Source organism: Neoarius graeffei, chromosome 17 (assembly GCF_027579695.1).
Source record: "Neoarius graeffei isolate fNeoGra1 chromosome 17, fNeoGra1.pri, whole genome shotgun sequence".
In the NCBI taxonomy this organism is placed as follows: Eukaryota; Metazoa; Chordata; class Actinopteri; order Siluriformes; family Ariidae; genus Neoarius; species Neoarius graeffei.
The window spans coordinates 40,521,038-40,809,395 of record NC_083585.1 but is presented as its reverse complement, the minus strand read 5'-3'; the positions used below and the strand labels follow the sequence as shown (position 1 = coordinate 40,809,395).

Sequence of the window (288,358 nt, the reverse complement as noted above, 5' to 3'; positions counted from 1 at the left end):
TTTTCGAGTGGTCTGTTTTAAAGTGCGAGTGTCATCATTATACCAGGGTGCTAATTTTTTGTCTCTGACCATTTTCCTTTTAAGAGGAGCTACATTATCTAAAGTATAGCAGAACGTTGACTCTAAGCATTCAGTTGCCTGATCAAGTTCTGCAGGGGCTGACAGTGACCCAATCAAAGTTGATAACTCTGGGAGATCATTTATAAAGCTCTGTGCAGTAGTTGACGTGAATGTACGTTTAATACAGTAGTGTGTTGAGGTGCATATATTATTACTCAGACATATTTTGAATGAGATGAGATAATGATCTGAGATAACTTGAGACTGTGGAAGTGTGACTATATTTTCTATGTTTAACCCGAATGTTAGTATTAGATCGAGGATGTGACCACCATTATGGGTCGGTCCTATGACATTCTGATTAATTCCTACTGAATCTAAAATGGGCACAAATGCTGTTTTCAAAGGGTCTTCTGGGTTATCAAAGTGAATGTTAAAATCTCTGACAACTAAAGCTTTGTCTATGGAAATAACCAGATCTGAGATAAAATCTGCAAATTCAGAAAGAAACTCAGAATATGGCCCCGGGGGCCTGTAAATAATAAGTAACGGAATTAACTGGGTAGACTTATTTTTCAAGGCTACATACATTATATGAGTATGAAGAACTTCAAATGTATTAAATTTATAACCAGGTTTTTGCGTTACACCTAGATAATCATTATAAATAACCGTGACGCCTCCTCCTCATGGCCTCACTTTTTGTTTATAAATTCCTTGAGACTTCAAGAATGGCACAGGAATAGTTTTAAGTGTTAACAATAAATCTAATATAGTCATTTTTATGATTAAAATGATTCATATAGGTAGTGGTCTGAGTGAATGACCTTGACATCTGTGACATCACCGTGGTAAGGCTATCGGTCTCATCGCCATTTTTGCTATACTAAACACAGAGCTAAGTGCAACTTTGATCTTCCATTTTGAGCTAATTTATCTCCATGCCACGTAGATGTGTTGCTGACGGGTGCAGCAACATGACAGAAGGTGGATTTATGTTGCATTCATGGCCCAAGAATGTTCAAACTGCAAAGATTTGGACGCATTTTGCGAGAAATTCATGGATTGGGCACCTACAAAGTGGTCTCTCCTCTGCTCTGCACATTTTACTGAGGACTCGTATGAAACCTCTGATCTGTTGAGGAACGTTGGCTATAAGCCCATGTTGAAAGAGCGTGCAGTACCAACAATTAAAGGAAAAGAAAACTACAAGAAAAGGAAAGTAAGTTCAGTTGCATCAGTTCTCCCGGAGTGTGAGCCATGCAGTAATGATGGAGTACTCAGTATGGAGAAAATGGAGAACGAGTGGACCAGTCATCAGATCTTTCTGATAGATATGCTTGCCTCAGCAGCAATATCTTGCCCTTACGTGGAAGAAGCGAATGAACAAAGGACTGAATGAAGAACTGAAAGTCAGATTGTTTCAAAACAATCGGCCACAAGATTGGCCTTCAAGAAGCGAGAACACAAACGGGTAAGCTCCGACTCATTTGGTTACATAACAACAACAACAACAACAACAACTCTGCATTTAGATTAATACATGTAACTTGTATTGTGTATTTAAGTTATTGGTATAAGATTATTTAATTTGCTTCAGAATGTGATTGACTCATTTCATCTGATTATTTAATTAGCCTTTTATGTTTTATCAGTGAAAATGCATACATGTACATGTGTGTTGCATAAGTTATGACACCCATCCTGTTTTAATGAGAGTCATATGAGACTGTCAGTTCAATTCCATCCAATTCTCTAGACGGCTTTGTTCTCTGGCTTTATTTCATAAGGTGGGGGCCTCCGTGGCCGACATGCTACTATGGGATTCACTTTCCAATGGTTCGGACTGATACGGTTCTACGTGTATAGCAGTAGCATGTAGACACACTGCAATTTCGGGACTATCACAATCAGATGTATTACTATTTGAGGAATCCGAAGAATCTCCAATAAATCCGAACGAAGAGGCCATTGCAACCACTCTCGCCTGCCGACTCTGGCTTTGGTCTATAGCTGTCAAAGGCCTCGGCCTTAAAACCGGTTACCGCTGTGATGTCACACACTCAGGGCTGGCTGACTCAGCGAGGCAGCTCGAATGCCAACTTTGCAGTCGATTTTAACTCTCAAAAAATATATATATTTTTATTCCCAGTTATACAGCATACAAGAGTCAAGGATGGAGATACTATCCACTCAGAAATGTATTTAAAAATAAAGGTTCTACATATCTCCTTTAAATTCATGGATGGAAGTGAATTTGCTTTAAAACCTAAGGATGAATAGATGCTGATATGAACTTGTTTCTTCCCATCTCCCCAAAACAGGTGGCCTGGTCATTATAAATTGCCCGTAGTGTGACTGTGTGGATAGATGTGAGTGAGTGTGTGTGTGACCCAGTGATGGACTGGCATCCAGTGTGTATTCCTGCCTTGTCCCTAGTATTTTTACAATTGGCTCCAGTTCCACTGCGACACTGACAAGGATAAAGCAGTTCCTGATAGACGAAGAAATGAATGATATATGCCAAGAAATAAAAAAGCAATAATCAGCAGTTTTTACATATAGAGTGTATCTGTTCTTTTGTCTTTAATTTAATTCACTGTTGCAGTATTTTTCAAAGGCACAACTATAAAACGCATGCCAACATAGATTCTTGAAAGATATTTATTCAAAGTAGTCCTCTTAAAGTGAGACACTTTTACAAAAAAGGTTCAAGATTGAACACTTAAAACCAAACAAACCGCAAAAAGTAAACTCCTCTATAGTGACAGATAATATCCATACAAGATATGTTTGAGTGTTCACCTGTTCATATTTGTACCTGTGTACTGTGGACAGATTTTATTTTAAAAGAAAAACAATGTCCATAAGCACTGACATCTCACTCTCTTCGAGGTTCAAATCTTGTGCTCTGAGTACAAATTACACAAAAGGATCTGAGATTGGGATGTCACTTACACACCATATGACTTACCGAGGCTGAAATCTAGTGGATATATATATATATATAAAATTTCTAAATTGTTGTAAACAACCCTGAAGATACCCAATTGTCAAACATTTGGGTGTAAAAATAAGCCCAATCATTGAAGCAGTGAACACACACACACACACACACTGAGCAGACCCATACCCAGCGTTGTTGAGCCTTTTGCTGCCTATAAATGCTCCATCGTCAGCTACCCAGTGGTTTTTTTTTTTTTTTTTTTTTTGTGTGTGTGTGTGTGTGTGTGTGTGTGTGTGTGTGTGTGGTTTGTTTTTTGGGGGTGGGGTTGTTGTTGTTTTTTTAATGAAAACTTTCCTTGTATTTTTATGTGACATGCTTTTGTTTGCTTTTCTCAGTTAATAAAAACAATCTTTTTAGATGGCAAGAATCGTGTTGCTATGACAATAAGGATTGTTTACTAGTACTGCATATGCGTTATCAAGCAGAGTGAGATTTAAACTTCATAAAAGTGAAGTCTGTTGATTTGGGTTTTTCTTCTTTTTTTTATTCAGCTTTTGTTGCCAGTAAAAATCACATGGTTTCAGAAAATTTCTGATTAGATTTTTAGAATTGAAAGCCTTTATTTGTCACATATACATTTCAACACAGTGAAGTTCTTTCTCTGCATTTAACCCATCTGAAGCTGTGAACACGCACCCACAATCACACAGAGAGAGAGAGAGAGAGAGAGAGCACAGTGGTGCCCAGGGATTTTTTTTTTAGAATTAAAAGCCTTTATTTGATGGCTCTGTGTTACTAAGGGAAACAGTGTCCTAGTGAACTGGTTACGTCACAAACAGATATCCAGTTTCAGCGTAAATGTGGCCAGGTTAAGCCTATTTTCAGCAATATCATAACTTTTAAAATGGATAATTTGTTGTTATAAAGTTTTATTTTTAATTTACACGTGCGTTGGGTCACATAAGGGCACTTGCAAACTGCATTTATTTTTGGGTTTTGTTTGACTTTAAAGCTTGTCATTTATGAGGGATCTAAGCTTCTAATTAGAACCACACAGTTTAATGCTTCCTCATTAGGCAGTGCTCTAATAAAGCCACTTAGGAAGCTAAGAATTCTGAAATATCCAAAGAACCCAGAAAAGGCTTTTTTTTTTTTTTATTGTGCGCAACTCACACCAACAAATTTTATAATAACCCAAACAATCTATCATGTCAGCCCTGTGATAACCTGGTGACTTGTCCAGGGTGTACCCCGCCTCTCGCCCATAGTCAGCTGGGATAGGCTCCAGCTTGCCTGCGACCCTGTAGAACAGGATAAGCGGCTACAGATAATAGATGGATGGATGGAAACAATCTATCAATATCTTATCACATCTATATTGTTGATGTATATATATGCAAACAAGACTTTAATGAGCCAGTATTGAAGCAGCTGAGCTCAGTTGGCATCAGCCAGATTCAAATGTTTTGGGTAATTCAGCTGAAAATGTATGCCATGCACACATTTTTTTATGCACTGGACTGAAGTGAAAAGGTATTCTTGAGTGTCGTTGAATTGAATGTCTTCTGTGACTGATGTAAACTGCTCTAATATTTGGCCTCAAACTTGCTTCAGTAGATCAAACCTGGATGCTGTAGATTTGAACTTATGAACTACTGCTGTAATCATAAAGACTGCCCTGTGCCTATCCTGGATAATCTTTTTCACAATATACTCATAATGAACATCTTTTCAACAGTAATGTTTGCCTTTGCTCTTCTACACCTGTATACTGTAATCATTTATAATAACTATATGGTGGCTTCCTTTTTGAGTCCACTTTAGGTTCCTTCTTAGGGAGATTTTCAGTGCCATTGCCACCTCTGGCTTGTTCATTAGGGATTTAAACCTACATCTGAATTTTTGCAAAAAGCTGCTTTGGGACAATGGGCATTGTCACAAAGGGCAAATGAAAATTTTTGTACTTTTTGATGTATGAAAGATCTGTGCATACAACTGAAGAATACAGTATGCGAAAATTAAACAGAATATGTCCCATTCTGGCTGGCTGTCTCTCCGTGGTAGGCCCACGATAGACTGGTGACCTGCCCCAGGTGTACCACGATTCTTGCCCAATGTCAGCTGGGATTGGCTCCAGCTCACTTGTGACTGTGATGGATAAGTAGTCTAGAAAATGAATGAATGAATGAATGAATGAATGTTCCATTGTTGAAAACTCATTACATTACTTGATTTTTAGAAGGTTAATGTTAGGATTAGGGGTAGGATTAGTATTTAAACTTTTTCCTTACAAACACCCTATCTGCTTTTTTTTCCCAAATTCATCTGTTGTTTTCATTGAAATAATGTTCTTAGAATTATAGTGGAAGCCATGGCCTAAAGGTTAGAGATGCAGCTTTAGGACCAAAAGGTCACTGGTTTGATTCCCTGGACCAGCAGGAGTGGCTGAAGTGTCATTAAGCAAAGCACCTAACCCCTAGCCTGAGCCCGCCCATCCTAAGCGTGATGCAACACGAGGGCCTGTTGCGAGCTTAGTCTGGCCAGGCAAGCTATCTACAGCTCTTCCAAGCTCCCGAAAAATCGGGAACCAATCAACTTTGAGCATCTCCAACGGCCCTGGGTAGAGGCGTGTTCAAGGCACTGACGTAGTAGAACTGCGACCGGAAGCTATAGATTGTTTACAGAATCTATGCCGGAAGCGCTTCATTCACGCTTCCGCATCTATTACGCATAGATGCTGTATTGAAAGCATTCAACGGGAAGTTCTCATTGAAAACGGAGCAAAGAGCAGCCCTGGAGGTATTTATTGAAAGGAAGGACGTTTTCGCCTTGCTCCCGACCGGCTTCGGTAAGAGTTTAATCTACCAGTTAGCCCCGTCGCGTCGCATACGTCAGAGGAAAGAGTGATGTGATTGGTTTAAGCTTCGTCACAGCCTTTTCTGGCTTCGACCAGTAGCAAACTGAGGCATTTCAGGGAGGCGGGTCAACCACGGGCTCTGGGAAACGGTTGGGCTTAATATCCTGGCCAGACCAATAGCTCGTAGAGCTTTGTCGCGTTAGCCAGACTACCTAACCCCCAGGCTGCTCTGCGTACACTGTACATCGCTCTGAATAAGTGTGTCTGCTAAATGCCTGTAAAGTAATGGAATGAAAACACTTTTTAATCAGCTTATCCTGGAAATAAAAAGTGAAGATTTAAAAGAAAATAAGTCACCAACTTTATTGCGGACCACAGCATGCAAAAACATCCAAGCAGCCAAAATGAGACAATCTAAAACCAGTACTTTTCTTAATTCTTCCTGTGATTCTTTTTATTTGGAATAATTTAGACCCTTCCCCTGTTCACACTCTCTCATTCTCTATTCAGCACTGACCCATTGCTGTCCTGCGCCATATCTCGTACCCTTCACCAGCTTTGTCAGCACAAAAAGTAATTACCACCATAATTTACTCTCTTCTTATAGTGAACATGCCAGAGTATGTGTTGTGTGATTTTGTGTCCAACTGTGCATGTGTATGTGTGAATGTACATATAAATGTGTGTTCATATTACATGATAATACCTGGATCACCTCCCATTGGTCCAATTACCTTGGACCCAGAACTCCTTAATCTCGATCCCTTCATCCCCCTCTCACCTCAAGCATAAACCCCATGTTCCCATGCAAATGCCCCCTTCACCGTTCCCTGACCAGGCTGCTCCATGACTGCCTCCATACAAACCTGGTCCCAGGTGAACTGATGACATCAGGATGCTTCACAAGCTCTGAATATTAATGAGCTGCTTTAAATACTAATAACATGTGCAATTCAATGAGATGAGCAATGCATGCAGACAGCTGTAGGAATCAGTCCAGATAAATGACATGCAAGATCATCACTGCTAAAATAAGAGGCACATCTATCAAATCCGTATTGATTTGTCAGCCATTATGGTGTGAGCCTGCTTTTGCTATCTTGGGGGGGAAAAACAAAACATGCATCACATTTTTGCATGAGCTCCTGTTGCTTTATTATTTGTGTCATGTTATGTTCTCTGACGACTGGTGTCTCCTGTCCCTCCTTCATTCTTTCCTCTCTCCTCCCTCCCTTTCATCCCTCCCTCCATCCTTCTCTCTGTTCACCTACTCGATATGCCAGCCTTGTTCTCCTGCAGTCTCCAGCCCAACTTTCTGACCCACTTCCTATTTCCTCCCTGGCCCTGTGATCAAAGCTTGCAGGACGGCATTGCCGTGGGCAGTGGAGAGCGGGAGCGAGGGATGAAGGGATCGATGGTGAAGGAGTAGAGGAAGAGAGGGGTAGGCAGGGGGATGCAGCATACAAGAGTGAATAGAGAGATCACAAGGAGAGCAGAGCAAAGACCCAGGTGATTCCTCACTCCAAGGGCAAAGAGATGATTTCAGTTAGTCAAGCCAATGACTGGTAATTGGATGCACATCATACATGCTTTGAATCTTACTTATGGATCCTATGGAGTCTTACAGCACAGATCTTCTTACAACCTGTAGCTTATAAGACACGAAGAGTTCAAGTCCAAAGTAGAGCAAGTCAGTGTATTTAGTTCATTGCTGCTAGGATATCAGGGACATAGCTTCTAACCCTACTGGATGAGGATAAGGATTAGAATAAACTGACAGCAGCAGTCTTCATAGCTGATTCTCATTGGATTCAGCCTTTATAGGTATCTATGTAGGTTTATATAAGCCATGAAGGGCTTATGTAGGACTCATATAGCCTTATGAACACTACCCTGTAGTAAAGTATTACTGATAATGCTTTGAAACTAAACACTACAAACATGCACGTAACATAACCTTATGCCAGTTGTGTTAAACATCTGTTATTTGACTCAGGTGTAATATCAACTTGACATCAGAATTGACGAACACAGTCTATGACAGCTGAAACCTGCTGGAATAAGCCTTTAGGGATGTTTATCTCAGTTGTCATAAAGGGCGTAGGTTTTATGTAGGACAACATACACGGCTCTTAAGACAAATTTTCTATGGCCACTTTTCTAAGTGTCATGGCAGAAACTGGACAATTTTGTCTACATGCAATTTGTCTGCTGTTAACTAAAGTATTCCCAGAAATGTCAACAAATCTGTTCTTTCTTACAGGGTTCTCACCATAGTTTTAAAATGCTTAAAGCTGAGTTGAACTCAACATCGACTACTGTCCATGAAATACACCTTTGTTGTTTCACCTTATTATTCTTATTAAGGTCTAGTACGTGCTGTTTTTTTAATAACACATCCTTTCTGTAATGTTCCCTCACACTTTTAGTATCATTCTTGCACATATGGTTTACACACACAATGTAGTTATGCCCTACTTCCAAAATCAGGCAATATTTACTTCTAAATTTGACTTTTTTTAATAGTTACAAATCCAAAGTACAATTGATCGTGTGTGTTTTAGCTCAGTGGTGATGAACACTGCTTTAAAACTTGTCATGACATTGAATGGAATTTCACCACAGTTAACATCATAGTAAGTTAAAGTGAAAGGGGTATGACTTATCAGTGAGTAACTCATGAAAGGTTTTTGTCCTTGAACACTCATATATGAGGTAATGGGTTTCCAACGTTTATGCTTTATACAAAGCGTTTTGGGTGGCACGGTGGTGTAGTGGTTAGCGCTGTCGTCTCACAGCAAAAAGGTCCGGGTTTGAGCCCCGTGGCCGGCGAGGGCCTTTCTGTGCAGAGTTTGCATGTTGTCCGCGTGGGTTTCCTCTGGGTGCTCCGGTTTCCCCCACAGTCCAAAGACATGCAGGTTAGGTTAACTGGCGACTCTAAATTGACCGTAGGTGTGAATGTGAGTGTGAATGGTTGTCTGTGTCTATGTGTCAGCCCTGCGATGACCTGGCGACTTGTCCAGGGTGTACCCCGCCTTTCGCCCGTAGTCAGCTGGGATAGGCTCCAGCTTGCCTGCGACCCTGTAGAACAGGATAAAGCGGCTAGAGATAATGAGATGAGATGAGACAAAGCGTTTTGAAGCTTTACATTTTTGTTGTTTAAGCTTATAGTTGCACTGCCATTACTTGAAAAGTCAACGTTACACTGTTATGCTCAATTTTAGTGATTGATATTTAATGTGACAACAATAGCAAGAAAGACAGAGGAGTTTCAATTGTGTCCTTAAATTGATGCAATATTTTGAGAGAGAGAGAAAGAGAGAGAGAGAAAGCTGGACCTGAATGAATGAGAGAGAGAAAAACAAAGAGAAAAAGAAAGACAGAGGTGAAAGAGATTAGGAAGAGATAGAAGGGGAGAAATAAACTTCACTGCGCTGCACTTGAGGTACAAAAAGAAGATATACTTTGAGAGAGAGAGAGAGAGAGAGAGAGAGAGAGAGAGAGAGAGCGCACTGGGCCATTTGTACTCAGGCAGAAGCAGCATGTACTTTAACATTCCCCCTGCATTCTGACAAAGAGCACTAATTATAAATAAATTAGGGACATGACACAGTGTGCCACAGGGGGACAGGGAGAGGAGCAGGAGAATGAATGAGAGAGAATGGAAGAGAGAGGTGGAGGAGGAAGAGAGAAGGGTGGGGGTGAAAGGAAAATAGGGAGGAAAAGAAAACAGATAAGAAAGCAGGAGGATGGGACACGGGAGCCATGGGCCTAGAATGTGAGAGAGACAGAAAACAAGACCTGAATAACTAATAAAAAGTCTGTGAACGCACAATACTAAACACCCTTAAAATAATTACGTTCATAGAGGAACAAAATAAAATGTTTGCGATCACTGTAAGTGAGCTGCAGGGACAATTGATGGAATCATCTTTGTGGAAAGAACCTGAAACAGTAATTCCACGTAATTGCATGACAAAATAAAGACACATTTTTTGCCAGCGTGTAACTGTCATTGACGTTGAAATAAACAATAAAGCAATGTTATTATTTAAACACAAAAGTCAGGGTTTATCTACCACACAATCAAACCGCAGTAATAGAAAGGGAGTGTTTTGGCCAAAGCCACTGTCATTGTCAAATATTTACTTTCTGTCACTCATGCTTATCAGGGAAGAGAGACAGACAGAGAGAGAGAGAGAGCGAGAGAGAGAGAGAGAGAGAAGGAGAGTCAGTGCTATCTAAATAGATCACACTTCAGGCCTCTGCAACCATTTCTCCCCACATTCGCATGTTCACAGAACCAATAAGCCAAAGCGCAAGAAGCCCTTCTACAGAAACCCATCCAGCTGTTCTATTTCTGATCTTACGTCAATGAGAATAAATAAGAGAAAAGCTAAAGGTGGGAATTAATATCGAAAAATGCATGATGTTGCTTTTATAGAGTGATATAAAAACTAAACATATATGTGTATATGATGAACCTGTTTTGTCCTGTTGCTAGCTCTGAGGAGAGAGAGGAGAGCACAGAGGTCAGAGGTGACAACCAGTGACACAGACAGCAGAGGTCAAAAAGGTCAACTGTGTCTGCTCCTTGCTGACCTGCCCCAAGCGACACGGCTGTCACCATGGTTACTGACTCACAAACATGTATGATGTCATCCATGAGGAAGGAGGAGAAAGAAGCTGGTGATAGGGGGCTGGGGGAGGGGGGAGGGGTCGGGTGCGGAGGACAGCTTGGGTACACACACACACACACACACACACACACACAGTCAGGCTGGAGAGATGTGTCAGAGCTGTGTCCACAACTGACCGCCCTGTCTCTGCCTTTAACATGTCCTGTGATGGCCTCAACTTCCCAGACAGGAATAAAAAAAAGAGAAGCAGAAACAAAAGAATTAGCATTCCCAGAACGCAAGGGCTGTCTGGGTGCCTATGGCAGCATGGGGAGAGAGAGAGAGAGAGAATATCTCTCTGCCAATGTCATTCCCACATAAATGGGACGGCCACTCTGAATACGTCAGATGACTACAGAGATTGCCAGCAACATTGTGTCAATTGCCGATCGCTGGACAACTGCATGGATTTTATTACTGAAAACATTTAACCATCAACACTGTCCTCCAGGTTTATAGCAGTAAAAGCCTCTCTTTTATCCAATATCTGTATATGAGGGTTAAAGGAGAACTGAAGGCAAATTTTTTATTATCAAAATTCTATTTATCTCATTTTATGAAATATAGGAATGCATTTTGATAGCTATTTTGTCACTGCTATAGCAAGTTATGAGTGTTTGAAATATGCTATGTAATATAGCAGTCCATATGTCAAAGCAACGGCCGTAAACGAGATTCGCTGAGACCTGTGCGAGACATCGTAGGACGGAAGTAAAACGTACAGCGGAAATCAAAGTGACCAACATCTGCCAACGTTGTCAAAAGACGCGCGCGCCCTCTTTCAGAAGTTTTGTTTGTTTTGATAGCAATCAGGAAAGTTTGAAAAAAGTAGGCAGTAATCATCATTTAAACTCGTTTTTGTGCAATATTTCATTTGGAAAACAGTTTTCAAAATGGCGGCACTGACACCTGACTGACACTTCACGTTTCGAAGTCTTGCACAAGTCTCGTGAAGATCGCGCAGATAAGTGACGCCTGCCGTGGACCAAACGAACTACATTCAACATGGCTAAAAACCGAATAGGCCAATAAGTCTCATCTCATTATCTCTAGCCGCTTTATCCTGTTCTACAGGGTCGCAGGCAAGCTGGAGCCTATCCCAGCTGACTACGGGCGAAAGGCAGGGCACACCCTGGACAAGTCGCCAGGTCATCACAGGGCTGACACATAGACACAGACAACCATTCACACTCACATTCACACCTACGGTCAATTTAGAGTCACCAGTTAACCTAACCTGCATGTCTTTGGACTGTGGGGGAAACCGGAGCACCCGGAGGAAACCCATGCGGACAACATGCAAACTCCACACAGAAAGGCCCTCGCCGGCCACGGGGCTCGAACTCGGACCTTCTTGCTGTGAGGCGACAGCGCTAACCACTACACCACCGTGCCGCCAGGTCAATAAGTATAATATTTAATTGCAATTGGTTGCCAATACGAGTCACGATATAAGGTTATTAAAACCAAAAACGTAACTGAATAACACGTTAATTAAGAAATAAAGCAAGTTTAAAAATGACTTCAGTTCTCCTTTAATATATAGATGCCACAATACTTTCATTTCAAATACGTAATGTAACAGCATTGAATATACTCTGTGTAGAATAATATATAGAGTAATACATTTTAGTGTCCAAAAAACTACAGGAAAGTGTATGAACACCTTTTTTTTCTTCCAATTTTTGTCAGTCCCAGTTCACACCCAATAGCTAGTTGTCCACATGGTACAACAGACGCAAATGTAAAGTCTAACATCTTTTAGTTTTTGCTAGAAGTCTGGAACTTATTGTCAACAAATGTTTCACTGACATTGCAAAAGAACAGTCATATTCTTTTCTTGTTCAGATAAAACTCTATCTTTCTTTGTAAAGCTCTTAGTGTGAGACTGGTCAAAATATATTCCAGACGTTCTGAGAGCCAATCAGATGCATGCTTCAAGATTCAGAATCTAAGTGTACAATAAATATGGGATGCTCCATCAGCTCCGGGCTGAAACTAACTGCCAGAAAACTAGTTCACATACATCAAGATAGATTTCAGAAGCTGAGTCTTATGCTGCATTTGACTGACCTCAGAAGTGAGAAGTTGATCCTGGGAATCATGCTATTTTTGGTCTCCATGCATTCGAGCTACAACGTAGGAAAAAACATTGCTGCCTCCATGTTCATCTGAGTGATGTATATTTTCCTCATCAACTCAGTGATTTGTATAGTGAATGTTATAGATTTATCAAGTGAATATGTACATATATTGAATAATCTAAAGGAAATACTTGTATGTCCAGCATAATTCATTTACAATGTAAAAAGTGAGATTGAGCTCTCATTGATTTTACATCACTTTTAGAACTCAGAGGAACTCGGAGTTGGAGAAACCATCCCAAGTTCCAGAGAAGGAATTCTTAGGAGTTAAGGGGGGCATTTTACATGTTTTTTTTTTCTGACAGAAATTATGATTGGCCCTGTGATGACCTGGCGACTTGTCCAGGGTGTACCCCGCCTTTCGCCCGTAGTCAGCTGGGATAGGCTCCAGCTCGCCTGCGACCCTGTAGAACAGGATAAAGCGGCTACAGATAATGAGATGAGAGATGAGATGAAATTATGATTGATTACCTCTAGATGAATGCAGCACAAACATGCATTGTCATTTTCAGTTATTTTTTAACAAGAGCCAAACCTGTCAAAATAAATATCTTAACAACCACACATTGCTAACTTTAATTAATGAGGTTCTAATAGCGGTGGCACAGTGGTGTAATGGTTAGCACTGTCGCCTCACAGCAAGAAGGTTCTGGGTTCGAGTCCAGTGGCCGACGGGGATCTTTCTGTGTGGAGTTTGCATGTTCTCCCTGTGTCTGCATGGGTTTCCTCCGAGTGCTCTGTTTTCCCCCACAGTCCAAAGACATGCTCATTAGGCCAATTAGTGGCTCTAAATTGACCATAGGTGTGAGTGTGAATGCTTGTTTGTCTCTATGTTAGCCCTGTGATGATCTGGCGTCTTGTCCTGCCTCTCGCCCATAGCCAGCTGGGATAGGCTCCAGCTTTCCTGCAACCCTGTACAGGATAAGCGGTTATGGATAATAGATGGATGGTTCTAATAATTATTATTCTATCCACATTCAGTGGATATGAGCAATCACATGCTCTGATTGGCTACTCTACTACTAGGCTATCAGCTCATATGCCATTAGTGGAGAAAAACAAAATGGCAGAGCATGTTGCTGAACCAACCGAAGACAAAATAAAAACTCTACTTGAAAACAAACCCCCCAAAAATACAAAAAAAAGCAACAAAATATGGGATTAAAGTATTTTATGGTATGAATGCATCTTTTTTATTTTTCAAGAATTATTATGATAGCATTTTCCACAAATTGCTACTGTCATTTCACCAGTTTGTTTATATCCTAAGCGGAAATTATTTTGTTGTACGTTTTGTAGAAAGTTTTTATTTATCGAATTTGCAAAGAATAAAAATGCTCTGTTTCTCAAAATCCAATGAATTTAGATAGAATAAAACAGTTATTCCACTCAATCTCGTCGTACATGACTTATAGCCGATTTGGTGCTACGCACCTCGTCCGCTATCAGCTCATGTATGACTTGATTTTGTGGAATAACTGTTAACTAGCTACCACTAAAAAGTCCCCCATTAAAAAAAAAATTAAATCACAGGCACTTCATTTTAAAGCAAAAATACAAGATATGAATGATGTTTCAGCTAAGTGAGAATGGGAGCTACAAACTAGTCTCAGAAGTCAGTGGCGGGTTTCCCAAAAGTCTCTTAACACTAAGTGCGTCTTAACTAGGAGAGAGAGTGTTCTTTGTGCTGCTCGCTCTACCACTTAACAATGATCTTTGTGCTATGATGCTTTTGGGAAACTCAGCACAGATCTCTAGCATTTGTGAGAGAATATTGTATGTTTCATCAATAACCATGGCTAAGGTCCATCTAATTTCCCAGAAAGAGGCCATTTGACTGACATGGCACATAACCAATCACAAACATTCCCTCTTAGCCTGTCAGTTAGCCTGTGCCTTCACACAAAACCAGCACACAAATGTGCAGAAACTCCATGAGATTGCCTGAAGGTTGAACAATTTGAAGGTTGTGGCCAGAAAAGTGTACAAAAGCTATCAGGTGTTTTTCATCCCATGGGCGGAGCATCTGAGGCTGAGACTATCTACAATCTGGCATTTGCATTGGATTAATGGCTCCCTCCAAGCCAGGGCTGTTGGAAGAACACAACATCCATAACATCTGCTGGAGAAGATTCCACTAGAGGCACAGCCTTACACCCAACCCCCATGCACATTCGCTAAAAGGCCCCAGCTAATTAGACATCGATTGTCAAGACCCTCCAATCTCTTTTGAATATCTAGCTCACGTTAATTGAAGAATTAACTTGGGTGCATGTTTACCCTGAAGGGAAAGACAATGACACAGACAAATGCATCAGTTCAAAGAAATACAATTAGAAATATTCAATTTTGAAGAAACCAACACTGAACACAATCCTTCTGTCTGATAAGGTAATAAAACATGTCATATATTTTACAGTCAACTCCAAACACTGATTAAATTCAGCTTAAGATTTGAGAATTGTATCCTCTCTAATAGAAACTGATGCAAAAAATTACTCAGGGAAGAACATGTTGTAACTTGAGTTAAACTGCAATTAAGCTAATGGTTGCGAGAGGCAAGTAATGCATATACAAGAAGAATGCAGCGCTGTGTCTAAAACTGTGCACTAAATACGATGCCAAAATAGTACAGACACAATTGCGTACTGATTTATTGTTTACTATGATAGTACAATGTGACTGTCTCAGTTATTTTACTAGAGACAGAAAAAGAAGAAAGAGAAGGAGCCTTTATTTGTCGCATATACATTAAAGCACAGTGAAATTCTTTATTTCGCATATCCCAGCTTGTTACGAAGCTGGGGTCAGAGTGCAGGGTCAGCCATGATATGACGTCCCTGGAGCAGAGAGGGTTAAGGGCGTTGCTCTAGGGCTGCTTGGCAGTGCTGGAGCCGATTTTCTGATCACTAACATAGAGCCTTAACTGCCACCATTGCTCTACCAATGTTCAGCTTCCTTGACTGGGAATCAAAAATGGGCTGTAGCGGTGAGAGCATCAAACATTGTATAATATCAAACATTCGATGTGTTTATGCAAATATATATATATGCAATGTAATATTCTACATTGTGAACATATTCACAATGTAGAATATTATATTGCATTAATATTTTTATCTGATCTGCTTTAATATCAACAGATCTTCATTTAAGGCAGGGGTGTCAAACCTGATCCATAAAGGGCCTTGTGGCTGCAGGTTTTCATTCCAGCCATGCAGCAGCACACCTGACTTGGCTCATTCAATCAACTGAACTGTCTTCACACAGTCAAATACTTGCAGCCACACCCACCCTTGATTAAAGGGTGGGTGTGTCAGTTGATTGAATAAGCCAAATCAGGGTGCTGCTGCATGGCTGGAATGAAAACCTGCAGCCACATGGCCCTTTATGGATCAGGTTTGACACCCCTGATTTAAGGGTACGTGAATCTTTTCATCATGGCACACCTTCAGCCTGTTCAGTGTGCTGAGTGCAGGATGTTTAGTCATTCTTCCTCCGTCACTAGCGATAGCTTTATTAGCTTTATTTGTGATAAGTGCAGATTAGTTAGCTCTCTGACAGAGAAGATTACAGTGCTAGAAGCGCGTGTCCAGGCTTTAGAGCAGGTTAGTGAGCGTGAGAACAGTGTAGTTTCTGTTACGGAAAGTCTGGACGCCCTAGGTGGAGTTAGTAATCCCCCAACTCCGGCATTAGAGCCCTTACAGCGGGGCGAATGGGTGACGGCTCGGCGGCATAAGCGTAGAGCCAAAGCTACCGCTGAGGCTCGCCCACGGGAGCACCACTCCTCTCCGTGTCACGTGTCGAACAGGTTTGCTCTCCTTAGTGATGCACCCACTGAGAAACCTGAAAGAGCTCTGGTTATAGGGGACTCTATCATACGGCACGTGAAATTAGCTCAGCCTTTAGGGGCACCAGCAGCTTTAGTCAGGTGTATACCGGGAGCCAGGGTGCCAGACATAGCAGGTAATCTTAGGGTCCTAGGCAAGCACAGGTTCTCAAAGATAGTTATCCATGCAGGAGCTAATGATATACGCCTTTGTCAGTCTGAGGTTACTAAGAGTAACTTTGTAGAGATGTTTAAATTAGCGAAGGCGATGTCCGATGCTGTAGTATGCTTTGGCCCCATCCCAATGCGGCGTGGCGATGTAGCTTACAGCAGGTTATGGTCGCTGAACTGCTGGCTGTCCAGGTGGTGCTCTAAAAACAGTGTGGGCTTTATAGATAATTGGGCTAATTTTGAGGGCACTGCTGGCCTGTTAGGGCGGGACGGTATCCATCCCACTTGGGAAGGTGCTGCTCTCATTTCCTGCAGCATAGGTCATAGTCTCAGAACAGGCCTAGTTAATTTCTGACAATCCAGAGCCAAGGCCAGGGAGCAGACGAACAGGCTAAACCGACTGTCTGCTAGCTGCACAGAGTCGTCACTCAGGGTCCACTACATCAAGACTGTGTCTGTTCCCCGAGCTCAACAAAAAGGTAGAAATTTTCAGAGAGTTTGTTCCAGTAACCTAATCAATATAAAATTAGATCATACTGACTGTACAGCTGCTGCCAGCACCTTTGATCTAAAGGTGGGGCTATTAAATATTAGATCTCTTACATCTAAAGCGCTAATGGTTAATGAACTCATTACTGATCAGGAGTTTAATGTACTGTGTTTAACAGAAACATGGATTAAGCCAAATGAATATATAGCATTAAATGAAGCGAGTCCTCTTAGATACAGTTATATACACCAGCCTCGTCTAACTGGCAGAGGAGGAGGCGTCGCGGTTATTTATAACGATTATCTAGGTGTAACACAAAAACCTGGTTATAAATTTAATACATTTGAAGTTCTTCATACTCATATAATGTATGTAGCCTCGAAAAATAAGTCTACCCAGTTAATTCCATTGTTTATTATTTACAGGCCCCCGGGGCCGTATTCTGAGTTTCTTTCTGAATTTGCAGATTTTATCTCAGATCTGGTTATTTCCTTAGACAAAGCTTTAGTTGTCGGAGATTTTAATATTCACTTCGATAACCCAGAAGACCCTTTAAAAACAGCGTTTGTGTCCATCTTAGATTCAGTCGGGATTAAGCAGAATGTCATAGGACCGACCCATAATTGTGGTCACGCCCTCGATCTAATACTAACATTCAGATTAAACGTAGACAATATAGTCATACTTCCACAGTCTGAAGTTATCTCAGAACATTGTCTCATCTCATTCAAAATATGTCTGAGTAATAATATATGCACCTCACCACGCTACTGTATTAAACGTACTTTCACGTCAACTACTGCACAGAGCTTTATAAATGATCTCCCAGAGCTGTCAAATTTGATTGGGTCACTGTCGGCCCCTGCAGAACTTGATCAGGCAACTGAATGCTTAGAGTCAACATTCCGCCATACTTTAGATAATGTAGCTCCTCTAAAAAGGAAAATGGTCAGAGACAAAAAATTAGCACCCTGGTATAATGATGACACTCGCACATTAAAACAGACCACTCGAAAATTGGAACATAAATGGCGTCAAACAAAATTGGTAGTGTTCAAATTAGCTTGGAAGGAGAGCTTCCTGAAGTATAGAAAAGCTCTTAGTGCTGCGAGATCAACAGATTTCTCCTCCCTAATAGAAGATAACAAAAATAATCCTAGATTCCTATTTAATACTGTAGCAAAATTAACCAGGAATAAGTCCACTATCAACACATGCACACCTGCAGTATGTAGTAGCAATGACTTCATGAATTTTTTTAATGACAAAATTGAGAATATCCGACAAAAAATTCAAACTACTAATTTGAGGTTAGACAATGAAAGTGGCCTTGTAGTTAACAATATAACTGTATCAGATCATCAGTTAGAATGTTTTACTCCCCTAAAAGAAACTGAATTACTTTCATTAATCTCTACATCAAAAGCCTCAACTTGCGTACTAGATCCCTTACCGACACATCTATTCAAACAGATAATGCCTGGAGTAATTGAACCGCTTCTAAAAATAATAAATTCTTCTCTTATGATTGGCTATGTACCCAAATCCTTTAAACTAGCAGTTATCAAACCCCTGATTAAAAAACCTGACCTTGATCCCTGTCAGCTGTCCAATTATCGGCCAATATCAAACCTCCCCTTTATCTCCAAGATCCTTGAAAAAGCTGTGGCACAGCAGTTATGCTCATATTTACATAGGAATAACATCCATGAAATGTATCAGTCAGGATTTAGACCTCATCATAGCACAGAGACAGCACTGGTTAAAGTAGTAAACGACCTACTGTTGGCGTCTGATCAGGGCTGTGTCTTGCTACTTGTGTTGCCTGACCTTAGTGCAGCATTTGATACCACTGATCATTCCATTCTTCTGGATAGACTAGAAAATGTTGTGGGAGTTAAGGGAATGGCCCTCTCCTGGCTCAGGTCTTATCTCACTGATCGTTATCAGTATGTTGATATAAATGGTGATATTTCTAGACGTACCGAGGTAAAGTTTGGTGTTCCACAAGGTTCTGTCTTGGGTCCACTGCTTTTTTCTCTATATATGTTACCTCTGGGCGATATTATTCGTAAACATTGTATTAGTTTCCACTGTTATGCTGATGACACACAGTTGTATGTCTCTGCAAAACCTGATGAGAGACACCAGCTTAATAGAACTGAGGAATGTGTTAAGGACATTAGACACTGGATGCTTATTAATTTCCTTCTGCTTAACTCTGACAAGACTGAAGTACTTGTGCTAGGACCACATACAGCTAGAAGTAAGTTTTCTGATTACACAGTGACTCTGGATGGCCTTTCTGTTTCTTCACGTGCAGCAGTAAAAGACCTCGGAGTGATTATTGACCCCAGTCTTTCATTCGAAACTCACATTGATAACATCACCCGGATAGCTTTCTTTCATCTCAGAAATATTGCAAAGATGAGAAATTTAATGTCATTGCATGATGCAGAAAAATTAGTCCATGCTTTCGTTACCTCCAGGTTGGATTATTGTAATGCCTCACTGTCTGGATGTTCCAATAAGTGCATAAACAAGCTCCAGTTAGTTCAAAATGCAGCAGCAAGAGTCCTTACTAGAACTAGAAAATATGACCACATCACGCCTGTCTTATCCACACTGCATTGGCTCCCAATCAAATTTCGTATTGATTATAAAATACTACTATTGACCTTTAAAGCACTAAATGGTCTCGCACCACAGTACCTGAGTGAACTTCTGCTCCTCTATGACCCGCCACGCCTACTTAGATCAAAAGGTGCAGGCTATCTGCTGGTACCTCGTATAGTGAAGGCTACATCAGGGGGCAGAGCCTTTTCTTACAAAGCCCCACAGTTATGGAACAGCCTTCCAAGTAGTGTTTGGGAATCAGACACAGTCTCAGCATTTAAGTCTAGGCTGAAAACATATCTGTTTAGTCAAGCCTTTTGTTAATGGTGTTTATGAGGTAAAGGTGTAGATCTGGAGGGTCCTCAGACATAGAGTGTTTTGGTAAACTGGGATGTACGGATGCTGTCAGTCCCCACTCGCTTGCTCACTCGAGTTTGTTGACGGTGTAGTGGCTGGCTGCTTTATGTCCCAGGGCTCCCTCATGCCTGTGTTACCTTCTGGCTCTCTCCTTTTAGTTATGCTGTCATAGTTAGTTGCCGGAGTCCCTGCTTGTACTCGGTGCAATATGTATACTGCTCCTACTTATTCAGGTGACATTGGGCATACCTAACAACCTGTGTTTTCTTTCCCTCCCCCCCACCCCAAATCTGTCCCTCAGAGTTACATGGAGTCAACAGGAAATCTTTTGGTGGAGATGGTGGAGACCTCGACTGGCTATCGTAGCCTGCAGGGAATCGGCCATCAGACATTCTGTCGCATGTCCCAGACCCGGTGAAATGTAACTGAATTGTCTTGGCCATCCCTAAGGGTCCCATCTGCATCTCATCATTGCTGAGGAGTGTGCTCCCATCACCCAGTCAAGCATCCAGCCAGAGCAGGTCATGATATTTTTTACCATATTAACATGCCATTGTTGTGTGTTATGCCTGATGTAAAGACTCTCGTCTCTGCGAGTCTACCACACAGATTTAATACTTGTCATTTTTAGGGCATACCTAACAACCTGTGTTTTCTTTCTCTCTCTCTTCCCCCCCCCCAATCTGTCCCTCTGAGTTACATGTTGATCCTGGGATTGAGATGCTGGCCTCTTCTGCCCCTCGGACCTGCTTGATCCATCCTGGTGCCCTGTGTCTGGTCGGAGTTTTATCACACCGCTCCTGTGAAGGACGGCCCTATGAGGACAGTTGAGGGTTATACCTGTTAAAACTGTTAATATTATAGTCAGGCTGTCTGTTGTTGCCCAAATGAGGATGGGTTCCCTTTTGAGTCTGGTTCCTCTCGAGGTTTCTTCCTCATGTCGTCTGAGGGAGTTTTTCCTTGCCACCGTCGCCACAGGCTTGCTCATTGGGGATAGATTAGGGATAAAATTAGCTCATGTTTTAAGTCGTTCAAATTCTGTAAAGCTGCTTTGCGACAATGTTTATCGTTAAAAGCGCTATACAAATAAACTTGATTTGATTTATTTTTAAATCAGCTGAATGTGTGAACAGATCAGAACGTGAATTACTATTACTGGATGTCCAGAGACACACAGAAACTTAGGAACATTGCATTTAGGATACGTTTTGTTGCTGATTTATATATACTAGTGCATCTCAAAAAATTTGGATATTGTGAAAAAGTTCAATATTTTCCATCAGTTATTTAAGAAAGTGAAAATGTTATATATTATAGACTCATTACACATAAACTAAAATGTTTCAAGCATTTTTCTATTTTAATTTTAATCAGTATGGCATACAGTACAAAAACATAAAAAAACATCTCAAAATATTAGAATTTTCCATTTAGAGTTTGAGTAAAACAGTATGAACACAGTGTATCTCTCGGTCTAGTTCAGTACACACAACCACAATCATGGGGAAGACTGCTGACTTGACTGTTGTCCAGAAGATGATCACTGATGCCCTCCACAAGGAGGGTAAGCCACAAGAGGTCACTGCTGAAAAGGGTGGCTGGAAAAGGTGCACAAGCAACAGGGATGGCCACAGTCTTGAGAGGATTGTCAAGAAAAGTTGGTTCAAGAACTTGGGAGAACGTCACAAGGAGTGGACTGAGGCTCCACTGATGTAATATCAAGCTACTCCTGAGCCAGAGACAATGTCAGAAGTGTCTTATCTGGGCTAAGGAGAGAAATGGACTGTTGCTCAGTGGTCCAAAGTCCTCTTTTCAGATGAAAGTACATTTTGCATTTAATTTGGAAATCACGGTTCTAGAGTCTGGAGGAAGAGTGGAGAGGCACAGAATCCAAGGTGTTTGAGGCCCAGTGTGAAGTTTCCGTGATGATTTGGGGTGCCATGTCATCTGCTGGTGTTGGTCCACTGTATTTTATCAAGTCCAAAGTCAACACAGCCATCTACCAGGAGATTTTAAAACACTTCATGCTTCCATCTGCTGACGAGCTTTTTGGAGATGCTGATTTCCTTTTCCAGCAGGACTTAGCACCTACCCACAATGCCAAAACTACTACCAAATGGTTTGCTGACCATGATATTACTGTGTTTGATTGGCCAGCCAACTTGCCTGATCTGAACCCCATAGAGAATCTATGGGGTATTGTCAAGAGGAAGATGAGAAACACCCGACCCAAAAATACAGATACGCTGAAGGCCACTATCAAAGCAACCTGGGCTTCAATAACACCTCAGCAGTGCCACAGACTGATCACCTCCATGCCACACTGCATTGATACAGTAATTCATGGTAAAGGAGCCCCAACCAAGTATTGAGTATATAAATGAATATACTTTTCAGAAGTTGGACATTTCTGTATTGTAAATCCTTTTTTTGATTGATCTTAGGGAATATTCTAATAATTTGAGATACTGGATTTCTGATTTTCATGAGCTATAAGCCATAATCATCAAAATTAAAACAAAAAAGGCTTTAAATATTTCACTTTACATGTAATGAATATAGAATATATGAAAGTTTACCTTTTTGATTTAAATTATGAAAAAAAGGAACTTTTTCATGGTATTCTAATTTTTTGAGATGCACTAGTATACACACACACACACATACACATATACATACACTGTGTGTGTGTGTGTGTGTGTGTGTGTGTATATATGTGTGTATATATGTGTGTGTGTGTGTATATATATATATGTATATATATATATATATATATATATATATATATATATATATATATATATATATAAGGAAACACTCACCAGGGGCTTACACTTAACCTGGTGGTGGTGGTGGGGGGGGCTGTGCCTTTCTCAGTCCATCCTTCCCCCACTACTCTTTCCCTTTTTCTCCACACATCAATCATGGAGTCTGAGTGCCATCAGAAAGAGTACATCTGAAACCATGATGGATGACAACTTCCTTTTGCTTTCCTCTCCTCTGCCAGAACCATTAAACTAAAGGCATCTAACTGCTCCTGTGGATATCATTCTTCATTATATAGTCTGTCCTATTCTACTGGGATGACAAGTAAACATTGTGATTCCCTAAACTACTTTATAGCTATACAGCAATAGTATATAGCAATATATCTTTTATTACTATATATCGCTATATAGTATAGAGCAATATATCTTTTATATAAGCTGTGTCTGAAATCACTCACTCATTCACTACTCCCTACTCACTATCTAGGGAATTCTATATAGAGGACTATATAGTGAGCTAATTGGTAAAATGAAAAACACTTTACTCCACCTTGCCGTTATTTACGTCATTACTGTCACACAATTAAAATGTGCCGGATCAGTCTGCTGGTGGGTTTTCAAAATAATAAATACATGCACGTATTTTTGTGATAAATACGTTATACTGAGCATATTTCCCACATTAATAAATACAAAGTACTTTGTGTCTGCTGCATCTTTCAGTTCTTTTAAATCAAGGCTGAATACTTTCTTCTTTGCCATTGCTTTTTATTAAATCAAATTTGAGGCTTTTGATTAATTCCTCTCTCTGCAACTTTTATTCTTGTATTTTATGTCTTATTCTATTTTAGCTTTTTTAAATTTTCTTACTATTTTAATTGTACTTGCATTGTACAATTTTTTAAATTGTTTTTTAAACACACACATATATACATACATGCGCACACACACACACACACATACTGTGTGTATGTATATACGGTATATATATATATATATATATATATATATATATATATATATACACACACACTCGTTGCTGCACCATATGCTACTCTATCGTCTACCATTTTTCTTTCAGCACGACCACAACGCATGACGGTATATATTGCTTGGTTAGTAACCATCGGTTGTACACTACTTTTTACGATGCATTGTGGGATACTATGAGTCCACTATATAGGGTGTAATAATTCTCACTATACATTCGGACAGCACTACAAAATGGCAAACTGACTATATAGTCCACTATATAGTGAGTAGTGAGTGATTTCGGACACAACAATAGTATATATGGTATAGCAATAAAATGGATCCAGACTAGATGACTGACAAGGCTGAGAAGCTTTGTTGCAGTGTTGATTCTGACTTTTTGTTGTTGTACATATATGTCATGATGGCTGCTTCTATTATTAGATCTATCAATAACTCAATAATGAAACTATTAGGTTTGGGCAAAGAGTTATACCATGAGGTCTCATCAATGGCGTTGTAAGAATAATGTTTAAGTGTAGATGATGAACTACTAGAATCATGCCATGTTTCTTCTGAATACACATAATTGTAATAAAAAAACAACAACAAAAAACCCCACCCAACCCTAAAGTTCTGCCCTTTTGTGTACTGTCTACTTTTGGTACTTTTAGTTTTTTTTTCTCTAAAGGTGTTTTTGGGGAAAATGAAGAAGAAGCCTTTATTTGTCACATACCGTATACACAAGCACCACCATGAAATTCTTCCTCTGCATTTCACCTACCTGAAGCAGTGGGTGGGCAGCTATGCTAAAGCACCTGGGGAGCAGTTGGGGGTTAGGTGCCTTTGCTCAAGGGCACTTCAGCCATGATGCAGAGGGAGGGGAAAGTGCTGTTCATTCAGTCAACTCCCCTCACATTTTTCCTGCCAATCCCAGGAATTGAACTGGTGACCCTTTGGGCCCAAGGCTGCTTCTCGAACCTTCAGGCCATGGCTGCCCCCATGGATTGCCCCCAGACTGGGGGCCCCAGTCCTTTTTTAAGGATTAAAAAAGGACTCCCTTTTCCCTTCCTGAGGAAGTGTTACAGATGTGTCAGCAAAACGGGCTGAAAATATTGATATCATCTATCTAATAATATCTATATCTGTATAATATCGATATAAATAATGAATCTAGGGGGCGTTTCACTCTGTGCAATCACCTGACACCTGATCCGCCACTGATAGGCTGCATGAATCTACAGTCTGTGCTTGAAAGAAATCAGCTCCTACCTCTTCTTCATAGCATTCTGTATATTTTTCTTATATTTGGTGGTGTGGTTGAACTTTGTGACAGTTCGTAAGGGTGGGTGGCGCACAGAAGGACAGCAGGCCAGAACTGAGTTCACAAAACTCTTTTTTATTGTGACACTTTTCAGCATACACTTCTCCCAGACACTCAGACACACGCACACACATTAGTCTTCTGGTTGGGGAGAGAGCTCCCTCTGCTCTTGCTCTCTCTCCTTAAATAGGGCGCAGTCACTGGGGAAGACACACAAACACATTAACAAACATCAGGTGCAGTGATTCTGCCACTTACCTTCCCTGACTCCGCCCTCTGGTCACAGACCGACGCTTGACCACGCCCCCGCTGCCACATACCCCCACCGCCCGACTCAGGCCAGGTGGCCGTCCGGCCTGCAGCCGACTCCCCCCCCCTTGATGGGAGAGGAAGTCCGCCACGATCATCTGCGCCCCCGGCCTGTGGATCACCTTGAAGTTAAAGGGTTGGAGTGCCAGATACCAACAGGTGATCCACGCATTGGCATCCTTCATGCGGTGGAGCCACTGGAGGGGCGCGTGGTCCAAACAGAGGGTGAAAGGGCGTCCCAGCAGGTAGTAACGGAGGGTGAGGACTGCCCACTTGATCACCAGGCACTCTTTATCAATGGTGCTGTAGCGCCCCTCATGCACCGACAGCTTCCTACTGATATACAGTACTGGGCAATCCTCCCCCTCCACCTGGGACAAAACGGCCCCCAGCCCTCTGTCCGACGCATCCATCTGTAATAAAAAGGGGAGAGAAAAGTCAGGGGAGTGTAAAAGTGGCCCCCCACACAGTGCAGCCTTTACCTCAGAAAAAGCCCGCTGGCATTGCTCCGTCCACTGGACCAGATCTGGTGCCCCCTTTTTAGTCAGATCAGTCAGCGGGCTGGTGATGTCCGAATAATTAGGTATAAACCTACGATAATAGCCAGCCAGCCCCAGGAACTGTCTCACCCCCTTTTTGGTCTTGGGCCTCGGGCAGGCCGCAATTGCTGCTGTCTTGTTAATTTGGGGACGCACCTGCCCGTTGCCCAAGTGGAAGCCCAGATACCGTACTTCCACCCGCCCAATCGCACACTTCTTCGGGTTGGCTGTGAGACCCGCTCGCCTCAGCGACCTAAGGACGGCCCTCAGATTTTGGAGGTGCCTCGGCCAATCATTACTATAGATAATGATGTCGTCGAGGTAGGCGGCCGCATAGGTGGCGTGGGGGCGGAGGACCCTATCCATCAGCCGCTGAAACGTAGCAGGCACCCCAAACAACCCAAAAGGAAGTGTGACAAATTGGTGTAAGCCGAACGGTGTGGAAAAGGTCATTTTTTCTCGGGATAATGGAGTCAAGGGGATCTGCCAATAACCCTTTGTTAAATCCAGTGTCAAGTAAAAATGAGCCGTGCCTAGCCGATCGAGCAACTCATCAATACGAGGCATTGGGTACGCGTCGAATTTAGACACCGCGTTGACTTTTCTGTAGTCTACACAGAACCGGATCGACCCGTCGGCCTTGGGTACCAAGACCACCGGGCTGCTCCAGTCACTGTGGGACTCCTCGACAATGCCCATTTCGAGCATGGCCTCGAATTCTTCCCGAACCACTTTTTTCTTGTGCTTGGGTAACCTGTAAGGGCGGCTACGCACTACCACCCCCGGAGGCATCTCAATGTGGTGCTCTATGAGGTTGGTGCGGCTGGGCAGGGGCGAGAACACGTCCGAAAACTCGGTCTGCAACTGGGCAACCTCCGCGAGTTGGGTCGGGGAGAGGTGGTCTCCACAAGGGACTGGAGAGGTACGTGATGCCAATGTTCCCTTTTGAACCTCCGGCCCCAGCTCCGCCTTCTCCGGAACCACCGACACCAACGCCACGGGGACCTCCTCGTTCCAGAGTTTGAGCAGATTGAGATGGTAAATCTGTAGCGCCCCACCCCTATCCGTTCGCCTCACCTCATAGTCAACGTCCCCGACTCGCCGTGTGACCTCATAGGGTCCTTGCCACTTGGCGACCAATTTGGAGCTCGATGTGGGCAACAGTACGAGTACTTTATCTCCCGGTGTGAACTCCCTAAGGTGCGTACCCTTGTCGTACAGGCGGGTTTGTCATTCTTGGGCCTGCCGCAAATTCTCCTGAGTTAGGTGCGTGAGTGTGTGGAGTTTTGCGCGCAGGTCAATAATGTATTGGATTTCATTTTTACTTGGTGAAGGTCCCTCCTCCCAATTTTCCCTCAGCACATCTAGAATGCCGTGCAGCTTACGCCAGTATAACAATTCAAACGGGGAAAACCCCGTGGAGGCTTGGGGGACCTCTCGCACTGCAAATAGCAAGGGTTCGAGCCATTTATCCCAATTACATGCGTCCTCACTTACGAATTTTTTAATTATATTCTTGAGGGTGCAATTGAACCGTTCAACTAAACCGTCTGTTTGTGGGTGATACACGCTGGTGCGGATCGGCTTAATACCCAGCAACCCATACAGTTCGTTCAGTGTACGTGACATAAACAAGGTGCCTTGGTCAGTCAGAATCTCTTTTGGGATTCCAACTCGGGAGATAACGCGGAAGAGTGCTTCTGCAATACTGCGTGCTGAGATATTGCGAAGAGGCACTGCTTCCGGGTATCGCGTTGCATAGTCCACCAGAACTAATATAAAGCGGTACCCTCGTGTTGACCGATCTAATGGCCCGACGAGATCCATTCCAATTCTTTCGAATGGGGTCTTGATTAACGGTAGAGGGCGCAAAGGCGCTTTTGGAATGGCCGCTGGATTTACTAACTGGCATTTGCGGCACGCCGTACACCACTTACAGACATCGCCACGAATCCCTGGCCAATAGAACCGGGCCATTATTCGGGCTAGTGTTTTATCCTGCCCTAAGTGTCCAGCCATGGGATTAAAGTGAGCCACCTGGAATACCAATTCCCGGCGGCTCTTCGGAATCAAAAGCTGCGTGACTCGCTCTTTAGTTTGAGTGTCTTGCGTCACTCGGTATAATCTATCCTTCAAAATCGCAAAGTAGGGGAAGGACGGGGTGGCGTTTGGCTGGAGCGTTTGACCATCGATTACTCTCACTTGGTCAAACGCATGCCCCAGAGTCTCGTCTCGCGACTGCTCTAATGGAAAATCCGCGAGGGATTCCCCAATAGAGAGAGGAGGGGCCGGCGGCTCCTCACTCTGACGCGGAGATGACGTAGATGGCTCTGTGACAGCTGCTCCCGCCAAAGTGACACCGGGACCTCCCCCTGTTAAACTATGGCAGGACCCACTCTTCACTAGATGACTCATTAACTCCCCAAATCCCGGCCAATCAGTCCCCAAAATTATTGAGTGGGTAAGGTGAGGATTAACCGCCGCCTTCACTATAAATTTTTCCCTTCGAAAAAGAATGTGGACCGACACTAGAGGGTAGTTGTGAACATCCCTGTGCACACACAACACTTTCACCAATTGTACTCCCCCCAATGCCTCGTCTTGCACCAGGCTTTGGTGGATTGAGGTCTGATTACAACCAGAATCCACCAAGGCCTGATATGTATCCCTTGGACACTCACCGGTATGCGATACGCTCCGGCCCGATCGAGGGTGGCTCCTGGCGAGTCGGAGATTCGAACCACCGCGCCCACCTCCATCACCGAGCACTGCTGTTGGAGGTGGCCCGGCTCCCCGCAGCGCCAGCAAACCGGCCCGGGCTTCCTCTCTGCACTAGTGCTCTGGGGCTCACTCACCTGAGGGGGGGAGAGACAGACACAGAAAGGAGAAACGGGAGGGCACCGTGGGTGCGGCGGGCCGGCTGGGGTGGTGCCGGCCCCCGCGGTGGGGGAATGGGGCGAGGAGGAGACACAGGAGGAGGGGGAGAGAGAGAGAGAAGAGGAGAGAAGAGGTTGTCTGTTGTCCTGCCATCAGGACAGCCGCCAAATGGTCCTCCGCCAGCTCGATTGCCTGATCCAGCGACGCCGGGCGGTGGCACTGGACCCACTCTGCGGTTCCTGCTGGTAAATGCGCGATGAACTGCTCCAGTACCACCTGGTCGATGAGTCCCTCGGCGTCGCGGTTGTCGGCCCTCAACCACTGCCAGCAGGTGTCCCGGAGTTGCTGGCCAAACGCGAACGGTCGGCCGACTTCCTCCAAGCGCAAAGCGCGGAAGCGCTGACGTTGTTGCTCGGGGGTGCACCCCACATGCTGGAGGACGGCCCGGTGAAGGTCTGCGTAGGCCAGCCGGCGGTCAGCGGGGAGCTGTAGCGCAGCCAGCTGCGCCTCTCCCGTTAGCAAGGGGAGGAGGCGCGCTGCGCGCTGTTCCACCGGCCACCCCGAGGTCTCTGCTACCTGCTCAAAGAGCGTGAGGAAGGCCTCGGGGTCATCCTGCGGGCCCATCTTCGTTAGGGTGAGGGGGGAAGGGCCCGCGGTGATGGAGTTGGTGGACCTCGCCGACGCGAGGAGGTGCCGGAACGCCCAACGATCTTCCTGTTGCGCCAGCACCAGGGCCTCGAACTGTTGTTCTTGCTCCTTTCGGAGGGTGAGCAGCGCCTGGTGCTGGCTCTGTTGGGCCATGGTGAGGGCGTGGATCAGGTCTCCGAAGGGGGAGGACTCCATGGGGCTGTTCTCTTCTGTGCTCGTTCCCAGGTTTCGGCACCACTGTGACAGTTCGTAAGGGTGGGTGGAGCACAGAAGGACGGCAGGCCAGAACTGAGTTCACAAAACTCTTTTTTATTGTGACACTTTTCAGCGTACACTTCTCCCAGACACTCAGACACACGCACACACATTAGTCTTCTGGTTGGGGAGAGAGCTCCCTCTGCTCTCGCTCTCTCTCCTTAAATAGGGCGCAGTCACTGGGGAAGACACACAAACACATTAATTAACATCAGGTGCAGTGATTCTGCCACTTACCTTCCCTGACTCCGCCCTCTGGTCACAGACCGACGTTTGACCACGCCCCTGCTGCCACAAACTTGTTTCCAAAAAAATCCATAATAAGTTACGTGCCGTAACAATATATAAGTTGATGTGGATGCCAAAAATGAAACCTTACACTGATGTTTTTTATTTTTAAAAAAGGGTGGCTTAGCCCTACTAGCCTACTTATACCAGCCATCCTCATCTACAGAGATGTTTTAAATGTATTGCTTTTACGTGCATATTTACTCACACACTGATGAATCAGGCATAAGCATGGAGAGACATAGTACTGAACAGAATGGGGGACAGGACATTGCGTGAGTCATTATTAGCATTGCGCGCTGTATTGTGTCTGGCTGAGATGCTTCTTTGATTGTATGTTATATGCAGCAAATGCGAATTGACATGGCTGACTGCTTAGTAATATACAAGGCAATTAACTTGATGTCCCTATCTCAGGCTAATGCTACCAGCCTGACTGGAGTGGTGACTCATACACAAAATACACATGCAGACAGCGCACGTGTAGGAGCTATTATTAGGCCATCACAAAAGAGCAGAAAGCTGTAGCAAAAATACCATTAATTTGCAGAAAATGATCTCAAGGTTGATTCCAGCAAAGGGAGTGAAATTTGATTTAAGTCAGCCATTTTATGGTACAATCAAATGTCAACATCACACCACTAAGCACACTTTAATTTGTACAAGAACACAGCCAAGCCCTTTAGGCCAAGGCTGTCTTGTTCAATAATAAAGTAAACAAATTGCTGCAAAGGGAGACCAATTACATGCAAAACACACAGCTAGATAAAAAAAAAAGCTGACAAACAAATGATAAACAAACAGAAGAAGAGTAATGTTCCTGAGAGATGTGACCTGCTTTCTGCCCTCTACTCTAAAGTAGTGACTTGTTAACATCTTTCGTGGAAGAAACCACAGATCCTCGTCTCTGATATTCATTCTCTTAGTGTGCCAGTGAGAATGGGTTTCTGGCTCCATTACACAGCCCATAGTTCACCATTGATTTTGTAGCAATACAAAAACAATATGATTTTTTTTTCATTTAAAAAACAATACTTGTCATTTTTATTGTATGGCCTTACTGCATTAGCAAGGATTAAGGTGGTCAAAAAAACAAAAAAAAAAACCACAGGGGTAGGCACAGTGACCTTTAAAAAACTGGAATTAATATGAAAAGATAAGCAAGTCGTAAAATACAGAATTTATCCTTTAAGTGTGTATTATCTATTAAGTGTATATTTGTTCTTTAAATGTACTTCTTGTGCGTCGCTCTGGATAAGAGCGTCTGCTAAACGGCATGTAATGTAATGTTATATACACTGGATAAATGTAAATATTCAATATAAAATACTACACATTAACATTGTGAATATCTTGCATGATGTAACTACACTTCTACCCTTTAAGAAGTTTTCCCAACTGTTTAGGCCAGTTGTTTTTAGCCAAGTGTTTGTGTTAAAAGGTTTTTGACCTTCTATTATTCACAACTGTGAAAAAAAATCTCTTCAAAATTTCTGTATATCTTCATAACTATCTTCTAAAATGTGATAAAAGCTTAAAGTGATCTTCAGATTATTCTTGGTAATTCATTTTTTGTCTCTGATGAAAACCATCTCATATTAATCAGAAAGCATAATTTCTGATCATCATTTTCAAAAGTTTTCATTCTACAGTTAGTTGTATGTTTATATATAAAACAATTATATTAATATGTATAAATATACTGCCCAGCCCAAAAAAAAAAAAGTTGCATGCTTTAGTATTTCATTGAAGCACCTTTAGCTTTGATCATGGCACACATTTGCTGTGGTATTGTTTCAACAACCTTTATTTCCATCCAGAGTTGCATTAATTGTGCAGAGATCTTGTCTAGACAACGGGAGAGTCAAACGATTCTGTAAAGTCTTCTCCAGCAAAACCCAAAGACTTTCAATGAGGTTAAGGTTAGGACTCTGTGTTGTCCAATCCATGTGCGAAATGATTCCTCATGATTTCTGAATCAGTCTTTCACAATTTAAGCCATAATTTTATGCCCTTGCCATCAGGGAAGGAAAAAAATCCATTGATGATAACCTGGTCATTCAGTACATTCAGGTCGTCAGCTGACTTCATTTTATTGCCACATAACTTTCCTGAGCCTCGACGTGACCAGCTGAAGCAACTGCAGATCATAACACTTCCTCCAGAGGCTCGTACAGTGGCCACTATGGACAATGTGTGCATCATTTCATGCACTTTCCTTCTTACTCTGACACAACCATCACTCAGGAAAAGGGTGAATCTGGACTCATCAGACCACATGACCTTTTTCCATTGCAACAGAGTCCAATCTTAATGCTCCTGAGCAAACTGAAGACTTTTCTTCTGATTAACTTAATGAATAAGTGGTTTTCTTATGGCCACACAGCTGTTTAGCCCCAAACCTGTGAGTTCTAGACACATTCTGAGTGTGTAAATGCTCTTGCTTTCACTATTAAATATAGCAGCTTTCACTATTAAATATAGCAATGAGTTCTACTTTCAATTTTTTAAAATTCAATTTCACTACACGTTTAAAGTGCTGATGACACGAACATGACTCTATGCAATTTCTTAAATAAACTATACAACATGGCAAACATGTTAGATTTCTGTTATAATTACGTGAAAAGAAGCTGTTGTTACGCGAATATCCAACTTTTAATTGCACAACGCAAGAAAACTGGGTCCGTGGCTCACGGCCATGTTGTGACGTCAGCGGAAGAACACGCTGTGGTTCACTGGCTGTTCTACTCAATGGAAATGGCGCATGAGAACGCCGGTGAACTTTCTAGTGCTAGCTCTTCAACAACCAAATACTGGTACTTTAAGCAGTGATCATGATGGCATGATTTTATCTGATTTTAAATAAATGAGATTGATAATAATGTGAATGTTCACAACTAGTACATACAAACTCTGCAGCTTCTGATTCAGCAGCTGCGTCATACTCCGCAAAAACATCAGCAAGAACCTACAATATAAATGGAAATGCAATACACTAAGCTCAAATGACTTTTGGAAAGTATAATTTCTAAATTTTTTCTACATATTCTTGAAGTCGGTCATCGGGGTACTTGCTACCGTTCCCTAACAATGCATGGCAAAGGGTAAAGTGTAGTGTTGCTACGAGTACTTGCTAAAGCCTCCGGTGGAAGATCCTCGATGTGCTGATAAGACATACAGTACAGTTCTATATAACACACAAGTGTCACGATAATCACAAAACAGATGCAAATTGTTAAAATACCTAATTTTTAAGCAATCATGTATTGATCTCTTCCGAATAGAATCTATGATAGCCTACCCTCTTTACCCTTTGCCTCTCGTTGCTAGGCGGCAGTTACATGAAAGCCGCAAGCTTTCACAAGCAAATACATGACTGATATCACGCCAACTTTATGATTACATTTATGATTATCATGAATGTGTACTCTATGATGTGTACTCTATGAGCGCTCTGGAGCGAGTCACTTCCAAGATGGCCGTGCAGACCGCATGGTTACTATTTTTAGCATCATGTCGGAGCACTCTATAGCTCTACGTACCTTTATCTTATGTCTTTTCTCAACACATGTTCTGACAGGAGGACTGTCTTTGGAGGAGTCGCCTTGTCCCAGGCGACTGCTGGATCCGGCATAGCTACTAGTAGACCCCTTCCGGAATACTGTAGGCACTGCTGATGGTAGCAGCACATGTTTGTGCTGAACTGAACACCCAAGAGATTCCTTTAAGCTGGGAAGGGTGTCAAAAACAATCCAAGTCGAAGTGTTCAGAGCACAGGACGGATGTTGGTGAGGGCTCCCACTTGTCACGAGTGCACCTGACTTGCTTCACCAACTTCGCATGCAGCTCGGGATCTCTGGGAAACTTGAATAAACTTACCCCATCCTTATGGGTTTTGGAGCAAAAGCCGGCAACACAACGCGAAGGCATAATGACTAATATATATATATATCACAGGTGGCTTCTCCAGTGAGGAGAGGGAGGAAGATCCTCCTTAAAAATTCTAAGAATAAAAAGTTGAAATTGTCTTGACCAATTTAATGAATTGCTGTCCTTGAATATTACTATTTTACTGCCAAATACGACATGTACATTATATTCGTTTCTCTGGGTGAAATTACATTAGCACCCCCTATCGCTCGCTATTAGAAATTACTGCACGGAGGATCTTCCTCCCTTCGGCTCCCATTCACTCCGATTCAAACAGTCTCCGGCACTGGCGGCTCGTGGTTAACATAGACTTCAATGAGAGAGAGGAGGAAAATCCTCCTCTAAGAGGGTGGGACTAGCTAAGAGATCTGACAAGTGCTACAAAATATCAACCAATAGGCTGCAGCCCTCGTTGCGCAATGAACCAATAAGTAGAGGCCTTAGCTGCCTGGGGGGAGGGGTTATCTTATCAAACTTAACTTCTAGATCCGGTGACTCGGGCACTTCGGCAGTCAGAGTGAGAACGGCGAGGTGGAAGTGGATTGACTATGTTATAGATATTCTACGAATAAAGTAATGGAAACAGAGGACGTGGTGAATGTTTTGCTTGCAAAACCCTTCCATGGGCTGAGCTACAAACATGGCCGCCAGGTTTGCTTCATTAAATACGGAAGATTTTGAGAGAATTTTGAAAGAGAAAGATGTGTTGAACACCTGAAAGTAATGTGTACAGCAGCTATAAAAAGTGTACACACCCCGTTAAAATGATAGGTTTTTCAACTATTATCAACTCAACCCGTGCGTGTAACTATAGCCGGTCCAGCAGGTGCGGTCGCATTGGGGCCCGTGACCTTCAACCAAGCATTCCTTCCTCCCTCACTTTTACAAAAGCCAGCCGCTACTGATATATATATATATATATATATATATATATATATATATATATATATATATAATGTCTACAGTGGTGCTTGAAAGTTTGTGAACCCTTTAGAATTTTCTATATTTCTGCATAAATATGACCTAAAACATCATCAGATTTTCACACAAGTCCCAAAAGTAGAGAAAGAGAACCCAGTTAAACAAATGAGACAAAACTATTATACTTGGTCATTTATTTATTGAGGAAAATGATCCAATATTACATATCTGTGAGTTGCAAAAGTATGTGAACCTTTGCTTTCAGTATCTGGTGTGACCCCCTTGTGCAGCAATAACTGCAAATAAACGTTTGCGGTAACTGTTGATCAGTCCTGCTCACCGGCTTGGAAGAATTTTAGCCCATTCCTCCATACAGAACAGCTTCAACTCTGGGATGTTGGTGGGTTTCCTCACATGAACTGCTCGCTTCAGGTCCTTCCACAACATTTCGATTGGATTAAGGTCAGGACTTTGACTTGGCCATTCCAAAACATTAACTTTATTCTTCTTTAACCATTCTTTGGTAGAACGACTTGTGTGCTTAGGGTCGTTGTCTTGCTGCATGACCCACCTTCTCTTGTGATTCAGTTCATGGACAGATGTCCTGACATTTTCCTTTAGAATTCGCTGGTATAATTCAGAATTCATTGTTCCATTAATGATGGCAAGCCGTCCTGGCGCAGATGCAGCAAAACAGGCCCAAACCATGATACTACCACCACCATGTTTCACAAACAGGATAAGGTTCTTATGCTGGAATGCAGTGTTTTCCTTTCTCCAAACATAACGCTTCTCATTTAAACCAAAAAGTTCTATTTTGCTCTCATCCGTCCACAAAACATTTTTCCAATAGCCTTCTGGCTTGTCCATGTGATCTTTAGCAAACTGCAGATGAGCAGCAATGTTCTTTTTGGAGAGCAGTGGCTTTCTCCTTGCAACCCTGCCATGCACACCATTGCTGTTCAGTGTTCTCCTGATGGTGGACTCATGAACATTAACATTAGCCAATGTGAGAGTGTTAGGACTAGGACTGTTTTGGCCTCTAGAGGCCGCTGTTATTTCCTTTTCATGTCGTGTTTATTTTGGCCTCTAGAGGCCGCCACTGTTCCTGTGTTTTGTGTTTGTGTTAATTGCCTAATTATCTTCACCTGTGTCCTTAATTAGTTTGTCTATTTATACCCCTGAGTTCAGTCCTCTTGTCACGGAGTCTTTGTGCTGTTATGTTTATCTCCAGTTTCCTTTGTACTGTGTTTTTTGATCTTCTTAGCTTTTGTATTTTTGCACTTTGCTTTTCTTTTGGATTATACTCTTTGGTTTTTTTTTGTCTTTTGTTTTGCCCTGTATATAGTGTATATAGTTTAAATAAACCTTTTGATTCTTTTTCTACTTCCGCCTCACGCCTCTGCATTTGAGTCATCCCCCTGGTGGCCTAGTGGGGGTTTGCTGGATCATCACACCAACGAACCAGGTTCGAATCCCAGCAAAACCCTAACAGAAAGACTCCGTCATGACCGACTCAGCAGAGGCTGCTTCAACTGTCTACCCGGCCAACCTTCAGGGAATTATGGCAGCTTTGACACGCTTCGGAGCGACCATGGACGCTCATGGACGTACGCTCACCAGCCAACGTGAGGCCCTCGCTCGCCACGAGGAACTGCTTCAGCAAATTGGGAAAACCCTGGCACAGCTGACATCTCTGCCTGCATCTCCTGCTCCTGATCCAGTTCCTGCTCCTGATCCAGCTCCCACTCCTGCTCCAGTGCCTCCTGCAATGCTGCCTTCTTCACCTCGCGAACCCAGCCTTCCTGCACCACAGAGGTATGATGGCAAGCACAGTGAGTGCCGAGAGTTCCTTACCCAGTGTCAACTCACCTTTGAGCTTCAGCCTACCACCTACACTACGGATCGCCGCAAGATTGCCTTTGTGATCACCTTATTAGCTGGTAAGGCGCGAGCCTGGGCTACTGCTATCTGGCAAAGACAGGGACCTGAGTGCTTTGATTTCCAGCTGTTTTCTGAAGAGATGCTTCGGGTCTTCGATCAGGCAGACATCAGTACCGACGCAGCCCGAAAGCTCATGTCCATCCGGCAAGGAGGAAGCGTCGCAGATTACGCCATCTCGTTCCGAACACTCGCAGCAGTAAGTGGATGGAACGAGACTGCCCTGGTGTCAGCCTTCCACCATGGTCTGTCTGACCCCATCAAGGACGGTCTGGCCTCTATTGGATGCCCAAGCGACCTCGAAACCCTCATCTCACATGCTATTCGTCTGGACAACAGGATGAGAGAACGCCACCAAGCCTTGAGCCCCCCCAGCCTCCCTACCTCTACCTGGAGACCGTCTACCTCCTTCAGTGACTGTCCAGAACCCATGCAAGTGGGTCGTACTCGCCTCTCCGCATCTGAGAGGGAGCGCAGAAGGAGGGACAAGTGCTGCATCTACTGTGGCAAGCCTGGTCACTTCCGAGCATCATGTCCCGAACTCTTGGGAAAAGGACCGCCCCGTCCAGCCGAGGGAGGGTTGTGACGGGGCCTACCCTCTCTCCCGGACTCCCTGGCCAAGGAATCTACATCCCGGTCTCCATCTCCTGGGGTGAGTCTGTCCACTCTTGTCAAGCTTTGATAGACTCAGGGGCGGCTGGGAACTTTATGGATATTCACTTCGCCCAAAGCATCAATATTCCGACTGCACCTCTTGAAGTCCCACTGTCTGTGTCTGCCCTCGATGGCCAAGCGTTAGGTGATGGAAGAGTCACCCAAGTTACTTCTCCAGTTTTCCTCCAGTCTCAAGGTCACAAGGAAGAAATATCCCTGCACCTGATTCCTTCACCTGAGTTCCCAGTTATTCTAGGCCTTCCTTGGCTTACTCGCCACAACCCTCGCATAGACTGGGTAACAAGCCAGGTTGTGGAATGGGGCCCTGCATGCCATGCCTCTTGTCTGCTCTCTAGCTCTCCTGTGTCTCCTGCCGAGCCCCCTGATCTCACCGAGTTATCTCAAGTTCCCACAGAGTACTGGGATCTCAAGGAGGTATTCAGCAAGAGCAGGGCCGCCGTTCTTCCTCCGCACCGGGCCTACGACTGTGCCATCGACTTGCTCCCTGGGACTACCCCTCCTCGTGGCAGACTGTTTTCACTCTCTCAGCCAGAACGCAAGGCCATGGAGGAATACCTCAAAGATGCCCTGGTCTCTGGGTTTATTCGACCCTCCACTTCACCTGCTGGAGCCGGCTTCTTCTTTGTCGGCAAGAAGGATGGGGGGCTCCGACCATGTATTGATTACAGGGGCCTGAATAAGATCACTGTGCGCAACCGATATCCCCTTCCGCTGATGTCCACAGCTTTCGACCTGCTCCAAGGCGCCACCGTCTTCACCAAGTTGGACCTACGGAACGCATACCACCTCATCCGTATCCGACAGGGAGACGAGTGGAAGACTGCCTTTAACACCCCGTCTGGGCACTACGAATACCAGGTGATGCCCTTCGGACTCACCAACGCACCAGCTGTTTTTCAGGCCCTAATCAACGACGTCTTAAGGGACATGATTAACCTATACGTTTTTGTCTACCTCGATGACATCCTTATCTTTTCCAAGACCGTGCAGGAGCACCGCCACCATGTCCGCCAGGTTCTCCAGAGGCTGCTACAGAACAATCTGTTCGCCAAGGCCCAGAAATGCGAATTTCATGTTCCCGAGGTCTCCTTTCTGGGATTTATTGTACGGACAGGCCAACTCCAAATGGACCCTGCCAAGACCCTGGCCGTCCGGGATTGGCCTACTCCCAAGTCCGTTAAGGAGGTTCAGCGGTTCTTAGGATTCGCTAACTTCTACCGCAAGTTCATCAGGAACTTCAGTTCTGTGGCAGCACCCATGTCTGACCTCACCAAAGGGACAGGTGGATCTTATGGCTGGTCTCCTCAGGCAGAAAAGGCGTTCAAAGACCTCAAGGACCGCTTCTGCACGGCACCCATTCTGGTTCTCCCGGACACCTCCCAACCATTCATCGTGGAGGTGGACGCCTCGGACAGTGGTGTCGGCGCGGTGCTCTCTCAACGTTCGGAAGGAAAGCTGCACCCCTGCACTTACTTCTCCCACCGCCTGAGTCCTGCTGAGTCCCGGTACGATGTGGGGGATCGAGAACTGCTAGCGGTCAAACTGGCCCTTGAGGAGTGGAGGCACTGGCTGGAGGGAGCACAACATCCATTCCTGGTTTGGACTGACCACAAGAACCTGGAGTACCTCCAGCAAGCCAAGAGACTGAACCCTCGACAGGCTAGGTGGGCCCTGTTTTTCAGTCGGTTTGACTTCACCCTCTCATACCGCCCCGGCTCCAAGAACACCAAACCTGACGCACTGTCCAGACTGTTCTCTGCCACTAACAGGGAGAATGAAGTCGGGCCTATTATCCCTGTGTCCCGGATTGTGGCCCCTGTCCGCTGGGGTATTGAGGAGGCTGTCCGACGAGCCCAACGCCAGGACCCCGGTCCTGGGACGGGGCCACCAGGCCTCTTGTACGTCCCACATCAAGCCCGGGCCAAGGTTCTCCAGTGGGGTCACTCTTCCCCTCTCACCGCCCACCCGGGAGCTCGGAGGACCCTGGACTTCCTGAAAAGATGCTTCTGGTGGCCTAACATGGAGAAGGAAGTAAGGTCATTTGTCCTGTCCTGTGAGGTTTGCACCAGAATCAAGAACCCACGACAGCGTCCCCAGGGTCTCCTGCATCCTCTGACCATTCCCCGGCGTCCCTGGTCCCACGTGGCAGTCGACTTTATCACGGGTCTCCCTGAGTCACAAGGTAACACGGTCATTTTGGTCTTAGTTGACAGATTCTCCAAGGCCTGCCGCTTCATACCACTGTGCAAACTCCCCTCTGCTCTTGAAACTGCGAAACTTTTGTTTAATCATGTCTTCCGAGTCTTTGGTCTTCCACAGGACATCGTCTCAGACCGAGGGCCCCAGTTCTCCTCCCGAGTGTGGCACGGGTTCTGCAAGGTCATCGGAGCCACTGCCAGCCTCTCCTCTGGGTTTCACCCACAGTCCAATGGTCAGACGGAGAGGCTCAACCAGGACCTGGAAACCACCCTGCGAGGCCTGGCTATGGATAACCCGACATCGTGGAGCACCTGGCTGCCATGGGCGGAGTACGCCCACAACACCCTGCAGTCATCGGCCACCAAGCTGTCGCCATTCCAGTGCCAATTCGGGTTCCAGCCACCTCTGTTCCCGGACCAGGAGGAGGACGCGGGGGTGCCCTCGGTCAACCAATATGTGAGACGGTGTCGCAAGACCTGGAGCAAGGTCAGGAAGACCCTCATACAGACCTCCAGAACCAACCAGACTCAGGCCAACCGCCATAGAAGACCTGCACACGCTTTCCGCCCTGGGCAGCGTGTTTGGCTGTCCACTAAGGACCTTCCACTGCGGGTGGAGAACCGCAAGCTTGCTCCTCGCTACATTGGCCCCTTCAAGGTGGTGCGCAGGGTGAACCCTGTCTCCTACCGGCTCCAGTTGCCCCGGACTCTGAGGATCAACCCCACTTTCCATGTTTCCCTGTTACGGCCCGTACTGACGTCTACGTATGCCCCTGCCCCTAGGAACCCCCCACCCCCCCGCATCTTCCAGGGGCAGACTGTGTTCACTGTGAATCGCCTGCTTGACTCCCGCCGGGTCCGCGGCGGGTTGCAATATCTGGTGGACTGGGAGGGCTATGGTCCTGAGGAGCGCTGCTGGGTTCCTGCTCGGGATGTCCTTGATAAAGAACTATGTCGGGACTTCCATTCGGCCCATCCGGATCGCCCTGGGAACGTCAGGAGACGCTCCTAGAGGGGGGGGGTCCTGTTAGGACTAGGACTGTTTTGGCCTCTAGAGGCCGCTGTTATTTCCTTTTCATGTCGTGTTTATTTTGGCCTCTAGAGGCCGCCACTGTTCCTGTGTTTTGTGTTTGTGTTAATTGCCTAATTATCTTCACCTGTGTCCTTAATTAGTTTGTCTATTTATACCCCTGAGTTCAGTCCTCTTGTCACGGAGTCTTTGTGCTGTTATGTTTATCTCCAGTTTCCTTTGTACTGTGTTTTTTGATCTTCTTAGCTTTTGTATTTTTGCACTTTGCTTTTCTTTTGGATTATACTCTTTGGGTTTTTTTTTGTCTTTTGTTTTGCCCTGTATATAGTGTATATAGTTTAAATAAACCTTTTGATTCTTTTTCTACTTCCGCCTCACGCCTCTGCATTTGAGTCATCCCCCTGGTGGCCTAGTGGGGGTTTGCTGGATCATCACACCAACGAACCAGGTTCGAATCCCAGCAAAACCCTAACAGAGAGAGGCCTTCAGTTGCTTAGAAGTTACCCTGGGGTCCTTTGTGACCTCGCCGACTATTACACGCCTTGCTCTTGGAGTGACCTTTGTTGGTCGACCACTCCTGGGGAGGGTAACAATGGTCTTGAATTTCCTCCATTTGTACACAATCTGTCTGACTGTGGATTGGTAGAGTCCAAACTCTTTAGAGATGGTTTTGTAACCTTTTCCAGCCTGATGAGCATCAACAATGCTTTTTCTGAGGTCCTCAGAAATCTCCTTTGTTCGTGCAATGATTCACTTCCACAAACATGTGTTGTGAAGATCAGACTTGGATAGATCCCTGTTCTTTAAATAAAACAGGGTGCCCACTCACACCTGATTGTCATCCCATTGATTGAAAACACCTGACTCTAATTTCATCTTCAAATTAACTACTAATCCTAGAAGTTCACATACTTTTGCCACTCACAGATATGTAATATTGGATCATTTTCCTAAATAAATAAATGACCAAGTATAATATTTTTGTCTCATTTGTTTAACTGGGTTCTCTTTATCTACTTTTAGGACTTGTGTGAAAATCTGATGATGTTTTAGGTCATATTTATGCAGAAATATAGAAAATTCTAAAGGGTTCACAAACTTTCAAGCACCACTGTAATAAAAATGCTAATAATGATAAACTGAACACCTGCCGCATCAACAACAAACTGGTAAGTGAGGAGGAAGGTTCTTTCGCTGACGTCATATAGCCCCTCCTCCTCATTCGTCTCCTGGGTGCTGCAGCTCTGTCAAATTTGCCCAAATAGCCGCGTTTTTTATCATAACTTGTAAAATAGGCGCCTTCGTGAATTAATATATGGATCATCGGGAATTACTTTTTATGTTATAAAACATCGCCAAAGATGTCAAAAACGTGTCATCAGCACTTTAAGTGATCTCTGATCACAGTCAGTCAAGATGTTTTTCTGAACACATTTCTTCTGTGAAGTTGATGGTTCACCACTATCCTTCCAGGTTTTAATAATGTGTTGGGTAGTTCTTAACCCAATTCCAGTATTTTCAGCAATCTTATTTGTTCTTTGTTTGATGTAGACCAATAAGTTGACCCTTCTGAAACACAGTAACATCTTTTCCTCAACCACAGGATACAGGATTCTCAGTGAGAAGCTACTCACTGCATCAGTTAGGGTTAAAAAAAATTGTTGCCAGCTGAAACACATTGATCACTGCAGTAATTATACAATCAAAGGCTCCTAAGGATTTGCTTATTTAAATCCAAATGGTGGTAATTATTTTTTTGGCCAGGCAGTGAGTGTGAATGGTTGGTAGTCCTGCGATTGGCAACCTGCCCTTCTTGCCCAAAGTGAACTGGGATTGGCTCCAGCTTCCCCTGCAACCCTGATAGATAAGCAGTATAGATAATGGATGGATATATGGATGAATGAATGAATGAATGAATGGATGGATGCACAAAGCTAGAAATGGCAGGAGTGTCAGCATATTGTGTGAATTCTGGCTCTGATTGACTTTCAACCTGTTATATTTCAGCCTATTAGCCTAACAGAGTGGAATTAGCACATGTTCTGATATTCTCACATCAGAAATATAATAATAGCATAAATGCATTAGGATGTTTTTATAATATTTTGAGGTCCAAAAGACACAGCATACAAGGAATGACCCACTTATACAATAATCTCATCTCATCTCATTATCTCTAGCCGCTTTATCCTGTTCTACAGGGTCGCAGGCAAGCTGGAGCCTATCCCAGCTGACTACGGGCGAAAGGCGGGGTACACCCTGGACAAGTCGCCAGATCATCGCAGGGCTGAGACAAACAACCATTCACACTCATGGTCAATTTAGAGCCACCAATTAACCTAACCTGCATGTCTTTGGACTGTGGAGGAACCAGAGCACCCGGAGGAAACCCACACATACCCCTTTTCCACCAAATCAGTTCCAGGGCTGGTTCGGGGCCAGTGCTGGTGCTGGTTCACAACTCGTTCAACTTGCGAGCCAGCTGAAAACCAGTTTGCTTTTCCATAGCTCGCGATGCTAAGGGAAGCCACGTCATTACGTCGCTGTATGGATCCTTTTCACGTGACGTCACGACAAACACGGCCGCCATTTTGGACATGTACTATCAGTAGTTTACCACAGCCAACACTGAGGAACGGCAGCAAAGAAAGTGTTTATTTTCAGCAAGACTTCCATCATGCCACTATATTGTTGTGCACCTGGATGTAGTAACCATCAACAAACAAGGCAAGGGTTATCATTTTATCGGATCCCGGTAGATGCTGACCGACGGAGAAGATGGATAGCGGCATACCAACGCTTGTGTAGTGACCACTTTGTTGGAGGTAAGACGAATAAAATTAGCCAGAAAAGGCATTGCATTGCTGTTAACATTCCATTCTAGTTTACTGTAATTATGATCTGGCAGCTATTTACACCGGATCCAGTGTAAATAGCTGCCGGAGCCAACGTCCGAGGTTCCGGAGCGCGCTAGCTCGCGGCCGGCCGGAGCGCGCTAGCTCACGGCCAGCCAGAGCGCGCTCCGGCAAGCTCGGACGTTGGCTCCGGCAGCTATTTACACTGGATCCGGTGTAAATAGCTGCCAGATCATAATTACAGTAAACTAGTAAATACAGTTTTCTGCATCTCGCTCCTTTTTCTTTTATGTTTGTCGCCTTCCTCGCATTCAAACCGATTCGAGCCGAAGTCCACTACATGTCCAAAATGGCAGTCGCATTTACGAAGGTCACGTGACTGAAAAGGGTCTATACGTCAGTTACGTCGTTGAATACGTCAGTTACGTCGCTACGTTTGCATAAACCTTGGCGCGAATATCGAAGCAAAAACAACACAGAAGAAGCAGCAGCAGCAACAACAACAACAACAATAATAATAATGGATGACTTTGTGTTTGTACAGCTGCTGCTTCTCATCGCTTAAAAATGGCGATCTTTCACGGTCTTGTTATTGTTGTTGGTCTTAACAACTCCGCCCCCCCCCGCTGACGAAAGCGGTTCTTTCCTCTGGCCCAGCAGAGAGTTGGTGCTAGCCTGGAACCGTTTTTTCTGGCCCCAGAGCCAGTTCTTTGTCAGTGGAAACAGAAAACCCGGTTCCAAACTAAGCACTGGCCCCGAACCAGCCCTGGAACTGCTTTGGTGGAAAAGGGGCAACAGACACGGGAAGAACATGCAAACTCCACACAGAAAGGCCCTCGCCAGCTGCTGGGCTCAAACCCAGAACCTTCTTGCTGTGAGGCGACAGTGCTAACCACTACACCACCGTGCCGCCCTATAATAATAATAATAATAATAATAATAAACATACAGTATATTGAACATAGCATTTTACAATATTATACTTTAATGTCAACAACGTACACAAAACACATTTGCTTCAAAAGTTGAGTATAAGCATATATAATATACTCATATATATGAGTATATTTTTGTCTTCATTTTAATGTATATACTCATATTTTCCTGTATCACCACAACTACACTAACATAATCTATCACTCACTGTAAAGTAAAACCACACATATAGACTTTACTTCCTTACCCTCCAGCCACTGCCCCCCTAGTTGACCCTTTGTGTGAGTCAGATGTTATGGTGTTACTGGTCCCTGGTGGTTCTTTGGCTCTGCTGGAGACTGATCACTCACTAATCCCCACTGATGCAGGTCTGCTCCTGGATTAAGGAGGGGCCATAGGTTTAAATCTCTAGGGTTACACACTGACCCACAGAGGGCATGGGGCAGAGGGTCTATGAGTTGTTGGCTGAAGGAGATTTGTGTAGTGAAGCAAGCAAGCAATATTACCCCACAACCTAACAACATAAAGTGTTCACAATACTTCAACACTAAGTGGAAACTGTAAGAACTGAAATTATCCCAAGAATTAATGCTTCCACAATGTCAAAATCATGCAACGTAATCTCACTAACCTTTCTCATAAATAGGTCTTATTAAAGATGGAATGTTTATATGTTTTAATGACCCTTGACCCTCACTGGTCACCCAATCACTGATATTAATCTACCCACTGATACGTTAATGATTCATTATGAGAAGGGTTCACCTCCAAAGTGGAGACCATGTTGCAAATGTCTCTGCACCTAGACAATTAATAGCTATTTAACTTCTTATGGGAAGTGTAAAAAAATGTATAAATATATACAGAAACAGGCGGCACGGTGGTGTAGTGGTTAGCGCTGTCACCTCACAGCAAGAAGGTCCGGGTTCGAGCCCCGTGGCCGGCGAGGGCCTTTCTGTGTGGAGTTTGCATGATCTCCCCATGTCCTCGTGGGTTTCCTCCGGGTGCTCCGGTTTCCCCCACAGTCCAAAGACATGCAGGTTAGGTTAACTGGTGACTCTAAATTGAGCGTAGGTGTGAATGTGAGTGTGAATGGTTGTCTGTGTCTATGTGTCAGCCCTGTGATGACCTGGCGACTTGTCCAGGGTGTACCCTGCCTTTCGCCCGTAGTCAGCTGGGATAGGCTCCAGCTTGCCTGCGACCCTGTAGAACAGGATAAAGCGGCTAGAGATAATGAGATGAGATGAGATGAGATATACAGAAACATTCATTTTGGAAATTCCTCTAAAATACAGACTCTACATTCAACCAATAGAGAATAGTAGTTTATAACAATCTTAAAATAATTACACATTAATATATGTTATTTACCAGCTGGGAGGTCCATATCGTGAAATACCGTGACCGAGGTCTTGAAAGTACTGAGCGAGGCCCTCTGGGCCGAGGTCAGTATTCAAGGCCGAGGTCACAGTATTTCACCATATGGACCGACCTTAAGCTGGTAAATAATACATTAATTTTTTTCTTTACCAAATTCTAACAGAAAACGAGAGTGCCCGAAAGGGAAAACCGAGACGAGGCGAGCCGCCATTTTTGAATCCTCATTCACGGCTGTAATGCAAATGGCTTCCTCCTCAGTATACAAGTGCACTTCCATGGCAGAAAAAAAACCCCTACATTTTGCCGCCTATGTAGTCCCCTATTTATACAAATAGGAGTCATTCAGGATTCAGCCATGTTTTTGCTCGGCGTTAGCAACAGTTACAGGTTTTTAGCTTTCTCCTGAAGTGTTTTCTTTTATTTCTTCTTCCTCAGGGTAGTAAAACTCGCTTTCGCTGTGAACACTGTCGTTATCACTATCCATGATGTAAAATTAATGCTATTCTCCTGAGAAATGCTGGCAAAAATTTATAAGATAATCTTATAAATAAATCTTATTAAAAAAAAGATAAATGTTGACAGAAAATGCTACTATGTTTGTTGTTGTTGTGAACGAGCGAGTCGCCAGAGGTCCGTAACTGGGGTCCATATCATAGGATACAGACACGCTCGCCAGCCAATCAGAGTGCAGGATTTGATGGAAACTGGACTGCGAAAAAAATAAATAGGCTTATGAATCACACAAAAGGGAAACACACTGCAAAAAAATTGAAAACTGAATTTGAGGAGAAATTTACTTAATACTAGTGAAATTATCTTGCTGCATGGACAGATACTTTTACTTAATAAGCCATCTTAGAATAAGTTGGTTGCAATCTAGAACTAGGTTTAATAATCTCAGAATCTTGTATTCTTCTAATAGGAAATGTTCGATTGTTTCAACTATGTTCAAAATATTTTTATTTGCTAAGATATCATTTTTTGCAGTGCAGTCATTTCTTAAAGTCACTGAGTAAAGCTACAATTATACAGGGTGTTTCAAAAAATTTGATATCATTTCACAATCTAATAACTTTGCCAATTCTTGTTCAATTAACCTCAAATTTTAACTGCATGTGTAGAAACAGGTCAAAATTTTATGTTTAATGTTTTTTTGTTTTTATCTTTTTAGGTATGGAAATACCATTCACTGGAAAAGAAAAGGCGTTTTGTATGTTAAAGTACGCTCGAACACAGTCGAACAAGACTGTGCAGCGTGCATTTATGAGAGAATTCTCTAAAAATCAGAGGTGGACAGTAACAAAGTACATTTACTTGAGTACTGTACTTAAGTACACTTTTTCAGTATCTGTACTTTACTTGAGTGGTTTTTTTGGGGGGAAACTTATGACTTTAACTTCACTACATTTGAAAGACAGATATCGTACTTTTTACTCCACTACATTTCTATCAAGGTCCTGGTTACTCGTTACTATGAAGTGGCTTTGAAAGTGGATGTTTTTTTCTTTTCTAAAAGGTGATTATTTTTTTTTGCAGGTGACACTGAGACAGACTATCAGTAATCACTAGGGTCACATCACATCCACAGACTGTATAAAATCAAGTTCAGTGATTTCTCAGCAGCATTATTTAACACGATCAGATGATGCCAGAATGGACGGAGGCGGTTCTTCTGGAGAATGCACACAGCCATGGATATACCTACAACCCATTTTTTAGTTTTCTGAAAGGATTAAAGATTCATTTCATTTTAAATGTTTGCTTTGTTTGCCTAAAACGAACCACATCATGGCCTACAAAAACTCACCGTCCAACCTGTGGGAGCACATTGAGGCATATAAACATTTTATTCCAAGAGAAAGCTTGCAATGAAGTTGTCTGTGCTTTTAAAGCTAGCGATAACGTTGCAATAGCTATGCAGTCTGGTTAGTCAAACGACTTTCTATGGATTTGCCCGCCAAGTTGCCATCGCCTTGTCCACGGCTAACATTTACAGTACACATAGCTAGTTAACTTGGACACTGTTAGTTAGCATGTAAAAATGGGGTTATGCTAACATGAATAACGTTAACTTATCTGAAGTCCTTTCAGAAATATGTTTTAGCATAATCTTGCCAAATAAACAGAATGTAGAAATCTTTCTTTTCTAGTAGTGTTAGCTACCCAATATGATTTTGAGTTTGAAAGGAGTTTGCCAGCATGTCAGGTGGAGCTTCACTGACTAGCTAGTTTAACGTTAAACCACCATGATGGCACAGCATGCATTCATTTTGTGAATTCACATTTCTGTCTTTGGTAACAGCGTTAGGTTTTGTAAGCATTGCGGCAATAATACAACAATGCATTGACAGAAAATGTACTTTTAATACTTAAGTATTCTTAAAAGCAAGTACTTCAGTACTTTAACTGAAGTAAAAAAAAATTGACTGTATCAGAGTAACATTTGACCAGTGGGATCTGTACTTTGACTTAAGTAATGAAGTTTGTCCACCTCAGCTAAAAATGCACCAACTGCAATGCAGATTTGGACACGGCACAAAAAGTTCAAAGAGGAAGGCTGTTCAGGGCAAAAGGATCTGGACGACCACCAGCATCGGAAGAGACGGTCGAGCAGGTTCGCGAACATTGAACATTTCTGAAGTCATTCAAGGACTCCAGCTACCTTTGAATTTCTCATTCAAAATTTGAGGAATAAATCTTATATTGCTCAACATTAAGCCTGTTCAGTTTAATTTGCCTAGACTATGTAGTTTCTGGGATATTTACATCTCAAATAATATCAAATTTTTTGAAACACCCTGTGTGTGTGCATATATATATATACACACACACACAGACACACACACACACACACGGTGGGCCAAAAGTAGGTATACACTGTTTTGTGTACTGATATGTGTAAAGTGTATACCTACTTTTGGCCCACCCTGTGTGTGTTTATATATATATATATATATATATATATATATATATATATGGTGTGTGTGTGTGTGTTTATATATATATATATATATATATATATATGGGGCGGCACGGTGATGTAGTGGTTAGCGCTGTCACCTCACAGCAAGAAGGTCCGGGTTTGAGCCCCATGGCCGGCGAGGGCCTTTCTGTGCGGAGTTTGCATGTTCTCCCCGTGTCCGCGTGGGTTTCCTCCGGGTGCTCCGGTTTCCCCCACAGTCCAAAGACATGCAGGTTAGGTTAACTGGTGACTCTAAATTGACCGTAGGTGTGAATGTGAGTGTGAATGGTTGTCTGTGTCTATGTGTCAGCCCTGTGATGACCTGGTGACTTGTCCAGGGTGTACCCCGCCTTTCGCCCGTAGTCAGCTGGGATAGGCTCCAGCTTGCCTGCGACCCTGTAGAAGGATAAAGCGGCTAGAGATAATGAGATGAGATGAGATGAGATGAGATGAGATGAGATAATGACCATTGAAGTTGGTAATTTTGTCATACCTTGTATTTTATTGGTTGGTGAATTTGATAGGGTTGTATCACCAAAATAAATAGATTTTTATTCAGCTCTTTAACCTACTAGGTTGTGGCTCCAAGCAGGCAAAAAATTTAAATGGCTCTTGGTATTTCAACATTCTGAGATAACACAGTATAATGTACTAGATACATATACATATTGCCAGGAAAGTTACAGCAGAACATAACCAGAGTACACAAGGCCACACTGTGCCTTGTTATAACACAAAGTGTGTCCGATGAGCTGAATTTCTATCATTTTACCTTTAACTCGTTCAGCATTTGAAGCTAAAGAAATACTATACAGTTGCACAGGATCTGAGATACGGTACTTCAGCAGACAGGGGTATCATCTACTGAGACCAGTCTGAATATCTGAAAGAAATACACTATATCCAACACTGCTGGGGTGATAGACGCAGACAGAATCAGATTCAGATAATTGGCAGGTGAGGAAATAATAAAACAAAAAATGACATATGAATACAACATGGGAAGGGGGGGGAGAAGATATAATATTTAGCAAAGCTTATTCATTCACGTCCCTAGGGACTAAAGAAAAGTCTTACAAACAATCTAATTACAAGTATAAAATGAGAAAATGCAATATGGGAAAAAAATGTACATAAAAAAGATGCCTGCTGATTCATTCGCTTTTGTTTTGTTTGTTTATTAAGGACTTAACTGATGAAAAATTAATCAGGCTAATTAAGAGAACTAATTTCTGATGTGGCATGTGGTTTCCCATTTGCCTTAAGATAACATCTAGCAAATGATTTGCACGCCGGTTTGACAACTTAAGCTGAAGCTAAATAAAGGAGATGTATAAATGGGACAATTTTTTATTTATTATTTTAATGAAGGAGTGATTACTAGTGCTTCTCTCAATCTCTCAACATCTTGTCTGGTAGTTACTCTTCTTTGGTAGGATACAAGGAGACAAGAGCGCAAGCATTAATCCACTTATTCTGCTTTTTTGTTCTTTCCTATCTGTAATTTTATTCTATATAGAGACAGGACTACATTTAGCTATTATATGAAACAATTTGCTGCCCAATTTGCTTCCCACAGACCGCATTAACTTTTATCCAAACCTGATCCCCAACCGACAACTTTATATATAAACTTTCTTTGTCTATTATAGTACGGCCTGTTATTTTGTTGTTTGCTCACAATAGTTGAAGTTTGATATACAGTAATATCTCGATGTGTTATTAAAATCCAGTTGTGGTAGCAGGGGCAGGGTCGAGCATCAGCTGTGGATGGTGAGGAGGCAGGTAGAACCAGCAGGCAACACGTGATCAGTCTCACCTGTGTCGGATTACTGCCAATTTACTCACGTGTGACTTCTGTGTTCTTTCAGAAAGAAGCTGGTAACCAGAGAGAGAGAGAGCTGAACAGTCCAGTGGTGTGTGTGTGTGTGTGTGTGTGTGTGTGTGTGTGCACGCACACGCACTAGAGTGCATAGAGCTTATATAAAATCACTCAGAAGCAAAACTAAGTGAAATAAAATGCACTTTGAGTTGTCACAAGCCTGTCTCCCATTTCCACAATTTCCCTTGAACTGTGAAAGTGAAAGAGGCAACAGTTGTGCCATGCATTGTCATGGATCCATGAAATTGGTCATTTCAGTGGTCAACGTCATACCTTGCATTTTATTGGTTGGTGAATTTGATAGGGTTGTATCACCAAAATCCGAGAGAGAGCACAGAAATCTGTGAGCAGAAGACTCACAAGCGCACAAAAGCAGTCTGAGAGCGAGCAGGAACTATTTGAAAGAGAGGGCAAGTTTTTTTGGATTTTTTTTTTAGCAGGAGCAGAGCAAATTTGCATGCAAGCAGGTTTTTAGAGCAGGAGCAGAGCAAATTTGCACGTGAGCAGGGGCTATTCAAGAGGGAGGGAGGGAGGGAGGGAGGAAAACATTGCAAATTCTAAAATGTGAAATGAATAAATACTGCTCTCAAATTGAAAGACCAAACTTTTGATTAAAGATAGGACTAAATCTCCATACTACTCAAATACTTTGTCTGTTCTTTGCTTGAGCTTGCATGATGAATACAAAAACACTATGTGCAAAATTATGTGGACACCTGATGTGCTTGTTGAAAACCCCTTTCCAAAACCATGGGCATTAATAAGGATTTGGTCCCCCCCCCCCCACACACACACACCTGTTGTTATAACATCTACTCTTCTGAGTAGCCTTTCCATGAGATTTTGGAGCATGGCTGTGGGGATTTTTGCTCACTCAGCCACAAGAGTATTAGTGAGGTTGGCTACTGATGTTGGACAAGAAGGCCTGGTACACAGTCAGCATTCCAATACAGCCCAGAGATGTTCAGTGGGGTTCAGGTCAGGGCTTTTGACTCAAGTTCTTCTGCTGCAACATAGAATCATGTTTTGTGTTGTTCTTGTTCGTCCATCGCAGTTGATGATGACCACAATCCCTATTTGTGTGTCCTCATGTGGCTAATCAGCCCAATTTTTGCTCAAAAAGATCTGCCACATAAGCTACAAGTGCAGGGATCAACTGCTATGTTTTCCGCAGCTCTCTATTTGCGGAGGCACCTTCTTTCCACTGCATGTAGCTGCATCCTGGTTCAACTCCAGCCGTCTCGACTCATGTCTTGCCACTGGACTAAACTGTCCCAGGACGAGAGAGTGAGGTTGATGCTGCGCAACTCTTCCTCACTTTCATCAAATTTAAGCGCTAGTCATAATGTTTTATGTACAGGGGCATTGTCATGCAGGTTTGGGCCTCTTAGTTCCAGTGAAGAAAAATTATAATGCTTCAGTATATTAAAACATTCTAAACAGTTGTGTGCTTCCAACTTTGTGGCAACAGTTTGGGGAAGAGCAACATTCGGGCATAATGGGGTGTCCAGATACTTTTGGCTGTATATTGTACATTATTCAGAATAAATGGATAATGTGTTCTAAGCAAGACACAAATACAGATACGAATAGGATGTGGATTTTTTTTTTCCCCAGAAAGCTTGCAAGTAAGGTTCACAGGGCATCTGCTTGAGAAAAAAGAATACCTTCTGGTTTTGGCCACGGCAACTTCAAGTTTAAATCCATATCCAGATATAGCTAGGCATTGAGTGTTCAGAGCTTTTTACTGACTCGGGTCTTTGAATCTTATTCAATAAAGTAAACAAAGCTATTTTCAAATAATTTATTAATTTTGTTCCTGGAACTAGTGTGGTGCTGTAGCCACTCCATATGTTTCTCAGACACTAAGAGCAACTTGTTTTGCTTTACTTGGTAAAGTATAATACGCAAGTTCCTTTTAGTTAAGCTCTTGAGTACCCTTTTGGACCATAGCCTATTGAGTTATTCAGTTGAAATGATTGATTACTTCAGGTGCCGGGCGGCATGGTGGTGTAGTGGTTAGCGCTGTCGCCTCACAGCAAGAAGGTCCGGGTTCGAGCCCCGTGGCCGGCGAGGGCCTTTCTGTGCGGAGTTTGCATGTTCTCCCCGTGTCCGCGTGGGTTTCCTCCGGGTGCTCCGGTTTCCCCCACAGTCCAAAGACATGCAGGTTAGGTTAACTGGTGACTCTAAATTGACCGTAGGTGTGAATGTGAGTGTGAATGGTTGTCTGTGTCTATGTGTCAGCCCTGTGATGACCTGGCGACTTGTCCAGGGTGTACCTCGCCTTTCGCCCGTAGTCAGCTGGGATAGGCTCCAGCTTGCCTGCGACCCTGTAGAAGGATAAAGCGGCTAGAGATAATGAGATGAGATGAGACTTCAGGTGCCCATTTGAGAGCACTGTGCCTATCAATTAAAATACCACAAGAGGGGAGCATTCATATAGACTCCTCTGATGAACATGGTAAACACCACCCCATTTGAAGGCAGCATCAGACCCATTGTTATGATACGTTACTACATGTTGTTAACCTTTCCCAAATCAGTTAAAAATCTATGCTTTGCTCCTTTTTTGAAACAAGACTGTATTTGGCCAAGCATAACACAAAATAACCTGTGAGAAATTTAGGATGTATTTCTTTATAACCAGGATGCACAAGGATGTATACACAATAAACAATATGAAAATGAAAGAAAAGTGAAAAGATGAAAAGTTGGATGGAAATGAAGTTAAGTTAATATTTAAAGGAGATACGCAAAACCTTTATTTTTAAATAAATTTCTGAGTGGATAGTATCTCCATCCTTGACTCTTGTATACGGCATAAATGGGAATTAAAAAATATATATTTTTGAGAGTTAAAATCGACCGCAAAGTTAGCATTTGAGCTGCCCCGCTGAGCCAGCCAGCCCTGAGTGCGTGACGTCACAGCGGTAACTGGTTTTAAAGTGCATATCACGGGTAAATTCAGGAGCAAGATCAATGTAATTCTCCTATTTTATATTAAACTTTGGTCAAATATCTGTAACATTCTGCATTCTCTGCAGTTTTTTTTACCTTGTGCAATACCAGAAAAATTCAGTTGAAATCAAGCCATTTGAGGCGAATTGGTCCGCCTCTGAAAAAACTTGGCATTTGAATTTCCCGGGAAACATTGATTTTCGTGACGTCATCTGTGGGACGCCTCCTTCTGAATCCTATGTCAGCGCTGGTTTGTTTATAAGAAAACGACCTGGTGGTTTTCTGCAAATTTCTTCAACATTGTCACGCAATTATTAAAATGGTTAACAGATGTATCATAGGAGGGTGTAGCATCACCAATCTTGATGGGATTAGTACTCATCATTTTCCAAAAGCCCGGACAATGAGAGAGAGATGGGAGTGCTTGGTATACACAGGCTGTGCACTGAAACCATGCAAAGCTCGCGCAGCCTGCTGGCGCTTCCGCAGATAACATCACGAATCTGGCTCCAGACTCCCTTGGGATTTTTCCAGATGTGTTTTGTTATTTTATTTTTTTCTGCTGTAGACAGATGGCCTTGTGCAAAATTACCCTTCTGGATGAGTGTGTAAAGGGGCATACTTTCATATAAAAAAACCCACGAAATTGGTCCAGGATATGCACTTTAAGGCCGAGGCCTTTGACAACTATAGACCAAAGTCATATAAATAAAAATTTATGGTGAAAGTAAGAAATACCGCTACCGACTTGTTCAACTAAGACTGATTTGACTTCATTGATTGTGGGTTGACTCTCATTAAAACAGGATAGGTGTAATAACTTATGCAACATACATGTACATGCATGCATTCATCTCATCTCATTATTTCTAGCCACTTTATCCTGTTCTACAGGGTCGCAGGCAAGCTGGAGCCTATCCCAGCTGATTACGGGCGAAAGGCGGGGTACACCCTGGACAAGTCGCCAGGTCATCACAGGGCTGACACATAGACACAGACAACCATTCACACTCACATTCACACCTACGGTCAAATTAGAGTCACCAGTTAACCTAATCTGCATGTCTTTGGACTGTGGGGGAAACCGGAGCACCCGGAGGAAACCCACGCGGACACGGGGAGAACATGCAAACTCCGCACAGAAAGGCCCTCACTGGCCATGGGGCTTGAACCCAGACCTTCTTGCTCTGAGGCAACAGTGCTAACCACTACACCACCGTGCCGCCTGCATGCATTTTCACTGATAAAACGTAAAAGGCTAATTAAATAATCAGATGAACTGAGACAATCACATTCTGAAGCAAATTAAATAATCTTATACCTGTAACTTAAACATACAATACAAGTTACATGTATTAATCTAAATTCAGGTAAACAACGTGTGTCATTTTTGTTGTTTTGCATCCAAATGAGAGTCGGAGCTTACTCATCTGTGTTCTCACTTCTTGAAGGCCAATCTTGTGACTTTCAGTTGTTCGTTCAGTTCTCCATTCATTCTCTTCTTCCACATAAGGGAGAGATGGAAGCTATATCCACCGCAGAAATAATACGGCTGCTACACTCATTCTCCATTTTCTCCATTACTGAGTGCTCCCCCTCTTAGAACTGCCACCTTATTATGGTGGAGGGGTTTGTGTGCTTGAATGATCCTAGGAGCTATGTTGTCGGGGGCATTACACCCCTGTCAGGGTCTCTCAAGGGGGACAGGTCCTAGGTGACAGGCCAGACCAAGAACAGTTCACCAAAACCCTTATGGAGAATCAATCGAGGACCGTGACGTCGCCTGGTATGGCACAGCTGGGGCCCCACCCTGGAGCCAGGCCCGGGGTTGGGGCTCGTATGCAAGCGCTTGGTGGCCGGGCCTTTGCCCATGGGGCCCGGCCGGGCTCAGCCCGAAGAGGTGACGTGGGCTCGACCTCCTGTGGGTTCACCACCCAGAGAGGTAGCCGTAGGGGGCTGGTGCAGTGTGGATTGGGCAGCAGTCGAAGGCAGGAGCCTCGACGACCTGATCCCCGGACACAGTGGCTAGCTGTTGGGACATGGAATGTCACTTCGCTGGGGGGGGGGGAGAGCCTGAGCTTGTGCGGGAGATTGAGAGGTACTGGCTAGAGATAGTCGGGCTCACCGCCACACACAGCTTGGGCTCTGGAACCCAGCTCCTCGAGAGGGGCTGGACTCTCCACTTCTCTGGAGTCGCCCATGGTGAGCGGCGGCGGGCTGGTGTGGGCTTGCTTATAGCTCCCCAGCTCAACCGCCATGTGTTGGAGTTTACCCCAGTGAACGTGAGGGTCGCCTCTCTGTGCCTTCAGATTGGGGAGAGGGCTCTTGCTGTTGTTTGTGCCTATGGGCCGAATAGCAGTATAGAGTATCCGGCCTTCTTGGAGTCCCTGGGAGAGGTACGGAGAGGTGCTCAGACTGGGGACTCCATTGTGCTACTGGGGGACTTCAGTGCTCACGTGGATGATGACAGTGACACCTGGAGGGGCGTGGTTGGGAGGAACGGCCTCCCCGATCTGAACCTGAGTGGTGTTTTGTTATTGGACTTCTGTGCTAGTCACGGTTTGTCCATAACGAACACCATGTTTGAGCATAGGGGTGTCCATAAGTGCACGTGGCACCAGGACACCTTAGGTCGGAGGTCGATGATAGACTTTGTTGTCGTTTCATCTGATCTCCGGCCCTATGTCTTGGACACTCGGGTGAAGAGAGGGGCTGAGCTGTCAACTGATCACCACCTGGTGGTGAGTTGGATCCGCTGGCAGAGGAGGAAGCCGGACAGACCTGGCAGGCCCAAACATATGGTGAGGGTCTGCTGGGAATGTTTGGCCGAGCATTCTGTTGGGGGGGTCTTTAACTCCCACCTCCGGGAGAGCTTTTCCCAGCTTCCGAGGGAGGCAGGGGACATTGAGTCTGAGTGGACCATGTTCTCTACCTCCATTGTGGATGCAGCTGTTCGGAGCTGTGGCCACAAGGTCTCCGGTGCCTGTCGTGGCGGCAATCCCCGAACCCGGTGGTGGACACCAGAAGTAAGGGATGCCATCAAGCTGAAGAAGGAGTCCTATCAGGCCATGTTGACCTCCGGGACTCCTGAGGCAGCTGACGGGTATCAGCAGGCCAGGCGTGCCGCAGCTCGGGCAGTTACGGAGGCAAAAACTCGGAACTGGGAGGAGTTCGGGGAGGCCATGGAGGAGGACTATCGGTCAGCCTCGAAGAAATTCTGGCAAACTGTCCGGCGCCTCAGGAGGGGGAAGCAGTACTCTGCCAACACTGTTTACAGTGCGGGTGGGGAGCTGTTGACCTCGACTGGGGACATTGTCGGGCAGTGGAAGGAATACTTTGAGGATCTCCTCAATCCCACCATCATGTCTTCCACAGCTTCCGAGGGAGGCGGGGGACATTGAGTCTGAGTGGACCATGTTCTCTACCTCCATTGTGGATGCAGCTGTTCGGAGCTGTGGCCACAAGGTCTCTGGTGCCTGTCGTGGCGGCAATCCCCGAACCCGGTGGTGGACACCAGAAGTAAGGGATGCCGTCAAGCTGAAGAAGGAGTCCTATCAGGCCATGTTGACCTCCGGGACTCCTGAGGCAGCTGACGGGTATCAGCAGGCCAGGCGTGCCGCAGCTCGGGCAGTTACGGAGGCAAAAACTCGGAACTGGGAGGAGTTCGGGGAGGCCATGGAGAAGGACTATCGGTCGGCCTCGAAGAAATTCTGGCAAACTGTCCGGCACCTCAGGAGGGGGAAGCAGTACTCTGCCAACACTGTTTACAGTGCGGGTGGGGAGCTGTTGACCTCGACTGGGGACATTGTCGGGCAGTGGAAGGAATACTTTGAGGATCTCCTCAATCCCACCATCATGTCTTCCACAGCTTCCGAGGGAGGCGGGGGACATTGAGTCTGAGTGGACCATGTTCTCTACCTCCATTGTGGATGCAGCTGTTCGGAGCTGTGGCCACAAGGTCTCTGGTGCCTGTCGTGGCGGCAATCCCCGAACCCGGTGGTGGACACCAGAAGTAAGGGATGCCGTCAAGCTGAAGAAGGAGTCCTATCAGGCCATGTTGACCTCCGGGACTCCTGAGGCAGCTGACGGGTATCAGCAGGCCAGGCGTGCCGCAGCTCGGGCAGTTACGGAGGCAAAAACTCGGAACTGGGAGGAGTTCGGGGAGGCCATGGAGAAGGACTATCGGTCGGCCTCGAAGAAATTCTGGCAAACTGTCCGGCACCTCAGGAGGGGGAAGCAGTACTCTGCCAACACTGTTTACAGTGCGGGTGGGGAGCTGTTGACCTCGACTGGGGACATTGTCGGGCGGTGGAAGGAATACTTTGAGGATCTCCTCAATCCCACCATCATGTCTTCCACTGAGGAGACTGAGGCTGATGACTCAGAGGTGGACTCATCCATTACCCAAGCCGAAGTCACTGAGGTGGTTTGCAAGCTCCTCGGTGGCAGGGCACCAGGGGTGGATGAGATCTGCCCTGAGTATCTCAAGTCTCTGGATGTTGTGGGGCTGTCTTGGTTGACACACCTCTGCAACTTTGCGTGGTGGTCAGGGACAGTGCCTCTGGAGTGGCAGACTGGGGTGGTGGTCCCTCTTTTTAAGAAAGGGGACCGGAGAGTGTGCTCCAATTATAGGGGAATCACACTTCTCAGCCTCCCAGGGAAGGTTTACTCCAGGGTATTGGAGAGGAGAATTCGACCAATAGTCGAACCTCAGATCCAGGAGGAACAATGTGGTTTTCGTCCTGGTCGCGGAACACTGGACCAGCTCTATACCCTTCATAGGGTGCCCGAGGGTTCATGGGAGTTTGCCCAACCAGTCCACATGTGCTTTGTGGATCTGGAGAAGGCATTCAACCATGTCCTTCATGGTATTCTGTGGCGGGTGCTTCAGGAGTATGGGGTTCAGGGCTCTTTGCTAAGGGCTGTCCGGTCCCTGTACGAATGGAGCAGGAGTCTGGTTCGCATTGCCGGCAGTAAGTCAGACCTGTTCTCAGTGCATGTTGGACTCCGGCAGGGCTGCCCTTTGTCACCAGTTCTGTTCATAATTTTTATGGACAGAATTTCTAGGCGCAGCCAGGGACCGGAAGGAATCTTGTTTGGGAACCACAGGATTTCATCTTTGCTTTTTGTGGATGATGTTGTCCTGTTGGCTTCTTCAAACCAGGACCTTCAGCATGCACTGGGCGGTTTGCAGTCGAGTGTGAAGCGACTGGGATGAGAATCAGCACCTCCAAGTCTGAGGCTATGGTTCTCGACCAGAAAAGGGTGGCTTGCCCTCTCCAGGTTGGTGGAGAAGTCCTGCTTCAAGTGGAGGAGTTTAAGTATCTCGGGATCTTGTTCACGAGTGAGGGAAGGATGGAGCATGAGATCGACAGGCGGATTGGTGCAGGCTCCGCAGTGATGCAGTCGCTTTACCGGTCCATCGTGGTGAAGAAGGAGCTGAGCCAAAAGGCGAAGCTCTCAATTTACCAGTCGATCTATGTTCCGACTCTCACCTATGGTCATGAGCTTTGGGTAATGACCGAAAGAACAAGATTGCGGATACAAGCGGCCGAAATGAGTTTCCTTTGCAGGGTGGCTGGGCACTCCCTTAGAGATAGGGTGAGAAGCACAGTCACTCGGGAGGAGCTCGGAGTAGAGCCGCTGCTCCTCCACATCGAGAGGAATCAGCTGAGGTGGCTCGGGCATCTTTTTCGGATGCCTCCTAGACGCCTCCCTGGGGAGGTGTTCCAGGCATGTCCCCCCGGGAGGAGGCCCCGGGGAGGACCCAGGACACACTGGAGGGACTATGTCTCTCGGCTGGCCTGGGAACGCCTCGGTGTTCTTCCCGAGAAGCTGGCCGAGGTGTCTGGGGAAAGGTAAGTTTGGGCTTGCATGCTCAGACTGCTGCCTCCGCGACCCGGCCCCAGATAAAGCGGAAGAAGACGAGACGAGACTGAGTGCTCCACCATTACTGCTCGGCTCAGGCAATTACTAAAACCCAGGACAGAACAGGATGTCACCGGGTTTTAGCAACAACTGCGGGGAGGTCACTGCCCGAGCGATATGTCCTGTCCCGTTCCGTCCCGGGTTTTAGCAACAACCCTTGGCTCACGCTCTGGGAGAACTGGTGCAACTGAACACACTTTCCTTTAAAAAAAAATCAAACAAATACTTTCCTTTTCTTGTTTTCTTTTTCTTTAATTGTTGGTACTGCACCCTCTTTCAATATGGGCTTATAGCCAACACTTCTCAACAGATCAGAGGTCTCGTATGAGTCTTCAGTAAAATGTGCAGAGCAAAGTAGAGACCACTTTGTAGCCACCCAATGTGCCGGTGAATTTTTTGCAAAACACATCCAAATCTTTGCAGTTTGAACATTCTTGGGCCATGAATGCAACATAAATCCACCTTCTGTCATGTTGCTGCACCGGCCAGCAACACATCTACGTGGCATGGCGATAAATTAGCTCAAACACTTTTTCTTCCCCATTTATTTATTTATTGAGTATTATGCTGACTGTGATGTGTGTTTGTCTCTGTGTGTCTTTTATGCCACTACTAAAGAGAAATTTCCATTTCATGTAAGTTTAATGGACAATAAAGAAGTCTAAGTCTAAGTCAAAATGGAGGATTGGAGTTGCAGTCAGCTCTGTGTTTTAGTATAGCAGAAATGGCGATGAGACCGATAGACTTCCTGCTGTGACGTTATGGACATCAAGGTCATTCACTCGGACCGCTACCTATATGAATCACTTTAATCATAAAAATGACTATATTAGATTTATTGTTAACGCTTAAAACTATTCCTGTGCCATTCTTGAGGTCTCAAGGCATTTATAAACAAAAGTGAGGCCATGGTTCTGCGTATATGCTTTAAATATATAGTTAAATATTGAAAAGTCAAACACAGTACAAATACAAAGTTAAATAAAAACCACGCTGTTCAGCCAAACCTGAAGACCTGTAGTTATGAGAATTCCCACACTGAGAATTTGAAGCAGTCATGTGACAAGCGAACGAGAGACTCCGATCTGAAATATCTGTTCATGAACAAGTTCTTAACCTGAGTGGTGCACATGCACGGGACGTACAAGTCATACAAAAGATTAGTTCAAAATGAACAAATCGTTCACAAATGACACACCACTCGTGAAACTGTGTTACACCTTCAGATGAGATGCAGGTTTATGTTCTCTCTTTTAAAACCAAAACTGTGACTATCACCTGACATATCGTATCTCAGAGCATCAACTTGGCCTAAGACAGAAATTCTCTTCTTTCCCACATTGAAAGTTGTTATGTGAGTAAAGTTACCACATTGAAACTTGCATTCCATCCCCTATTTCAAAACCTTTCAAATATATTTTCCTCTCATTAGGCAAATACTGTATCAGGATCCAGCCACAAAAACAGTTACCGCCTCAGGGAAAACAGTATGAATGATACGAGGCACTGGGGAAGGACAGATGCTCAGACGGACAGTTCCTTTTCATAACCCAGTGGCATAAACAAGCTCAGCTTCAATGTTTGTTAGTAGGTTGCAATGCTGTGTGTGGTAAGAGCAAAATGGTCTCGTCAGATACAGTTACATGGGCAAATTTTTGGATTGTCCACTGTACTGCAGATGTTATCTGCAGGCATTGTAGGCTTGCTTCAGTGATGACATGACACTAGAAACTTAGGCCAGAGGTTTGAAGCACATCATTATATTGTTGGATCAGTACTGTCAAGAGAGCAGATTGTCTTTATTTGATGGATGTTCTTTCAATACTGCATACAAAGACTCTGTAGTCACTAATATATATAAGCTATCAGATCAGAGAATTTGAAAATGATTTCAATATCTATGTAGTGAAAATTCATTATGTCTGATTATTGTAACTATTCTTTAAGTTCGTTTCTTAAGACACGTAGTTTTTAGTATGTTACCTCGTTTGTTGACAGTTTCGGCGAACACTTCCGCCTTCTTCAAAACAGTCACCAGATGTCGAGTGGTGACGTGCCTTATCAGCTGATGTTACTCTATGGAGGTGTGAATGTCCTGCCCAATTTGACAGGTAGTCCACGCCTCCTGCTGTCAGGTCGCTGCCCCAGGACTGCGCTCCAGGTGTGTGACAGCGCGTACGCTCCCTCATCCCAGTTCATAGTCCTCTGCACCTGCTTACGTATCTCCACTGCCTCCAAAATCCAACGCTGGTATCTATTCTCTTCAGCGCGAATGACTCTGGCCTCTTCCCAATTCATAATATGATTTCGTCGTTTGCAGTGGTCTGAAATGGCTGATTTTAAGTTTTCTTGGTTTGCTTTTTCTTTTTCGGATCTTGTGAGTCTTTTTGTTGTTTCTTTTTCACATTCTATTTGGTGTTCTTTCCTGCGAGTGTGGAAGCATCTGCCCGTTTCACCAATATAGACTTTATTGCATGAACGGCAAGGGATTTCATATATGACATTGCATTTATTGTCCAGTTGTATTTTGTCTTTGGGGTGAACTAGCAGCTGTCGGAGGTTCTTGTATGGTTTGACCGGGGTGTTGATGTGGTATTTCCTCATGGATCATTGGATGCGTTCTGTAACTCCTTTTATGTATGGTAATGTGACAAAGCCCCGGTTTGTTTTTTCTGTGTTTTTTCTTATTTGTTTGTTTTTTTCCTTTTTTGTGTCTGTAATTTTCCTTTTCGAATTGCCCTCGGTGGATACTGGCAGTTTTTTAATGCCTGTTGGATGTGTTGTTCCTCCTCCTGTCTGTGTTTCTTCTCCGTGATGTTCTGTGTTCGGTCGTATAGTGTTCTGATTACTGACATTTTGTGTGCGATGGGATGTTCAGATGTCCAGAGAAGATATTGGTCGGTATGTGTAGGTTTTCTGTATGTTGTAATTCTGATATTACCTTCTTCTGTGTGGTGTATTTTTAGGTCCAGAACTGCTATTGTCTTGTCCGTTTCCTCTTCGTGTGTGAATTTGATGTTTTGATTTCAATATCTAGCTCAGACATCTGCAAAGATGTCTAGGCAGCAAATCTACTTTCAAAGCAGAATATTTCATGGATTTTTAATATACTTAAAAGTAGACAGCCTTTCAAGTTCATAAAATCGGTGAAATTTAGTTCCCTCTGAAATTGGTCATTGTGAATATCTTTAAAAAAAAAACAGGCCATTCCGTGGCTGGGAAGTTATTTAATTTGAGGGGATTCCCTAGCAAATAATGTACATGAAATCACTCGCTTCACACAGTCAAGCAGACAGAGGAAGTCCGTGTGCGCATGTGCACTCTTACCTGAGTCATCGTTGTCTTCATCTTTAGGGTTTTTCAGCAGCTGGCATCCACAGTGTTGCATTACTGCCATCTACAGGTTTACCTTGACCGTGCACTGACAGTTCCATCATTCTGTCGCTAAACAAACAGCTGATCACACCGAGGTGCTCGCTGACCGCCGAGATTTATTAATTTGGTCCTGCGTTTCCTTTCCTTCGCAACATAACGTCTTTTCTTCTCACTTTCCGTGATTGCAGTCGGTCTTTCACGTTTCATTTGCACACTCACGTCCACCATTGTTCTCTCCTGTTTCAAATTTGTATTCCACAATGCCTCGCGCAAATGGGGAAAGCCCACCCATGATGCATGATGTAGTATCTTGAATTGGGTCACAGTGAAGCGAGGAAAAAAATAGTGGAGAATTTAGGGCCATGTGGCCCTAAATTCATTAATTGTTCTATTTTTTAAAAAACTAATAAAATTGGAAGTCTGTGATTCGAATTCAGTAGCTTCCGGTTCATTAAACAAAACTATTTGAGTGTCAGGGAAAATTCTCTTTATGACCTAAACTTGAAAAATCTGAAAGACCGTCTACCTTTAAAAGAAAAGGAAAAGGATGTATGCACAAAATAATAGAGTATATAGAATAAAATAATAATCCCAGTGTATTCTGTATTGCTGAAACATTAGGGATTGTTGCTAAAGCATGACAAAGGAAAGTGTGTAAAAAGTTTAATATCAACTGCCTGATTGTGGTAGGCGAAAGTTAAACTCAGTAAGCTAAAGCTACTCCCCACAAAGATAAACTGATTAGCTTAATTTCTCAGTTAGAATGAATTAGAACACATCATTAGAACAGCAAGCAGCTTCAACAACACCCACTAGTTAGGAATATTTAACCTCATATTCATAATGAACATGTAATGGACTTTTAAATACTTATATTTATTCATAATTGATTCAGACAGAGGAATAGAAGATGGTAATAAGATACCATTAATGTATGAGAGCAATGCTTTACAAGACATTCTGAAAATAACATACAGTGAGGTACTCGGCTGTGGGATTTCAGAGGACCAGGTGGAAAGTTAGCAACTACTTGGGAATGTGTTTGAATTTTGGCATCCAAAGCATAAAAATTAGTCACTATGTTGGAGGTTTTCAGTATAATCTCATTTCTTTATAGGCTGTTACAAGGGGACTAACAGTATAATCACAACCTGGTATAACAGAGACTCTGTAGTAGACTTAAAGCATATACGCAGAACCATGGCCTCACTTTTTGTTTATAAATGCCTTGAGACCTCAAGAATGGCACAGGAATAGTTTTAAGCGTTAACAATGAATCTAATATTGTAATTTTTATGATTAACGTGATTCATATAGGTAGTGGTCTGAGTGAATAACCTTGTCGTCCGTGACGTCACAGCAGGAAGTCTATCGGTCTCATCACCATTTCCGCTATATTAAAACACAGAGCTGACTGCAACTCCGATCCACCATTTTGAGCTAATTTATCGCCGTGCCACGTAGATGTGTTGCTGGCCGGTGCAGCAACACGACAGAAGGTGGATTTACGTTGCATTCATGGCCCAAGAATGTTCAAACTGAAAAGATTTGGATGCATTTTGCGAGAAGTTCACGGGCACATTGGGCGCCTATGAAGTGGTCTCTCCTCTGATCTGCACATTTTACTGAAGACTCGTATGAGACCTCCGATCTGTTGAGGAGCATTGGCTATAAGCCTGTATTGAAAGAGGGTGCAGTATCAACATTTAAAGGAAAAGAAAACTACAAGAAAAGTAAAGTATTTATTTTATTTATTTATTAATTTTTTTAAACGGAAAGTAAGTTCAGTTGCACCAGTTCTCCCGGAGTGTAAGCCGAGGGTTGTTGCTAAAACCCGGGACGGGACGGGACATATCACTCGGGCAGTGACCTCCCCGTGGTTGTTGCTAAAACCAGTGACATCCCGTCCTGTCCTGGGTTTTAGTAATTGCCTGAGCTGAGCAGTAATGGCGGAGTACTCAGTATGGAGAAAATGGACAATGAGTGGACCAGCCATCTGATTTCTCCGCTGGATATGCTTGCCTCAGCAGCAATATCTTGCCCTTATGTGGAAGAAGCGAATGAACAGAGAACTGAATGAACAACTGAAAGTCAGATTGTTTCAAAACAATCGGCCACAAGGTCGGCTTTCAAGAAGCGAGAACGCAGACGGGTAAGCTCCGACTCTCATTTGGATAAAAAACAATAAAAACAGCAACTCATTGTTTACCTCCATTTAGATTAATACATATAACTTGTATTGTGTGTTTAAGTTACGGTATAAGATTATTTAATTTGCTTCAGAATGTGATTGCCTCAGTTCATCTGATTATTTAATTAGCCTTTTACGTTTTATCAGTGAAAATGCATGCATGTACATGTATGTTGCATAAGTTATAACACCTATCCTGTTTTAATGAGAGTCAACCCACAATCAATGAAGTCAAATCAGTCTTAGTTGAGCAAGTTGGTAACAGTATTTCTTACTTTCACCATAAATTTTTATTTATATGACTTTGGTCTATAGCTGTCAAAGGCCTTGGTCTTAAAACCAGTTACTGCTGTGACGTCACGCACTCAGGGCTGGCTGGCTCAGCGGGGCAGCTCGAATGCCAACTTTGCGGATGATTTTAACTCTCAAAAATATATATTTTTTATTCCAATATATGCAGCATACAAGAGTCAAGGATGGAGATACTATCCACTCAGAAATGTATTTAAAAATAAAGGTTCTGCATATCTGCTTTAAGGTAAGAGTGAGTTTTATTAGGATACTGGTGTTGCCCTCCATCAGTTGGACTAACATACTATCATTAGGCACACTTCTGCAAAAATTAACAACATTTCTGGTCTTCAGGATTCTGGACCTATGTCTCTGGAATTTTTCATCAGCAGCCTGCTCCTTATTACCAGCGGCCTTAGGATATTTTTGTTTAACCATTTACACCATTGCTTCTTTTAAAATAACTTCCATAAAGATGTTCTACAACTAACCTGAGGCAAAGCCACAATATCATCCTGTTCCTCCTGATCAGTCACCTTCCTCATCTTTATTGACAAACGCATGAATTTGGCACACTTCTGGGCTTGCTTTATCAGTATAACTCTGGTGGTCTGAAAGGGCATTCTGTACTCTTACGTCCCCGATTCCAAAAACGTTGGGACGTTGGGTAAAACGTCAATAAAAACAGAATGCAGTGATTTGCAAATCCTTTTTAACTCTTACTTTCCTCCCATTGAAAATGTGTGACATCTCTTCACAATCTTCACTGATCAAAAAACCTTGAATATTTGAAGACAGCAACCCACAACGAGCCAAGTTGGGCCTAGTTCTTCATATGCTTTAACTTCACCCTTTCATGTTGACCAGAGTTAAAGAATAGTAAGGCTGTCTGTCTGTCCTGTGTATTTCCCTTCCAAAACAGTAATCCTTTTGGTCACAGAAATCCAAAGTTACCGGTACATCTCATCCTGTACAGTCTGTGCACAAGCCAAGGTACCCCACGCTCTACCAGCGCATAAACTCATGTCACGACCCATGCCAAAGTGCCTGTGGTCCCACAGCGCTATTAACTTTCTCACTGAACTTCCTATGTCCCGAGAGAATATGGTAATTATGACAGTCATAGACTGCTTCTCCAAGTTTTTGGGTCATGTTCCCCTGCCAGGTTTATTCATTGCTTTTGAAATAGCAGAGCTCATCTTTAATTCTGATCTGTATCCCGATACTTTGGAATCCCAGAGGACATTGTAAGTGACCACGGTACTCAGTTTATGTCCAGAGTTTGAATCAGCTTCATGGAAAAGTTGGGAGTCATTGTAATATTAATGTCTGGTTATCAGTCTGATGGACAGGTAGAAAGGACTACCCAGGAAGTGGGACATTTTCAGAGGATGTTCTGCTTTGAGAATCAGGAGGATAGGCACAGTTTCTCCCCTGGGCTGAATATGCACAGAAGTCCCTGCACCATTTTGCAATGCTTTTGACCCCTTTCCAGTGAGTGCTAGGCTACCCACCACCCTTGTCCACATGGAACACGACTCCCACATCCTCACCCACAGTGCACGACTTGTTCAGGCAGAGAGAGCAAGTATGTGAGAGCATCCACCAATGCCTGGAATGGGTGGTGAGGAGAACCAAACAGCTCACTGACCATCACCGAAATGACATTTTCCAGTATCAACCAGATGATTGTGCATGGCTGGTTACTAAGGACCTCAGGAGCATGCAGGGGTGCAAAAAACTCAATGCCAGGCTTCATGTCACAGAAATTGCGAGCTGGAATATCCCATAGAATGGGAGGGTTATGGCCCAGGGGAAAAATGTTATATTCAATCTAACAAGGTACGTTGCTCTGCTATGAATTTCATGCCATGCATCCCATGCCATGCATCCTGAGAAACCTGGCCCTCACCCTAGGGGTCATTTTAGAAAGAGTTCCACTCCTGGATTGAGTTCTTTAGGGGATTGGGGGGGTTGGTTCTGTTATGTCTATGCCAGAATTAACATCGAACACCACTTCCCAGAACACACTGTGGCCTACAAACATGGCTGCCATGGACTATAACACCAACACACCAGGCACTTTCACGTTTACAATCACCAGATACATATACTGCTGTTTGTTCATTCCCTGACTGTGATCTTACTTCTGATTAATGTTTTGGATTTGTCTGTTTTGGATCTCGTAGTTTTTCTCACTTGGTGGAACACAATTCCTGAAACATAGTTCACATTCTCAAGACACTTAACACAAACCACACAACAACATTTCAGTTTGCAAAATAACACATATAACGAGAAAAATGCTCCGAGATGCTCAAAACATGTAATAGATGTTGCAAAGTGTTCTGAAATGCTCAAAAAATTGAAATGCATTTGCAAAAGCAAATAATTGCACTAAAAGGGATTGTTATTTCATCAAAATAGAAGGTGTTCTTTATCATTCCTTGAACATTGGACATACACCCATCAAAATGAAATGGTCAGTTCAAAGGTTAATTTGTTCCATTTTCCATTTGAGGCTTGACATGATATGATACACCACTTTAAATTTACTTGGTTATGCATAATCCCATTTAGATCTATATTACTTACTCTTGTTCAATTTCAAATAAGCCTTACACACATAAAATAACTCTTATGCAAAAAGACAGACAATTCCTCAGTGACACCAAAAATTTATTCAGTGTTTTCAAGATGATTATTCATTGACATGAAACTGTGTGGGGGTGTGTAGGGGGGATGCAGATATGTCATTGTCAGCAACCCTACGTTGATTTTATGTAAAGAAAATAAAAAAAAAACACACACAAACAAAAAAACAAAAACATTTATTTATCCTTTCTTATATATGATGTAGGTCTGATTGTTTGATGAACAAATTAGCTGTAATTGTTTGCACATGTGGTAGTTAGGTGACAAATTTTGGGGACAATCTCTTTCTGTAGAGAATCATTGCTCATGTTTTGCTTATTGAGACTCAAATGACTAAATTTTGTGTTGAAATGTAAAGATGTGTATTTATAGTTTTGACAAAATGCTTTTCATATTTGATTTTTGTGTGAAAGGAAGCAGAATGAATTTACTGTTTGGCATCATAAGGGTGGCACGATGGTGTAGTGGTTAGCACTGTCGCCTCACAGCAAGAAGGTTCTGGGTTCTAGCCCAGTGGTCGACAGGGGCCTTTCTGTGTGGAGTTTACATGTTCTCCCCATGTCTGCGTGGGTTTCCTCCGGCTCAGGTTTCCCCCATAGTCCAAAGACATACAATTAGGTTAATTGATGGCTCTAAATTGACCGTAGGTGTGAATGGTTGTTTGTCTCTATCAGGCTACGTTTACATTAGACCATATCTGTCTCGTTTTCTTCGCGGATGCACTGTCCGTTTACATTAAACCACCTGGAAAAGCTGGGAAACGGGAATCCGCCAGCGTCCACGTATTCAATCTAGATCGTATCTGGTCCGGTGCTGTGTAAACATTGAGAATACGCGAATACGCTGTGCTGAGCTCTAGCTGGCGTCTCATTGGACAACGTCACTGTGACATCCACCTTCCTGATTCGCTGGCGTTGGTCATGTGACGCGACTGCTGAAAAATGGCGCGGACTTCCGCCTTATATCACCTTTCATTAAAGAGTATAATAGTATGAAAATACTGCAAATACTGATGCAAATACTGCCCATTGTGTAGTTATGATTGTCTTTAGGCTTGCCATCCTTCCACTTGCAAGTAGTAAGTGATATGCGCTGGGATCACACACACAGCGGCTCAGTCCCGAATCACAGCTTGTGCACTACACTCGCGCGCTGTGTGAGCTGCGCAGGGCCGGAGTGCGCACCCTCCAGAGGGCACTCGCTGTTCAGGGCGGAGTGATTTGGAGCGCAGGATGCCTGCGGAGCCGAGCGTATCCGTGTATTGGTGTTGCTGTGTGCACGGCTAACGGTTTTAGTGTAAACGCGAATCGTTTTAAGAACATTAATCTGATGATCCGCTGATTCGACGTAATGTAAACGTAGCCTCAGTCACTACGTTTACATGCACATAGAGAGAATCGAATTTCTGCCGTTGCTCGACTGAAATCGAAGTTCAAAATGCCATGTATACACCTTAATTCGGCTGAAATTGAACCGAACTTGATTTGTCGGAATCGAGCTACACGACCTAGTTTATGCGATTTCTGGCGAGCTACTTTGTGCATGTATACCCTATCGAGCTAGTTGTCGAGCTACTTCCGGAAGTGACGAGACCACAAGCGGGAAACACAACAGCCTCGGTCGGCATGACAACAGTAGTAGCGAGCAGCAGAAGAGGTCAGGAGGAACAAACGAAGAAGAGAAAATGGCGATGTAGAGCTCTCTGAAGTGTGGGTGGAGCACAGAGGACGGCAGGACAAAGCTTCTGGTACTAATAGGCTTTTTATTGTCAGACTTTTCAGTTTAACAGCCTACTTTTATTCTTGAGAGAAAAACACACACGCGCGCGCGTGCTGTGTTCTAGTCCCGGGATGAGCTGTCCCCTCTGCTCTCCCTCTGCCTCCTTAAATAGGGCGCGGTTACTGGGAAGACACACAAACGCAGGTTAATTACCGTCAGGTGAAGTGATTCTGCCACTCACCTTCCCTGGCTCCGCCCTCCTGTCACAGACCGGCGCTTGACCACGCCCCCACTGCCACAGGCAAGCAGAAACGTGCACTTCTGGAGCAATGAGGAGACAGAGTTCATGCTCATCCAGCTTAAGGAGTTGAATATATTAAAATTCATGGACGGGAGAAAAACGCGCAATGGAGAACACGGAACTGATAACTTTGTTTACACTCTTGAATAGCTCTTCTTCATGACGACAACCAGAAGTGTACCAACACGATGGGGCGTGTTGCACCACCTGTGGCTCGGGTGCACAATGCACCTCACACAATAGCCCGATTTCATTGTGTGCATGTAGGATTGGATTTCTCTGGCACCCCTGCTGGGACCTTCAGCTCGATTACCGACAGCAGCTCGATTTGGATGTGCATGTAAACGTAGTCACTGTGTTTACATGCACATAGAGAAAATCGAATTTCTGCCGTAGCTCGACTGAAATCGAAGTTCTACAGTGGTGCTTGAAAGTTTGTGAACCCTTTAGAATTTTCTATATTTCTGCATAAATATGACCTAAAACATCATCGGATTTTCACACAAGTCCTAAAAGTAGATAAAGAGAACCCAGTTAAACAAATGAGACAAAAATATTATACTTGGTCATTTATTTATTGAAGAAAATGATCCAATATTACATATCTGTGAGTGGCAAAAGTATGTGAACCTTTGCTTTCAGTATCTGGTGTGACCCCCTTGTGCAGCGATAACTGCAACTAAACGTTTCCGGTAACTGTTGATCAGTCCTGTACACCGGCTTGGAGGAATTTTAGCCCATTCCTCCATACAGAACAGCTTCAACTCTGGGATGTTGGTGGGTTTCCTCACATGAACTACTCACTTCAGGTCCTTCCACAACATTTCGATTGGATTAAGGTCAGGACTTTGACTTGGCCATTCCAAAACATTAACTTTATTCTTCTTTAACCATTCTTTGGTAGAACGACTTGTGTGCTTAGGGTCGTTGTCTTGCTGCATGACCCACCTTCTCTTGAGATTCAGTTCATGGACAGATGTCCTGACAGTTTCCTTTAGAATTCGCTGGTATAATTCAGAATTCATTGTTCCATCAATGATGGCAAGCCATCCTGGCCCAGATGCAGCAAAACAGGTCCAAACCATGATACTACTACCACCATGTTTCACAGATGGGATAAGGTTCTTATGCTGGAATGCAGTGTTTTCCTTTCTCCAAACATAACGCTTCTCATTTAAACCAAAAAGTTCGATTTTGGTCTCATCCATCCACAAAACATTTGTTCAATAGCCTTCTGGCTTGTCCACATGATCTTTAGCAGACTGTAGACAAGCAGCAATGTTCTTTTTGGAGAGCAGTGGCTTTCTCCTTGCAGCCCTGCCATGCACACCATTGTTGTTCAGTGTTTTCCTGATGGTGGACTCATGAACATTAACATTAGCCAATGTGAGAGAGGCCTTCAGTTGCTTAGAAGTTACCCTGGGGTCCTTTGTGACCTCGCCGACTATTACACGCCTTGCTCTTGAAGTGATCTTTGTTGGTCGCCCACTCCTGGGGAGGGTAACAATGGTCTTGAGTTTCCTCCATTTGTACACAGTCTGTCTGTCTGTGGATTGGTGGAGTCCAAACTCTTTAGAGATGGTTTTGTAATGTTTTCCAGCCTAATGAGCATCAGTAACACTTTTTCTGAGGTCCTCAGAAATCTCCTTTGTTCGTGCCATGATACACTTCCACAAACATGTGTTGTGAAGATCAGACTTTGATAGATCCTTGTTCTTTAAATAAAACAGGGTGCTCACTCACACCTGATTGTCATCCCATTGATTGAAAACACCTGACTCTAATTTCACCTTCAAATTAACTGCTCATCCTAGAGGTTCACATACTTTTGCCACTCACAGATATGTAATATTGGATCATTTTCCTGAATAAATAAATGACCAAGTATAATATTTTTGTCTCATTTGTTTAACTGGGTTCTTTTTATCTACCTTTAGGACTTGTGTGAAAATCCGATGATGTTTTAGGTCATATTTATGCAGAAATATAGAAAATTCTAAAGGGTTCACAAACTTTCAAGCACCACTGTAAATGCCATGGAAACACCTTAGCTCAGCTGAAATCGAACCGAACTGGATTTCTCGTAATCGAGCTACGCGACCTAGATTATGCGATTGTAGCCGAGCTACTTAGTGCATGTAAACCCTATCGAGCTACTTACTTCAGCACTGCCCCTTCCGGAAGTGACGAGTGACAAGACCACAAGCGGGAAACACAACAGCCTCGGTCGGCATGACAACAGTAGTAGAAACATGCATTTCTGGAGCAATGAGGAGATAGAGTTCATGCTCATTCAGCTTAAGGAGTTGAATATATATATATATATATATATATATATATATATATATATATATATATATATATCGATGTTGCTGTCCTCGTCATCATTCTTCTTGTGAATACGGAACTGATAACTTTGTTTTACTCTTGAATAGCTCTTCTTCATGACGACAACCGGAAGTGTACCAACACGATGGGGCGTGTAGCGCCACCTGTGGCTCGGGAGCACAATGTACCTCACACAATAGCTCGATTTCCTTGTGTGCATGTAGGATTGGATTTCTCTGGCACTCCTGCTGGGACCCTTAGCTCGATTACCAACAGTAGCTCGATTTGGATGTGCATGTAAACGCACTGTATGTGTCAGCCCTGTGATGATTTGGTGAATTGTCCAGGGTGTACCCCGCCTCTTACCCATAGTCAGCTGGGATAGGCTCCAGCTTTCCTGCGACCCTGCACAAGATAAGCGGTAACGGATAATGGATGGATGGATGCAGTGAACTTCTGAGAAATGTGTTACCTGTTTTGAGAATGTGAACTATATTTCAGGAATTGTGCTCCAGTGATTGAGAAAAAGTGTAATTTTAAAAACCACTAACCTGCATCTGAATCTCTATCAGCTTGTTCTCCAACATCCACGTATATACCCTATATGCTAAATATACAGCATAGGATGATGCTTGTGCGCTATTAATTGGCACTGTCACTTCATACACAATAAATATTTTGCATGTAAGACTGCTTACATGTAGGATTTCAAAATTATGAGCAGTACCATTGTACACTGTCAGAAATTAAATTTTGCAGCAATCGGCAGTTCATATGTGACTTTCACTTAATTCCATATTACAAACTTTTCCCCCCTCACTCTTCCCACAAAGAACCAAAATTGTTCAAATAGCAAATCCCAAATTTTTAAAAGCAGGGTTGAGCCTGCTTAAGATTTTAGTCGCTCTCCTCCCCTCTTATTTCCTTTCTCCCACCCTCTCTTCTCACTCTCTTTCATGAATTAAAAGGTCTGCAGGGAGAAGCATAGTTAATTCCGATCAGAGCTCTTCCTCCCTCCATACCCTCCTCCCTAGGCAGTTCTCTCGGGCTGACAGACGGAGATGGGATCTGACAGTAAACAGCCAGGCGGATGCCTTGCGCGTGATTGACACGCAGGCAGGTCGCCCCACTCCTAATCCTGCCCTGTCAGGTCTAATTGGAAAGGTGGAGCTCCGTGTCACAGGGCCACTGATTGGCAGGACCCCGGCTTTGCATAGATATGAGCGGCAGATGAAGAGTAGGGTGCCCACAGTACTGCTAATAGAGATACAGGAGGTGATATGTGCACTCGTACACACACAGTACAAACTCACAAAGAGCAGCTTAGAGCACTTTAAAGCACACAAATGCATGAGAGTACATGCGCAAAGAGTGAACCATGGGTCCATGACCTTAAAGCCAGCTAGAGGTTGAGTGTGGCCACATTTATAAAGGTAGGGTGAGATTCTAAGAGCCCTACAGTGGCCTGTTAAGGACATTAAAGAAAGCAGGTCGAGGGCAGAGGCAGAGGATGAAGAGCGTTATTGAACTCTGTGTCTCTGTCAGCGTGCACTCGGTTATTAGTGTGTGTGTGTGTGTGTGTTCGATCTGGCAAAATGAAGTTTACTGTTCAAATAGTCTTCACATGCTCATAAGATTAACACAATATTAACTTTTTCCAAAAGTCAACAAATCCATAATTCTGATCTCATGTTCCACTTTGATTTGCTTAACAAGTATTGAAGCATTTGTTCGCAAAATGACTAAACATCACTTGAGGTTGTTCATGGCATACTCTATTTTCTATTATATTTGCTATTTTTAAGTATAATATTTCAAACTAATAATTAAAAAAAATGCGACCCTGTAGAACAGGATAAAGCGGCTAGAGATAATGAGATGTGAGATGAGAACAAAATGTGTTGCAAAAGTGATATGACATGTAAGTAGGTAACAACAGGTGCTGTAGTCGCTCTTTTTCTGTGGCGGCTGCATGATCAAATGCCTATTGGACAGTATGTAGGTTCTACAAACACCCTATGTAGTGAGCATATATGAAAAGTGAACTGGAAACCATTTGGACAACCTAACTTGGCTAATTCTGAGCTAAAAGGGGACTTAAAAAATGATTCCTACATAAAGCCAAATTAAAGATGGTGAATTTGGATGTGGATATTGTGTATGAAATATTAAAACTGTGGTACTGCCCCAGTGTGATTTTCTTTCCTTACACGGCAACATAACCTTCACATTCTGTGGTTTATTCAATATGAATGCATAGTGTAGTGCTGCTAATGTTTGTCTTCGGCACTGTAAAATTACATGTTGATTAATATTCAAATGCATTCAAATACTAAACACTCTTAAGTAATTAAAAAGCAATTTTAAAGGATTCTGACAGCCCGTGTGTGTGCATGTGTCACTTCCATGCCACTGGAAAGATGTCTGTCGGCAGTATTTGCTTTATATACTTAATGTATTTATTTTAACCATGTTAATCATATGTGCATATGTGATTCCTTTAGCAACATGCACACTGCAAGAATCTTAATATACTATCCATTTGTGTGTGCTTAAGCATACTGTATGCAAGAAAATGCATTTTACCTAGACTCTGTGTGTGTGTGTGTGTGTGTGTGTGTGTGTGTGTGTGTGTGTGTGTGTGTGTGTGTGTGTGTCCACCTATCAGGTGATTGACAGCTGCCACTGACCTGTGGCAGACAGAGAGCAGCAGTAGAGGTCGTCAGGTCAGACAGTGCAGCGTTGCCCGGGAGACGACCTCAGCCCCTTATTTGCATACAAGCCTTCATTAGTGCAGCCACACTGCCTGCATAACAGCAGAATAAATGAATAAGGTAGATGCAAGAGACAGGGGGATACAACATCTAATTGGACCAGGTATATTTGCAAAGCTCACAATCAGGCATGTCAAACATAATAGATTAGTTCACTCTTGTCTGGACTAAAATGTCTTAAAAGTAAATAGGTAAGGAAGTTTTATAATTAGATACCGCATTATTTTTCACTGACTACCAGTTCTTGCATGTAACACATCTGGAGGTGAGTGTGTATGTTTCTCCAAGTTCAAACTCTCCCAGCATAACCTTGCACTCTGGTGTGTTAATGAATTATTAACATGTTATGGGAGAAAGTGTATGTTTTTTAGAGCACTGCAGCCTTATGCATCATCATTCTGCGCAGTTTATTTGCTGCATTCTGCTGAGCAGTAATGATACCACACCAAAAGTATTTTTTATATGCGGTTTTAAAAGTTTGCAACTTTCAGCACTGAATGGTTACACACACACACACACACACACACACACACACTGCATCACACAACGTGCAATATCATATAACACAGACTAACTGTGAAAAGAATATTTCAGATTGTGTATCTTTTGTGGCTGTGGATCAGTAAGGAGATGCAGGCAGCAATTTGATTAGTCTAAAAAGCCAGACTTCACTGGAGAATCTGGTGTCTTATCTTTAAGCATAGCCAAAAACTACCTATTTTCACAACAGGAGGCCATTTGACTAACTTTTTAACAGCTCACCACAGAGCCACCATGAGTCAGTAAACAGTGTCTCATCAGCGCTAATCATGAGATTAATCCAAGCATTTTTTTTCCCCTGTTGGATTTAAAATAGTGTGCTGTGAAGTTATTGTGATAAAGAATGATGATGCAGTAATTTTTACTAATCAGTATGACCGTGGGCGGCACGGTGGTGTAGTAGTTAGCGCTGTTGCCTCACAGCAAGAAGGTCCTGGGTTCGAGCCCCGGGGCCGGCGAGGGCCTTTCTGTGTGGAGTTTGCATGTTCTCCCCGTGTCCGCGTGGGTTTCCTCCGGGTGCTCCGGTTTCCCCCACAGTCCAAAGACATGCAGGTTAGGTTAACTGGTGACTCTAAATTGACCGTAGGTGTGAATGGTTGTCTGTGTCTATGTGTCAGCCCTGTGATGACCTGGCGACTTGTCCAGGGTGTACCCCGCCTTTCGCCCGTAGTCAGCTGGGATAGGCTCCAGCTTGCCTGCGACCCTGTAGAACAGGATAAAGCGGCTAAAGATAATGAGATGACAGTATGACCGTGACAGTCATCTCTTATGTTGGTGGGAATCCTAAGGTCACACAAATGGACGTAAATGAATAAGTACTGGTGGCACGGTGGTGTAGTGGTTAGCACTGTCGCCTCACAGCAAGAAGGTCCTGGGTTCGAGCCCAGCGACTGGCGAGGGCCTTTCTGTGTGGAGTTTGCATGTTCTCCTCATGTCCGCGTGGGTTTCCTCCTGATGCTCCGGTTTCCCCCACAGTCCAAAGACATACAATTAGGTTAATTGGTGGCTCTAAATTGACCGTAGGTGTGAACGGTTGTTTGTCTCTATGTGTCAGCCCTGCGATGATCTGGCAACTTGTCCAGGGTGTACTCCGCCTCTTGCCCATAGTCAGCTGGGATAGGCTCCAGCTTGCCTGTGACCCTGTACAGGATAAGTGGTTACGGATAATGGATGGATGGTTCTAATAGTTATTATTATATGAACAAGTACTCAAGTCACAATTCACATGTGAATTTTACACACGATTTGTTAGACGCTTCACATTATGTTGTGTTTTTTTATGTTTCAGATCATTCATCTACAATATTTTGAAATGTTACTTTTTCCCCATACAGTATGTGATCACATTCAGATCACGTTTAATTTCAGGACATAATCACACATGAAAAATATATGATATATGCAGAGAAGTAATTCCACTGTCTCTCGTTTGGGCCAGTTTTTGCTTGTGCATATGTGGAAGAAAAACAGGCTGGAAAAAAAAAACCACACTAAACTGTAGTGATAATATCAAGTAGGGTTACTTCCCGTGACACCTTTACACATCAGCTTTTGGCATTTGTTGCGCTTGAGGATGTCTGTAGTATAGAACAAAGAGTGTTAACATCTTTCTTTGAGTAAAGGAACCTCTCCATGCAAGTAGTATGAAATCTTGGCCACATACAGTGAGTGTACTATAAAAAAGATCCTAACACTGCTGGTACACTGTTACTTAAAGTGGCAATGATATCTTAATGACACATGAATACTAGCCTTAAATACAAATGATAATTGCAGATGTTCTATGTAGGAAGCACATTGCCAGCTGGTGCAGTCCTATATACCTTTGAGACCGTGCAACACTGAATGTAACAGAACGTAAAATTCTGATCACTCTCAGTGTAGGGGAAAAGGTTGTTGAGAAAAAGAAAATCTGCTCGATGAGCAAAAGTGTGCAGACTATATCAGAAGTCAGTCAGAGAAGAAGTGTATAGGTACAGTGCAGCTTTGAGCTATGGGCAGCACATTGTGCCCTGGAGGAAATTCTCATGGCGATCGATGGTGAGGATTAAGGCCAGGCTTTGGGGCTCAAAGGCCTGGATCTTGCCTCTATCCTCCTCAGGAGCCCTGGGACCAGAGGAGGGGAAAGAAAAGCTAACCTGGAACTGTCAAGTGCATGCGTGCAAAGGGCTTTGGAAATCCAGGCAGGACATTTGCAGGGACCGCTTCAATGCGCGGCACTGCTCGCATAAGCTCAAAACAGCATGGCAACCTTATTCAATATTCTATGGAAGGTACAGAAGTGCAAGAATCAGAACTCGAAGAAGACGCTGTCTCAGAGAAGACTAGGTGTGCTCTCTTTGCTCCGTGTTTCTTAGGATAGTATTCTACAGTATGTGCCAGGCATCCATATTGGTGTTTTGAATATCTGGTCATTGCAATCATTTCTACTCCCAAGTCCCAAGAGTGAACTTGGCGCTCGGATTCATGGCTCATTACAAAATGAGAGTGATATATATAAATAAATAAATAAGCCAAGACGACCACTGGGAAATTACAGCAGAGCTGCGGTGGATCTCAGAATTAAACAGCATAATTAATCATGCTAAGAAACAAGCACATTGCTCATACACTTACTAATAATTGCATTTCTTTTCCACATCAGGAAATGCAATCAGTTAACATATTAGCAGACTGACTAATCTGTGCCACACAGCTGGTAGGCCAATCAGGTGGCAAAACTACTGACCTGAAGACATATTCTATTAAACGATGCATACCAAAGCAAGAAGTGAAAACGTTTTGGTCTAAGCTCATTTAATCCAAAGTTGTTTCTCTGTTTTTCTTAAACTGGCAATAAAGTAAAATTTGTATTATTCAATTCAGTTTTACAGACTGTGTGCCAACTAACACTGGGCTTTTGCAAGAAGAAGCCATTAAAGGAATACTCCAGCGGTTTTCCAGCCTAATCTTTATCTACTGCCTCTGTAGCTTATGTGCGATTATCATCAGGAAAACCTGTTTATTCGAAACTCCCTGAAAATAGAAGCCTAAGGGACGTTGTTAAATTCTACTAATACATATTTAAGAATGAAGCTCTATAACACCTCATCTCATCTCATTATCTGTAGCCGCTTTATCCTGTTCTACAGGGTCGCAGGCAAGCTGGAGCCTATCCCAGCTGACTACGGGCGAAAGGCGGGGTACACCCTGGACAAGTCGCCAGGTCATCACAGGGCTGACACATAGACACAGACAACCATTCACACTCACATTCACACCTACGGTCAATTTAGAGTCACCAGTTAACCTAACCTGCATGTCTTTGGACTGTGAGGGAAACCAGAGCACCCGGAGGAAACCCACACGGACACGGGGAGAACATGCAAACTCCGCACAGAAAGGCCCTCGCCGGCCACGGGGCGTGAACCCGGACCTTCTTGCTGTGAGGCAACAGCGCTAACCACTACACCACCGTGCCGCCGCTCTATAACACAACAAACTAAATTAATTTACCAAACACATCTGACTAAACTGGATTCATTCTGATGAAAAGATGATCGACAAACAAAGTAACTGGAAGTAGTGTGGTTCAAAAATCTAAAATGTTCTTCTCTTTTCTCAGTTCTATGAAATGCACAATAACTACAGTGTTTATACACTACTGTAGACTGGGGGGAAAAAAGCCCTTTGGAATATTTCTTTATTTTTTGTCAAGAATTTACAATAGCTTGCAGAAGTGTTCCTTGAACTTTTTCACATTTTGTAGTATTAAATCCAACTTAAAATGGATTTAATTGGTATTCTACAATTGTGGTCAGAAGTTTAGCTACACTCATTATGGACATGAATGTCATGGCAATTATTTCAGTTATTTCTTTGAATTGTTATTTTTCAGTGGCAGAATGATTGTATAACATATCTTTAATAGAAAAAAAAACTAATTTGGTGCACAATTTTTAATTGGGGTTTCAACTGGATGTACAGTTGGTTTACGTGATCTTTGAATCTGCAGTTGTTTAGAAATGGCTCCAAGAGACATTCCTGAATGTAAATCTACAGTACTGAAAAGTATTTGACCCCCCAGCTGATTTCTTCCATTTTTGCTTATTTGTCACATTTAAAGGTTTTAGGTCATCCAACTAAGTCTAATACAAGATAAAGATGATGTAAGTAAACACAAAATTCAGCTTTTAAATGATCACTACATTTATTAAAAGTAAAGGATTAATCAAAACCTGTATCACCCATGTGAAAAAATAATTGCCTCCTTAAACCTAATAACTGGTTAGGCCACCCTTTGTGGCAACAACTGCAATTAAAAGTTTGCGATAACTTGCAATGAGTCACATCGCTGTGGAGGAATTTTTGCCCACTCTTCTTTACAGAATTGTTTCAATTCAGCCACACTGGAGGGTTTTCGAGCATGAACTGCCCGTTTAAGGTCTTGCCACAGGAGCTCAATTGGATTCAAGTCAGGACTTTGACGAGGCCACTCCAAAACCTTAATTTTCTTTCTTTTGAGCCATTCAGAGGTGGACTTGCTTGTGTGCTTCGGATCATTGTCCTGCTGCATAACTCACCTGCGCTTAAGCTTTAGGTCACGAACTGATGAGTGGACATTCTCCTTCAGGATTTTCTGGTACAGAGCAGAATTCATGCTTCCATGAATTATGGCAAGTCATCCAGGTCCTGAAGCAGAAAAGTAGCCCCAGACCATCACACTACCACCACCGTGTTTGACTGTTGGTGTGATGTTCTTATTTTGGAATGCTGTGTTAGCCTTACACCAGATGTACTGGGACCCATGTCTTCCAAAAAGTTCTATTTTTGACTTATTAATCCACAGAATATTATCCCAAATGTCTTGGGGGCCACAAAGATGCTTTATGGCAAATGTGAGACAAGCCTTTGTGTTCTTTTTGTTCTGTGGTGGTTTGCACATTGCAACTCTCCCATAGAAAATCATGAACATTGACTTTAACTGAGGCAAGTGAGGCCTGCAGTTCTTTAGATGCTTGTTGAGGTTCTTTTGGGACTTCCTGGATCAATTGTCAAAGCGCTCTTGGTTGAATTTTGGAAGGCCGGCCACTCCAGGGAAGGTTCACCACTGTTCCAAGTATTTTCCATTTGTAGATAATGGCGCTCACTGTGGTTCATTGAAGTCCCAGAGCCTTGGCAATAGCTTTGTAACCCTTTCCAGACTGATGGATTTCAATTATTTTTTGCACATCTGTTCTTGTAACGCTTTACTTCACGCCATCTTTTTAAGATCTATTAGCCTGCTTCACATTGCCAGCCTGGTTCTATTTAGGTGATATTTAGATTAAACAGGTCTGACAGTAATCATGCCTGGGTTTGGCAAGTGAAATTGAACCCAATTATCAATTAAATTTGGCTAATTGTTTGAAGTTAATTGGTTGAGAGGGTAATTACTTTTTCACATAGGGCCAGGTAGGGTTGGGTAACTTTTTTTCCATCTATAAATGAAATCATCATTTGAAAACTGCATTTTGTGTTTATTTGGGCTATCTTTGTTTAATATCAAAATTAGTTTGAGGATATGAAACATTTAAGTGTGACAAATATACAAAAATAGAACAAATCAGGATGGGGCAAATACTTTTTCACAGCACTCTACTGTCCTCTTTCTCAGAGCTGCACTGAGCTCCTTGGACTTTTCCATTGTACTGTCTGTTGTTCAATCCAGTGAGTGCTGTCAAACAAAACCTTTTTATTTTGACAAAGAGAAGCTACCAGCTGTAGTCAATCAAGATCACTAGCAAGAAGTTAAGAGGCCTTGGCAAGTTAAATGATATTTTGGAACATTCAGCATCACATTCAGCATTAATAAATGTTGACTTCAGAAAAAAAAACCCTAAATAAATTCAAACTTGTGCACCAAATTCTTATTTTCTTTCTATTAAAGATGTATGTTGTCCAATCATTCTGCCACAGGAAAAAGAAAAGTTCAAAGAAATCACTGAAAGCCCAATATTGTCATAACATTCATGTCCACAATGAAGGTATGTAAACTTGTGATTGAAACTGTATGTCATTATTCTACATAAAATAACCCATAATATTGAAATGAGGGGAAATTGTTATAGTGTGAAAAATTATTTACAAATAAAATATGTAAAAATGTTGTGCTTGCACAAGTATTCATCAGGATTGTTGTGAAACCCTTAAATTAGTTCCTGTACAGTCAGCTACCACCAGAAGTCACATAATTAGTTGAATAGAGCATACCTGTGTGAAATTAAAGTGTCACTTGATCTCAGAATAAATACATCTGTGAAGATCTCAAAGAAAACATCCCTAAACAAAGAGCATCATGAAAAATAAGGAGCTATTAAAATAAGTCCATTAAACAATCCAACATTAAGTGCATTATTTCCAAAAATAGAAAGAGTATGGCACAACTGCACGTGCCAAAAGGAGGCCATCCACCATCATTGACCAGGTAAAGTGAGAATTAGTCATAGGAGCAACCAAGAGGCCAAGGGTACGTCTCAACATGATGCTACCACCACCATGCTTCACTGTTGAAATGACGCTCCCAGGGTGATGAGTAGTGTTGATTTTCCACTAAACGTTTTTTTTTTTTTGTGCCATGGCCAAAATGTACAATTTTGATCTCACTGTGTTAGAGAACCGTCTTTCCATATGTTTACTGTCTCCATAATGGCTTTTGGCAATCTCCCAATAGGACTTCATATGGTTCCCCGTAAGTGAAGCTTTGTGAAGTGTCTGGTCTACAGTTGTCCTGTGAACAGCTTCTCCTATTTGAGCTGTGGATCTCTCCAGCTCCTTCAGAGCTCTTTGTTCCTTCTTGGACTAATTCCCTCTTTACCAGTCACTGACTTTTGATGGACAGCATTCTCGAGGCAAAGTTATGTTCCTTTGCATTAAAAAAAATGGATATAATCATGCACCACAAGATATTCAAAGTTTGGGATTTTTTGATCACCAAACCTTGACTGATACTCCTCCCTCCTCACACACACACACACACACACACACACACACAATCTTAGTACCTTAGAAGCTCTTACTATCCTTCTAAGGACCTTCCTTTGACATAATTATTAATGCAGTTAATTAATGCTATGCTTGCACCTAAACCTAACCTAACCTGAAAAGAAACTTTTTGGCTCTTCTGTTTTGTTTTTTGTTTTTTTAATTAATTTTTGTTAAAACAACACCACTTTCCTTGTGGGGACAATTCAAATGTCCCCATAAGGTCAAAATTGCCAGATTTTACTATCATTCTCTCTCACACACACACACACACACACACACCATATCTGTCTTCAGGTCCTCATTTAAAATCATGGAATAGGCCATGCCCACTTATGGCTTTAGCAGCTGTGTGATAAACCTCTTTATAAAGACATTCATCAACTTGACAATCTTACTTTCGCATGATCAATAGTGCATCTTTTGGCATCTCTGCCATCAGTATAGGTATCAATATCAAAAGACCATAATCACCCAGACAATCAATGGTGGCTTCAAGGCACAACAGGGCGAGTCTGATCATAGCACGCCTGAACTCGGCTACTCGCCTGTGTTTGAATTCAACTGATGCACATTTGAGACAAAACAAAGTCATGCTAAAAAGCGAGACACGCCTTTATGGAACTAAAAACCAGACAAGGAAAAATAATTTTCACTCTCAGTTTAAAGAAACGTTTCATGTGAGATTGCAATTCCTGAGATGTGCACTGGCTGGATAATGGGATCAAGAATAAATTATTTTAGATATTGATCATTACTGTTAGGGCGGCACGGTGGTGTAGTGGTTAGCGCTGTCGCCTCACAGCAGGAAGGTCCGGGTTCGAGCCCCATGGCCGGCGAGGGCCTTTCTGTGTGGAGTTTGCATGTTCTCCCCGTGTCCGCGTGGGTTTCCTCCGGGTGCTCTGGTTTCCCCACAGTCCAAAGACATGCAGGTTAGGTTAACTGGTGACTCTAAATTGACCGTAGGTGTGAATGTGAGTGTGAATGGTTGTCTGTGTCTATGTGTCAGCCCTGTGATGACCTGGCGACTTGTCCAGGGTGTACCCCGCCTTTCGCCCGTAGTCAGCCGGGATAGGCTCCAGCTTGCCTGCGACCCTGTAGAACAGGATAAAGCGGCTAAAGATAATGAGATGAGATCATTACTGTTTAAAAGACTAACTGGACAAAGAGTTTCGGTGACAAGGAACATATTGGAACCTAGTAGTAGATTTTCAGAAGAAGAGATGGTGGCTATTTACTTTCACCACTATTTCACTTCAGCATGATTGCTTAAACTATTTTGTGTTGTTAAATTAAAACTTTTCAGGTGATCTCGACCTATGCAATACTTCAACAATAAGCATTTACAACCATAACCACTTGGTTTGGTATGACAGATATCTAACCCTATCATACAAAAAGGAAAATTAAAAAAATCCACACCTTCCAAAGGAATTAATAGAAGACAAGTGAGCCGCCTAGTGGTAATTCCTTGACAACACAGTCTTTATAGCTGTACCAAGCCCTAATAATAGAAAAATTACTGGCTTGGAAGACATCTAGATCCCTCAGCAAAATTAAATTACTGACAGACAGACAGGCAGACAGACAGACATAAGCAAGCCTTCTAATGTATGTAGCAGTCATTTCGTCTACCTCCTGCGGTACTGTCGATGGGGTTGTCCACTTAGAGTAAGATGTCTACCTTGATGAAAGAAAGAAAGAAAGAAAGAAAGAAAGAAAGAAAGAAAGAAAAAGGATTTTTAGCAGAATCAAAGTGTCATCCATCAAAGTTGGATATTGACAATATTCTTTGTCAAAAACAGTCCACAAGAGTTCTTACACAAGTAATATATTCATTTATTCATGTTGTCAAGTGCTCAAATTTGTCAAGTTTAAATGACTTATTTCTATATACTTTCCATATTTCAACATATTGCACGTTGCCATCAGGACTGATAAAGACTTAGAACATAGAAGATGTAAGAAATTATGAAGCAGTCGTATTATCCAATAAACATACTGCATGCAAACAACTGCATATACTGTATTTGATATTATGTATGGGCGGCACGGTGGTGTAGTGGTTAGCGCTGTCGCCTCACAGCAAGAAGGTCCGGGTTCGAGCCCCGTGGCCGGCGAAGGTCTTTCTGTGTGGAGTTTGCATGTTGTCCGCGTGGGTTTCCTCTGGGTGCTCCGGTTTCCCCCACAGTCCAAAGACATGCAGCTTAGGTTAACTGGTGACTCTAAATTGACCGTAGGTGTGAATGTGAGTGTGAATGGTTGTCTGTGTCTATGTGTCAGCCCTGTGATGACCTGGCGACTTGTCCAGGGTGTACCCCGCCTTTCGCCCATAGTCAGCTGGGATAGGCTCCAGCTCGCCTGCGACCCTGTAGAACAGGATAAAGCGGCTAGAGATAATGAGATGAGATGATGAGATACAGACAAAAACACCTTACTTATCTGGTTAAAGTAAACTGGGAGCTCGAAAAGACCTGGTCTCATTAAGGCTGGATAATATACAATGGGAAAAGGAAACTCATCATGTTTTGCAGTGCAACGAATGAAGTTCTGACGTTATATGGTGTATATTTGGACATGATGTTGTAAAATTTTCTTACCCATAAGACTACTTAAAATATGTTTGATGAGCCATTGCGTCTTGTTAGTCATATGGAAGGGTTTTAGGTTATGCTTTTATCTAATCAGCTTTCAAAAGCTTAGTTTTAGGTCACTGAATAAAAATAGCCATGATGTACATTAACTTCCTGTGCATTCCATGAACAAAGCACAGGCAGATTGGCAGGCTACAGGCAGGTATGGCATGTGCCAATGTTGCGAGACACTGAAGTAAAGCTGCTCGACTGTGTCCTGACTGTAAACAAACATAACAGGAGGACAGATGGTCATCCAAGATCTGGTCATTGTCTCCTGACCCCCATTAAAAGATGTCCTGGGCCATAGGTTCAGATGATGACACTCTGTGCCAATGACAGCAACTTCGCCAGAGATACAGTACATCTTTTATAGAAGGATAACTTTTTAAAGGAATCATCTGCTTTGCTTTCATAACACTAATTATTACTGTTTTGTATGATTACAATTTAAACACTTCATATAAAAAGTACACTAAACTATAGTTGTCTCTCAGAATCATCTATCTCAATCCACTTTTCAGAGGCCTCTAGCTAGACCAATTTAAATTTCACTTTAAACAGGGTACGTGGGTGTTTTTGGAATAGAACAGAAAATCTACTGTACAGTTGCAGTTAGAAGTTGATATACACTCATCATGGACTGTAAATGTCATAGAAATATTGGGCTTTCAATAATTTCTTTAAATTGTTCTTTTTCTGGGGAAGAATGATTGTACAACAAACATCTTTCACAGGAAAAAAAAACAAGAATTTGGTGCACAGGTTTTAATTTATTTTGGGTTTGAAATCAACACAGGGTCAGTCTATCTATCTATCTATCTATCTATCTATCTATCTATCTATCTATCTATCTACAGTTAGGTCCATATATATTTGGACACTGACACAAATTTTCTTTTTTTTACCTGTTTACTGAAACATATTCAAGTTATAGTTATATAATGGACATGGACATAAAGTCCAGACTTTCAGCTTTCATTTGAGGGTATCCACATTAAAATTGGATGAAGGGTTTAGGAGTTTCAGCTCCTTAACATGTGCCACCCTGTTTTTAAAGGGACCAAAAGTAATTGGACAATTGACTCAAAGGCTATTTCATGGGTAGGTGTGGGCAATTCCTTCGTTATGTCATTCTCAATTAAGCAGATAAAAGGCCTGGAGTTGATTTGAGGTGTGGTGCTTGCATTTGGAAGATTTTGCTGTGAAGAAAACATGCGGTCAAAGGAGCTCTCCATGCAGGTGAAACAAGCCATCCTTAAGCTGCGAAAACAGAAAAAACCCATCTGAGAAATTGCTACAATATTAGGAGTGGCAAAATCTACAGTTTGGTACATCCTGAGAAAGAAAGAAAGCACTGGTGAACTCATCAATGCAAAAAGACCTGGATGCCCACAGAAGACAACAGTGGTGGATGATCGCAGAATAATTTCCATGGTGAAGAGAAACCCCTTCACAACAGCCAACCAAGTGAACAACACTCTCCAGGAAGTAGGCGTATCAATATCCAAATCTACCATAAAGAGAAGACTGGATGAAAGTAAATACAGAGGGTTCACTGCACGGTGCAAGCCACTCATAAGCCTCAAGAATAAAAAGGCTAGATTGGACTTTGCTAAAAAAAAATCTAAAAAAGCCAGCACAGTTCTGGAAGAACATTCTTTGGACAGATGAAACCAATATCAACCTCGACCAGAATGATGGAAAGAAAAAAGTATGGCAAAGGCGTGGTACAGCTCATGATCCAAAGCATACCACATCATCTGTAAAACACGGCGGAGGCAGTGTGATGGCTTGGGCATGCATGGCTGCCAGTGGCACTGGGTCACTAGTGTTTATTAATGATGTGACACAGGACAGAAGCAGCCGGATGAATTCTGAGGTATTCAGAGACATACTGTGTGCTCAAATCCAGCCAAACTGATTGGTCGGCGTTTCATAATACAGATGGACAATGACCCAAAACATAAAGCCAAAGCAACCCAGGAGTTTACTAAAGCAAATAAGTGGAATATTCTTGAATGGCCAAGTCAGTCACCTGATCTCAACTCAATTGAGCATTCACCTGATCTCAACTCAATTGAGCATGCATTTCACTTGTTAAAGACTAAACTTCAGACAGAAAGGCCCACAAACAAACAGCAACTGAAAACCGCTGCAGTAAAGGCCTGGCAGAGCATTAAAAAGGAGGAAACACAGCGTCTGGTGATGTCCATGAGTTCAAGACTTGAGGCAGTCATTGCCAACAAAGGGTTTTCAACCAAGCATTAGAAATGAACATTTTATTTACAATTATTTAATTTGTCCAATTACTTTTGAACCCCTGAAATGAAGGGATTGTGTTTAAAAAAATGCTTTAGTTCCTCACATCTTTATGCAATCATTTTGTTCAACCCACTGAATTAAAGCTGAAAGTCTGAACTTCAACTGCATCTGAATTGTTTTGTTCAAAATTCATTGTGGTAATGTACAGAACCAAAATTAGAAAATTGTTGTCTCTGTCCAAATATTTATGGACCTAACTGTATATAAACTGTGTTGATTTCAGAAAACTCAAAATAAATTAAAACTTGTGTGCACACACACAGGTTTGTCTCACTATCCTTGTGAGGACCTTCCATTGGCACAATTATTATTGCAGTTAATTAATGTTGTTCCTGCACTTAACCCTAACCTTAACCTCAGTAATGAAAAGGAAACTTTTTGGCTCTTTTATTTGTTTGTTTGTTTGTTTGTTTAAAAACATAACACCAGCAATTTCCTTGTGGGGACCATCCAAATGTCCCCACAAGGTTGAAATTGTCAGAGTTTACTATCCTTGTGGGGCCAGTTGGTCCTCAATAGTATATAAAACACACACACACGGAATTTTGAAAATTCCGAAATGTTTAACTTGCCAAGGCAAAGGCTTCTTAAATTCCTGTTAGTGATCAAAATTGACTACAGCTGGTAGCTTCTCTGTGCCAACATAAGGGTTTATTTGTCAAGTACAAGTTATAGGGAGGTGTAGCCATTTTGGCAAGATCTGGAAGAAGACCCAATCTGTGACCATCAGCTGAGAGGAAATTGGTTTGGATGATCAGGAACAACCCAGGAACCACCATGGCACAGGCCTGGCATGAACTGGAAGCTGCTGGAATACTATCTACTGTCAAGTGAGTTTTATATCACCATGGACTTGTTTGGCCACACTGACCAGAGGCAAAAGGTGAGGCATTCAAATCCCAAGGACACTATACTAACTGTTAAGCACGGTTAAATAAAGTGGCTGGAATAATGAAGGAGGATGACTACCTCAGAATTATTCAGCATAACCTCAAAGCACCAGTGAGATGACACAACTAGGTGTTCCAACAGGACAATGACTCCAAACGCACATTAATGCTGGTTGTAGAATGGATAAAGTAGGCTAATGTTAAGCTTTTGGAATGGCCTTTCCAAATCCTGAACTTAACTCTATCAAAAATATCTGGACTATGCTTAAAAATCAGGTCCATGACAGGAAACCAAACCATTTAATTGAACTCTACCAATTCTGCCAAGAAGAGGGGTCAAATATCAAACCAGAATTCTGCCAGAAGCTTCGTGATGGCTACCAAAAGCATCTGGTCAAGGTGAAACTTACTAAGGGACATTTAACCAAATATTAGGTGTATTACTGTATATGTATAATTTTGATCATGTTTTGATTTCAGCAAACCCAAAATAAATGAAAACTTGTGCACCAAATAATCTTTTCCGATTAAAAGATGTTGTCCAATCATTCTACCACAAAAAAGAACAGTTCAAAGAAATCACTGAAAACCCAAATATTACCATAACATGTGGTCCAAAGTCCTCTTTTCAGATGAAAGTACATTTTGCATTTCATTTGGAAATCACGGTTCTAGAGTCTGGAGGAAGAGTGGAGAGGCACAGAATCCAAGGTGTTTAAAGCCCAGTGTGAAGTTTCCACAGTCTGTGATGATTTGGGGTGCCATGTCATCTGCTGGTGTTGGTCCACTGTATTTTATCAAGTCCAAAGTCAACACAGCCATCTACCAGGAGATTTTAGAGCACTTCATGCTTCCATCTGCTGATGAGCTTTTTGGAGATGCTGATTTCCTTTTCCAGCAGGACTTGGCACCTACCCACAGTGCCAAAATTACTACCAAATGGTTTGCTGACCATGATATTACTGTGTTTGATTGGCCAGCCAACTTGCCTGACCTGAACCCCATAGAGAATCTATGGGGTATTGCCAAAAGGAAGATGAGAAACACCCGACCCAAAAATACAGATACGCTGAAGGCCACTATCAAAGCATCCTGGGCTTCAATAACACCTCAGCAGTGCCACAGACTGATCACCTCCATGCCACACCGCATTGATACAGTAATTCATGGTAAAGGAGCCCCAACCAAGTACTGAGTGTATAAATGAATATACTTTTCAGAAGTTGGACATTCCTGTATTGTAAATCCTTTTTTTGATTGATCTTAGGGAATATTCTAATAATTTGAGATACTGGATTTCTGATTTTCATGAGCTATAAGCCATAATCATCAAAATTAAAACAAAAAAGGCTTTAAATATTTTAATATTTAAAAAAGGCTTTAAATATCACTTTACATCACGGGCGATTGCTCTAAGACAACCGGGAGGCTCAGCCTCCTCTAAAAATTCTGGATCTGAAATAGCAATGTTATAAGTTATAACATTGCTATTTCAGATCCAGAATCATAGAAATATATGTTCTCAACCCAACTACAGTGCGAAATCATTCCGTTATAACTTTCCCCAGTTCGCCTAATGTGTGTGTGAGTTTTCCCCCCTCGTGACGGCGCGATGCAGCCCAGCCTCAGTGGACTTCAATGGCATTTGGAAGCTATGTGCTTTTCAATCTCAAAATGCAAGACGATTATTGGACAAATACTGCGAAAACGCCAGCCCCACGGACTCCCAGCCTCAGTGGACTTCAATGCCATTTGGGAGCTATGCGCTTTTCAATCTCAAAATGCAAGACGGTTATTGGACAAATACTGCGAAAATGCCCGCCCACGGACTCCGAGCCTCACAGTGGGAGGGACATGGCAGTTTCCGCGAAGAGACTGGTGATTGGTGAAAGCGGCCGGATATTTTCTTTGATTGACAGCTCGTTTCAAATATAGACAGGCAGCGGTGAATTTCAGTTCAGTCCCATGCAGATTCGCAAGTGGTGTGGTGTATTATAAGAGATCAGCTTACATTTCGATTTCATTCATTACATACGGTTTCTACCAGCTTTTTTAGTTTGTATATATTTTCATTGTAAATATAGTGTTGTCAAGTTTGCTATCTTAGTTCCAGAAATTTCGTTTATTTGAGTGACTGAACTTGAGGGGGCTAGTCAGCTAGCAAGAAAGCTGCGCATGGATGCCAAGCATTGCTGATTTAAATTTGGCGAAGCCATTTGCCAGTCTTCCTTTCGAGGAAAAAATTAAAATTAAAGAGCAGGGTAGACCAACGCCTCAAACTGACTTGGTGAAAAAGGTAGGGAATAATACTCGTTCCTTTCAGCTCTCCTGGTACGAGAAAGTGAATTGGCTAACAGCAAGTGACCCACATCAACAACAGTAAATAGGCTACTTTAGTAATATGTCATGGATGGACCAAAAATATAGAATCTATTTAAAATGTTTATGCTGATTATATTATATTGGAATATATATTTTTCTGGATATGAATTAAACACAGCTACAATTTGGAAAACATTTTTAAACAAAAACACAGTCGAGAACATTTCACACTACAGACCTGCATTAAAAGTGAAGCGTTATCAAAATTGTCAATAAAACATTTCTCAGTCAAAATAAGTAAAATATAGGGAAAGTGTTATTGAATGAAATGTGTGGCACCCAGCTCTATGTTTGGCTCCCCAAGGTCAGTGCTTGTGCCTATTCCAGAACACTCTGCTGTTACTGCTGAGGTTCCTGACAAAGAGCTGCTTTCAATAATGATCAATTTTTAAACAACATGCCACAATTTTAAAATATAAAATGTTAAAATATACCCCCCCAACACCACCATCATGTATATTGGACAGTAGGCTAATGGGCCAAAAGAACCTGTTATTTCACAGTTCGTGACCCTGCCAACAATCAGCCAGATCAGAGGCAAGAGTATGGGCAAAATTGTTTTTTCTTTTAAAATCTGGAAATATCGTAACCGACCAGCCTTCCCTGTTTGAAAGACTACCAGCCGCCACTGCTTTACATGTAACGAATATAGAATATATGAAAGTTTACCTTTCTGAATTAAATTATGAAAAAAAGGAACTTTTTCATGGTATTCTAGTTTTTTGAGATGCACTAGTATTTTGGCCTCAACTGTCCACAAACCATTTTGCCTTCTGGTTTGTCCACGTGATCTTTAGCAAACTGCAGACAAGCAGCAATGTTCTTTTTGGAGACCAGTGGCTTTCTCCTTGCAACCCTGCCATGCACACCATTGTTGTTCAGTGTTCTCCTGATGGTGGACTCATGAACATTAACATTAGCCAATGTGAGAGAGGTCTTCAGTTGCTTAGAAGTTACCCTGGGGTCCTTTGTGACCTCGCCGACTATTACACGCCTTGCTCTTGGAGTGATCTTTGTTGGTCGACCACTCCTGGAGAGGGTAACAATGGTCTTGAATTTCCTCCATTTGTACACAATCTGTCTGACTGTGGATTGGTGGAGTCCAAACTCTTTAGAGATGGTTTTGTGACCTTTTCCAGCCTGATGAGCATCAACGCTTTTTCTGAGGTCCTCAGAAATCTCCTTTGCTTGTGCCATGATACACTTCCACAAACATGTGTTGTGAAGATCAGACTTTGATAGATCCCTGTTCTTTAAGTAAAACAGGGTGCCCACTCACACCTCATTGTCATCCCATTGATTGAAAACACCCGAATCTAATTTCACCTTCTAATTAACTGCTAATCCTAGAGGTTCACATACTTTTGCCACCCACAGTTATGTAATATTGGATCATTTTCCTCAATAAATAAATGACCAGATGTAATCTTTTTGTCTCATTTGTTTAACTGGGTTCTCTTTATCTACTTTTAGGACTTGTGTGAAAATCTGATGATGTTTTAGGTCATATTTATGCAGAAATATAGAAAATTCTAAAGGGTTCACAAACTTTCAAGCGCCACTGTACTTTTGTTAGGCTTGTTGTAATCTTTGCACAATTCAGCTAATTATAAATGAATGAACACAGTGGAAGCACAAAATAGCCACTGACATTCAGTCACGAAAGATTAGCTTGAATAGTGCTGGATTATTCCTTTAATATGCTTACATTTTGCCATTTGTTTGGGGGTTATACATGCAAAGAGAGATGGTATGAAGTTTAGTTATCTTTTTCCTCAAAGAGCTTTGTTTCATAGTACTACAAGATCTTCAGCATAATCTACATGACTGAAAAAACTTAACTGTTGTTCGCAACCAAGACGTGGCATTAGTGTTGGAGGAGGTTTTAAAGACAGCGTAAAACAAACAGCATAAGCCTTCAAGTAACTTATATTTTACATGATATTAAAATGTTAATTTTATAATACTTTAAAATGTGCAAGACCTGATTTGATGCTTTTGTGGTAGGTAGAAGAAACTGGAAAAATAAGACGCAAGAAACATATTACAAGATTTGATTTATTAACTATAATACAGCTCACATAAGGCCTTACTGTTTGTACACCATTCCCACTGAGACAAATGACCATAGCAAATAATGTCGTGATTTTTGTTTCTTCTCAGTTTACTTCATGAATTTTTTCGTTTATTTAATGTTGTTTTTTCCCTCTTAAATACGAAGAGTTGAAGGTCCAAACTCCCAGACTTGGAGTTGAATCATGCACTACATCATATGGCCTTTACACCATTCACAAAATTGTTAAAAATTGTATTTTTTTTAATTATTAAAATAAAACATGAAAAGAAACAATTTTCTATCACCATTGACTACAGGGCAAAGTGTTAGACCCCCTAACATACAAATAAACAACCATTTTGAATATAGTTTTGCTTGCTTCTCATTTAACTTAACAATCGGTCACCACTGTTGCAAAAGAAGAAAAAGAAAAAAAAACGGAAAAAAAAAACGCAGCCACATAAGATTGCTGAAACGTCACATTTTGATTCCCATTTGATGCCCATCCTTGTCTTTCACTCGCCCTTTTTGCACAGACTTTGGCTGCTAAGGATCAACTCTGTATTGAGACAATGACATTCTCTGTATTGATTTACACTGAGAATGTGGCAAGACAGCAATCAACTGCGAAGTACCAGGAGAGCATGGATCTTTCTCCCTATTTTCCCAAATAATACCATGTTAACTGAAAAGAGAAAAGAAAAATAGCTGAGGTGTAAGTCATGCTGTAAGTCTTGGCAGAAGAAGTGTGTTGAGATTTCAGTCAGTCAGTCAGATGCTTAATGTGACTTTGACTGGCAGGGCAAAAGTAGTGGGCAGTTCAGGTCAAAGAGATTCATTAGAGACCTACATTATGAGAAATGTCAATTAAAAATGTCTACTTTTGTCCTCCGAAAAATCCCTGTTTAATTCCAAAACTCATCCAGTACATCAGCATCATGATTTTTACAGAACTGCATCAGATACGACAATAACTTTTATGAAGTTGACAATTAGGAAGAAGAATTGGTATTTAAATGAGCCATTATCGCAGCGGCGACCTGAGAATACAAAGTAGAATATGAAGCGTTGCTGAAGAATCCAGGTTCTTAAGCATTTCTCTGTGGTGATGCTGTGTAAACAGGAGCCGTGGTTTAAAGTGCATCCAGCACTTCAATGATGGGAAGGGAACCTAATGGACTCTAAGCTAGACAGAAAAAACTGAAGGCTGACTCAGTCTGAGGTGCAGTACCTGGTCGACACAGCAGATGGCAGTAGCACACAAATATGAGAGTCAAGATGAAAACTGACTTCATACCAACAAAACAGACACAGGCAGGTCTTCCCTTTAAGTCTCTCTCTTTCTTTTTCCTTCTGCTCTCCTTCAGACACAAAGCATTTCTGACTGAGCAACAGTCGATTCAAAATCTTTTTGGAAGTCTCTTATATGGAGTAGTGCAGCAGAGTTTAAACTGAGTGACGCAAGTGTGTGTGGGTTTTTTTTGGACAAAGCAGCTTTCCTTTCAGTGTTCACACACACACCGAGAACTAAAATCACCACCCATGTACTTCTAAACACAACTTTCACATCTCTCGTTCCTCCATCGAAACCCATCTGTTGGACACACTTTTCAAAGCTGCCAAGATCTCACTGTGATATTTCACAAGCATAAAAGTTTACATTCAGGCAGGCACGCACGCACATGAACGCATAATCGCACATACACATCAACGTTTCAGCTCACTAGTGCATTATCTTTCTACATCTGTTCAAAAGAAGAATCTCACTGAGATCCGTTATGAAAGTGGAGCACAATTGAACCCTGACTGATGCATCAAGAAAACACAATCCTAATCAAGAAAACACACTTTTTTTTTTCTTCCAAAACAGAAATGAAACAAGTCTCTTGGCTTGGCATGTTCTTGAGATTCTGGCTCATTGTGAGGGCAGAGAGATGAACAGAGAGACTTCGAATCCCAGAATGCTGTGCAAAAAAAAAAAAAAAGTACCAAAGTTTATTGTAGTCCACTGCCAATGAAACCAGATACAGTTTGTCAAGTTCTTGGTTAGGTGGTTTTCTTTAAACGGGACAGGAAAGAAGAATGTGGCTGACAGAGTTGTCGTGTCTTCAAATGCTTGAATACATCTCCCCCCCCCCAAAAAAAAAAGTGAGAATAGTGGTTGTAAGGTTTAAAAATAAAAAAAGCTGAGAATCCTAAGAATGGCTTCCTGCCACACTTAGCTTCATTCCTATTTCTAACTTTTAGTCCAGACCCCACACATATCAGTTCTCAGTCACTTCTCAGGCAAGTCAGAATGGGCCAGGTAACACAAGCTTCAGCGACACACTCCTCCCATCATGTCGGTCATGTGCTGACCCAAGAGAGAGCATGCTCTCAGATGTTTGTGTATATATGTAGAAAATGTGTATGCTTCTGAAATATATTATGAGGAGAAATTAGATGAGTGCAGTAATCTATATCGAGGAAGATGGGGTGTTACTGGAGTGTCCTCACAGCTGAAGTGGCTTGACCTTCTCGCTACGTCCAACACTCTCACTCTCTTCCCTCTTTGCATTCTCTATCACCTGCAGGCACATTTCCTCATTCAATTTTTTTCTAAGAATCACTCTTCATTTATGTAATCTCTGTAAATGCTACATCCTCAACTCTTTCCCCATTTCACAACTCTTTCGCTTCCATTGTCTCACTACATCCTTCTCCGCTTCACAGCATGTGTTGTTCCGTTGGTGCGTGGTGCGGGTGCAGTGGAGGCAGTATACTCTGGATAGGTGACTGTGGAGTAGGGGGAGGAGAATGGGGCGGGGACTGTTGAGCCAGGCTGAAGGGTGTGCCTACGTGCTGGGCTGGGGTGTAACAGGATGAGTAGGCGGAGCCAGACACGGATGTGGTGGAGGACATGGATGTGATGGAGGACAGGGTGGCAGTGGGGGATCCTGGGAGCCCAGGCAGGCTGCTTGAGTTGTCAACAGGGGGCTGATTGTAGAAGAAGAAAACACACTGGCAGATGAAGGTCTCGATGATTGTCTGGTACGTGCGCGTTGCTGTCAGCGCGTCCATGGTGGTGAAGTCAGGCCGCATCAGTGTGGGCCAGAAACAGATGGATAGATTATCGCTGGTCATCAGATTCACACGACTGTTCTGGCTCACCCTGAGACAGAGAAAAACAGAGCGAGATTTAGATGGAATGTTATACAAAATAAACAATCAACTGAATATAGCCTGTAAAAATTTTTAGGCTAACAAATTCTTTTAAAATGGGCAGCGATCTACCACATTATCAGAATGTCTCATCTCATCTCATCTCATCTCTAGCCGCTTTATCCTGTTCTACAGGGTCGCAGGCAAGCTGGAGCCTAGCCAGCTGACTACGGGCGAAAGGCGGGGTACACCCTGGACAAGTCGCCAGGTCATCACAGGGCTGACACAGACAACCATTCACACTCACATTCACACCTACGCTCAATTTAAAGTCACCAGTTAACCTAACCTGCATGTCTTTGGACTGTGGGGGAAACCAGAGCACCCGGAGGAAACCCACGCGGACACGGGGAGAACATGCAAACTCCACACAGAAAGGCCCTCGCCGGCCACGGGGCTCGAACCCGGACCTTCTTGCTGTGAGGCGACAGCGCTAACCACTACACCACCGTGCCGCCCTTATCAGAATGTATTTGAATATTAGTCCGTCACCAAACTCTTAAATGAGCACATCTTATTTAAAAACCTGTACTGTCTTCTTTACTCATGCATTAACTCCTATGTAATAGGGTTTTAGTCTTAAGGTATTCTTTGGCCGTAGCCTATTTGTACCACTACAACATATTGATTTAATATTTATTTAAATATTTTTTTAAATTCTGTTTCCATTCGAGAGTACGCTGTGCGCATTCTGGCTGCCGCTTCACACCGGAGCTTATTTTATTTTACCTTTTATTTTTCTTTTTTGCGTTTGTGTAGTTTGATGTTTTAGCGCGAACCCCGTTTTGGGCGTCAGTTCTCTTCAGGCCTTGGTTCGCCGTTGGTGATGCCTGTGCTTCTCGCTATGGACTGCAGTGAGCTCATTGCTCTTTTAACATCGTGGTTGTCCAGAGCTCTGTGTGGCGGTGTTCCGAGTTATGTTGCCTGGCAGCATCACGGGACTTATTTTCGCGCGCCTTTTGGTGGGACTGTGGCAGCTACACCACTGGAATTACATCCTGACCTCCTTTTGGAGGACCCCCCCCCCAATCATTGTAAAGCGACCTTGGGTATGAGAAAGGCACTATATAAATTCAACTGATTATTATTATTACTACTACTACTTCTACTGTGAGGATATTTTCAACAGAGACTTCATTACATTTCTGCAAGCCACTCTTAATAAGCGTATCTGCAAAAAATGCTATAAATGTGAATGTAAATTTTGCCTAAATTTCCATTTCACCATCTTTCATCAGGTGAAATTTTAGACAGTAAAAGTCGAAAACTGTTTGGTTTTTTTCTTAAGAAAAAAAATCTTAATTTGTTCCGACAGTAATTTAAAACGGGGCGGCACGGTGGTGTAGTGGTTAGCGCTGTCGCCTCACAGCAAGAAGGTCCGGGTTCGAGCCCTGTGGCCGGCGAGGGCCTTTCTGTGCGGAGTTTGCATGTTCTCCCCGTGTCCGCGTGGGTTTCCTCCGGGTGCTCCGGTTTCCCCCACAGTCCAAAGACATGCAGGTTAGGTTAACTGGTGACTCTAAATTGACCGTAGGTGTGAATGTGAGTGTGAATGGTTGTCTGTGTCTATGTGTCAGCCCTGTGATGACCTGGCGACTTGTCCAGGGTGTACCCCGCCTTTCACCCGTAGTCAGCTGGGATAGGCTCCAGCTTGCCTGTGACCCTATAGAACAGGATAAAGCGGCTAGAGATAATGAGATGAGATGAATAATTTAAAACTTGTCTTTCTTAAATGTAAGCCCCTTCTGACAGCGGTATTCTGTTCAATTTATATGCTCACTATACAGGCTATAACATACACTATATAGGCAAAAACTAATAGTACACTACACTTCTGATAGGAACCCAGGTGATAATCATCAACAGGAAAAGAGTGACTCCAATATTTTTATGCTGGAATTTACTTACATATAAATGTAACATCACTTTTAAAACACACTGTTTGTATTAGAAAACTGGTCCATAATTTTACAACCCCAAGTCAGAAAAAGTTGGGATGATATGAAAAATGCAAATAAAAATGAAAGCAGTGATTTCTAAATTTATTTTGACTTGTATTTCATTGCAGACAGAATGAACCCAAGATATTTCATGACTTGTTCGTTCAGCTTCATTTAAATTGTTAATATACAGCCGTTCCTGTGTTTCAGGTCTGTAACCCATTCGAAAAAAGGTGGGATGTAGGCAATTTGGGGTTAGTAATGAAGGAAAATAATTAAATAATGATGTGATTTGAAACAGATGATGTTAATAGGTGACTGTAATCATGATACGATACAAAATCAGTATCCAGGAAAGGCTTAGTCTTTGAGGAGCAAAGATGGGGCAAGGATCTTCAGTTTGTCAACAAATGCATGCGAAAATTATCGAAATGTTTAAAAACAATGTTCCTCAAAAAAATATAGGAAGGGATTTGGATATTTCACCCTCTACAGTGCATAATATCAAATGATAAAAGGAATCTGGAGGAATTTCAGTGCATAAAGCAGGGATCCCAGCAGTAATTGAAAAAAATAGAGGAATGTAAGAAACTATCAGCAGGGGTCAAGGGCGCTGCAAGCCCCCTGAAGCTGTTGAGATTTTAACATTTAAAGATGCTATAGAACACATTTTTTTACATAGATTTAACATAGAAAAGCAACAGAATTTAACAATAATGTGTATCTATTTGATGCCATATTTTGTAATCAATGACATAAGTGGCAAAAAAAAATTGTTATTTATAAAAATTAGATGAAAATGTAGCTTTGAAGAATATACTTCTTCTAACCTGGACACTGTTCCGCTCTCTCTTTTATGGACGATATCTTTTTTCCACGACATATTGAATGAAGTTCAACGCATTAGAAACAAAAGCACGAACGGAGTTAAAACACATTTTCTAGCAAATGGGCGCAGCCATATTGTTTTCTCGTTCTATCGCGTACAGTCTCGCGGTATTTACATCAATTTAACTTCCGAGTGTTCCCGAATGTCAACGAGAACAAACGAAGCTGACAAAAACAACGCTAAACAAGCAAACCAAATCAGAACGTATTCTGCTGGTCATTTTACTTAAACATATTTTTAACGGATATACAAGAGATTAAAAAAAAAAAAAAAAAAAAACCCACCACCATTTTGGCTAGAAAAATAGCGGAATTCCGCTAAATAGCGGACGTCTGGGATCCCTGATAAAGGGCAAGGGCACAAGCCTAAGCTGAACATCCGTGATCTCTGATCCCTCAGACAGCACTGCATCAAGCAAATGCCAGTTAAAACTTTACTGTGCAAAAAGGAAGCCTTATGTTAACCGTGTCTGGAAGCAACATCAACTTCTCCAGGCTCGGAGGCATCTGAGATCAGACCATCACACAGTGGAAACGTGTATTGTGGTCAGATGAATCAGTATTCAAGATCCTTTTTTTTTTTTGAGGAAACAGACACCGTGTTCTCCAGACCAAAGATGAAAAGGACTGTTACCAGAAACAAGTCCAAAAGCCAGGGCCTGTCATGGTACGGGTTTGTGTCAGTGCCCTTGGCAAAGGTAACTTACACTTCTGTGATGGCAGCATTAATGCAGAAAAGTACACAGAGATTTTGGAGCAACATATGCTGCCTTCAAAACGACATCTTTTCCAGGACGCCCATGCATATTTCAACAAGACAATGCAAAACCACACTGTACACATTACAAAGGCATGGCTACAGAAGAAGACGGTGCCTGTCTGCTCTGTTCCCAACAGAGAATGTGTGGCAAATTTTGAAATTAAAAATTCGACAACGCCGTAATGTTGGACACATTAAGACCTGTTTGCAGGAAGAATGGGACAAAATTACACCTGAAATGCTTCATCACTTGGTGTCTTGAATCCCTAAACATCTTGTGTTGTATAAAGGAATGGTAACATTACACAGTGGTAAATGCTTTACCATCCCAAATTGTTTTGAAATGTGCTGCAAGAATCAAAATTGAAGTGGTTATTTTGAAAAAAAAAAAAAAAATTGTACTTTTTTTTTTGTGAGTGAAATACAGATCAAGGATTATTCATAAATCATTGTTTTCAGTTTTAATTTCAACTTTAACATACCATTCCAAATTTATGTGCTTTGGGGTTGTAATAAAAATATTTTATGTTTAAAAAAAAAAATTATATTCCCCTGACCAGGATGAAGTGGTCACTGAGGACAAGCGAATGAACAAAAAAATAAGAACACGGACTCGTTTTTGTGCCTACAAACATGAAGGGAAAATCCTAATAGTACTTGAGCTGTGAAAGTTGTCTTGAATAATACAACTCTAAGGCCCACTTTACACGGGGACGGTCTGAAACAAAAACGCAAAAGTCCGTTTTCGTTCTCACTTTTTTCCGCGTCTACACGACCGTTTTCAAGGAGGAAATCTGCGTCTATACGGTGACACATAAATGTGTGGAATTCCATTGGATGTGCACGCCAGGCGGCTAGGTGGTGCTGTGAAAGGCCTCCGCTATGTCTGCACGCATGCGCAACGTCTTCCGTCTTGTCTGATCTGCACATCTGCGCCGCGACAACTTTGACTACTCTGGCTATGGTAAGTAAGAAAGAAAGTAAAAAAGTAAGAGCATACTATACCCGCCTCTGTTCATTAACGGTATATGTGTAGATTCGGTATAGATGTTCGAAGGACTCCTGGACATTTATTAAAGCTGCCAGAGCAGCTTGAAGGTCCGTTGGATCGATGTAATCAGACATGCTCTTACTTTTTTACTTACTTTCTTACTTCCCGGGCTGGCATGTACAGTATGACGACATATGTATGACGTAAACGCGTACCCGACGTGAGCAGATCCGAGCAGAGTTTCGCGTATTGGGTAGTTTAGACCAGACCTGGGCATTTTACGGCCCGCGGGCCGCATCCGGCCCGCTGGTTCATTCTGACCGGCCCGCGTAAGGTTAATTAGAAATTACAAAATAAACGTATTTTCTAATTTTACCTCATGCATGGATTGAATGTGCATTGCTTTTATTTTGAAGTTGTGTTCAACAAAAACGCAATGTGCACGACATGAGCATGACATGAAATCCCACGAAACTTAATCCCGCGATAACTACTTCCGTAATTTGTCCAGACCAACCACAAACTTGTACATCATCCTTCAAACGGTCCAGCCAATCACATAGTGTGACGTCACTAGCAGGCGCCGGAGCCCGAGCCGATCTGTAGATCTGATACCTACACCGAATCGAAGTTGTTGCGAGCAGATCACAAGAAGACTTTAGTCCCCAAAATGTCCGCAAAAAGAAGAAAGGTAGATGCCAAATGCAGAGCTTTCAACAAAACATGGACTGCTAAGTATTTATTTACTGAAGTCAGAGATGAAGCCGTGTGTTTAGTTTGCGGAGAGCAGATCGCCGTGTTCAAAGACTACAATTTGAGTCGGCATTACCAAATGAAAAACACCAAATGAGGTGATTAGACTACAAATGCGGGCATCATTATTATAATATGATGTATCTTGTTTGATATTTGGAGTAGAAAGACAATATTGTGATGTCTTTATTGTGTTTTGGGGTGAATGTGACTGAAAAAAATGGTACAAACGTTCACATTTTGTTAACTGTTTTGGGAAATTTGATTGAATAAATGACATTTTTTGTAAGGCAACCTCGTTTTTTCCATACTCTTACCAGTCTTAGCAGCTTGTAAAAACAATGTTATTTACTGCTTTATATAAAGAAATACAATTAATATTATGCAGAATTTAGTTCAGCCTTTTGGTCCGGCCCTCCACAAAATTTTCTGTTTTTCATGTGGCCCCATGGAAAAAATAATTGCCCACCCCTGGTTTAGACGGATAGGCAACGGGGGCTGTTTTTAACTTATCCACTCTGGAAGGCGTTTTCAATTTTTTCCATTTTTCAGCCTCGGAAACGCCGTCCCCGTGTAGATGAAAGGCACTTCCGATAAAATATTTAGTCGTTTTTACCCGACAGCGTCCTCGTGGAAATGGGCCCCAATTTAATCATCTCTATAGTGTGTGTGTGGGGGAACGTGTTTGTGTGTCCATGTGTACAAAGCTCAGAAGTTACGAAGTAATAACTCACTTGTTCAGGTGGCTGATGACGTATTTGAAGACATCGTAGTTTTCTCGGGGGAACCTGCGCAGCACGTCCTTCATGGTGAGCAACCGCTGCTCTCGATCACTGATCTCTGTAGGAGGCAAGACAGAGACGAGAATGAGACATACAAAAATAGAGAAACATCCAGATACAGCCTCTCGGCACATCAACACAGGTAATGACTCGGGCAAGCAGCTGGAGGTGAAGGAAAAGAAGAGCGAAGACAGACAAACAGAAAACAGCATGACAGTGTATGCACAGTTAGCCCTCTGAAGACTTCATGTTTGGCTTTCTCTCAGACACGCTCAAAGAAAAATACCTCCCAATATATTTGTCTGAAACTTTTGGGGTTCTAAGAGATGCAATGCCTCTGACCACAGTTACAGAGAAGAGTCAATTTAGATCTGCTTTTACAGAAGTGACCTATCTGGAAATCAACACAATGTAGTGCAGTGGTTTAAAAGTCAAGTTTTAGCAGACCACGTTTTTGTACCGTATTTTAACGAATAAGAACATTTAAAACTAGACGGTCTTTCAATTCCATAAAATCGGTGAAATTTAGTTCCCTCTGAAATTTGGTTGTTGTGATACATGTTTATTTCTGTAATATCTAAAAAACAAACCCAGGCCATTCTGTAGCTGGGAAGTTATTTAATTTGCATGAAATTGCTTGCTTCGCGCAGTCAAGCAGACAGAGGAAGTCTGTGTGTGTATGCATGCGCAGGTTTACCTTGACCGTGCACTGACAGTTACATCATTCTGTCGCTAAACAAACAGCTGATCACACCGAGGTGCTCATTGACCACCGATATTTATTAGTTTGGTCCTGCATTTCCTTTCCTTCGCAACATAACGTCTTTTCTTCTCGCTTCCCGTTACTATTGTCGGTCTTTCACATTTCATTCGCACACTCACGGACGCCATTTTTCTCTCCTGTTTCAAATTTGTATCCCACAGTGCCTTGTGTGAACAGGGAAAGCCCACCACGTGATGCATGACGTAGTATCTTGAATTGGGCCATGGTGAAGCAGGAAAAAAATAGCAGAGAATTTAGGGCCATGTGGCCCTAAAGTCATTAACTGTTCTATTAAAAAAAAAAAACTAACAAAATTGGAAGTCTGAGATTCAAATTCAGTAACTTTCAGTCCACTAAACAAAAATAATTGGGTGTCAGTGAAAATTCATTTTATGACCTACACTTGAAAAATCTGAAAGGTAGTCTACCTTTAATGTTAATTGCCTTGTAATTTGAAGAGTATAATTTAAAAACTGCCACAGTAAACAGCAGTAATACTACACTACGTGTTTATTATTTACTAGTTATGTTTCCATTAACTTGCTTAATGCACAATTTGACATTGCGAACTAAAAAAAAAAAACAAGAAATGTAATTCATGAATTTATGTATTTATTTAAAAATTGAAAAAATGCTTTATGATTTGATAAAGCAATACTTTGCAAAATTGAAATGGAAACATTTTTCACCTTTAAGTTACATGACATGATGCACAAATGGAAACACTACTTTTCTGAAAACGAGTGCTCTGGAAGAGCTATCGCGAGAGGGGAGACTATCGGTGAGACGAGTAAACCCAATATCGCTTCTATTATGTGCAAAACTGCAATGGAAACCTGAATATTGTCTTAAGCAAAGAAAAGCACAACCAGGCACTAAGGTAACTATTGTCCATAAAAGGTACCGTCACAGATTTGTTTTCTTTATTACTCAAAATAATGCATTGGGAAAATTTACTTGACATGTAGAATCCAGGGGCGGCACGGTGGTGTAGTGGTTAGCGCTGTCACCTCACAGCAAGAAGGTCCGGGTTCGAGCCCCGTGGCCGGCGAGGGCCTTTCTGTGTGGAGTTTGCATGTTCTCCCCGTGTCCGCGTGGGTTTCCTCCGGGTGCTCCGGTTTCCCCCACAGTCCAAAGACATGCAGGTTAGGTTAACTGGTGACTCTAAATTGACCGTAGGTGTGAATGTGAGTGTGAATGGTTGTCTGAGTCTATGTGTCAGCCCTGTGATGACCTGGCGACTTGTCCAGGGTGTACCCCGCCTCTCACCCATAGTCAGCTGGGATAGGCTCCAGCTTGCCTGCGACCCTGTAGAAGGATAAAGCGGCTACAGATAATGAGATGAGATGAGATGTAGAATCCACTTAACTGCCTGTTTTCATGAAAGTCTTCATTCATTTAATAATCATCATCCTCCACTACACAGTTAACTGGAATCCCAAATAGTTTTCTTTAAACTACACACACACACCACTTTACCAGGAACACCTGTACCCCTGCTCATTCATGCAATCATCCAATCAGTCAGTCATGCAACAGCAGCACACAGAGTGGTGCAAAAAACAAAAACAAACAAAATACATGGGTGGGCAGTTGTGTGAGCCGAAATGCCTTGTTGATTAAGCCAGTGGAGAATGGCAAGACTGGTTTGATCCGACAGGAAGGCTACGGTAACTCAAACAACCACTCTTTACAACCATAAAAGCAGAAAAGCATCACAGAATGCAAACCACATTGAAACTTAAGGAGGATGGGCTGCAGCTGGAGATCATCACATCAAGTTCACTGAAGCTGCACAGGCTGACTGAAACTGGACAGATGAAGACTGGAAGATATCACTTGTTCAACATTATTTGTTTTTCGCCCCATTCTGTGTAAACACTCGAGACTGCTGTGTGTGAAAATCCCAGGAGAGCTTTCTGAAATATTCAAAACAGCCCCAACCACCATGCCATAGTCAGACTCACTGGAGTCGTATTTTCACTCAATTAAGAGGGCTGATGAAGCTTGTGTGCTGTACCTGCATGATTTTATGCATTGTGCTGCTGTCACATGAGTGATTGATTGGATAATTGCATGAATCAGTAAAAGGTACAGGTATTCTTATTTAACGGGCCTGTGAGCCTATATACTTACTGCCTAGGCGATCATATAATGATGTAAAACCTACCTAATGCATGATATGACCAATAAAAAGTCTTGAGATTCAGCCACAGACAGAGTAACTCCAGCAAGTGGTGGTTGGAAATGAACTAAACCAGTGGTTCTCAAACTTTTTTCACCAAGTACCACCTCAGAAAATACTTTGCTCTCCAAGTACCACCATAATGACCAACATTAAAATACAGTAGCGTAGTAGGCCTAAGTATTCATTAAAAACAAGGCGGAGGTTTTATTTAACAAGTATATTTAATATTGTTGGCCACTGTAACATTACACACAGTACTTTGAACAGTAACACTGTGTTTAAATATAGGAAAATAAAACACTGTACTTAAATAATGAATCAAATAAATTGGCCAAATCTGCAACATCTGTAGTCTCATCAAGCTGTATGGTAAAATATCTGCTGTTCTTAATGCGCCCAATCAGTGTCTTTTTAACATCGTCAGCCATGTCGTTTATTCTCCTTGACACGGTGTCATTTGAAAGCGGCACCAAGTTTAAAACTCTGGCAGCTTTCTCTCCACACATGATACGTGTCATCTCTTTGGCTAATGGTAAACACAGCAGTTCCCCGATTGTGTGCGGCTTACCGGCTCTGGCGATCAGGAGGCTGGCACGATATGAAGCTTCCTGTGCTTTGGCTACGGGTGTACCATAGGACAGAATGGTGGACTTGGACTGCTTCAGTTCATCACGTTTTCGTTAAAAAAAAATCCATTGGTTTGTCTTTAGTGCTGTGTGTTTGGTTGTAAGATGCCGTTTGAGATGCGACGGTTTCATGGACTCATTGCTCAGAACGTCCCCGCATACAACACACTGCGGCCTGGGCAGCTCCTCTGTCCCGCTCCAAATAAATCCCAGTTTTATGTATTTTTCGTCATACTTCCTCCTCAGGGCGGCACGGTGGTGTAGTGGTTAGCACGGTCGCCTCACAGCAAGAAGGTCCGGGTTCGAGCCCCGTGGCCGGCGAGGGCCTTTCTGTGCGGAGTTTGCATGTTCTCCCCGTGTCCGCGTGGGTTTCCTCCGGGTGCTCCGGTTTCCCCCACAGTCCAAAGACATGCAGGTTAGGTTAACTGGTGACTCCAAATTGACCGTAGGTGTGAATGTGAGTGTGAATGGTTGTCTGTGTCTATGTGTCAGCCCTGTGATGACCTGGCGACTTGACCCCGCCTTTCGCCCGTAGTCAGCTGGGATAGGCTCCAGCTTGCCTGCGACCCTGGAGAACAGGATAAAGCGGCTAGAGATAATGAGATGAGACTTCCTCCTCACTGGTTTCTGCCGTTTGCTAGCAGTTCTGGGGTTGTTTTTGCCACTGTCGTTAGCATCTGCGCTCAGCTCACACACGTCCTCTTCAGTTCTCCCTCTCTCCTGATCCACGCTCCCATTCGCGGATTTAAGCCACGACAGTAATTTTGTCGTACTCGTCATAATTAGCAAAGCCACCTCCACCTTTTCCCATCACAGCCTAGTCTACCAATGGCGGATAACCGTCTGTCAGCGGAACCGGCGGGAATGCGTACGTACGCTACGTATGGCTACCCAGAAGCACTTGCAAACTTTTTAAAATTATTAACTTAATTTGTATCTCCTTTCATTTTCTTGTCATCGGTTGATAAGATATTTTCATCCATTCGGATATTATGGGTAGTATTTCACGTTTTATTTTATTTTTTAAATTTTATTTATATTTAATTAAGTGATTCTTTGGCGTACCACTAGAATGGAGCCCGCGTACCACTAGTGGTACGCGTACCACAGTTTGAGAATCACTGAACTAAACAGATGTACCCAATACAATGCTTGACGTTTAACATTTAATTAAAATAGATTAAAAAATTAAGTATGCCATAAATGACATGCATTTATTCAAAAGACCTACAAAGAGTCAAGGAAATATTCAACAGACTCATGTTAAGCAACTACAAGCAGATCGTATTAAACCTATTTTAATATGGTTAAATAAATAAATAAAATATGATTTAAACATATTAAATCTTCAACACAGTTTTTTTTTTTGTTGTTTTTTTGCTTTTGAATACACAAATATGAAAACTTCAGTACTCGAAAGTCAAATTTGTTCTGACAGCTCCAGTACACACCCATATGAAAGGTCAGGAGCCAATATTCAGCTCCAGCAATGAGAAAGGGTGGATCCTTCTCGAACTCCATATGGTGCCTGATTTCCTATCGCTGTCATCAAGGGAGATTGAGAGATGCTTGCAGGATGAGACAAAAACCAAACCGTGCGTGTGCGCACACACGCGCGCAGACACACACACGTCCCCTGGGTGCTGCATGAACGATGGATTCACCGAGTCAGATCGGCTTACCTCAGCCCTCAGAGAGCTCTCTATCAGGGCACGTGACCATTATGGCAGATGTGCTGCTCCTGAGTATCTCACAGACTGATGTCAGCATCTCACATGCAAACACTGATGTCAGTTTTACACTCCAGTATTCCTCACACACATCCACTAACGCACCACTTAATTGAATAACACAAGAGCAAACCTCTTCCCAGCACCTCACGCTGAGGCAAAACAGTGGTTTCATCTTCAAAAGATACTAACAGTCTGTCATCAATTGAAATCAGATCACAGCAGACAACCCCCACTGTATGCTCGTCTGCAAAGGCTATTCGTCTGTGTTTAATGCAATATGTCAAACTCCCAATCCTGAAGTCCCGAAGATAACATATCTGTTATTCATGGCCAAAGGTATTGAGTAAATGCCAGTACAATGCAGGCACTTTACAGATCTATCTTCACAGCCACTGACACTGAACAAGCCTTCTGCATTGTTGCCATGATGCTCGGTGACAGACGGGCCAGCCTGGAGCTCCGCCCACCACCTGCAGGGAGTGACTTTGCAATCGTGTAACCTGCCGTCTGTCCGTTCCCCTCTCTCTCAGTCATCGCCCTTCCGACAAAATATTTCAAGAACACCAGTCACTTCATGCGCAGTTTTCTCTCTCGAGTGTTCCATGCTTGATAAGTGCACCTCTCCCTCCTTAGTGTTAAAGCATAAAAAAAGCACAAGTGCTGCATTTATTGCCTCAGCTCGACCAACTTCTATTACGTTAACATATAGTAAGACATCCTTGACAACCTAAGAGTACTGGAAGTAAAAATGCACTTAAATCCTGTCACATTGCTTGGGCTTGCTTTCAGTCTTCTACCTGGCAGAGTGACATCATGGAGTGTTTCTCCAAAGGACTGAAGTACTTAAAAGAGTTTCAGTGATGTGCTTAAAACACTCCAAAGTAGCAGGTTAACGACAGGCATAAGCTGCAGTTTCAGTCTAATAGCTGGTGCATCCTGAGATTGGAATAATGCCCAGAGCCTAACACAGAATTTCATACTGGATGAGGATGAAGCTCAGTGCTGTGTGAGCAAAACAACTCCCCACTGCAGAAGTCCTCTTCACACAAAAACTCGCGCTTTCATTTTTCATATCCAGCTCTTTGAACAAGGCAGTACAGAGCACCTTCAGACTATGACTATGCATGTGGATGCAGCTGCTATGCAGCGTACTATTTTTGTACAGCTTGGGGATTAAACTCTATGTCCATTAGGCAGGGAGGATAGAGCTCACAAAAACCTTGCTTGCATGAGAATACCTTTTTGACCACATTCTCTGATTCTGCACAACAAAAGACGTTAGCAGGAGTTGAGCAGGCTTTGATAACTAGTACTGGCAGCACAAACAGAGAAGGTATATTATCCCATTAAACTAAATCTGGTTATGAAAGCAAAACACGTCTCTGATTCTACTAATGAGGGAAATTGACTACAAGACGCACCATTGTGCTGCTTTATATACTGCACTAAAGGGAAATTAATATGCAGATCTCATATCATTGAACCTCAACCAAAACCACCTCCAACAACCGCCCATGTTAAACCCAAAAACATCCAGTATATTTTTTCATATTCTTCAAAATTACTTTTTGTGTACTCAAAAACATGTAGGCCTACAAATAATGTCCACTGGAGTCTAATGAGTTCTGTGGGTGAAAAGTTCTGAAATTTAAAAAAGCTCTATGGCTTCAATAAATAGCCATCGAACAACAGAGCAATAAATAAATAAATATATATATATATTACTGGACATGTTTAACCAATGAGGCTAATATATGAATAGCTGGATCATAAAACAAACAATCTGTGCTGAGGGGTATCAATTTTATTTGACATTTATTTTACAGCAAAAAGAATGAGAATCCCTGCCTTAGCGTGTTAGCTACTTAGCCAAACACAGACCACATAACCTCCTGACAGCAGCGCCTCTTCCGCTACATAGTGCAGGCCAAGACCGCTGAATGGAAAAGGTGTCCAGCAGTCCACATTCAATTTTTCAACAGTTTTAGCACTGCCTCTGGGCATTAATAGTGTACGTTTATTTGTATGCAGTGTTTCTGCAGGCTTGAACAAGTTCAATTTAAGACTTTCTAAGACCTTTTTAAGACCATAACAGGTTAAATTTAAGACTTATGCCGCACAAAAAAAATAAAGAAAATTGGGAGAGCCTGAATTACTTTCAAAATAAAATTTATCATCATTCACCAATGAACTCATTACATCCCTAGGGTGCGCGCTTGCATTAATGAGGAACTAAATTGCAGTGGAGCCAAAGACATCCCGCAAATCACTTGAAGATGAGGCATTCGATTCCGTACGGTTTGTGTGTTGTAAAGTTACAGTTCGCACGGAGTTAGCTGATACACCGTCTCGAGATGTGCTTGGACCTGACAACGGTGAACAAAATTGAGTGATGGCATGCGATTGTTGCAGACTTTTATGGGCAGCCTGGTGCTTCTCTGCTTTCGCGTGCGATTCCAGTGCCTTTACACCCAGGGTGCCGAGTTTGAGTGTTCTTTTGCACAATGTGCAGTACGCCTCAAACGGATTGTTTGGTACACGTTTTAACCAGTCTACGAAATCATTGCATTCAAGCCAGCAGTCGTTAAACTTGCATTTGCCCATTTTGCTACAAACCATGACAATCTCCCTCGCTTCTTTTAGGCTCTACTGTCTAAATGTGCGCGTACCATGTCCTGTGCATCACCATGCCAACCGGGCTAGACGCCGGATTCCACTGTGTCTCATTTGTAGTTTGCAGAGTAGCCTACTGATACTAAGTAGGCCTAGCCTATATGACTAATTATGAATATCACCAACGCATTTAACAAAAGAAATGCGTAAATGGACGTAAGGATTTAAGACTTCACAAAATTACATTTAAGACCTACAATGCAAAATATGCTCGTATTTTAGACTTTTTAAGGCCTTAAATTAGGATTATCAAATTTTAGACTTTTTAAGACTCCGCGGAAACCCTGTGTATGAGGATTCCACCAAAGTACGAGAAGTATGGTGTTCGAGATGCTGCTTCTACTTGCATTCAGTTGAGATTTCAAAATGCAATACAATTCCAATGAAACTATGGACAGTAAGTCTTTTCTTTACAAACAAATGATGGATGAATTCAATTACTGCCTACACACATCAGCTTCTCTGAAACCTCAACATTAAAATTCTTTGGCAGGACTTACTAAAGGCTTCGACCAGTTCCACCTGCATGTTGTAGGGCACCAGAGGTTCTGGCAGCTCAGAAAAGAAGCTCTTCATGGCTCCAGCTACAGTGTTCACAGAGAAGTCCTTTTCCACCAGGTCCAAGCTGGGATCTAACAGTCACAAAAAAAAAAAATCAACAGTTAGATGATAACATATGGATTTCACCATGATTTCAGCAGATAAAATGAGTAATGGCAAACAATTCCTCACATACAACCCCCGTGAAAAGAAGCTGGTGTGCTAATTTGAAGAAACCACCCACTGGCTGACAAGCCATTATAACCACCACTCCTATTTCAAACCTGTTCAATACACATTCATTGTGTTCAGTGCTGTCTCTGTAAATCGCTAAATTACCCATATTCCCGTGAAATGTGTGTTTAATTGGAGGACTCTCATACCAAGCATTATGGATTTGCTGTGCATGAGGCACAATAGAGATTGTGTGTGTGTGTGTGTTCTAGATGCAAGGACAAAGAAAAGCGATTTGATTAAAACTATACAAGCAAGTGTTATCAGAATATTTGCATGCACTGTGAGAATACAGTTCATATTCTGCAGAAGGAAGAAAGACTCAAATGGTGTGAGGCTGCATACTGATTGCAGAAAGAAAAACCAAAACTTAATTAAAAAGTTGCCTCCTGATTAGGGTTTGTTGCTTCTTTTAAAGAAAGGGAGAACAGAAGCACTGCGACTGAGAGATAATGATTTTCTCTTTTTTCCCCCCCAGTGGATAAATTATTCAGTGAGCATTAAATATACAGCACTGTATAGTAAATGTATAGTCAGAATAGGTCACACGGACAAAGCTGACTATGTATCTCTATCTGCAAGTTAGTGGCTACCTGTATGCTGTAGTTTCTGTAGTAACAAGGTTGTGCCAGGGCCTAATCGATCAGACTCCTATTATTACCCCCGATCCTCATCTCCTATTAGCTCACGCCAGACCAAACCAACCCTGACGGAACTCAGCAATGCAGCAGAGCGCATATGTGCACACGCTTCATTACCTAAACCAATACTCAAGTAATTAACTGACCTTTTCCTATTCTCTAGACACAGAGGTGCCAAGGCACAGTCAATGCACACAACAAATATAAATTGATGCATGAGCAGAAAGGTCTCAAAATGGCAATTCACAATCAGTACTGTATTGCACTCACACTTACAGATTAACTAGTGCATATAATGATCCATCTAGACGGAGCTGAATCGATAGGTAGATAACTTCAGGTTAATTAAGCAGAACAGCTGCACAATGTTCTTGTTGATGCAATAGGCCATTTGCAGGAATTGGTCACATGTCAATTTTCCCCATAGTAACAAGCCCGTGGTGGGCAAGCTAACCTGACATTCCTTGACAACCATAAGAGTTTGACTGGCGATGCGAAGCAATCCATTTCTATAATAGCTGTTTTTACCTTTTCGACTGTCTTTTTTGACCCGAATTTTCGTGTGTACTTGGAAAAAGTTTGTGGTTTTAACTTCTGTCCTAAGTTAAAGCGAATCATTGGCTGTAAAAGAGAGTTTTTTGGACTCAAGTTGGTCGCCGCCGAAAGTGCAGGATCTCATGGTCAAAAAACCTGGACAGGGTGCAAACTACATTAAGCGAATGATTAAAGCTAGAAAAGGAGAAATTATAAGTTATAAACATACCTGAGAAATCTGCCATTTCGCCCGTGAATTTCTTTCGGCGGCGACCAACTCGAGTCCAAAAAACTCTCTTTTACGGCCAATGATTCGCTTTGACTTACGACAGAAATTAAACCACAAACTTTTTCCAAGTACACACGAAAATTCGGGTCAAAAAAAAGACAGCTGAAAAGGTAAAAACAGCTATTATAGAAAGGGATTGCTTCGCATCGCCAGTCAAACTCTTATGGTTGTCAAGGAATGTCGAGTTAGCTTGCCTACCACAGGCTTGTTGCTATGGGGAAAATTGACACGTGACCAATTCCTGCAAATGGCCTATTGGGATTTGTTCGTAACAAACCTTCAACTGCAGATACAGGAGATCATAAAGTGCTGTTTGGAATATGTCAAAAAGTCAAAAAGCAACCACGTGCAGTGTGTATGCGCGCAAACAAGTCATTCATTCTAAGAGTTCAAAACCCAAGCACTTCGAATCTGCCACTGTTGAGCCGTTCAACAAGCTCCACCACGGCTGCCTTCCAAGCTGCAATAAGTGTTTTGTTGTACTGTGCACATGTATACGTGCAACCCCAAATCAGAAGAAGTTGGGACAATATGATTAAGTTGAAATTAAAACTGAAAACAATGATTTGTGAATAATATTTAACCAACATTGCACTCAAAACAATATAACAGGACATTTTTTTATATTTTACCTCATGAATTTTATTGTTTTTGCAAAATAGACACTTCAGTTTTAAGTCTTGCAACACATTTCAAAAAAGTTGGGACAGTAAAGCATTTACCACTGCATAACATTGCCATTGCTTCTCACAACACTTAAAAGATGTTTAGGGACTGAAGACACCAAGTGATCAAGCATTTCAGGTGTGATTTTGTCCCATTCTTCCGGCAAACAGGTCTTAATGTGTGCAACAGTACGGAGTCGTCATCATCATATTTTTCATTTCAAAATTCGCCACACATTCTCCATTTGGGACAGAGTGGACAGGCACCCTCTTCTTCCACAGTCATGGCTTTGTAATGTGTGCAGAATGTGGTTGTGTGTTATCTTGTTGAAATTTCCCTGGCAAAGATGTTAGCCTGAAGGCAGCATATGTTGTTCCAAAACCTCAGTATATTTTTCAACATTAAAATGCTCAAATCACAGAAGTGTAAATTACCTTTGCCAAGGGCACTGACACAACCCCATACCATGGACACACCCTGGCTTTTGTATTTGTTGCTGGTAACAGTCAGGATGGTCATTTTTGTTGCTGGTCCACAGCACATGGCATCCATTTCCTCCAAAAAAATATCTGGAATACTGATTTGTCTGACCACAATGCACGTTTCCACTGTGTGATGGTCCATTCTAGATGCCTCCAAGCCCAAAGAAGTTGACAGCACTTCTGGACACTTAACATAAGGCTTCGTTTTTGCAAAGTAAAGTTTTAACTGGCATTTGTGAATGTAACTCCATATTGTAGTGCTTGACAAAGGTTTGCCAAAAAAATCCTGAACCCATGTGGTTTATATCAGCTATAGATGGAAGACAGTTCTTGATGCAGTGCCGTCTGAGGGATCGGAGATCACGGGTGTTCAGCTTAGGCTTGCGCCCTTTATGCACTGAAATGCCTCCAGGTTCCTTGAATCATTTAATGACATTATGAAATATCCAAATCCCTTCGTATCTTTCTTTGAGGAACAGCTCAACAATTTTCTCACACATTTGTTGACAAACTGGAGATCCCCAGCCCATCTTTGCTCCTCAAAAAGACTAGGCCTTTCCTGGATACTGTTTTTGTACCAAATCATGATTAGACTCACCGGTTTCAAATCCCATCGTTATTTGATCGTTTTACCTCATTACTAGCCCTAAACTGCTCCCGGCCCAACTTTTTTTTTGGAATGTGTTGCAGGCCTGAAATGCAGGAATGGATGGATATTAACACATGGAATGTAGTTGACGAGACAAAATATGAAATATCTCGGGTCATGAAATATCTGCCTGCAATGAAATAAAAGTCAGAGTAAATTTAGAAAATCACTGCTTTCTTTTTTTATTTGCATTTTCCATACCATCCCAACTTTTTCTTATTTGGGATTATTATATAATCACAACAAAAATGGTGTCTTTCTGGCAGTTATCATTAACAGGAGAAAAGTTTTTGAGCTGGGATGCTAGCATTTAACAAGACTAGGAATCTGACTAAATATGAACACATTATTGGGAATGAACAGATAATGCGTTGTAAGCGGATACAACTACAGATGCAAATAAGAGTGACACTAGAAAGTTTCATAGAAACATTCACAGTGCATCTGGATGAGACTAGAGTTGTTCAGTCATTCATTCATCCTTAGTAACTGCCTGCTCCAGACTGTAGTCATTCTAATTAGGCTAGTAATTTGTTTATGGTTTGGGAAATAGAGTCAACTCAATTGGTAATAACATATTGCTTGCAGGTTCAAACAAATATAACAACTGTACAACTAGGATTAAACTAAACAGGCCCATGAATCTCTAATTGAGACCGTTTATGAACATGAGTAATGTATCTGAATTTGAGGAAGTGTCAGTGACAAATTTCACACACAGTGTATGTAAGGGTCAAATATTGCATAAAGAGTACATATACTGTAACTCATATACACTTTGGGTATAAATCCAAAGATAGATTGTTGTGTTACACCCCTAAACAGCACACAAATAGTGTGCATAAACGCAAAATTAAGACTATATTGTAGTCTCTTCATATACACATCTGCAAAAAGAAGAAAAATCAAAATGAAAACGTTTCAATACTCGACCAAGCTTCCTTTTCTTGCTTAAGTGAAGCTGAAATAGACAATGATGAAAAATAACCAAATAAATTATTTGATGCGACTTGGGGAGGAAGCTGTATCATTGTTACCAGCCTCTGACATTTAAATACTAAATCCATTAAGCTTACGTTATTATTACAGTAAACTGAAAACAATTCAGGTCACTAAACGGTATATGATTAAAGTGCTGATGACATGTTTTTAACATCTTTGGCGATGTTTTATAACATAAAAAGTACTTCCCGATGATCCATATATTAATTCACGAAGGCGCCTATTTTACAAGTTATGATAAAAAACGCGGCTATTTGGGCAAATTTGACGGGGCTGCAGCACCCAGGAGACGAAAGAGGAGGAGGAGCTATATGACGTCAGCGAAATAATCTTCCTCCTCACTTACCAGTTTGTTGTTGATGCGACAGGTGTTCAGTTTGCCATTATTAGTATTATTACAGGGGCGCAGATACGTTTTTTGAACTGGGGGGGACAAAGCTGCAAACCAACCCCAACCCCGATATGCCTGTCAAACTTGTTGTGGGTAACCATAGCAACCAAGCTCGAGCTCGCAACCTGTGCAGTCTGCGCAGCTCAACCAACCGAATATCAGTCTTTGTTTTGTTTTGAGTTGTTACAACTACGTATATACTGCTGTGCACCTCAATAAACCGAATGGTAATTAGTCTTTTGATTTTTCCGTGAGGTTTGCCTTATGCAAAGAAAGACAGCATAGATGTTTTTTCCTCCCTATAAGTGGGGGGACCGAACGAGGTGAATTTAAATCTGGGTGGGACGAATCCCACCCGTCTCACCCTCTATCTGCGCCCGTGTATTATTATTATACATATATATATATAGTTATTATGCCTTCGCGTTGTGTTGCCGGCTTTTGCTCCAAAACCCACAAGGATGGGGTAAGTTTGTAAAGAGACCCAATTTATACCAGTGGCTATAAATGCCACCACAGGTTCTATGGGCAACTAGTGACACGGAAATCAGGGAAACAGGAGAATAAAAGTTAAGAAAATATTTTATTTTTACAAAGTCATCAATAAAAACATAATTAGAGCCAGATAAAAAAAAAATACATAAACAGGCAAACCAGACAGCAGATGCAAAGTGCTACGTGCTTAATTAAATAAATCACAGTCTGTGAGCAGAAGGTAATCGGATGAGTATACAAGTACTCAGCAAAATACTACGACCACACAAAAACACTGCAATTTGTGGACTGAGACACCCTCATCCGCCAATTAATATGAAACGGCTTCAGGTGCACCTGTGACAGCCAGCGTGGCTGAACCCCGCCCCCAGCGCTCCGCGCACCAGCCTACAAGTTTATTCAAGTTTCCCAGAGATCCCGAGGTGCATGCGAAGTGGGTGAAGCAAGTCAGGCGCACTCACCAACATCCGTCCTGTGCTCTGAACACTTCGATTTGGATTGTTTTGCCACCTTCCCAGCTTAAAAGAATCTCTTGGGTGTTCAGTTCAGCACAAACATGTTACTACCATCAGCAGTGCCTACAGTCAGTGTTGCCAGATTGGGAGGTTTCCCGCCCAGTTGGGCGGTTTCAAGTGCATTTTGGTGGGTTTTGAACAGTAACTGGCAACACTGCCTACAGTATTCCGGCAACTCCTACAAAGACAGTCCTCCTGTCAGAACATGTGTTGTGAAACGACATAAGATAAAGGTACGTAGAGCTATAGATTCTACATGATAATCATAAATGTAATCATAAAGTCGGCGTGATATCAGTCATGTATTTGCTTGTGAAAGCTTGCGGCTTTCATGTAACTGCCGCCTAGCAACGAGAGGCAAAGGGTAAAGAGGGTAGGCTATCATAGATTCTATTCGGAAGAGATCAACACAATTCTAGACTCCCAGAAGAGGAAGAGCTAGCACTAGAGAGTTCACCGGCGTTTTCACGCGCCATTTCCATTGAGTAGAACCAGAGTAGAACAGCCAGTGAACTGCAGCGTGTTTTTCCGCTGATGTCACAACATGGCCGCGAGCCATGGACCCAGTTTTCTTGCGCTGTGCAATTAAAAGTTGGATATTCGCATAACAACAGCTTCTTTTCACGTAATTATAACAGAAATCTAACGTTTGCCATATTGTATAGTTTATTTAAGAAATTGCATAGAGTCATGTTCGTGTCATCAGCACTTTAAACCTTTTATTTTTAATTGTTAAAGACAAAACAAAACAACTGCCGATTGCAGGTTTCTGTTTATAGGCCTTGGCTCATAGCATATGCACCACATATGGCTGTAACAGGATGCATGCTTAAAGCAGTTTCTTTGACAGCTAGTAAACTACTAATGAGAGTAGACCATCTACTTGGTGTCTCTCATTTCATGTTTTTCAGGGATATTTGCATGCCACTTTAAATGTGTTCTCTTAAAAGTTCAACCGAGGAGGAGTATCTGAAACTGTAAATAGTAACACGCCTCACCTTGGTCAAACTGCCGCTGCATGCTCTCCATCTCTGCCTTGTTGCCGCTCACCCTGTAGATTCCCTCTGTGCTCAGACCTGAAAAAGAGAACAAAGAAGTGGAAAACTTAATTTTACTGTGGTTGATGTGGCTCTTGTTGCAAGGCAGGGATACACGCTGGACTGGCTGCTAGAACATTACAGATCATCATACTCAACTCATACCTTGGGGCAATTTAGAGAAGCCAATACACCTAGCATATTTTTGAACAGGTGAGGAAATCTGAGAAACTGGCAGAAACCCACACTGGCATTAGGAGAAGAAGCAAAACTCCACACAGACAGTAACCAGAGCTCAGGATTTGACCCAAGACCCTGGAGCTACCAAGTTCTCCCCTTCTGACAAAGCCAAAGATGTGTGACGCTAGGGATGTTAACCGATGACCGTTTGACCGGTGGTTGACCGAATCAACGTCAACCGGTTAATTTTTTTTTGGTTGTCGGTTAAAAAAAAAAATCAATCGTTTTGAAGCTGCCGATTTTGGAGCGGAGAACCTGGAATTCTGTGTTGTAAACGCTTGGGGCATGCCATGCGGTGTAAGGACGACAGCTGACAAATCAGAAACACCCATTCAGTCATGTCCCGCCCTCCCGCCCCAGTCGAAGACAGCTGACAAATCAGAAACACCCATTCAGTCATGTCCCGCCCTCCCGTCCCAGTCGAAGACAGCTGACAAATCAGAAACACCCATTCAGTCATGTCCCGCCCCAGTTGAAAACAGCTGCCACTCGGCGAGAGAAAAGTGTAGACACAGGCTTTTTAGCTTACAAATTACTATTCTGTTTTTTTTTTTTTATTATTATTAGAAGGCACATCGAGTTTAGTCCTGCCTTGGCCAGTGCATTCTGAAAGTATGTTTCGGTCTGTAGCCAACAATGCATGTTATTGCAGATCATATCTCTCCACACAAACTAAAGGTGCAGATGCCGCCTTTTTCACGGCTGAATCGTGCAGATCCGATTTTTTTTTTTTTTTTTTGGGGGGGGGGGGGGGGCGTTGGAGTGTCTGAATAATTTCATCAGAGTAAATTCTGTATTAAAATGACTAAATAAGCAAATGCCGTTGAAATTATTCAGACACTCCAACGCCCCCCCCCAAAAAAAAATCGGATCTGCACGATTCAGCCGTGAAAAAGGCGGCATCCGCCAAAAGGCGCGCCGTTTGCATCCCTGTTTAAACTCATAGGTTAACCGACTTTAACCGGCTAATGAGGCTCGGTGGTCGGTCAAGATTTTTTTTTAGTTTTCGCCATCCCTATGTGACGCTACACCTTTTAGAACTCACCATAATTGGAGGAGAGTGCTAACTGCTGCATTTGTGTACACGAGTTGACCTACCAATGATTGGCTCATGTCACTCTCTTGACCAGGTGAGTAAAGAATGTCATACCATTTTCTAGAGCTACCCATGCTCTCCTGGACTCTCATTCACAGACAGCTATGGCAGCAAATGTATTCAAACTAACAGGGCAAACACTTAGATAGCATTAATTCAGGAGCCTTCAGTCAACAACATTCATTCAACTTCTTATTTGTTTCTGTCAAGCACCACAGATGCTCAAGCTTCCTATTACAAGAAGGTGATACTCCAGCATGCTCTATTCATCTAATCACAAAATGCCTGAAGTGCTGAACCAATCAAAACAAGTCAATAAAAAGCATGTCCAACCACCAACAGTACAAAAACATGATATCATTTTATGTTTATTCTTCCAGGCATTCGCAGCCTGGACCCTCATGCTGCAGACGTCGATACTGACGGAGTGACGGACGGCTCAAGACAAGTTCAAGGCAAACGCAAACAAGGCAGCTTGGTGTAGTAGTGAAGCACATTGATTTACCACCTGCTCCCAACTGAGCCTCAGGGTGGGAAGCCTATGAGTTTGTGTGTCTAAGCAGCCCGTCCACATCTATATACATCATAACAGAAGACAAAGGGTAAAAATGAGTGGGGGGAAAAAAAAAAGAATGAGAGACCGAGCAAGATGGTGACATAAAAAGTAGTGTGAGGCAAAATGCAATGGAAAATAACAGTGTGACTCACTGTGGCAAAATAACGCCCAGCAGGGTGAACCAACCATGACCTCAAGATCTGACTGCTTTTTATGCTCATGTGATGTGATTACTAGACTGGATGCCAATGCAGCTTACCATGCAACATGAAGTCACAAACAGTAATGCATCAGTGAAAGGAAGAAATAATATAATCAGGACATCATTTGCCACAATGACTAATTCACAGTTAATTATACCTTATTTTCATTAATGAACACAATCCTCTACTGATTCACATACTCCAGATCTCAATGTCAGGCTTGATTAGCATTTTAACTCCTAGGCTAGCCAAAACTATTTTAAACCAGAGGTGAGGCAAAGAAAAATGACAAATTCTGACCAAACCAACTGATCATCCAAATTTTAACCACCCTGTAAACAAGTTTTAGCAGGAATGTGGAATAACGGTTATGTGATGCCTGGGACACATTACTTTTTTTTTTTTTTTTAAACAATCCTAACCAAAGAAAATGAGAAAAGCCCACACAAATAATGATGCATTTAACTTTTTCTGTGCTGAACTGTCTTTTAGTCATCAACCCCTCTACACTTAAAGGTTTGTTGAGATTAAAAACACCACACGCTTTCAGATTCTGATGTCCATCAAGAGAGTTCTCCTTCTAGCTCAATGAGCAGCCTTTTGTAGATGGAAGGTTTACTGGCTGCCTGCAATTCTTTCCCATCTGCCTCGTTCACATCTACCCACTGCAACAAGTAAATGTGTTAGGTGACCAGTCTATACAACCCCTACAGTACAGCTGTCATTTGTTATCCATCTTTCATGCATGCTTCAAGGTGATTTTCCCCCCTATACCGAACCACTACAGGATGTTGAATCTTTATTATTGAACACAGACTGTAAGAAGTTATGGTTGGGTTTTACGGATAATATAGGTAAGAGAATTGTTTTAGACCCGCCTGAAATTAGAATACCTTTTTCCAACCAAGTTGCACTTCATCTGTACTGTACATTCCAGGCATGAAGCATTTCTTAAACATTTAGCATATAAACAGAAGAGAGAATGGTGTTGCAATGAACGTTAACACAAAAACTTTACTAGAGCTAGAAGTGCATCCACATTGCATTGGCTCCCAATCAGATTTCGTATTAATTATAGAATACTACTATTGACCTTTAAAGCACTGGTCTCGCGCCACAGTACCTGAGTGAACTTCTGGTCTTTTATGACCCGCCACGCCTACTTAGATCAAAAGGTGCAGGCTATTTGCTGGTACCTTGTATAGTGAAGGCTACATTGGGGACAAAGCCTTTTCTTACAAACCCCCACAGTTATGGAACAGCCTTCCAAGTAGTGTTCGGGACTCAGACATAGTCTCAGTGTTTAAGTCTAGGCTGAAAACATATCTGTTTAGGTCAAGCCTTTTGTTAATAGTTTTTATTAGGTAAAGGAGTAGATCTGGAGGGTCCTCAGGCATAGTGTTTGGTAAATTGGGATGTGTATGGATGCTGTCAGTCCCCCACGCACTCAGGTTTGTTGATGGTGTAGTGGCTGCTGCTTTATGTCCCAGGGCTCCCTCATGCCTGTGTTACCTTCTGGCTCTCCCCTTTTAGTTCTGCTGTCATAGTTAGCTTTGCCAGAGTCTCTGCTTGCACTCAGCGCAAAATGTACTGTATACTGTTCTTACTCATCAGGTGACATTTGGGCATACCCAACAACCTGTTTTTTTTCTCTCTCCCTCCCCCCGTCTGTCCCTCTGAGTTACATGTTGATCCTGAGATCGAGATGCTGACCTCTTCTGCTCCTTGGACCTGCCTGATCCATCCTGATGCCCTACGTCTGGCTGGAGTCTCATCACATCGATCCTGTAGAGGACGGCCCCATATGGACAGTTGAAAGTCGCACTTGGAAGATGCTCTGGACACTTACAGTTATGCTTTTATGGCTGAGGACTACAGTTGACTTGCTAAATTCAGGACTGCAGTTGTCATGAACAGTTTTGCACTCAAGTTTCCGTCAATGAACAGTTTATAACTTCAACAAAACAGACTTCGTGGTAAAACTATAATGAATTTCCTGGTTACACAGTTATACTTTGTGACTATATAGGACAGTTATAGAAGCAAATTATTTATGATCATGCTATCTGTTATCACCCAAATGAGGATGGGTTCCCCTTTTGAGTCTGGTTCCTCTCGAGGTTTCTTCCTCATGTCGTCTGGGGGAGTTTTCCTTGCCACCGTTGCCACAGGCGTGCTCATTGGGGATAAAATTAGTTCATTTTTAAAGTCTTTAAATTTCTGTAAAGCTGCTTTGCAACAATGTCTGTTGTCAAAAGCGCTATACAAATAAACCTGACTTGACTAAAAGTACAAAAGTACTTGGCTGAGTGACAGAAAAATGAACCCTAAACTCGCTTTCTCCCTGCACTTAACTTGGACAAGAGACAGCCTCACACAGCTTTTAAAAATAAAAAAAAAGCCCAATTCTGAAGGTTATAATTACTCATATTCCTCTGTATTTTCGTCAATGGTCATAACAATTGGTATTTCCTGATGTTTTAGGAGTAGTTCTCAGAAGCTTAACTATTCTAAAAAAAAAAAAAGAGAGAGAGAGAGAGAGAGAGAGAGAATGGAGGGGAAGAGACACTGCATCCTGCTTTAAAGTGTCGGGTCAAGGACAATACAAGGAAGTCCACCTTCATATCTCTGTGTGTGTGTGTGTGTGTGTGTGTGTGTGTGTGTGTGTGTGTGTGTGTGTGCGCGCGCGCGAGCACACGCACGCGTGTGAAGGTGTGTGTTATAATCAACCTCCATTATTCTCGAAATACCAGTGAATGTAAGGTCACAGAGACAGAAGGAGAAGTCTTTGCGCTCACACAGGGGTCAAAAGCTCACCATGCCCTTAGCACCGCTGATGCACAGCTTCCTGTGCAGCACATATAAGCCCCAAACCAAGGTCATTTCCTGTGGCCATGTTATGCATATCCTCCCTGAGCAAGGCGCTATACATGGCATTGCAACAGTATCACCGAGATCCAGATGCTGATGAATCAGAAATGTGCTGGACCACACATGAACCACACAAAATTTGCAATCTCTTCAGAAGTACACTCAAGCATATGCCACTCCTTCATATGTAAGTTTAGACTACTTTGCTGCTTCCTGTTACCACAGTGCCAGCCTGCATTGTAATACAAGCTTCATCTATGACTCCATTCAGAGCTTTTATTAAATTACAAGTAGGCAGCTGAGAGCTGTTTACTCCTGGTATTTACGTGGGTAGCAATTGTGTCCTCCTGGACCAAATTTTGCAAATAAATTGTTGCTGACCAGTCAATCCTATGGCATTTTCCTTTTTCCTTCATTACATAACAGCATTTCTTTTTGTGGCTGAATCCCAAATTAAAGTCTTTGGATTATATAGTGCACTTCACAGATTCTAGAATACCACTCTATTATTATAGCCTATACAGTGAACATATATAGTGTGTGAAGACATTTGGAGTTGGGCATAATTGTATTTGAGGAGATAAAATTATACAAGATGTACTAGTTTAGTAATATGCACCTACACCAGCTGATGATGGAAGATTACCATTGGTAGATTTCTTTTTATTTTAAAGTTTATAATATAATTATCATTAATCATTTTCTTTAATTATAAACGCAACGGTCATATATGTACAATGGTTTATGCATGACACAAAGCAATTCAAATACTGACCTACTTAAAGGATATGGGACATGGATTTTTACCTGGGCATAATTATGTATAAAGGACATAATAAATGCCATCTAAATCACTGCAGGGCGTCAAAAATGTGAAAATCATCACATTATTCAAGTTTTTTTATACATCAGCGTAAAACAAGGATTCGTTAATGAGCTAGGTGGTCACGTGACCCGTGACGCAACAAAAACTTTCTAAGGAGCCAGCGCTTGGGAATCTAAAGTAAACAGGTTACCGAAATGGACACCATCGATAGTGACATTCCCGATGTTTCACAGAGATGTGAAGTTAGACCTTATCAATTCGAACCGATAGCTGGAAATTCACATGAACATAGATCTCGTCTTTACTCTGACGGGTCAGATGATTCTGAGAGTGAGAGTTCATTCAGCCCTCATGAAACTGAAAGCGGTCGGCTCGATAACACTTCCTGGTAAGTTAAAAACAATTCTGCTCAAAGGCTAATGATCTGTTGAAAGAAGTATTATTTTTGTATCATACACTGAAAGTTCATCATAGATCTAGCTAAAGTCCGTTGCAAGCTAGTTTTTTTTTGCTGATATTTTTCGAGATTGATTGAGATACAATGCTTCCAGAGTCCGAGATGAAAACATTCAAAATGGCGAAACGAGTCAGAATTATGATAATCAATAATTGATACACCCAAAATTATAATACTAATCCTTACCTCGGCTTTCAGTCGCTTAGCGCAGAGGTCTTCAACAGGGGGGGTCGTGAAATCGCACCGGATCACTCATATCAACAAAAATATTCCTGCCCTGTCCCCTGGCCTCCGTGCAGGGATGCAAACAGCGCGCCTTTCGGCGGATGCCGCCTTTTTCACGGCTGAATCGCGCAGATCCGATTTAAAAAAAAAAAAAAAAATAGCGATATTAATTCATGAAACATGAAGTATAAGGATGAGAAAAAACAGTTTAAATCAGGAAGCTGCGCACATTTGTGCAGCCTGGCGCAAATGTCCGCAGCTTCCCGATTTAAACTGTTTTTTTTTCTCATCCTTATACTTCCTGTTTCATGTTTCATGAATTAATATCGCTCAGTACCTGAGTATTAATGTTGAAAGAATCCTCAGTGAAATGGTCCGAACACAGTTTGTGGGAAACAGTAGGTGCAAAGTTTTTTCAACAGGTGTTCTATAAAGTTATCCTACCTCTTGGATTTGTCCTACCAAGCCTACTGCGCATGCGCGAAGCCTACTGCGCATGCGCAGGTGAGCCCACACTTTCCTCAGCTTCGGGTCCTTGGGGAATGCAAAAAAACTTACTCCAGGGCATTTCCCATTGGAATTATTGCAACCATAAGCAGCACAATACACCATGATGTCCAATGTACTTTAAAGATTATAAAAACAATTTTCTTGTCATCCACTTCTCCATTCATCTACCCGCTTGTGCTGTGCCCGAAAGTTTTTGTGACGTATGATCACGTGACAGCGGCTCTTCTGGTTGCAAAAAATGCATATCGGAAGTCGAGCAGAAATGCCATATAATCATCACGAATATAACGATTTTGCTGAATTTAATAGATGATTTTGTATTTGTTGATGCAATTAATTCATATTTTTAATGGAAAGAAACTGATATAGCGTGCTTTTATGTTTCATGTCCCATATCCTTAAATGAGCCATTTATGTAGTCTAGTGCAGGGGTTCTCAAACTTTTTTGCTTTAAGGCCCACCTATTCATACTTGTAACGAGTCGGGGCCCATTAAAAAGATCCCCAATTATTTTGGCTCATCTATTCTATTAGAATCTAATAATCTATTGTAGCGTGTATTAATGGGATGCAACATCTCTCCCTGTTACAGATGGGAGCCCAGGAATTAAATAAATGCAATAAAAACAAGTTGTTTTTAATTGTAGGTATTGTAGGAATGTGCCAGAAGCAAACATTAAAGTGCCATTCCACCATTGGATGTATTCTTTGGCATAAAAGACAATATATTTTATGACAACATGACTAGACAGAGAAATCTTTTAGCTTCAAAATGATATATCAAACATAATTTTTTGACAACGACAAGTATATTCATTTTGTGACCAAAGTCACCTACCCTTTTAATTTCCGCGCGGTAGTGAAATGTGATGTCATCAGCAGGTCCCCCTTCTTGTGTACCACGTGTCGGTCTATTTTTAGACCAGGAAACCCCCAAAGTGAGAGAGTCATTTCTCCTCGTATATGGGGGCCAAAAAATTGCGAAAAATTTTGAGTTAATCTTTCAGTTAGCTAGATTTATTGGTATTAGCTAGATTTATTGGTATTATTTTTATCGTGTTCTATCTGCCATTGCTGATAATATGCGCCACGTCACACGTCACGTGGTACACAAGAAGGGGAACCTGCCGATGACATTACACGCGGAAATTAAAAGGGTAGGTGACTTTGGTCACAAAATTAATATACTTGTCGTTGTCAAAAAATTATGTTTGATATATCATTTTGAAGCTAAAAGATTTCTCTATCTAGTGATACCATTTATATATGTTGTCAAAATATATTGTATTTTACGCCAAAGAATACATCCAATGGTGGAATGGCACTTTAAGCCATGCATGCAGGTCATTCTCACTCAAAAGGGATTAATGATCCAAAAATGGAGTCTGGTCCATTAACACAAGAACTTATTGCCATGTTTGTGTTCAGCAAACAAGCAAGTTATTAAAACCAAGTAGTACACTCAAAAGAAGTGGATACAGAAACCACTCAACGGGATTAGATCCTTACATGCTAGTACAGGATTTTTCCTATGAGTTGGAAAATGATCCATCTGTTGACTTCCCTGACATCTCAAAACTACCTGGTGCTGCAGACATCATTCTACATGGACACACAGATGAAAACCTGGAACAGCATGAAGGCGTACAACTTTTTATATGTGGCTGGGTTAAAGATCTGGGGATCAGGACACTACAAGATAGACAGCGGTCGACAGATCTAAGTGCAGGAAGTGTGTTTATTAGCAGGCATGATATTTATAAAAGCAAAATAGAAAGCAGAATCATAAAGCACAATATTTAAACAGCGTTATAAACATGGCTAGAAACAAACGGGACAGTGATGATAATGCTTTGCAAAGCCTCTGTGAAAACAGTGCGTGCTGATTGTGCTCAAATCAGTATCAGGTGTTTCCCATAACGACTGGGTCCCAAGTACATGCACACAACGTGCTCCACAAGTGTGCGCGGCTGCTTGAGCTGCGCCAGACTCAAGCACACAAAGGCATGACAGTCAAGTGTTCACCTACTGTGTGACCACAACTTTTAGCTCACATGTATATATATAAAATCGCCATGCAACACCATCAAAATGCCTAATTTTCATCGATAACCCATCACAAAGCATCACGAGCTGTAGTGTGACCGGAGCTTAATGAGGTGGATTTGACGTCAGATGCAACCCCGCAATTGCACCCTACTACGAGTAAAAAAAAAAATTAACTTCAACATGAAAAAAATTGCGGCCTACTACACAGCGCTTGGGCCACGGCCCAGTGGTTGAGAAACACTGGTCTAGTGCAGGGCTTTTCAAAGTGTGGTGCGCGCCCCCCCTGGGGGGCGCCAGAGTTCTTCAGGGGGGGCGCAACGTGAGAGACAAAAGGGATCAGTTTTTAGTACCTAAAGCTACAGTGAGTGAGGAGACAAAGTCTGGGCCAAGCAAAAAAACAGAGCCTCCAGGATGTTGCGATTTGCAACTTCAGCGCAAATTCAACCAATCCCCGCAAATTCAGGGCAGTGTTGCAATTATATCCAATCACCGCAACTTTCCCGCAAATTTGACCAATCGTTGGCGTCGTCTTGAGGTGACGTCGACAAACTACCTTCCGCCTTACTTCCGTGTGATCAAGAGAAGCAGCATGCGCGTCGTGTTGCCAGATTGGGCGATTTCAAGTGCATTTTGGCGGGTTTTGAACATATTTTGGACTGGAAAACGTCAGCAGTATCTGGCAACACTGAAAGTGTGTTATGTTTACAGTGAAGGACTGTGCACTTTATTTTTTTTTACTTAATACAAGAAATTAATGGATGCCAACATTTTTGCCAAAATGGTATTTTATTTTCCATTGTTTAGGCAGCTTCAGCATCATACTGTGAGATTCTGTTCAAATTTTTTTTTTTCTTCTATGAAGCCTGAGCCATTTATTTTATTAGTTTATAATTATTGTTTAATTTAGTCTTCAGGAGAGACTGCCTGCACACAGCACTAGTGTTAATAGTTTTTTTTTTCTTACATAAAAGCTGAGGCATTTATATTATATTTTAAGGTAACTTCATGTTGTGCTGTGAGGTTCTATGCACTAACTTTTGAACCAACAGGTGCATTTGGATAAGTAAAGCCTATTTTTCTGCATTTTTGTAGTCCTGGTAATCTTTTATATTGGTAAAGTTGTTTATGGGACCATTTCTCTTTGTTTTTTTAATCAATAGTTTTTCAGTAATAACTTAATATTTAACATATCACTCAGTTTTAATCACAAAAAGAGAAAATCGCAACAATTTCTCGCAACTTTCACTTCCTCCCACAATGTAATCGCAACAAAAACCTAAAAAACACCGCAACTTTCATCGCAATTTTTTTGGAACCCCCCCCGCAACATCAGACATTTTAGCCCACAACAATCACAAAAAAGGCCCGCGGAATCCTGGGGGACTGGAAAAAGAAGGAAGTATGACCACGATTATTTAAAGTTTGGATTTTCATGGACTGGATCTGAAGATGCTCCACTGCCACAGTGTGTTGTCTGCCAAGAGGTGCTAGCTAACGATGCTATGGGATGTTTAAAATGTGTAAAACAAGATGTTTTAAAAAGCACAGATGTTTAAAATGTGAAAAAGAAAAAAATAATGTGTACAACAACCATTTTTTAAAAATACGAATGGAACATCAAGTATAGCAACAACAAAAATTGTAAGGGGGGGCACTGTTGTTTATATGCTCTCCGAGGGGGGGCTGACTCTCCCACACTTTGAAAACCCCTGGTCTAGTGGATACTTTCTTACGCTTCCTCAAGTTGGTAACTGGATGATATATTTTCAGACTAACAGTACTTTTGCTGATTAAGGTTTCTGTGACTCATTATGTGGCTACATGACTTCCTAACCCCATCCAAAAAAACTTTACCCCATTCACACCAGCACTTACTACTGGCCAATTGTGATCAGATGACCTGAGATGCAGGTTAATACGAGGTCTAAGTGGTGTCTAAATGTGGTTATACTCCAGGTATACAGGCAGCACTCCCATTAGTGACAGGGTCACCATGCTGAAGCAATGGCAATGCCTACTGGCCTTTATGTCAGCCCTGAATACCAGACTGCATAAGGCATGCCAACACATGTTGACAGAAAGATAGTAAAGAAAAAGAAATGAAGGGAAAAGGGAAGAAAAATGGAGAAGCGGACAGGGGTACAAAAACAATAAAAAGGAAGCTTAAGGAACAATTGGTGGACAGAGCCTAAGTAATATGAAAGAGAGGGGCATGGATCACCAAAATAAAAGTAAAACAACTTCTCAAGACGTACAGTACCAGTTAAAAGTTTGGACATGCCTTCTAATTCAATGGTTTTTCTTTATTTTTATTAATTAAGAGTCACTTCATGTCTTAAAGTAATGGTGGATGTCGTTTCTCTTTACTTAGTTGAGTGGTTCTTGACAATGTGGATTTCTACAGTTGTGGACTAGGGCTATTTACTGTATTTTTATTATTTACTGCTTGATCTCAAACACATTAAGGTGGCAAGAAATTACACTAATTAACTTTTGACGAGGCACACCTGTTAATTGAAACGCATTCCAGGTGACCACCTCATAAAGCTGATTAAGATAATGCCAATAGTGTGTAAAGCGTCAAGGTAAACGGGGGCTATTTTGAAGAATCTAAAAAATATGAAACGGTTTTGTTGAACATAATTCCATACATGTTCCATATGTTATTTCATTTATTATTTCTAAAACGTAGAAAATAGAAAAATCTATGAACAAGTACGGGTGTCCAAACTTATGACAGGTAATGTGCATCATATTAGGGGTCATATGTCAAGAACAACAACAACTTTCTTCATCACACGCTTGTGAAATTCCTCTCTGCGTTTAATTCATCTGAAGCAGTGAACACACACACACACTCAAGGGCACTTCAGCCCAAGGCCGTCTCATATTAACCTAACCGCATGTCTTTGGACTGTGGGGGAAACCAGAGCACCTGGAGGAAACCCACGCGGACAACATGCAAACTCCACGCAGAAAGGCCCCCGCCAGCCGCTGGACTCGAACCCAGAACCTTCTTGCTGTGAGACGACCGTGCTAACCACTTACACCACCGTGCCGCCCAGGTGGCTAAAGTCTTCATTTTCCACAAAGAGAGGGGGGGAAAAAAAAAAAGTCTCGTCTATCCAGGGTCTATGCTTACTTTCGTAATGAAATGAAAGCGAAACAGTGCTGGTGTGTGTTAAAACACACTTTGGCAACTGTGACTAAGCACATCTGGCTAGAAAATCCCAATCATTAAGAAAGGGTAATACAGCTCTCAGAGGGGGTAATGTGGTTTGCCCGAGTGATGTGGAGCAAAACACGGGCCATGGTATTAAATGCACATTAATCATTATCTAATTTTTATCCTCTGTAATTAGTTAATTGGGAAAGGTCTGAATTATTTCTTACCATATGGCTGATTTAAAAAAAAAAAAGGAGAAAGCTTCCGTTTTAAACAGCTTCGCTGAACATCACTGAACTTCTGCCAAGTTTACTGCACATTACACGCTATATGTCTTCATCCTGAAATGCATTCATTTACAAATCACAAGTGCCAGAAGGATGTCTGCTTCTGTCAGTCATGAAAGAATTTAAACTCCAATCTAAATAGCCTGCAGTGATATTTGGAAGATACGGTAATTAACAAGGCAAGAAGTGTATTTAAGTGAGTGTGTTGCTGTCATTGCTATCAGTGCATCAGAGTGTGGGCAGTTGTAGCAGTGGGCTCCACCCAAAGATGCCAGATATGAACTGAGGCCAAAGACTGGGCTCATTTCCGGCTCTCAGATATTGATCTCTATGGGGAAGCTATTGAGCAGAAAATTACAGCACAAGGCTCAGCATCCCATTGCTATTGCAGAAACACACACACACACACACACACACACACACACACAGAAAAGAAACAAAAGCTCCTCAATACTTCATCATGCCCCCTAGTGGTAAAAACACTTGGTCCAAAGGGTGGGGTTTACATTCCCGACATTCAAATTTGAGATTCTTCATTTCCAGTCAGAGATAGATGATGATGGACTATAAACTATGCATGCAGCTGATATTTTTGCACAGCTCACAGTTTACTACTTCATTTTAGATTGTGCTGGACATCTGCCTTTCCCAAGGATTTGCTATCTGTTCTCCCCAACACAGAGAATTACACTACAGGCATATACATGCGCCAGCGAACTCGTTCCCTGTGGACAACTCTAATCCCTGCAAGCTAACCACGCTAATGCTACTGACCCAAATCAAATCTCTGCTGGCCATACACACAGATGTGATTAACACATGTACATCCCACACTGAAAGCTACAGAAACACAGCATTAATATAGACAACAATTTGAGAGGATGTAGGTTACTCAAAATCTCAAAACCATCCCACACCATAATAATCAGATCTCACTGCTCACTGTGATTGATTGCTGAAAGGCTCTTGCTGGTGCTGGGAGTTTCATCCTTCAGCATATCCATGAAACATGTTTTCAAGAAACAGGCTATTTAACAGACAAAGACCAACCGCAGGGTGCAATTTGTGTGACGAAAGGGAAAGTGATTGTGAAAGAGGGTCACAACAAAAAGACACTCGCAAACATCTGGAAACATCATGGCTTGCTATTATCTTGAATTCGGACTGGATGCAACACGTATGCAAAACATCTGCAAAGTATAGTGACTGTCAATTTTAGACCAGCATTCTGTACTGTACGTTGAGCCCGCAATAATTACAAAACAGTTTGTTGGACATCAGAGGAGACAGTGGGATTGAACAAACAGCAAACCCCATGAACCCTGTTTGCAGTTAATAAGTCACAAAATCACTGCATAGAAAGCATGAGCTTTGTATGAAGCTTTCACTTCACCCAAGTGCACAAGAAAAAAAAAAAAAAAAAAAGAAAAATTTTAGAGAGACAGACAGAAAAACAACATGGCCAAGGTGATTTGAAGAGCGGTTAAAAAATAAAAACGTACTGCCTGCACCCACTTTAGGTCACTCCCAATTCACACCCTGTAGTTTGATTTGGTCGTCAATCTGGAAGCATGTGGGCTAACATTTGTTAGCAAACTTGGTTACTAGCTTACACAATATAGTAGTTAGCCTGAGGTTAGTCAGCATGCTAGAAGACAAAGAAGAAGCCTTTACTTGTCACATATACACTCAAGCACAGTGAAATTCATCCTCTGCACTTCACCCATCTGAAGCAGTGAACACACACATGCGCACACACAAGTGAGCAATGAGTGCACACACACATACCCAGAGCAGTGGGCAGCTATGCTACAGCGCCCGGGGAGCAGTTAGGGGTTAGGTGCCTTGCTCAAGAGCACTTCAGCCCAAGCTTGCTCCATGTTAACCACACAGACATGAGGAGAGCATGCAAACTCCACCCAGAAAGGCCCCTGGGCTTGAGTCCAGAACCTTCTTGCTGTGAGGCGACAGTGCCAACCACTACATCACCGTGTCGCTGTAGTGAAGATCCTGCTAATGATCTTCACTACTGCGTTATTTACAATAAAGTAGTTAGTCAAATGTTAATTAGCCTGCTGGCAACTTAGCTGCTCGTTTATACACAATATAGTCAGCATGCTAATGATCTCCACTGTTGATTTATACAATAAAGTAATTAAAGTCTAAAGTCCTTCCAGTGCCATACAATCAGGCGCATTGGGCGGTGCCGATCTCCGTTTCCATAGCCCTTGGCCTCATGCCTATACAGCTAGCGTTACAGTGGGGGGCTAGTCCGCTGGTAACCACGAGAGTTTAACTCCCTACTCGCATCTGTATTGCAGTGTGCCTTGCCAGACGGCAGTAGGTACCATTTTTATGATCATCTTTGGTATGACCCGACCGCAAGTAGAACTCGCAATCTCCCGATCAAGAGATGGACACATTAACCACTAGGCCAACTCGCGGTACAAAATAAAAATATATAAAAAATAAATTAGTCAAATGTTAATTAGCCTGTTGGCAATTTAGCTACTGGTTTATCCAAAATAATAGCTAGCCTAAGGTTAGTTAGCATGCTAATGGCCTTTGCAACAAGTTTAACAAAATATAATTTTAGCTGGCTAACTATACTTGGTTTCAATTACACTGTATAAATGTTTAAATTACATCTAACTAGTTTGTTAGCATATACGGATAGCTACTTAAGCTGAAAAGCTATTGGCAACTAGCCTGGCTAACGCGACTTCAAAGCTCTGCGAGCATTTGGTCTGGCCAAGCTATTAAGCCAAACCGTTTCCCAGAGCCCGTGGTTGACCCGCCTCCCTGAAATGCCTCAGTTTGCTACTGGTCGAAGCCAGAAAAGGCTGTGACGAAGCTTAAACCAATCACATCACTCTTTCCTCTGACGTATGTGACGTGACGGAAACTGCTTGAGTAACAGGAAGAAGATAAATACCTCCAGGGCTGCTCTTTGCTCCGTTTTCAATGAGAACTTCCCGTTGAATGCTTTCAATACAGCATCTACCGCTGTGTTAAAGGCTTGCCGCTGCTCCATGTTCGTGATGTGAATGAAGCGCTTCCGGCATAGATTCTGTAAACAATCTATGGCTTCCGGTCGCAGTTCTACTACGTCACTGCCTTGAACACGCCTCTACCCAGAGCCGTTGGAGATGCTCAAAGTTGATTGGTTCCCGATTTTTCGGGAGCTTGGAAATGCTGTAGATAGCCTGCCTGGCCAGACTAAGCTCGGAACAGGCCCTCGTGTTGCGTCACGCTTAGGATGGGCGGGCCCAGGCTAATTGGCAACATCCACACAGTGCTCTGCTTTGGTACTTGACAAACTTAATTAATATTGCTGTAAAAGATTGTGCCAATGCCAGGCATGCACACTTTTATATATTTAAAATGGCTGTATTGTGTGGACAATGCCATCTTCACCCAGGTGCAGAGAGACACTCCAAATGAAGGGGGGGAAAAAAAACATGATCTAGTAGACCAACATGATATAATAGATCGAAAGAAAAATAGCTACAAACAGGTGAATGGAAAGTCAAAATTACTCCAATGAGAAACCTGATGCTGAGAGAAAGTGGAGGAGGAAATTAAATTACATGCAAACATTGTTATCTTTTGAGTAATGGTCCCACCAGCACTGTATCCTCATCTCCATCATCATGTCTGAATGGAGTTTCAACACCATCTGCTGTGTCATACTGCTTCACTAACCTTGGCAGCCTTTACCTAATCAGCAAGAGTGCTAATCTCTGATCTGGACTGTTCATGATTACTTGGACAAGACGCAGCTGTTCGTAAATCAGTACCTCAAGACATTTCTTAGAAGTTTGTCATATTTTAATGTATGATGATAAATGCACTCTGGATAACATGCTCAGCTGAGCAATGAATGAAAAGCCTCCTCTTTCTTACAAGCTCCAGCTTTCCGTTTAATCTTCATGCTGTCAGTATGAGTGATGTGATCGAGCCTGTTGTTTGTGGTTGCTGTTAAGGGATAAACAGGGCTCACCAGTTGCTTCGATGTAGCGGATGCACTTCTCAATGAATAGCGGGATGGGACGCTCAGGTGTGACCACGTTGACCAACGGCACACCAAAGTAGTTACTCTCCAGTGGTTTAGAAATGGACTGGCGAGGCTTTGGCCTTGTTTTCTGCAAAAGAAAATAAGCGGGAGAAAAATGTCAATGCCTCAAATAGTGTCCAGCCTATGAGCACAAAGAAATTCATGACATAAGACTAATAAAAATAAATGTTAAAGGATACAAAAGTACAAAACATACGCAGGGGTTTCTTTTATTTCAAACATCGGCAATATGACCAGAATTCACCTTTTTCCTATCTCTAGTTGCACTCCACTTGTCATGCATTAGAGGATATAAAATTAAAGGAAGGAGATTAACTACCACTTTGTACAACTGCAGAGCAGAAACTTAACACTGCATCTTAACCCAACATGCACTCCTGGCAATTCAGCAGTAAATCACAGCTGCGAGCTCTGCTGGGTGGGACGCACATCAATAAAGTATTGATCCACCGATGAGGTTTTTTTTTCCATTGTCTATATAATATCAATTTTGGAGCTACAAGTATTGGTTGATACCAGATACTAATCTAATACTGACATCATCTTAGTATATAAGCTGACTAAAAATGCATGTTGTGCCAAGAGGTATGCCAAAATTTACAGTCATGTTGGTGGTCTAGGTTCACATGCACAATCTGTGTCATGGCATTTACATGCTCACAACACACACACAAAAAATATATATATAAAAAAAACATTATACTGATAACGATCAAGTATGGGCGGCACGGTGGTGTAGTGGTTAGCGCTGTCGCCTCACAGCAAGAAGGTCCTGGGTTCGAGCCCCGGGGCCGGCGAGGGCCTTTCTGTGCGGAGTTTGCATGTTCTCCCCGTGTCCGCGTGGGTTTCCTCCGGGTGCTCCGGTTTCCCCCACAGTCCAAAGACATGCAGGTTAGGTTAACTGGTGACTCTAAATTGACCGTAGGTGTGAATGTGAGTGTGAATGGTTGTCTGTGTCTATGTGTCAGCCCTGTGATGACCTGGCGACTTGTCCAGGGTGTACCCCGCCTTTCGCCCATAGTCAGCTGGGATAGGCTCCAGCTTGCCTGCGACCCTGTAGAAGGATAAAGCGGCTAGAGATAATGAGATGAGATGATCAAGTATTTCAGGTCAGTACTGTCTGCAATACTGATACTCGGTTCCAGACTGGCAAATAAACAGGAAAATAAATATATTAGCCAACTAAGGGTAATTAACAATTATTCGACGAAATTGAGTCGTACATGAGCAGATAGCCGATGAGATGCGTAGCATCGAGTTGGCGATAATCCATGTACGATGAGATTGAGTGGAACAACTGTTTTATTCTATCCACATTCACTGGATTTTGAGAAACACAACAACTTTATTTTTTGCAAATTTGATAAATAAAAACTTTATACAAAACATCTGACAAAATCATTTCCGCTTAGTCGGACTTCTTAAAAACCTATCGATGGCTGCATGAACTGACTTGAATTGATTAATTCTTCCTTGGACATTTCAGTTCTGTAATTTTCAAATTTCTTTGAGCTTTGGAACCAGTCTTTAAAAAAAAAAAATTTTCAACAAATTTAATGCTTAAAGATGAAAACTGAAACAAACTGGCGAAATGCCAGTAGCAATTTGTGAAAAATGCTACAGTAATAATTCTTGAAAAATAATTTTTTTTAAAGATACGTTCTTACCATCAAATATTTTCAATCCATATTTTGTTCCTTTTTTTTTGTATTTTTTGGGGTTTTGTTTTCGAGGAGAGTTTTTATTTCATCCTCAGTTGGTTCAGCAACACGCGCCACCATTTTGGTTTTCTCTACTCATGGTATATGAGCTGATAGCCTAGTAGTAGAGTAGCCAATCAGAGCGAGTGATTTCTCATATCCAGTGACTGTGGATAGAATAATAAATGTATAGACTGGGATTCATAACAGAAAGATCTAGAAAATTGGGAACACTACACAGAGCACTATTATAAAGAAAACTGATTTCATGAAAAATAAATCATTTTTACAATTTTAGACAATAATTTGTTCATCACTTTGCAACAGCAGTCAGATTCCATTGCATATGCGCGTGCGCGCACACAATTATCTCAAAGAACAATAAAGTAGTTTATTTTTTTTGCAGTCCAAATCCTGCGCTCTGATTGGCTGGCAAGCGGGTCTGTATCCTACGGCACGGACCCCAGTTACAGACCTCTGGCGACTCGCTCGTTCACAACAACAACAAACATAGTAGCAATTTTTGTCAACATATATCTTTTTTTTTTATAAGATTGATTTATAAGATTTTTATCAAAAATCTTATAAATTTTTGCCAGCATTTCTCAGGAGAATAGCATTAATTTTACAGCATGGATAGCGATAATGACAGTCTTCATAGCAAAAGTGAGTTTTACTACCCTGAGGAAGAAGAAATAAAATTAAAGCCGCAAGCGGCCTCGACGGGCCCTCGTGCCAGCGGCCAAGGGGGGCGGGGGCATGCGTCCCTGCGAAAAACCTTCCACAGCTTCTGCGGCAAGAGACATTACTCCCACAATGGCGACAAAGCACAGAATTGGACACATGGCAAAAATAGGGTCTCGCACTTCGTGCGTTGTCGACCATGGCAAGCGCCTCAATAAGGGTCTTGAAAAGAGTTTGCTTGCCAAGATTGACAAATCAGAAGCTGCAATATCATTTTTGCCATAATCAGCACCCCCAGGGGCGAAAGTGCACAAAATTTGGCGTATATGTCAGGTGAGCTATGAAGAGTTTGCGTATGAAGTTTGATGACAATTGAGTAAATAGAAGATGAGATATAGATTTTTGAAGAATAAATTTTTTGGTTTTTCCCATGTCAGTAGGTGGCGCTATGCTGTACATGAGCGATTATGAGTTGGAAAAATAAGTGTCTACAACAGCAACGTACAATCACAAGGTAGTGGTGTGAAGGAAAAGCATTATGGAATTATTTACCAAAAACCCGTTTTGGAGCAATTGCGTGGGCCAAAAACAGCGCCCCCCATGGACAAAAATTCCCAAAATGTGGTATACATGACATGGGAGGTAGTAAGAGGGTGGCCGTGAAGTTTGACCAAATTTGAGGAAAGATTGGATCTTTTGCCCAAAAATAGCGCCCCCAGTGGCGAAACATCACAGAAATTGGGTCACATGTCAGAAGCCCAATGAGTGATTTGCGTGTGACGTATGAGCAGTGTTGAGCAATTAGAAGATTTGTTATGAATTTTTAAGCATGTAAAATTCTGCATTGAAAATTGATTGACGTATAACTTCTGAACGGTTTATCCTACGTGAAACGTATTTAGCAACTTTTGTCAGCCATGTCTGTAGATGATGTGTATCAATTTTGGTGACGTTCCTATGAACGGTCTAGGAGGAGTTGCGCCGTCTTCGTGGCCATGCATTTCGCACAAAAGTGAAATTACCTCACTTCCTGTAGGGCGTGGCTAATGCATTGGCATTACATTTTTGTCCGGCTTGGTGAGATACATATGCGTACCAAAGGGCATGCCACTACTACAAACTACATGGCAACCAGGCACCTTAATGCGAGAGGCAAAAATCACAACACGTTAGGGGGCGCTATAGAGGCCCTGAGGCCCGCCTGGATCTGGGCTTCTGGTTCTCAGTAGCGGTGGCAGTCTAAGAAAAAGGAGCCAAATTTCGAGCGTTGTCGACCATGGCAAGCGCCCCAATAAGGGTCTTGTAAAGAGTTTGCTTGCCAAGGTTGACAAATCAGAAGCTGCAATATCATTTCTGCCATAACCAGCACCCCCAGGGGCGAAAGTGCACAAAATTTGGCGTATATGTCAGGTGAGCTATGAAGAGTTTGTGTATGAAGTGTGATGAAAATTGAGTAAATAGAAGATGAGATATAGATTTTTGAAGAATAAATTTTATGGTTTTTCCCATGTCAGTAGGTGGCGCTATGCTGTACATGAGCGATTATGAGTTGGAAAAATAAGTGTCTACAACAGCAACGTACAATCACAAGGTAGTGGTGTGAAGGAAAAGCATTATGGAATTATTAACCAAAAGCCCATTTTGGAGAAATTGCGTCGGCCAAAAACAGCGCCCCCCATGGACGAAAATTCCCAAAATGTGGTATACATGACATGGGAGGTAGTAAGAGGGTGGCCGTGAAGTTTGACCAAATTTGAGGAAAGATTGGATTTTTTGCCCAAAAATAGCGCCCCCAGTGGCGAAATATCACAGAAATTGGGTAACATGTCAGAAGCCCAATGAGTGATTAGCGTGTGAAGTATGAGCAGTGTTGAGCAATTAGAAGATTTGTTATGAATTTTTTAGCATGTAAAATTTTGAAGTGAAAATTGATTGACGTATAACTTCTGAACGGTTTAACCTACGTGAAACGTATTTAGTAACTTTTGTCAGCCATGTCTGTAGATGATGTGTATCAATTTTGGTGACATTCCTATGAACGGTCTAGGAGGAGTTGCGCCGTCTTCGTGGCCATGCATTTCGCACAAAAGTGAAATAACCTCACTTCCTGTTGGGCGTGGCTAATGCATTGGCATTACATTTTTGTCCGGCTTAGTGAGATACATATGCATACCAAATGGCATGCCAGTACTACAAACTATATGGCAACCAGGCACCTTAATGCGGGAGGCCAAAATCACAACGACTTAGGGGGCGCTATAGAGGCCCTGAGCCCCGGCCAAGTTTGGGCTTTTGGTTCTGAGTAGCGGTGGCAATTCTCGGAAGTGGTGCCAAATTTCGTGCGTTTTCGCCCATGGCAAGCGCCCCGAAAATGGCCCAACAGCGGAGAAAAATAAAGAAGAAGAAGAAGACGGAAGAATAATAATAGTGAACTCTTACAAGAACAATAGGGCCTTCGCCCATAGGGCTCGGGCCCTAATAAAACATTTCAGGAGAAAGCTAAAACCTGTAATTTGCTAACACCAAGCAAAAACATGGCTGAATCCTGAATGAATGACTCCTATTTGTATAAATAGGGGACTACATAGGTGGCAAAATGTAGTTTTTTTCCTGCCATGGAAGTGCACTTGTATACTGAGGAGGAAGCCATTTGCATTACAGCCGTGAATGAGGATTCAAAACAGCATTAATTTTACAGCATGGATAGTGATAACGACAGTGTTCACAGCGAAAGCAAGTTTTACTACCCTGAGGAAGACAAAAGAAAAAATTTCCGGAGAAAGCTAAAAACCTCTAACTTGCTAACAGTTTGATCTCATTAGTTAATGAGGCCCATTTTGGACCATGTTATCCTAATACATAATATTACGTTAGGTAAAAACATTAAACCAGTACAATCTCTTCTTCAAAGTTTCACCAAATGGCTTTATTTATGCAATATAAAGGTCATAATACTGTATAACTTTGGTCGAGCAAAAACACCGAGCAAAAACATGGCTGAATCCTGAATGACTCAATTTTGTATAAATAGGGGACTACATAGGTGGCAAAATGTAGTTTTTTTCCTGCCATGGAAGTGCACTTATATACTGAGGAGGAAGCCATTTTCATTACAGCCGTGAATGAGGATTCAAAATGGCGTCTCGGCTCAGTTTTCCCTTTCGGGCGCTCTCGTTTTCTGTTAGAATTTGGTAAAGAAAAAAATAAATATATTATTTACCAGCTTAAGGTCGGTCTGTATGGTGAAATACCGTGACCTCGGCCTTGAACACTGACCTCAGCTCAGAGGCCTCGGTCAGTACTTTCAAGACCTCGGTCACGGTATTTCACGATACGGACCTCCCAGCTGGTAAATAACATTTATTTATTTTTTTCACGGTCCAAATCCTGCGCTCTGATTGGCTGGTGAGCGGGTCCGCATCCTACGGTACAGGCCCCAGTTACAGACCCTGGTTACGGACCTCTGGCGACTCGCTCGTTCACAACAACAAACATAGTAGCATTCTTTGTCAACATTTATCTTTTTTTTTCATAAGATTTACTTATAAGATTATCAAAAATCTTATACATTTTTGCCAGCATTTCTCAGGAAAATAGCATTAATTTTACAGCATGGACAGTGATAACGACAGTGTTCACAGCGAAAGCGAGTTTTACTACCCTGAGGAAAAATAAATAAAATAAAACATTTCAGGAGAAAGCTAAAACCTGTAATTTGCTAACACAGAGCAAAAACATGGCTGAATCCTGAATGACTCCTATTTGTATAAATAGGGGACTACATAGGCAGCAAAATGTAGTTTTTCTCCTGCCATGGAAGTGCACTTGTATACTGAGGAGGAAGCAATTTGCATTACAGCCGTGAACGAGGATTCAAAATGGCAGCTCGCCTCGGCTCGGTTTTCCCTTTTGGGCGCTCTCGTTTTCTGTTAGAATTTGGTAAAGAAAAAAATATATATATTATTTACCAGCTTAAGGTCGGTCTGTATGGTGAAATACTGTGACCTCGGCCTTGAATACTGACCTCGACCCAGAGGGCCTCGCTCAGTACTTTCAAGACCTCGGTCACGGTATTTCACCATACGGACCTCCCAGCTGGTAAATAACATATGTATTTAAGGCTCATTTATGTTCAATATAAAATATGTATAGGGATATGGTGGAGCTTTCTGTCCATACTCTGCGTTCATTTTGTCCGTATTTATGTACGTTTTCTGAAAGCTTACAGATACAGACAAAGCAGAGCAGTACCGCCAGAAATCATGGGGGCAGTGTAGGCAATCGTTCAAGCAACACATGAAGAATTTTATATATATATATATATATATATATATATATATATATATATATATATATATATATTTTTTTTTTTTTTAAATGGCGTAACTTTTTGAGGAAAGGTGATGCAATTTCGTAAGAAATTGTAAACATCAATGATGTCTACAATGCTGCCTCTGCTTTTGCCTTTTTCTTAACAGGTACATGATTACAATCTCCTCCAGTCACCATGTTTCTTGTTATCAGAAACCTTTGACTCTGAGCTGCCCTCTAGTGCATGTAATGCTTCACATCCATGTCAATGTCAAGAGCACATGGAAGTACGTGGGCACTGACCATGTTACTATAAAATGCTTTTACAAAATGATTAGATAATAATCTAATCTCTAAGTTATATAATTTATACCCTACCTATGACAATATATTGTGCAAATGAAGGCGTGGACCGGAAATTCTCCACTATGTTTTTGGACATTACAACATAGCAAGAAAACCGTGCATGTTATAGGAAATAGGGAATAATTTTGGAAACAGTGACGCTAATACAGTGTACTGATAACTAGCGCTAACATGTTACAGACCCCCCAGGTAATGGTCAGTTAGTATTGTGTAAATTCAACATTTAAGGTTCTGTAGAGAAATGCACTGGATGTCCATTTCTCCCTCTGTCCTCTGAAAGCTCTGTAGCGGCACGTCAGTGTGTCTGCAGTACTGTCAGTCAAAGGGAGAGACGAGGACAGAGAATGCAAGAGCCTGATGCTCATCAGACCAGAACCTGCATTATCAGTCTTTGCTGCATATCTTCCACACAACAACTGTGCTGTGAACCAAGAACAGCTGACACACACACACACATCAAATGATTAGGACTATTACTGTTTTCAAATGCACCATCATAGAGCACTCTAGCCATTCTATACTACTTCAAATGGACTATGAAGTCAGTCCATCTCACAGTCTCATTTTAAGAGGACAGTAAAATAACTACTGCAACTTCAAGCCATTATAAAAGGGCTCATCAACTGGCAGACCACAGTTCAGATGCAGACCCAGGAGAAAATCTCAGCAGACTGAGGCTACATCCACACGACAGCGGCAACGAGATTTTTTTTTTTTTTTTAATATCGCATCCACATGGGCAACAGATCAGTAAAATATCAGGTACATATGGCAACGCAACGCTTGCTGAAAATGATGCAATACACATGCCACACCTCTACGTGCGCTGTAAGACGGTCCCATTGGAGACACTAGAACAATAGAAGAAGTAGACGCATGCGCATAAATCCCTTCTTCTGTAGCATCAGCCACATAAAGTTTTGATTATTAATCAGTAGCGTAAAACGAAAGACGCGGAAAGAGGAATGAATGGGGGTAGATGGAAGCCGGTACGCCAATATTCTGATATCCTTCAGAATTCTTTAATGGTCCGGAATAAATTGAATGCTACACGTTGTTGGATTACTTTGTTCTTCTACGCCCTTTTTGAGGAATGTATTGTCGGACTTAAACCAACATCTGAAGAGGTGAGATCGCTCCTTTTTTCCCCTATTTTTGCTGGCGGGATTGTTTTTGGTTTTGGAAAGCAGTGAAAATATTTTGTAAGCACGTTTCATGAACCAAGTTATAGGATTTGTTGACAACTCGCATCGAGTTCGTTACACTTCTACCCGGCGTGAAGCACTGACAGTCATGTGGTTGTGACGTCATCGTAAACAAATCTGTTCTACTCATCCAGACGACTTCGCAACGGCGCCATTGCCAGATTTTTCCACTCTGGAACCCGTTCTCAAAAGATTTCGTTTTGGGGCACCCAAAACGCCGGTGCCGTGTGGACGCCAGGCCGAAACGATAAACAATTTTATAAGATTCACCTGAATCTGTTGCCGTGTGGACAGGGCCTGAACTGAGTACTGAAAAACAGAAAACACTGTCGCACAGTTAACAAGAGTGCTCTGAGAGCACAATATCCCCTGCTGGCAATGATGCCATAACTCTGGTAAAATGCGACTGAATTCAGCGAGATTGCAATATGCATATTACTAACATAGAACAAAGAATCCTGTCAAGTTTTGTGAAATTCCTCCAAAAACTGTGAGGGAAGTTAATTTCAGAAAGCAAGCACACCTTGATGAAATTGCCAAAGTACAAGTTTGTTAATAATTAAGGGCATAACTCTGGTAAAACTTGCTCAAATTAAACAAAATTTCAATATGCGTATAACGGTCATATAACAAAGCCTTTTGCCAAGTTTGGTGAAATTCCTCCACAAATTACGTACACCCTCATGAAATTGTCAAAGTACAAGTTATTTAATCAAGGGTCAAAACTCTGGTAACATTTTCACAAACAAAATTAAATCACAATATGCGTATTACCGTCATATAACAAGGCCTTTTGCCAAGCTTCGAGAAATTCGTCCAAACATTGTGAGAGGAGTTGATTTCAGAAGGAAAAACACACTCATGAAATTGTCAAAGTATAATTTTGTTAATCAAGGGCTGTAACTCTGGTAAAATGTGACTTAATTTAATGAAATTACAATATGTGTAGTACCACCAGATAACAAAGAATCCTGCCAAGTTTCATGAAATTCCTCCAAAAACTGTGAGGGGAGTTGATTTCAGAAGGTGAGTACCCTTCCCGAGACATACGTACGGACAGACATCGTCACGACATAATCCCCGTCCGGGCCTTTCGACCAGCGGGGGATAAAAACCATTTATATTAAAAAAAAAAAAAAAAAAAAAAACACCCTGCCCCTGATTCAGGGGCTCTAAACATCCAGATTCACTGCACTGTTGCAGTTTATCCAAAATCACATGCATTTTTGTAAATTATTAAACCGAAGGCAGCTCATCGAACCAGAGAAGAGCTATAGGACAAGAGATATTAGTTCAGAAAGGGTAGTTTTCAGATGGTTCATTTTATTTACCTTCTGTGGTCCAATAATCAAACTGACAAAAACAGAATTAAAGATTCATGGACAAAGACATGCCTTTATTCTCTGCTGTGTAAATTTCAAAACCGATGTTTCTCATCTGTGTCTGTGCTGCTCGTCAAAACAACCACTTCAAATTCTCTTATTTATAGCTATAAATCACTCAAGGTTAAACATTGAAAAGTAACTGTCATCACCATTCAGTCACATTAGTTATGTATCTGAACCTTTTTAAAAAGGTACATTAAATTAATTTTAATGTACTTGGACTAGGGATGATCAGAATTCACAGTTTAACTGATAGAGTTTTAACTAATACTATTGGTTAACTTAAAAAAAAAAAAAAATCACACAATAAAAGTTTGCAGTGTGATAAACGCACAGAACATAGAGCGGGTAAAAGAAATATGGGACAGGGCCTAACGTTACAGCCTACAGTCTATCAACTGATGAGGGGCGTATCAACACATGCAACCGGTACAGGTGCCTACAGGCCATATCTGCAGTCTGAGTGAAATGAAACGAGCCAAAAGGAGTAGTGTTTGGGACCATTTCAACTGAAAGGACGACGATGTTGTGCAGTCTTGAAATATAGCAGTAGTACAACTGCAATGCAGTAGGACTTGCGAAGTAAACATCCATAAACACTGTGATTGAGGACAACAAACTTCACCTTCCATGTTAGCCGGGAGGAAATGTGATTCCCGGCGGTCTGAGGACAGGATTTGTTTAATGGTGGAGAAAAGACATTTTGCCCATTCGTGTGGTATGTGGAGAGGGTTTTCAGGAGCATACCGGGGACATCGGTGCCATCTGAGCGAGTATTCGCCACTGCAGGTCTCTCAGTAAATAAACAGCGCACAAGATTAACTCCACAGCATGTCGAAATGTTGCTATTTCTGAATAAAAATCAAACCGTCTGGGTTGAATGAGACAAGTGTCCATTTTGTTAAAACAATGGCCGTTCGTCATTAATTAAGTTAATATACTGGATAGCGGAGCTGGTTTTCGTCACAGCACTCTCCGTGCTTATACAGTTAGGTCCATATATATTTGGACACTGACACAAATTTTGTTCTTTTACCTGTTTACTGAAACATATTCAAGTTATAGTTATATAATGGACATGGACATAAAGTCCAGACTTTCAGCTTTCATTTGAGGGTATCCACATTAAAACTGGATGAAGGGTTTAGGAGTTTCAGCTCCTTAACATGTGCCACCCTGTTTTTAAAGGGACCAAAAGTAATTGGACAATTGACTCAAAGGCTATTTCATGGGCAGGTGTGGGCAATTCCTTCGTTATGTCATTCTCAATTAAGCAGATAAAAGGCCTGGAGTTGATTTGAGGTGTGGTGCTTGCATTTGGAAGATTTTGCTGTGAAGAAAACATGTGGTCAAAGGAGCTCTCCATGCAGGTGAAACAAGCCATCCTTAAGCTGCGAAAACAGAAAAAAACCCATCGGAAAAATTGCTACAATATTAGGAGTGGCAAAATCTACAGTTTGGTACATCCTGAGAAAGAAAGAAAGCACTGGTGAACTCATCAATGCAAAAAGACCTGGACGCCCACAGAAGACAACAGTAGTGGATGATCGCAGAATAATTTCCATGGTAAAGAGAAACCCCTTCACAACAGCCAACCAAGTGAACAACACTCTCCAGGAGGTAGGCGTATCAATATCCAAATCTACCATAAAGAGAAGACTGCATGAAAGTAAATACAGAGGGTTCACTGCACGGTGCAAGCCACTCATAAGCCTCAAGAATAAAAAGGCTAGATTGGACTTTACTAAAAAACATCTAAAAAAGCCAGCACAGTTCTGGAAGAACATTCTTTGGACAGATGAAACCAAGATCAACCTCGACCAGAATGATGGAAAGAAAAAAGTATGGCAAAGGCGTGGTACAGCTCATGATCCAAAGCATACCACATCATCTGTAAAACACGGCGGAGGCAGTGTGATGGCTTGGGCATGCATGGCTGCCAGTGGCACTGGGTCACTAGTGTTTATTGATGATGTGACACAGGACAGAAGCAGCCAGATGAATTCTGAGGTATTCAGAGACGTACTGTGTGCTCAAATCCAGCCAAACTGATTGGTCAGTGTTTCATAATACAGATGGACAATGACCCAGAACATAAAGCCAAAGCAACCCAGGAGTTTATTAAAGCAAAGAAGTGGAATATTCTTGAATGGCCAAGTCAGTCACCTGATCTGAACCCAATTGAGCATGCATTTCACTTGTTAAAGACTAAACTTCAGACAGAAAGGCCCACAAACAAACAGCAACTGAAAACCGCTGCAGTAAAGGCCTGGCAGAGCATTAAAAAGGAGGAACCACAGCGTCTGGTGATGTCCATGAGTTCAAGACTTCAGGCAGTCATTGCCAACAAAGGGTTTTCAACCAAGTATTAGAAATGAAGATTTTATTTACAATTATTTAATTTGTCCAATTACTTTTGAGCCCCTGAAATGAAGGGATCATGTTTAAAAAATGCTTTAGTTCCTCACATCTTTATGCAATCATTTTGTTCAACCCACTGAATTAAAGCTGAAAGTCTGAACTTCAACTGCATCTGAATTGTTTTGTTCAAAATTCATTGTGGTAATGTACAGAACCAAAATTAGAAAAATGTTGCCTCTGTCCAAATATTTATGGACCTAACTGTATAGAAAGTGTGCCCACTTGCTGTTCATTTTAATAGGCCTGAATTTTCCAATATTCTCCTCCATGGGAGACGTAGGCTGCTAGACCTGCAGGTTAAGCACATTTGGCGCTGGAGGATTAAATGTTTGTTTCATTCATTGCGAAGTCTGGCAACGTCTTGCTAATTACTTACAACAGTTATGAATTGTTTGTACTTGGGAAGGGGAAATAAAGCACTTCTAAAGCATTTTTGTATTGGTGTCACAGTCACTCGTCCATTCTAAATAGTCCTACATTTTCTTATCCCTTAACAGTTAATTGTCAATTAAGGAGCGTCGACTATCGGTGACGAAACACCGTCCCCCCCCCCCGAAATGTTCATCCCTGACTTAGGCTACATCCACACGACAACGGCAACGAGATGTTATTTAAAAATATATCGCGTCCAAATGGGCAACAATCAGTAAAATATCAGGTCCATATGGCAACGCAACGCTTGCTGAAAACGATGCAATACACATGCCACACCTCTAGGGGCGCTGTAAGACGGTCCCTTCGGAGACATGAGAACAATAGAAGAAGTAAGGACGCATGCGCATAAACTATTATGCGCAAGACTTCATATTAGCCACAAAGTCAGGAAAATCTCATCTCATCTCATTATCTCTAGCCGCTTTATCCTTCTACAGGGTCGCAGGCAAGCTGGAGCCTATCCCAGCTGACTACGGGCGAAAGGCGGGGTACACCCTGGACAAGTCGCCAGGTGTCAGGAAAATCTGTTCGGAAAATTACATTATAATGACCAAATACAATGAAAAGTATTTTTCCAGTCTCACCTGTGAAAGGTAATCCCATGTGATCTCGTTTGGACGGCAAACCTGTTGGTACAGTTAAACGCAGCTAATCTTTATTCTCCGCTTTGACCTTTCCAATATGGCGGCGAGGATGACCTATGATTCTACGCGGAAGGCGGCGTCTTTAATGGTCCGGAATAAATTGAATACTACACGTTGATGGATTAATTTGTTGTTTCTCACCTGTGAAAGGTAATCCCATGTGATCTCGTTTGGACGGTAAACCTGTTGGTACAGTTAAAGGCAGCGCATGAATCTTTATTCTCCGCTTTGACCTATCCAATATGGCGGCGAGGATGACGTACGATTCTACGCGGAAGGCGGCGTCTTTAATGGTCCGGAATAAATTGAATGCTACACGTTGATGGATTAATTTGCTCCTCTACGCCCTTTTTGAGGAATGTATTGTCGGACTTAAACCAACATCTGAAGAGGTGAGATCGCTCCTTTTTTTCCCTATTTTTGCTGGCGGGATTGACTTTGCCCTAAGGGCAGAGTCAGTCTCTCTCTCTCTCTCTCTCTCTCTCTCTCTCTCTCACTTTGCACCATTACACAATAAATATTCACAGTGAAAATATTTTGTAAGCACGTTTCATGAACCAAGTTATAGGATTTGTTGACAACTCGCATCGCAATGAGATCATTGGCACTACTGGTGTTAAGAATCAGACCATTTCATAATGAATATTTTGCTGTAGAGCTGCAGTGTTTGTACAATTGCATGTTTTTGCTTCACTATTACTGTCACTATTCTGCTTCTTGCATTACTACTGTGAACTAACACTGAACATAATAATAATAATAATAATAATAATAATATCCAAGCTCGTGTTTCACTCTCACTAGTGCTCTGTAAGGCTTTTTCCTGGTGATATCCTGGTGATATTCGTTACACTTCTACCCGGCGTGAAGCACTCACAGTCATGTGGTTGTGACGTCATCGTAAACAAATCCGTTCTATTCATCCAGACGACTTCACAACGGCAACGTTGCCAGATCTTTCCACTCTGGAACCCGTTCTCAAAAAGATTGCGTTTTGGGCACCCAAAACGCTGGTGCCGTGTGGACGCCAGGCCTAAACGATAAGCAATTGTATCGGAGTCACCTGAATCCGTTGCCGTGTGGACAGGGCCTTAGACCATCAGAGATTTTAGTTGAATATCCCTGCCTTACAGAGCCATTGTTATAATTCTGACTCACTGGGAGTATTACTTGTGTCATGGTATAATGTAAAGATAAGGGCTACAAAAGTAATTGTGTTTTTTATGGTTATCGTGATCTGTGGAGGGCTGTGAATTTCTCCATTTATTTTACATTTATACAAATAGCAGGGCACTGTGGTGACTTGCACTGTCGACATGTTTGTGTGTGAACACATGCACAAGAGTTCATTAGGGTAAGACCTCAGAGTTAACATGCACATGATCAGCCAAGCGCACTATTGTTTGCTGTTAGACTGAAAGGAAAAAAACAAAAAAACTATGAGCAACAAGAACATGTGGAGAAATTGGTACTGAAACACGAGTACGTCTGTAGTTTGGATTTAAAGGTGAAAATCTCCATTACATTTAAATAAGTAAAATAAACTGTATGAGTATTACTAAGATTAGGGAAAATATATTTTGCTTTTACTGGAGTAAATACCTACGGAGCCGAAATACTTTTTCGTGTTAAAATTCAGCCGTTTTTCCATTTCCTGTGGCTGAATCTCAAATGTAGTGCACTACATAGGATATACAAGACCATTATTTTATACTCTAGCTCGAGTGCATAAACGATAAATTGCAAAGCATTAGGGATTTGCCTGACTATGTTGGGATTTATATAATCATTTAAAAAAAAAAAGACATTCTGAAGTCTGCTGGTGTCTTGATGTTTTTATTATGCACTCAGCACTATAACTTTACTTTCAGGAAAAAAAAAAAGTTAGCATTAATTTTCAGGTTTTGCATTACATCCAGTAAGACGCACTCAAAGAGTTTCGTCCTAATTTACCGTATCGCATATCCTTATCCTGATATCCAGCATTAAGCATATTAAGGTTTTCTGTCCATTTCATGGAGCTCTAGTAACAATTGGGTTTACAGAAGACAAATATAAAAAGCAAATGTGACAAGATCATGAATATCACAGAGATTAAAATCTGGCACATTCCAAAAAATTTGAATAAATTCCTGCTAGGATGAGGAAGTTCACTTCTTAAGCTCTCTGTGCTGCAGCCATACTAATGGGGCAGTCGTGTGGAACAAGGACATGCAGGAATTTAAAACATTCCCTTGGTTGGGTAAAGAGATTTTAAAGGGAGCAGGAGAAAAGCAAACATTTCCGGCCGATCAGGTAATAAAAAGAGAAGGCTAGATTGAGCGCGTGACCGTGAGCGTGTGTGTGGGGTTTATAATGACAACCTAATACAGAAAAGGGCTCAAGGGGACAGCTGAACAGTTTAAACCAGTACAGCTCCTTGAGGATATTGGCCTTACCCCCCCAGGGTACTGATGCAATAAATGCGATTTAAACAGTGGCTCGATTATAATACATGTCCACTGAAGCAGAAATGAGAAGGGCTGGACATTACACTGTTCTTGGGCCTCATGTTGTCATTCATCCACATTGGACTAGCAATCTTTGGCACTTCTGTTAGAAAACATAAAAAGATACGACAGCAACAACAGACTTGTCCAGACTCAGACAGATAGTCTGACAGACTACTGTATAACTGGCTCCATATACTCCATAAGTGAATTATATCATACCCCAAATGAATCAAGGGCACAACGTCACATCTGTCTCATTCTTCAATTAACCAAAAAAATCTGTTTTAGCCAGTTATCCATTTTGATAGCCATTGTATACAACTTAGGCCAAGTTTACATTAGACCGTATCTGTCTCGTTTTCTTCGCGGATGCACTGTCCGTTTACATTAAAACGCCTGGAAACGCCGGGAAACGGGAATCCGCCAGCGTCCACGTATTCAATCCAGATCGTGTCTGGTCCGGTGCTGTGTAAACATTGAGAATACGCAGATACGCTGTGCTGAGCTCTAGCTGGCGTCGTCATTGGACAACGTCACTGTGACATCCACCTTCCTGATTCGCTGGCGTTGGTCATGTGACGCGACTGCTGAAAAACGGCGCGGACTTCCGCCTTGTATCACCTTTCATTAAAGAGTATAAAAGTATGAAAATACTGCAAATACTGATGCAAATACTGTCCATTGTGTAGTTATGATTGTCTTTAGGCTTGCCATCCTTCCACTTGCAAGTGGTAAGTGATATGCGCTGGGATCACACACACAGCGGCTCAGTCCCGAATCACTGCTTGTGCGCTATACACTGCGCAGGGCCGGAGTGCGCACCCTCCAGAGGGCACTCGCTGTTCAGGGCGGAGTGATTTGGAGCGCGGGATGCCTGCGGAGCCGAGCGTATCCGTGTATTGACGTTGCTATGCGCACGCGAATCGTGTATTGGTGTTGCTGTGTGCACACTAATCGTTTTAAAAACGTTAATCTGATGATCCGCTGATACGGTCTAATGCAAACCCCACCTTAGACTCTTATTCAATGCACTTCACACTTCCACTATTCCTCCTCTACAACGTTGTGTTGCAGGGCAACAACGACAACACAAAACCGGGGCGAGTCATACAATGCTTACTACACTATCAAAACTTCAAGCCAAGCTTGGAGTAAGGCTCGACTGGGCTGGACACGGGCACAAAGGCAGTCAAACCAGTTCCAAGATTCAAATGTGTCCTGCCTTAGAGGCATCTGAATGGTAGTCAGCTTGGTAAAGTAGTTATTAAAAACAGGATTTAACCTTTACAATATAGAACACTTTAAACTGTTTATAGTATACCATACATTGTAAAACAGTAGAACGCGTCCTAGAATCAAAGTCTTAAATAAATAAACTGTAAGCTGATTCATCCAAAAACATAACTCTGCTCGAAAAGAATGACAATTGTAAGCGTGCCTTTTATGGATGTAATGATACTAGCTTCACAATTTGATTCAATTAGATTCTCAGAATATTTATAACAAGGCCATTATTAAAAAATGTTCTGTTTCCGGTCCACCAGCCGGGTGAGTGCCGTTTGTGCGGTTGAATTTTTTTTTTTTTTAAACGCCGGTTTTTCGACATTTTTTTAAACACAAAATAAACTCCTGTGCACGCAGTTCCCAGGATTAAATGTATTTTCCACAGACCATTTATTTATTCACTTTACTCAAATACAAAGTAAAATGGCAGTAAATCTTCTTTCTTTTCTTGCGTATTGCATCATGAGGCGTTCCTGGCTTGTAAATCTGTTATTTTCGGTGCATGACACATTCACGCAGCTGAGCATGCTATGAATTAACAACGACAACGGTCTGCAGTGGTGGCTACACAATTACACACTCAGCCAACATTTCTCCATTTGTGTATGAAAATACACTCCAACGACTCAGTTTGGTTTCATTTACAACCAACGGTGTCTTTTGATGCCAGCACGTAATTGAACGAGAGAAGACTGGTTTACCGGAGACAAAATAAGCGTTATCTCTGCTTCTGTTCCCTCCGACACACTACTGCCTCCGCCGAGTGCGCGCGCACTCTGAACTGAATCAGCTCTGCGCATGCGCCGTGCGGCACAAAAAAATGGCAGCCACCATGAAGGAAGGAGATCCGGAGTTTTCAAACATTTGCTTAAGTGTGAAATCGCAAAATGGTATTCTAGCGAACAACAAAATAGTAAAGATTCAGAAAAACAAATCATTCAGTGATCATTTTAATAGTGTAATTTCATCCGAACTCGGCCTAACGCTCGATTTAGAACTACAAAAAGTCTGTGTGTCGGACATTTTAAGTACCTTTGTAAAAGTTTTGCAAATGTTGCAGTCAGCATTTAAAATGCTAACTTAAGGTTTTTGTACAAGTTTCAGTTGATTAAACTGTCATATTTTATTAAATGTGTCTGCTTTTGTAATAAAAAAGTACTGAAAGAAAAAGCAAACACAGCATTGCGATTTCTTATCCATCCATAAAAAAAAAAAATCCCTCCCGACTGAAAATTTTTTTGCTCACCCGGTGGACAGGAAACGGATTTTTTAAGGATGGCCCAATTTCAACGAAGAAAGAGCATGACTGAAAAACACTTTTTTTTTTTTTTTAAATTTCTGAATCAACAACAAGGCAAACAATGTGCATTTCTGTCTGTATAAAGTGTACGTTCATTTTAACAGTTATGTTTCTGTAACTGTATAACCTATAACGTGGTCGGTTGATCCGGAACAATTGGATCAAATTTTTTGCACTGCAATACATCATGCAACTATGCATCACTACATCCTTACTGCTTCAAGTACTAAATAAATTAATTAATAAAGTAATTTATTAATACATTAATGCATTGACTGATTGATTAATTCATAAATTAATTAATAAATCACTCAATCCGGAAATGCCTTCATTAAAGGAGTGGTCATTGGTATAGCTAATTATGCTGGTCCAGTGGCGGCTGGTAGTCTTTCAAACAGGGGAGGCTGGTCGGTTACGATATTTCCAGATTTTAAAAGAAAAAACACAACAATTTTGCCCATATTCTTGCCTCTGATCTGGCTGATTGTTGGCAGCGTCACAAATTGTGAAATAACAGGTTCTTTTGGCCCATTAGCCTACTGTCCAATATACATGATGGTGGTGTTGGGGGGGTATGTTTTAACATTTTATATTTTAAAATTGTGGCATGTTGTTTAAAAATTGATCATTATTGAAAGCAGCTCTTTGTCAGGAACCTCAGCAGTAACAGCAGAGTGTTCTGGAATAGGCACAAGCACTGACCTTGGGGAGCCAAACATAGAGCTGGGTGCCACACATTTCATTCAATGACACTTTCCCTATATTTTACTTATTTTGACTGAGAAATGTTTTATTGACAATTTTGATAACCCTTCACTTTTAATCCAGGTCTGTAGTGTGAAATGTTCTCGACTGTGTTTTTGTTTAAAAATGTTTTCCAAATTGTAGCTGTGTTTAATTCATATCCAGAAAATATATATTCCAATATAATATACTCAGCATAAACATTTTAAATAGATTCTATATTTTTGGTCCATCCATGACATATTACTAAAGTAGCCTATTTACTGTTGTTGATGTGGGTCACTTGCTGTTAGCCAATTCACTTTCTCGTACCAAGAGAGCTGAAAGGAACGAGTATTATTCCCTACCTGTTTCACCAAGTCAATTTGAGGCGTTGGTCTACCCTGCTCTTTAATTTTAATTTTTTCCTCGAAAGGAAGACTGGCAAATGGATTCGCCAAAATTAAAATCAGCAATGCTTGGCATCCGTGCGCAGCTTTCTTGCTAGCTGACTAGCCCCCTCAAGTTCAAGTTCAGTCACTCAAATTAACGAAATTTCTGGAACTAAGATAGCAAACTTGACAACACTATATTTACACTGAAAATATATACAAACTAAAAAAGCTGGTAGAAACCGTATGTAATGAATGAAATCGAAATGTAAGCTGATCTCTTACAATACACCACACCACCTGCGAATCCGCACGGGACTGAACTGAGATTCACCGCTGCCTGTCTATATTTGAAACGAGCTGTCAATCAAAGAAAATATCCGGCCGCTTTTACCAATCACCAGTCTCCTCGCGGAAAGCTTCGCCATGTCCCTCCCACTGTGAGGCTGGGAGTCCAGTGGGCGGGCATTTTCGCAGTATTTGTCCAATAACCGTCTTGCATTTTGATATTGAAAAGCGCATAGCTCCCAAATGCCATTGAAGTCCACTGAGGCTGGGAGTCCGTGGGGTGGGAGTTTTCGCAGTATTTGTCCAATAACCGTCTTGCATTTTGAGATTGAAACGCGCATAGCTCCCAAATGCCACTGAAGTTCACTGAGGCTGGGTTGCATCGCGCTGTCACGAGGGGGAAAAACTCACGCACACGTTAGGCGAACTGGGGAAAGTTATAACGGAATGATTTCGCACTGTAGTTGGGTTGAGCACATATATTTCTATGATTCTGGATCTGAAATAGCAATGTTATAAGGTCGGCTATAACATAAGCCTAGCGCAATTCATCCTACACGATGTTCGTCATTTTTAGAGGAGGCTGAGCCTCCCTCGTTGTCTTAGAGCAATCGCCCGTGTGCTGGTCGTGCTACATTTGAAAAGCAGAGATCAATAGCTTGACATCCTCAAGAGCATGTTTTCAAAAATAGGTACCCTATGGGTACATGTGGCTGCTGCTTATAAATAAAATTGTTTGCTGATACACACACACATCTCATAGAGTGTATATACGCATACACTCTGTGGCTACTGCCTTTTTGAGTTTGTGTAATATTTTAGACACAAAACGCACACACATACATTAAGTGATCTCGCAGTCTCGCCGCGACAGTCATTTCCTCTGTGCGAGAGTTGTTCAGAAAGTCAGGTTGCCCCTGCTTGAAAAATCAAGTTGCGCGCGGGGCAACCTGACTTTCTGAACAACTCTCACACAGAGGAAATGACTGCCGCGGTGAGACTGCGAGACCACTTAATTTGAGCAATATATATATATGAGTGATTCCACGCTTATGGGTACTGAAATGGGGACATGAACTTATTCACCTAAAACCATTTCTTTTTTTTACCATCAGGTCACAAAACATGTAATCTTTAATGAATGATATGTTAAAAGATAACTTTAATTTTCTGAGATGTAATAAAAACATATTTATATGCCAAAGTCAAGCCTATGAGTTCCAAAATGATGTCTGTTACATTACTTCTGTTACGATTGTCCATCTCGCGTCTGTTACAAATTAATTACAATCTAGCTCTATACCATGTTAATCTTATTGAAAGAATGTGTATGTTTATTCTACTACACATATTTCTCTCATCTCATCTCATTATCTCTAGCCTCTTTATCCTTCTACAGGGTCGCAGGCAAGCTGGAGCCTATCCCAGCTGACTACGGGCGAAAGGCGGAGTACACCCTGGACAAGTCACCAGGTCATCACAGGGCTGACACATAGACACAGACAACCATTCACACACACATTCACACCTACCTACTACACATGTTTATTAATTATATTTGCTAAAACATCACCTTCCTATGTTTCAAAAAGTAATTCTACATTGTTAAAATTGAGAATATATATGTCCACAACACTTCTGTTACGTTCTGACTTTGGCATATAAATATGTTTTTATTACATCTCAGAAAATTAAAGTTATCTTTTAACATATCATTCATTAAAGATTACATGTTTTGTGACCTGATGGTAAAAAAAAGAAATGGTTTTAGGTGAATTTTTAAAAATAAGTTCATGTCCCCATTTCAGTACTCATAAGCGTGGAATCACTCATTCATATATATATATATATATATATATATATATATATATATATATATATATATACACACACACACACACACACACACACACACGCCACAAAAATGAAGTGTAATCCAAAAATGAAAAAAAGAACAACCAAAAAAAAAAAAATCACAGAAGTAAAATATACCAAGTGTCTGTACTTTATATTATTCTACTCTTACAGTTTTTGAAACTGAAACCACCGAACCGAGGCTGACATACACACACTTTCACCATGACCGAAACACTCATTTCCTGGAAAAGGCCCGGCGCTAGAGCTCAGTGGCCTCAATACTCTTTTCGACAACTTTCAGTAACAACTCTGAAGTGTGTCACACCTACATCACACATGGGACCACTGGCCGAAGAAGGCGAGGAAAGGGGGACAACCTGGAGTATATTTTAAAATACGAACGCACTTTCCCTCGGTAATAAGCATAAACATGTCTGAAAGCAATTTCTTTATTCTATTCCGTTTATTTTGAATGGTAAACTGAATTGTATACACTCACCGGTCATTTTCATAGGAATATCTTATGTGCATGCACAGTGTGCTATTGTTATATTCATTCTTACATTACAATGAGGCAGTAGCCACAAAAACCAACCAGTTACCTTATAGCAAATATTTGAGCATTAATATCATGTCAAATTTGCACTTCATTTTACTATGTTGTAAACAGTATATAAACAAAACTTAAAAGTTTGCTTATTTTTTTAAACAAAGTTGAACAAGCTGAAGGATTAGTAATACATGTTAAAGATATCCAGCTTTGCCCAGCATTTTTTTGGGACCGATTCCTATTGTACAAACAAGACTCATGATTATTTTGGCAGCGTACATAACTGAATGCAGAAAGTAACAGTAAGTCACTAAAATATGAATAAGTGTTCATGACAGGCTAGAAAATTAACAAAGGGAAAATCAAATCATCACTAGACTGCTATTAACAGAAACAATTATTAGTAAAACCCGAGGCACTAAATTTATGTACGTTTTTGTTCATTTCATATGTCTATTTAGCCCTGAGGTTAGGCAACCTGAAACTACATACTATAGCCTTGTGTATAAGGTAACGAGTAAGGTTAATGCTTTTTAACTCAAACACATGGCCAATATTAGTTTACTCTAAGCATATGTCCAGATTCCTGAGGGAAAGCATTTACCTTGGTCTTCACTTTCATTCTGTAGACTCAGACAATAATAGCGGTGCTTCTCAAAATCAAGTTTAGGCTCATGAGAATATATGGAACACATTAACACGCTACGTTGAGTATCGTATGCTACAAATGCCATTTCAGAATAGATTTCAACAACATACAGAAAAATACCTGGTCTAATGCAAGTTGCTATGGTGTACAGCTTCGTCAAAACAAAAGCAAATACGGAATGTTCTTCTCATAATGGCAAACACTAAAGCGCTGAAATCAGTTCGTCAATCTTAAAAAAAACTACACACATGCAGGTTGAAAACTTACCTTGCCAGTCCTGCGCAGACTCCTCAATATTTTGTTTCTCTTTGGGTCCTCACCCTCTTCATTCAAAGAATTATCCCCTTTCTGTATCCCCATCTCGTCCTCTTTGGTTTTGGGTGGACCACCAAGTTCATCATCACTGCCAATGAAACTTGTGCGGAAATTACTGAACTTGCCCAGTCGTTTAGAGCGATCACGGTATAATCGTGGCTTAACTCCAACAGTAGACAACTTGCGCCTGCGCTCTAGTGAACTGCTGTCTGCCTCACTGTCTGAGCCATTGCCCCCACCATTAGAATGGCTCTTGTTTGCATTGCGAATGGTAATAATTTTACCCTGTGTACTATCATGTGGGACTGAGTAAATATTTTCCTCTTCTGTGGGGCGGGGTTTAGGTACGGCATCTACCGGCTCAGAATAATCAGAAGGATCATAACCACCATCGCTGCTTGGCGGCCATGTGACTGAAGGTAGTGAACGTCTGTTACTTCCGTGGTCCATGTAGGAGCCGAGACTAACTTTCCCAAACGTAACTGTGGGTTTGGGTCGCACCTGTGGTGGAACTTTGTTGTTCAGCTTACTTTCAAAGGTGCTGATTTCAGAAATGACACTGAAGGTATCACTACTTTCCAGGTCAGAAAACTTAAAGCCATGAGTCAAAGTGCTATCATCTCTATAGACAGGGTAAGGTGGCGAGGGCTCAACATCATCTTCAGAGTCCAGCAGAGGGATGCTTGGTGACTCGCAACGAGGTGAATGGACATTCTCATTGGTACTGCAGGCTTCTGCTACATTGTCATACATGTGTGTGGCCTCTACAATGGTCCTTTTTTCAACTACCTCCTTTAAAAAGGGCTGGAAGAGATCTATTCGATGCAAGCCGCCCACTACTCCACCTGGTCCGCAGACAACAGAACTGAAACGGCCCTCAATTTCATGAGCCAACTCCTCCCCTTCGACCAGTTGATCACGGGCTACCTCACATTCTGTAAGCTCTGCTTGGCTTTCCCCAACTGCCAGCAGCTGCACAGGAATAATGTCTTGCACTTCACAAAGGAAGGCACAAAGCGTTTCCATGGAAGCTTTGCGTTTTGCTGAGTATACTGCAATGTACCCATGCACTAAACGGCTCTTGCGTAAAGAAAAAGTAGAATGATATGATAGCACAGCTAGGTCAATGGTTTGCCTTTGGCTACCAATAGTAAGGTCCAACAACACTGATGTGCCACTAGATAGGTTGGTAGAAGGTCTACAGTGCGGAGAATGTAAGAATGGTGATAAAAGTTGGTCTACATCATAACTGTCTCCACACATGATGCACATTACAACATGTAAATCAGCCTCTGAGGTCTGTTGAGCTTGAGAGTCTCTAAAACGGGCACGTGGAGGCTGCAAAGGAGGGGAGCTACTTCCAAGGTTGCAAGAGGTTCTCTGTCCATCCAAGAGGCTTTTTAGGACTTGGTTGATCTGCTTTTCATTTAGATTGCGCGCATAGCCTGCACCTGGGGAAGCAGGCTCCAAGTAAGTACACTGCAATTTCCCAGCAACAAGTTGCCCTTGTATTATTAAGCTTTGGGCAGTTTCTCCCCCAATATCCCCAATTGATCCAACTCCTCTCTTGGTGATCAATAGGAGCGACATGGGGAGCTGTGCTAAGCTGTTATCCCTTCGACTGATGGTTGATTCTCGAAGTTTCTCAATGCTTTCAACAACATAGGACAAGGATTCTTTAGAGTTGTAGAGACAGAGGCATCCATGTGGGGTAAAAGTGGGTGTGTGAAAAGAGTTAACTGGTAAACGTACATTGCCTTCTATTGGCCGCAGAGCCAGCTCATAGGTTTTTCCATCCAACGTATATCGGTCATCACTGGTGCACATTGCTCTTATCTCATTGGCCAACTCCCTTGCAAGTCCATCTTTTCCAAGGATTACAAGATTAATCTTATCTACTTTTCCATCACCATACTGGGACTTTAATGTGCCATCAAATGCATACCGAGTAGGAAACCTTGTGGCTAAGATTTGCTCAATCTTGCTGTCCACACAGTACGGACTATTAGGGCAGGTTTCCTTTGTTGGGTGGTAAACAAAATGGATATGCTTGAGTACTAGAGCATCCCTCTCTGCTTGAAGTTTTTGGAGGGCCTTAAATCTCTGTTCTTCTCCAAGAACCTCTTGAATGGCACCCATTTTTTCTTTACTGGGTTTAGCATCCACCTCAAGCTCATAGAACAGCTCAGAATACTCCAGCAAAAGCTCCTGAAAGTCCTCTTTGGCTTGGTCAATAATCTCCTTCTGATGTTTGTTGTAGATATCCAGGTACTCTGGTTCCTCCAGCCACTGGTAAAATTCCTCATTCATTATAAAGCTGCGAGCCTCCTCCCAAGGCTTGCCAGGAGTAACAAATGGTGACGCAACCAGTTTTTCCTTGAATTCTCGACGCATTTCTGCTCGCTTTCTCTCATTTCTCAGTTGCTCGAGATGACTTTCATAGATGACTTCTGCAGCTGGGGTTTCCAAAAGATCCTGGGGTATGCGCTCATCTTCCATGTTATCTATATGTGGAGTAGTTTCCCATGGTGTGTCATCTAATATAACAAACCAATGTGAGAACCCACGCTTTGTCTCCAGAACCTTCTGAACCCCTGACCAGCTCAAGTGATCAATCTCATCTAAATCTGGTACCAAAGTACACAGAGCCTGTGGAAGTGTACTTAAATAAATCTTGCGCCGTTTTTCTATGTGTTCCTGTTTGAGCCTGTGCACATGTTGTTGAAATAATTTCTTTGCTTTGGAAGTACCCTCAAGGAAGACATAGTCTTTGTATTCATTGGAAGTTTGCATTCGGCGGTTGATGTTGGGCCATGTTTCGTTGTGATTCTTCACAATGCAATTGATAAGCCACTCATAGCGGTCCTTAGCCGATGCTATCTGCTGACTCTGCTGCTTTAGAGCCTCAAAGTAGGGGATGATTTTCGGTTTTCCTCTACTCTTATCTATCAGCTGCACTAGGGTGAGGAAAGCAAGGTCAACATTGACATTAGAGCGTGCTGAAGTTTCAACTACCTGCACGTTTTTCTTGGCTAGAGCAAAGGTGTGAGAGTCCTTAATGTATCGCTCAACTCCCTCATCACACTTGGTCAATACAAGTACAACTGGTTTCTTAGTCTTTGCTAACTGATTGTACAAGTTGGAAATAAACTTCATCTGGTCATCAAAATTGCGGTTCATTCCCCTGCTTACATCGACACAAAGGAGGAATCCGTCTACAAGAAGCTTTCCTTCAGGCATTTGTTTTTGCTCAAAATCCTGCTCAAGACCCAGCTGATCAGTACAGAAATACATTAGCTTTTCAGCAGAGGCCAGTTTGGTGGAAGCTGCCCTCTTAATGTAAGGCTGCAGTGCAGTGCTTCGATGTGGCTGAAAAGTTTGGTCATCAATGAACTCCGTCTGCTCCACCACATGCATTCGGCATTCAGGTCCCTCCTCCAATGTTCGTGATGCCTCACCCCAGAATAAAAAGTGGTCATTGTTTACTACTCGACCACCAAAGTCACTAGTACTCAGAACAGAGGTGTGGTCCAAATAAAAATCATCAGCGCTGGGGCGTACAAAGCGGTTACAAAGGCAGGACTTCCCTACCCCACACTGCCCTTTTTCTTTCTCTGTCCCAGACAAACCTACTACAACCAGGTTGTAGGTTGGTGCCCGGGCATCTTGTTTTTTTGCCATCATTATCGTTTGAAGGCACTCATCTTTCCATTCCCAGAAGCTCGAGTTGGAAAGCTACCGGGTTGCTATTCCATCCAAGGACATTCAGGACTTAAAAAGGTCCTCAAGTTCCTAATTAGTGTTGTTGACAGTGTATTCAATACTCTTAGTGGCCAAATCTTAAATACAGAGTCATTTGTGCACTTAGCAGGAAAACCTCAAAATGCAGAAACAAGGCAGAGTGTCTGTGTGCAACTGGGGATTTGGGAGAAAGTGGAGAAGGTCCAATGTGAATCTAGAAAGGTGTGATAGAGGCAGAACTATCCCAGCTCATCTCTTCTCAAGGGTTCTGTCACACAAACCAAGTCTTGGCTTCGTCCACCTTGAATATATGCCTGGAAGAAAGAAGAAGAAAAAAGCGTATGAGCGTCTTTTTTGTATTGCTATCATCTTGCTATTAGTCCAGGAGATTCTTGCCATAATCATAAAAACAAAAATGAAATGAGAATACCAAAAGATATTGCGAATTGACGTAATTGTGTAAAAGTTAATTTACAACATAGCCATGGTTGTTGTGTGGCAGCATTTGTTATAGGCTTTGAATTGTCTGTGCATAGTGTGCATATAAACAGATGAAAGCTTTCATAAGCACTTTAGAACTAGTTGTTAATTAAGCAAATAGGGAAGCCAAATGGGTTTTCAAAAGGCAGCAGTGCACACTGGATACTTTCCAGCATCTGAACTCAAGAATGAACTTTCAGTAACCCCTCAAGTAAAAACATAAATCATATTTTCATCAGATTATCTGCAAAACCTTCAGAATATAGTCTTACAAAATAGAAAATACATCTAAACAATAACAACAACATATTGCCAGGCAAAACAAACCTCACCCGGTAGCACTTCTGATGAATATGAAGAAGATAACACGAAAAAATGATTGACATTTTTGGTGACCTTGATTTTGACCTTGGGTAAGAACAAACTTGGCCAATAAACATGGTTCTGATTCCAAGTCTCATTCGCACACCATACTGCTCTCAGCCAATCAGAACACATCTGAATGAATATGAAGGAAAATGTCGCGAAAACACAATTTAGACCTTTTTGGTGACCTTGACCGGATGACCCTCAATATTGGAGGTTCTATTTAAGACCAATGCCCATCTATTCTGAAAAGTTTCATGAAGATTGGCCCAGCCATTTTCCTGTAATATCAACAAAGAAACAAACAAAAAAAAACAAACACCGAAAACAATATCTCGCCCCCTGGTGGACTCCGTCCCAGGCGAGGTGGTGGTAATAATAATAATAATAATATTATTATTATTAATTTAGGATAGCCCAATTATGTGCACAGTTCAAAATCTCAAATTGCCACCATGAACATCTTTTCAGCGGGGTCCTCATACAGTCATACACACACTAACCTAACCACATGTCTGAACTAAATGTAAGGAAACATGTTTTCTCAAACCACTAGCAACAGCAAGTCTATTTAGAGAATGAGTTTTAATTTGCACTCCCTTGACAAAAATGAGAATAGACCGGAGAAGCAAATCCCTAAAGTTTACCATGCAGCTAAATGTCATTAAAATATTCCTAACCAGTTTTTTTTTTTTAAACACAGTCCTTCACAACAATCCTGATGTGTACTTTTGTCATCTTAAATAAATGGGGAAAAGTCCACCAGAGACAACAACAATGAGGATAAGTTGATCATTCTTCTCTTAAGTAAACAAACGAAAGAAAATATGGGACAGCATAGGACACACCCAAATCTTAAAAAGGGAGCAGTACCTGCTCATATAAGTTACAGAATAAAAATGGAATAACAAAAGCTATGCTGTGAAGATCAGAATGACTGGGCAAGTTCACAAAGTGCTACTGAGTGTGCTGCACCAGATCTAAAAATATAACAGACAAATTACCAGGAAACAACCAACTCTGAGTACCAACTGCATGTTTAGCCAAACCTTTTCTTATTGTCTCCTGAGTTTAATTTAAATTATGTGGAGCCATACTATTCCAGTGGAATTTCCACTAAAACACCATTTGCCAGTTTTGGTCCGGCTCAACATTTACACTTTCCTTTGGAGTTAATATTGTTGTCCCCATGCTATTTCTCATACACTCTGTGCACAGATACAAGAGTTACTAACTGCTGACAGTTATCACACAAGCTATCCTTGACAAGACACCAAAGTCTATATCACAAATGAAGAGAAGAGATATGAAAAATGAAAAACTCGACTGCTGCAGCAGTACAGCATTACTGATGTGCAGGTGTTCATATTGATCCCTACATTTCTTTTAAAATCCCGTAATGCGTTTTTTTTTTTTTTACGTGTGAGAAAAACATTCATGTTCGCCGTGAATAAACCTTTATATATTATGATTGCAGTCACAACAGCCTGCCAAGCTCAACGAGCAGCTCAATAAAAGCTGAACAACCCAGACAAGGGGTATAATCACTGAACATGGTCACAGATTCAAGAATCTATGCCTTGTTCATTATTTGTTTAGTGAATATTTCATTAAACCACTGTGGATCATGAATACTGCTTTCCAATAGGTACTAATGGTTCAGAACTTTAAAAATACACAAAGCAAGAACTCTGTGCCATAAATAAGCATTCTTCTCATACTAAAAAAGAGGACGGTGCGACCATGAAAATAATTTTCTAAAATCCATTTTAAACGAGAAAAACTTTGCTGGGATTTGAATTTTTGGAACCCTGGTGGAAAACTGAAGTGACTTTCTTACTTCATAAATTTAGTATGCCACATATACCCCTTTTCCACCAAATCAGTTCCAGGGTTGGTTCGGGCCCAGTGCTGGTGCACAACTCGTTCAACTTGCGAGCCAGCTGAGAACCAGTTTGCTTTTCCATAGCTCGCGGTGCTAAGGGAAGCCACGTCATTACGTCGCTGTATACGTCAGTCACGTCGTTGTATATGTCAGTTACGTCGCCACGTTTGCATAAACCTTGGCGCGAATATCGAAGCAAAAACAACACGGAAGAAGCGGCAGCAGCAACAACAACAACAACAATAATAATAATAATAATAATAATAATAATGGATGACTTCGCATTTGTACAGCTGCTGCTTCTCGTCGCTTAAAAATAGCGATCTTTCGCGGTCTTGTTATTGTTGTTGGTCTTAACAACTCCGTCCCCCCCGCTGACGTAAGCGGTTCTTTCCTCTGGCCCAGCAGAGAGTTGGTGCTAGCCTGGAACCGGTTTTTCTGGCCCCAGAGCCAGTTCTTTGTCAGTGGAAACAGAAAACCCGGTTCCAAACTAAGCACTGGCCCCGAACCAGCCCTGGAACTGCTTTGGTGGAAAAGGGGCAATAGACTACTTATACCCAGTATTTCACAAAGAAAACACAAAGGAAAATCTCTCTCAAAACCAGCTGTTCAGAGTTTTGGCATTTGTATAGAAAACCTGACCCCCCCCCCAAAAAAAAAACACACAACCCCAACATCAAACACCCTGTAAAATATTGACAAGCCCTGTAAGAACACTTGGTTCATTACTGGCAATCTGCAGGTCAATTCCAGATTTGTCATAAGGTGAAGGGATTCATGGTTTATTCATAAAGGCCTTCCAACTAAGCTTTTTAGCAGTCTTGTGCTGCTGCTGCGTGATTACCCAGCAATCAATGGACACTGAGCAAACACAAAGTAAGCTTTTGCAGCCTCACCTGCAGAAGTACAACTGAAAGGCTTGTAACTGCAGTTCTACTGCCTCCACCCACACCCTGGAGAATAAAGGAGAGGAGCTTCCATGTGATGCAGTATCAAGGGTGGGTCAAGCTAGTGTTATCTTAAGAATGCAGGTGGAAAGAAAAAACCTGTATGCAAGCGATTGCTGACATTCGACACACTCGCTTGTCTGAAGAGAAATTCACAGGACCCAAAATAATCAAGCAGGTCATTGTTAGCCCTGTTATAATTACTGGACCTGTTATAATCCTTTAACTGCCTCTTGTAGGTTTTTTTTTTTTTTTTAATTTCTAACCTACTTGAGCTCTGATAACAAAAGGGAAGGGGGAACACAGCAGGCTAAAATTTAAATCTGTTCAGCTCAATAACCTCCTGCCACTGAGACCACAAATCATATCAATGCCCATTTGCTTCTCCCCCCTACACAACATGACCCACTTCTGTTCCACACAAAGACTGTATTTCATAAATCATTTTAATTGTGATCACAAATTTTGGCTTCCTTAATGAATTAAGCAGACCCCATGGTGTCACTGGGGTGAGGAGCTAAACTTATCTAACTGGTTAACTAAATATCAGTGTTTATTGATTCTGACACGTTCAATCACAACCCTTTCATTCTTGTGGTTAAGCTGTCTGACCAAATCACAGTAAGACATTTATTTTCTGAGAATTTTACAGTTATGCAAAAAAACTAAAAGTTCACCAGATAAACAGGCATGAACTACAACAGCAATAATTTCCTACTGTGTGTATATTTTAAAAATTAACACTTGATTAAAGGGCAGTACGGTGGTGCAGTGGTTAGCACTGTCGCCTCACAGCAAGCAGGTTCCGAGTTCGAGCCTGACGCTTGGCTGGGGCCTTTCCGTGAGTAGTTTTGCATGTTCTCCTCATGCCCGACTGGGTTTCCTCCAAATGCTCCAGTTTCCTCTCACAGTAGGTGTGAATGTGAGTGTGAATGGTTGTCTGTGTCTATGTGTCAGCCCTGTGATGACCTGGCGACTTGTCCAGGGTGTACCCCGCCTTTCGCCCGTAGTCTGCTGGGATAGGCTCCAGCTTGCCTGCGACCCTGTAGAACAGGATAAAGCGGCTAGAGATAATGAGATGAGATGAGTCCAAAGACATGGTTAACTGGCTAATCTAAACTGCCCATGTGAGTGTGAATGGCTGTCTGTCCGTTTGCATTAGCCCTGGGATAGACTGGTAACCTTCCAGGGTGTGCTCCTCCTCTCACCCAATATCAGCTGGAATTGGCTTCAGCTCACCCACAACCCACAATGGATAAGCGACACAGAAAATGAGTGAATGAATATGAATGACTTGATTAATACGATTAAGGAGCAGTCTTATTTTGAATCAACATTTGTAGGAGTTTTATAATGTTTTCTTTAGCTAAAATTAGAAAAACTACAGTAAAACTATTTGGCAGAATAATTGCTATATCCATGATTTTCATTTTAACCATCAGCATGCAGCACTACTAACTAATAAATATATTCCATGAGATACTGCATGTTTATCAATTAGTAGGCATTCAAGATTTGATTACATCATCTAGACGGATTGAGGGCACAGAAATGACCTATTCTGTGTAATTTAACAGGAAACAGGTGGCCACTAATTTAGTGTCCCATTTAAAAGAGACTTGGAAACTTAAAATAATGAAATTGTATGAAAACGCCTCTTTAAAAAAAAATGTATAAATAGTGAGATCTGACGGGAAATGGCCACAACAGTTACCTGACTACAGACTGGCATGGTCACATGAGCATCTCTCTCTCTCTCTCACGCTTTCTCTCTAATATGAGAGCAGTCAATTAGGGCAGCCAAAGCAACCCTGCAATGCTCACAGGTTCACAATCAATCGAGCAAGTCATTTGTCTAATTAAGGAAACCCCTCTTAATCATCTGCCATCCTCGAGTGAGGCTCGGAAATGCTTGTTCAGTGAACGCAAGCATGGTCACATCTGGTCGATCACTCCCAGTTGAGTGTGTTTGCACGGTTTTCCGCAATGCTCATACTTGGCATGCAAAGCAATACTCAGGAAATTTTCGAAAACGAGTGCCAAACAAAATGTCTGGGCTCCTTTATTCTGTTGTGTTGCCACACTAAGATATTAAGAAAATAAAAGAGACACAACACTATCAGGAAAAATCGGCAGTAGAGAATATCTAATGCTTCTTTACCAATACGAATTATCTGCTGTTTGAAGATTTGCATATGCCTTAGCTGTGCTAAATTCATGCTTACTGTGTTGATAGATTACGGATTACTCAGACAATAAACTTCTCTGCTGCACTGAATCACTTTCAGTTGACAGCAGTTCTTGCTCCCACAGAGACATCCATTTTGTTTGCTGTTATCTTAGCTTAAATTGCCAGAATTATTTGAATCAATCTACGAATGTTAGTTTTTAATAGCAAACTCAGAGACCGTAAAATTGGCTTGGATAAAATGCTCATCTTTTTCATTCTCTGAAATCTGCAGCAAATTTGTTTTCCTCAACACAACAATCTGTGCTGAAGTATTAGCCTGGGGAGTCAGAAACCCAAACCTGTCAATCAACAGACACGTGTCAGAGACCAGATCTGTTTGCATCCATAACCATATTTGGATATAGCTGAATTGTACCCAGCCAGCCAAAGATAGGCTGACACGCAGCTGGCTGGCCTGAGGCCTACTGAGTGTCCAACAACCTCAGACACGTCTGCTAACGGATGATCGTAGCTTTGGGCTAGCAAACACCTGCAGCTCACCTGCAGAACAGCAAAGTGAAACGGACTGGTGAGTGGCACTTTTCTGGCTGGATCACCTCCCCTGAGAAAGGGCCTTTGGTCAAAGAGGTCACATGTGGCCACAAGCAAGCCGAAAACCATAACGATGAGCAATAAGAGTCAGGAGAGTTTGTGCTTAGCGCTGGGCATCAGGATTAATAGGTGCTAAAAAAGTCTGAGAGGAAAAATTCATACAGGAACAGTGCATTCCATCAGGTTCATCAAAAGGAACTACTGCTGTTTAGGACACAGTAAAGACTTGATCATAGAGACAACTCCGGATGGCCTTTGGAGCCTTTGGCTGCTCTTAAACACAGGTCACATTCCATAAGCCTTGGCCTGGCCTGCACATGTGCACAAGAGCTGTTAAAATGGCCGAAGCTAGTGGAACAGAGGCTGGAATTTGCACACGCTACACTCCAAGTCATTGAGGTCATGCTGTTCAATGACTGAGCTGGAGTCCACACACAGAGATGGACTCAAATTCTGATAGCTTTTGAAAAGTATCTTGTGTAAGAGCTTGAACTTCATGCTTTTAGTGGCACGATCCAGATGAGTTTAATGCACCACACAAATACACGGTGCAGATACCATGAATGACTGATATTATTACCATGCAAATTCAACTACACAGTTTTCAAAAGCACCTAATAACTAAATATAGCTAATAATAATGTATATAACAGTTATTCCACAAAATCGAGTCGTACATGAGCTGATAGCCGATGAGGCGCGTAGCATCGAGTTGGCTATAAGCCATGTACAACTCGATTTCATGGAAGAACTGTTTTATTCTCTCCACATTCACTGGATTTTAAAGAAACAATTTTTTTTTTTGCAAATTTGATAAATAAAAACTTCCGACAAAATCATTTCAGCTTAGAACGTAAACAACCCGGTGAAATGACAGTAGCCATTTGTGAGAAATGCTATAATAATATTTCTTGAAAAATTAAAAAAGATGTTCTTACCTTATAACATACTTATATTCCATATATTGTTGCCTCTTTCTTTTTTGGGGTGTTCAAGTACAGGTTTTATTTCATCCTCGGCTAGTTCAGCAACACGATTCACTATTTTGTTTTTCTTGGTAAATGAGCCAATATCTTAGTAGTAGAGTAGCCAATCAGAGCGCACGATTGCTCATATCCAGTGACTGTGGATAGAATGAAAGTAAATACCCTGAATAAGTAAAGGAGACAGAGAGAGAGCTATGAAAAGACTTAAGGGAAAAAGAAACAGAGCAAATCACAAGATGGATAATAAGAAGGAACTCAGTTTATTCCTCAGTATGTTCAGCAAGTCCCAGTTCCTCAATGCTTAAAATGTAATGCAATTTAAGCATCTGCTTTGCTGTTAAATTGGACAGCTGTGTCCACCATCAGGATCTCTGTAATCTGCCCAATACCATAACCCAAATTTATTGCCTTTTGCCATGCAAGCCAAGTACTTATGCTTCACATTGCTTTACAAATCACAAATTGTATGAGCCAGTATGAGTTGAATGGATGCCAGTTTAAAAAAAAAAAAAGAAATAGGGAGACAAAGGCATCTTTCCGTGGACTAGTTCACAGTAATTTCTGAAGTCAAGCACGGTTTCAAGGAGTATAATAATTATACCAATATCAACACTATAAAAATACCAATAAGGCTCAAAACTACCATTCGTTTCCCGTTAAAGGTCTGTCCAAACAAACGTTTGCCAACAATCAGACAGAAATACGAAGATGTTAGTTTAATCTTCGTCCGCCTCAACAAGTGGAGGAGCATCAGTAAAACCAATGGAGTGCATTGTAAAGGTACCGAGGAAGTCAGTGTGAATAAGCGGATATTAACAAATAGTAATAATATGCTGCTTGGACCATTATCTCCAAGAATATATTACTGCAATAAAACGACGATAGTATTGCTTGAGTCATCAGTTTGTGGTGAAATAGTGCCAGCACCTGCTCCGTGTTATCTTCTGGACTATATACAGCGCTGAAAATAAGCTGCCATTCAAACACTCGAGTGGCTCCTTCCATTTCCGGCCTGTCCTTGGCAATGCTATATTTCATAAAAGAATCTAACTAAAGATGATCGTGATGATGACAAACTAAGGCAACAGAGGCACAAATACACTTTAGCTTGATGGATGCTTCTCTCCAGTCCATTCCTCTCAGTGAATCAGTACTAATGTGGTGGCAAGGGAGGATATTCTCTTATTCCATCTCTCTCTCTCACGTGTTCACTCTCAAGAGACCTGGACTCCATTAGTGTGTTGCCAGGGGCAGTAAAGGAACGAAGCCCTCGCACGGACAACACTTCCTGCCCGAGAAGAGGTCTCCGCTTAGTGAGAAAGACGGCGAGAAGAGAATGGGGGAGGGGAAGAGAAGGAGAGAAAGGAATGGATTGGAAAGAAGGAAGGCATGAAATATTCAGTGCAGCTGTAGTGTGTGTGTAAGTGGAGAGAGACACTGTGTTATTTATATGCAGTTCAAGGAGACCAACACCTTATTGTGCTACTGAGGCCTACACCAAAATGACCCTTTATTCATGAACGCAGCAATTCATTAAGCACTGGTGCTATTACACACACGAGACATACTATAAACTCCAAGGTTACAGCAGACAAAGTGACCCGAAACTTTATGAAACATCTTGGTGATTACTGGAGTGTATAGGTGAGGCAAAGTGTGGGAAATAAATTAATAAATAACATCAATGCAATGCACAGGGGTGGCTGATATGAATGGGCTAGCATTTATAAAAAGACGTCGATATAATGTTTTCGTTTTGGCGTTCACATCAGATCATTTTTAAAAGGTGGATTATTTTGGCCTAAGCGAAGCTGGAGCTGATATCTTTCTGACGCAGCCCATGACTGAGCCCATGTTTACATTAGACCGTATCAGCGGATCATCAGATTAACGTTTTTAAAACGATTAGTGTGCACACAGCAACACCAATACACGATTTGCGTGCACACAGCAACACCAATACACGGATACGCTCGGCTCCGCAGGCATCCTGCGCTCCAAATCACTCCGCCCTGAACAGCGAGTGCCCTCTGGAGGGTGCGCACTCCGGCCCTGCGCAGCTCACACAGCGCGCGAGTGAAGTGCACGAGCCACGATTCGGGACTGAGCCGCTGTGTGTGTGATCCCAGCGCATATCACTTACCACTTGCAAGTGGAAGGATGGCAAGCCTAAAGACAATCATAACTACACAATGGGCAGTATTTGCATCAGTATTTGCAGTATTTTCATTCTTTTATACTCTTTAATGAAAGGTGATACAAGGCGGAAGTCCGTGCCGTTTTTCAGCAGTCGCGTCACATGACCAACGCCAGCGAATCAGGAAGGTGGATGTCACAGTGACGTTGTCCAATGATGACGCCAGCTAGAGCTCAGCACAGCGTATCCGCGTATCTCAATGTTTACACAGCACCGGAGCTGACACGATCTGGATTGAATACGTGGACCCTGGCGGATTCGCGTTTCCCGGCGGTTTAATGTAAATGGACAGTGCATCCACGAAGAAAACGAGACAGATACGGTCTAATGTAAACTTGGCCTGACTTGTGTTCGGTGATTACACAGAGTGAAATGAACTCGACGTAGCAGCACCCAGAAACGAGCGTAATGAATGAGAATGAGGTGGATTATTTACTTTAACATCCTTTTCTCCCCAAAAATGTATTCGAAGGACAAAATTAAACTCGGCAGACTAAGCACACATTGTCCAATCAAAGTTCAAATTACGCAAAAGGACAGATGAGATCTGTACGCAAGTGTTTTTTTTTTAAACTAAAGAGTTAAGTTTATCATGCCTAGAATTTTGAGTAAACATGACACGAAGCCAGTAGGTACAGCACAACAGAAATCAAGAATGCAGCCGCCTATCTGCGTGTACCCCACATTATCCTTGCAATGCTGTCGATGAGAGCTCATGATAAAACGAATTGTTCAACAATTCACATAGCTTCATTGTTGAGCTACTGGTAGATATCAGATTTCAGCCCTCACATCTAACAGTACGAGCAGTCATTACTGGTTTCCTGCATTCTTTCAAGTCACAGGGTAAAAATCTCTTCAGATAATCGGAGTTAGTTTTGAACACGACGAGCAGGTACGATATAAAGCCGGTCGCGTGACTAAAATACCCAACCCTTTTCCCTGGTTTGTATGTTTTCTCTTTGCATCATTTTTGAGTCTCGATTTACAGAGGAGCTGTACGTTTCTCCATTTCCCAATTACGGTTTCTTTTTCCGCCACAGAACTGTGTTCAAATTCATTACTCATCACAGAAAATGGTTTGAAACTGCAGGGTGACTAAGGCCCTGTCCACACGGCAACGGATTCAGGTGACTCCGATACAATTGCTTATCGTTTAGGCCTGGCGTCCACACGGCACCGGCGTTTTGGGTGCCCAAAACGCAATCTTTTTGAGAACGGGTTCCAGAGTGGAAAGATCTGGCAACGTTGCCGTTGTGAAGTCGTCTGGATGAGTAAAACGGATTTGTTTACGATGACGTCACAACCACATGACTGTGAGTGCTTCACGCCGGGTAGAAGTGTAACGAATATCACCAGGAAAAAGCCTTACAGAGCACTAGTGAGAGTGAAACACGAGCTTAGATATTATTATTATTATTATTATTATGTTCAGTGTTAGTTCACAGTAGTAATGCAAGAAGCAGAATAGTGACAGTAATAGTGAAGCAAAAACATGCAATTGTACAAACACTGCAGCTCTACAGCAAAATATTCATTTATGAAATGGTCTGATTCTTAACACCAGTAGTGCCAATGATCTTCTCATTGCGATGCGAGTTGTCAACAAATCCTATAACTTGGTTCATGAAACGCGCTTACAAAATATTTTCACTGTGAATATTTATTGTGTAATGGTGCAAAGTGAGAGAGAGAGTCAATCCCGCCAGCAAAAATAGAGAAAAAAAGAGCGATCTCACCTCTTCAGATGTGGGTTTAAGTCCTACAATACATTCCTCAAAAAGGGCGTAGAGGAGCAAATTAATCATTATTTAATTAGCATTCAATTTATTCCAGACCATTAAAGACGCCGCCTTCCGCGTAGAATCATAGGTCATCCTCGCCGCCATTTTGGAGAGGTCAAAGCGGAGAATAAAGATTAGCTGCGTTTAACTGTACCAACAGGTTTGCCATCCAAACGAGATCACATGGGATTACCTTTCACAGATGAGACTGGAAAAATACTTTTCATTGTATTTGGTCATTATAATGTAATTTTACAAACAGATTTTCCTGACTTTGTGGCTAATATGCATCCTTACTTCTTCTATTGTTCTGGTGTCTCCGAAGGGACCGTCTTACAGCGCCCCTAGAGGTGTGGCATGTGTATTGCATCGTTTTCAGCAAGCGTTGCGTTGCCATATGGACCTGATATTTTACTGATTGTTGCCCATTTGGACGCGATATATTTTTAAATAACATCTCGTTGCCGTTGTCGTGTGGATGTAGCCTAAAGCTTTCAAAGGCAACAAACGGTGCACTTCTTCATACTGGCAGTTATGCATTATGCACTCGTAAATCTAAAGGATACTTAAAAGCACATACAAACATAATCCACATCACATGCGCCACTCATGCCTCACAGGAAAAAGGTTCTGGGTTCGAGCCCAGCAGCCGTGGGGGTCTTTCTGTGTGGAGTTTGCATGTTCTCCCGTGTCTGCGTGGTTTCCTCCCACAGTCCAAAGATATGTGGTTAGGTTAATATGGGACGGCCTTGGGCTGAGGTGCCCTTGAGCAAGGCACCTAACCCCCAACTGCTCCCTGGGTGCTGTACCTACTGCTCTGGGTATGTGTGTGTGTTCACTGCTTCAGATGGCTTAAACGCAGAGGGCGAATTTCACTGTGCTTGAGTGTGCATGTGACAAAGGCTTCTTCTTCTTCATGCACCGTCACAAAAGTTACAGTCCTGTGTCAGATGACTAGCTAGACTGGGGACAGTTGGTGCCTGGATTATCACCACGTCTGGATCCAGAAATGTTTGTCTGTTTCTTTCGATCCCTGGCCCTGTAAAAGATTATCTGATGAAGTTCCACAGAGAAAAACAGCACTCATGAGAACAGGGGCCAGAGATTTTAATTCGGCCTGACTTTTCTGCCAATCCCTTCACCAACAAGAGACACTTTGCCCTTTTTCAAACTTCAGCAAATATCAGTGCCCTCCTGCTGCTCCTGTAATGACAGAAACATTCAGTTGAATGGGCAGTTCGGAGTAGCGGCAGCAGCACAAGTTCATTTCCTCGTGCTGAAAAGCTGCAGTGGTTGGAACGGTTGGTGTTTTATCAGTAGATATGAGCTAGTTGGCTCAGCCAAGTTTGGCTTTTTTCCAACATTCTTATTGTGGACACCAACAACACATGCACCTCCTTTCTATTGTTTTTTCTAAATGTGTTAGAGTGATTACCCTCTAGTCTCTTCCAATCATCGAAACCTTCCTTTTACACTGGAGGAGAGCCTTATGCTATGTCTACATGTTGCTCCTGATGAAAGAAGGAAACAAAAACTCTGGTTTGAAACTTAATTCAGCCCAAGGCCTGGGAGAGGCAGAGAGGTATAAGCCAGCCTGGCCTGCTCCGACAAGCAGAGAAGAAGGGAAAAAAAAAAAAGGACAGATCAATGACACTGATGATGGAAAAAAAAATAAAAAGAGGAAACCATAGAAAGTAGGCTCCTACCCCTTCTATCCAAACTCCCATCCAGCGTGCCACATTTTTCCTGTTTAATGACAAGTTAAGATCTTAAAAGAGAACTGAAGTCAAATTTTTTATTATCAAAATTCTCTCTCTCATTTTATTAAATATAGGAATGCATTTTGGGGCGGCACGGTAGTGTAGTGGTTAGCGCTGTCGCCTCACAGCAAGAAGGTCCGGGTTCGAGCCCTGTGGCCGGCGAGGGCCTTTCTGTGCGGAGTTTGCATGTTCTCCCCGTGTCCACGTGGGTTTCCTCCGGGTGCTCCGGTTTCCCCCACAGTCCAAAGACATGCAGGTTAGGTTAACTGGTGACTCTAAATTGACCGTAGGTGTGAATGTGAGTGTGAATGGTTGTCTGTGTCTATGTGTCAGCCCTGTGATGACCTGGTGACTTGTCCAGGGTGTACCCCGCCTTTCACCCGTAGGCAGCTGGGATAGGCTCCAGCTTGCCTGCGACCCTGTAGAACAGGATAAAGCGGCTACAGATAATGAGATGAGATGAGATGAGGAATGCATTTTTGATAGTTATTTTGTCACTGCTATAGCCAGTTATGAGTGTTTGAAATATGCTCTGTAATACATCAGTCCATATGTCAAAGCAATGGCCATAAACGAGATTCGCTGAGACCTGTGTGAGACATCGTAGGACGGAAGTAAAACGTACAGCGGAAATCAAAGTGACCAACATCTGCCAACGTTGTCAAAAGAAGTGCGCGCCCTCTTTCGAATGCTGATGTAATCAAGCCGGAAGTTTTGTTTGTTTTGATAGCAATCAGGAAAGTTTTTTAAAAAGTAGGCAGTAATCGTCATTTAAACTTGTTTTTGTGCAATATGTTGTTTGGAAAACAGTTTTCAAAATGGTGGCACTGACACCTGGCTGACACTTGACGTTTCGAAGTCTCGCACAAGTCTTGTGAAGATCGCACGGATAAGCGACGCCTGCCGTGGACCAAACGAACTAAATTCAACATGGCTGAAAACCGAATAGGCCGATAAGTATATTTAATTGCAATTAGTTGCCAATACGAGTCACGATATAAGGTTACTAAAACCGAAAACATAATAATTGAATAACACGTTAATTACGAAATAAAGCAAGTTTAAAAATGACTTCAGTTCTCCTTTAAATGGTGCATTAGCTGGTACTTTTATTGTGTTTGCAGTTGTCATGTTCATCCTTATTTCTGTGTTTACGTTACTCTTTACACACCTCTACAGAAAGTTTTATTCGTCTTGAATACCCTGATTCTCAAAAACGATATATTTTTACTACCGTATGAAAATACTGTCAAGCTAATGCACAATTCTTGCTCAACTTGAGAGAGTCCAAAGGGCAGAGTAGGCAGAGCCAAGTTACCTGGTTTTACTCCTCTGCACAACTGTGGCACTTTTGTGATAAGGACACTAAATATAACTCCACAGGGAGAGAAGTGCACTGACCGCTATTAATCTGTCGCTGAAGTGCATAGCACCTCATAACTGATAGCAACTGAGACTCCTTCTTTCAGCTATCAGTGGCAACCTCCAACACTTTACAGTGACACACCTCACACTTGTTACAACCTTCACCCTTTTTCATACACGCTCTAAGTCACATACCCCATTCACACCCACACTGAAATCCATTTATTTATTGCTATTACACTGTGATGGTGCCATGTGGGAATGGGAGCAAAACTGTAAACGTTAATCTATCCCCTGGTGACCGAGTGACGTTAACGGTAATCATTGCCAATGCTCCAGTGGGAATTGGAAACACTGTTGTAATAACGCGTTGTGATGGTGCTGGCAGCGACGTAAAGCCTCGATCACAACCGGCCGTACCGGTACGTGCTCCTACGGCTGGTCTACGTGCAAAAAACGCAAGAAACGCACGGAGGGCGCGCGTGTGACGTGCTGATTTTCGAGCCGTAGACTGGCCGCAGAGGTTCTTTGTCATGTCAAACAAACTCTACGGGCGCTTACGTTTTTTCCAGGTTGCAAGACAAACTTACGGCCAACGTGCGTCTTTCTCCATGAACAAAAAAAAAACGCAGCGATTTGGGAAACGCCAAAAATCGCACGGCCAAAAAATCGTACGTCTGGTTGTGACCTAGGCTTAAACAGCGTTTCCCACAGGTTTGAAAGATAGTTGTGGCGTTAGCTAGGGGAAAGGGACAGCATTACCTGCTGGCAAATATGGGCTACTACATGTGATTTCAGATCACACTGGAATGTGCTCCGCTTGCACTGCTCAGTGACCATCAGTGACAAACACGGGTTTCAGAAAAGCAGGACTTTCTTTTTATTTCCTTTTTTTAAGGAAAAGAATAAAATTTGCTTTTAAATGTTATATCTGCAATTTCTAATAATACAAAAACGGCCTATTAATTTCTATTACTGACGCAAAAATAGAATGATCAAGTGTACAGACTGTTAAATGTCCATTTAATCATCAGTTAAATAAACTCAGCAGGAAAAAAAAATAGTGCTCTTACAAAACGGGCTGTGCTGACTGAATGCAAGCGCTTCAGGTTGTCATGGTAACCATGGCAATAACGCGTAACGTGCACACTGATTAAGATTGTCTACAGTGTGAAAACTTTGTTCATGAGGCTGAATATTTAGCCAAATCATTCCAGCACAGCACAGTTTCTTTTATCAATCAAGTACTATATTCTTTATTATCTATCTATCGCTCAGGGAACATTCCGAATCCGAATACTCGTACTGCCTCGCTGTAAAGCGACTGGCGGCAAATTACAAACAAGGAAAGAGAACGTCAGCAGATAAATAGGAAATTGTTCTTAACGTATTACCTGGTAAAATAACGGTTAAATAAATAAAATAAAATAAACAAACGTATAGCTGGCGGCATGGTGGTGTAGTCGTTAGCACTGTCGCCTCACAGCAAGAAGGTCCGGGTTCGAGCCCCAGGGCCAGCGAGGGCCTTTCTGTGCGGAGTTTGCATGTTCTCCCCATGTCCGCGTGGGTTTCCTCCGGGTGCGCCGGTTTCCCCCACAGTCCAAAGACATGCAGGTTAGGTTAACTGGTGACTCTAAATTGACCGTAGGTGTGAATGTGAGTGTGAATGGTTGTCTGTGTCTATGTGTCAGCCCTGTGATGACCTGGCGACTTGTCCAGGGTGTACCCCGCCTTTCGCCCGTAGTCAGCTGGGATAGGCTCCAGCTTGCCTGCGACCCTGTAGAAGGATAAAGCGGCTAGAGATAATGAGATGAGATGAAAATAAACAAACATATAGCTGGCGGCATGGTGGTGTAGTCGTTAGCACTGTCGCCTCACAGCAAGAAGGTCCGGGTTCGAGCCCCAGGGCCAGCGAGGGCCTTTCTGTGCGGAGTTTGCATGTTCTCCCCGTGTCCGCGTGGGTTTCCTCCGGGTGCTCCGGTTTCCCCCACAGTCCAAAGACATGCAGGTTAGGTTAACTGGTGACTCTAAATTGACCGTAGGTGTGAATGGTTGTCTGTGTCTATGTGTCAGCCCTGTGATGACCTGGCGACTTGTCCAGGGTGTACCCCGCCTTTCGCCCATAGTCAGCTGGGATAGGCTCCAGCTTGCCTGCGACCCTGTAGAACAGGATAAAGCAGCTAGAGATAATGAGATGAGATGAAACATATGGCTGGAAACAGGTTTGTAGTATTCAAGTCCGACTCGTGCCCTAATTTTAAGGACTCGTGACTTGACTTGAGCACAGATGACTTGGACTTGTGCATTAACTGCATTCGGACTCAAACTGGAGACGAGGACTTGGATTTTTTCCTTTATTTTTTGTAACATGCCATAATAATTCGGCATAAGATATTTATATCTACATCAATTTTGTACTAATTTCGTGCAAGAGTGTCATACCTGCACACCTTGGCACGTGCATCAGATAGAATCTCGGGCGCGCTCCGGACAGCGCCAAGTGGACTCTCGCGTGCACGCTGTAAACGACTCGCACCTGCACAGGATTATGGCTCAATCGGTGCGCCAATATAAAAACTGTGAAAACACACTTACTTTGCGAAGTATTGAGTTGCGTTGCGGACACATTACCGAGCCTTACTTCCTTGTTTGGTTTCCTGATCCCAGATTTCCTGTTTCTCGTCTTTGATTCCGCAGAGTCTACGATAGCCTGTTTGTGCCTCGCTTGACCTATTGCCTGTTTCACAATTTTGCCTGCTGTTCTGGATTGTTTATCGTCTTCACTTGTATTAATAAACACACCTTCTGCACTTCACTTACATCCGTCTCCCAACCATGTCTGACAAAATACTTCACACTCCCTGACAAAGAGAATACACATTCACCTGTTCATACCGTATTTATCCTTATAGAAGCGCCCTCCCTATTTGACGCGCCTCCACGATTTTCAGAGCTAGAATAGTATTTACCAACCATTTTCTTCATTTAACAAACTTTAAATCCAACAAACCACAACAGAGACGTTCAATTTCACCGCTGATTTTTTTTTACCGGAAATCGCGTTAGTAAACATGGACAGTATAAAATACGGACATTCACTCTGCTGCGGATATCAATACGGGTGGAGACGTACCTTTTGTTTGCACCACTCTTGTACACGTTTACGGTGAACATTAAATGTTTTTGCAGCTAAGTGTTTGCCTTTCTGCTCTGCCAGTTCTACAACCTTTAACTTAAAACTAGCGGTGAAGGATCGTTTTGAGGATGACATTTTTTGTGAGCTCATAAACATCGACGATGACGTGAATTGTGACGTCACTACAAATAGTTTACTTACCAATGTTATCCTTATAAGCGAGCTGGACATTGTTTAATTGACTTTTTGGACATATAACTGTATTTTCATGTGTTTCAAAATAAATGTTTTAAATTCCGATGATTTTGTCATGTTCGATTTTTGTCATTTAAGGGTCGAAATTGACGATCCCCCTTCATGTTTTGCATCGCGCCCGGGCGCGTTTATTAGGATAAATACAGTACGTCATGTTCAAGAACAAACTAATGTTAATGGCACTGAAACCCCCACCATCATATGGCGCGGGTGGAGTCTTGTTCTCGGACTTGACTCGGATCAATAGTGGACTTGACTTGAAATTTTATTTTTAATGACTTGGACTTGAACACTGAGGACTTTGAGACTGGACTCGGGCTCGAGGTTTAATGACTCGACTACAACACTGACTGGAAATTGGAATGAATTTCACATCATATCTGGTCTCTTATATTTTACACATCTCGTGGCGGTTCACAATCTGTAGCATCCCGTTAAATACCGTCAGGTGAAAACATACGACTCCTGTTACTTTACTGTTCTGAAACACTGAGTGGGAATGAAAATTTCTCTCTCGTGTTGTTTTTAACCTGATACATTAACGGGTTTCGTATGTGAAAGGAGCTACAGACTGCTCAGTGCAACTCTTCCGTATGTTTCAGTTCCCTAACTTCAGGCCACTCCAGACATTAGGGATTTCAAGCAATGGACGCTGGAAGAAAAACTGAGCTGTGCTGTGCATGCGATAATTCGTCACTAATTCTTAAATGAATTCAAAGCAATTTGGTCCAAGACACTTGAAAATGTTCATGTTTCTGAAGCTATAGCATCATGCAACAGTACACACCTTTCCCTTGAGATTAGTTTACCTATTAATACAAATTCTTCTCATGCCTTTTTTTTACACTATTTTCTTTGGCCAACAAAGACTGTCAAACACTCCATTCTGCCATAGTGTTCGAGCTGTTTCTTAGTGACTTTGGTTTCCATGGCTACATCACGAACAATGATTTCATTCCAGTCGTCATAGCCGTCCCTGCAGTTGTCCTTAAAATCCCTATTAGCTAGTGTGCACGACATGACTGTAGGAATAGTGGGACAGCCGTGAAGAATCTTGGGAGTTTTCTTTCTGGATCTTGTGTTTCCTCTGTCTGAGGGGTCTGTTAAATTACCAAACTGTAAACAAACAGTAAGGTTCTTCATCGTACAACGGAGAAACACTTCGCATGTAGTCGGCTACCTAAATAACAAACACACTCCCCTCCCCAAACACACACAGCCTCAACAAGTCGTTTTCAACAATGCAGGTGCGAGCACACAAACACGTTCACTACTAGAAGTCTCTTTCTCTCCCTCACACATCAAAAATAAGCACAAAAAGCTGCAATTATGACAGCAGTGCCTCTTCCTTCTTCAGAAACAAACACTCAATTCCCAGCTGCCATTTCTCATGCTTGTGGCAGAGATTAAGGCTAATTGGTCGGTTAATTGGGCTGATGGTGCAGGTGTTTATGAGCTCCATTTACACTGTGGATTGTCAAGCAGAAGCACACACGGGTCGCTGGTTACTACATGGCTACACCGTCTCAGTCCAAAACATCTGCCCTTCAATACCCCAAAAATCTGTCACTATGTTAGTCACAAAAATCTGGAATAAAAGCTGCGTTCACAGAAGAGACAAATATATAAAGTCAAGTATTCTAAGTAGAGCGGCACGGTGGTGTAGTGGTTAGCGCTGTCGCCTTACAGCAAGAAGGTCTGGGTTCGAGCCCCGTGGCCGGCGAGGGCCTTTCTGTGTGGAGTTTGCATGTTCTCCCCGTGTCCGTGTGGGTTTCCTCCGGGTGCTCCGGTTTCCCCCACAGTCCAAAGACATGCAGGTTAGGTTAACTGGTGACTCTAAGGCCAAGTTTACATTAGACCGTATCTGTCTCGTTTTCTTCGCGGATGCACTGTCCGTTTACATTAAACCGCCTGGAAACGCCGGGAAACGGGAATCCGCCAGGGTCCACGTATTCAATCCAGATCGTGTCAGCTCCGGTGCTGTGTAAACATTGAGAATACGCAGATACGCTGTGCTGAGCTCTAGCTGGCGTCGTCACTGGACAATGTCACTGTGACATCCACCTTCCTGATTCACTGGCGTTGGTCATGTGACACGACTGCTGAAAAACGGCGCGGACTTCCGCCTTGTATCACCTTTCATTAAAGAGTATAAAAGTATGAAAATACTGATGCAAATACTGCCCATTGTGTAGTTATGATTGTCTTTAGGCTTGCCATCCTTCCACTTGCAAGTGGTAAGTGATATGCGCTGGGATCACACACACAGCGGCTCAGTCCCGAATCACTGCTCGTGCGCTTCACTCGCGTGCTCTGTGAGCTGCGCAGGGCCGGAGTGCGCACCCTCCAGAGGGCACTCGCTGTTCAGGGCGGAGTGATTTGGAGCACAGGATGCCTGCGGAGCCAAGCGTATCCATGTATTGGTGTTGCTGTGTGCACGCAAATCGTGTATTGGTGTTGCTGTGTGCACGCTAATCATTTTAAAAACGTTAATCTGATGATCCGCTGATACGGTCTAATGTAAACATGGGCTAAATTGACCGTAGGTGTGAATGTGAGTGTGAATGGTTGTCTGTGTCTATGTGTCAGCCCTGTGATGACCTGGCGACTTGTCCAGGGTGTACCCCGCCTTTCGCCCGTAGTCAGCTGGGATAGGCTCCAGCTTGCCTGCGACCCTGTAGAACAGGATAAAGCGGCTAGAGATAATGAGAATGAGAAGTATTCTATGTAATAAAAATGCCTGCCCAAAAGGCGCGCGCGTGCACACACCACTCTGACAGATGGCCTCTACACATGTACTCTACACTTATGCCATAACATATGGTCAAGTAGTGATGGCGACTGTACACAGGCACCAGACATTCACACAGAACACAAGTCTTGACAACACTTAAAGAGAGATTAAATTGCAAACATGTATACAGTCACTGGACCTGTACACCTGATCATTTATGCAGTTATTTAATCAATCACTTAATTATGTGGCAGGAGCGCAATGCATAAAATCACACAGATACAGGTCAAGCACTTCAATTAAAGGGGAACTGAAGTCATTTTTAAACTTGCTTTATTTCTTAACAATCACTTTTTCGGTTTTAGTAACCTTATATCGTGACTCGTATTGACAACTAATTGCAATAAAATATTATATTTAATCGGCCTATTCGGTTTTTAGCCATGTTGAATTTAGTTCGTTTGGTCCACGGCAGGCGTCGCTTATCCGCACGATCTTCACGAGACTTGTGCAAGACTTCGAAATGTGAAGTGTCAGCGCCGCCATTTTGAAAACTGTTTTCCAAACAAAAAATATTGCACAAAAACGAGTTTAAATGACGATTACTGCCTACTTTTTTCAAACTTTCCTGATTGCTAGCAAAACAAACAAAACTTCCCGCTTGATTGCATCAGCATTTGAAAGAGGGCGCGCACGTCTTCTGACAACGTTGGCAGATGTTGGTCACTTTGATTTCCGCTGTACGTTTTACTTCCGTCCTACGATGTCTCGCACAGGTCTCAGCGAATCTCGTTTACGGCCGTTGCTTTGACATATGGACTGATATATTACAGAGCATATTTCAAACACTCATAACTTGCTATAGCAGCGACAAAATAGCTATCAAAATGCATTCCTATATTTCATAAAATGAGATAAATAGAATTTTAGATTTTTTTTTTTTAAATCTGCCTTCAGTTCCTTTTTATTGTTCAAATCAAACAAGATTTGATATTGGGGACTAACTGTGGCATGGTTGTCGGTACCAGATAGGCTTGTTTGAGTATTTCAGAAACTGCTCATCACCTGAGATTTTCACACACAGAGGAGAACGGTCAGCCTGGTTTGGGCTCACAGGAAATCTACCGTGACTCAAATAACCACCCTTTACAACCATGGTGAACAGAAAAGCATCTCAGAACACACAACCTTAAGGAAGGCCTTCAACAGCAGAAGACCACATCAGGTTCTGCTCCTCTCAGCCAAGAACAGGAATCTGAGGCAGAAGTGGATACAGTCTCACCGAAACTGGACAAGCTTTTCATATACATTTTTGCTGCTAGATAAGTAGCTGATTGGATAAACTGCACGAATTAACAGATGCACCACTGTTCCTATTAAAGTAGCCAGAGAATGCTCTACTCAACATGACCTTGGCAAGCTTAGAGACTAAGTAAACATTTTTCACCCAAATTATTGTTTTCTTAGTAGAACTGTCAAGAAAAAAAAAGTGCAAAACGTTTGGATATTTGCCAGAATTCAGCTGCAGAGATATCGGACAAGATATTCCATGTGGACACGTATCCACTGGTAAGGAGTCCATTTTCATGGATTTTCATTGAGAAAGTGAAACTTCTCATAGAAATGGAAGGTTTGAGACATCAAACTCATTCCCGTGTCCAAAATCGCTCCCTACTCACTATATAGGGCACTATATATTGGGGACGCCATTTTGTAGTGCTATCTGAAACCTTAGTGAGGATTATTACACCCTATATAGTGCACTCAAAGTATCCCACAATGCATCACGAAAAGTAGTGCACAACCGATGGTCACTAACCAAAGCAATATGTCCCATCATGCATTGCGGTCGCGCTGAAAGAAATCAAATTAAAAGTCTCAAATTTGATTTAATAAAAGGCAGCGGCAAAGAAGAAAAGTATTCAGCCTTGATTTAAAAAAAAATACTGAAAGATGCAGGTACTTTGTATTGATTAATGAGGGAAATACGCTCAGTATAATATGTATTTATCACAAAAATGCACGCATGCATTTATTATTTTGAAACCCACCAGCCGACTGATCTGGAACGTTTTAATTGTGCAACAGTAATGATGTAAATACCAGCGCGACGGACTAGTGTCCGAAAGCGTTTTTTTTATTTTATGACCTCACTATATAGTCCTCTATATAGTAATTCCCTATATAGGGAGTAGGGAGTAGGGAATAGTGAACGAGTGAGCAATTTCAGACACACGGATGGTCTCTCTCACCTTTCCATTCTTATAGGTTTTAGAGTGATGAATCAAGATGATTGTAAGACAGCACTGAGCTTCGAAGGCCTACCTCTAGGCCTGTAGATGTTATTCCTGAACCAGTTGACCCTCGTCAGCACTCATCATCACAGAATAATCTTGATTAGATGTCAGAGGCTAGCGAAAACAGAGGGTCGTATTCAGCCAAGAGAATCAGTGGGTCATAGGGTCAACCCAACAAGCAAAGGAAGCAAATTGCCTATACATCAGTTACTGCCCACCTGCTCATCGTTTGTCTACTTGTATTCGTCTGATAATAATAATAAAAAATACATAATATTAACTATGAGATAAGCTAGTAATATTTTGCAATGAAATGGCTAAGCTGACCATTTAAACAGATTCCCAGTGATCGTTTGGATAGTTTATTCGACTACATTCCAAACCACATACTACTGCTAGCAACAGTACATTAGAATAACACCACACCACCAACTGTTTGTTTGCAATCACATGACTTTTTGCCACCTGGTTCACTTCTGGTTTCCAAGTGACGGGCAACAATTAAAGATTGCATCCAAGCCGAGTACGCATCTGTCGTCGTCTTGTGGAAAAGTTTCTACATCTGACTCTTAACAGACTAGAACGAGAAGAAAATCGAAATATTTTATTTTTTATATATATATATATATATATATGCGATGGACTGGACCCCTACAGCTTAAAAAAGACCGACCTTTCAAGCGATTTCAACAACTTTCCAAACAGTTTCCGCACATTTCCAATGATCTGGTAGCCCAAACATCCAAATGAAAGCTTTCAAAAGTCTTGAAGCCGAAAACATTTTCCATCTGTGGCTTGGTTCATGACATCGGACTAGGACTTCTAAAGGACAATAATCGTCTTTTTTTTTTTTTGCGAGGGTAAATAACGTAATCCAACATGTAGTATGTGATTCAAGTCGGAGCTGCTGTCGGCATTTTTGCAATGATAACTTGCATCTTATTTCATGACATTTCAAGCGTAGCTCAGATTTATGAATTGACATACAAATTGCTTGGACTATCTGAAGAAAAAAAAAAGTAAACCATCGAGTTTCAGTCGAGGCCGACCTACAAACTAGCTTCATCAATGGTTTGTTTTACGACATCCAAAAAGTAAGAAAACTCATTTAACGTTAGAAGTTTTCACTTTAGATAGATAAAGTTGATGCATGTACATTTAACAAAATGATCACTGTAAACACGAGCATGTGGACTCTCGAGTCCTTTCAAACAGTAAAAGGTTTGCAAGCCCTTTTTCAAGGCGTCTTCTTGAGATATTTCTTTCTTTCACCCTTTTGCACGACTACTTCTGGTATCCTATAATACCATGTCGTTTTCTCGATTTGATTAACAATCTGGCATATTTGGAGGTGAAACACAAGAAACTACTGCAAAGTGACTGCAAACAAATATGATGCCTGCCCGTCAGCTGGAAATCTGAATACATAATGAGGTGGATCACTACCGGAAGTGATGTCTATTGTGAATAAAGAATACTGGCAGTTGAACCAATAAGTCAGAAAATAATCGAGAGCAATCCCGTCATCATTGTTGACGCTAGTTTTGCAATGTCGACTTTGTGTGTCAGTGTATACAGCTTCGTAGAGTTATAAAAACTACAATTAAAAACTTTGGGTCCACTTGTCCCTTTAGAGCAGTGTTTCTCAAACTTTTTCAGACCAAGGGCCATCTCATCTCATCTCATCTCATCTCATCTCATCTCATCTCATTATCTCTAGCCGCTTTATCCTTCTACAGGGTCGCAGGCAAGCTGGAGCCTATCCCAGCTGACTACGGGTGAAAGGCGGGGTACACCCTGGACAAGTCGCCAGGTCATCACAGGGCTGACACATAGACACAGACAACCATTCACACTCACATTCACACCTACGCTCAATTTAGAGTCACCAGTTAACCTAACCTGCATGTCTTTGGACTGTGGGGGAAACCGGAGCACCCGGAGGAAACCCACGCGGACACGGGGAGAACATGCAAACTCCGCACAGAAAGGCCCTCGCCGGCCACGGGGCTCGAACCCGGACCTTCTTGCTGTGAGGCGACAGCGCTAACCACTACACCACTGTGCCGCCTGACCAAGGACCACTTTGTCCCCAAAAAAAATTTCAGGGACCACCTGTCAACATCCGCCCCCCGCCCCACACAGACCATACAGAGATGTGTACTATTAGGTGTTTTTAATTGAAAAAATTATGGTTAACTAAATACATTAAAGGCCTACCCATTCCATATCCTCCATGGTTTTAAAGACAAAAGTATGGAGGTTTAAAATTCAGCAAACAGTTAATCAGAACATTTCATATCAATAGTTCAAAATTGTTCAAAATTAGGAGGAACATGAATGAACTGAAATGAACAAAACAAATTTTAGATTTAACAGATTACACTTACTTGTCTTCTGCTCAAAACTGACTCTTTTTTCTTAATGGGAGGAGTGGTGCTGATGCATACTAAGCATCAATGATTTAATATCTGGTTCCAAGCTGGACAGCTTTAATCTGAGATTGGGGGCCACATTGACTCGGTTTCGCTTTTTAGTTTTCAACCCAACCAGTGCTGAAAACCCAACCTCGCATCTGTATGTGGATGAAAATGGCAGGAGTGTTTTTAATGCAGACTCAGCAAGTTTGAGGTGTTCTGGCTGCACATGAACCCAGAAATCTGTTAGTGATTTTTCCCTAAATGCCATCTTTAGGGAGCCATCTGCTGCAATGTCCACTAGGCTGTCAACCTCTCTTGCAGATAATGCAGAACTGACACGTTCGATGTGGGTTTTGTCTCCAAATGGATTTCTGATCCACTCCAAGTCCGTGTCTAATTCCGGAAAGTATCGTTCCAATTGCGAGTGAAGGCCACGCAGGTGTTCTTTGAAAGCAGTGATTGTGTCTGTGTCCAGGACCTCATCGGCTGTAAGCAAGAAGTCAGCCAAAGTTGGAAAATTGTCGAATTCCAATCGATCCAGGCGTGTGCACCACAACTCGATTTTCGTGCGTGCTGCTTTAACTTTGTCCTGCACAGTAAAGATGGTGACTGTTGCGCCTTGAAGGGCCAAATTCAACGTATTCAGGAAGCTGAAAATAATCAGCAAGGTATGCCAACTTTGCCAGCCATTGAAAATCATGCATTTGGTTGTAGAGCTCCTCGTTCTGATGCATGAACAACTTCATTTCGTCGCACAGCTCAAAAAGACGGGTTAAAACTTTGCCACGAAAAGCAGTTTCCATCCTTATTGTTTCACTTTCAGTAAATTAAAAAAATCGCCACGAACACGAGCTAGTTAGGATTAGCCTATTATATGTTCAGAATTTTCGTTTGCTTGTTTTCAGGTCTGCCTGCCTGTTTGCCTGTGAGGCAGAGATTTGTGAGGTGACTGTTGCCTAGAGACGAGAGGCGGAATAAGAGCACGTGCACACTACAAGTTTTATGTGGTGCAAATTCAGATGCAAACGCTTTTTAAATAATAATAATGATGAAATTACAGGCCCGTTTGATTGCTGTTAAAAACAAGATTGGATAAATTTAACTTTCTAATAATGTTACAAAGCATACGCTAGCTTATCTTGAAAACGCTGACTACATTTGTAGATCACCTCGCGGACCACACTTTGTGAAACACTGCTTTAGGCGGGGTTTATATTAGACCGTATCAGCGGATCATCAGATTAACGTTTTTAAAACGATTAGCGTGCACACAGCAACACCAATACACGATTCGCGTGCACACAGCAACACCAATACACGGATACGCTCGGCTCCGCAGGCATCCTGCGCTCCAAATCACTCCGCCCTGAACAGCGAGTGCCCTCTGGAGGGTGCGCACTCCGGCCCTGCGCAGCTCACAGAGCGCGCGAGTGAAGTGCACAAGCTGTGATTCGGGACTGAGCCGCTGTGTGTGTGATCCCAGCGCATATCACTTACCACTTGCAAGTGGAAGGATGGCAAGCCTAAAGACAATCATAACTACACAATGGGCAGTATTTGCATCAGTATTTGCAGTATTTTCATACTTTTATACTCTTTAATGAAAGGTGATACAAGGCGGAAGTCCGCGCCGTTTTTCAGCAGTCGTGTCACATGACCAACGCCAGCGAATCAGGAAGGTGGATGTCACAGTGACGTTGTCCAATGACGACGCCAGCTAGAGCTCAGCACAGCGTATCCGCGTATCCTCAATGTTTACACAGCACCGGAGCTGACATGATCTGGATTGAATACGTGGACCCTGGCGGATTCCCGTTTCCCGGCGTTTCCAGGCGGTTTAATGTAAACGGACAGTTCATCCGCGAAGAAAACGAGACAGATACGGTCTAATGTAAACTTGGCCTTAGAGGGAAGGGTCACTTTTAAATCCATACAAAGTTCTTCTGATTGATCACCTTTATGGTGAATTGGTCTCTTCCAGGATGACCCTGCCCCATCCACAGGACATAAAGGTTGTATTTACAATGATGCAAATCAAACCATGGCCATCACGATCAACAGATCTTACCCCACCTGAATACCTATGGGGGATTCTGTAACAATTTCACATTGCTCTCTCCACCACCATAAAATTCAATCCAGCTTGTACAAGAATGATGCTTTAACCTTTCAGTACAGTTCCTGAGACTTGAAGCTATGCCAAGGCACGTTATTCAGGTGACTCATGGAGGCTCAACACTTTATAAAGAGACACTATACTGTATGTTGGCGTTTCCTTCAACCTTTCACCCATCCGTAGACATCACTTCACACTAAACACTGTTAACGTACGCTGGAAGATTATTCTTCCAAAACACGTGGGATCACACAGTGAGAGATGCACTCTAAACACAGTAGGTACTCAAACAATTCGATAACAACTCAATATTCTGTATCTAAGAGAAAACACAAGCGAGTGTTCCAGTAATTTTTTTAAAAAAGAAATCAATATTAAAACGTGCCATGTGAATAACTGCAGCTACTGAAAAAAAACAAGGCTGGTTTAGAGGAAATTATGGCTTTCAGATGTCTCCACTGATGTAGTGATCAAATTCTCTGGAGTGGTTACGGGCCTTAAAGTAGATACACAGAACCATGGCCTCACTTTGTTTATAAATGCCTTGAGACCTCAAGAATGGCACAGGAATAGTTTTAAGTGTTAACAATAAATCTAATATAGTAATTTTTATGATTAAAATGATTCATATAGGTAGCGGTCTGAGTGAATGACCTTGACATCTGTGACATCACAGCAGGAAGTCTATCGGTCTCATCAACATTTCCGCTATACTAAAACACAGAGCTGACTGCAACTCCGATCCTCCATTTTGAGCTAATTTATCGCCATGCCACGTAGAGGTGTTGCTGGCCGGTGCAGCAACACGACAGAAGGTGGATTTATGTTGCATTCATGGCCCAAGAATATTCAAACTGCAAAGATTTGGACGCATTTTGCGAGAAATTCACGGATTGGGCGCCTACGAAGTGGTCTCTCCTCTGCTCTGCACATTTTACTGAGGACTCGTACGAAACCTCTGATCTGTTGAGGAACGTTGGCTATAAGCCCGTATTGAAAGAGGGGGCAGTACCAACAATTAAAGGAAAAGAAAACGACAAGAAAAGGAAAGCAAGTTCAGTTGCACCAGTTCTCCCGGAGTGTGAGCCGAGCAGTAATGGCGGAGTACTCAGTATGGAGAAAATGGAGAATGAGTGGACCAGTCGTCAGATTTCTCCGCTGGATATGTTTGCCTCAGCAGCAATATCTCACCCTTATGTGGAAGAAGCGAACGAACAAAGGACTGGAGAGTCAGATTGTTTCAAAAACAATCGGCCACAAGATCGGCCTTCAAGAAGCGAGAACACAGACAGGTAAGATGCAACTCTCATTTGGTTACATCACAACAACACTCATTGTTTACCTGCATTTAGATTAATACATGTAACTTGTGTATTTAAGTTAGCGGTATAAGATTATTTAATTTGCTTCAGAATGTGATTGTTTCAGTTCATCTGATTATTTAATTAGCCTTTTACATTTTATCAGTGAAAATGCATGCATGTACATGTATGTTGCATAAGTTATAACACCCATCCTGTTTTAATGAAAGTCGCATGAGACTGTCAGTTCAATTCCATCCAATTCTCTAGACGGCTTTGTTCTCTGGCTTTATTTCGTAAGGTGGGGGCCTCCGGGGCCGACGTGTTACTATCAGATTCACTTTCCGATGGTTCGAACTGATACGGTTCTACGCGTATAGCAGTAGCATGTACACACACTCCAATTTCAGGACTATCACAGTCAGATGTTTTACTATCTGAGGAATCCGAAGAATCTCCAATAAATCTGAATGAAGAGGCCATTGCAACCACTCTTGCCTGCCGAGTCTGGCTTTGGTCTATAGCTCCGGTTCCCGCTGTGACGTCACGCACTCAGGGCTGGCTAGCTCAGCGAGGCAGCTCGAATGCCAACTTTGTGGTTGATTTTAACTCTCAAATTTTTTTTTTAATTTCCAATTATGCAGCATCCAAGAGTCAAGGATGGAGATACTATCCACTCAGAAATGTATTTAAAAATAAAGATTCTGCGTATATCCTTTAATCTCATAACTTGGACACAGAAGAGTGAGAGACTTGTGTGTAAAAGTAAAACTGGTGTAGACCAGAAACACTTACGATTCAATATTGGAATTGTTTGGTCAAATCAAAAAAGTTTAACTCCCCTACATCTCCTATTAAACCAGCACCAAACAATCAAATCCTTGATTAACTAGTTCAGTGTGAAGATGGTGTCTTCTGTTATACTACTGCTGTTACAGACGGGTCATTCACAGTGGACTGTATTACTCCAGAGAGGTAAACATATACCCAATCTTAACTCAGTGGACCACACCTGAGCAAACCCAAAACCATCAGCATGATGTGTTTATCATGTTTAAGTTGAAATCCACCTCACAGAGAGGGTTTAAAGGAGCCAGCTCACCCTTCCCAAGTAGCGAGTTGCCATTTTCGCATCCACTGATATTCCACTGTTTGAAAAACAATCCGTAACAATGCGGTCACATACGAAGCCATAGATCATAAATTGTAACATAAAATTGAAGATATTGTCAAAGTAGTTATAATTCTTTCAAACGATCCAGTCTATTTTAGTATAGTTATTCCGTTGTAATGGACCAGAACTGGCCACGGCTGTCTCGCGGGCGACCATGATGGAAAGAAAGCATCAGGCGCATTCCATTCAAAATTTCCATATATGACACGTAGATAAAGAAAAAGCTCAAGATAGGTTTTGAATAGTGAATAGGGATCATGAATAGTGAATTTGCAGAGGTTTTGCTGCACAAAAAGCTAACAGAGTAGCGGTCATGTGCTTTCAAAACAAAAACAAGGAATTGAATTCTGCAAAGGGTGAGTCGGCCCCCAATACAAGTCTTGTTTTTGAAAAGAGAACATTCTGATGCTTTGTATTCCACCACAGTTGGTTCTGGAACGAGTTGTGTTCTGATTCGCGCACTACATTCTGAACAGTTCAGAGTATTTTGACAAACAATAACTGGTTCAGAACCTGAAAACTTAGTTCCCATCTGGAATTAAAATACAGCCGTTTTTTCCAACGTGACCCATGACAACACCAGTGGCCGTGTCATTAGTTTGGAGAGGAAGTGGAGCGCAGCAATGGAGAATGCAATGGAAAAGGATAGAGCTTCAGAAACAAAAATGGAATGAAACGCATCTCCCATAACCCGGTACGGAATAGTACCGTCACGTATTTTAATGTGGTGTCACGTATTTTCTTATATTTGCCTTCCGGGTTTTTATATGCTGTTCCGTCCCATGTATAAGTGTTCCATCCCGCAATACCATTTTTGTGACATTTATTTACATAATCTTACCATTTTTTGTTCCAGTTTCACAGAGACATCCGTCACAGCCACCATTTTATTAATCGGTACTTACATTAGTCATCCCGCCTTTATAGATGAACCCGTCCCGTCACGTATGATAAAGTTAGAAGAAAAACAAAATACATTGTTTTAGTTGTTTTATTGTCAAAACATATAACTTAACTATTATTTTTCATCTATTTTACAATTTCTTGCCTTTTCCCCACCTCTACCTTTTCATTTCTTCAGCTGACATTATATACATTTCAAGTTCTTATCTTTTTTGATGTGTGCTTCTGTTTTATGACCCACGTTTTCACAATCAGTGTGAAACCACATTTTACTTGAGATGGCGCTCGTTCTGCCACACGAGATTTCTTTGTGACGTCACGCTAAGGTATATTCCGTAATTAAAGTTCCCGGCTTTTAGATCAATTTTGATTGAAAATATTGTGAATAGAACGTTAATACAATGTGACGGGATATGATAATACTGGATAATCAAAGAATACATGACAGTGATATGTGTGAGTACAAGATGTTAAGGCCATTATTAAAAAAACGTTCTGTTTCCGGTCCACCGGCCAGGTGAGTGCCGTTTGTGTGGTTGAATTTTATTTTTTAACGCCGGTTTTTCAACATTTTTTTCGGGTTCGTAAATCTAAAAATCGAACTTGACATTTACGCATTCCCAGAGCTTTCCACTAAGGCTCATACTAGCCAGCCATGACAAATAAGTAGCCAGCCGGGGGGGAGTAAACACAAAAATAAACTCCTGTGCACGCAGTTCCCAGGATTAAATGTATTTTCCACAGACCATTTATTTATTTACTTTACTCAAATACAAAGTAAAATGGCAGTAAATCATCTTTCTTTTCTTGCGTATTGCATCATGAGGCATTCCTGGCTTGTAAATCTCTTATTTTCGGTGCATAGCACGCAGCTGAGCATGCTATGAATTAACAACGGCAACGGTCTGCAGTGGTGGCTACACAATTAAACACTCAGCGAACATTTCTCCATTTGTGTATGAAAATACACTCCAACGACTCAGTTTGGTTTCATTTACAACCAACGGTGTCTTTTGATGCCAGCACGTAATTGAACGAGAGAAGACTGGTTTACCGGAGACAAAATAAGCGTTATCTCTGCTTCTATTCCCTCCGACGGCCCCGACACACTACTGCCTCCGCCGAGTGCGCGCGCACACACCACATGTCGGGGCCGCGGATGAGTTACTCTCCCTTGATCAACGAAGTCGGCGGGGAATTTGTGGTCATCATCGGTACAAACAGCGCGAATCACAACTTAAATGAGTGCGGTTCAGTTTGACATTATTGTCAGTCCGTTAGATAAACATTTAATTTTATTAAAATCGAAAATTAATATTTAGAGCCTGTGGGCTACAAAAATAAGTCATTAAAGTAGCCGGCTAGACTTAATTGTGTAGTTGGCTATATGGCCGGCAGCCGGCGCTTGTGGAAAGCCCTGCATTCCGCGCAGAATATAGAACTGAATCAGCTCTGCGCATGCGCCGTGCGGCACAAAAAAACGGCAGCCACCATGAAAGAGCGAGATCCAGAGTTTTCAAACATTTGCTTAAGTGTGAAATCACAAAATGGTATTCTAGCGAACAACAAAATAGTAAAGATTCAGAAAAACAAATCATTCAGTGATCATTTTAATAGTGTAATTTCATCTGAACTAGGCCTAACGCTCGATTTAGAACTACAAAAAGTCCGTGTGTCGGACATTTTAAGTACCTTTGTAAAAGTTTTGCAAATGCTGCAGTCAGCATTTAAAATGCTAACTTAAAGTTTTTGTACAAGTTTCAGTTGATTAAACCGTCATATTTTATTAAATGTGTCTGCTTTTGTAATAAAAAAGTACTGAAAGAAAAAGCAAACACAGCATTGCGATTTCTTATCCATCCATAAAAAAAAAAAAAAAATCCCTCCCTCCCGACTGAAAATTTTTTTGCTCACCCGGTGGACAGGAAACGGATTTTTTTAAGGATGGCCCAAGTATGAAACCCCTGAATATTTACAAAATGTAAATATTATTGTAATGTACCGTCCCGTTCCAGTTCATACTTTCCGTATCGGGTTATGGGAGACACTGAATGAAAATATACCTGCAATAACAGAATAAAAGCTCACAATTAATCAATCAATCAAATCAATGCACTCCGCCATCTTGGTACCATGGTTTATTCCTATTGTGCATGGGGGAACACCCTCCATTCATTGATTCCGCTCAAAACTGGTAAAAACGTGGGCTGGTTCGCTACTTGGCACCAAGGTTCAAAGAATCCTGAACGGAACTGGTTCAAGAACCTGTTCCCTGTTGGTCAAAAAGGGGTGTGATTGGTCAAGCAGTGTTCCAGGAGTTCTTACATTTAATATAACAGCACTGGAATGTTTTGCTGTGTGCATCACTCTGCTTATCTGTATTTGCCACAGAAAATTCCACTTCCTAGTTCAAAACCATTACTACAGCAGTGTTCGCGACATCAGTGGACACGACAAGCAATACTTTCCAGGCAGAGGTGGACAGTGACGAAGTACATTTACTTGAGTACTGTACTTAAGTAAACTTTGAATATCTGTACTTTACTTGAGTAGGTTTTTTTGTTTGTTTGTTTTTTAAACTTAGGACTTTAACTTCACTACATTTGAAAGGCAAATCTTGTACTTTTTACTCCACTACATTTCTGTCAAGGTCCTCGTTTCTATGAAGTGGCTTTGAAAGTGGATGTTTTTTCTTTTCTAAAAAGCTGATTGTGGGCGGCACGGTGGTGTAGTGGTTAGCGCTGTCGCCTCACAGCAAGAAGGTCCTGGGTTCGAGCCCCGTGGCCGGCGAGGGCCTTTCTGTGTGGAGTTTGCATGTTCTCCCCGTGTCCGCGTGGGTTTCCTCCGGGTGCTCCGGTTTCCCCCACAGTCCAAAGACATGCAGGTTAGGTTAACTGGTGACTCTAAATTGACCGTAGGTGTGAATGTGAGTGTGAATGGTTGTCTGTGTCTATGTGTCAGCCCTGTGATGACCTGGCGACTTGTCCAGGGTGTACCCCGCCTTTCGCCCGTAGTCAGCTGGGATAGGCTCCAGCTTGCCTGCGACCCTGTAGAAGGATAAAGCGGCTAGAGATAATGAGATGAGATGAGAAAGGAGTTTGCTAGCATGTCAGGTGGTGCATCACTGACTAGCTAGCTTAACGTTAAACCACCATGATTCCACAGCATGCGTTCATTTTGTGAATTCACATTTCTGTCCCTGGTAGTGGCATTAGGTTTTGTAAGCGTTGTGGCAATAATACAACGATGCGTTGACAGAAAACATACTTAAGTATTTTTAAAAGCAAGTACTTCTGTATTTTAATTTAAAGTAAAAATTTGACTGTACAACTTTCAGTTGTATCGGAGTCACATTTGACCAGTGGGATCTGTACTTTGACTTAAGTAATGAAGTTGGGTACTTTGTCCACCTCTGTTTCCAGGAATATAAACTTCGGACTTAAAACATAAGCATCACTTGAAGCTGAAAAGGATGAAGGGATTCCAGGTTTGCCAAAACCACCAGAAAATGGACAAAATCAATGTGAGCTAGCTAGCAAGCTCGCCAACATGCTATAAAGTGAGTGTGACTTCTTCGGGATCCATTTCCACTCGCGGAGCAGAAACATGCAGAACATTTGGCCATATTCTATCCACAAGGTCACTTACTCGACAATAAATTCTTGCTTACAGAACTGTTCTACGAAAGCAATATAGCGCTCACAACTGTGCAGTTATACTGAACATTGGCATGGCTGTGATTTCCCACAGCCATGCCGATATTCAGTATAACCATCCTCTTGTTCATGCGATATTGCTTAAAAGTACTGCAGTCCAGGTAAAGTAGGATCAGCACTCAATTGAAGTGGGCCAGAAACAGCACTTTAACACACCTGCATGAACTCATCAGCTAATTATCAGGCTCTTCATGAGTTCATTCAGATGTGTCGGAACAGGGAAAACATCAAACTGTGCAGCGCCATGGCCCCCAAGGGCTAGTGTGCGACACCCCTGCTGTGGAGAGAATAGAACCTGCTGGAAAAAGGTGGAGAAAGTGACTCGGATAAGAACAGGGAGAATGTAATAACCTGAACGGGGGTTAAGACGGCTTTAGGAACAGCTGAGCAGCAACAACTCACTAATGGGCTCACTTGGCTCCTTAAAGCGAGTGGAGGATTGTGTGAACATGTCCTGACATGCTGCCTTTTTTTTTTTAAGGAAGTGGTGGTAATGGTGGTGGGGAGTGACTGTGCTTTCAGCTACTTTTCAAAAGCACAGGGACTTTCACCTACTTTTCAAAGGAATTTAAGGGCCACATGACTTCACATAAGCCTCATTCACACTTCATACTAACATCCATTTCGGGTGATTGGATCACAAGTGCGCGGTGCTAAAAGCAGGTCTGAGCAAGGTCAACTGCTTCTCCTGATCCAACCACTCAAAATAATTTGGGATTCATGCAAGCAACCACATTGCATTTGGAGTGTGAATGGCAATGCATCCTGATACTTCCCCTGACATCGAAGGACTGCCAAGTCATCAGTGTTGCCAGGTTTGTGGTTTTCAGACATAAACAAGCTACTTTTGAACTGTCCACAGTCACTATTGATTCCTATCTCTGTAGATGTGTGTGTAGCTTAATTGTTTTGTCCATGGATTGAGAATTTAAGGTGGGGTTTACATTAGACCGTATCAGCGGATCATCAGATTAACGTTTTTAAAACGATTCGCGTGCACAACAGCAACGCCAATACACGGATACGCTAATCACATGACTAATTAGACGGCACGTCACATGATCCCAGTGCATATCGGGCATGCGCAAGTCACTCACCACTTGCAAGTGGAAGGATGGCAAGCGAACACCTTCTCCAGCAGATAAACACACCTGGCTGTGATGTTCATGTTCTCACTGAGTTTAAGCGCCTGAAGGAGGTAAATAAGTTGAAATGTGTAAATAAACCTCAGTGCGGCTCAGCGCTTCCTCCTGCGCTCCAAATCACTCCGCCCTGAACAGCGAGTGCCCTCTGGAGGGTGCGCACTCCGGCCCTGCGCAGCTCACAGAGCGCGCGAGTGAAGCGCACGAGCAGTGATTCGGGACTGAGCCGCTGTGTGTGTGATCCCAACGCCAGCGAATCAGGAAGGTGGATGTCACAGTGACGTTGTCCAATGACGACGTCAGCTAGAGCTCAGCACTGCGTTTCCTTGTTCCTCAATGTTTACACAGCACCGGATCAGATACGAACTGGGTTGAATACGTGGGCCCTGGCAGATTCAAGTTGTTCCGCCTGTGGAGTCGTTTCCCGGCGTTTTAATGTGCACGGACAGTGCGTCCGCGACGAAAACGAGACGGATACGGTCTAATGTAAACACCACCTAAAAGTGGCTACGTTATAATGGTTAAACCTTATATTCAACTGTGCATCCCAGCCATCATAATCATCATCATCATCACCACCACCACCACCATCAAGGCCCGGTCTCACAATACCGATAACAATAAATAAATCGGTCCCCTGTGGTTTACGTGGTTGGTGGTCACACCAGATCGATAACAAACCCTATAGCCCAGGCCTGGGTTTATCCGTATCCGTGAGATTGCTTCTGGAGCGATTTTTCCAGACCTGGACCTGATCCGATAAAACATCTGACCAATCAGGTAATTGTTTACATGTGATGTTGTCTGAGCACGTACAATTTTCCCCAGGTATCTTTATACATCCTCGTTGCATCATGAAGTCACGGAATACGAATTCATGTAAAAAAAATTTTTTAATTTTTTAAAAGCAGGGATCTTTTATTTACAGATATGTGATTTTCCATGAAATATCAATAGTAAATTAATAAACATATAATTTCAGCCAAGATGTTTTAAATTATGAACTTCGGCAGTCCAAACATTTAATTGTTTCAGACTTCTTAATTTTTTATTTTTATTTTTTTTTAATCCGTGATACATCAGGATGAAACCAGTACCCAGTCTGTAATATACTGAAACGTCCGTGACCAATCCGTAAATTATTAGCATCTGTGATGCATCTGTATTAAAATCCATAACCACTCTGTATTTTGTATCCTATTTTATTATATTTCCATAGTCCGTGACCTATGCATAATTTTGTCAACCACCAGAGTATGCGCATGGGTTGTTTTGAAGCCCAAGCTGTTCAGTATGACCTGGAATAATGTGCAACTACTTGGAAAAAACTTCCATGACTATTCCTAAGTTGCATGCATTTATTTACCTGAGTGGCAGGACCAACCGATATTATACTCAGGATTATAGTTGTGGTGTGACCGCTCCAGACTGGAATACTACAGGTATAGTCATAGTTGTAGTTATCAGTATTGTGGGACCGGGCCTTTAGTCTCAACACAATCACTACGACATGAATGCAGGCTAGAAGTTAAATGGTCTACTCCTCCTCACAGATATTCTTTATCTACACAATTTTAGCACCTAATGCTGCTTCATTAAGAAGCAATGTATGACATTACTAATTTTTACACTTCTTCTTTTGGCTGCTCCCGATTAGGGGTCGCCACAGCAGATCTTTAGTCTCCATTGCTCCCTGTCCTCCGCATCCTTCTCTACCACACCTACCACTTTCATGTCCTCTCTCACCACATCCATGTATCTCCTCTTTGGCCTTCCGTGTTTTCGTGTGCTTGGCAGCTCCATCCTCAACATTCTCCTTCCCACATGCTCTGCATCTCTTCTCAGGATGTGCTCAGTCTCATGTCTCTTAGCTTAATTCCCAAGCTCTCCACATGTGCTGTCCCTCTGATGTGCTCGTTCCTTATCCTGTCCAACCTCCCATCGCAAACCTTAACATTCTCAACTCCGCCACCTCCAACTTTGCCTCCTGTCTCTTCGTTAAGGGGACGGTCTCCAATCCATACATCACAGCTGGTCTCACTACTGTCTTATACATCTTACCTTTCACTTTTGCTGGGACTTTCCTATCACAGATGACTCCTGAAATCCTTCTCCAACTGCTCCACCCTGCCTGCACTCTCTTTCTCACCTCACTATCACAGCCCCCATTTTCCTGCACAGCTGACCCCAGGTACTTGAATTCACCAACTTTCTTTAGATCTACTCCTTGCATCTTCACTACACTCTCATCCCCATTCTCATTACTAATTTTTACAATTCATGTTCCAATAATGGTGTTGATGCTTTAAAATAGTATTTTGGGTGTGTCGGGGCAAATTTTGAGTTTGGCAGCAAACAGGATGGTATTGCTAAAAGAAACCATTAATGTTAATATAATAATGGCGGCGGCACGGTGGTGTAGTGGTTAGCGCTGTCGCCTCACAGCAAGAAGGTCCTGGGTTCGAGCCCCGTGGCCGGCGAGGGCCTTTCTGTGTGGAGTTTGCATGTTCTCCCCGTGTCCGTGTGGGTTTCCTCCGGGTGCTCCGGTTTCCCCCACAGTCCAAAGACATGCAGGTTAGGTTAACTGGTGACTCTAAATTGACCGTAGGTGTGAATGTGAGTGTGAATGGTTGTCTGTGTCTAAGTGTCAGCCCTGTGATGACCTGGCGACTTGTCCAGGGTGTACCCCGCCTTTCGCCCGTAGTCAGCTGGGATAGGCTCCAGCTTGCCTGCAACCCTGTAGAAGGATAAAGCGGCTAGAGATAATGAGATGAGATGAGATAATAATGGCAGAAAGGCCACATAAAAGCCATCAAGCACCAAAATGGTTAGAAAGCATGCAAATAAATCTTTCATTTGTGTGATCATTGAAAGCACGCAAAAGGTCATTCGATGAACAAATCCTGCACAAAAAGTGAAACGAGAGTACGAGTAAAGATTTTATCACCTGATCTAAGTGCTTGATGATTTAACTAGGAAATGCCATAAAACGGATCAACAGTTCGAATTTTTGTTTGGTGTTGGCTTGTATTTTTGGGTTTGGCTTTAAACTGGTCAGATTTGTACGCCCTTGTACTGACAAAATGCAATCACAAGTCTTCAGTGGAGACACATTTGAGACACATGAAAATATCAGGGGTGAACGGGTTATCCATCTTGGCTGTTCACCTGTGATCAGATGTGACTGAATCCCATGTCTGAACAGGGCCATAATTCAAGAGACCATTCAATGCAAACTTAAAAAGTAAGAGTTGTTAATGGTACAATAGGTTAAGAAAGGGTTGAAAACTTGGAGCAAGCTAAAGGTGAATGAATGAGTCATTTGCGTGCGGAAGAGTGCAAGTGATACAACTGAAAACACCTGAATTTACCAGTATGTCAATTAAAGATGGGGGCTTTTTACTTGTTGCCACAGTAACCATCCCTTACTGCACATAGCCGCAGAAACATTTCCTATTAATTTGGTTTAGGGAGTGTGTGAATCATGCAAAAGAAACAGCTTCTTTTCCTTTATTACATACACCCCATTTATACAATTTGTTGTGAGAAAGACAGAAACTAAAAGTAAAAGGGCAAAAATAGAGTATGTAGGAGGAGTGTGACAGTGTTTTTCTTGCTCTGTCACAGTAGACTTTGGCTTCAGCTGTTGCAAAAACTGCCCTGTGGCAGCCAGAGGTTGGCTGTTTTTTTTGTGCTTGGTTGTCCATTTTAAATGGGCAGTCAGATGTGGAATACCATTAGGCCCATCTGCTATCTCCTCAGCACAGCAGAGCTGCTGCCCACGGACTTCCTGAAACCATTACCACCACTCCAAGTCAAAATTTTGACCACCCTAGCAAGGGACAATATTAACAAGATGGAAGCCAATTAGAGAATCTCAGCTTTCCATGAACACTGCAAGTTTAATAACAATGACACTGGTATCAATCCCATATGGCTATATCCCCAATGTCAACAGCATGAAAACTTTCACTGGAATAAAAACCCAGCCAAACGAGACTTGGTCTTCAACTCTGATGGTTCTGTTCAAGCAGCAGGATACTGCCACAAACCTCGTCTGCTTCATTCGGACCCAGAGGAACAGGAAATGGAAAGCAACATGCTGGAAGTTCAAAGACTCAAAGCAGCACTTTCTTGAGATACTTCCAAACAGAAGGATGAGCAATGTACAACTTGGAAAGAGACTTACAGAAAGTGCTAGCTTTGCGGAGTTGCACTAGTAGGTCACTGCGCCACTATTGAGAGGGTGGGTGAAAGATTTTGCCTTATTTGTCAGATATGAGTAAGTAAATGGAAAAAAAATTTAATTTTACAGTGTTAATCCAAGGTTTATCCTGCTAAATTCCTTCGCATAGCTTTAGTCTGCCTCCCCTAATTCTATCAGCATGCTTTTACAAACTCATGACTGGCACTGCCTCACACTACCACCAATTTTCCCAGGCCTTTTTTTTTTTAAGCCAGGCTGTCCACACCTTCTTCATTTCTTCAGCCAATCAGTAAGCTCATGAAGCAGGGTTTCGGACACTTACCCGACCTAAAACGTTCAGTTTTGTAATAACCATTATGAAGGAGGTGTTCAAAAAAATTTCACGCGCTGATAAAGACACCCATACAAACTCCGTGTCCCTCAAAGACTGCATGCTTCCCAGAACATAATCGCATTATAGCTTTTGTGCTCTTAAGAAGCAAGAAGTGTAAAGCTTTACAGTAACCTTCATGTGTTCCTGCTGACCACTGAGAGAGCCTGTATGGGTGTCTTAAAAGTGCTGTAATCCGACAGCACGCAGCGCGCAGGCCGACATCTCCCTTTTATCATCATCATCATCTCGCTTCAATCCATCTGCATTCACTGGCTTCTATAGAGATCTTGCAGTCACGTGACCGGAAAGTACACAGCCGCCATCTTGTCAGTAAAAAACACCGCTGAATACTGCTGCACTCGTGTACAGAATGGATCAATTTCAACCGACGGACTACACGGCTCATTTTTCTAACGAACAGATAACTAGATATATGTCTAAAATAAACGACTTACAGATTAGTGACCCTTATCGCTTACCGGACGGAGTTTTCACGACCGGATATTGAACTGCCAGCGGAATACCCGGACGTGTATAATTACCTCATTAACTTTCCCTCGCTGTTCAGTGGTGAAGCACTGCGTGCTTATAAATCTCTGGACAGTTATCTTTACAGAAATTCAGGATTTGTCAGCGACTCAGATGTGGCATCTTGTAAACAAGAATCCTCATTGGACGGGTAAGTCACTTAAGTATTGAGTATAGCACTGACCAGCCGATTATAGAATAGAATAAGGTAATTCCAGCTGTAATTCCAAATCGTCCGTCTTGTTTACCATGGATCTGGTGTTGGAGAGGTAGAGGCTTAGCAGTGGAGGTTTGAGTGGCTGTTTTCTGAGCTTAGTCAACAGGCCGGCTCTGCAGCCTCGCTTTTGCTTCCGCTCCCGGCGCCGCCTCCTCCTTCGCTTTGCTTCCGATAACAATCCACGGAGACCCCGCTGGTCTCGCTATCTCGTCCGGAATGTTGTGCATACGATGGAAATCGCTACAAACCGTTATTTTCTGCTGGAAACCCATGTCCAGTAAGTCCATACGGTTGTAGTGGATATTGAAGTCCGGTACAGACGAACAACACGCAAAAATACACACAAAAAACATAAAAAACGTGCACAGGTAGGGAGAGCTTGTAGCCGCAGCCGTTGTAGTAGAATTGTATATAGTAGGGTTTTCCAGAAGAAAAGGTAGAAGTAAAAGCAGAAGTAGAACCAGAAGTAGAAGGCGGAAATATGGCGTTTGACCGACAAGATGGCGTCTGTCACAATCTGGATCGGCTGTGACGTCACATGCAAGTGCTCCATTGTCCATCCAAAGCTGCTATCCTTTCCATAACTAACCTCTCTCATAGTCAGTAATCATCATGGGGATCTAAAAGGATTACACTGATGGCTGTCAGTTAGTTGGGTGAGTGAACAGCTTATGTCCAGAATCTGACATGAAGCATCAAAGAAAGAGGAGGGATAAGAGAGGAGTTGATTTCTAGATTTTTCCTGAGATGGAGAGAAATTCCCTTAAATCCCTTTCTGAAAAACCGTGACCTTGAAAAGTTATTTTTACAGCACCATTCATATAAGGGAGAAGGGGGGGGGGGGGGGGGGGGAGCAGCAAAAGCCTTTGATAAACCTTTACACATTCTGCCTTTTTGGAGTATAAACATCAAAAGGAAGTGGAGAGAGAAAGAGCGCAGCAGAAAGACTGGTCCAAGTTCTCGTTCTTCCATTCCTGTTCCAAAGCAATTACAGGAAAAGAACGAAAATGTGAAGGTTACAGAAATAGGAGGTGTGCGTTGGAGGATAAGGGGAAGAAATTTAGGAACTGGTGAGTTTTAGCAAAAGCTATAAAAACCCACAAAAGCCTAAGAGATGTCAGGTTTAATAGATATAAAAAGATGAGTTAGCCCACCTAGAGGGTGCTTGATTGCCTTTTGGTTGCTATATTCACCGCTCACGTTCAAATGCTTGTCAGAATCCAGCGCAGCATAATTTAACCCCCACAGAGCACGAGAAGAAGAAAAAAAAAAAAAAGTTACAATATTACAGCTGCAAATGCGATTAAACGTTTGCCTTAAGGTGGGATATCATTGGTGCAGAAAATGTAATTGAGCAGGAACTGAACCCAGAGAAAACTACTCTTGGTATTAAGGAATTGAATGCGACTGATGTTTTATATACATGGTTAAATCCAACTTTTAAAAAAAAATGGTCATATAAGCAAAAATGGCCTGTTCTCGGTTCCTATACCGCTGAACCTATTTGGTACAGCTTTTAAGATACAACCCCAAATCAGAAAAGGTTGGGACGGTACATTGAAATTAAAACTGAAAATGATTTGTAAATCAATACAAGGATGGTCCAGCCCACATAAACCAGCCAAGAGAAGTTGACGGCACTTCAGGACACAGTTAATATAAAGCTTCCTTTTTGCACAGTAACGTTTTAACTGGCATTTGTGGATGTAACTCTGTATTGTAGATCTTTGACAAAAGGTTTGCCAAAGTAATCCCAAGCCCACGTGGTTACATCAGCTTCTTCATGCAGTGCCGTCTGAGGGATCGGAGATCACAGGTGTTCAGCTCTTTACGCATTGAAAATCCTCCAGATTAATTCGTTTCCAGAATCGTATAATGATATTACGCACCTTAGAGGGAGAAATATCCAAATCCCTTCCTAGCTTTCTCTGAGGAACACTGTTTTTAAATCATTTCAAGACATTTCTCACGCATTTGTTGACAAACTGGAGAGCCTCAGTCCATCTTTGCTCCTCAAAGACTAGGCCTTTCCTGGATACTGATTTTGAACCAAATCACATCAGTATTTAATTGTTTTACCTCATTACTAATCCTACACTGCCCCATCCCAATTTTTTTGGAATGTGTTGCAGGCCTGAAACGTAGGAGTGGATGCATACAAATTAAATTAAGTTGACCAGACAAAACATGAAATATCTTGGGTTCATACTGTCTGCAATGAAATACATGTCAAAGTAAATTCAGAAAATCACTGCTTTCTAATTCGCATTTTCCACACCGTCCCAACTTTTTCTGATTTAGAGTTGTAGTTAACCTTGAGATTCTCCTCTCCACCTTTGCACTGATATGGTTTAAGTCACAGTAAGTCAGGTAACCCCTATTTTATTCCTGTAATTACGATTTACTAAATGCATGCACCGGTTCCAATTTTCCGACTTTTGATAGGATACCGCAGGGCGGCATGGTGGTGTAGTGGTTAGCGCTGTCGCCTCACAGCAAGAAGGTCCGGGTTCGAGCCCCGTGGCCGGCGAGGGCCTTTCTGTGCGGAGTTTGCATGTTCTCCCCGTGTCCGCGTGGGTTTCCTCCGGGTGCTCCGGTTTCCCCCACAGTCCAAAGACATGCAGGTTAGGTTAACTGGTGACTCTAAATTGACCGTAGGTGTGAATGTGAGTGTGAATGGTTGCCTGTGTCTATGTGTCAGCCCTGTGATGACCTGGCGACTTGTCCAGGGTGTACCCCGCCTTTCGCCCGTAGTCAGCTGGGATAGGCTCCAGCTTGCCTGCGACCCTGTAGAAGGATAAAGCGGCTAGAGATAATGAGATGAGATGATAGGATACCCATGTCAGAGCTCTAGCTCCCAGCCTGTTCTCTGCAAGCTTCTTTGCTAAGGTATGAAACATTGTAGGCCCGACAGGGACAGGATTTAAGACAAAAATATTTTCTGCGTTCACATGAATGAGCGGTGCTGTGCCAATATCATATGCATTCATGACATAAAATACATCAGTGAATCAGATCAGAAAATAATCAATGTCAAGCCGCTTCTGAAAAAAGCATTCCGAGCCAGTACTGGTGTATCCTTAACTATGTATTTTTATGCACTGGTCGTTTCTATTAATCAGTCATTGGCTCCAGATTGTCTGAGAGATGAGGTTTTCATTTGGTCAGGGTGAACTGAAACTTGGCTGCCATTTTGAAAAGCACCAGAAAAAGACATATTTTACAATCAGAAGTATGGGTCAGTGCTCACGAGGATATGAAATGATGTTGTCTTTAACTTGCCAGTGTAAAACCATGTACTGTATAATAGTTTTGTTTTTGTTTTTTAAGAAAGACGTTGGGGCATGTCACAAATATGCACTGTGCTGAAGGTCACTATAGCAGAAAGGCTGAAAATGATGATCTGTTATGCATTCTTGCCATAGCAAAAAGTCAGTGCAAGCAGATTAAAAAAAAAAAAAAACCAGCAGTAAACCTTCTGGAACAGATAGATTTGTGACAATAGGCCTTTTTCAGTTCTTGCCAGTCCTGTTCAAACAAATATGAAAAATTCTCACAGTGGAACGCCGATATACATTTTCAAAAGGACTCTTGGTCAATACTACTAATGAACGTCCATCTGCAACCTTGGGGTGACAATCGATGATCAGCTTCTTTGAGAAACAGCTAAAGAGTTCAGTTCAGTTTCTCTGAAAGCACTTGAATATGATTGAAAACACCCACAACTCCCTTCCTTTGAGTGCGAGACCATCCTTATGTATTTCCATGCCATTTCTTTTTGATGTAAATCAATGCACATGACAGTTACTCAGACTACTTTATTTATTATTCTTGTTTGGGCATTATTAAACATACAGGACACTTTTTCTTGTATAACGCAGAGCAAATCGATCGAACCATGCATTTCTCAACCATTTTATGACTACACGAGTCTCACAATGGTGGCTCAGTATTTAAGGCTCTGGGTTACTGATCAGAAGGTTGAGGATTCAAGCCCACTCCCAAGCTGCCAATATTGGGACCTTGAGCAAGGCCCTGACCCCTCTCTGCTCCAGGGGTGCTGTATCATGGCTGACCGTGGGGTCTGACACCAACTACAACTTCCTAAAAAGCTGGGATACACAAAGAAAATTCTTTCACTGTATTACATATGACAAAAGGATTCTCATCTCATCTCATTATCTCTAGCCACTTTATCCTGTTCTACAGGGTCGCAGGCAAGCTGGAGCCTATCCCAGCTGACTACGAGGGAAAGGCGGGGTACACCCTGGACAAGTTGCCAAGTCATCACAGGGTTGACACATAGACACATGCCGCTTTTCCACTACAAACGCGGCTGAGCCGTGCAGTGCCGAGTCGAGCTGAGTCGGGCTGAGCGGGGCTATTGAAGTTGCATTTCGACTACAACCGCGCTGAACCGTGCTGGCTGGAAGTGGGTGGACACATTGGGTGGAGTTAGCGAAAGTGGGTGGACGTCACGTGATGTCGTTAAGCAGCGCAAACAGTGACATCAGTGACAGTGGCGGAACAAGTCAGAGCCGGGCCGGGGGCGGGGCAAATGACCGGGCATTTTATTAAAGCTTATCATAACATCATTTTAGGTTACAAAATGTCCGCAACTGCGGTGTTTACCAATTTCAACACTACCGGGTGCAACTATGTTATTTAGTACATCAAGTCCTTCAAACGAACATGTAACTCAGAAACAAAAAACATTAGGATACTGTACATGGCTCATAATAAAACATCAATAGCCTATACTGCGCACATTATTTGAAGGGCATACGAATGAGCGCTCAGAGGTTGCAACGCTGACAGGAAGAGTCAGAAATAAAAGGAGGGCGGTGCAAACCTCACTGAATGCACTGTGTTTACCAATTTCAACACTATGGGGTGCAACTATGTTATTTTGTACATTAAGTCCTTCAAACGAACATGTAACTCAGAAACAAAAAAACATTAGGCGACATACTGTACATGGCTCATAATAAAACATCAATAGCCTACTGCGCGCATTATTTGAAGGGCATACGGCGAGCCTTGCGCTCCGCGAACTCGTCCACGATGCTCTGTATGTCACTGATTCAGTGAGCTTTTCAGCGGTAGTCTCACGACCCGAATAGTAAACAATAAACATGGAGGACATGGAGTCGTTAGTGTTGCTGGTCTTGGTGCTGTGGCTTGTTGTCACCGACAACGCCAACAGATACTGGCAAGAGCGTATAGATGAGGCGAGGCGCATAAGGCTTCAGAAATTCTCGTAATTCATAATTATTCTTCTTCCAGGTTTGCGGTGTTTACAGATCCCAGCGCGCTCGCGGGGCGTGTGTGGGCATGTGAGGACACGCCTCCTCACCAATCAGTGCACAGGGGAGTGTCTGCTCACGCCCCCAACCTCAGTCGGCACGGTTTGGCTCGCTTCAGCCCCACTCCAAAACGGTGCGAGTTTTAGGGGCTAAGCAGGGCTGAAACGAGCTGAGTCGTGCTGGTTTTTGGTAGTCGAAACGCGAGCCGTGTCGGGCTGAAGCGAGCTGAAGTGAGCTGAAAAAGGGTAGTGGAAAAGGGCCAACAGACAACCATTCACACTCACATTCACACCTACGGTCAATTTAGAGTCGTCACCAGTTAACCTAATCTGCATGTCTTTGGACTGTGGGGGAAACCGGAGCACCCAGAGGAAACCCACGCGGACACGGGGAGAACATGCAAACTCCGCACAGAAAGGCCCTCGCCGGCCACGGGGCTCGAACCCGGACCTTCTTGCTGTGAGGCGATGGCGCTAACCACTACACCACCGTGCCACCCACAAAAGGATTCTCACACACAAAATATATTACATGGTGACGCAAAGATTTTAATTTTATTTTCGAGTGGTGAATGTATATTTCACGAGGGAGCAGAGCAAAGCAAATGAGTGACATTTTTTTCAGCATGAGAAGATAAACTTCATATCTTTGTGCCACCATGTAAATGTTCTTTATATTATATGGACACATCCATTAATTTTTTTTTTTTAAATACGTAAATTAATCAAAAGAATTTTAATTTTGAACCGGTTCGCCATTTTGACAGCGCACGTCGTCAAGTCACCAGGAAAACACTGGGAGTGATGTCATCAAAGTGAAATATCGGGAATTATTATCCATACAGGACACTTTATCGATAGAATAAAAACACGTGTTCTATTCCCTTTTAGCGGGTTTCATTCATTTGGTTTGACAGCATGCAATATTGTTAGCATATCACTTATCCTACGTGTATTACGTCACTCTACCCAATGGAGAATGAGCACTGAATATGGTTTACGATATTACATGCTTGTCAAGACGACGACATGACATCACACATCAGAGCTGAAACGAATATCTAATGAGAAAGTTTTCTGCTGTGCATGTGCAGAAGCATTTCTTTGTTCGCTGGGAAACAGAAAGATGCGTTGAACATCCGAAAGGCTACCAAAATTTCATTACATATTCTTCACACATACTGACAAGAGAAAAACATAACGGACATCGAAAAACTGGAAGAGTGCGCGTGTATGAATAATAAGAACAACAATAATAATAATAATAATAATAATAATAATAATAATAATAATAATGGGCGGCACGGTGGTGTAGTGGTTAGCGCTGTTGCCTCACAGCAAGAAGGTCCGGGTTCAAGCCCCGTGGCCGGCGAGGGCCTTTCTGTGCGGAGTTTGCATGTTCTCCCCGTGTCCGTGTGGGTTTCCGCCGGGTGCTCCGGTTTCCCCCACAGTCCAAAGACATGCAGGTTAGGTTAACTGGTGACTCTAGATTGACCGTAGGTGTGAATGTGAGTGTGAATGGTTGTCTGTGTCTATGTGTCAGCCCTGTGATGACCTGGCGACTTGTCCAGGGTGTACCCCGCCTTTCACCCGTAGTCAGCTGGGATAGGCTCCAGCTTGCCTGCGACCCTGTAGAACAGGATAAAGCGGCTACAGATAATGAGATGAGATGAATAATAATAACAATGGCTTTTTTCATGGTATGTCAGATATATTCCATTCAGCTAGCATGATATTGAGAAGACGAGAATACTCAACGCCAGCCAATATTATTCAATTACCACCATCATGTGTAGTTCAACTGGATGCTTTATGACTAATATCAGTAGCATGTCTTTGTATTAGCACATACTCCAGTTGTCTTTAGTTGCAGTTTCCTCAGTTCTTCCTAGATCTCTCTTCACTACACTTGCAGTTCTGCGGCACTCCACTGACCGCTCAAACAGCTACAATTCCCTCCAGAATTATTAGCACCTTCATGCAAATGAGCTAAAAATAATACATAAAAAGAACACGGCATGCAATAAGGGATATTTTGAGCTTCAAAATATAGGAAAACTAATTTTGTGAAGCCTGCCTGGGAGAGAATAACAGCACTGAGCAACTTCTAAAGTCTAATAAGTTTGGATACAGTTGTACTGGGCTCTTGGTTCACTCATCCATGCAGAACACTAAGTTCCTTTAGATTTTTGGACTTCCCTCTTTAGTAACAACCACAGGTTTTTAGTGGAGTTCAAACCCAGAGACTGAGCTAGTCAGTGCCAAACTTTGCATTTTTGATTTTGTGTTTCTTTACACATTCTGCTGCTGATTTGAAAGCATGTTTGGCTCATCATCTTGTTGAAATTTTCATAAGATTTCACTGACTTAATGTGCACGCAGGGCATAACAAACACCTGAATATTAATGAGAGTATTTGCATACCAGCACCTCAAAAGACTAGTCTGGTATTCAAACATCTTTCAGAAGTCCTGATAGGACTAAAGGCTATAAAAATAACTGGTGTACTGGATTTCTTCAGACACTGTTGGGATATCTATTGCTATTTGTTCAACACAAGTGCAAAATAAGATTTTAAAATAAATAAATAAATAAATAAAATAATAATAATATCGTTGGTGCTGACAGAACTGCTCAGCAATATGAAAACTATGACCAAAATAGGCACAAATAATGAAGGTCTTGAAAATCATTGACAGGCCGAAGGAAGATGCTGTCAGAGTTTTGAGAACACGGGTAACAGCAGAAATATTAGCCAGATACTTGCTGGCAAACATAATAAGCTGTATGGAGTCACAAGTCGCGTTTCCATTAAACTGCTTAATGCGCAATCTGAAACTGCAAACTAAAAAAAACAACAAGTAATGGAAAGTAACCCTCAAATATCACGAAAACCTTTTTACGCTTGCATGAGGTGGTTTTTCAGATGATTTGACAGAGCAAGATTTCACAAAATTGGCATGGAAACATTTTTCGCATTTACGTCATATGACATGACAAGCAAATGGAAATGCTACCTTTCTGAAAAAGGGAGCATTCTGTAAGAGCTAATCACAAGAGGAGATCTCATCTCATCTCATTATCTCTAGCCGCTTTATCCTGTTCTACAGGGTCGCAGGCAAGCTGGAGCCTATCCCAGCTGACTACGGGCGAAAGGCGGGGTACACCCTGGACAAGTCGCCAGGTCATCACAGGGCTGACACATAGACACAGACAACCATTCACACTCACATTCACACCTACGGTCAATTTAGAGTCACCAGTTAACCTAACCTGCATGTCTTTGGACTGTGGGGGAAACCGGAGCACCCGGAGGAAACCCACGCGGACATGGGGAGAACATGCAAACTCCATACAGAAAGGCCCTCGCTGGCCACGGGGCTCGAACCCGGACCTTCTTGCTGTGAGGCGACAGCACTAACCACTACACCACCGTGCCACCCCAAGAGGACATCACGAGAGGAGAAAACCCTCTCCCTCCCTCTCTATTTTACGCAACATCACAATGGAAACCCAGCTACTGAGCTCAACGACACCTCTTCCCCAGTGAAAATAAGTACGATAGTACTGGAGTTATCAGTCAAGCTGTAAAAAGGACTGAAGAGACGATCCTATTTTATATCTGTTTTTATGTCCTACTTCTGCTATTCTGATTCATAGGACCCTCCATTTTCGTTACTCAGGGAAATTCATAATTCCCCCAGAGCTATAAATAAGGCCTGACTGCAGCAGTAATAAGCAATAAGACACTAAAACTGCTTGAAATGCATTTGCCTACTTGACAGGTGTTATACAAAAGTTCTAATTTATAACCACAAACAAGCTCATTATTTTCACCCATCATCTCTCATGAATCTCTCTCTCTCTCTGGTTTGACAGGAAACGAGCAACTAACTATAGACTTGTCAAAGAGAAGGATTTTTGACAACATATTCAGAAAATCAGTACCGTATGGGTACATGGGGCTACTGCTTATAAATAAAATTGTTTTCTGATACCACGTCCATACAGTAAATATAACATATGTTATCAATTATACTCGCCTCATCTCTTGCAAGCGTCACAAAGCTGTGAGCAGCATCAGGGCTTGGAGTATTTTGGCTACATTTTCTTTACTGTGTTTTGTTGAAAATGCAGTGCTGTGAACGAGATCCATTTTCAAAATAGTAAGAAAGCACTTGTTCATGAATTGTCTTAGAAGCATTATTTAGTACTAATGAGCACATTTTGTTTCACGAGTGTAGTATAAAGACTCCAAAATAAAAAAAGCATGAAATTAAAAAAATTAAAGCGAATAGCAGAAGTTTGATATAGGCTTTTCAATATATATCTGCCAAAATGCTAAAAAAAAAAAAAACCCTTACAAAACCTTTAATTTGACCTTTCAGAAGGACCAAACAAAAGCTGTGATAATCAAAAGGTAAATTTTCTTAAAATAAACGCCACTTACTTGATATCGAATCAGCAGCCTTGGCGAACCACGAGGTGAATTTCGTTTACCTTTTTATCTGCCGATTAGCTTCTGACCTTACAAAGTTATAACGAGGTTTCTCTTATTCTCTTACGCTGCACAATTGAGAGACGCAGGAAATCATTCCTATCTGTTGCAGTCAGGCTGTACAATGCACTGTTTAACTGTGGTACACTGTCTTACCATGTATACTGTATCCTTAACTCAGGCGCTATATATGTATACAGGAATCATTGTACATAAAATCACTTCATTTTGCTTTTACTTAAGTTATTGAACTTATTGAAATTTATTTTATTTTTATTTATTCTTTTTTCAGATGATTTTATCTTCTATTTTTAGACATGTTTACTACTTCTTTGATTCAGGAGCTTGGTAGCAAATTTGAATTTCCCTTCGGGGATTCATAAAGTAATTCTGATTTCTTTTCTGGTTCTGATTGGTTCCGAAGTTTATCAAGAAGTAGAACGGGTAATCGAACTTGATCAGGATAAGTGCTGATTGGTTACGAAGGTTCGCTATTGCTACACTCATTCTTACAACACGATGACAGACTGTGTCTGAAATCAGTCCCAACTCACTATATAAGGGCACAATATAGTGAGGACGCCATTTTGTAGTGCTGTCCGAAACCTTAGTGAGGATTATTTACACCCTATATAGTGCACTCAGGGCGGCACGGTGGTGTAGTGGTTAGCGCTGTCGCCTCACAGCAAGAAGGTCCTGGGTTCGAGCCCCGGGGCCGGCGAGGGCCTTTCTGTGCGGAGTTTGCATGTTCTCCCCGTGTCCGCGTGGGTTTCCCTCCGGGTGCTCCGGTTTCCCCCACAGTCCAAAGACATGCAGGTTAGGTTAACTGGTGACTCTAAATTGACCGTAGGTGTGAATGTGAGTGTGAATGGTTGTTTGTGTCTATGTGTCGGCCCTGTGATGACCTGGCGACTTGTCCAGGGTGTACCCCGCCTTTCGCCGTAGTCAGCTGGGATAGGCTCCAGCTTGCCTGCGACCCTGCAGAAGGATAAAAGCTGCTAGAGATAATGAGATGAGATGAGATAGTGCACTCAAAGTATCCACAATGAATCATGAAAAGTAGTGTACAACCGATGGTCACTAACCAAAGCAATACCTCCCACCATGCACTGCGGTCGCGCTGAAAGAAATCAAATTAAAAGTCTCAAATTTGATTTAATAAAAGGCAGCGGCAAAGAAGAAAGTATTCAGCCTTGATTTAAAAAAACTGAAAGATGCAGGTACTTTGTATCCATTAATGTGGGAAATACGCTCAGTATATTATGTATTTATCACAAAAATACATGCATGTATTTATTATTTTGAAACCCCACCAGCCGACTGATCTGGCACGTTTTAATTGTGCAACAGTAATGACGTAAATACCAGCGCGACGGACTAGTGTCCGAAAGCGTTTTTTCATTCACCAATGAGCTCACTATATAGTCCTCTATATAGTAATTCTCTATATAGGGAGTAGTGAACAAGTGAGTGATTTCCGACACAGGGATAGTTCATGTGTACATTTGATAACGCGAGATCAACTGTTCATATCGCAAGACCACAATTCGCTGTTCTGGTGACTGTAATGCTTACCTGTATGCGTATGCGCAGTGCGCTATTGTTACACTCTTCTTACATGCTTGCAACATGATGACATAGTGGCTCCTCCTCTATGAAGCAGTAGCCACAAAAAACAAGAGTGCTCCGATACCCCTTTTCCACCAAATCAGTTCCAGGGTTGGTTCGGGGCCAGTGCTGGTGCTGGTTCACAACTCGTTCAACTTGCGAGCCAGCTGAGAACCAGTTTGCTTTTCCATAGCTCGTGGTGCTAAGGGAAGCCATGTCATTACATCGCTGTATACGTCATTACGTCACTGTATACATCAGTTACGTCGCTACGTTTGCATAAACCTTGGCACGAATATCGAAGCAAAAACAACACGGAAGAAGCAGCAGCAACAACAACAACAATAATAATAATGGATGACTTCGCGTTTGTACAGCTGCGGCTTCTCGGTGCTTAAAAATGGCGATCTTTCGCGGTCTTGTTATTGTTGTTGGTCTTAACAACTCCGCCCCCCCGCTGACGTAAGCGGTTCTTTCCTCTGGCCCAGCAGAGAGTTGGTGCTAGCCTGGAACCGGTTTTTCTGGCCCCAGAGCCAGTTCTTTGTCAGTGGAAACAGAAAACCCGGTTCCAAACTAAGCACTGGCCCCGAACCAGCCCTGGAACTGCTTTGGTGGAAAAGGGGCATGAGAGCACAATATCCCCCGCTGGCAACTATATCTATGCTATAAGGCCATCTCATCTCATCTCATTATCTCTAGCCGCTTTATCCTTCTACAGGGTCGCAGGCAAGCTGGAGCCTATCCCAGCTGACTAAGGGCGAAAGGCGGGGTACACCCCGGACAAGTCGCCAGGTCATCACAGGGCTGACACATAGACACAGACAACCATTCACACTCACATTCACACCTACGGTCAATTTAGAGTCACCAGTTAACCTAACCTGCATGTCTTTGGACTGTGGGGGAAACCGGAGCACCCGGAGGAAACCCACGCGGACACGGGGAGAACATGCAAACTCCACACAGAAAGGCCCTCGCCGGCCACGGGGCTCGAACCCAGGACCTTCTTGCTGTGAGGTGACAGCGCTAACCACTACACCACCATGCCGCCGCTATAAGGCCATAACGCTGGTAAAAGGCGACTGAATTGAACGAAATTGCAATATGCGTATTACCGACATATAATAAAGAACCCTGTCAAGTTTCATGAAATTCCTCCAAAAATTGTAGTTGATTTCAGAATGTGAGTACCCTTCCCGGGACGAACGGACGGACAGACAGACGGACATCGCCACAACATAATCCCCCTTCGAGCCTTTCAGCCAGCGGGGGATAAAAATGAGAAGGACTTGAGCACCATTCAACTGACTTCCTCAAACAAGATCATGTATCATTTATCAGTGCACACAGCAGTAACTAGGCTCGATTTAAAAACAAAATTACAAGAAGGATTCATTAGAAATTCCTTCTAGAAAAGCAAGGTGTTTTCTCTTTCTCTCCCTGCTCCCTCCTCTTTTATATCCCGAGACCATAACATATGCATCACACGGGTCCTTAGGGAGAAGGCAGACAGAACAGGAGGAGGCTCTCAGATTTCTTGCCATGATCCTGCTCATTAATCACACCCAAGGAACCTGTGCGTGGGCTTCTGTTCGCCTTTGCCATCAGGGCGGTTTCTAGCAGTCCATCATTCATAAGGCTGCAGACGCCAGAAAGGAGCACGGACTAATTTCAGTGCTGCATTCCCAACCCCGGAAAGTAAACGTGTGGTGGGCAGGGGCTGAAATTGAGATAGTTCCCATTCATATAAACATTGCAACTTATCTGATCAAATGCTTTTAGCCACAGGCATTAGCACGAGCAGAAATGAGCGCTCAGATCTAAATAGTTTTGCTCAAGCACAAACAAACAAAGAGCCGCTCGGATGAAAACACAAACACCCCCCCACCCTCCGAATTGAGCAACGGCGTCTGGCTGTATTGTGCGGGGACATGGGCATAAAACGTACACAACAAAAGAGCTGAACCTGACTGCAGTGACAACACTACCATTCATCAACCACAGCATGCCTGCCTGACAGCACCTCCCACTGTGTGCGCGCGCACATGTGTGCGCATCAGTGACTGAGGGAACACTGAATATTTATTCATTTGCATGCAACTGCATAAAGCGATGTGTGAATCTGGTTTGGATGATAAGGCTTGCTTTCTTTGCAGACTTGTATACATGAGTGACAAAACACAGAAAATAGGAGAATAGATTATAAAGCCAGACTGATGTTCTAACGTACCATATGGGACTACAAATTGCAGGGGGGGATGATGAAAACAACATTGCAGACGATACAAACTAGGACACATTAGCGCCATGTGTGTGCCATAAGGCTAACTAATCAATATTACCAGTACCACTGATTAAGCATTTAAAAGAAACGTACACCACACGCTTTTTTTTCCCTTCCCCATCCCTCTCCAACACTTTAATAACTAGGAGTTAGTTATTACTACACCAAAACTCACTTCCCTCATCATCCTCCATAAACAGACCACTCCATCAGTAGGGGTGCAAATATCTCGGGACTTCACAATTTAATTGGATTTCAATTCAAAGTGCCATTATGTGATGACAAAACGATTCTTTATGCACTTTTTTCTTTTTATAGCCCACATTATGATTTTTCCTTTCCTATATAATAGCTTTCTGCTTAAAAAAAAAAAGAAAGAAAAACACTAATAAGATTTATATTTCCATTAGCGCTTTGAGCATACATTTCACTGCTCAAATGTTTTTAATATTCATGTATTTAAAAGGCATAAAACTCCATGCTCAGATGTTTAAGATACTACATTCTTCTCACATAATGCAGAGCAAATCAATCAAACCATGAATTTCTCAACCATTTTGTGACTACACTGGTCTCACGATGGTGGCTCAGTATTTAAGGCTCTGGGTTAGTGATCAGAAGGTCAAGGGTTCAAGCCCACTCCCAATGTTGGGACCTTGAGCAAGGCCCTGACCCCTCTCTGCTCCAGGGGTGCTGTATCATGGCTGACCGTGGGGTCTGACACCAACTACAACTTCCTAAAAAGCTGGGATACACAAAGAAAATTCTTTCACTGTATTACATATGACAAAGGCTTCACACGCACACACACACAATATAAAAGAATATTACATGGTGGTGCAAAGATATGAATTTTATCTTCGAATGGTGAATGTATAAAATATTTCACGAGTGAGCAAAGCAAAATGAGTGAAATATTTTTCCAGCATGAGAAGATAAACTTCATCTTTACACCACCATGTAATGTTCTTTACATGATATGGACACATCCATAAAAAAAATAAACACGCAAATTAATCAAAAGAATTTTAATTTTGAACCGGTTCACCATTTTGACAGCGCATGTCATCGAGTCACCAGAAAAACACTGGGAGTGATGTCATTGAAGTGGAATTATTATACATACAGGGCACTTTTTCGATGGAATAAAAACATGTATTCTATTCCCTTCTAGCAGGTTTCATTCATTTGGTTTGATAGCATGCAATATTGTTAGCATATCGCTTAGCCTACATGTATTACGTCAGTCTAGCCAGTGGAGAATGAACGTTGAATATGGTTTACGATATTGCATGGTTGTCAGGACATGATGTCACACGTCAGAGACGTAAAACTTATGCGCTAGCGAGCGACTGAGACAGTTTGTAAACAAACATGGCTGCCAGGTTTGCTTCGTTAAATACAGAAGATTTTGAGAGAATTTTGAAAAATAAAGACGTGTTGAACACATGAAAGGAATGTGTATGTTTAACAATAATATTGGCTGGCTTTTTTTGTGGTATATCAGATATATTCCATTCAGCTAGCATTATACTGAACTCATCTTCAACTCATTCAATATCATGCTAGCTGAATGGAATATATACCACTCAATGCCAGCCAATATCATTTAAATAAAGTTACTCAGATTCACAAATGTATTCCATATGAAAAATGAGTTTTTCCAACACGAGAAGATAAGCGTCATATCTCCAAGCTAACGTATAATTCTTTTTATTATATAGACACAAACAAAAAGTACCCAAATTTATCAAAATAATTCATCGATTTCCTCACAAATGCCAAAGAGACATGGATCACAGTTGCCAGCTGGATGTATTTCATATGAAAAATAAGAGTGGTGTATTTCCCAGTATACTGCCTTATTAAAAAAAAAAGGGGGGGGGGGGGGGGGGGGGGAAGAGTCGTGCCTTAAATTTGGCTACCTTTTTTTGTCCATTTTGAATTCATTTAATCCAAGTAAATACACTTAAATGCAAGAACGTCATTAAAGTTTTAATGCAATTTCTAATAATCGTATGCCTTTTCTCTGAGAAATAGTTTTCGTGTTAATAAAATGTATGCATAAGCCAATGTAAAAGTCTAATTATGAACCATTCAAGACAGAAAAGCAACACATCTAAGGATTGATTATTTTTCCTATCCCAATCCAAATGCAGTTTGAAAACACAGCGTGGAATCCAATTTTAATTTTGGCCCATTGCTTATGCTCCTGAATGAAAAGCAGACAAGAATAAGAAAGGCTGAAAAGTTAGCAGGGATTATGCTTTGGCAGGGTTGAGAGGACAGCTTGTAGAAAACAAACAATATAGAAAGCGTAATCAACCCTTAGTGGAGAAGACAGGATTTGAAGCTGACTTTTGTCGGTGGATAATCTCAGGGATAATGAGATACATGAAGGGGAGCTTATGAGAGGTAGCAAAAGGTGGGAGTGCCCTAAAACAGGCAGAACCTCAAAATAAAATCAGATACACACGCATCTCGCTTTAGTCTCATCAAGGTTTCAGTTGAACTCGCTCATTTTAATGAGGCCTTGTCTGAAACTTGTCAGCTCCGGAATGAGAGGAAGAGATGAGGGCTGGTTGTTGTACAAAATGCATTCTTAAAGTGTAATTCAAGGCTCCACACACCCACATACATATCTCACACAAATATAACCAAGATGCAGGCGAGTAATTTGGTTTAAAAAAAATTTAAATTAATTTAAAAAAAATAACCTCAACGGTTGGCAGAAAATGTAGCTGTCAGCAAACAAACTATGTTGTAATGATGTTTAAAGTTGGAGGTCGGGGTTAAATGAAAGAGGGATTATCTGGGGGAAAGGGGAATGAACTGCTATTCAAAAATATCTTGTACACATACTGAACATTTGAAGATGCATTCACGGTTTCCAACATGCAAGAATGGCTTGGAATAAGATTTGGGTATGGGATAGTTTTAGACATTACTGAAATGATTTTATTCAACAGACTCTCGTTCCACCATTTTAGTAAGCATTATTCTAAGATAGTGCTTTCTGACTTCCTTTTGTCGCTTGAATATATAACAAGTCATGCGATTCAGCTTTATAATAACTGTATCCTTATATACAGTTATAGGATATCTAACGTATAACATTGTCCTTGCTAAGCAAAACAGAATTTAAATGCCAGGATCAGAGATACGAATCAACAATTTTAAAGCACAGGGGTTGACAGATGATAAGTTTATGAGCTAGACTAGTAGCAGCGTTCCTCCTGGGTTCTGAAAAATATTCTCCACCTTTTTTCCTTGAAAAATCAAATCAAAGAAGGATTCTTCACTTTTTCTGTATTTTTTTTAAGTTACCAACTTATCAAAGTGGACTTAATACCGGTTTATATGAACCAAACTGGCACAATTCAAATATTTGTACAGATACAGCTAGGCCTCTCTCATCTCATCTCATCATCTCTAGCCGCTTTATCCTGTTCTGCAGGGTCGCAGGCAAGCTGGAGCCTATCCCAGCTGACTACAGGTGAAAGGCGGGGTACACCCTGGACAAGTCACCAGGTCATCACAGGGCTGACACATAGACACAGACAACCATTCACACTCACATTCACACCTACGGTCAATTTATGGCCCTTTTCCACTACCCTTTTTCAGCTCACTTCAGCTCGCTTCAGCTCACTTCAGCCCGACACGGCTCGCGTTTCGACTACCAAAAACCAGCACGACTCAGCTCGCTTCAGCCCTGCTTAGCCCCTAAAACTCGCACGGTTTTGGAGTGGGGCTGAAGCGAGCCGAGCCGAGTGAGGCTGGGGGCGTGAGCAGACACTCCCCTGTGCACTGATTGGTGAGGAGGAGTGTCCTCACATGCCCACACACGCCCCGCGAGCACGCTGGGATCTGTAAACACCGCAAACCCGGAAGGAGAAGAATTACGAATTACGAGAATTTCTGAAGCCTTATGCGCCTCGCCTCATCTATACGCTCTTGCCAGTATCTGTCCGCGTTGTCGGTGACAACAAGCCACAGCACCAAGACCAGCAACACTAACGACTCCATGTCCTCCATGTTTATTGTTTACTATCCGGGTCGTGAGACTACCGCTTAAAAGCTCACTGATGTCACTGTTTGCGCTGCTTAACGACATCACCTGACGTCCACCCACTTTCGCTAACTCCACCCAATGTGTCCACCCACTTCCAGCCAGCACGGTTCAGCGCGGTTGTAGTCGAAATGCAACTCCAACAGCCCCGCTCAGCCCGACTCAGCACGGCACGGCTCAGCCCGACTCAGCCGCGTTTGTAGTGGAAAAGCGGCATTAGAGTCACCAGTTAACCTAACCTGCATGTCTTTGGACTGTGGGGGAAACCGGAGCACCCGGAGGAAACCCATGCAGACACGGGGAGAACATGCAAACTCCGCACAGAAAGGCCCTCGCCGGCCACAGGGCTCGAACCCGGACCTTCTTGCTGTGAGGCGACAGCGCTAACCACTACACCACCGTGCCGCCCCGCTAGGCCTCTCTATTACATATAAAATTTAGGCTCCACTCCAGTCTCTAATAATAAAGATCTGATTTTGGGCACCCTGTGCATCATCAAGCTCAAATAAACCTCTTTAGTTTGAGCTTACTGAAGGATATTTTAACAAGGAATTATTCAAAAGAGATATTAGAACTCCCTTTACCTTTTACTTCAACACAAAACTTGGTTGAGAAGTTGAGAAGAGTCTTGGACCAGCCAACAATGAAGGAATCCAAATTTCCCGTCGATTTACGAACCGAACACAGAATCAGAATTACTTTATTAATCCCCGAAGGGAAATTCAAATTTGCTACCGAGTTCCTGAATCAAAGAAGTAGTAAACATGTCTAAAAATAGAAGATAAAATCGTCTGAAAAAAGAATAAATAAAAATAAAATTTAAATAAGTTCAATAACTTAAGTAAAAACAAAATGAAGTGATATATTGCGCCTGAGTTAAGGATACAGTATACATGGTAAGACAGTGTACCACAGTTAAACAGTGGCATTGTACAGCCTGACTGCAACAGGTCGGAATGATTTCCTGCGTCTCTCAGTTGTGCAGTGTGGAAGAATCAGCCGTTTACTGAACGTGCTCCTGTGGCTGATCAGCTCCTCATGTCGAGGGTGGGAAGGACAGTCTAAGATTGTTTTTATTTTGGACAGGATCCTCTTCTCCAACACCACTGTCAGAGACTCCAGTTCCACGCCCACAACATGGCTGGCCTTCCTGATGATCTTATTGAGTCTGTTAGCGTCCTTCACCTTCAAGCCACTGCCCCAGCAGACGACAGCGTACAGGATGGCACTGGCCACCACAGACTCATAGAACATCCGCAGCATCGCTCGGCAGATGTTGAAGGACCTCAGCCATCTCAGAAAACAGAGACGGCTCTGGCCCTTTTTGTATACAGTGTCCACGTTTTTGGACCAGTCCAGTTTATTATCCAAATACACCCCCAGGTACTGATATTCCTCCACCACGTCCACACTGACCCCTTGGATGTTAACAGGGTTCACCGTAGCCCTGATTCTCTTCAGATCGACCACCAATTCTTTTGTCTTCGTCACGTTGAGCTGGAGGTGGTTCTTCCTGCTCCATGTGACAAAGTTGTCCACCACCATCCTGTACTCGCTCTCATCACCACCGGTATAGGATGGTGGTGGACAACTTTGTCACGTGGAGCAGGAAGAACCACCTTCAGCTCAACGTGACGGAGACAAAAGAACTGGCAGTCGATCTGAAGAGAATCAGGGCTCTGGTGAACCCTGTTAACATCCAAGGGGTCAGTGTGGATGTGGTGGAGGAATATAAGTGACATCACAGTTTACGTCATGCATTCGCCATTGGAACTTGACACGCCACACCCCCGAAACACAGAGCGCTTCAGTTGGTTGTTGGCACTTTCACTTTGGCGGTTTTTGTTTGTTTGTTTTTAAACTGACCCCTGTATTACTGACACTGTCCGATGTGGGGCTCTGTGCGTGCCTCCCCCATGACTGTTTCAGCCCTTAAGTCATCTTCAGTGTTTGAACAAGTCCGCGCAAAAAACTTCCTCAGCTTAGACTGCGCCATTGTTTGATTCACGCAGCGATAATTACATCACCACACCAGGCCGATTAAGACGCACTGACTGGTCAAAAGTTTGGTCATGATGTGGAGTCGATTTTTACTGGTCACAAGCATGTGCTCATTGTTTACACTCTGGCTTCCCATCGTCTCTTCACTGGGGTTGGATTTCAGCAAATGGAGGGATTTCTATAAAATATGATGTATGATAATGATAAAGATGACAAATACATTCGTCACTGTGATGACTGCTAGCAATTTTCTCTTCGTCATTAATGTTCGTTAATGACGAGTGCCAGCGGGAACCCTGAGTCACTGGGCAAGGAAAAGATCAATCCAAGTGCCACCTGGTACCATGTTTTTGTTGCCTGGAGCCCAGGCTAAAATGTAGTGGCTAATATAATATAATATAATATAATATAATATAATATAATATAATATAATATAATATAATATAATATAATATAATATAATATTATATTATATTATATAATATTATATAATATTATATAATATTATATTATATTATATTATATTATATTATATTATATTATATTATATTATATTATATATAATATAATATAATATAATATAATATAATATAATATAATATAATATAATATAAGGACATGAGTGTTTTACTGGGAAATACCCCACTCGTATTTTTCATACAAGCTACATCCGGGACATGGAGAACCAACACGTGACAAATCTCTGTCACTCACAAAGAAATCGATGAATTGTTTTGATAAATTTGGGTACTTTTTGTTTGTGAATGTGTCTATAAAAGAAAAATCACACATTAGCTTAAAGATATGACGTTTATCTTCTCGTGTCAAAAAATTCACATTTTTCATATGAAATGCATCACGGATCTGAGTGACTTATTTAAATAATATCGACTGGCGTTGAGTGGCATATATCAGATGTATTCCATTCAGCTAACATGATGGTGAACAAGTCGAAGACGAGTAGCTGAATGGAATATATCTGATATACCACGAAAAAAGCCAATTTATATTATTATTATACACACATTTGATGGCACAATTATAAATTTTACAAAAAGTTAAGGATGGGGAGATAGCTTACCAATATTGAATGCTGATTCTGATCAAACATACTTCAATGTACATGTACAAAGTTCCAACAATAAAAATGGTACAAGTCCAAAAAGCCTGAACAACAACCCAACTTATCTACAAGCTATATCCAGGTTGACAGTTCAAGTTCAAAGTTACTTTTGATCGTAGTTAATTGTTACATTGCAGTTGTTCAAAACAAAAGGGCTTTGCTGAGTGAAGTCCTCTTGTAAAAGTCTCCGTCACTTTTCCTCACCTCCAAGTAGAACTTTGACAATATTTCCGCTATTGCTCTCTTTTCCAGTTTTTCCATGTCTATTGGTTTGTTTCTCACTTGTAAATATGCATGAAGAATATCCAGTGAAGTTTTGGTAGCCTTTTGGGTGTTCAGCGCATCTTTCTCTTTCAAAATTCTCTCGAAATCTTCTGTTTTTAACGAAGCAAACCTCACGGCCATGTTTGTTTACAAACTGTCACAGTCACTCACTAGCATGGAAGTTTTACACCTCCGACGTGTCTCTTTTCCAGTTTTTCGGTGTCCATTGGTATGTTTTTCTCTTGTAAATATATGTGAAGAATATATAATGAAGTTTTAGTAGCCTTTTGGGTGTTCAGCGCGTCTTCGGTTTCAGTTTATTTATTTAGTGCTTAATCCTAGCACCGGATTAGCCTCATCATCTCTCTTTCACTGTGGACAAAGAAATGATTGTGCACATGCGCAGCAGAAAAGTTGTGTCATTGGATATTCGCATGAGCTCCGATGTGTGAGGTCTTGTTGTCTTGACAACGTGCAATATTATAACAATATTGCACGCTCATTCTCCATTGGGGAGAGTGGCATAATACATGGAGGATAAGTGATATGATACTATGGCATGCCACCAATAAACCCACTAGAAGGGAATAGAATACATACATGTTATTTACCAGCTGGGAGGTCCGTATCGTGAAATACCGTGATCGAGGTCTTGAAAGTACTGAGCGAGGCCCTCTGGGCCGAGGTCAGTATTCAAGGCCGAGGTCACGGTATTTCACCATACGGCCCAACCTTAAGCTGGTAAATACAGGTAATATTTTTTTTTTCTTTACCAAATTCTAACAGAAAACAAGAGCGCCCGAAAGGGAAAGCCGAGCCGAGGCGAGCTGAGCCGCATTTCGAATCCTCATTCACGGCTGTAATGCAAATTGCTTCCTCCTCAGTATACAAATGCACTTCCATGGCGGGGGGGGACGACACACATTTTGCCACCTGTGTAGTCCCCTATTTATATAAAATTGAGTCAGTCAGGATTCAGCCATGTTTTTGCTCGGCGTTAGCAACAATTACAGGTTTTTAGCTTTCTCCCGAAATGTTTTATTTTATTTCTTCTTCCTCAGGGTAGTAAAACTCGCTTTCGTTGTGAACACTGTCATTATCGCTATCCATGATGTAAAATTAATGCTATTATGCTGAGAAATGCTGGCAAAAATTTATAAGATTTTTTATAAAAATCTTATAAATAAATCTTATAAAAAGGATAAACGTTGACAAAAAATGCTACTATGTTTGTTGTTGTTGTTGTGAACGAGCGAGTCACCAGAGGTCCATAACTGGGATCCGTATCCTACGGTACGGGCCCGCTCGCCAGCCAATCAGAGTGCAGGATTTGATGGAAACCGCACCGCGAAAATAATAAATGTTTTTATTCCATTGAAAAAAAAGTATCTTGTATGTATAATAATTCCTCATATTTCACTCCGATGACATCACTCCCAGTGTTTTCCGCTGACTTGACATGCGTTGTAAAAATGGTGAACCGGTTTAAAATTAAAGTTCTTTTAATTAACTTACATTTTTTTGTTGATGTGTCTATATAATATAAATAACATTACACAGTGGTGCAAAGATATCAAGTTTATCTTCTCATGTTGAAAATGTTCACTACTCAAAGCTAAACTTCATATCTTCACATAACCGTGGAATATCCTCTATATACCATGAACTAGTTTGCTAGTTAAATGCATTAATACAAAGGGAAACAAACAAATACTGATATTTATTATCCTCTTTTAACAATGTTTCTGTTGCACGGTTTGTTTTATTTCGCACGTGAAAGAGGGAAAAAAAAAGACAAGAATAATGACAATAATAAAAGACTATGTGCTGGGGAGGAAGGAAACCTATTTGGCTTGTACTTCGGCCTTCCCATCTAATATACCATAGGTCTCAAAGTAACAATCAAACTAATAATGATTAAAATGAATAAATAATCATAAATCAATACTATAAAATATCATATACAAGTAAACTAATAGCTAAGGTACAAAATGTGTAAAAAGGTAGTTTAATGTACAATATTGGTACAAGTGAGTTGCGAAGAAAAAAAAAAAAAAGTGTGTAGAGGTAGTCTGGCTAATGCGACTTCAAAGCTCTGCGAGCATTTGGTCTGGCAAAGATATTAAGCCCAACCGTTTCCCAAAGGCGTGGTTGACCCGCCTCCCTGAAATGCCTCAGTTTGCTACTGGTCGAAGCCAGAAAAGGCTGTGACAAAGCTTAAACCAATCACATCACTCTTTCCTCTGACGTATGTGACGCGACAGAAACTGCTTGAGTAACAGGAAGAAGATAAATACCTCCAGGGCTGCTCTTTGCTCCGTTTTCAATGAGAACTTCCCGTTGAATGCTTTCAATACAGCATCTACCGCTGTGTCAAAGGCTTGAGCTGCTCCATGTTCGTAATGTTTCTAGTGAATGAAGCGCTTCCGGCATAGATTCTGTAAACAATCTATGGCTTCCGGTCGCAGTTCTACTACGTCACTGCCTTGAACACGCCTCTACCCAGGGCCGTTGGAGATGCTCAAAGTTGATTGGCTCCCGATTTTTCGGGAGCTTGGAAGAGCTGGAGATAGCTTGCCTTGCCAGACTAAGCTCGCAACAGGCCCTCGTGTTGCATCACACTTAGGATGGGCGGGCCCAGGCTAGTGTAGAGGCACCCTAGACATCAATAAGTCGCGATTTGTTGTTCTGTCCTCACCTCGCATTTTACAATATTATTTGAGTCTGATCAGTTCCCCCTCCCCCACGACATGTTGATGTCACTGCGTATTGTGCCATAGGACTGCTTTGTTTCGAAATTTTAATTTTGTTTAAGCGTATGTTTCTGATTCTGAAAAGATATTCCATCATCTGTGCATGCTAATCAAATCAAGTGTGTTTATTTAAAAATAAAAAAAAAATAAAACACACCCACATCACCGTCAACCTGAATTCACATCGGCCGTTGCGTGTATGTGTGTAGCGCAGCAGGTGGTGGGATTCAAAATCATGCACTATAGTTACAGCACTGAAATACATTACATCGCCAGAAAGCATGTTAAGTTGAAAGATATATACCAAATGAAAAACTTGTTGCTTTTTTGTGTGTCAATAAGGAAGAATTTGTTTTCTTTTTCTTGTTGCTAAACCTAATGTTCCTCCTGGCAAGTATGGATAAAAACACAAAATCTGCTTGTCCCAAGTGCTCAGGCTAAAGATTTGTCTAACCCTGGAGCAATGTGCTGATTTATTGGTTTGGCACAGAGTATATAATACATAGTGAAAAAAAAGAAAATGGAAAAAAAAAGACCCACAACAACATGGGTTTAATGCCAAATGTGTGAAACTGGGCAATCCTAGACAGCATTCAGGGAATATACAAATAGACTTGTGCCTGCACGCGTTTTGCTTTTATTACTTTACACAGATAAAATAATGTCCGATTCTAGCTTTTCACTCTGTACTGAAGATACAGAAATGCAGAGGATTTTCAGCTTTTTCACAATCACAAGGCGAAGAAATACATCAGAGTATATAAAAGTGAACCCATTCACTTCCTCAGTCTAAAGAACAAGCAACCAGGTGTTTTGCTGGATGAAGATACGGCTTCTGTCCACTTCTGGGAAGGCCATTAAGTCTTCCATTTCTGTAAGGGAAGAGGTCACTTTCCCCCAGTCTTTCTTGAAACGGCACTCATCCCAAGACTGCGGTCCATTCACGAGCCAAAGAAAACAGCCCATAGCGCTATGCACTCTAATCAACCACTTCCATCCAGTATCCCTCCCCCCTCTCTGCTCCCTACAGCCTTTGGTCATGTGGGTATGAAACCCTGTGTGCTTTTATACGAAAGAGGAGAGACAGAGAAACAGCAAGCAAGAAGCAATTTGAAGGTTTAAGAGAGACAGGGATCCATTAGCATTAAAAGGCCTGTTTACCTCAAGTAAACATTTTGTCCAAGAGCGATCATGAGCCAACTATCTGCAATTAGACCGAGCCACTTATATTGTGAATTAACGCATCGTCTAATCTACAGTGGCTTATCGACCCAAAAAAGCATTACAATGCCTGGCCCATTGAGCCTGCCACAGGTACTAAAACTGCGTGGCCTGTAATGAAATTTAGTGGCCATGACTTTACTGCTGTTGCAGCAGAACAGATGCTGGCGTAACGTTTAATGCACTTACATGATAAATGTAGTAATGTCCATTAGTAACTGGACAGTGACTTTTGTTGCTATCACTGTTCATCGCCAGATTTGAAAAACCACACCTATGAGGATAAAGTACAGACTCTCAGGTTTAATTTGAGGGCATGTGTGTCTATTTTGTACAGCTGGGTAATAAGACAATAAAATTTCAGGATTGTGAGAAATAATTAAACTCTGACTGGATGCAGCTGATTTTATCTTTATGAATTTTTAAAATAATTTATTTTATTCATTTTTTTCCCCATTTCAGTTTTAGGTAATCTGTTTTTGTAAACATTAAATACAAGTATCATTAAACCTTATATATATATATATATAATTTTTTTTTTTTTTAATGCAACACCATTTTGCAGGCAGTATGCTAGCAGTCCTATCACCATATCATGATGCAAATCATTTATTGTCGAAAAGTCTTCAAATATTGTGATATTTGTGTCCTATCCCCCCACTGGAAGAATTATATACACAAGTCACCACTTTTTTTTTTTAAATGAGTGATTCCACACTTATGGGTACTGAAATGGGAACATTAACTTATTCACCTAAAACCATTTCTTTTTTTTACCATCAGGTCACAAAACATGTAATCTTTAATGAATAATATGTTAAAAGATAACTTTAATTTTCTGAGATGTAATAAAAACATATTTATATGCCAAAGTCAAGCCTATGAGTTCCAAAATGATGTCTGTTACATTACTTCTGTTACGATTGTCCATCTCGCGTCTGTTACAAATTAATTACAATCTAGCTATATACCATGTTAATCTTATTGAAAGAATGTGTATGTTTATTCTACTACACGTTTATTAATTATATTTGCTAAAACATCACCTTCCTATGTTTCAAAAAGTAATTCTACATTGTTAAAATTGAGAATATATATGTCCACAACACTTCTGTTACGTTCTGACTTTGGCATATAAATATGTTTTTATTACATCTCAGAAAATTAAAGTTATCTTTTAACATATCATTCATTAAAGATTACATGTTTTGTGACCTGATGGTAAAAAAAAGAAATGGTTTTAGGTGAATTTTTAAAAATAAGTTCATGTCCCCATTTCAGTACCCATAAGCGTGGAATCACTCAAATACAAATGATCATAAATACTTGGACAAATTATCCACCTTAAAGAAAATCTCTCGCAAATAAAGAAATTGAGCTAAAAGTCGGTCTTTATGTCTGTCCTTTACTAAAAAATAAAAAAAAAAAAGCTGCATGTTGAATTTGTTCTTAACGACATAACCACTAATGTGATGAAAATATACAGGACTACTTTTTGTTAGGGAGGCCGCTATAACTCCATCGTGGGTGATGTCATTTCCCGTGAGCACAGCAGAGGTGTACAAGTGTATGCTATACTAGTGTCAGCGAGGCAAAGTATTCTGTCAGGGATGGTTGGAGATGGCTGTGAGTGCAGAAGATCTTTATTATAAAGGAAAGTGCAAACAGGCAAACAGTCCAAATCGGCAGGCATATATCATGAACGGTAAAACAGGCAAAAGGTCAAGCGAGGCACAAACAGAATATCGTAGACAGAAGCAGGGTCAAAAACGAGGAACATGAATCAGAAACCAGGAAATCAGTCAGGAAACAAGGCTCGGTAATTTGGCACAACAACCCAATACTTTGCAAAGTCAGTCTGCATTCTTAGTCATTATTTAGGCGTGCTGATTGCACCTTAATCCCGTATAGTTGTGCGTCATTCGTGGCATGTAAGTCGGCTCAGAGTGCACGCTGTCCAGAGAGTCCTTCTGTTGTGACAACTACACTATAGACCCCTTTCACTGACGTCACCCGAAACCGGAAGTAAACAAACCCTGCGCCATATTGGAAGACCAACAAACTCGTGATTAGGGGGAAATAACGGCAGCGCGCTGTATGTGAACCCACGAGGCACTTGGATCATCAAAAACCTACAATGGTAAACTTTTGTGCTGTGTTAGGGTGTTCTAACAAAGCTGATGGGAAAGGTGAAAAGAAGTCTTTCTACAGAATACCAGCTGTGATTGAGGTGGGGTTTACATTAGACCGTATCAGCGGATCATCAGATTAACGTTTTTAAAACGATTAGCGTGCACACAGCAACACCAATACACGATTCGAGTGCACACAGCAACACCAATACACGGATACGCTCGGCTCCGCAGGCATCCTGCGCTCCAAATCACTCCGCCCTGAACAGCGAGTGCCCTCTGGAGGGTGCGCACTCCGGCCCTGCGCAGCTCACAGAGCGCGCGAGTATAGCGCACGAGCAGTGATTCGGGACTGAGCCGCTGTGTGTGTAATCTCAGTGCATATCACTTACCACTTGCAAGTGGAAGGATGGCAAGCCTAAAGACAATCATAACTACACAATGGGCAGTATTTGCATCAGTATTTGCAGTATTTTCATACTTTTATACTCTTTAATGAAAGGTGATACAAGGCGGAAGTCTGCGCCGTTTTTCAGCAGTCGCGTCACATGACCAACGCCAGCGAATCAGGAAGGTGGATGTCACAGTGACGTTGTCCAATGACGACGCCAGCTAGAGCTCAGCACAACGTATCCGCGTATTCTCAATGTTTACACAGCACCGGACCAGACACGATCTGGATTGAATACGTGGACCCTGGCGGATTCCCGTTTCCCGGCGTTTCCAGGAGTTTTAATGTAAACGGACAGTGCATCCGCGAAGAAAACGAGACAGATACGGTCTAATGTAAACTTGGCCTGAGACACAAGCAAACCAAGGAGCTTTCTGCCAGGAGACAGAGAAGAGTATTTAGCTGCTTTATGCAGAGCGGATCGGAATACTTCTCGTCTACAACAGTACAAAATATGTTCAGACCATTTTGTTACTGGTAAGTCACTAGGCTAGAGTGTTGTAGAACATTTTTTTAAAATGTTTACTGAATAAAAACATCCTTAATTTTATCACATTTATGTTATATATTTCATTTCTTTCTTTTGTTTTAATTTTCCTCCCTCCATCCCTCTTTGGATTTTAAATATAGTTTTTCCCCATGTCCAAATAATTCAAAGATATATAAATAAAAAGAGATAAGTAGTAAATTAAAAATAAATTATGAAATAAAAAAATCCATAACAGCATGAATACAGATTGCAATAGTGGTCAAGTGCAATAATTTTTTTAACATGATAGTGGAGAATTTCATTTAATCTGCACTGATTATTATATGAAATATAAATGAACAAATTCTGAACAGGTCTTTCACAGAATGGAACAACTGTTAATGTAGTAAAGAAAACACTGTTAACATGTTAATAAAAGAAAATTTGCTGCTACATTTCAGGTGTAGTTTGTTTTATGTATGTATGTACTTGCATAGATGTGTACTTGGTCTTCCAATATGGCGCCCTAACAAAATCTCGCGGTGCGGTGATGTCACGCGAAAGCCTTCTATAGTATAATATGGCCTAGCTTGACTTCTCAGTCAATTTGTTTGCATTTTTCCACAAAAATTATGGTAATGAAATATTAGAAAAGGAATAAAAAAAGTAGTGGCTAGTTTATTGCCTGTTTATTTTTATATATCTCAGGGCTTTATATTAGCACCCGCCCACCTGCCAAATGCGGGTAAAATTCAGCTTTGGCGGGTAATGACTTTAGTCTCACTAGCCACTTTGGCGGGTGGTTTATTCTGTGGTATGACAATATATTTTAATTGTAGTTTTCTCTGAAGGCATCTGATATAATAAACGCATTGCAATGTAATATTACGCGCCTACAACTCCCATGAGCACCTGCATAAACATTCTGACAACATAAGCCGCTTTCATATTACAAGCGGTTAATCGCTTTGAAGAAAGCTGCCATCTTTAGTATTTGATTACAGAACAAAATGTTGGGGATCTAAACAGTTCATGGCCCGGTAATCCATTTTTGTCGTTATCTTTAGTAAGTGAAATGAATTGCCATTTGTGTCAGGTGATTTATTTGTCCAGCGAGAGCATTCCATCCATTCGAAGACATAAAAACTATAGCGGCTTTTGTCATACGCTTCAGGTCACTGGTTTCCGTAGATGAAGTATTATCCATTAAAGATGTGAGCCATTTGTCTGGATTTGTGTTAAGAGTTGAGATAAAATGCTTCAAAATGCTCACTTCAGAATTCATCCTGCTGTTGCAACTGACAGTCACATCAATCCCAACAAAAAATCCTGATCCAGCAGCAGCCAGACATGATCATGCTACTCATATTTCACGAGATGAAGTGATATTCCTCGGATCATTAGCAATTTCTTTCTACTTTGGATCACTCTAGCTGGCTGAAAAACAACCGAGCATAAAAGTGGCCAACTATTTAGGGTTTCCTGAAATAAAAGATGTAAACGTAAAGCACCCTTAAATTAAAGGCAAAAAGGCCTCACCTTTAAATTGAAGGGTAATTACTCCCCCTATATGGTTTACCCACCTCAGGAGCAATGCTACAATCAGTGTACAATTACTTACAGTCTGAACACTATGTAATGCCCTTGCATTATAAAGCTCTCAGGTAAATGTCATCGATGGGTATAATTACAGACTGACATGTACTCTTTTCCAATTACATGAAACCTTGAAGAGTTTGACTTTTACAAGGACATAACAATGAATCATGGAACAGCTGATAAATGTCTATAATACTGCCTATCTACAGAAGAAGGTATAATATGCAGGCAGGTTAGATAAAATGACACTGTCTGGAGAATGTTATTACCATTTGAGTGAGCATTCCAGAAGCCATACAAAATCATCCAGGGATGCTCGAGGTGGAATATCCCCCAGCCACCCACACAGAGTCCTCCCCTAAGTCTATGTTCACTGAGAGAACACAGTCTACGTTATGTACATACAAGGGCACTGGAATGGCTACGGTTGACAGGAACTGAGGAATGTGGGTAAAAGTCAAGGGGTATGGGCTGGCTGAAGCTCACTGGAGCATGAGTTTGTCAGCAGAACAGATACTTAATAAGAAAAAATGGGAGGGGTAAAAGTACAGTGGGACAATGGCATTGCTTAACCAAACACACTTTACAGTATGTTTTCAATAAACTGACAGTTTTATATGGGACATTTTTACATATTTGCTAGGACAACGTATTTCTATTCTATTTGTGGAGTAAAGCTATGGAACAGTTTGAATGTGGAGCTCGTGAAATGTACAACTATAAACCAGTTCAAAAAAAGGTATAAGGTACAGATCTTTATGAGGAGGAGGAATTACAATAACATGCTATTGATAATATAAGTGTATATATGTGGGTATGGGTACGTATGGATATATATATTATATAAAATGTGAGCATTTTTGTGTTTTATATATATGCACATAATTGTATATAATATATAAGCATAATATGCATTATTATGATATGGGTGTCTGTGTACGTATGGATGTGTATAGTTATAGGTATGTGTATATGTATGTATGCACTGTATATATATATATATATATATATATATATATATATATATATATATATATATATATATATAGTGTGTATATATGCATAACATAAGTATCTGTATATATGATTTGATTTGGTCGATATTATACCATGTTGGTATGTCCTGGTATGTTGGTACGTTTTCTTTTTTTGTTGATTTTGTTTTCTTTTGTATACTGTATAAAGTTTATTATGGTGGAAAGTGACATTTGATTAGCGGTGGTATAGAGGGTTAGGATTTGCTAAGTTATTTACTTCTTCCTAATCCTTTCCGAACCCGCCCAAAGGGATCAATAAAGTTTTATCTAATCTAATATGTACAAAACACTATAAAAGGTTGCATAGTAAGATACACTGCCTGGTTTAAAAAAAAAAAAGTCACGATTTGGATTTAAATAAGTAAATACTTAGGAGCCTTTGATTGGATAATTACTACAGTGATTAATGTGTTTCAGCTGGCAACAATTCTTTTAACCCTAGCTGATGCAGCGAGTAGCTTCTCATTTCTTTAACAACCACGTGGGAAGATGTATCCTGTGGTCGTGGGAAGGATGTTACTGCGTTTCAGAAGGGTCATATTATTTGCCTGCATAAAGCAAAGAAAACAACGAAGGAGACTAAATTACTGGAATTGGGTTAAGAACTGTCCAACACATTATTAAAACCTGGAAGGATAGTGGTGAACCATCAACTTTGTGAAAGAAATGTGGTCAAGAAAACTCAACTGATCGTGATCTGAGATCATTTAAACGAAGTCAAATCGTTAAAAAAAACAAACAACAACAACAGAACTCACAACCATGTTTAATAGTGACAGTAAACATATTTCCACACACACAATGCAATGAGAACTCACAAGATTGGGACCAAACAGCTGCGTGTCCATAAGAAACCCACTTGTTAGTGAGGATAATCAGAAGAAAAGGTTTCAAGTTGCTGGGGAGCATAAAGATTGGACAATGGGAAAAGGTCATGTGGTCTGATAAGTCCAGATTTACTTTATTCCAGAGCGATGGGTGTGTCAGGATAAGAAAGGAAGCGCATGAAGAAACGCACCAATCATGCATAGTTGCCACTGTTATGACCTCGGGTTACTGCATTTGGTCAGGTCTTCAATTGGTCAATAGGAAAAAAATAATAATAAAAAAATACCCAACTCTTTACAAGCTGTCTGATTTAAAAGGCACTTCCATCTTACTATGAGCAACATTTAAACTGATCCACAATGAAGGCATGTAGTCCATTTCGCTTTTTTTTTTTTTTTGAAAACGAGACAGTGACTTTTCCAACCCCCGGCCCAATTTCCGAAGCCTATTCAGAATGAATAATAAATCAGGCACCATTAATGCCTAATAAGAGCAATTACCATTATTTATTCTCTAGTCTCAGGTTTATGCCTGAGCTTTTAAAGTCTGCAGTTTGAATCTTCATTTCGGGATGCAAATACACAAACCTAATGCGAATAACATGATTAAGACTGGAGGGAGGGAAAAGCATACGACAATATACAACAATCATGGGTTAAGATGCACTGTGGAAAACAAATTTGTTTTTCTGCCACACAGTCGGTGCTGCCAAAACGTATTCCCAATCACTGAGATTCAATTTCTGTATAAAATGATGTGTCCAAACTTTTTTTTTTCCTTTTCCTGTTGCAGCAGTCCTAAAGATCACACAACATGCACATGTATATGCAGTTGGCTATCAAACATATCCGATCCCACACAGTAGAACAAAATCTGCATGTTTAACTTCATTAGCTACGCCTCTGTCAGACGCTTATAGATTACGGCTAATTAAACAGCTTAACATGACTTTAAACCCACATAGAATAAATCATCCTGCTAAAGATTTTGATCCAAGTGCCTTGTACAAACGTGTACAAATAAATATAGACACAAGTTCTCTCTTTTCATGTCACTTGAATCCTAAAGATTAGCATAATGCACATACGAGACAACTATTACAGACATGCTAACAGGCTTCTATCGCTGAGACGAGAGCAGACCAAGGGGAGTGCCAAAATATGCTAAGACATAGCATAAGCATAACATATTGGCATTAGTAACAGAAAAAGGGGTCCTTTGAAGAAATGGTTCTTTGCTGCATTGTTTTGTTTGTAAAGGTGGTTCAGTTATAATTAAAAAAAAAAAAAAAAACACCTACCACTATTTGTTGCATTTTACATTACAGGCGTTTAGCAGACACTCTTATCCAGAGCAACATACGATGTACTCAGAGCAGCCTAGGGAGCGATTAAGGGTTAGATGCTTTGCTCAAGGGCACTTCAGCCATTCCTGCTGGTCCAGGGAATCAAACCGGTGACCTTGTCCCAAAGCTGCTTCTTTAACCATAAAGGCCAATTTATGCTGACAACCCAGTCCTCGCAGATGGCGTCGCAGACAGCGTCTGCGTAGCCCCCCCACCTTCGCAGACACTCTGCGCACACCTCCCAAAAATTGTGACCACCGCAGAAGCCTCGCAGACAGCGTCACAGACAAGAGGGCTCTGATTGGTCCACTCTACATCCGCTGTACACGCACTTCCGCTTCCCTACTTTCCCGGTTTGGTTTGTTTTCACGACCGCCATTTTTAAAAACACGAGCGAAGATGGAGCAGCACGAAGAGCGGTTGATCGAGGAAGTACGGACATCTATACGACTCCAGTTCTAGTCATTAAGGCCTCTGCATGCTCTTGCGACAAGGCTTTCGCAGACAGCTTTTCGCAGACAGTTGTAATTTATCGTTGAACGGGGAGTAATAGGCGTGCGCGATGTTATTCACCGCCACAACGCAAGGGGGCGCGAAGTCGCGAAATCGCTAGGAGTAGTTGGTGGGTGTGGTTAGTGGAGTGTTTATCCTCCGGTTACTTATAAATGACTAGAACTGGAGTCGTATAGATGTACGTACTTCCTCACTTCCTCGGTCAACCGCTCTTCGTGCTGCTCCATCTTCACTCGTGTTTTTAAAAATGGCAGTCGTGAAAACAAACCAAACCGGGAAAGTAGGGAAGCGGAAGTGCGTGTACAGCGGATGTAGAGTGGACCAATCAGAGCCCTCTTGTCTGCAACGCTGTCTGCGAGGCTTCTGCGGTGGTCACAATTTTTGGGAGGTGCGCGCAGAGCGTCTGCGAAGGTGGGGGGGCTATGCAGACGCTATCTGCGACGCTATCTGTGAGGACTGGGTTGTCAGCATAAATTGGCCTTTATAAGTAACCGGAGGATAAACACTCCACTAACCACACCCACCAACTACTCCTAGCGATTTCGCGACTTCGCGCCCCCTTGCGTTGTGGCGGTGAATAACATCGCGCACGCCTATTACTCCCCGCTCAACGATAAATTACAACTGTCTGCGAAAAGCTATCTGCGAAAGCCTTGTCGCAAGAGCATGCAGAGGCCCTTAGGCCATGGCTTCCCCAATCCCCAGTTTAGAAACGCAATCTTTAGCACTGTACAAATGTAATAATGAAAACAAGTATGCTCGTGCTTAGCATGTCAATTATTATGTTGTGATAATGTATCTGGGAAAACAGAGCAAGGTGAAATGCTGAAAGATGTCATGATGTGACGTTTTAGCACCATGTTAGCATTAGCAACTGAGAACTGTTTCCCTTTGAAACATGATTCTGTACACAGTGTGTAAGGGTAGTTCTGTGCATGTATATACAAATAATACACCAGGGTTCACCTGAAAATCTGAAGATATTTATATATATTAGTACTAGTAGGCGGCGGCATGCCTAAGGCGTGCTAATGCTACGGGGGTCTGGAGGCATGCCCCCCCCCCAGAAAATTTTGAAATTTACATGCCTTCTGGTGGCTTCTGGTGCATTCAAATTACTAACCATTTCCCTGTAAAATATTTGCAAATATGTATGAAATTTCCCTCCAGGTGTGTGTGTGCTTGGCTTTCTCAGTTACCCTCTGTAGTACGCTGCCTGGCTCTGTAACACAACTACATAAGCCATGGCGTGGTCATGTGGTCCGGCTCAGCCAATCAGAGCATGAAAAATCGATCAACAAGCATGACGTCACTTCTGGTATGCTAGACCCGAATCGAAGACAATTTCGTGGTGGAGTAACTGGATTTGCGGCAAATTATGGGCAGCAGAGATGATTAAAAAAAAAAATAAATAAATAAATAAAAATAAATAAATAAAAAAATCGCTTGAACATTGGAAGTTTTTTTTTTTTCTAGGATTGAGTAGCCGGCGCAGGCCGTCTGTGTAGGTGGAGAAAACCGCCGTTTGCCGGCACTTGTGGACATCTCTGATACATTTATTGATTAGCAGTGTACACGTGATAGCCAGGATGCTAATAATATGCCGACTGTTAAGAAGAGGTGATATTTCAAATCTGTGTAATGGACTTTCACTGTATGCAGATCTGTAATTAGCCCAAATGTAATGGGCAGCGATAAATTACGCACTTTGCTTTCCACACCTTCCATCTCATGCCATTTTTGTTTCTGCTTCAACACAGGCAGCTTCATTCTTTGTGTCCCGGTAAGTGACAACGCTCCTTCTTCACAGGTTTTGCAGGCAGTTTCGGCTTAGCCTGTTTGCAAAAGCAGATGAGATTCCTGTAGGCTTCGCCAAGGTGGGTGTTAACAGCAGAACGGCTGTAACCACCGCCTTTAGCACAACAGCACACCTCCTGCTGACATCATGGTGAACCGACAGCACGTTTGCTGTTTTGAGACCGGTTAGTCCTGTTGGCCGACATAGCAACTGCCAGAAACGCAGAATCCAACGTGAAAATGTACACAGCTAGAGGTTTATGATTAGTGTTTTCAATCCAGCTGTCTGAAAAGCGTAAGAAAACGCACACGATTAAAAGTGGATTCATCTAAAGGAGGGAGACTCTAATAAACTGCACTTTTATGAATCAAGGCTTTTTCAATTTGTCAGATCAGTGAATAGACTTCAAATATCACAGTCATCGTCACTTACGAGCATCAGCAAGGCTTGTGTTGAGCTTTTCTGTGCCAAAATATCAGGCTTACAACCTCAGTGCAGATCATAGTCATCATCGAGCAAACAGGGCTGAAGCTTTGTCTTCGTTCTCACACAGCACACTGTACCATTTCTGTTTTGAACCAAGGGTGATGTTTGTCAGAGTGCTGTGAAGTCCAGCGGTGGAAACATACATGCTTTCTTTGCTTCAGGCAACAGACTACTGGCAGCAGCACAGAACCTTGTAGTCTGTCACAGTATCATTCCCTTTCTCGCTCAGTTTGCTGTTTTCTACATTCCTCCATGGCACAGTTAAAAAAAAGAAAGAAAAAAAAAGAAACTGTCATGCCAACCTGCTCAGTATTACTCGACTTTATTTACTAGTATGTGTCAAATAACTCCAGAGGAGGCTACATCCAACAGTGAAACAGACCCAGACCTTGTAAAGGCCCAGAATCCTACAGAAATTTATATATGAACAAAACAGCAGAGCACAAGTGGCAAATCATAGTGAAACAAGATACAGCTGCACAGTCAAAGGAGCCAGAACAGGACACAAATTGGGAGCCATTTTTTAAAGCCGAGCAAGTACCATTGGGAAAAAAAGCTTCCCGGCAAACAAAAGTCCAATCAAGATCCAAACCCAAAAACCAGAGATTTATGCCTGAGTTTTTACACTGATGCAGAAAAAGCCCCAACAAATCCAGAACACCATGTTTATTTCCTCCTGTTCAGCCCTAATCCCAGGACAACTACCCGCCTTCGGAATAACTACAGGCCCAGTGCGGACACAGCCATCACCTTTGACCTCTAAAGCATCGATCCAGGATCTGCTGAGCAACAAGGATTACACTATGGGACACTACAGGAAGTGTGAGAGATTAGACTGTGTGCGAGTGTGTGCGCGCGCGAGCGTGTATGTGTGAGTGAGAGAGAGAGAGAGAGAGTTCATATTACTAAACATCAGCACATCTTTGGGTCACAGAAAGGCTAGTCACGATCACTGTGAGAAGAAAACTGCATGAAGACAACATGGCTACCAAACTCATGTACTGCAACTCCTCTGACCTGGCCCTGTTTTGTCAACTCTGTCCCTCTCACTCATACACAATCTGGAACATCAAACTGACAGCATGGAAGACAAAACCAGTCAGAAGCATGAACGCTCAAAAGGCTCAACCAGACAATCAGCATTCCAGCGCTGACATGTTTCGTGTGATTTTTTTTTTTTCTTCCTCGACTTGATAAAACGACTCCATTCCTCCCTGAGACACCAGACTGAATTAATCAAGTGTCGTATTTGGAAAAACTTTACTTTAATTCCTCTACTTGACTTAATCTTGACTCATGAGACATACATACACCTTGGATCTGGGTTTATACTTCGTTTACACGTAGCCAGGTATTTATGAAAACAGGTATATTCTCCTCCCCGTACTAGAAAATAATTCCGTTTACACGATGCTCAAAAACAGCCAGGGAAGGCTGTCAAAAACATGTCAAACAAATAGAAAGCCAACCAGAGATCTGAAAGCCAAGGACGAGGGACCGTCAGATCACAATGCTAAAACTCTTTTCCCCATAACACGGAGAAAACTCCGTTTTCCACTATTCACACACAGGCATGAAAACGGAGTTTGCCCGGGGTTTTTGAAAGCAGCCGTTTTCAGTGACTGAAACCTCCGTTTACGTGTAAATGATGGGTGCAACCGCATAAATAAATATCCATTTTTATAGATACCCGGCTACGTGTAAAAGGGGTCTTAGTCTCGAGTTTGATCTTTAATTGACTTTAATTTTTTTTTATTTCAGTAAAACTGGCCTTATAGTAAGAGACCAAACAGTAGGCTAAGTAAGACAAACAAAAAAAGGTACAGGTGACATCAGGTCACCAAGTGCTAAATATTAACACAACTGATTTCAAAACAGGGCGGCACGGTGGTGTAGTGGTTAGCGCTGTCGCCTCACAGCAAGAAGGTCTGGGTTCGAGCCCCGTGCCCGGCGAGGGCCTTTCTGTGTGGAGTTTGCATGTTCTCCTCATGTCTGCGTGGGTTTCCTCCGGGTGCTCCGGTTTCCCCCACAGTCCAAAGACATGCAGGTTAGGTTAACTGGTGACTCTAAATTGACCGTAGGTGTGAATGTGAGTGTGAATGGTTGTCTGTGTCTATGTGTCAGCCCTGTGATGACCTGGCGACTTGTCCAGGGTGTACCCCGCCTTTCGCCCATAGTCAGCTGGGATGGGCTCCAGCTTGCCTGCGACCCTGTAGAAGGATAAAGCGGCTGGAGATAATGAGATGAGATGAGATTTCAAAACAGGGCGGCACAGTGGTGTAGTGGTTAGCGCTGTCACCTCACAGCAAGAAGGTCCGGGTTCGAGCCCCGTGGCTGGCGAGGGCCTTTCTGTGTGGAGTTTGCATGTTCTCCCCGTGTCCGCGTGGGTTTCCTCCGGGTGCTCCGATTTCCCCCACAGTCCAAAGACATGCAGGTTAGGTTAACTGGTGACTCTAAATTGAGCGTAGGTGTGAATGTGAGTGTGAATGGTTGTCTGTGTCTATGTGTCAGCCCTGTGATGACCTGGTGACTTGTCCAGGGTGTACCCCGCCTTTCGCCCGTAGTCAGCTGGGATAGGCTCCAGCTTGCCTGCGACCCTGTAGAACAGGATAAAGCGGCTAGAGATAATGAAATGAGAGAGATGAGATTTCAAAACATGTGGAACTGACAGATGGAAAATTTAGTTCAACTTTTTTTCATGCATTGGAAAAGAAATTTTGATGCATTGCGCATAGTTCATACTTTTTTTTTTCCAAAAAAGTATGTCTACAACTGCTTCAGAGTTTAAACTCTTAAAAGAGCAGACGCAAGCTCTCTCTCTCTCTCTCTCTGACCTGCTAACATTAAACAACTACAAATTTATCTTCAAAACTACCGCTTGACATTTTCAAGGATATGTTTTCAACAATGTTCTTCCCCCGACACTACTGCACACGACAACGAAACCAAATACAGCCATTTTGGTGTGCGATGAACTGAGCAAGACAATAACTTACTTACAAAGTTACTCTTGCTATGCATGTGTTTATGTGCTAGAAAGCATTTTCCTGAGTATCTTGGATACCAGCTAGCTACATATCAATGGTCACATCCCTGATCATACAACAATAAAAGTCTCAAAGAGTATACTTCCTGTTTCTCCTGGCAGGAAACTAGAAATGAGCTGCTGGAGTCTTGTCGAGTGTGGAATGAACAGGAAGCACAAAAGATAAAGTTTATTGCTGTGTAACATGATGATATAATGACAATATTGCAAGAAAGCATGTCATAATACGCAGAGTTATTTATTATGGGTGTCATCAATTATTTTTAGAACAGTCACAGCCTCTGATTAGAAGAAATAGATTAGCTGTTACAATTTTGTATCGAGTCTTATATTTTCGATTGTCTCCATAAATTTATTTTGCAGCTACGGAGCAGAAATCTCATTGTACACACAGTTAACACAGGGTTTAAAGTGTAACACCTGGGTGAGTGAGAGCATTTTTTTAAAAAAATCTATATGTCAGCACCTAAGGCTATTTCATGGCAAGAGCATTTCTAAACGGTATTATAATTTCTTCATAGATAAATAATTAAAACAAAAAAGTAGTTATATAAATAACTAAATGAAATGCTTCAAATATTAAAATGCAACACTACAGTTTTGCTAGTTATAATTATGTTCACAAACCTATAGACCCCTTCGCAGTAAACGTCATTCATACGTAAGCGGATATTGCGCGCGCAGCCTGGACCCAAAAAAGACTCAGCGATGCCTAGTTGTTGTGTTGTCGGGTGTCAGAATCGTAGCAGTGAAGGGGTTAAAATGTACAGAATTCCAGCAGGATCTCACCCATTCCAAAAAAATCGCCGACGTCTACTGTATGGCTACAAGCCATCAAACGTGTAGACTGGGATGAAAGCACCATCAAAAATGCGCGGGTTTGCAGCGCCCACTTCATCACAGGTAAGATCAGGCTATTTATTAAATCTTTCTTTTTTATTCTTTCTAGTCTTCGTTTATTGATGTAGCAAAATACTTTGGTAACGTTTGTCTGATTAGCTGGGTCATAGTTACACAATGTAATGAATATTGTTAGCATGTTAACTTAGCTTTGCATGCAGTTTTGTTTGTAGGAGAGGTCTCGCTTGACTCAAGCAGTCCAGATTTTGTGCCATCGTTATTTGTGTATGCCGAAAATCACAATTTTAAAGCAAGGATGGAAAGGTAAAATTCTGTGCCCTCACTCTAAATGCCAACTTACGCTGACCGCTCTAACCTAGCTCCCGCCCCGTTCAGTTTCATTTCTGCTCTCTGCCTCTCGCTTTTTACGCAGCTCTGATTTCTCTTAGCTGCACTCTTTACACTATCATTCCTTTCATGCCATTACCTCCTGCAAATTGCTGTTTAGTGTTGGTATTTGCTGTTGTAGCTAAAGCCACATTGCCATCACATCACTGGTGTAATTTGATTAAAACAAAATGAATATGAATGTCCCATTGTTAATCAAGTTGTACATGCCCGCACATAACAATCCTATGCGTCTAAAGACTTGTAGGCACGAAGTGTTTCGTGGGTGTACACTGAAGTCTTGTCAATAAGGTACGAGTATATATCTGGCCATTGTATACCAGGGAACTTACTAACATCGTCCGTCCACTCTTTAATTAAATACGGATCCGGTAGGCGATGTCCACTTGTTAGAGTTAACTTATTTATGTAGCATTCTCGATATTGTAACGACAATTGTTTGGCATAATCTGACAGCTCATAATGCCGGTCTATGGGCAGCGCCATTGTTTCTGGATCCTGGCAACGGTCGGTTTGTTTACAAACATGCGAAGGGGTCTATATATTGTGATCAGGAATTGTCACAATGTCAAGTCTATATATGAGAATTATATATTTTTCTCATACTGGTCACTCCATTCCACATATGAAGAAAAAGCTGCTCTATTCAGATTTTTTTAATAAGCATGACATTTCTATTATCACCCAAATGAGGATGGGTTCCCTTTGGAGTCTGGTTCCTTTCAAGGTTTCTTCCTCATGTCGTCTGAGGGAGATTTTCCTTGTCACCATTGCCACAGGCTTGTCCATCAAGGAAAAATACATTTATTAGGGATAAAATTAGTTCATATGTTTCAAGTCTAATTTTCTGTAAAGCTGCTTTGTGACAATATCTGTTGGTAAAAGCGCTATACAAATAAACTTGACTCGAAACTTGACAGTTCATGCCATCATTATAAGCAGTGAATCACTGTTGCATCATCCAATTCCTAGAAGAAAAAACTGAAATTAAAAGAAAACTGAAAAACCTGAGTGACCAACTGCACACACTCTTTGTTTTATGGTATATTTCTTTGGCAGAAGCGCTCCTCTTATGATTGTTATGACTGCAGCAAGGCTTAGGTGAAGGCTACACTACTTTAAAAGAAGCAGTACAGTGTTAGGATTACTAATTACTGTACAGTACATATCAGTATGTCTCATCTCATTATCTCTAGCCGCTTTATCCTGTTCTACAGGGTCGCAGGCAAGCCAGAGCCCATCCCAGCTGACTACAGGCGAAATGCGGGGTACACCCTGGACAAGCCGCCAGGTCATCACAGGGCTGACACATAGACACAGACAACCATTCACACCTACGGTCAATTTAGAGTCACCAGTTAACCTAACCTGCATGTCTTTGGACTGTGGGGGAAACCGGAGCACCCAGAGGAAACCCACGCAGACACGGGGAGAACATGCAAACTCCGCACAGAAAGGCCCTCGCCGGCCACGGGGCTCGAACCCAGACCTTCTTGCTGTGAGGCAACAGCGCTAACCACTACACCACCGTGCCGCCTATATCAGTATGTCTCATCTCATCTCATTATCTCTAGCCGCTTTATCCTGTTCTACAGGGTCGCAGGCAAGCCGGAGCCTATCCCAGCTGACTACGGGCGAAAGGCGGGGTACACCCTGGACAAGTCGCCAGATCATCACAGGGCTGACACATAGACACAGACAACCATTCACACTCACATTCACACCTACGGTCAATTTAGAGTCACCAGTTAACCTAACCTGCATGTCTTTGGACTGTGGGGGAAACCGGAGCACCCGGAGGAAACCCACGCGGACACGGGGAGAACATGCAAACTCTGCACAGAAAGGCCCTCGCCGGACACGGGGCTCGAACCCGGACCTTCTTGCTGTGAGGCGACAGCGCTAACCACTACACCACTGCGCCGCCTATATCAGTATGTAGACAAGTTATTTTGTAATCAGTCAACATGAGTGTTTTGTCTAGGGAAATTATCTATATGTTGAACTTTTCTTTCACTCATTTTGTGCTTAAAATGCTTGCATAATACACAAGGATGGTGCAGATTTGATAGAGATTGTTTCTTGCACTAATAATAGCCCATTGCTTTTCTTCTCCCCCCCCGAGTAAAAGTTACAATAAAAGTTTTTCTGTAATTGAAATAAGATAGACTTCCATTAAACTAATGAGTAAATGTTTAACTACTTAATGTTTACGTAACAGTTTTCATGATAAATTCTGAAATCATACACAGTAAACAGATTGATATTTAATGTTCAAAATGCTTTGGGGTCAATCATCCAGACACCAGTACATATATAGCTTCAATAAAAACATACTAGGTGGGTGTTGTTTGTTTTTACTTTTGTCATGGCTTTTTGCTGTGCTGTGATTTAAAACCAGACAGGTCACCCAAACAGCTGTATATTTAAAAAAAAATTAAAAAGCCCACATACAAAAAAAAAAAACCACCACACACCCAAAAGACATACTGTATCCGGACCAAGTCACTGGGGGCAGGATACAGCCATGCAAGAATGCAAGAGAGGCAACTTCAAGCCCGATTGCAGAGATAACATTTTAGCAGCTAATGGAGGTGGAACTAAATAAACAGGGCTCTATTTCCTCTTGCCCTGTTGGAAGAAACTAAATAATAAAAAAAAAAGAGAAAAAAGCTTTTTGCCAGTCCGGACAGTACTTGACTCCCTGCCCTATATGAAGCCAATTCATCTTCCTTTGACACTGTGCGTCTCGGTTTTATGGCCGCTTTCCCAGATTGCCCACACCAGCGAGTACATCATTAGCTATACGGTGCCAGACTGACAAGCCATTTCTAAGTCAATCGATGCTGTCCTGCCCAGCACCCTTACACGCTGCCATGCTTAGTCATCGACCAGCAGCCTGGAAAGGCATGAGATAAGAAATGTGTCAAATGGCCCTTTTCCACTACCCTTTTTCAGCTCACTTCAGCCCGACACGGCTCGCGTTTCGACTATCTAAGAACAGCACGACTCAGCTCGCTTCAGCCCTGCTCAGCCCCCAAAACTCGCACGGTTTTGGAGTGGGGCTGAAGCGAGCCAAACCGAGCCGAGTGGGGCTGGGGGCGTGAGGAGACACTCCCCTGTGCACTGATTGGTGAGGAGGAGTGTCCTCACATGCCCACACACGCCCCGCGAGCACGCTGGGATCTGTAAACACCGTAAACCCGGAAGAAGGAGAATTACGAATTATGAAGCCTTATGCGCCTCGCCTCATCTATACGCTCTTGCCAGTATCTGTTGGCATTGTCGGTGACAACAAGCCACAGCACCAAGACCAGCAACACTAACGACTCCATGTCCTCCATGTTTATTGTTTACTATCCGGGTCGTGAGACTACCGCTTAAAAGATCACTGATGTCACTGTTTGCGCCGCCTAACGACATCACCTGACGTCCACCCACTTTCGCTAACTCCACCCAATGTGTCCACCCACTTCCAGCCAGCACGGTTCAGCGCGGTTGTAGTTGAAATGCAACTCCAACAGCCCCACTCAGCTCGACTCAGCCCAACTCAGCACGGCACGGCCCAACTCAGCCGCGTTGGTAGTGGAAAAGCGGCAAAAATGTCTCTCTTATGTGATGGCAAAGAGAAGTGAGAAATGTCCACAGATCGTCTCTTCTGGAAACTTTCATTCAAAGAAGGCAGAAATGCATGTATCAGTTATTCCACGAAATCAAGTCGTACATGAGCCAATAGCTGACGAGGTACATAGCACCAAGTTGGCTATAAACCACGTACAACAAGATTGAGTGGAATAACTTTTATTCTATCCACATCCACTGGATTTTGAGAAACAGAGCATTTTTATTTTTTGCAAATTTGATAAATAAAAACTTTGTACAAAACGTCCAACAAAATAATTTCCGCTTAGAATGTAAACAAACCGGCGAAATGACAGTAGCAGTTTGTTAAAAATGCTATAATAACTGTTGAAAAATAAAGATACATTCTTACCATCAAATACTTTTATTCTATAGTTTGTTGGCTTTTTTATTTTGGGGAGTTTTGTTTTTGAGGAGAGTTTTTATTTCATCATCAGTTGGTTCAGTAACACGCTCTGGCATTTTCTTCTTCTTTAGAGATTTTTGGTGGGTGGCAAACCAAATTAAAAGGTGCATAACTGCCATCGACTGGGCTGGAGTGTGGTACAGGAGATGAGGGGGGACTATATTATTTTAGCTATTTCTGTTTCTTTTAAATACTTGATAAAGTGATATATCTGACTTGATGCACCCTGCCATTTTGTTTCTCTCTACTCACGGTATAGGAGCTGATAGCCTAGTAGTAGAGTAGCCAATTAGAGCGAGCGATTGCTCATATACAGTGAATGTGGACAGAATAAATATAATTATAAATAAAACACACACATACATGTGTACATATACACATGCGTTATATATCACAATTACATACAAAGATCTTTCCAAGTCCTTATTTGATTAAACTGCGTTCTCCTGAAAGGTTGTTTTTATACCATGCTGATGCAGTTGCTCCACCCTTGTGGTCACTGAATTTGTGCAAAAGGCACTGGCAGTGTTAAAGGCCACCACAGTGGTCAAAGGATGCCTGAAACAGTGAGCCCAGCCCAATGGCTTCTGACAAGTTATCACTCCTCAGCCTGAGTACATGCTGAAAACCAGAAAAGTGGAGAATTTAGTGTTTTAGTGTTGACCCTGCATTCATACAGGCAAGCGTGTTGCTCATGTCTCTTGTAGTTTGTCTTCTGTGGGTGTGTATAGTGATTACTACAGTTGTCACTTGTGCAGCGTCCAGCTTTTTGTCGTTGGTTCAATAAAAAATGGTATTAGCTCTCTATACTTTAAGCTAACTAGGTAAAAACACACATTAGTGCATTATTTAATCAGTGTGAAAATTGGCTGTTTGATTTACAGGTTTTGTGCTGGGCTTCATAATAGCTTCGTTAGAAGATTAGCAAAACAAGCGAAGTACACCCACCAGAGACACTGGTGCACGATCTCCATTACTTCCCAACAAGCTTTATTTTTCTTCATAATGTCTCTCTATACATTCAACTTTCGGTCATACATGACAAGAATCCATCCATCCATCCACTATCTGTAGCTGCTTATCCTGTTCTACAGGGTCGCAGGCAAGCTGGAGCCTATCCCAGCTGACTACGGGCGAAAGGCGGGGTACACCCTGGACAAGTCGCCAGATCATCACAGGGCTGACACAGAGACAAACAACCATTCACACTCACATTCACACCTACAGGTCAATTTAGAGCCATCAGTTAGCCTAACCTGCATGTCTTTGGACTGTGGGGGAAACCGGAGCACCCGGAAGAAACCCATGCAGACACGGGGAGAACACGCAAATTCCACACAGAAAGGCCCTCGTCAGCCACTGGGCTCAAACCCAGGACCTTCTTGCTGTGAGGCGACAGCGCTAACCACTACACCACCGTGCCACCCTACATGACAAGAAATTCTTCCATATTTGCATGTCAGACAATAAATGGTAATTAACTACAGGTGGAATCTAAGGTTGTGAGTATGGAACTGAAGAAGCACTGGTCTACACAAACACCATAACTGGTCCAAGTAATCATTCAAGTTAATCATTTGGATTTTCCCACTTTACACCTCATTTCCATAGAATTAAGACGATCTCAGTTCAAATGTTGCTTGCCACGTCACTGAAATCATGGCTCTGGGTTGCGTATATACAGAGAAAATGAATGTTGTTTGCTACGGTGGATGGAGGGTGAGACGTGAGAAGCTTGACAAACTTTTTAGACTTGTGTACATCATATTTTCTTGTCTATTTCCCCCCTCATCACCATACATCTACCTACTATCTACCAGTGATTAAATCTGCCATCTTTAATTACACTTCATACTCCAGTTCCACCACGTTCACTCACACAGGTAGGTGGGAGTGACAGTCGCAATTAAGTCATCAAACTGTAGATATAAAGATGTGAATACGGCACAGTCACTGTTCATCTACATCAAATCGAATTCATCACTGATTAGAAATTAACCGTTTACCAGGCAAGATGGAGTATCCAAACAACCCACTGCCTCACAACATTTCCTGTGAAATAAAGATCTCCGTTCAGAGATAAACTGAACATTTTAGTTGAGTCTTCACTGACTGGAATCATGTTGAAGCAGAAAGCACAGAGATAAGCAATAACGTTGGGAATATCTCCCACAGAGAGTGCTAGATCCAGCTAAGTCTCTCTCATACTACAGTCTATTGCTTCTGAACGTTGGCTCACACACTGTCTCTCTCCCACCTCCCCTTACCAGGGGCATCTTTGGTAGACATCCTGCAGGAAATGGTGGAGCTGAAGGGGGGAATCCCACCAGGAGCAAAATTACAGGAGGAACTCAAGAGGAAAAGGAGGCCAAGAGGAGAAGAAAGAAATATCGCAGGAAGAGAAAGAAACCATTGCAAGAACACCTTTAAAACAGCTTTCTATAGAGCTTAAATGTTTCGCAGAATAATACAAAGCCTAAACAAATCACACCAGTCATACCCTAAGAACAGGGCGGAAATGGGAGGTGGCCATGACAACAGTCCATTCATACCTCATCACATTTTTGGCGTGAGCAAAATTCCCAACACACCTGCAACGGAGATCTATTGCATGGGGTGGAACCAGGGCTCGGCCTGTGCCTGCACATATCCTCTTCTCCATGTCTGCACTCTGTTCCTTCCACTCTTGCACTTTCTACCTATTAAAGCCCCTCTTGTCCACAGGTAAAATGCTGAGTCACTATGAGACACACACAGTGCCATCAAGTGAATGCAGAAGGGAGAGATTATTGACAAAACTCATTATCCAATCCAGTGCACCAGCACAGCTTCAGGAAATGGGAACACAAAGTGTCTGTCTTTACTGCCCTCTAAAGCACCATCTCTGTGTTTAGTTTTTCGCCCGCACATGTCTCTACTTCTCGGCTGACAAGTTACAAGGAAAGCAGCACTGCAAAGGCGGCCATAACTACACAACGTCCACACGTCCTGCGAGCACATCACCATGGACACCATTCTTCAAAACAACGTGGCCCTCCATTGTTGCAAAGACCGATGGCGGGTCATTTGAAACACTCCAACAATGGATCGCCGCTTTTCTTTAGGAGACGGAGTGCCCCCTCCCCCTCAAGTCCAGTGCAGATGTGATCATTTGTGGTGAATGCGTACACCAGCTCTAATCTGGTCTTTTGGGGCCGCGATACCCATTAAAGACGTATGCCCGTCATCGTATTGATTCTAGCGTCCTCTGAGCTTTCTAGTAGCCTTTTCGGAGCATTATCGACTGTTAATGTTGGTTCATATCAAATCCCCTTGTTGCACGGCACTCCCTGGTAGTAATCCGTTATCGCAAGATTTGAGACATGGGGAAGTGTCAGGAGAACCCACTCAACTCCAGCAGACTTCTTAATGGAAATTCAGCTCCTCGTTACTAAATGCAAGCTTCCTTCTAATGTAATCCACTCTTGAACAAGGCAGCCATTCAGACCAGGAGCAGTGTAATCTGGGCTAGACATTCTAAAGCGGCTAAAATTAGGCCCTCGCTTTATCAAACACAAGCGCCCGATTAAAACCAATTCTGCTTAATTTCATATTAAGTGCGCCCTTTACAAACATTCCTGCGCATAATAGTATCAAACAACATATACTTAAGAACGTCTGATGTTTATGGAAGTCTACTAGCAGAAGTGTTAAACACTGGATGAAATAGAAACTGGGCAAAGACTGTGAGTGAGGGTGTGGTCAAGACTTGTATGGACTAGATTTACAGGCCACCACCTGCTTTTACAGAGTGAAAACTGAATGACTCCCTGACCTGAATGAGGCAGCTTTGGCTCACGTGGAGGAATGACGCAACACCTCAAGCAGTATTAAATAGGTTTGAACTGCTCCAGCAATTATAAGCAACATTACGAGGTTATGGATAGCCACAAGGACAAAAGAATTCTACAGAAACCAGGTAAAAAGATAAGTAGCAGTAAGATAACTCGAAACAAGCAGGTATTAGATCAGGTAAATGTCATAAAGTAATAATGACTTACAAGATTATTCACAGATAATTAGGTTGGATGCACCAAAGCAGCTCCTGCCTCTGCAAATAGCATATTTATGAACAAAAATTAAATGAATATGGATTGCAAGCCAACAAACTGTTTAATTAATGCTCAAGTCAATCCCTAAAGCCTTAATATTTGACTCATTATGACAAAGTCCTTTGCAGCACCAAGACTAGTCCACAAACAGAGCAACGTAGTTGTAAACACTCTTTTGGATCAACTTTTGGCCAAATCGGAGTTGCCTGGGTAACTGAAGTGCATACACAAGCAGGAATACATGTAAGCAAGATAAAGCTGAGGAATGAGAAATTAAACTCACATAAGCCCCCGATTCCTTTTATCACACATTTTCATCAGGCCACTCAGAGAAACAAGCTGCTCCTCAAGTACTGAATGCAATTGTACGGTGCATGAAGTATTGCTTGAAAAAACCTCAAAACACCTTACATTCCCTGTTAAAACATATTCACACCTACAATTGGATGGAAAATCTTTTTTTTTTTTTAACGAACACTGTGCACAAACAACATGCAGTCCTGGAAGGTCATTTATAATGAAACAGGAACATGCTGTTAATATTCCACCTTCATGGCTCAAAGTTGTATGTTTGCTGTAACACCGAGAGCTAACCAGAGAGATAAAAGATGACAAGAACATGTCAACGGAAAACAAGCTTAACTTTTAATATGAGATTTAGGCTAAGCGTTTCAGCTATATGTTGTTTGGTTCCTACTCTACAGAACGTGCCAAAAAGCATGGGTGTGATCAAGTAATGCAGATCATATAACCTTATATAACCAACTCACGACAACGTTGAAGAAGCCAAGAATTTGATGATACTCCAGGGTCAAAGACACGTGAATCTGACTCAGAATTTACTGTCGATAGCAAATTTGTAAATAGCCAATCTGACTTGATGATATTCTCATCAAATTAATCATGATGGGGGGGGGAAAAACTAGCGAAAATACTGAATTTCCCCCTGTATTTTTAGGGGTGAATCTTTGGGTTTGTATGCGCATGTGGGTAAACTGACAGAAAATCGACAGCATAAAAAGAAAGTAGATGACAATAAACTTTTTGTATCCATCTTCATGTGTGTCAATTCACCAGATTTTCATACCAGATGTTCAGATTATGGCTTGGAGTTCTACCTGCTGCATTACACTACCAGGCCTCTGTATGCAGGAAATACAAACTAAAGTGAAATTGGCCCAAGGGAAGTTACTGTAAATCTGACATGAAATCATGTGCACGCAACCCAAAATGGTCCATTTTCCAGGCACTGACTACAGATGATACAGAACCTTGCGAATCCATCAGGAGACAATCTCGACTGTAGATTATTGGCGAATTTCCCAGATTTGTTGAGCAACAGACCACAAAATGCTGCTCGAAAGGTCAAGAAAACACGTGGTGAACTATTAGCACCACCAAGTGAATGGTGCACGAAAACTGCGCTCGCATGATCAACGCATTTCCAGTACAAATCAAAATGTCATTCGGTGATTTTTACAGCAGAGGGAAGATCTATGCTTGTCTCAGTCGTGAATGATTTTAAAAGTGGTAAATGTATCCCGTCGGGGCACTACCGAGGTGATTATTTGTTGATAGTTACTGGATCAGTCAGCGAAAACGGTGCAAAATATCGTACGCTTTTCAATACCATTTCTACACATTCTGTAAACAGTGCATTTGGTACAAAAATCCCATGGCGCGACACTTATCTATACTCAAGTACAGCATGCTGAATAATGCCTGATCATCAATTTGGTGCTTGTAGAATATACTGATGAATGTCTTCTCCCTGTCCATACTGATGCTACACCTTTTCCAACACATTATGTTGCATTTTCATTAAATTACCCAAGTGCCACAACAATCTTGTTTCATGAATGCCTGACCAGATGGGAGAATATGGTGAAGCAGCCTCACTACACTCTCGCACACATTGATCTTATGAAAAACAGAGGAACAAAACTAATTAACAGTATCTGCATAAAAAGGAACTAAACAGTAACTGCTGTTTGAGGATATTTCCCACCACTGAATGTTTAAAATAATTTACAAATTACACAATTGAAGCAAAGATCGTCCTCTCTGTCTGGTACACATGGATTGAGCATACTACTTGTGAAAAGGTTTGACTGGGCAGACATTCCACTCTCCCTTATCTGTCATTCCTGATTTGATAAAGTTTTGACAGCGTGACCTTAGCGGAGGAACATGGACTCATTTCTGCTCCATTAATTCTGGTCAACAAATTCCTCAGTCTATGACGTGCAAAACTCCTCTCTGTGTTCCCTCAGAGTTTCAGGGCTGCCAGTAAACCATATTTAGAGCCTGTACAGGCCAAACAGTCTTTAAAACGACACAAATGCTTACAAGAACACGACACATTCATCCTGCGATGACTGTTGGACCAAATACAAGTTGTTAACCAACATCCAAAGTCTAAGGCCAGGCTACTGAACACTTGAACAAACACCTGCACACGTAACATAATGCCCGATACAACGTGACTGAAAATGTTTAGGACCAGAGATATGGTACTTTCCAACAGACAGACTGTAACCTTGCTAAGTGAAAGTAAGATATTATAATTGTGTGTCCTTTGTAGGCATGAGGACCTTGGTGAAAGCAACGCACCGTAAACACTTCAGCCTGAAAAGAAAATTCCTCAACATTGCTACTCCCTTAGTGTTTAAAAAAAAAACAGTAGTTAAAAGATTTCACACAGTAAAGTGAATGAAACCTTCATAATACATATCCAGAAGAATGAAGAACATTGTTAACAGAGGAAAAAAAAAAAAAAAAGAGTTTGAATACGGGCCAAACCTTTGCTATTGACATTTGACAGACAGTTCAGATAATCTAAATCCATTGAAATTCTCTCTTTCCAACTTTGACACGCTGATAATCGTACAAGGCTGGAAAGAAAGAAAAAAAAAAACCATAAGTGCTTTACAACAGGGCTGGAAATGAACCAGTACACCATTTAAACCACCAGGGATCCAACTGCATAGTTTTGTACCGTATATTTATTGGTTGATCTATGAAAATATGTACGCATGTCTATTCTGACGTGACAAATTCCGAATAACTACTGCATAGGAGGATGATATAAAGTGAATGGACTCGTTTAGAAATAACAATGGCACTGCAATGGTCTCTCCCCTTCTCCCATTAGTAGTACACATGACAGCCATGACTGAAAGTAGCCCAACACTAGTGCTGTTCTTGAAACACTGGCTCAAATGAACAGATCTAACAAAGAATTGCCCATACTTTAACACACAGAGAGAGAGAGAGAGAGAGAGAGAGAGAGAGGAAGTAAAAACAGCCATTTAAAATAATAATAATAATAATAATAATAATAAATGTTGTTAAAGGGCCTTGCACAACCTCCAGGAAAAAGGAATTGCTGATCCCAATCCCATAACACACTTGGAACATTGTCTCATGTGCTCTACTGCTGCTGCTATATTCCCTATCCATGGAGTCCACTTCTCTTCTCTTCTCTTCTCTTCTCTTCATATCACATGGTGTAGAAATGAGCTGTGCTGCTGGTGAAGTGATCAATAGGAGTTGATAGTTTTGTTTGTTCCCCTGATCAAGGAAAAGAAAAGAAAAAGAAAAGACTGGTACATACCACAGCATTCCTGTTTCTCTTCTTCTTCTCCTCTCTCTCTCTCTCTCTCTCTCTCCTTTAGGCTGAGGAACAGCAGGAATAACACTTCTGTAGTCACAGTAATTTCATTATCTCCCTTGTTGTTTTTTGGAGCTGTCTGTGTCACAAGTATGGATCCATGAAACAAAGTTTTCAGTGCGTTTGTTGCTGTTATTGTTAGTGAAACAAACAGGGCGAATCAAACAGTGAAGAAAAACAAGCCGGAATGTCCGGATCTCTCTCTCTCTCTCTCTCTCACTCACACACTCTCTCTCTCTCTCTCTCTCTGTGTGTGTGTGTGTGTGTGCTGGGAAAGGAGGGGGGCGTTGAGAGAGAGAGAGAGAGACTGGTATCGGCTTGTGTGTGTGTTCCCTGCGTCCAGCACGCTCTTTTCACCACTTCTCCTTATTTCCTTTGTTGCGCCCCAAACCCATCCTGCTGCTCTGCGCCCTTCTTTCTGCCGGACGCTGCGCTCAGACTGCACACACACCAAGCGGAGGCTTTATCCGGGAAAACAGATCAGACTTAATGCAGACACAAGGCAAAAAACCACAATCTTCTCTCTCTCTCACTCTGTGTGTGTGTGTGTGTGTGTAAGTGCGGGTGTTTTTTTTTTTTTTTGGTGTGGTTTTTTTTTCAGCTTCCCAATAATGGCGGATCCTCTCCCATTCCCAGCCTCTCCTCCCTTCAACTACTCCGACACACACACTTGTACTTGTGTCTTTATGAGGACTCAGTGATATAATGCATTCCCTCCCTCACCCTTTACCATCACAGCCAAACCCTTGTCCTCAACCTCAACCCTCACACAGCCTTTGGAAAAAGTGAGGACTAGCCAGGATGTCCTCATTATTCCCAAAATGTCTGAACTCTGTTGGTAAAATGTGTTCCGGTCCTCAATATGGAGCAAATACAAGTGTATCTACACACACACACACACACACACAGAGAGAAAGAGAGCAGGCAGGCACAGCCTCACTGTGTGGCACAAATACACAAAGCCCATTAAACACTGCATATGTTCAAAAAGACGAAGAAATGGACTGCCTGAAGAACAGATTTTAATAATAATGATCAGTTCTATTTTTATTAAATTAGTACTACTATTAAATATCCTTCATCTTTTGTACCTTTGATATTTCTTTTTCCTTTTGAAATGTGGAAATACCGTATTCTTCAGGGCCGTAAAGACATTACAGAATAAAGTTTTAAGGGTACTGTAGATTATATGCACCATTTGTTTGCACGGGGAGTTTGCATGCTCTCCCCGTGTCCGTGTGGGTTTCCTCCAGGTGCTCCGGTTTCCCCCACAGTCCAAAGACATGCAGGTTAGGCTAACTGGTGACTCTAAATTGACCGTAGGTGTGAATGTGAGTGTGAATGGTTGTTTGTCTATGTGTCAGCCCTGTGATGACCTGGCGACTTGTCCAGGGTGTACCCCGCCTTTCGCCCGTAGTCAGCTGGGATAGGTTCCAGCTTGCCTGCGACCCTGTAGAACAGGATAAAGCGGCTAGAGATAATGAGATGAGATGAGATTAGTATACTTTACTACTACTACCACTAATAATAATAATAACCCATCCATCCATCATCTGTAGCCGTTTATCCTGTGCAGGGTCGCAGGCAAGCTGGAGCCTATCCCAGCTGACTACGGGCGAAAGGCAGGGTACACCCTGGACAAGTCGCCAGGTCATCACAGGGCTGACACATAGACACAGACAACCATTCACACTCACATTCACACCTACGGTCAATTTAGAGTCACCAGTTAACCTAACCTGCATGTCTTTGGACTGTGGGGGAAACCGGAGTACTAGGAGGAAACCCACGCGGACACGGGGAGAACATGCAAACTCCACACAGAAAGGCCCTCGCCGGCCACGGGGCTCGAACCCGGACCTTCTTGCTGTGAGGCGACAGCGCTAACCACTACACCACCGTGCCATAATAATAATAATAACAACAACAACAGGGGCGGCATGGTAGTGCAGTGATTTGCACTGTCACCTCACAGCAAGAAGGTTCTGGGTTTGAGCCCAGTGGCTGACAGGGGCCTTTCTGTGTGGAGTTTGCATGTTCTCCCTGTGTCTGCGTGGGTTTCCCCCACAGTCCAAAGACATGCAGTTACAGTAGGTTAACATGGGGTGGCCTTGGGCTGAAGTGCCCTTGAGCAAGGCACCTAACCCCCAACTGCTCCCTGGGTGCTGTAGCATAGCTGCACACTGCTCTGGATATGTGTGTGTGTGCTCATTACTTAGTTGTGTGTGTGTGTTCACTACTTCAGATGGGTTAAATGCAGAGGATGAATTTCACTGTGCTTGAGTGTGCATGTGACAAATAAAGTCTTCTTCTTCTTACAACCCTGATTCCAAAAAAGTTGGGACAAAGTACAAATTGTAAATAAAAACGGAATGCAATAATTTACAAATCTCAAAAACTGATATTGTATTCACAATAGAACATAGACAACATATCAAATGTCGAAAGTGAGACATTTTGAAATTTCATGCCAAATATTGGCTCATTTGAAATTTCATGACAGCAACACATCTCAAAAAAGTTGGGACGGGGCAATAAGAGGCTGGAAAAGTTAAAAGAACAAAAAAGGAACAGCTGGAGGACCAAATTGCAACTCATTAGGTCAATTGGCAATAGGTCATTAACATGACTGGGTATAAAAAGAGCATCTTGGAGTGGCAGCGGCTCTCAGAAGTAAAGATGGGAAGAGGATCACCAATCCCCCTGATTCTGCGCCGACAAATAGTGGAGCAATATCAGAAAGGAGTTCGACAGTGTAAAATTGCAAAGAGTTTGAACATATCATCATCTACAGTGCATAATATCATCAAAAGATTCAGAGAATCTGGAAGAATCTCTGTGCGTAAAGGTCAAGGCCGGAAAACCATACTGGGTGCCCGTGATCTTCGGGCCCTTAGACGGCACTGCATCACATACAGGCATGCTTCTGTATTGGAAATCACAAAATGGGCTCAGGAATATTTCCAGAGAACATTATCTGTGAACACAATTCACTGTGCCATCCGCCGTTGCCAGCTAAAACTCTATAGTTCAAAGAAGAAGCCGTATCTAAACATGATCCAGAAGCGCAGACGTCTTCTCTGGGCCAAGGCTCATTTAAAATGGACTGTGGCAAAGTGGAAAACTGTTCTGTGGTCAGACGAATCAAAATTTGAAGTTCTTTATTGAAATCAGGGACGCTGTGTCATTCGGACTAAAGAGGAGAAGGACGACCCAAGTTGTTATCAGCGCTCAGTTCAGAAGCCTGCATCTCTGATGCTATGGGGTTGCATTAGTGCGTGTGGCATGGGCAGCTTACACATCTGGAAAGACACCATCAATGCTGAAAGGTATATCCAGGTTCTAGAGCAACATATGCTCCCATCCAGACGACGTCTCTTTCAGGGAAGACCTTGCATTTTCCAACATGACAATACCAAACCACATACTGCATCAATTACAGCATCATGGCTGCGTAGAAGAAGGGTCCGGGTACTGAACTGGCCAGCCTGCAGTCCAGATCTTTCACCCATAGAAAACATTTGGCGCATCATAAAACAGAAGATACGACAAAAAAGACCTAAGACAGTTGAGCAACTAGAATCCTACATTAGACAAGAATGGGTTAACATTCCTATCCCTAAACTTGAGCAACTTGTCTCCTCAGTCCCCAGACGTTTACAGACTGTTGTAAAGAGAAAAGGGGATGTCTCACAGTGGTAAACATGGCCTTGTCCCAACTTTTTTGAGATGTTGTTGTCATGAAATTTAAAATCACCTAATTTTTCTCTTTAAATGATACATTTTCTCAGTTTAAACATTTGATATGTCATCTATGTTCTATTCTGAATAAAATATGGAATTTTGAAACTTCCACATCATTGCATTCCGTTTTTATTTACAATTTGTACTTTGTCCCAACTTTTTTGGAATCAGAGTTGTATTATAATAATAATAATAATAATAATAATAATAATAATAATAATAATATCAGTTGTAGTATTGATCTTTTTCAATACTTTAAGCTAAGCTGTTATCTTTATGCTTGTGGAAATTTTGTTTTCTGTGTTTTCATGTTTTCTTTGGTTGATTTGCTTCTCTTTCTGTAGTGCTATTACTTTGTAAATTGTCCTTGGGTTGGTGAAAGGTGTAATATAAATTAAACTTGTTATTGTTGATGATGTTATAAGTCTACTCTTTTGCTTTTATTTGCTTGATTTGCTTTTATTATTTATGTACATTTGCACTTTATCACATTATTAAATTACTGTAATTATATTTCTTTTTGCTTTATTCTTTTGTTTTATGTATTTGAGCTTTATCTCAGGAGACCCCCAATCTCCCTTTATTATGGCACTTAAACCCTGCTTTAATCAATGGCACAAAACAAGGGTCAGGATTATTGTCCCCAAGGCTCTGCTGGTTATGAAAACGAAGTTTCAGAATTCAGATGTCTTTTACAGCCAAGGACATTAATCATTGTAGAGAGCACTGGAGAGAGAGAGAAAGAGAGAGAGAAAGAGAGAACAGTGCTGTGAGTCATTGAGCTGCCATATGATTCTTGCTGAGTAATAATTCATTTCAAATCAGTGGTCATATACTGGGAGTGATCATATATAATCACAACATAAACCCACATGAAATACTACTACTACTACTGGTGGTGGTGATATTATTATTATTAATATGCGGGCGGCACGGTGGTGTAGTGGTTAGGACTGTCGCCTCACAGCAAGAAGGTCCGGGTTCGAGCCCCGGGGCCGGCGAGGGCCTTTCTGTGCGGAGTTTGCATGTTCTCCCCGTGTCCGCGTGGGTTTCCTCCGGGTGCTCCGGTTTCCCCCACAGTTCAAAGACATGCAGGTTAGGTTAACTGGTGACTCTAAATTGACCGTAGGTGTGAATGTGAGTGTGAATGGTTGTTTGTCTCTATGTGTCAGCCCTGTGATGACCTGGAGACTTGTCCAGGGTGTACCCCACCTCTCGCCCATCATCAGCTGGGATAGGATCCAGCTTGCCCGCAACCCTGCATAGGATAAGCGGCTACAGGTAATGGATGGATGGATAGATAATATGATGCTAGTTCAAATCCCCTAACCATAATGTTATTATATGTGGGGGGATATAGCTATAGCTCTGTCTGTCTGTAAACATTTTACTTGCTGAAGGATAACTCAAAAACTATTAGGAATTTTTTTCATGAAACCTGATAGTTATGTTAAGTGAGTAGATGAGTTGTGCCTTTTGACATTTTGGGATTTCCGTGATTTTTATTTTTTCTGTATTTCCATGGCAACCAATTCAACTTAGGAGAATTTGGAGTGGGATTTCATGTGGGGGCCCAGGGGGATATGTCATTTCCTGATGACTCTTGTTTTAGTTTAGCCACAGCTTAATATCTAATCATAAAATCATTGTTATTGTGTTGGCCATTTAAAAAAACTTAATTCAACCTGCTTGTGTGTGCGTACAGAAGTGTAGTAGTGATTGGTTTGATACATTTATTTGTTCACACTTCATTTGTTAGAGAAAAATCAACATTTTAATGTTGGACAAAACAAAGCACTACTAATTTCTGAGTTCATTTTCTACAATACTTCCACTTCCTCTAAGGTATGTGACAGATTGCTTTGTCTTAATCATTGCATGAGACATTTAACTCTGGGGCGGCACGGTGGTGTAGTGGTTAGCACAGTCGCCTCACAGCAAGAAGGTTCCGGGTTCGAACCCAGTGGCCGGCGAGGGCCTTTCTGTGTGGAGTTTGCATGTTCTCCCCGTGTCCGCGTGGGTTTCCTCCGGGTGCTCTGGTTTCCCCCACAATCCAACGATATGCCGTTAGGTTAATGTGGGACAGCCTTGTGCTGAGGTGCCATTGAGCAAGGTACCGAACCCCTGACTGCTCCCCGGGCCTTCTGGTGTGGCTGCCCACTGCTCTGAGTGTATGTGCATGTGTTCACTGCTTCAGATGAGTTAAATGCAGAGGATGAATTTCACTGTAAAGTGACGAATAAAGGTTTCTTCTTCTTCCATTTCCGAAAAAGTTGGGACGCTGTGTAAAATGTAAATAAAAACAAAATGTGATGATTTGCAAACAATGGAAGACCCATTTATTGAAAATAGTACAAAGACTACATATCAACTGTTGAAATTGACAAATTTTTATTGTTTATTTGAAAAATATATGCTCACTTTGGGGCGGCATGGTGGTGTAGTGGTTAGCGCTGTTGCCTTGCAGCAAAAAGGTCCGGGTTCGAGCCCCGTGGCCAGCGAGGGCCTTTCTGTGCGGAGTTTGCATGTTCTCCCCGTGTCCGCGTGGGTTTCCTCCAGGTGCTCCGGTTTCCCCCACAGTCCAAAGACATGCAGGTTAGGTTAACTGGTGACTCTAAATTGACCGTAGGTGTGAATGTGAGTGTGAATGGTTGTCTGTGTCTATGTGTCAGCCCTGTGATGACCTGGCGGCTTGTCCAGGGTGTACCCCGCCTTTCGCCCGTACTCAGCTGGGATAGACTCCAGCTTGCCTGCGACCCTGTAGAACAGGATAAAGCGGCTAGAGATAATGAGATGAGATGAGATGCTCACTTTGAATTTTATGTCAGCAACATGTTTCAGAAAAGTTGGGACAGGGGCATGTTTACCACTGTGTTGCATCACCTCTACTTTTAATAACACTCTGTATATGTTGGGAAACTGAGGAGAACAATTGCTGTAGTTTGAAAGAGAAATCTTGTCCCATTCTGGGATGATATACAATTTCAGTTGCTCAACAGTTTGGAGTCCCCTTTGTCATATTTTGTGTTTCATAATGCACCAAATGTTTTCAATAACAGACAGGTCTGGAATGCAGGCAGGCCAGTTTAGCACCCAGACTTTTTTTTTTTTTTAACTACAGAGCCATGTAGTTTTAATATGTATAGACTGTGGTTTGGCATTGCCTTGCTGAAATAAGCAAGGTCTTCCCTGAAAAGCATGTCATTTGGCAGCATGTTGCTCTGAAACATGTATATATCATTCAGCATTAATGATTCCTTCCCAAATGTGAAAGCTGCACATGTCATGTGCACTAATACACCCTCATACCATCACAAGTGCTGGCTTTTGAACTGTGCACTGATAACAAGCTGGATGGTCCCTCTCCTCTTTAGCCTGGAGGATATGGTGTCTATGATTTCTAAAAAGAATTTCAAATTTTGATTCATTAGACCACAGGACAATTTTCCACTTCGCCTCAGTCCATCGTAAAAGAGCTTGGGCCCAGAGAAGGCAGTTGTGCTTCTGGATATTGTTTTATATATAGTTTTAACTTGCATTTGTGGATGTAGTGATGAACTGTGTTCACAGATGTTTTTCACAAGTGTTTGAGCCAATGCCGTGATTTCCACTACAGAACCATGTCTGTTTTTAATGCAGTGTCGCCTGAGGGCCTGAAGCTCAAATATCCATTATTGATTTTCATGCCGTGTCCCTTGTGTACAGAGAGTTCTTTGGATTCACTGAAGGCCTACGCAGTCTTTCACAGAGCAGTGAACCCCTCCCGATGTTTACTTCTGGGAGACTCAGCCGCTCTGGGATGCTCTTTTTATACCCAATCATGTTACTGACCTGTTGCCAATTAACCAAATTAGGCTTTTATAGCATTACACAACTTTTCAGATTTTTTTGTTGCCCCTGTTTGAACTTTTTTGAAACATGTCGCTGGCAGGGTGGCATGGTGATGTAGTGGTTAGCACGGTCGCCTCACAGCAATTAGGTTTCGGGTTCAAACCAAGCGGCCGGCGAGAGCCTTTCTGTGTGGAGTTTGCATGTTCTCCCCGTGCCTGCGTGGACGTGCTCTAGTTTCCCCCACAATCCAAAGACATGCAGTTAGGTTGACATGGGGCGGCCTTGGGCTGAGGTGCCCTTGAGCAAGGTACCTGACCCCTGACTGCTTCCCGGGCCTTCTGGTGTGGCTGCCCACTGCTCTGAGTGTGTGCGCGTGTATTCACTGCTTCAGATGGGTTAAATGCAGAGGATGAATTTCACTGTGCTTGAAGTGTCTCATCTCATTATCTCTAGCCGCTTTATCCTGTTCTACAGGGTCGCAGGCAAGCTGGAGCCTAGCCCAGCTGACTACGGGCGAAAGGCGGGATACACCCTGGACAAGTCGCCAGGTCATCACAGGGCTGACACATAGACACAGACAACCATTCACACTCACATTCACACCTACGGTCAATTTAGAGTCACCAGTTAACCTAACCTGCATGTCTTTGGACTGTGGGGGAAACCGGAGCACCCAGAGGAAACCCACGCGGACATGGGGAGAACATGCAAACTCCGCACAGAAAGGCCCTCGCCGGCCCCGGGGCTCGAACCCGGACCTTCTTGCTGTGAGGTGACAGCGCTAACCACTACACCACCGTGCCGCCACCTCACATTTCCATGATTTGCAAATCATCACATTCTGTTTTATTTACAGTTTACACAGCGTCCCAGCTTTTTTGGAAATGGGGTTGTAAATAAAATTCAAGAAACAATGGAGCTACTATTATTAAATTGACCACACAGTGACCTCCAGGAAAAGTGTTATTTAATAAGTAACACACACACACAATTGTAACATGATTAAGGGCCATTAAAACACTGTGCCAATAGATGCTCAGATGGGAATTGGGCACCAAAAAGATTACCAAAAAGGATGACTGCTGTAATTGTCTTCTACAAGGCAGCTAAATTCTACAAAAAACCCTTTCTTCAACAGTAGAAAGAGCAAATTAAGAGAGTTCATTGCTCCTACTCCTCCACTTAAAATATTTCAGTCCTGAGGGCCGCTGCATTCCTCCCTCTCCCAGTTGTGCAATCAGAAACTCCAGCTTGTACAGCGTGTCATGGTACACAGGACAACCCCTCAGTCACTAACCAAACAAGCTACTGATGAAAAGAAAACCTTCACACCATCATCAGTCTGAAGTTCTCCTTTCATTATTTTATCATTACTAATAATTCTCCCCCCCATTCCTGACAGAGAGCCTCCCAAGATCAGCATTAACTCTACACCAGTGTAATGATACAGTGATCACACAAAAAGGCAAGTTTAAAAAAAGAGAGTTTTATTGTAAAACATATAAGTATAAATACAGCCTACATTATTTTCCCTTTCTATCCTAGACACACATTTTCTGACCAAAACATGGCCGTAACCCATTTAAAGTTTAAAACGTTTAAATTTTATATTAATGTTTATCTCTTCAAAATATATCTAAATAAAAACACAATCAAAATGTCCATTCCGGAAAAAAAAATCATATATCACACTGAAAAACAAGTCAAAACATTTCCTGATTGTCAACGTCATTACATCGCGTCAAATTTTAGCTGGTACTTGTAGTTTTCTATTCGTGTCGTTCCCTTTCGCTGCCGTTAAGCGACTGACATTATAAAACTTCATTACCCATAATTCCTCAGGTTCTTCAGGCCTTTAGCGTCCTTTGTAGGGGTAATAACAGGGTAGTGGCACGAAAGACCAGCCTTTTGGAGGTCTTCTTTTCCTTAATATATATTTTTTTGTGCCGATATATAGAAATATTGATTAAGCAGATTTATTAACTAGATTTGAATACCGGAAATCCCCAAAATGGTAAGTTTGATTCTGTGTTATTAGTTACTAGCATCCAGAGTAGCTAGTCTAGGCTAGGTGACATTAGCAGTCTTGCTAACTAATGTATCGATAATGGAGTTGTAATGAATGAATGAATGGTGCAATGAAGTAAGTAATATATAATGATTTTTAATCAATTTCATTATTATTTGTTTAAGAATTTGGTACAATTTGTGTCTAAAACGACGAGAACCAACGACGAGTTCGTTTTAGAGTAGACTAAGCTACATACACTTGTGTTCAAAATAATAGTCCAACACGACTAACCAGATCAATCACTGTTTTTGGTGGAAATTATATTACTACATGGCAAATAATTTACCAGTAGGTGTAGTAGAGTTATAGAAAACCAACAGACCCAACATTCATGATATGCATGCTCCTGAGTCTGTGTAATCGAATAATTAAGTGAAAGGGACGTGTTCAAAATAATAGCAGTGTGGAGTTTAATTAGTGAGGTCATTCATTCTGTGAAAAAACAGATGTCAGTCAGGTGGCCCTAATTTAAGGATGAAGCCAGCACATGTTGTACATCCCTTTCTCTCTGAAAACCTGAGAAACATGGGTCGTTCCAGACATTGTTCAGAAGAACAACGTGCTTTGATTAAAACGTTGATTGGAGAGGTAAAACGTATACTGTAAAGAAGTGCAGAAAATGATGGGCTGCTCAGCTAAAATGATCTCCAGTGCTTTAAAATGGACAGCAAAGCCAGAGAGACGTGGAAGAAAACAGAAGACTACCATTCGAATGGATTGAAGAATAGCCAGAATGGCAAAGACTCAGGCCAAGTTTACATTAGACCGTATCTGTCTCGTTTTCTTCGCGGATGCACTGTCCGTTTACATTAAAACACCTGGAAACGCCGGGAAACGGGAATCCGCCAGGGTCCACGTATTCAATCCAGATCGTGTCTGGTCCGGTGCTGTGTAAACATTGAGAATATGCAGATACGCTGTGCTGAGCTCTAGCTGGCGTCGTCATTGGACAACGTCACTGTGACATCCACCTTCCTGATTCGCTGGCGTTGGTCATGTGACGCGACTGCTGAAAAACGGCGCGGACTTCCGCCTTGTATCACCTTTCATTAAAGAGTATAAAAGTATGAAAATACTGCAAATACTGATGCAAATACTGCCCATTGTGTAGTTATGATTGTCTTTAGGCTTGCCATCCTTCCACTTGCAAGTGGTAAGTGATATGCGCTGGGATCACACACACAGCGGCTCAGTCCCGAATCACTGCTCGTGCACTTCACTCGCGCGCTCTGTGAGCTGCGCAGGGCCGGAGTGTGCATCCTCCAGAGGGCACTCGCTGTTCAGGGCGGAGTGATTTGGAGCGCAGGATGCCTGCGGAGCCGAGCGGAGCCGTGTATTGGCGTTGCTGTGTGCACACTAATCATTTTAAAAACGTTAATCTGATGATCCGCTGATACGGTCTAATGTAAACCCCACCTCAGCCAATGATCAGCTCCAGGGTGATGAAAGACGGTCTGAAGTTACCTGTGAGTACTGTGACAATTAGAAGGTGCCTGTGTGAAGCTAATCTATCGGCAAGAAGCTCCCGCAAAGTTCCACTGTTAAAAAAAAAAAGACGTGCTGAAGAGGATACAATTTGCCAAAGAACACATCGACTGGCCTAAAGAGAAATGGAAAAACATTTTTGTGGACTGACGAAAGTAAGATTGTTCTTTTTGGGTCCAAGAGCCGCAGACAGTTTTTCAGACGACCCCCAAACACTGAATTCAAGCCACAGTACACTCTGAAGACAGTGAAGCATGGTGGTGCAAGCATCATGATATGGGAATGTTTCTCTTACTATGATGTTGGGCCCATTTATCGCATACCAGGGATCATGGATCAGTTTGCATATATCAAAATACTTGAGGAGGTCATGTTGCCTTATGCTGAAGAGGAAATGCCCTTGAAATGGGTGTTTCAACAAGACAACGACCCCAAACACACCAGTAAGCGAGCAGCATCAGGGCTCAAGACCAACAAAATGAAAGTTATGGAGTGGCCAGCCCAATCCCCAGACCTTAATCCGATAGAAAACTTGTGGGGTGACGTCAAAAATGCTGTTTCTGAGGCAAAACCAAGAAATGCAGAGGAATTGTGGAATGTTGTCAAATCATCCTGGGCTGGAATACCTGTTCACAGGTGCCAGAAGTTCTCAGAAACCGTGGTTATACAACTAAATATTAGTTTAGTGATTCACAGGAATACTAAATCCTTAAGATTTTTTCAGTTTATACAGTAAATATTTGGAGTTTGTAATGAAAAATGCAGACACTGCTATTTTTTTTGAACAGCCCAATGTTCATTTTTCTTCATTTTCTGTAAAGTAATTAAAATATTGATACATTTTTCTTCATGTTTTGATGTAGAATATAATGTGCAGTGTTCCCAATGCATGGAAATAAAAACTATTATAAGGATTTTGAGCTTTACTCACGTTTTTAAACACACCGCTATTATTTTGAACCCAACTGTAAATGAGCTCTCTAATGTTAACCCTGTTATCCATGCTTTGTGTTTTTAGTTATTTAAAACATTAAGAAGTCTGAGGGACATTTTAAAACTAACACAGGTCCAGATCTGTGCAGGAAAACCCTCCCAGCTCAGTGTACATTAGTATACATCCCTGATCAGGTCTGCTGTGGTCAGCTGCCAAGTTATTGGAGAAGAGGGGGGAAAGAAAGAAAACACAACCCCACCCTGATTTTTTTTTTTAATTACCTTCTACATTTTTATTTTTCTCTCTTTTAGATTCGCTTCATTCTGATCCAAAACCGAGCAGGAAAAACCAGACTGGCCAAATGGTACATGCAGTTTGATGATGATGAGAAGCAGAAGCTCATCGAGGAGGTTCATGCTGTAGTGACTGTCCGAGATGCCAAACACACCAACTTTGTCGAAGTAATGTTCTCATTTCTCATGTCCTGTCTAGGGTTGCAAAGGGGCGGAAAATTCCTGGAAAATTTCCGGAAAGTTTCCATGGAAACTTTGGTACGGGACTTTTGGGAATTTTCAAAAAAAAAAAAAAAAGCACTGGAATTACGGTAATTTAGGGGAATTATTTTATTTTATATACATTTATTTATTAAGTCATAAACAAAAATCTCATCTCATCTCATTATCTCTAGCCGCTTTATCCTTCTACAGGGTCGCAGGCAAGCTGGAGCCTATCCCAGCTGACTACGGGCGAAAGGCGGGGTACACCCTGGACAAGTCGCCAGGTCATCACAGGGCTGACACATAGACACAGACAACCATTCACACTCACATTCACACCTACGGTCAATTTAGAGTCACCAGTTAACCTAACCTGCATGTCTTTGGACTGTGGGGGAAACCGGAGCACCCGGAGGAAACCCACGCGGACACGGGGAGAACATGCAAACTCCGCACAGAAAGGCCCTCGCCGGCCCCGGGGCTCGAACCCAGGACCTTCTTGCTGTGAGGCGACAGCGCTAACCACTACACCACCGTGCCGCCTAAACAAAAATATAAACATTTTATTTTGTCATCAGCAGACATTATTGCAAAATGGAGACAATTAAAACACATGACTGATTTTTTGGTAAGAAGAACTTTATCAATGCTTATTTCTTTTATTGAACAAAACATGAACGTTTGCCAATATGTTGCTTACAGCTCCCACTTATGGAACAGAACAGACAGAACGTAACTCTCTTTCTGACTCAAAAACTCAAATTCAAAATGTAAAATGAAAAATGTTTTCCCCTTCGAAAAAAAAGTCTTGAATGTCAAATAAAGTCTTGCATATCAATGCAAGTTTTCTTACATGAAATGTTCATAGGAAGCTTTCATTTAGCTTATCTGGATTCCCATTAAACTAGCACAATTTGCTGTAACTAGCATCACAACCTAACTACTTCAATGAAATGGCACAATTCTAATTTACAAGTAAATTAGCACTAGATTTATTCTACTATACCTTTTCATTTTTACTTAAATACCATAATAGATAAAAAATCATCCTCAAAACTTACTTGATGGCATGTAGTCCTTTGTCTGTAATGTGTGATCTCGGCAGTTTGTATTTAAAACAGTTCTAGCTCTTCAGAATTCTAGAAGTTATTGTGCATGTGATAGAGGGATGCAAAATGCATGTAAGGGGTGTGGCTTCAATGGCTCCTGAGAAAATAACATGTTTTGTCCATGTGAGTGAGTAACAGCGTGCTATGCACAACTTTATTCCCATAAATCTGCCTCTTTTAACCAAGATTATGCTACAATATTTTTTTCTACTTACTTAATTGATGTCCACTTTCAAAATTCCCAGTCTTTTCCCGAAAATTCCCATGGAAAATTTCCACCTTTGAAAATTCCCGGAATTTTGCAACTCTAGTTCTGTCTCTCCTGGCTAGATTTAAACACTCCTCTAAAGAGCACGGGGATATAAAAATCCAAATCTGCTCCTGGATTTCGTGACCTCTGGTAGTTGATTAAATGTGGCCAAGCTTACGTTCACTGTTCAACAGAGTGCTCGGAGATGATGCTAAAAATAGTAACACTGCGGTCTGCGAGGCCATCTTGGAAGTCACTCGTTCCAGAACGCTCAGAGTACACATCAGCTATTTGCATTCACCGATTCGTTTCCGCGTTAGAGGGCTTAGAAGCTTGGATTTTTTAAGAATTTAGACATCTGAAGTGATGGAGCACTACTGTGAAAGTTTGGATAAGCAGGCACGGGAGCGTTATGCTGAGAAGTTACGTTTCATTGGGAATGTAGATCCATACACTGTTAGTGAGAAGGAATGGAAAGCTGACCCCAGCTTGTTGCCGCACGTGACATGTACATCGATCTTGTGAACTATCTAGTGTTTCACCCAAGTCCATTTTGTGAACTAAAGGATTTCCAGAACTACAAGAGCATGGAAGCATACGATAGGTTTGTGTCCGGTTGGGTCCGCGATGTGTCAGTGTTATAACTATTATAATTATTATCAATTATTTTAGTCAGTGAATAAAATGTAGGCCTAGTATGTAACTTGTACTAACAGCATGTGTACATAAACATTACTAGGCCTCGATCTTAAATGCCATTTGATGCAACAATGCACTGCAGTAGACATCTCATCTCATTATCTCTAGCCACTTTATCCTTCTACAGGGTCGCAGGCAAGCTGGAGCCTATCCCAGCTGACTACGGGCGAAAGGCGGGGTACACCCTGGACAAGTCGCCAGGTCATCACAGGGCCGACACATAGACACAGACAATCATTCACACTCACATTCACACCTACGGTCAATTTAGAGTCACCAGTTAACCTAACCTGCATGTCTTTGGACTGTGGGGGAAACCGGAGCACCCGGAGGAAACCCACGCGGACACGGGGAGAACATGCAAACTCCACACAGAAAGGCCCTCGCCGGCCACGGGGCTCGAACCCAGGACCTTCTTGCTGTAAGGCGACAGCGCTAACCACTACACCACCGTGCCGCCCTGCAGTAGACATAAGCTACCTAATGTGACAAATATATCCATTAATCATTGCTGAAAGTACATAGAAAAGATAATAGTTTGTATCACATTTATTTTAGTAACTATGAAATTCAAGACAATTTAACCTACCGGTCACAAAGTGATCGGTTAATGGCAGCCAGCCACTGTCGTCTCCTCCGCTCGCTTTTCTCCTGTGCTGCAATTCCCGGGTTAGTCACGACTTTAGGGAGTCTGTGGAAGCTTTTGCCACCCTTTTCCCCCCGGCTACTACAGCCAACAATGACACACGTATTCGGCATTGTCACCCCTTTTTGCTTCGCTGAACAACGACAATGCACTGACACAGCCTGACCCAGGCGACCTTTGACTTCCAATATGGCCGCCGCTGGGTTTGCGCTGACCTTGAAGCACTCTATATTTTTTCACAAACCCATGACGATCTGTAGCCTGGCCATGTGCCTTTGTTGGTTTTGCGTCACTTACCAGTACTTATGAAAGTAGGAAGGAGTTCTCCAGCGTGAGTGTGGTGATGGTGACTCGTAATGCACGTATGTCCATTGCTAGTCAAAACGACCAAATTGATTTTCTTTGATACAGAGAAAAAGAAACGGGTCTGTAGCGTATTTTACGTGTCTGTGACCCTGTAGCTTGTCCGTCTCATAAGGTTGCTTCTGAGTACGAGACGTTTGTAAATCTGCAGTAACAATGCTGATCGACCCGAATACGTTAATCTAAGTGAAGATCTGGTACGTTCATGTTGGTGCACATGTTGTCTGATGACATTAAAATATAAGAAAAATAAAACCCCACTAATATTCTATGAGGCATTTGGTGCACTGTGTATTACAACAGCATGATGTTAGAGCCGGTGTAGTGAGCCAAACGCGCTGAGCCGGAAGCCAGTGACTGAAGATGGCGACTGGCATGAATCAGTAAATGTAAGGTCCTTAAGCTGCCGGGAACAAAGGATGACATTACATTATTACTGTAAATCTTTGATTTGTACTGATTTGGAAAAATAATATTGTCCAAAGACCTTTGAGGATTCTGTGGTGCTGGTATTTGATACCGTGAAAACGAGATTGTGGATTGGTTAGTGTACTGTCTCCATCATGCTAGGCATTATCATTCTTTGAAAGCTCAAGAACCAAAAAGCGACATGTTTACTCCTTTAACATCATAAAAAAAGGCAACCCTGGGGCAGTGTTGTCGTCAAGTCACTAAACCTCGAGTCCGAGTCCAGTCTCGAGTCACCAGTGTTCAAGTCTGAGTCAAGTCCAAGTCATTAAAGAAAATTTTGAGTCGAGTCCGAGAACAAGACTCCAAATGCACTATTTGACGGTGGTTGTTGCTGCCTTTATGTGAAACCATTTACGGCACGTGCGTAAGAGTGTGCTTGGTGCGTGCGTGCTGTCCGGAGCACGCCCGAGAGTCTATCTGATGCATGCGCCAAGGCACGCAGGTGTGACACACTTGCACAAAATTCATACAAAAATTGATTTAGATATAAATATCTTTTGGGGCGGCACGGTGGTGTAGTGGTTAGCGCTGTCACTTCACAGCAAGAAGGTCCAGGTTCGAGCTCCGTGGCCGGCGAGGGCCTTTCTGTGCGGAGTTTGCATGTTCTCCCTGTGTCCGCGTGGGTTTCCTCCGGGTGCTCCGGTTTCCCCCACAGTCCAAAGACATGCAGGTTAGGTTAACTGGTGACTCTAAATTGACCGTAGGTGTGAATGTGAGTGTGAATGGTTGTCTGTGTCTATTGCCGCTTTTCCACTACCAACGCGGCTGAGTTGGGCTGAGCCGTGCCGTGCTGAGTTGGGCTGAGTCGAGCTGAGCGGGGCTATTGGAGTTGCATTTTGACTACAACCGCGCTGAACCGTGCTGGATGGAAGTGGGTGGACACATTGGGTGGAGTTAGCGAAAGTGGGTGGACGTCACGTGATGTCGTTAAGCAGCGCAAACAGTGACATCAGTGATCTTTTAAGCGGTAGTCTCACGACCCGGATAGTAAACAATAAACATGGAGGACATGGAGTCGTTAGTGTTGCTGGTCTTGGTGCTGTGGCTTGTTGTCACCGACAACGCCAACAGATACTGGCAAGAGCGTATAGATGAGGTGAGGCGCATAAGGCTTCAGAAATTCTCGTAATTCGGAATTCTTCTTCTTCCGGGTTTACGGTGTTTACAGATCCCAGCGTGCTCGCGGGGCGTGTGTGGGCATGTGAGGACACTCCTCCTCACCAATCAGTGCACAGGAAAGTGTCTGCTCACGCCCCCAACCTCACTCGGCTCGCTTTGGCTCGCTTCAGCCCTACTCCAAAACGGTGCGAGTTTTAGGGGCTAAGCAGGGCTGAAGCGAGCTGAGTCGTGCTGTTTTTTGGTAGTCGAAAGGCAAGCCGTGTCGGGCTGAAGCGAGCTGAAAAAGGGTAGTGGAAAAGGGCCATATGTGTCAGCCCTGTGATGACCTGGTGACTTGTCCAGGGTGTACCCGGCCTTTCGCCCGTAGTCAGCTGGGATAGGCTCCAGCTTGCCTGCAACCCTGTAGAACAGGATAAAGCGGCTACAGATAATGAGATCTTTTGCTAAATTATGGCATGTTACAAAAAATAAAGAAAAAAAAATCAGAGTCCTCGTCTCCAATTTACGAGTCCGAATGCAATTAATGCACAAGTCCAAGTCATCAGTGCTCAGGTCGAGTCACGAGTCCTTAAAATCAGGGCATGAGTTGGACTTGAGTCAGAGTCCTGGACTCGAGTACTACAAGCCTGCCCTGGGGTAACTTTGGAAAGCACTGGGGAAAAGAATGACGAAAGGCGTTTCAGCATTTTGCACCGCAAGTGTTTCTGGAGTGATTTTCCTCATCTGTAAAGCCCCTTTCACATACAAACCCTGCTGATGTATCGGGTAAAAAAAATACAATACGGGATAAATTTTATTCCTGCTCAGTCTTCTGTACCAGGCGTCATGTATTCCCACCTGACTGGGCTGGATATGAGGTATAACTCGCGAGACGGCAAGTCCATATTGTTACGAAAAGCCCAGACTGAGACATTAGCTAGTTAGTTCGTTAATGTATATTTGGATTATGTAGGTGTCAGTAGTTCTGTCGCAATATCACACTGCATCATTTATATCACTGTGTAGTGACGTTACGACTGGTCACGACAAATTACGTTACATTATATTACATTAATAGCATTTAGCAGACGCTGTCAGCCAGAGTGACGTACAACATCCCCAGAGCAGCCTGGGGAGCAGTTGGAGGTTAGGTGCCTTGCTCAAGGGCACTTCAGCCATTCCTGCTGGTCTAGGGAATCGAACCTGCGACCTTTTGGTCCCAAAGCTACTTCTCTAACCGTTAGGCCACACATTAATGCATCGGTTCTGATTCCCAATGGAGCTGTGGCAAGAGATTACTGTTTATGTTACGAGGTCACCAGGGGATAGGTTAATGTTTCAGATTTAGCATTTTGCTCCCATTCCAACACGACACAGTTACAGCGTAATGGCAGTAAACAAACAATTTCCATCATGAGCGTGAATGGCGTATATGTAGCATATTTCACGGAAAGCGTATCTCACTGCCACTTTCACCAGCGTTTAAATAGATGGTATGGATTTAAACACAACATCCAAGAAGTGTTGGAGGCTTTGGGTGGCTATTAACATATAGTATAGACCCCTTTCACTGACGTCACCCGAAACCGGAAGTAAACAGACCCTGCGCCATTTTGGAAGACCAACAAACTTGTGATTAGGGGGGAAATAACGGCAGCGGTATGTGAACCCACGAGAATAAAGTGGAGTGGTAAACGACTTAAACAAACAAATCTGAGCTGTTTTATTTATGATTTATTGGCCCAACAGTAGACTTGAAAGAAACCTGTGTGAGACTTGGCAAAAAACTGTGGATATAATGGATAAGTCTGTGCGTGATCTGCGGACACTTTGAGGTAAACAAACGCAAGAAATTCAGATTTAAAACATGCTAAATTGGCCCCAAGTTGATAACTGTATGAGGAGCAAGCCTCCCAGACTTCTACAATTTAATAATAATGATAATAATAATAATAATTTAGGATGGTTTGGGGCTTGCTCGCTGCTGCCAGGTTGGTTGTTGAGTAGCCTGACTGTTTTTTTTTTTTTTTTTCTTGCGTGTGGTATCATTGTTGACGCGAGGTTGTTTTTTGAACATGCCAATGCGGACACGATTTCCCCTGATGAGTTATGACTTCAGACGCGATGCATGTGTGGAGTCCGCGTGATATGTGCGTAAGATAGGCTTCTCATGTGTTGGAGATCAAGCACCCCCCCCCCCCCCCCCCCCCCAAGGGAAAAAAGGGACCCCCCGAAAATATCAGCATAGTTCGAACACTGAGTGTAGGCACTGGGTGTAAACAACAAATAGTTTACAATGTCTGGGTAGCAAACAGATGGCAGAATTGGTGTCAGGTCCTCCTTATGTTTCCATTCTCCCTTGCCCCGAGTCTTATCATATGGGTCAAACCCATCAATCACAGCCAGTTTCTCCACATACCGTGCCCTTTCTGCAACTGGTAATGTACTCACATAACCAGAATTATCAGCCATCGTGTCACTTCACTCTCGCTCATACTTTGTTTTATATTGTGAGTGCATGTACTTGGTCTTCCAATATGGCGCCTAACAAAATCTCGCGGCGCAGTGACGTCATGTGAAAGGGGTCTATAGTATCTGTGGTTTTGCCATTATAATGACCGCTAAAGTCTGTATAAAGCCTCCAGAGAGTTAACCGGCCACCTAACAGCTTGTAACCTAGGTTTTGTATTTAGAATACTATCATGCCACAATTAGAAGTTCCTTTCTAACTAACAAGTGAGCTTTGCATGCAGGTTATGTAAAAAAAAAAAAACTTTAGTTCCAATGTCATGATCCTGGAATAATTTGCATGTCAAATATGAAGGGCTCAAAGTCATGGCGCCAAGAGCACAAGATCCCAATCTGAGCTTGTACAGAATGCTCTGAGGATTAATTTCCCCCAAAAGAAGTAATGAAAGTCTGTTATGATTTAATATGTGAATTTAATGGTGTGTTAATAAAGTTCCCCCAAACACCAATCTACATAATTGAAATTTCTCAACCATTTTAAAAAAAATACCTCCAGCGGTACTGTGTGTGGTGAACAAAGCATCTCCTGATCGTGTGTTTCTCTGCATTGCAGTTCAGGAACTTCAAGATTATCTACAGACGCTATGCTGGTCTGTACTTCTGTATCTGTGTGGATGTCACGGACAATAACCTGGCCTACCTGGAGGGCATTCATAACTTTGTGGAAGTAAGTTGCTTGCTTGTCTTTAGAAACGGTCTGCTTTACCTCTCGGAGAGTTACAAATCATATTACACACACACACACACACACACACACACACACACACACGCGTAACAACTAAAATGGACTTCATCTTTACGTATTGCTACAAATTCGGTTCCATCCCTTATACCGTTTTATTTTTTTTGCGTGGGAGTAGGGTTGACATATAGTGCACAAGTGGTAGCATCTCACGAGTTTTCAAGATGTACATCGCTTTGGATGATTAAACTGCGGCGCTGTTGAATTATTCCATCTGATTGGTTGAAGCTGTTGATGAATTTTCTCTAAACTGACAGCAATGTAATTCGAATCACAAGATTATATTAATGCATTCATTCTAATACGTTATCGTTTCTATAGTAACAACTCGTGTATATTGAGGTTTTTCACCTGACGTCACAGGGTCACGTGACGCCCCGGTGTCCGCCATTTTGAAGGTCAAGCTACATACTAACGCTGTAGACAGAGGGAGAACCAGCTTGAAAAAAAAACGTGTTACAGACACCGGATCCAGTGTAAATAGCTGCCGGAGCGCGCTCCGGCTTGCTCCCCCTCAAATTAAGCAGCGCGCTCCGGCTTGCTCCCAGAATGTGCTGCTTAATTTGAGGGGAGCAAGCCGGAGCGCGCCGCTTAATTTGAGGGGGAGTTAATTTAAGTTTGCTAGAACTCAAATATAAGATTATTTAGCTTACTTTGAGACGCTTTTACTAATTTCAAGCCTTAAATTTTCTTATTCTATTGGCAGATAATTTTGCTCATTTTAAGCATTCAATTCTAGAAAGAAGCAAAATTATCTGCCAATAGAATAAGAAAATTTAAGGCTTGAAATTAGTAAAAGCGTCTCAAAGTAAGCTAAATAATCTTATATTTGAGTTCTAGCAAACTTCTAATAAGAAATAATAGATAAATTCACCCATATTAAAGATATTTTCTCTCAACAAGAGATCATTTTTTGCAGTGCACCATTCTGTGTAAACTCTAGAGGTTTTTTTTTTTTTTTTTTTCCTGAGTATTTCAGCAGTTTCTGAAATACTCAAACCAACACCCATGCCACAGTGAAAGTCACACTTTGCGATCACGAGTTTTCCCATTCTGATGTTTGAAGTAAACATTAACTGAAGCTCTTGATTTGTATCTGCATGATTTTTATGCATTATGCTATTCTCAAGGGATTGGCTGATTTAGATCTCATCTCATTATCTCTAGCCGCTTTATCCTGTCCTACAGGGTCGCAGGCAAGCTGGAGCCTATCCCAGCTGACTACGGGCGAAAGGCGGGGTACACCCTGGACAAGTCGCCAGGTCATCACAGGGCTGACGCATAGACACAGACAACCATTCACACTCTCACCTACGGTCAATTTAGAGTCACCAGTTAACCTAACCTGCATGTCTTTGGACTGTGGGGGAAACCGGAGCACCCGGAGGAAACCCACGCGGACACGGGGAGAACATGCAAACTCCGCACAGAAAGGCCCTCGTCGGCCACGGGGCTCGAACCCGGACCTTCTTGCTGTGAGGCGACAGCGCTAACCGCTACACCACCGTGCCGCCCATTGGCTGACTAGATAATTGCATAAAACAGCAGGCGGATGGGTGTTCCTAATAAAGCGGCCAGTGAGTGTATAATGCTGTAGTATTTAAAAAAAAAAAAGTGAATATATTATCATGACATGCCTTGCAGTATATTTAACAAAATTTACATGAGAATGGCTAAAATGATAAAGGTTAACTTTTCTTAATATTCAAATCTCAATTTTCTCAGTCTTTTCACTGATAATTTTAAGCAGACTGAATCATTCAGTACGTCTCAACATTAGCAGTAAATCTGTATTCAAAAATTGATTAGTTTTACATTTCTAAGTGAAGCTGTGATGTCATGATGAGGGATTGTGGTCGATTATTAAAATTAATTGTAGATTTGGATTACAGCAGTGCCACAATTCATCACATCAGCAGAAAATCTATCGATCTATAACCACTCTGATTGATCCAAGTGCTCATTTTCAGCTGATATTTCAAGAGTGATTTAACAAACTATACAGGAATGTGTGTTACGAGTGTGTTATGAGTTTGTGTCCACATTTGTAAAGTTGTGTGAGTGATTCCACTGTCCAGCAGTTTAAGAGCGCAGTGACCTGGAATGCTGAGACTTCCTCTGTCCTGCAACTGTCCACGACTCCCAAATCTCTTCTTCCCCCTGCATTACACTCGCCCGATAATAACCTTTACTCGTAGTGGAGGATAAATATCGCTCAGTCTTCAACATTTTTTAGATGAAGGCTGCTCTTTGTGGATATTTAGTGTTACTGTGCTCCTCCACTATCCGGCATGTACCAGACACACAATTCAGTGATCTTACCCATAACTCATTAAGTTGACGCAGGTCGGCCATGAACTATGATTGGCTGGCACAAATGTAATTAAAAATGTTTAATAACCTCCATTTTTAAATGTAACTCTATATTTGGAAGAAACTAATTTAATAAATTGACAGAATTAAAAAAAAAAAACTTCATGAAATAATTTGAGATTTAATATAGCCTCCAGTTTGAGAAACACTGGATTAGATTCGATAAAACTTTATTGATTTATTGTAGCACAGTGCTCTTCATTTTCTACAGCTGTGCAGTTCACGTTTCCTGTTGAAATCTTCTAATTTAACAGATTTCACCTAAACCTCAATAATGCAAAAACAAGTAAGTATCGGCTCTGGACCTGGGCTGAAGAATCCATGGAAATAATTGTAAAGGGGTCCCTGACGTCCCAAAGTCTCTTTTCTACTGTTTGGTTTTACTCCCTGCCCAAGCAAATGGATCATTTGCACAACACAATAGCATTACTGTATTGTCAGGAGATCACATCCTGACACTGCCAAAGTCATCTATGTCCAGGAAGCAAAGGAGCAAAATTGATTCTGCTCTCTGGGTGGGAGGAGTGGAATACTCTCTCCTCTGTCAATCACAGCAATGTCAGCCAATCATGGGCATCTGTGAAGCTGGTGTATGTAGAAGAGGGATGATGGCACTTTCCTCTGAGTGTAGGGGGAAAAAGGATTTACCAAGACAAGCTTCTCGATATTACAGTTAATTATAATAAATAATAAGTCTAACTTGAGGTAGCACTGTCGCCTCACAGCAAGAAGGTTCTGGGTTCGAGCCCCGTGGCCGGCGAGGGCCTTTCTGTGTGGAGTTTGCATGTTCTCCCCGTGTCCGCGTGGGTTTCCTCCGGGTGCTCCGGTTTCCCCCACAGTCCAAAGACATGCAGGTTAGGTTAACTGGTGACTCTAAGGCCAAGTTTACATTAGACCGTATCTGTCTCGTTTTCTTCGCGGATGCACTGTCCGTTTACATTAAACCGCCTGGAAACGCCGGGAAACGGGAATCCGCCAGGGTCCACGTATTCAATCCAGATCGTGTCAGCTCCGGTGCTGTGTAAACATTGAGGATACGCGGATACGCTGTGCTGAGCTCTAGCTGGCGTCGTCATTGGACAACGTCACTGTGACATCCACCTTCCTGATTCGCTGGCGTTGGTCATGTGACGCGACTGCTGAAAAACGGCGCGGACTTCCGCCTTGTATCACCTTTCATTAAAGAGTATAAAAGTATGAAAATACTGCAAATACTGATGCAAATACTGCCCATTGTGTAGTTATGATTGTCTTTAGGCTTGCCATCCTTCCACTTGCAAGTGGTAAGTGATATGCGCTGGGATCACACACACAGCGGCTCAGTCCCGAAAACACTGCTAGTGTGCTTCACTCGCGCGCTCTGTGAGCTGCGCAGGGCCGGAGTGCACACCCTCCAGAGGGCACTCGCTGTTCAGGGCGGAGTGATTTGGAGCGCAGGATGCCTGCGGAGCCGAGCGTATCCGTGTATTGGTGTTGCTGTGTGCACGCTAATCGTTTTAAAAATGTTAATCTGATGATCCACTGATACGGTCTAATGTAAACATGGGCTCAATTGAGCGTAGGTGTGAGTGTGAGTGTGAATGGTTGTCTGTGTCTATGTGTCAGCCCTGTGATGACCTGGCGACTTGTCCAGGGTGTACCCCGCCTTTCACCCGTAGTCAGCTGGGATAGACTCCAGCTTGCCCGCGACCCTACATAGGATAAGCGGTTACGGATAATGGATGGAAGTTTAACTTGTATAGCACCTTTGACACCCAAGGTTGCTTTACAATTACAAAACAAACAGGGGAGGGGCGGAAAAAGAGAGACCACCAAAAGTGATCAGGCTGTAATTCCAGTGGTGTAGCTGCTCACAGTCCTACTGAAAGGTGCATGAATGTAAGTGCCACGACGCCACCGGGAAACAGCGCTCAGAACAACATGCCAGGGAGCCACAGAGCGAGCACAAACACCGCCATGCAAAGCGCTGGGCAACCCTGATGTTGAAGAGAGCAACAAGCACACCACAGTCCATAGTGAGCAGAGCACGTGTCAGTCATGGTGGACCAAGGCCTGGGGAAACCAACGCCCAAAACTGGGTCTGGAGCTACACCATAACCGGCAGACGAAGAAACAAAATCAGCAAAAACATTCAAACAAACATCAAACCATACAAACGAAGTGGCAGCCAAAACGCGCAGTGTACTCTCAACTGGAAATGTTTTTAAATTATTAAAAAAAAAACTATAGTCGGTGAGGTCAAAAGTGGTAGTGTTCCTTAAATGCGAAGTAAAATATGGATGTTCCTGAAAAATAAGATGAATGGCTGTTGTCTCTACTCAGAAGAAAAACTTTGCACGAGGCGCTGAAAACTAGAAGAAGAAAAAATAAATCCAACCAATCAGGACAAGATGGCGTCTCTCTCTGCCCGTCAGTCATATTGTGTGGCTTCAGAAAGGTCGCCATCTTGCACCGTCAGCACCATTTGTGCATTACAGCCTTGACGTGTTTTAAGGCTTGACATGTTTTTGCTTTGGACGTTACACTGAAGAGACTTCAACTAACTTCTACCAAAATCACTGACTACTCCTTTAAAGTAGATGTGTCCCATACAGCGGTGCTCTGCATGAGACAAGGACAAGCCCATGAATTGCGCCTGAAATTCTGTTCAAACCTTGAATAATTCTAAAATTGAAATATTTCGGATTTTTGAAACTAATGTTTTTGGTGTGGAATTTGATAGACTGTCATTTTAAGTTGTGCAACTTGTTCGTTATTTCATATCTTATTATGCTTCTCACCTTTCGACAGGTCTTAAATGAATACTTCCACAACGTGTGTGAATTAGATTTGGTCTTCAATTTCTACAAGGTGAGTACAAAACTCCCTACAGTCTTAACACGCACAAACGATGAGCGGTATTGACATTTTTAGGCTGAGGCCGAGATAACGCCGAGGTTGAGTACTCTAGAAAATAAGGCAATGCAAAATATACCGAGCCTGGAGTACAGCATTACCATGGCAACAAATATTTGATGTCTAATTACAACAATCATACAATTAAGCACATGCACATCATTTCAGCTTGGAGGAGGCGTCCTATAAAGGGAGAACTGTAAGCAATTAAGGAGAGCCTGTGATAATTGTGTTCAGCTTCTTCACCGCTAATTGCCTGATTGTATTTTTAAAAACTGCCTAATGGACGAGATTTAAGAAAGCTGCGCCCAGGCCAACAGCAGCAAGAGTGCTAAAGAAAGCGTCGTGCAGGAAATTAGCCCATCTGCTCATAATTACAATTCACACGTCTAATCAGATGCTGAAGGACTTCATATCATATCTCTGGTTGCACTCATTTGAGCCTGATTTGACCAACTTCAGTTTCTCTTAATGAGGTATTTTTCCAGAAGAAAAATCTTATCTAATAGGCGTGGGTGATGCAGCAAAAAAAAAGTCATAATTATGATAATTAAACGGTAAGGTGTTGACTAATTGTGTGTAACAGCAGCTCTGACAGTAGTGCTGGCTGTATTTCAGACTCGTCTCGTTATCTCTAGCCGCTTTATCCTGTTCTACAGGGTCGCAGGCAAGCTGGAGCCTATCCCAGCTGACTACGGGCGAAAGGCGGGGTACACCCTGGACAAGTCGCCAGGTCATCACAGGGCTGACACATAGACACAGACAACCATTCACACTCACATTCACACCTACGGTCAATTTAGAGTCACCAGTTAACCTAACCTGCATGTCTTTGGACTGTGGGGGAAACCGGAGCACCCGGAGGAAACCCACGCGGACACGGGGAGAACATGCAAACTCCACACAGAAAGGCCCTCGCCGGCCACGGGGCTCGAACCCGGACCTTCTTGCTGTGAGGCGACAGCGCTAACCACTACACCACCGTGCCGCCCTATTTCAGACTCACAACTTTATATTATACACTCGGCCTAATGTTGTTTCTAGAACAGCTTATACACAGGGACTTGTACGGAGTGCTGTTCATAATCTAACACTAAAAACACGACAGTTTAAACGGTGATGATAATACATTTTATTTATAAGCGCCTTTCAAGGTACCCAAGGACACTGAACAGTAAAAAACAAACAAAAAGCAAAATAATAGAATAACAATAATAAGAAATCAATAATAATGTTATTAAAAATCAAAGAGAAAAGGCCAAGTGAAAGAGATGTGTTTTTAGCTGTTTTTTGAAAGAGGACAGTGTTGAGCATTGGCGTAACGCTAGTGGCAGGGCATTCCACAGCTTAGGGCCATTTACACTGAAAGCCCCGTCACCCATAGAGCAGAGCCGAGAGTAAGGGACTGCTAATAGGTGGACGTCTGTGGAGCGAAGATTTAGAGGTAGCTGATATGGAGTTAGGAGATTTGATAAATAGGGAGGGGCAAGGTTATGTAGGGATTTGTAGACAAGTAAGATAATTTTGTACTGGATGCGGTATTTAACTGGGAGCCAGTGCAGGTTGTAGAGAATAGGAGTGATATGATCCCGGGGGGGTGGCACGGTGGTGTAGTGGTTAGCGCTGTCGCCTCACAGCAAGAAGGTCCTGGGTTCGAGCCCCGTGGCCGGCGAGGGCCTTTCTGTGTGGAGTTTGCATGTTGTCTGCGTGGGTTTCCTCCGGGTGCTCCAGTTTCCCCCACAGTCCAAAGACATGCAGGTTAGGCTAACTGGTGACTCTAAACTGACCGTAGGTGTGAATACGCCTTTCATCCGTAGTCAGCTGGGATAGGCTCCAGCTTGCCTGCGACCCTGTAGAACAGGATAAAGCGGCTAAAGATAATGAGATGAGATGATCCCAGGACCTGGTGTGAGTGAGTACCCTAGCAGCTGAGTTTTGGACATATTGCAGCCTATTTAGTCACTTGGCTGGGATGCCATCGAGCAGGGCATTGCAGTAGTCCAGTCTTGAGGTGACAAAAGCATGTACAAGCGTTTCAGCTGCAGATGAAGTTGAAGAGGGACGGTGATGTTATTTAACAACCAAAAACGTCTGATCTAGTGAAGCTTCCTGTTTCTCAGTAATATGATGAGCTGTGGCTTTTTTTTCTTATTTACTTGGAGGGAAAAAAAAGGCTGGCCCGATATTTATTCATAACTATAAATAGATAGAAAAATATGATCTTTCATTCATAAAGAAAAATGCTGCACTTGGTAAGTTGCTGTGGCATAAGACAAATAAAACATTTTTGGAAAATAATCAACTTCGGGGTGGTTCCGACATCAAACCACACAGACTTTGATTATTTTACTATGATTGCACATGCAGTCGTGCATTCTTCCTTATTTACTTGCATACAAATAAATGTTTATGATGTCCGCATTCACTAGATATGAGCAAATGATTGGCTACTCTACTACTGGCTATCCGCTCATATACCGTGAGTAGAGAAAAACAAAATGGCGACGCATGTTGCTGAACCAACCGAGGATGAAATAACTACTCAAACAAAACTCCAAAAAATATATTTTAAAAAAGCAAGAAAATATGGAATTAAAGTATTTGATGGTAAGAACTTTTTTTTTTTTCAAGAATTATTATAGCATTTTTCACAAATTGCTACTGTCATTTTGCCGGTTTGTTTACAATCTTCATCTTTAATCATTTTTTTTAAAAGACTGGTTCAAAAGCTCAAAGAAGTGTGAAAATTACAGAATTGAAATGTCCAAGGAAGAATTAAATAAATATCTAAAGCTATGCTATACCTCGGCAAGATGGCACTTTCTACAGAAAAAAACCCACTAAAGTCAATTCGTGCAGCCATCGATAGGTTTTTAAGAAGCCCGCCTAAGCAGAAATGATTTGGTTGGACATTTTGTATGAAGTTCTTATTTATTGAATTTGCAAAAAAAAAAAATGCTCCGTTTCTCAAAATCCAGTGAATGTGGATAGAATAAAAGTTATTCCACTCAGTCGTCATACATGGCTCATGTACGACTTGATTTCATGGACTAATTGTTAAATGACCAAGGGAAATATCTGTCTAATATCGATCCATCAGCTACTATGGTTAATTGTGAATTTGGTCACAGTGATATCTGCATAATGTGACTGATTTTATTGATGCATCATATCATCATAGTTCCCACCTCCGAATGGATAACAAAGGCAGTTGTAGGAGCAGTGCTTAATTTGTGAAGTGAGAGGTCCCGGAACGCAGGAGGTGGGTGGGTCCGGCGACTCAAAAAACAAAAAGGCGGGGGGTGGTTTACTATAACTTTACGCACACGCGCTTATTCATCTCATCTCATTATCTCTAGCCGCTTTATCCTTCTACAGGGTCGCAGGCAAGCTGGAGCCTATCCCAGCTGACTACGGGCGAGAGGCGGGGTACACCCTGGACAAGTCGCCAGGTCATCACAGGGCTGACACATAGACACAGACAACCATTCACACTCACATTCACACCTACGGTCAATTTAGAGTCACCAGTTAACCTAACCTGCATGTCTTTGGACTGTGGGGGAAACCGGAGCACCCGGAGGAAACCCATGCGGACACGGGGAGAACATGCAAACTCCACACAGAAAGGCCCTCACCGGCCACGGGGCTCGAACCCGGACCTTCTTGCTGTGAGGCAACAGCGCTAACCACTACACCACCGCGCCACCATGCGCTTATTGTGTGTGTAAAAAAAAAAAATCAGACATTATGAACTTAGAAAACACTTTAGTGATGAACAGTTACAGACAGTAATATGTCGTGATATTATGTTATAAAATATTATTTTTTATTAGGCTATATATTAAATTATATATTACATTTATCTTCTAAAATAATAGACTGTACTCATATCACAACCGGTTTATTTCACCATTGGAGATCAGATCACACAAGACATGAGTTAAATGACTCATTTTAAGGATTTAAGTCGGGTATTTAAAAGCAGTGCCAGCGGGACTTCGTGGCTCAGGTGGATAAGGCGCCATACCATAAATCCGTAGCTTGGCAAGCCAGACTAAATGTGAATATTTAGTCTGGCCTCGATCCGTAGACATTTCCGAAGGGGGTGGGAGGAACAACCCGCTGTCTTTCAAACTGTCTCTGTGCGTATAGGCCAACGCTCTGACCAATCAGCGCAACAGTGACTGTGACGTAGTCAGAGCGACAGAAAGCAGTGGGGGAGACCTTGAAATAAATAATTTTTCAAAATGCGTATTAATTAATAAACAGGTTCTAGATATTAAGAAGTTTGGAGATAATGACCACAAGTTTGGAGTCTGTACCACATACACTCCCCCCCAAGTGTTTTTCAAGGGTTTGCTTAAACTGTTTTTGAGAGTTTTTATTTAGTGGTGTTTGGTGAAATAATTTCCCTTAAATTTAAAATGACGGGAAAATAAGAAACAATCAAAAAGTAATGTTTCAAAGCTGTTTATTAATTCTTCGTACTGCACAAACTAGCCCCATCCTTTTGGCTACGAGCGGAGCCAGCTGGTAGATCAGACTTTTGCCATAGCCGGTCGGCAAAACAGCGAAAACGTCCTTCTTGAAAAGGAATGAGCGGAGAGCCTCTTCCTGCTCATGTTTCAACGAAAACTCCAAGTCTAATTCTTCTAAAACTGATTCCAAAGTGGAGTCAAACGCACGCTGTTCACTAGCCGTAGCCATCTTTCCTGCTGCGCTTTCTCCAGCGTCACGCAGCTTTGTTGTCACTCCTGCAAAAGCCCGCCCAAAGAATCCAAACAAAAACCTTGCGTTGTGATTGGCGGACACGATTTGATGCCCGGGGTGTTTGTTTTTATGGTGCGAGGCTAGACCCACTCGCTAGGCAAAAATACTTTTGGCCGCTAGGCGGGTGGGTCTAGTTTACTAGGCTAATAAATCCGGGGACCCGGGTTCGATTCCAACCTGCGGTCATTTTCCGAGCCCTCCCTGTTTTTCTCCTGCTCATTTCCTGTCTCTACACTGTCCTAAAGGTGGAAAAAGCCCAAAAAAGAGAATAATTTAAAAGCAGTGCCAGCAAATATAAGTGCAATCAATTCAAGTAATAGTTAAGAAATAAAGGGTTTACAAAACAAGTTGGAGAATTCATTTAAAAAATTTTAGTAAGCTTTCTTGTTTTTTTGGCATTTTTTTTTCCACAGCGCAAGCTAACGGCTACAAAAAACCCGGTGTTCTATTGAGCGGAAGTATACACCCCATGTCCCCCCCTTCGCATAGATTTTGTGGATGTCATGGGAGAGAAATCAACAACAGATATAAAAATCAAAACCGAACACTAAACAAATTTTTATTTACTTATTTAATTTATTGTTTGATTTTTTTTTCCCTTTGTGATGGTCACGGAGGTGATCTGATCCATTTAAATAGCTACCGGAACACCGAATGAAATGAAAATAGCTGCCGGATCCGACGACGGAGGTTCCGGATCCTGTTCCGGCTGAAATTAAGCCCTGTGTAGGAGACCATATGATGATTTCACTGACCTATCTTCCAGACAACAAGCAAACCTGTCTTTTCTTCACCGTGTGTTTCTCTCTCAGGTGTACACAGTAGTAGACGAGATGTTTCTGGCTGGAGAGATTCGAGAAACGAGCCAGACAAAGGTCCTGAAGCAGCTGCTCATGCTGCAGTCACTGGAGTAGAGACGTCACTGAATCACAGCCATACCGCAGCAGCAGCAGGAGGAGGAGGAGGATCCTCTGGAACCTGCTGAAAGCCAGTCTATATTGTTTTGTGTATAGATGTTGTCAATGAAACGTATATAAAACCCAACATTTCAGCCTCTTAAAGCTGTGCTATGTAAGATTTTTAAGAGCGTGAGCGTTTATAATGCGGAGAGAGATGCCGGAATGCAGTTGAAGAATGAAAAGCCTGATATGAAATCTTGCACCTGATTTCTTCAACTGCCTTGTCACCCGTTCAGGTGTTTTAATAGCAGCTTTTTTTTTCATTAAGACTTTATTCAATGATCCCAATCCATTGTCACTACAGGAGTGTAAATGACTGAAATGCGTTATAACACTTTTATATAGTACAAGTTGACGGCTTTTTAGTCTTTTGAAGGAAGGGATCAAAATGGCATTGGCTATTTTTGTTCCCTTTGCTCACTCGTGGTGCGTTCGGTTTATAATTCCATGGATTTCAAGATTGGACATGCATTTTTGTGAGGCCTCTGGAGTCAGTATTGACTCACTCCCACCCCCGGTTGTATTTTTATGTTGCAAGGTTAGAATTTTGCCACACAAGTATGCATGACTGATTTGTCCCTGCATCTTAACCCATTAACACTAAACTGCTGAATAACCAGCATGAGACATAAAACCCATAATGGAACTGGAATTTCTGAGAAACTACGAGACAACAAGGAGAAAACCACACTTTCATTGGAACACCATTAGTTCTTCTGGGGCTTTTTGTATCGTGCGTCCATATGAGTATACGTTTGAGTTCAGTCATACAGTCGGAAACTAACAGCTTCATTCCAGTAGCCAAACGTCTGTCTGTCTGTCTTTGCTTAGTTACCAGTACTAACATGCACACAGTCGAGCCCAGACTGTTCAGTATTAGCCCACTGGCTATATGAGCATCTAAGCCAGCTTGAAGAAGTTGAGCTATTAGCGGTAATTGTGGTGTGTTGGCTGAATGAACAAAAGCAGGCAGTGATGGGGAGCTTGTTTAGCCAGCAAAGCTGAACAGAGCTAGCAGCACTCACAGGGAAAAATGCACAACAAAAGACTGCATCTACTTTTTATCTTCAAATTCTGTGGCTCTGCTCCCAACTAGCGCTTCCATAGCAACAGCTCTAACCAGCCTCGAGCCGCTTCCTTTTTTTTTTTTTGGGTTTTCTGGATTCTGATTAAGCTTAGACCTGGACCATTACATGCATAAACTAACCATTCCTTAGTACTTTGCTTAGCTCTGTACTAGGCTTCATCAGAATCCATGATTCTGCTACGTTAATTGTTTAAAGTTTTTCCACATGTCTTCATTTTTCTTCTCAATGTCATTTTTCATTGTTCTTTTTTCATCTGAAATAAATATATTATGCACTTGTCCTTGTGAGATTGCAGAGTGAAGGTAATGTTTTTATTCCCTTTGTTCAGATCAGTATGTACCCATAAAAGAGAAATAAAAAGTAGCAAAATTTAGTTTTTTTTTTTAAATGTTAGATATATGTCTTTAATCCGTTTTAATTAAATTGACAATGAGAAATGATTTGCCCAGTGTGTGGAATCTGGAGAAAAGGGTGTACGCTTGTGTTGTGCTGTAGCACTATCTGCTGGTGGAGGATGGAGGTTATTCAGGAGGTCGATCATCTTGAATAAATGTTTAGTAAGGTTGAGGTTAAAGGGGATGGGTAGGTTAAATTACATGATGTGAACCAAATAATTACTGAAAATTTTAATTTTGTCACTTCCCATTAAACATGTATTAAGACAAAAAAAAAAAGCCACTAATATTAGCACAGTATAAGTGAGTATATACTTGGGTGCATCAGTTGCCCCCTAAAAATGAAAAGTTCCTTCGATCATGATGCATTTTTGTTTTTATGCTGCTTTTGGTAAGAAAACACACTGGGTGAAATATTTTGACAAAATTCAAAAGTTTAATGGTGGCACCAAAAGCTCAAAGTTATGGAAAAAGCTGCTATTTTATGACTTATGACAAAATTTCGATCACTTTTCATGAAACATTATGGCACCTTATAGAGTATACCAAATATCTTAGATACACAGTTTTAGTACATATTCTAAATATATTATCAAGCACAGTTTGAGTTTTAGCTGTTCATTGAATCATTGTTCAACTACTTTTAAACAATACAAATGTATTATGAATCACATTAATGCTTCTCAATCCCTTGCAAAGGTTCTTAACATGATCTCTGGGTCACAAGAAATCAATAAATGGAGTCCAACATTGTGATTCAAACCTTACGCGAAAACAAAATCAGTGTTTTTTTGGCAAAAAATGAACCTCATGGTGCCACCATTAGACTTTTGAATATGGTCAAAAATTTTTACAGGATGTCTTTATTGGTGAAAAGGAACACCCAAACAAAAATGCATCAGATTTTATGAACGTGAGGGCAACTGATGCACCCTAGTGTACGGTAATACTAACCAGCCCCTAACATTTACCATCAGCCATGAAAGCAGTTCTGTGTAGTGTTTGTTTAAAGTTGGTTTCTGAACATATTCAAAAGGCTAAACTGTCAGAATAGCAAAAACGGGTCACCTCTTTATCAAAACATTTTCCTAAGTAGCAAAAGCCCCCCACGTCAAATCCTCAGAGAAGTTTTATCCGCAGTAATAGTATTTTTCCAAATATAGTGAGACATTGTGT

At 42.1% G+C, this 288,358-nt stretch overlaps 2 protein-coding genes across 3 annotated transcripts; one reads left to right on the top strand and one right to left on the bottom strand.

The window, feature by feature from the left end:
• Window positions 1-93,179: 93,179 nt before the first annotated feature.
• arhgap35a (Rho GTPase activating protein 35a) lies at window positions 93,180-254,778 on the bottom strand. 2 transcript variants are annotated; one of them, XM_060944210.1, is made up of 8 exons: window positions 254,174-254,778; window positions 253,927-254,084; window positions 157,478-161,580; window positions 134,450-134,591; window positions 117,923-118,000; window positions 110,987-111,118; window positions 102,456-102,561; window positions 93,180-96,342 (listed from the first exon to the last, which is right to left on the bottom strand). In XM_060944210.1, the coding sequence occupies exons 3-8, from the start codon at window positions 161,207-161,209 to the stop codon at window positions 95,898-95,900; spliced, it is 4,635 nt and encodes a 1,544-aa protein (XP_060800193.1). In that variant the 5' UTR covers window positions 161,210-161,580; window positions 253,927-254,084; window positions 254,174-254,778; the 3' UTR covers window positions 93,180-95,897. The 2 variants fall into 2 exon arrangements, with proteins under 2 accessions (XP_060800193.1, XP_060800192.1); XM_060944209.1 differs by lacking the exon at window positions 253,927-254,084.
• Window positions 254,779-263,649: 8,871 nt separating this feature from the next.
• Window positions 263,650-287,158, top strand: ap2s1 (adaptor related protein complex 2 subunit sigma 1). The gene is made up of 5 exons (XM_060944208.1): window positions 263,650-263,819; window positions 266,607-266,756; window positions 274,511-274,624; window positions 279,863-279,922; window positions 285,553-287,158. The coding sequence occupies exons 1-5, from the start codon at window positions 263,817-263,819 to the stop codon at window positions 285,652-285,654; spliced, it is 429 nt and encodes a 142-aa protein (XP_060800191.1). The 5' UTR covers window positions 263,650-263,816; the 3' UTR covers window positions 285,655-287,158.
• The last annotated feature ends 1,200 nt before the right edge of the window (window positions 287,159-288,358 follow it).

Excerpts from the sequence above, each read along its gene's own strand:
- arhgap35a (XM_060944210.1), bottom strand. The coding sequence starts at position 161,209 with ATGATGGCAAAAAAACAAGATGCCCGGGCACCAACCTACAACCTGGTT. Across the intron at positions 134,592-157,477 it reads GTCTGCGCAGGACTGGCAAG|AAAACAAGGCCAAAGCCTCG; the intron begins GTAAGTTTTCAA and ends TTTCTTTTGCAG. Across the intron at positions 118,001-134,449 it reads CCGCTACATCGAAGCAACTG|GTCTGAGCACAGAGGGAATC; the intron begins GTGAGCCCTGTT and ends TCTCTTTTTCAG.
- ap2s1 (XM_060944208.1), top strand. Across the intron at positions 274,625-279,862 it reads GCATTCATAACTTTGTGGAA|GTCTTAAATGAATACTTCCA; the intron begins GTAAGTTGCTTG and ends ACCTTTCGACAG. Across the intron at positions 279,923-285,552 it reads TGGTCTTCAATTTCTACAAG|GTGTACACAGTAGTAGACGA; the intron begins GTGAGTACAAAA and ends TTTCTCTCTCAG.